At 46.2% G+C, this 215,222-nt stretch overlaps 18 protein-coding genes, 2 long non-coding RNA genes and 1 other non-coding gene across 43 annotated transcripts; 12 read left to right on the top strand and 9 right to left on the bottom strand.

The window, feature by feature from the left end:
* The first annotated feature begins 7,326 nt into the window (after positions 1-7,326).
* On the top strand, positions 7,327-10,484 carry Klhdc9 (kelch domain containing 9). Its single transcript, XM_075989107.1, has 4 exons — positions 7,327-8,032; positions 8,265-8,424; positions 8,507-8,705; positions 10,054-10,484. The coding sequence occupies exons 1-4, from the start codon at positions 7,506-7,508 to the stop codon at positions 10,218-10,220; spliced, it is 1,053 nt and encodes a 350-aa protein (XP_075845222.1). The 5' UTR covers positions 7,327-7,505; the 3' UTR covers positions 10,221-10,484.
* Positions 10,485-10,623: 139 nt separating this feature from the next.
* Pfdn2 (prefoldin subunit 2) lies at positions 10,624-19,546 on the bottom strand. Its single transcript, XM_075989130.1, has 4 exons — positions 19,400-19,546; positions 13,147-13,235; positions 12,935-13,058; positions 10,624-10,944 (listed from the first exon to the last, which is right to left on the bottom strand). Exons 1-4 carry the CDS (start codon positions 19,472-19,474, stop codon positions 10,768-10,770), a joined length of 465 nt encoding a protein of 154 aa, XP_075845245.1. The 5' UTR covers positions 19,475-19,546; the 3' UTR covers positions 10,624-10,767.
* Positions 19,526-23,136, top strand: Nit1 (nitrilase 1). Of its 4 annotated transcripts, none has more exons than XM_075989108.1 (7): positions 19,526-19,617; positions 20,193-20,288; positions 20,657-20,914; positions 21,022-21,125; positions 21,318-21,451; positions 21,583-21,708; positions 22,583-23,136. In XM_075989108.1, coding segments are annotated over exons 1-7 (987 nt in total). In that variant the 5' UTR covers positions 19,526-19,615; the 3' UTR covers positions 22,850-23,136. The 4 variants fall into 4 exon arrangements, with proteins under 4 accessions (XP_075845223.1, XP_075845224.1, XP_075845226.1 ...); XM_075989109.1 differs by having other exon boundaries at positions 19,545-19,972; XM_075989111.1 differs by having other exon boundaries at positions 19,550-19,649.
* Dedd (death effector domain containing) lies at positions 22,013-35,967 on the bottom strand. Of its 6 annotated transcripts, XM_075989116.1 has the most exons (7): positions 35,827-35,939; positions 34,759-34,859; positions 34,083-34,115; positions 26,829-27,217; positions 26,543-26,650; positions 24,982-25,128; positions 22,013-24,529 (listed from the first exon to the last, which is right to left on the bottom strand). In XM_075989116.1, the coding sequence occupies exons 4-7, from the start codon at positions 27,151-27,153 to the stop codon at positions 24,153-24,155; spliced, it is 957 nt and encodes a 318-aa protein (XP_075845231.1). In that variant the 5' UTR covers positions 27,154-27,217; positions 34,083-34,115; positions 34,759-34,859; positions 35,827-35,939; the 3' UTR covers positions 22,013-24,152. The 6 variants fall into 6 exon arrangements, with proteins under 6 accessions (XP_075845231.1, XP_075845227.1, XP_075845229.1 ...); XM_075989112.1 differs by lacking the exon at positions 34,759-34,859 and having other exon boundaries at positions 35,827-35,962; XM_075989114.1 differs by lacking the exons at positions 34,759-34,859; positions 35,827-35,939 and adding an exon at positions 35,666-35,772.
* A 281-nt stretch (positions 35,968-36,248) lies between these two features.
* On the top strand, positions 36,249-42,956 carry LOC142858991 (uncharacterized). The gene is made up of 2 exons (XR_012912106.1): positions 36,249-38,127; positions 38,167-42,956. It is a non-coding gene; the product is annotated as an uncharacterized LOC142858991 (long non-coding RNA).
* LOC142859239 (small nucleolar RNA SNORA40) lies at positions 42,010-42,133 on the bottom strand. The gene has a single exon (XR_012912154.1). It is a non-coding gene; the product is annotated as a small nucleolar RNA SNORA40 (small nucleolar RNA).
* An 11,292-nt stretch (positions 42,957-54,248) lies between the features above and the next one.
* Ufc1 (ubiquitin-fold modifier conjugating enzyme 1) lies at positions 54,249-59,347 on the top strand. Of its 2 annotated transcripts, none has more exons than XM_075989105.1 (6): positions 54,249-54,434; positions 57,688-57,755; positions 57,968-58,060; positions 58,328-58,404; positions 58,656-58,746; positions 58,919-59,347. In XM_075989105.1, the coding sequence occupies exons 3-6, from the start codon at positions 58,046-58,048 to the stop codon at positions 58,997-58,999; spliced, it is 264 nt and encodes an 87-aa protein (XP_075845220.1). In that variant the 5' UTR covers positions 54,249-54,434; positions 57,688-57,755; positions 57,968-58,045; the 3' UTR covers positions 59,000-59,347. The 2 variants fall into 2 exon arrangements, with proteins under 2 accessions (XP_075845220.1, XP_075845219.1); XM_075989104.1 differs by having other exon boundaries at positions 54,251-54,608; positions 57,968-58,031.
* Positions 59,348-59,963: 616 nt separating this feature from the next.
* On the top strand, positions 59,964-65,882 carry Usp21 (ubiquitin specific peptidase 21). The gene is made up of 13 exons (XM_075989102.1): positions 59,964-60,169; positions 60,973-61,593; positions 62,358-62,417; positions 62,592-62,712; positions 62,918-63,029; positions 63,212-63,367; positions 63,839-63,903; positions 64,099-64,202; positions 64,386-64,472; positions 64,729-64,800; positions 65,012-65,126; positions 65,213-65,327; positions 65,534-65,882. Exons 2-13 carry the CDS (start codon positions 60,994-60,996, stop codon positions 65,622-65,624), a joined length of 1,698 nt encoding a protein of 565 aa, XP_075845217.1. The 5' UTR covers positions 59,964-60,169; positions 60,973-60,993; the 3' UTR covers positions 65,625-65,882.
* Positions 64,157-66,449, bottom strand: LOC142858982 (uncharacterized). Its single transcript, XR_012912105.1, has 3 exons — positions 66,340-66,449; positions 65,898-65,983; positions 64,157-64,304 (listed from the first exon to the last, which is right to left on the bottom strand). It is a non-coding gene; the product is annotated as an uncharacterized LOC142858982 (long non-coding RNA).
* A 146-nt stretch (positions 66,450-66,595) lies between these two features.
* Positions 66,596-71,103, top strand: Ppox (protoporphyrinogen oxidase). 4 transcript variants are annotated; one of them, XM_075989101.1, is made up of 13 exons: positions 66,596-66,937; positions 67,035-67,129; positions 67,280-67,414; positions 67,546-67,677; positions 67,829-67,961; positions 68,213-68,357; positions 68,464-68,654; positions 69,899-69,959; positions 70,115-70,233; positions 70,315-70,425; positions 70,525-70,674; positions 70,798-70,840; positions 70,918-71,103. In XM_075989101.1, the coding sequence occupies exons 3-13, from the start codon at positions 67,341-67,343 to the stop codon at positions 71,058-71,060; spliced, it is 1,302 nt and encodes a 433-aa protein (XP_075845216.1). In that variant the 5' UTR covers positions 66,596-66,937; positions 67,035-67,129; positions 67,280-67,340; the 3' UTR covers positions 71,061-71,103. The 4 variants fall into 4 exon arrangements, with proteins under 4 accessions (XP_075845216.1, XP_075845213.1, XP_075845215.1 ...); XM_075989098.1 differs by having other exon boundaries at positions 66,599-66,937; positions 67,562-67,677; XM_075989100.1 differs by lacking the exon at positions 70,315-70,425 and having other exon boundaries at positions 66,599-66,937; positions 67,562-67,677.
* Positions 71,104-71,195: 92 nt separating this feature from the next.
* B4galt3 (beta-1,4-galactosyltransferase 3) lies at positions 71,196-77,621 on the bottom strand. 5 transcript variants are annotated; one of them, XM_075989095.1, is made up of 8 exons: positions 77,253-77,621; positions 76,300-76,478; positions 75,686-75,968; positions 74,915-75,150; positions 73,667-73,857; positions 73,428-73,550; positions 72,091-72,195; positions 71,196-72,010 (listed from the first exon to the last, which is right to left on the bottom strand). In XM_075989095.1, exons 3-8 carry the CDS (start codon positions 75,942-75,944, stop codon positions 71,740-71,742), a joined length of 1,185 nt encoding a protein of 394 aa, XP_075845210.1. In that variant the 5' UTR covers positions 75,945-75,968; positions 76,300-76,478; positions 77,253-77,621; the 3' UTR covers positions 71,196-71,739. The 5 variants fall into 5 exon arrangements, with proteins under 5 accessions (XP_075845210.1, XP_075845207.1, XP_075845211.1 ...); XM_075989092.1 differs by having other exon boundaries at positions 75,686-75,980; positions 76,310-76,478; XM_075989096.1 differs by having other exon boundaries at positions 75,686-75,957; positions 76,310-76,478.
* A 13,202-nt stretch (positions 77,622-90,823) lies between these two features.
* On the top strand, positions 90,824-91,248 carry LOC142858977 (large ribosomal subunit protein eL33-like). The gene has a single exon (XM_075989091.1). The coding sequence runs from the start codon at positions 90,893-90,895 to the stop codon at positions 91,223-91,225; it is 333 nt and encodes a 110-aa protein (XP_075845206.1). The 5' UTR covers positions 90,824-90,892; the 3' UTR covers positions 91,226-91,248.
* A 342-nt stretch (positions 91,249-91,590) lies between these two features.
* On the bottom strand, positions 91,591-101,261 carry Adamts4 (ADAM metallopeptidase with thrombospondin type 1 motif 4). The gene is made up of 9 exons (XM_075989090.1): positions 100,192-101,261; positions 98,775-99,098; positions 98,428-98,560; positions 97,706-97,876; positions 95,905-96,191; positions 95,615-95,801; positions 95,188-95,363; positions 93,988-94,163; positions 91,591-93,532 (listed from the first exon to the last, which is right to left on the bottom strand). Exons 1-9 carry the CDS (start codon positions 100,873-100,875, stop codon positions 93,106-93,108), a joined length of 2,565 nt encoding a protein of 854 aa, XP_075845205.1. The 5' UTR covers positions 100,876-101,261; the 3' UTR covers positions 91,591-93,105.
* A 2,901-nt stretch (positions 101,262-104,162) lies between these two features.
* Ndufs2 (NADH:ubiquinone oxidoreductase core subunit S2) lies at positions 104,163-123,168 on the top strand. The gene is made up of 14 exons (XM_075989088.1): positions 104,163-104,590; positions 105,387-105,493; positions 116,432-116,622; positions 118,627-118,747; positions 119,120-119,232; positions 119,463-119,537; positions 119,668-119,745; positions 119,888-119,973; positions 120,075-120,194; positions 120,872-121,001; positions 121,435-121,530; positions 121,679-121,762; positions 122,699-122,756; positions 122,936-123,168. The coding sequence occupies exons 1-14, from the start codon at positions 104,496-104,498 to the stop codon at positions 122,971-122,973; spliced, it is 1,392 nt and encodes a 463-aa protein (XP_075845203.1). The 5' UTR covers positions 104,163-104,495; the 3' UTR covers positions 122,974-123,168.
* A 352-nt stretch (positions 123,169-123,520) lies between these two features.
* Fcer1g (Fc epsilon receptor Ig) lies at positions 123,521-127,344 on the top strand. Its single transcript, XM_075989089.1, has 5 exons — positions 123,521-123,679; positions 126,139-126,230; positions 126,374-126,409; positions 126,825-126,842; positions 126,984-127,344. The coding sequence occupies exons 1-5, from the start codon at positions 123,631-123,633 to the stop codon at positions 127,044-127,046; spliced, it is 258 nt and encodes an 85-aa protein (XP_075845204.1). The 5' UTR covers positions 123,521-123,630; the 3' UTR covers positions 127,047-127,344.
* Positions 127,345-129,454: 2,110 nt separating this feature from the next.
* On the bottom strand, positions 129,455-131,403 carry Apoa2 (apolipoprotein A2). Of its 2 annotated transcripts, none has more exons than XM_075987540.1 (4): positions 131,338-131,403; positions 131,098-131,187; positions 130,660-130,792; positions 129,455-129,709 (listed from the first exon to the last, which is right to left on the bottom strand). In XM_075987540.1, exons 2-4 carry the CDS (start codon positions 131,147-131,149, stop codon positions 129,589-129,591), a joined length of 306 nt encoding a protein of 101 aa, XP_075843655.1. In that variant the 5' UTR covers positions 131,150-131,187; positions 131,338-131,403; the 3' UTR covers positions 129,455-129,588. The 2 variants fall into 2 exon arrangements, with proteins under 2 accessions (XP_075843655.1, XP_075843656.1); XM_075987541.1 differs by having other exon boundaries at positions 131,098-131,184; positions 131,338-131,400.
* Positions 131,404-133,201: 1,798 nt separating this feature from the next.
* On the top strand, positions 133,202-137,803 carry Tomm40l (translocase of outer mitochondrial membrane 40 like). The gene is made up of 10 exons (XM_075989087.1): positions 133,202-133,343; positions 133,565-133,814; positions 134,087-134,154; positions 134,449-134,541; positions 134,828-134,929; positions 135,077-135,182; positions 135,360-135,482; positions 135,595-135,671; positions 135,879-135,981; positions 136,119-137,803. Exons 2-10 carry the CDS (start codon positions 133,700-133,702, stop codon positions 136,256-136,258), a joined length of 927 nt encoding a protein of 308 aa, XP_075845202.1. The 5' UTR covers positions 133,202-133,343; positions 133,565-133,699; the 3' UTR covers positions 136,259-137,803.
* On the bottom strand, positions 136,895-155,147 carry Nr1i3 (nuclear receptor subfamily 1 group I member 3). 6 transcript variants are annotated; one of them, XM_075989082.1, is made up of 9 exons: positions 155,103-155,147; positions 141,183-141,325; positions 140,597-140,727; positions 139,113-139,282; positions 138,789-138,928; positions 138,458-138,603; positions 138,249-138,365; positions 137,977-138,079; positions 136,895-137,150 (listed from the first exon to the last, which is right to left on the bottom strand). In XM_075989082.1, the coding sequence occupies exons 2-9, from the start codon at positions 141,317-141,319 to the stop codon at positions 137,021-137,023; spliced, it is 1,074 nt and encodes a 357-aa protein (XP_075845197.1). In that variant the 5' UTR covers positions 141,320-141,325; positions 155,103-155,147; the 3' UTR covers positions 136,895-137,020. The 6 variants fall into 6 exon arrangements, with proteins under 6 accessions (XP_075845197.1, XP_075845196.1, XP_075845198.1 ...); XM_075989081.1 differs by lacking the exon at positions 155,103-155,147 and adding an exon at positions 141,495-141,673; XM_075989083.1 differs by lacking the exon at positions 155,103-155,147 and adding an exon at positions 141,495-141,673 and having other exon boundaries at positions 138,249-138,362.
* Positions 155,148-155,338: 191 nt separating this feature from the next.
* Positions 155,339-178,045, top strand: Pcp4l1 (Purkinje cell protein 4 like 1). Its single transcript, XM_075989079.1, has 3 exons — positions 155,339-155,565; positions 176,045-176,099; positions 177,307-178,045. Exons 1-3 carry the CDS (start codon positions 155,557-155,559, stop codon positions 177,447-177,449), a joined length of 207 nt encoding a protein of 68 aa, XP_075845194.1. The 5' UTR covers positions 155,339-155,556; the 3' UTR covers positions 177,450-178,045.
* Positions 178,046-186,160: 8,115 nt separating this feature from the next.
* Positions 186,161-192,330, bottom strand: Mpz (myelin protein zero). The gene is given in 6 exon segments (XM_075987539.1): positions 186,161-187,593; positions 187,696-187,756; positions 187,903-188,038; positions 188,582-188,795; positions 189,072-189,238; positions 192,211-192,330. Coding segments are annotated over 6 exon segments (939 nt in total). The 5' UTR covers positions 192,278-192,330; the 3' UTR covers positions 186,161-187,299.
* Positions 192,331-195,900: 3,570 nt separating this feature from the next.
* Positions 195,901-215,015, top strand: Sdhc (succinate dehydrogenase complex subunit C). Its single transcript, XM_075989078.1, has 6 exons — positions 195,901-195,955; positions 200,501-200,557; positions 202,631-202,732; positions 206,381-206,442; positions 209,725-209,888; positions 214,274-215,015. The coding sequence occupies exons 1-6, from the start codon at positions 195,936-195,938 to the stop codon at positions 214,376-214,378; spliced, it is 510 nt and encodes a 169-aa protein (XP_075845193.1). The 5' UTR covers positions 195,901-195,935; the 3' UTR covers positions 214,379-215,015.
* Positions 215,016-215,222: the final 207 nt, after the last annotated feature.

Here is a 215,222-nt window from a genome sequence, read left to right as displayed (position 1 = left end):
CTTCAAATCCTCTCTCCCTTAGTCCTATAATGTTTCACGTGGACCACACTCCTGAGAAATATGCTTTATATTCAGGCCTTTTCTATCCTCTTCTGAGATAAGTCCTAGGGAAGCCATATTACAGGTCAGGGACTATATACTAAAATAATGGTTATGAAAACGTTTCAGGACCAGTGCCTACATTCAGAGCCCAATTCTTTCAACACTGACTCCCCATTCCCCTCATGCCTCACTACCTACCCTCCTCCCACCTGCATTCTGAGCTCGAAGAATGGGGACAATTCAAGCCATGATAGATGGCATCCTTAGCACACACATTCGTCTGAGCAGCATCACAGGGCATGACTGCAAGTGCACATTCAATCAACAGACGCGTAAGTGTCAGGCTCAAGGGAGGTGACAAAGACATAGGACATATGATCCCTGCCCTCAAGGGCCCCTTGGTCAGGAGAGGACAGACACATATATCTCCAACACATGACACCTTACCATCACGTTTCCTTTGCGTGTCTCTGTGTGTTGCTAATATACACGGGCCTGCCTCTGTCCATATCCATGTGGATATTACCTGCGTGTGTCCAAGCAGCTACTTCAACTGGTCTCAGTCCCCATGGAAGGCTGCACACCTAAGCCAAACCGGTTGGAGAGGCTTATGCTGAAATTTTTGTTTGTGACAATGGGACCTGAGGTGAGTCAGGGAGGGACAAGGCTGGGTGGAGTGGTGTGGGGGAAGAACAGTGAGAGTGAGGGTCAGATTGAGTGATCAAGGGAGGGCGGGAGTGGGCCAGAGTGGGAAGGGATGGGGTGGGGTGGGGTGTCAGGAGACTGGGCCTGGGGTAGGAGGAAGTAAGAGGCCTCCTCAGTGAGTGATGTCCCGTTTGTTTGCAGTGAGATTCCCGGTCAGAGAGCAGACATGAGCTTGAAGAAGAACTCTGGCTCTGGGAGAGAGGAGGCTGAATAATAAATCAGAAGGCAAGTAGGTAGGAGCATGGGTGTGGACGAAATGTTGGTGCTCCATTTCTGCACAGCCTTGCTAAGCTGCCCCCCACTGCCTCAGCCTCCGGCTTCCTGCACACTTTGCACGGAAAGCTGTGGCTGCTGACTGACATAGTGGAAGAACACTGATAATTGGGACTTGATTCCATCCCCAGGACTGAGGCTGCAGCGCGTCACCTCTACTGTTCCTCCATAGGATGCCTCTCCGCTTACGGCGGTGAGGAGAGACTACCCACACACACAACACAGGGGGCTACAGAAGCCCTTCCTACACCGGAAAAGGACTCAAAACCCCCATCTTAAAACCTCACCACACCCAACATTGGGATGGTGGCATCTTGTTTTCCAAGCTATTCCATCTAAATGTTGATGTGTGCCCTCTGCTCTTATCTGCCAATCACGCAGTCTCGATACCCAGCCCATCTCTTAATGACAACCACATTTCCTGGTTGCCTAACAACATCCCTTCAAGCTCAGGGGGCTGGGCGTGCTTGTTCCTCAAGGGTTCTAAAGCCACCCAGGAACAGAGAGGGCAGAACACAGGCATAGCTGGGTCCCTGTTCTCGGCAGAGGCGGCTGAAGGCAGAGCCCCTCCTCTTCGCTCTCACACAGCCTCCGTAAACACACTTCCACAACACCAGTGACGAGAACATGGGTGAAGAGACAAAGCCTTTATTATTTTACCCAGTGTTTATGGATGGGCTGGCACTTTTAGAAGGCTGTCGGAATAGGCCCCGGCTGGCACAGGATGAGGATAGGGACTCTCAGGGAAGTCAGTATTCTGAGAGGTGACAGTAGCAACAGAAGATGTAGCGGGGGGTTAAAGAAGTAGGAGGGAAGATAAGGGGGAAGCCTGAGAATTTGGTGAGAAAATGGATTCTAGAGTGAGGACCCTGGCTGTGTTCTCCCTGTCCCCACTATCAGTCATAGAAAGAGCTAGTTTCCTCCTGGGGGAGCCCACTGTATTTGGAGGCAGCTCCCAGAGCCGCCCTGCCTTCCAGCTTCACTTTGAAGTCTTCCTGATTGGTTTCTCCTTCAGTTCCAGAAGCAGCATTAAAGGCAAAAGGATTAGGTGTCAAGAATATCCACTGCCACTGATAACCAGCAAGGTCAGGAGCCTAGTCCAAGAGCTGTAAGGAAAGGGTGAAGGAATAAGGACGGTAACTAACCAATCAGCATCTAGGCTTCCACTCACTGCGGTCTTCTGGGGGACGAGGGGTGGGGATCACATGCCTGGAAAAGTCCTATAGGGTGCTCACTTAGGTCCTTATCATGAAGGTCTTACGGACTGTGCCAAGGGGTTCCACTTAGAACCACCGTGTGTGGTTCTAAGATGAAGCTGTAGGGAAGATGTCCAGCCATTTCTGGGCAAGTCAGGTGGCGGCTCCATTCGGCAGAGAGGAAAAGGCAGAATCCTAAAAGGAAAGCAAGGGAAAACAGAGACAGATCCAAACTAGCAGAAAGTTACACTGGGAAGAAAAAGGAAGGAAGCCGGTGCTGTGATCTAGCAGACCTAGGAGGCTGAAGCATTTTTTTCTGGTGGAGGGAAGAAGCCTCCTGGAGTGCCTGTATTCTATACGGGAGTCCCAAACTCAAGGCTGTCCCAAAACATTTTTTGGGGGGGGCTGACACAGTCTAGGAATGGTGGCATATGCCTGTAATCATAGCAAAGGTATAGGGAATGTCAAAAGTTCAAGGCCACCCTGATCTACACAATGAGTTTCCAGCCAGCCAGAATCTCTCAAGTGTGTGTGTGTGTGTGTGTGGAGTGCGGGGTGGGGGCAGCTCCTGGCAATGGAGCTCACGAGTTAGAGCGCTTGCCTAGGAACTAGAGGCCATTCCTAGGATTGGGTTTGGTTTTTTCGAGACAGAGTTTCTTTGGATAGCCTTGGGTGTCCTAGGCTTAGTGACAGATCTCTTTATTTGATGAGCCAACTTGCCAGCTTCCCAAAAAAGAGTTTTAAAAGCAAAAGATAGCAGGGTGTGCTGGCCACACCTTTAATCCCAACACCCCAGAGGAAGATGCCCCGGGATCTCTGACTCTGAGGCCAGCCTAGTCTATAAACCAAGTTCTAGGTCAGCTAGGGCCACACAGAGAAACCCTGTCTCAAAAAAAAAAAAAAAAAAAAAAAGCAAAAGATAGAACCATCTCTAAAGAATGGAAATTACATTTATGCATTGTGAGGATGGTGGAGGTGGGATGGGGGTGCATACAATGGCCCTCATGTGGAGGTCAGAGGACAACTTGCACAAGTCACGTGGGGCTGGGGTATTGAACTCAGGTCATCAGACTTAGCTGCAAGAACCTTTCCCTACTGAGTTATCTTAGAGAGGAAATTCGGAGACAAAATCTGAACAAGAGAAATCCTTTAAGAGAAATTTCTGGATGCCTACTGCTGGGAGGATTTCTTTCTCTCAGATACTTTCCTTAAAATCAATCTATCTATCTATCTATCTATCTATCTATCTATCTATCTATCTATCTATCTATTTTGGTTTTTCGAGACAGGGTTTCTCTGTGTAGTCCTGACTGTCCTGGAACTAACTTTGTAGACCAGGCTGACCTCAGACTCAGAGACCCACCTGCCTCTGCCTCCAGAGCACTGGGATTAAAGGCGTGCGCCACCACTGACTGGCTTCTCTCAGATACTTTCTAGCTCACGTCCAGTGAAAGGCACTCTCAAGCCCCTGGCCTCATGCGATTTAGTCTCCTGGCCACTCCTCTGATCTCGTTTGTCCATGTCCCCTTCGAGCTAAGAACATGGTCAGAATTTGCGTCAGGCTAGCATAAGGTCATGGAAGTCAAGTGACCAGAATGGGCTGTAGGGAAAATGTAGACAGGTCAGGGACACTAGAGGAAGAGTCCGAGAGAAGGCCTGGCAGCTGCGGCAGCTGCAGGAGACAGGAGGGCACTGTGGAAGTCCTGGGAGTGTGACAGAGACTCGCTGGCAGAAGCGTTGGCTTTTGTGTGCTCTGAACAATTCTGAGACCCAGAGATGATGCCAGGGTCAGAAAATGAGTCAGGGGCAGACATGGTGGTACATGCCTGTAACCCTAGCAGTCAGTAGGCTAAGGCAAAATTGTTTAAGGTCTGCCTGGGGTACTTAGCAAGGCCTGTCTCAAAAAAGAAAAGAACATGGAGGTAATGCAGGGAGAAGATAAAGAACGCTGTGAAGACTGAAGTCAAGGCTTAGGTTCGGGGCTGGGAGGGACATCTCAGCCTGGACAGCATAGACCACCTCAGGTGCCATTCTCAGGAACATGTCATGCAAATGCAGACTGGCGGTGGTGGCGCACGCCGTTAATCCCAGCACTCAGGAGGCAGAGGCAGGCGGATCTCTGTGAGTTCGAGGCCAGCCTGATCTACAGAGCAAGTTCCAGGACAGTCAAGACTGTTTCACAGAGAAACCCTGCCTCGACAAAACTAAAACCAAAACAAAATGCAGATTGGCTTGGGTCCACTTCCTCCTGCCAGCTCTCCCTTTTCCTGTCTGCTTCCTCCAAGATATGGACTTGGTTTAGAACAATCAGAAGAGGGAATCCTAGGCAATCCCTCTCTCGGGAATTTCTCTCTATGGTTATTGCTAGGTAGAACGGAAGGAAATACAGAACTAGAGTGTGCACTGCAAGAGTGTGTGAGACTCAGGCTGCATGTCCAGGTACGGTGCAGGAGTCCAGTGCCTGGCGTTGGAGTCAAAGCTAGAAGGAAGAGAAAGCATGAAGGCCCCTGGGATGGGGAGTTTCTATTTCTCACGAGGAGAGGGAGAAAATAAGACTGGCCACTCAGTCAAAGGCAGGCAAGAGCAAGAGCCGAAAATGTGTAGCAGACTAGTGAGGTTCAAGTAAAATGATCCCACCCCGTCTAGCCAGCACCATGTTGGCTCCACGGAGTGAGTGTGTCAGAATCGTGTCCAGTTGCTGGAAAGGGAATCAGTGAGAGGCCTTAAGGAGATTAGCTTTTAGCTACAGATACAAAAAGTTGGGGCAGGCGGGGGTCTTTGTTTTGGGGATATTATTATTTAACTTTTTTTTAAAAAAAATTAGGACCTTTGCATGTAGTCTCAGTTAGCTTAGTCCTGTGTAGCCTAGACCATCCATCCTCCTGCATCAGCTTCCCAACTGCTGAAATCAAAGGCCCTGGTTACTCATATTCGTGTGTGTGTGTGTGGAAGGACACACAGGTGTGTACATGTGGAAGCCAGAGGGCAATCTCAGGTGTTGTATCTTGGATGCTGTCCACTAGTATTTTGAGCCAGATCTCTCATTGGCCTGGAACTCACCTAATATACTAGGGCTGCCCACCAAGCCCAGGGATCCGCCCACTCTGCCTTGCCAGCACTGGGATGCCATGCCCATCTATTTTATGTGGATTCTGGGGATGGAACTCAGGTCCTGGGACTTGCATAATTGAGCTACCTCCCCGGCCTTAGATGTTTCTTTTAGAAGAGAATTTTACCATAACTTAGAAAACTGAGTATCTGACTTGTCAAAGGCAGGAAAAGATAACTGGATGGGCAAAGACACAAAGCTATTGTTGAAGCCGGAGGGTGGTGGCGCACGCCTTTAATCCCAGCACTTGGGAGGCAGAGGCAGGCGGATCTCTGTGAGTTCGAGACCAGCCTGGTCTACAAGAGTTAGTTCCAGGACAGGCTCCAAAACCACAGAGAAACCCTGTCTCAAAAAACAAAAAACAACAACAACAACAACAAAAAATAAAAGTTATTGTTGAATCTCAGCTTAACATACAGGTGGGGGACAGGCCTGGTGGGCAGGCCTGCAATCTTAGCTAGTCAGGAGACTGAGGCAAAGACTGCCCGAGCTACAAAATGATTGAAGGCCATCCTGGGAAACTTATCAAGACCCTAACTCAAAGTTTAAAACAACAACAACAACAACAACACAAAAAAAAAAAACAAAAAAACCAACCAAACAAACAAAAAAACACGGGTTGGAGATACAGCAAAGTAGAGTGTTGCCTAGCAACACCCTAGGTTCAGTCCTCAGTAATACACATTTTTAAAAAAGGAAGGGAGGAATGGAGAAAATGGCAATGGGTCCTGGTAATCACATAGTCTACAACTGTGCCTTCCCCTGCATGCCCTCCCCATGTAGCTTCCTCTCAAGATCTAGTTGGGATCAGGAGGGGAAAGGCCCAGTGCACATGATCCCAGTCCGTTGAATAACATGGCCGTTCCCACTGAAATCTTGGACACTTTCCGTGGGCTGGATTTCTCAAGCTAATGGGGAGCAAGTTCATGTTTAGAAACCAAAGGCCAAAGTCACAGCCACCCTTCCCAGTTAAAGCCCAGCTTGGGGGACACAGATCCAATTCTGCCCCTCCCCAGCTGGGCTAGGAGGAGAAATCTGTCTCATTTCCTCCTACAGCCGAAACCAGTCAGCCTTGATCTGGGCCTCTCTATTCTGCACTGGGTCCTGTGGGGACAGCATTAAGGCCTTCAGTAACCCGGCTTGAATCAAAGGAAGAGAGCAGGGAGGGGCAGGGGTGTTTTTCTCTCCTCCCCGTCTCACCCCCACCCACCTTCTAAGGCTGGGCACCTCTGCCCAGGATCCTATCGGAGAAAGTCCCCACCCTTCCTTAATCCTGACTTCCACAGTGCCATGTATTACATGATTCTGAAGAGGCAAGATGAAATAATTTTTCTTCCCAGGACTCAGTAGTGAAAAATTGTCCGAGGTATGCCTAAGCTAATTTTCCTCACACACTTTGCCCACTGTAACTCATCTCCTCCTCCCCAAGTTGTCTCTTTTCTTTTCCTATCTCTCGCCACCATCAACCACCTTTCACTCCTGTCTCTTCCCTTGGAGGCTGGACTCTACTGCCCTCTGGTGGCCAGAGGTGAAAAGACTTTCCACCCAATCAGTACTTTGAAGCACTTTACCACTAACGGTTACATAAATGGGAACGCTGGGGGAGGAGGGGGGGAGTCTACCCAAATCTCTGACTCCCAAGTCACTTAGTCTGCGTTCATTCCCTCAACCTCTGACCTGTGACTTGTTTCTTTCCTACCTCATCCCTAGAGAAAATTCCAAGTTTGAAACCCTGCAGCCGGGGGGTGGGAGGGAGACACGGTCCGTTCCCCCAAACCCCAACACCTGCGTCCCGAATGTCATAATCAAGCTAACTCGCCAGTATTGGGTTCTTCTAAGGACCTGTCAGCGCCCACCCTTTTTTGAGCCCAAGTCTTTTAGGATATTTACTGACTTCCCCCACATCTCGTTGGCGACATCACTGTACGATCGCGGTAGCTAACCAGGTCTCCTGTCTCCAAGGTAACAGGCTCTTTGCGACCTTCGGTTTGCAGCGGTCGCACTGCAGTCCCTGCGGTGGTTGCTGGGCGACAGCAGTGGAGAGAAGGGGTGTCTTGAGTACGGAAGGACCTGGGTTGGTCTTGGAGGGGGAAGCTAGCCCATGCCTGAAGGAAGTGCTGGGCCCCGCAAGAAGGGGTGTGATCTGAAGCGATCCTACGGCTCTTCCTTCTGCTGGGCCCATGGCTGGGGCGGAATCCCCCGGTCGAGCAAGGGGCTCAGCCTGGACCTGGAGGCCAGTGGCGCGGGATGCGCTTCTGGCTCGTGCCTTTCATTCATGCACCGAACTGCGGGGACGGTTCTATCTGGTAGGGGGTCTCTTAGAAGGTGGTGCAAGAGTGCCCAGCAGTGATACTGTGATCTTTGACCCAGCTGGGGGCCAAGCTGTACAACTGCCAGCCCGGGGCAGTCCCCTTCGCAGTCACCACGATGCGGCACTGGTGGGAGGACGTTGGCTCTGTGTGGTGGGAGGCTGGGACGGGTCACGTCGCCTAGCCACGGTGGCGGCTCTGGACACGGAAAGTGGAGTGTGGGAGGTATGGACTGCGAAGCCTGGCAACAGCCCTCCTGCTGGCCTCAGCAGTCACACCTGCACCCGTCTATCAGACCGAGAGCTGCGAGTGTCCGGCAGAGAGGGTGGTACCCGCACTCAGCGACGCTATGGAAGCATCTACACGTTAAAGTTGGACCACAGCACCCGCACTTATTGGTACAACCTTTGCACCAAACACCTATTCATTTTCTATCTAGGAAAACAAAACTTAACAAACTTATTGGTAATTGATTCCTGTCCTTACCCTAGCACCCCTCCTTCTTGGATCTACAGTTTCCAAGATGGCTTAACCATCTGCTCCAAGCCTGATTTTCTTTCACAAGGGCACTCTGGCTAAGCGGTACAACATCCGAATCTTTTTAGAAAACCCTAATTTGTGTACCAACAGCTACAAAGAAGAAGGCTGCCACACGGTCTCACGGTCTGGCCACTGCGCTGCTCTGCTGCCAACTGCTGGACCCCACCCGGGTCATCAGCTATTGCTCTTTGGGGGCTGCAACTCCGTCGAACCAGAAGTAGCAGGGCAATGGAGCCACGGGAAAATTAAGGTATTAGCTCCTCTCACATTTTAGAGTAGAAATGAGTAGAGATGAGCAAACCCTTCAGACAGTCCCTTTTTTCTCTCCAAAGGAGGAACCACCTGTTGCCCCTCGTTTGATGGAACAGCTTGCCAGGCTTGTGAGCAGTGGGCAGGGGTTGCAGCAGGGACCCCAGGGCCTGCGGCACCATTCCTGTTCAGTGGTGGGACCTTTCGCTGTACTCTTTGGTGGGGAAACTCTGACCAGAGCTAGGGACACGATCTGCAACGACCTCTACATCTATGATACCCGTGAGAGCCAAACTAATGTTCGGAGGAAGGGAGGAGGGAAAGACTCGTGAACCAGAAAACTACAAAAAGATGGAGTGGTGGGACAGAACGGAAGACAAATTAGTTGACAAGTTAAAGGTGGGCTGGGTGCGGTGGTGCATGGATTTCTGAGTTCAAGGCCAGCCTGGTCTACACAGTAATTTCCAGGACAGTCAGAGCTGCATAGAGACCCTGTCTTAAAAAAAAAAAAGGAAAATGCAATAGAGGATCAGAAAGCTAGCTCAACCTTTAAAGGCTAAGGCTTACAACCAAGCCATCAATTGAAATATACTGAACCAGATATGGAGGCCCTCACCTTTCAACTCAGATGGAAGGTAGAAGGCAAGTAAATGCCTTCTATGTGAGTTCAAAACCAGCCTGGTCTATATAGTGTTGTGGAATATTTCTTTAACTAGGCAAAAAATGTGTTACTCTTGTCTATGCTACATTTGTTAAATTATGTAAAGATGTGTGGCTTTGCCTAAGGCACCTGATTGGTCTAATAAAAAGCTGAACGGCCAATACATAGGCAGAGGAGGGATAGGTGGGGCTGGCAGGCAAAGAGAATAAGTAGGAGTCTAAAGCCAGAGGAGAGAGTGAGGGACAAAGAGAGCGAGACACTCAGGGCCAGGCAGACACGGAGTAGGACATACAGAATTAAAGAAAGGTAAAAAGCCCCGAGGCAAATGCAGGTAAAGAGAGGTTAATAAGAGCTAGTGGGACAAGCATAAAATAAGACTGAGCATTCATAACTAATAAGATGTCTCTATGCCTTTACTTGGGAGCTGGTTGTGGCCCAAAAAAAAGCCTGTTACGAGTTCCAGGTCAGTCAGCGCTACACATAAGATCCTATCTAATATATACACACATATACACTTCTTAAATAGAGGCCATAGCCAGGCTGTAATGGCACATGCCTTTAGTGCCAGCACTCACGAGACAGAGGCGGAAGAATCTCTGTGAGTTCAAGGCCAGCCTGGTCTACAGAGCAAGTTCGTGTCAACCAGGGCTACACAGAGAAACCTCGTCTCAAAAAAACAAAACAAAACAAAAAAAGAGCCAGGTATGGTGATTCACACCTTTAATCCCAGCCCCTGGAGGCAGACAGATGTCTGGAAGTTTGAGGTCAGCCAGCCTGGTCTACATACAATTTGAGACCAACCAGGATAGTGAGATCCTGCTTCAAGAAACAAAACAAAATAGACAAGATACATAGAATATTTGAAAAGGTCAACAAATTAAATGGGGAAAAAAATAATAGGCAAGCATTGTTGAAGCGAAGACTGCAGTATCCCTCCTCAGTAACCACCCTCTGCTCTCCACCCTACAGGCAAGTCTCCACCTCTGTGGTTCCACTTCCCCTGCGCAGACCGTGGACTGAAGCGCGTGGGCCATCGCACTTGCCTTTGGAATGACCAGCTTTATTTGGTTGGGGGTTTTGGTGAGGACGGCAGGACAGCCAGCCCACAGGTTTGCATCCTGGAACTCTTTGTCTAAAGAGCAGCCGAAAGGCACACGGCCAGAGCCTCTGTCATGACAGACACACAGCACTTTCATCAGAGCTATCGCCCCACTTCAAAAACTTATTAAACTTCAATCCGAGAATCAACGTTTTGTCTCTGAGTCCGTTTTAGAAGGGCACTAAATAAGCAGACACCTTTATCTGCAAGGGAAAGCCCAAAGCCTTTCTGATACTGGGAGCCGCTAACCTGGCAGAGACAAAAACTGCAAATCAGATACTATTTTTTTTTGTTTGCATGTTTGAAACAGAGTCTCACTATATATAGCCCTGGATAGCCTTAGCCTCCTGTTCTATTCCACGCACTAAAAGCACATGTGCCAACATGTCCAGCTGTATGCTGTCTTTTGCCCTTAATGAGAGAAAGTTTCGGGCTACAGCTAAGCATTCTGACCAAAACATTTAATTAACAAAAAATATTACAATAGCAGAGAAAATAATAATAATAATAATAACAACAACAACAATAAAAAGAAATTAGCAGTGGGTATCAGGATGAAAAAAAAAATGTAGAGGCCTTAGTTCCTAAGAGACCAGCACTCCTGCTGAGCTGGACTTCGCCCCAGCCCCTTCTGAGTTCTCCTTGGCTGCTGGCTTCTCGTCTTCCCCCATAAGACGAATGTTGTGCTTTTCCCGAAATTCATTGAGTTCTTTCCCCTTTGCCTGAAGCTGCTGTGACAGTGTCTCGATGACCTTCTGAATCTAGAAGTAAAGAAAAGAGGCTATAAAAAGGCTGCACATCTCCCTTCCCCACCTGGAGCGGACAGTGATTGGAGGAAGCGAAACAAGATCATACTCAACTTCACCTTTAGCCCAGAATTAACCAAGCCCAGGCTCTCAAGTGATTTCTTTCTCACACACAGTGTCTTATACAAGGGAATCATCTGACCTTCTTACTTTTATTAGTCTTTGACAACTTCGTAAATGTGCAATGGTGTAGGAGGTCCTTCTGTCTATGTGTTGCTTTTATTGGTTAATGAATAAAGAACTGCTTTGGACCTATAGTAGGGCAGAACTTAGCTAGGCAGGGAAGGGCAGAGTCAGAGGGAAGCCACAGATCCTCATCTGAGACAGACGCTGGGAACAGTAAGCCACTGCCACGTGGCAATACACCGATTAATAGAAATGGGTTAAATTAATATGAGTTAGCCAATAAAAAGCTAGAGCTAGGGGCTGGAGAGATGGCTCAGTGATTAAGAGCATTGCCTGCTCTTCCAAAGGTCCTGAGTTCAATTCCCGGCAACCACATGGTGGCTCACAACCATCTGTAATGAGGTCTGGTGCCCTCTTCTGGCCTGCAGACATACACACAGACAGAATATTGTATACATAAAAAAAAAAAAAAGCTAGAGCTAATGGGCCAAGCAGTGATTTAATTAATACAGTTTCTGTGTGATTATTTCGGGTCTAAGCTAGCACCAGGAACCAATAAGCGTCTTCCTCCAATAGTACAATGTACATAATATATTCTGATCATACTTAGATACTTAGCCCCAGTTTTTTTGTTTTTATTTTTTATTTTTTGTTTTTTTGAAACAGAGTTTCTCTGTGTTGCCCTGGCTGTCCAGGAACTCACTTTGTATATCAGGCTAGCCTCAAACTCACAGGGATCCACCTGCCTCTGCCTCCCAACTGCTGGGATTAAAGGTGTGCACCACCACCACCTGGCCAGCCCCACTCCTTCATCTACCTCCCTGACAAATCCCCCATCTCATAATCATATATCTTGGATTTGTTTTGTGACCCACTGAGTCTTACCAGGACCATCCTTGTGGTCACAAGTCTGGAGCTATTCACTGGAGGATGAGCAACTCACCAGGGGCCACATTACTGAAGACAACGGCCCACCCTCTCCTAGCAACCTTTAATTGCCAACAGCTTCCCAGGGAGGGTGGAGGGTGGGTTGCTTGTTTTTAAAACAGCGTTTATCAGGCTGGAGAGATGGCTCAGTGGTTAAAAGCACTGACTTCTCTTCCAGAGGTCCTGAGTTCAATTCCCAGCAACCACAGGGTGGCTCACAATCATCTGTAATGAGATCTGGTGTCCCCTTCTGGCCTGCAGGCATACATGCAGACAGAACACAGTATATATAATAAACAAAACAAAAAAACAGCATTTATCACTATCATTTCTTCTCTTTGGTCACATTCATTTTTTTTTTTAACTTATTGACTTATAGGTTCCCAGGATGGTTTCAAACCCAAGATTCCCCTGCCTCATCATAGCAAGTTAATCACCAATATGTAGCACTCCAGTCAGTACTCTTTCTCCTTTTAAAATGTCACTTATGGTATCTTTGAGGGTCTGGTTCAGTGGATCCAGAGAAAGCGTAAAAAGTTGCATTTTCAACGGATTCTTGGCTAGAGGTGTAGCAGTGGCAAGTTCTTAGCCTGGAATGCATAAGGCCTGGATTTGATCCAGCGCTGTTAAACTAGTTCTTCAGGTGATTTTGATTCAGGTATCCACTGTGAGAAACACTGCTCTACCCATCCTCTTTCCAAAGCAACCACATCAAAGAGCCTATGGAAAGGGCACACAGCCAGCAACTCCCCACGTAAGGAATTGGACTTCGCAATCGTATAAAGGGCACAGACTAACAAGCTACAAGCTATCTTCAACATGAATTTCTGCTTGGACTTTCTTCCTTCACATTCCCTCTATTCCTGGTCTCCCTATTTAACCCCTGGCTCACCTGCTCTTTGTTACCCTCCAAGGCAGGCAGCACTTCTTTGACAGTCCGCTCCACCAGCACGCCTCCAACCATTCGGTAGCACTTGCGGGTTTCGTCCACTTCCTTCAGGGTATCAATCACTAGGCTAGGGTAGAGAACAAGACCTCAAAATTCAGTCCCACTCTACTGCACCCCTCCTCAACTGTGCTATTGTTTCTCTGTGACTTTCTTACCTGTGCTCATTCAGTTCCATCTCCAGCTCAGCTGCTTTGGATGCCAAGCCTCTCTGCTCCTGCCGAAGGCGATTAAAGCCAGCAATTACCTAAGACATGAGAAAAGATGAGAGATGAGACAGTGAAAATGCCAGAAAGTGAAGGCAGCCCACAGGACGGCAAGTTTCACAAAGATGGAGGAGTGGATACCCGTCTTGGGAAAGGAATAGAATACAAATCTGCAATTTCTTAGTCTGTGTAATTCCTTCCCAGAAGGCACTTGGTGCCTACATGTGTGAGGTATTTGCTAGGCACAAGGAAATTTAATAACAGATCTAAATGGGGGGGGTGTGTGCTGGAAAACCTACAGGAGACTTGCAGGTAAGGAAGGCTGTTAGCAGCTAAGTGGTGGAGATACATGCCTTTAATCCCAGCACTAACCCTAGACGTTAGTACCTACGCCAGTCCTTTTTCAGATATTGAGTTGTGGGTAGAAACGAAGGTCTAATAAAAGCAGCTGAAGCTACAGAACCTGTGGTTACAAAGAGGTGACCTTCCTGGATTCCTTAAAGCAGCCCCAGTTCTTGAACTTTAGTCTAATTAGCCCTTTTCAGCTCAATTTTGCAAATTGCCTGCTATTCTTCAATAACACTCATTAAAACAGGTACGGTCGTGGTAAGTTCCAGGCTAGTCAGGCTACAGTGATAAACTGTCCTGAAAACTAATGAGAAAAAGACAAACGAGTTGTTTTGTTTAGTTTAAAAAGGAGCTTGGCCTAGTACCGCAAGTCCATAATTTCAGTACTGAGGAGACTGAGGCAGGAGGATCACGAGTTCAAAGCCACCTGAGACAGAGGCCCTGTCTTTTAAAAGGAGGAGGAGAGGAGGTGAGAGGAAGAGAGGGCAAGAGGGGAGGGAAGATAAGGAAAGAAAGAAATGGAAGAGAGAGGGAAGTGAAGTAAAAGGAAATCCTCTGACTAAAGCAGACTCTAAATGTCGTCCCAGCACTATGGCGCGCTCTTCTGGACATATGCGGTATCACACTCCTGGCCAATATCTTACCAACAGCCACCTCTCCACCCCTTTCACTGTAGTGTTAGATCAGACCTAGGGCTGGGGGGTGGGGATGTGATGATGCTAAGAAGGCATCTACCAGGGAGCTATCCCAGCCACCTACCCTATTTCTTTATGCTAGTGTAATATGAACTATCTGTTGTTGTCTTTCAGGATAGGAACTAAATCTACTGAAATGAGTGAATTACCCCCAGTTGTGGAACAATTCGGCCGTAAGTGCAGTAAAAGTAAACGCACTGTCAGCAGCAAACTGCAACATAACTCTGAGTGGGATGACACTCAGCCATTGCTGGGGTCTCAAAACTATCTAGCTCCATTCCCACTCCTTGAATTCCCACCGTTCGTGTGTGTGTGTGTGTGTGTGTGTGTGTGTGTGTGTGTGTGTGTGTGTGTTTAAAGACAGGGTTTCTCTGTAGCTTTGCAGCCTGTCCTGGAACTTGCTCTGTAGACCAGGTTGGCCTTGAACTCACAGAGATCCGCCTGCTGCCTCTGCCTCCTGAGGGCACCACCACTGCCACCACCTGGCTCCATTGTTCCTTTTAAAATACAAATTTTCTCATGGTCTTCTCCGCTATGGCTATATCTAATTCTTCCCTTTTCCTTATTCCCTATTGTTCTTTTTAGGTCAGAAGAGGGCATCAGATCCCATTATACACAGCTGTGAGCTACCATGTGGAAGAGTAGCCAGTACTCTCAACCTCTGCAGACCAAGCTCGTCTTGAACTCAGATCCGCCTGCCTGTGCCTCCTGAGTGCTGGAATTAAAGGCATGAGGCACCACCAACCCAGTATTTTTCCCCTTTTTAAACACAAAATCTTTTTTTTTTAAAGATTTATTTATTATGGGGCTAGAGAGAGAGCTCAGAGGTTAAGAGCATTGCTTGCTCTTCCAAAGGTCCTGAGTTCAATTCCCGGCAACCACATGGTGGCTCACAACCATCTGTAATAGGGTCTGGTGCCCTCTTCTGGCCTGCAGGCCTACACACAGACAGAACATTGTATAATAAATAAATAAATAAATAAATCTATTTATTATATATACAGTGTTCTGCCTGCATGCCAGAAGAGGGCGCCAAATCTCATTACAGATGGTTGTGAGCCACATAGTTGCTGGGAACTGAACTCAGGACCTCTGAAAGAACAGCCAGTGCTCTTTAACCTGAGTCATCTCTCCAGCCCCCAGAAAATCTTTTCTACTTTTTCTTTTATTTTTTATCCCATATAGCCCAAGATGACCTCAAATTTGCCATGTAGCCAACATGACTTGAACTTCTGATCCTCTTGCCCCCACCTCCCAAGTCCTGCTAGGAATACAGGAGTGCTCTTCACACCCAGTACATTCAATGCTAAGCATCCAACCCAAGGCCTCAGGCATAGAAGACAAGCACATGACCCAACTGAGCTATACCCCAACCCCAAATCTTTTTTATTTATATTTGTCTTGCCACTATACACTGTGCCTTCTTTTCTATTATCTCTCGGAAAAATTAACATGCAAATATAGTCCATTTTTAAACACTTAACTCTTTCATGACCCTACAACTGCTTTCCCCAAAATGGAAAGTAAAGAAAATCTACTGTGTGCCAAGCACTATGATAGCTTAGATGCTGTGTATTGTTTACTTCTAAAACATGAAAACAAATTAAGGTCTGGCTCCGTGGTAGGGCACTTGTCCTTTGTGTATCAGGGTTCAATTAAAAGGCGGGAGGGGGGTTACATGGATCCTGGGAATGAAGCAAAGCATCATCCTATGCCCCTGTACCATCCTGCTGACCTTGTGGAAAGAACTCTTTATTTTTCCATTTTGTGTGTGTACATGTGTGCAGGTGCACCTGTGTGTGGGCGCCCCATGTGTGTGCGGGCATGTGGGAGTCTGATGTGGAGCAATCCTACTGTAGACCGTGAAAATGCGTTGCTTTCATTGCTAATAAAAACCTTATTGGCCGATAGCTAGGCGGGATTTTCAGGGCAGAGAGAATGCTGGGAAGGAAAAAGGCAGAGTCTGTGAGGTCAAGATGAGACAAAGAGGAGCAGGTTGAGGCACCGGTTCACGTGGTAGAAACAGATAGAAGTATGGGTTAATTAAAATTGTAAGAGCTAGTAACAAACCTAAGCTATTGGCTAATCATTTATAATTAATATTAAGTCTCTGCATGGTTAGTTGATGTCCCGATGAAAACCTCCATCTACAGGAGGCTGGTTCCAGGAAAGCAGCTTTTTGTAGAGTTAGACTGCTTCTCGAGTTTTTCCCTTTCTGAAAGCATGCACTTGCCCTTTCCCTGTCTACCTCTTGCCAATACTGCTGCTATAGCCATGAAATAAATTGTCAGCTTCCAGAACCCTGAGGCAAAATAAATGTTTCATTTGTAAATTTCCCAAGCTTCCCTAGGCTGCAGTAGCATGGACTAGGGCATGTTTCTTCCATCCATAAACACACACAAAAGAAGAGAAAGAGAGAGAGACAGAAAGACAGGAAGAAAGACAGACAGGAAGGAAGAAAAAAGGAAGGAAGGAAGGAAGGGAGGGAGGGAGGGAGGGAGGGAGGGAGGGGAAAGGAAAGAAGGAAGGAAGGAAGGAAGGAAGGAAGGAAGGAAGAAAGAAAGAAAGAAAGAAAGAAAGAAAGAAAGAAAGAAAGAAAGAAAAAAGGCCTGTAGGCACAAACTGCCTACAATGGAATGTTAGACTGTTGGCGAACTTAAACCCCAGGCACATTTGCTATCCCAGTGCTGGGGCAAAGAGAGGACCTAGGGCTTTCTGGCTAGCCACTCCAGCTAGTTTGGTGAGTTCTAGGCTAAACAAAAGAAGCTGTCTCCAACAACAAAGTAAATGACACCTATGACAGCTGATGTCTTCTGGCCTGCAACCTGCAGACAAGAATACATGCACACTTAAGTCTCCTCTGGAGACTTTTCCCTATCACCCCTCGAAAAACAGTTGAACCATTTCCTTTCCACTTTTTTCCCCCCTCATCTAAAGTGCCATTGTCCATCAGACACAGAAACCCTGTAGCCCCCTTTAAACTTTCCACTACATAGCTTTCAAGTCCACTAGAATTTCCAATGCCAGGCAGTTCATGTCTCAACACTTTCGAACTATTACTTCTAACTAAAACTCTTGACCAACTTTTCTCATCCTTTATAATTAAGCGACAGAATTTTACCCTCCAGAAAATAAAAGCAAATTACCATTTATAGAAATTGTTCAGGCTAGGTAGTGGTGGTGCATGCCTTTAATCCCAGACCTCAATAGGCAGAGGCAGGCAGATGTGAGTTCAAGGCCAACCTGGTCTATGGAGCTAGTTCCAGGACACCCAAGGCTGCACAAAGAAACCCTGTCTTGAACAAAACAACAAAAACAAGTGAAAAATTGTTCAGATTATGTGCATGTCTGCGTGAGAGCATGTACACTTGAGTGCAGTCGCCTTGGAGGGCAGAACAGGGCATTGGATTCCCTTGAGCTGAAGTGACAGGGAATTGTGAGCCAACCAACACGAGTGCTGGGAACCAAGCTTGGGGCCCTGCAAAAGCCATCTCTCGAGCCCCTTATGAACATTTCTTTATTTGTTTATTCTTCAAGACAGTCTTTCTCTGGGTAGCCTTGGCTCTCCTGAAACTAAACTAGCTCCGTAGAGCAGTGGCCTCGAACTCACAGAGATCCTCCTGCCTCTACCTCTCAAGTGCTGGGATCAGGTGTGCACCACCACCGCCAGGCCCATAAAATAATTTTTTAAAGCCTCATTGTTTTATTTGTTTTTCTGTCTGTCTTGTTTGTTTTTTGAGACTGTGTTTCACTCTGTAGCCCAGGCCAGCCTGGAAATGGACGTGGTAATCCAGCGAGATGACAGGTTTGAGTGACCACACTTGGCCATCTTGTTTTTCTAACTAGTCTTTGATCAAGTTGAAGACAAGGTCTGTCTCATTTACCTATTTCTCTGTGTTCATTGAAGCCTAACACAGGACAGACCCTCAAAGAGCATTATTTTTTGTTGTTTTTTTTCTACTGTGTCAAATGCTACCTCTTCCATCCTCAAAATTTCACTGCAGTTTACTTCTCTTCGAACACTTACTTTCTGTCTCACAATAGAATTATGAAAATCCTCCCCCCCCCCCTTTTGTGGCTCCAATAGATTGTGCTCGTCGATAGGATCAGTTTTAAACTCTTTATGCTGATACCCTTTACCTGCTTGTACTGATTTTTCAACAATTAACTAACAAATGCACCTATGATTAAAACAACTATTACACACACACACACCAACCTGAACACCCTGCCATATCCTACACTTCAGGGCTTTCCCACTTGACCCACTTAGCTACACCGCTAGCCACAATTCAATTGTGTGATTTTTTTCTTCTAATATGAATTAATCACTTAACAAGGCACAGTTCCCATACCACAAAGGGCTTTCTGATCAATCAGACGTATCCCAATGTTATATAGGAGAAGCAAACTTGGATCAGAAAAGGGTTTCTGGTCCCTTCTGAAAAGTAAGTCTACATTCCGAGAACACAGTCAGCGACTTCGAGGCCAGGCTGGGCTACTTGGTGAGACCATGTCTCAAAAGACTAAACCACCCTGGCCCAACATAGTGGAGCACGCTTTTTAATCCCAGAATTTGAGAGGCAGGGGCAGGGCCAAGCAGATCTCTGCGTTTCAGGCCAGCTTGATCTACACAGTGAATTTCAGAGAAGCCAAAGCTACATAGAGCGACCCTGTCGCAACCTCCACCCCACTTCAAGACCAAACCACAAAGCCTATCTACTAACTTACTCCTCGGTTAAAATAGTTACAGAAGACTAAACTGGTCGAGTCCGAAGCACGTGGTTCTGCAGAGTGTCGGCGACAGTGAACGCGGGGTTTGGAGTAACAGACTAAACAACTCATTGACTAATAGCCCTCTGGGATTCGTTACTAGATGCCATGCCAAACCATACCCTCTTTATGGTACCTCGGAGACGGGGCAAAGGACGACCCACACCCTAGGGATCTGGACCTCCCACCCCGCGGCGTGGCTCTCAGCTACAAACCCACCTACCCATGCCCTAGGAGGGCTCGTGACCACCTCCAAAGACACCCTTCCCCTGTGTGCGACCACGGCGAGCGTGGAGGGGGCTAAAGGCCCGTCCAAGCGACAGACCCCATTTCTTGCACGAACTCGACAGCGACCCAGTAACCCTCAGCGCTCGAGATCCGATCCTCACCTGTTCCGCCGACACTGCTCCCTTCCCGGTGCTGTTCCCGCTGCTCTTGCTCACACGGCCGCCGCTGTCCGCCATCTTCGCCACCTGCAAGCTTTCCGGCCTGCGCACTCCCAGTGCGTCACATCCGGTCTGGTAGTTGCCACCCACTTGCCCCTGCGCTTCTGGTTCCAGGAAGCTCCTCAGATCGACCCTGCGAATGGTTTTGGCGGTGTCTTCATGTAGGACCTACTCCCCAACCCTGCCCGCTGCGGTGAATTCCACCTGCGATGCTTTAACTTGTGCAACAGAGATTCTTGTCCCAGGGAGAGGCGGGAAGGACGCGCTAATCACAGGGCGGGGTCTAGGGTTGGGATCTGGTCCTGTGCCCCCTACCCACCACGAGATGGTGGGGGATCTAGGGAGAGTGAACGTTCCTCCCGAGATACTAGTGTAAGGGGAAAGATATGCGTTGAGTCTATACAGCTGTGCAAGTGGCACAGCCGAGAAGAGAGAACTGGGGAAACGAGGAAGGTTCCATGAGATGACTTGAGCTGCGGAAACCTTTGGCAGAGGAAAAGGGCTTCAGTTTTAAATGTGAGATCACTGGAAGTTGAGGTATTAAGGCACGGATTATAGTCTCCTCTCTCATTTTCCCATTTTATCATCTCCTTCCATGGCTACTAATAGTTTTTAAAGAAAGTGTTTTTGAAGCCTTGGGGGAGGGGAGTACTGACCAGGCCTGAAAATGGCAGAGAATTGTAGAAACTTACTGCTTGAAGGAGGGTTAGGTGTCCTGATTTCTCACCTTCTTCAGGCTGGGCTTCATCACCAGGCCTCCTCACCAACTCCTGTCCCTTCTGTGTATCGGATACCGATTACCCCGAAGCTCAGTACTTTGTACTCAGCACAGGTAACATGTTTTTTTTTATGTTCTCTGCCTGGCATGTTGCTGCTCAATCCATGTTAATAACTGCATAGTGGGAGACAAAAGCGTCTGCCACCCACCAAGCATTTAATGTGAACTCCAGTAGCTCTGGGTTTCTGCTTCGTAAGAATGGTGGGACACACCACCATGTAATCTCAGCATTTGGGAAACAGGCAGGAGGAGGATCAATCAGGAGTTTAAGGTCATCCACAGCTACATAACAAGGCCTGCTTGGGCTACAAAACACCCTGTCTCAAAAGAGAAAAACATTTATGTCTCTGGCCCAGTCCCACTGGAGCCTCTGGGATTCTCCATGCTAGCCAATCTGAGAACACTGCCTGTGCCCTTCACAGGCCCAGAGCCATGGCGGTGTCCTCATCAACTTCCTGGGAGCTGCCCCTGGTGGCTGTGTGCCAGGTAACATCAACCCCAAACAAGAAAGAGAACTTTAAAACATGTGCTGAGCTGGTTCTCGAGGCGGCCAGACTGGGTGCTTGCCTGGCTTTTCTGCCTGAGGCATTTGACTTCATTGCACGAAATCCTGCCGAGACATTACAACTGTCTGAGCCACTGGATGGGGACCTTATGGAACGATATAGCCAGCTTGCCAGGTACAAGGGTGGGAGGGAAATAGAATCATTACTGGGCTGTGTTCCTGGATTGCCACATAGAGGGGGGTAGAGCCTTGAGTAGAGTTGTCAGTGTCCCCTCCCCCCAGGGAATGTGGAATCTGGCTGTCCTTGGGTGGATTCCACGAGCGTGGCCAAGACTGGGAGCAGACTCAGAAAATCTACAATTGTCATGTGCTTCTGAACAACAAGGGTGAGACTCAACATTTTAGCTTGCCTCTTTCCAGGCTTTTCTACCACCAGCCCAGATCCTTCAGCATTATTTTCTCAACTATTTGGCTTTAGTACGCTTTGTACTTCTGTTCTTAGCTTTATTACTCTTTGGGAGAAGAGCGTAGCTGGGCTTCTCGCTTGCCTGTACTATTTTCTTTATCTCTTCCTCTAGGGCTAGTAGTGGCCCAGTACAGGAAGACACATCTTTGCGATGTGGAGATCCCAGGTCAGGGGCCTATGCGGGAAAGTAACTCTACCATGCCTGGACGCACTCTCGAGCCACCCATCAGCACACCAGCAGGCAAGGTGGGAGTTTGAAAAGGAAACAGGAGTAGATTGAAAAAGTGCTAACATTCCCCTTTGGAGTACGATAATGAAGGTACTGGATGTTATGATGAACGGGACAGGGAAGTTGAGTGGGTTGTTTTTAATTTCAGGTGGGTTTAGCAATCTGTTATGACATGCGGTTCCCTGAACTTTCTCTGAAATTGGCTCAAGCTGGGGCAGAAATACTTACTTATCCTTCAGCCTTTGGATCGGTTACTGGACCTGCCCACTGGGAGGTAAGAGAATGCCTATTCAAACCATAAGGACTCCTTTTAATCTTATTCTTAGTAGCGTGGTACAGAGCTAAACTCCAGGCACTCTAAGGATTTGCCACAGGTTCAAGGCCAATAGGTTCTACATAGAGATACCTTGACTCAATAAAACAAAATAGAAACCAGGTAGTGATGGCACACATCTAGAGGCAGAGGCAGGTGGATCTCTGAGTTCGAGACCAGTATGGTTTGCAGAGCAAGTTCCAGGACAGCTAAGGTTACACAGAGATGCCCTGTCTTGAAAAACAAAACAGAAAACAGTGGGGCATGTGGTGCCCGCCTTTTATTCCAATACTTGCGAGGCAGAGGCAGGCAGATATCTGTGGCTTCCAGGCCAGCCAGGTTTACACAGTGAGACCTTACCTCAAAAAATAGAAAATACATAGTATATGCCAGGCGGTGGTAGCACAAACCTTTAAACCCAGTACTCTGGAGACAGAAGCAGGCGGATTTCTGAGTTCAAGGCTAGCCTGGTCTATAAGAGCTAGTTTCCAGGACAGCCAGTGCTGGACAGAGAAACCCTGCCCTGAAAACAAACCAAAATAAATAAGTAAAAAAAAAAAAAAAAAAAAAAAGAAAATACAAAAGAGCCAAAACAAAACAAAAAAAAGCAGCCAAATCTTACTCTCCTTCTCTTTCTACTTTAAAGGATTATCTTCCTTCCCTATCTAGGGGGAAATTCATTTCTTAGCTGTTGAGTCGTATTAGAGAGTTAATACAGTCACTAATTCTGGTTGATTAGCAGAATGGTCAATGAGTAGTTTGGCCTGGAGTATCCACTTCTTGTCACTTGCCTATTAATCACTGTATGTGCTTGAGTGAACACACTTCTTCTCAGGTGTTGCTGCGGGCCCGAGCCATTGAATCTCAGTGCTATGTAATAGCGGCAGCACAGTGTGGACGCCACCATGAGACAAGAGCAAGTTATGGCCACAGCATGGTGGTGGACCCCTGGGGTACGGTGGTGGCCCGCTGCTCTGAGGGACCAGGCCTCTGCCTTGCCCGAATTGATCTCAACTTTCTGCGACAGATGCGCCAACACCTGCCTGTGTTCCAGCATCGCAGACCGGACCTGTATGGCAGTCTGGGTCAACCGCTGTCTTAAGCCTGTGACTTCTGGGGTTGAGACACACAGAGACATACTCAGCTGTGAAGTGAGGCCACTGTGACTTGCAGGCAGGACCCAAGCACAGTTCTCTCACTTGCAGAACCTTAAACTCTTAATGGAACACAGGTTCAGGTTCATGGGAAAGAAAAAACTGTGACCTGATCTCAGATTTCAGTTTCAGAAAAGTAAAATTTTATATAGTCAGTGTTTATTTCATGAAAACTGAAGTTACGCTGAAGGCTGAGCAGCACTGGCATTGAAAAAAATAAAATAATCATAATGTCTGTCTGGGCTTCTCCTTTGGGGGCTGGAAGGGGAATTGGTGTGGTACCTGCTCGAATACGCTCCACTTGTAGGCCTCCTGGCTCAAACATGCCTCCCTACCTAAGAAAGTGCAACAAGGCTCAGTGCATGTCCTAGCCCCATTCTCCAGGAGGAAAGGTAGAGGGCAGGAGCAGAAGTTGATACTGAATACTCACTTTCTCTCAAGCCAGAAGGAAGGGCAAAGGGGCTCAGGATGAGGGAAGAGTTCATTTGTTATTTTCACTAGAAATGGAAGGGACATGCCACACACCCCTTCCTTTTCAGAGAAACTTTAACCAGCACCCTGTCCTCCGTCCATCCTGTGTATTGGTGTCACACATACATCACAGCTGGGAGGGGTTATGAGGCTGCCCCAGTCATCTAACTGTTGGAGAGGATCTGACAAAGGGGAAAGGGAGGGAGCCACACGAGGCAGCAGTTTCAAGCCATGGAATGAAGGAAAGGCAGAGAGGAGCAGCACCAGAGGCCAGGAGAGAGTGGAAAGGGCCACAGCTTCTTTGTTTTTAAAAAATTCTATAATTTGGAAGAAGGTGGTAATTAATTTCCAAAATACACTTCCGAGTCCCACCTTCCACAGCTCCTTTACTCACAGCCCTTTGGTTTTCAGACAAATCTAAGAGCCCTCATAAAGCCATAAGTATCGATTACCCCTCAATGCACCTGAAAGCAACGTTCAGTCCCTTACACAGGCTATGTTCCATAGACTCCATCCCTATACACTTGTCTTACGGCTCAGTGGTAAGGTGGCTGTAGACACACATTACGGGGTAAGTGGCAACAGGAAACAGAGGGGAAGCCCAGGCACATGGGTGCAGGGAGGGGTAGGGAACACCACTTCCACTTTCCTTTGTCTTTTCCTTTAAAAAAAAAAAAAGGCGGTGTGATTGGCTGAAGGGCAGAGAACAAACCCCAGAATAGTATGTAAGCTCCAGACGTGATGGAGCAAACAATCCCCAGAGGTGAGAAGGGGGAAAGGTCAGGGCAATGCTTGCAGCATCAAGTTCCTCAGGAGTTTCTGTCGGCCAAGCTCATAGTCCTCCTCATCCACGTTCACCAGCAGCTTGATGGCTTCGTGGCCCACAGCTTGCTTGAGAGAGTCTGTGATGAAGACACCTTTCAGTGCTTCTAATAACGAGCCATTGATGTAGTCGCGCCAGAATGCGTCGAGGTAGGTGAGCTCAGAGAACTTGATGTCACAGATGATGGAGCCCAGGTCCCGGGACTTGAGGATAGTGTTGGCCTGGTTAAAGCGCTCAAACTGGCGCTCAAGTGGGTCCTGCTTATTGGAGAAGACGTTGCCTTGCAGAGCAGTCTCATGCTGGCAGTATTCCGCCCGGACTCGAAGCCTGATGTCTGGGAGAATTTAAGGAGAATGGTTTATAGGAAGGACTGGGTTGACATCCAAAGCTAGAAAAGCAAGCAAGACCAGCAGAGCAGAAACCCTCCCCAAAGCCAGTTCTCTGAAGTGTCTCTGAAGTCCTGCCTCAGTGCTGGAGCTTCCCTACAGTGAATATGCTCGGGTCACTCACAAACAGCACCTTGTTTGTAACAGCTGTTTTCTTAAAAAGGTGCAGAAATGTATTTTAATTGTCTTGACTTGGTTCATCCTGTAATAAAGAAGTCATATTGGCATTCCTTTGACTTAACTAAAAAGAATTGTAATGTAACACTGCCAAAGGATAATCTCATAAAAACCACACCCGACCTGACAAAAGCAACCAAAGCCGCCTTGCACTGAACAACACACTGCCCATTATCCCAGGAGTTCTTTGTATTTTTCCTCTAGAATCCTTGAATTTCCTTACCACATGTCTGCTTTTCCTTGGGATCTGGTGTCACCGACTTCCGGCGTTTTCGCTGGTTCCCAAGTGTGGCTCTCCCTCGGGCTGGTCGCTTACTACACATCTGAGAACCTGAAGTGGGGCAGCACACCACAGGATAGTGGGGAGGCACTGGCCAGAAAGGAAACGGAAAACACACGTTTTAAAAGCAGAACTTCAAATACTTCACTTGGAATAATGCAAAGGAATCATTTATACTTAATAATAAAAGCAGTATTGATGAATCTGATGGCTGAGGTGATCAAATGTCTGTCTAGTATAATGAAGATCTGGGCGTAACCCCAGCATGGGGGTGGGTACTAAGTGTGGTGGAAATTTGTTATCCCAGCACTCAAGAGTGAAAGAAGGAAGCTGGGCAGCAATGCACACCTTTGATCACAGCGTTTGGGAGGCAGAGGCAGGCAGATCTCCGAGTTTGAGACCAGTCTGGTCTATACAGTGAGTTTCAGAACTCTGTCTCAAAACAGCAACAAGAAAAAAAGTGAAGGAAGATGAAGTCAAAGGCCAGCCTGGATTACACAGAGTTCTACATTACCTGGGCTAAATAGAAATCTCAAAAAAAAAAAAAAAAAAAAAAAAGTTGGGAGAAGGTCAGATAGTGGTGGCGCACCCTTTAATCCCAGCACTTGGAAGGCAGAGGCACGTGGACCTCTGTTGAGTTCTAGGCCAGCCTGGTCTACAGAGTGAGTTCCCCAGGACTGTTACACAGAGAAACCCTGCCTCCCATAAATAAATAAATAAACAAACAAACAAACAGTTGGGAGAGGTGGCTCAGTGGTTAAGAGCACTTGTAGCTTTTGGAGAGGACCCAGGCTCAGTTTCCAACACCTACAGTGGCTTATAATTATCTGTAACTCCAGTTTGAAGGGATCTGACACCCTTCTTCAGCTCCACAGGATCCAGGCAGATGCTCATATACATAAAAATAAATTTAAAAAACACAAAACTGCCCTAGAGGCTGGAGAGAAGGCTAACAGGCATGCAGACAAAATAGTCATATGCATAAAATTGATTTTCTTTTTCAAAAAATGACTTAAAGGAAAATCTTAGTGAGAGCAAACATTAGACCTAGACAAAGCGTATCTCATCTGATTTGTGTGTGTACATGTTCATAGGATGTAGTCACATGGGCATGCCTGATTCGAAGGCCAAAGGTCAACAGCGGACATCTTCCTCAATTCTCTGCCTACTACTTTCTAGACAGGGCCTTTCACTGAGCCTCAAGTTCACGAATGTGCTAAGGCTGGTTGACGGGGAGCTCCAGAGATTTGCCTCTCTCTGCCTCTACAATAACTGAGGTTACAGCCACTCTTTTTGATTGCCCAGCTTTTCTATGTAGGTTCTGGGATGCTCAACTTGAGTCTTCATGCTTAGGCAACAAGCATGTTACAGACTGAGCATCACCCAGTCTCTGACTTTTTTAATGGGTAGATGAAGAGGACAATATCCTTTCATTATGTTGGCCCAGCCAGGCATGTGATGGGGTCAATATTCTTGCTTATGAAAATTACAAGTAAAAACTCACCTGTTTTAGAGGGCTGGGGAGGCCTCGGTTCTGGATCACTGAGGGCTCTGGGGGTCACATAGCGAATTGATGTTTCCTCCAGATACTTGTCTACAAGGTCAGGGCACACTGTAGGAGGAGAAAGAGGCACTCAGAAAAAAATACACATCTACCTCCTCCCAAGGGTCTCACAGTTTATTCTCTGGGTGCTCCCTCGGTCAAGACCACCTCCCTTTTAGACTCCTATGCTACTAACTCCCACGAGCCCTCTCGTACTCAAGTGCTCCCAGACCCCGTAAGCCCTCACCAGCCCGTCTCTTCTTGAGAGTAACGTAGGGCAGCAAGTCATGGCGAGTGATGATGCGCAGCAGCTGCAGCACCTGGCGAAAGTTACTCTCATCACAGCGGCCCTGGCGCTCCAGTGCCAGTAAGAAGTCACGGCCATTTCGAATGAGTCCACGCTCATGGTCGTCAATAACATCAACGAAGAGAAAAGAAAGCACACGAACATCTCTGTGCGTTAGGTGGGTGCCCACGATGTCAAACATACGGTGGAGGCTGTAGAGCCCATGTTCCTGCTCACCATGCTCTTCAGGCCACACCTGGCTTGCCCGCCGCTTCAGGCCCGCCATGCTAGAGGCTCAGGGACAGAGTGCCTTCCAGAACCCCTGCTCAGCAGCTGCAATCTCCAGTGTCCTGTAAGACAGGCCAAGAACCCATGAGCCACACACTGGTAACAACTAATTTTATTTATCTGCATTGTCTCAGCATGCTACTAACAGTATACTGCTTAGTACATTTATTAAATATCACAAAGTGTTTACTAAAAATAAGTAAATAAACAAATAAACCCATCCTGGGTGTGGTGGTTCATGCCTTTCATCTCAGCATCCAGGAGGCAGACACAAGTAGACCACAGAATTCTTGGACAGTCAAAGCTACATGGAGACCCAGTCTCAAAAAACAAACAAACAAATAAAAGCCATCCTAAGGCTCTTCATACTGAACAGATGACACCCTAAGTCCAGATCCTACGGAGGGATACAGTCACTTCCTTGAGAATTTTTGTGTGATTTTAGTATGGCATAGTTCAGAAGTTTCTACTGCAGCTAAGCATGAGAGTACACATCTGTACTTACAACACTCAGGAGCCAAAGGCAGGAGGACTGTCCTAAGTTTGAAGCCATTCTGGTCTGCACAGCAAGTTGCAATCCAGTCAGAGATACACAGGTAGACCACTTCTCAAACAAAACAAGCCAGTGTGATAAAGCATGCCTGTAATCCTAGCACTCAAACCAGAAGTTCAAAGCCATCCTCAACTATAGAGCAAGATCTAGGCCAGTATGGACTACAAGAAACTATCTCAAATTTTGTTTTTTTATTTCATGCTATCCAGATTGTTCAACTCTACAACACCTCTTGCATTCAAAACACTGCTTTTGGTCCCTTGAAAACAATGATCATGGAGCCACACGCCTATAACCAGCAGTGATGAGGGAGAGACACTAGGCTCTGATTCTACACTAACCTGGTCTAGTTATTGAAACCCCATCTTATAAAAACAACAACAACAACAAAAATACAGTAAGAGTAACATCTAGACAGTGTACCCCTTTGATCCTAGAATTCACAAGGATCTCTGGGAGTTTGAGACCAAACTAATGGTCTACAGAGAGAGCCCCAGGCCACTATGTAAACCTGGCTGTCCTAAAACCATTGTAGACTAGGCTGGCCTCAAACTCAGAGATCTGTCTGCTTCTGTCTCCTGAGTGCTGGGATTAAAGGCACGCAATACCACACTTGGCCTCATTCATTCATTCATTCATTTAATCTATTTTTCTCTTTCAAGATTGAATTTCTCTGTGTAGTCCTGGCTGTCCTGAAACGCACTCTGTAGACCAGGCCAGCCTTGAACTCACAGAGATCCACCTGTGTGCACCACCACCATCTGCCCCATTTCTTAAATATAGGCAAAACCGAAAAGTAGAGAATACAGTCTTTGATATAGACACTGAATCAGACACTAGCTAGAGCTAGTTTAAATTCTGACTGTGTCGTTACAAACTCTAGTTGTGTGACTTTGAGCATGTCCCTTAACCTCAAAGTCTCAGTGGCCAAAGTGAGTATAGTGGCACACGCCATAATCCCAGCACACAGAGCCTCACGCAACAGGAGGATGAATCCATTCTGGGCCACTGGTTTCAAAAACAGAATACAAGAACAAACAAAAAACTAACCCTTCCTCACAGATGGCATGTAACAAACCCCTGCGAAGGACCAATCACAGTCCTGTATTTCATTCACAAACTCACCCTGGGTAATATCATCAACCAATCATCTAGTTTTAACAGTTTTCACCTCCACTTTATAGTTACTCATACTTACTGTCTTGAGAGAGCGTTCTACTAAGTATTGTTCTACCCTGACCAAGACCACCAACCACAGCCAGTTCTTAATTCCTACTACACAATGCAAAATATTTCTGTTTTTGTCTCTGCCTCCCCAGTGCTAGGATTAGAGGCATATGTTACCACCGACCGGCGGCAAAATATTTCTTAAGTGTGCTCTCCCTTTCATTGCTACTGCCATTGCCATGGTTCAGATTCCGATCATCGTGTGAACTATACTACTACAGCTGGCTCTATTTTAATTTGTATTCCACTTATTTATTTATTTTGTGAGTGTGTGTGTGTGTGGGCATACGGCCACAGTGCACATGTGGAGGTCAGAGGACAACGTTCAGGGGCCAGTTAGTTCTCTCTTTCTACCAAGTGAGTCCCAGAGATGGAAGACAGATTGTCAGACTTGGTAGCACATGCCTTAACCTGCTGAGCCATCTCACCAGCTTCTGCAACTGACTCTTTCAAGGAGTCTCTGTTCTCTAAACCTTTTTTTTTTTTTTTGACACAAAGTCTCAAAGTCTCAACATGTAGCCCAGACTAGCCTTGAACTTGCTAAGTAACCTAGGTAGGCAATGGACTTTCTTTTTTGCCAGCCTCTGCCCCCCAAGTGCTGGGATTAAAGGTGTGCGCCACCATCGCCCAGCTGGCAATGGACTTTTATTCGTCCTACCTGAGCCTTCTCAATGCTAAGATTACAGGCAGATTCTAACACCATCAATATTTGTGGGGGAAGTGCTGGTTTTTTGAGACAAGGTCTCTTTTTGTATCCCTGGCTGTCCTGGAACTCTATGTAGACCAGACTGACCTCCAACTTGAAGATCTACCTGCCTCTACCTTCTGAGTACTAGGATTAAAGAAAGGTATTTGCCACCACATCTAACCCACCACCATTAATCTTTCTTGGTGGGGGTGGGGAGGGGGTTCAAGACAGGGTTTCTCTGTGCAACAACCCTAACTGTTCTGGAACTTGATTTGTAAACCAGGTTGTCCTCAAACTCACAGAGATCCTCCAGCCTCTGCCTCCTGAGTGCTGAGGTTAAAGGTGTGCGCCACCACTGCCAGGCTCATCTCTATAATCCTAACCCTAATAGCAGACATCTGTCGGAGCAGCCTGTTGTTGGGAACTGAACTGAATTTCTAAGAGGTCACAACACGAGCAACACCAACTGAACAACCAAACTCAAACTTATCAAAGTCCAAGACGGAGAGAGGACTCCACCAAAAAGACGTGGAAACCAGGCATGGCTGTACGTGTGCACGCCTATAATCCCAGAATCAGGGGGGCTGAGGTGGATAACAAATTCAAGGCCAGGTTGAGTTATACAGTGGGACCTGACTCGGAATGGGGCGGGTGGCGGTGTGCACGAGTACATTCCACATTTCAGTAACCAAGAACATAAATCCAGCTAGAGTTGTCTCCATACCATAAAAAACTACCCACAGCAAACCACCCTATTCAACAAGATGATGTTCCGACCATTTTATACACAAGGATACTGGCTACGCTACAAGACAGAAACCGAGAAGCTTCGGCTATCACTCAGTGGTAGAGTGATGCTCAGCCCTCATGAGGCCTTGGAGTCTATTCCTAGCACCAAAGAGAAAAGAAGAACAGAGTGCTAAGCTACTTCAGAAGGACCATCATGATAGCTGACAGAACCTTTCTCCCTCAGTGACCCAACAAGGAAAGTGCAGAGAGACTCCTTCCCTTTAAAAGAAAAAATAATAAAAAAAAAAAGAAAAGAAAAAATAAGCCAGTTGATAATATGCCTTTCATCCCAGCACTCCAGAGGGGCAGGCAGGCCAGCCTGGTCTACAAGGCAAGTTCCAGGACAGTCAGGCTACAAACAGAAACCCCATCTCAAAAAAGAAAACAAAACAAAACAAAGAAAAAACAATAAATAAATTTTAAAAAGAAAAAGGAGAAATCCAAGAAAAAAAAAAAGAAAATATAAGCCACATGTAGTTTTGATAGCCCAGGTATCCCACCCACAGTATGGGAAACAGCTGAGGAAACCGTTATTCAACTACACACTGGCTTTCCCCATCTCTTCCTCTCCTGTTTCACCTGTTGTCACCGAGTACAAATGGGGCTGCTGAGGAAAAATAGCTTCTTACTCAAGTAGGCAGTAGGAGAAAACTGAGCTTCCTTAGAGTCCCTGCAACTTTTTCATGGTCCCTATCCCACCTGTTCCCTTGGCCAGCTGCTGATTATAAGCATCCCAAAGAAAACAGATGGGCAGGCTTCACGTCCAACCAATCAGAAGACCAGGTTGTTCCTTGGTTCTCTAATTCAAAGTGTCCTGAAACCCTAAGCAATTAAGAAAAACCACCCCCACATACTCTGTCCCTGGAAAATGAGGCAAAATAAAGGAAAACACTGTAGTCTTAATTCCACAATCAATGTAATTCTACAATAGGTCTCGATCCTCTGGGATCAACACCCTTCTCTTGGGAGGGAGGGAGAGAGGGAGGAAGAGAGGGAGGGAGAGAGGGAGGGAGGGGGACAGAATCGCTATTAAGTCCTAGATCATCTAAGGTACTAGGATTCATCAGAGCAATTTGTCCAACCAGGGGACATCTGGCAATGAGACGAAACTGGAGCCGGTTTTGATTGTCAAGCTTTGTGATGAGTCTACTACCAGCATCCAATAATGCTAGGGCACCGCTACACATCCTACAGCGCAGGAGACAAGCACTATCAACAAAAGTTTATCTGGACGACATCAGGCGGCGGTGGTGCACGCCTTTAATCCCAGCACTCAGGAGGCAGAGGCAGGTGGATCTGTGAGTTCGAGGCCAGCCTGGTCTACAGAGTGAGTTCCAGGACAGGCTCCAAAACTATACAGAGAAACCTTGTCTTGAAAAACCAAAATAATAATAATCTGGATAAAAATGTCTATAGTACTAAGTTTGAGAAATTCTATTTTACATGAAAGAGTTAAAAAAGGATGCATGTCACTTTCCTTATTAGATCCAGAGACGCTATTAGGTCTCTTCAACCCAAAACAATTCTATCATATTCTACAGGAAAAGGAAGGCCAGTCAGACACAGCTCATTTAACTACTAAATCCAACTATCACAAACGCGTTTCATTTCACCCCAGCAATGCCTCCTCTGTCGCCTGCTGTTGCCATTCAGGTGAACAGCAGGTGGTAGAGACATACTCCCTTCTGGTCCATCCTAGGAGGTCTACTTTGACCTAGTTATATCTGAAATTGTGTGAGACTAAGAAAATGCCATCTTCTTCAAGACCAACACAAATGATCCAGACTCTTCCTTGTTGGGCCACTGATCAGACTAACACTATGCAAGGAAGCAAAACACAGAAATAAGCATTTCCCACGGCATGTCTTCCAGCATAATATCAAGACGCTGGCGTGCAGGCTGGTGGGCAGCTCTCCCCACTTAATTATCATCTAGGATTGTGAGTTAACTCAGCAACCCAGCCAAGGTGTCTAAGAATCTCACTTCAGGATGAAAAGAATGTTACCAACTTCCTCTTAATCCAAATTATATTCAGCTTTCAGTGGCAAGAGAACTCAGCTTAGACACAGAGCCCCTAGATGGAAGATAGCACCGTGGTCAGAACACACTCCTCCAAACAGATTTCTTAGAAAGAACGTTTGTGTTGGTTTCTAAGATACGGTAACTACCGAGACAGAAAGCAGCAGGCAGCCAAGCGCGGTGGCACACCTTTAATCCCAGCACCTGGGAGGCAGAGGCAGGTGGATCTCCGAGTTCAAAGCCGCCTGATCTACAATAGTGAGACTCTATAAAAACAAACAGATACACAACCATAAACAAGTATACTTATCCACTGAATGATCTTGCTTTAGTTCAGATATTAACATGCAAAATTTTTTGGACTAGAGATAAAACCTAGGGGCCTTGGGCATGAGTAGGTAAGCGCTCTCCCACTGAGCTACATACATCCTAGCACAGAATAATTCTAGATTCTGATGAACTGCTGAATTTCCGGAAGTCCCAGTTTGTCTTCCTTTAGGGAGGACTGAAATACCAAGAGCCTCTAAGAGGCTATGTGTACCTAGACAGTCTCTTCCTGACAGATTATTCTCTATTGGGTTTCCATGCCCAAGCAGTCTAGACTCTCCCATCCAGAAATGACAACTCTAACTTTTTAAAGTGCTTTGATTATCAGAAACAATATGTGAAGAATATCTTAGGATGAAAATGTAGCTTCTTTCTAACAGGAATAACAGCTATATTTTCACAAGAGAAAAAAAATATTTGACTCTTTTGGAAGCCCTTACAAGACTAAGTCATGTGGAAGAACTTTAAAAAAAAAAAGTGACAATAGCCAGGTGTTGTGGCACACCCTTTGATCCCCACACTTGGGAGGCAGAGGCAGATGGGTCTCTGTGAGATTGAGGCCAGCCTAGTCTACATAGCAAATTATGGGCCAGCCAGAACTACATAGTGAGACCCTGTCTAAAAAAAAAAAGAATAGCTTGCCAGGCGGTGGTGGCGCATGCCTTTAATCCCAGCACTTGGGAGACGGAGGCAGAGGCAGGTGGATCTCTGAGTTCGAGACCAGCCTGGTCTACCATGAGTTGTTACACAAAGAAACCCTGTCTTGGAGGGGGTGGGGTGAGGACAGTGGCTTGAACCTTGAAGCAACTACTACATGAAAAAATCTTCAAGGCGGTTAGAGTACATAAAGCGCTTTCCTGCTGGTGGGACTAGGAAAACATAACCAGATATATCTGGAAGGCAGAATTACACAGTATGTTTTCAAAAAAAAATCCCAAGAACTCTGAACAGCTGGGAGAGACAGTAAACTAGAAGAAAAGCCTTCCTGCTGAAGTGCCTCAGTCACCCTCCAAGAGAAATATTTCACAGCTAATGTACAAGAGCACAGCTTTCCATATGCTAAACACGTTTCACTCAGAGCTGACCAGAAAGCTAGACAATAGCAAACCAAAGCTAGGACCTTGTCCCAAGACACCTAAGATCCATTTTTCTCTCCTCCTGTCTAACTTCAGTTACCTGAGGAGTAACTGTGAGAAACCTTAATGATCTCAGAAGAGTGAGTGAACCTCAGTTTCCTTAGCATCTATCTACCTCACCCCAACGCTTGCCATACCCTTCCCAGTCCCTTCCACTGTTGGAAAACAACAAAAAGTTCCAGACTTACCTTTGCAAGGAATTTAATTTCCCAGGTCTCTTCCTAGCACAAGTTTCAAAGCCAGCAGAAAAACAAAAACAAAAACAAGTAAGGAGGGAAAGAGCAAAATTTCAAGCTTTATTTTGAAACTTCAAAGGTCCACAGTTAGCCAAAAAAGTCATCGGAGCCTAAAGTCACCTCACTGAACAAACTACTCCAAGCTAAAGAAGAGAACTCAAACATAACAAAGTCCCCAAAGTCCCCTCTCTGATTGTCAATTCACAATGTAGTATCAACCCCAAGAATTTCCAGGCTCAATGGCTCATAGCAAGAAGAGCCCCAACTCAACCATCTCTGGGAAAAAAACCATTCCACTGACACCGTCTCCCTTTTCTCCTCAGATCCTTAGTCCATCTATTTTCTTACAACATGGGCGCTTAGGGGGAACTGGAAGGGGAAAAGTTGCAGCCCAAGAAAGCACTTCCTTCGCTAGACTTCACTCAGCAGGCCAGAATCAATTTCGAACTTCACCTTTTCCTTTAGCACACAACAAGAACAAATAGCCACTAAAGCAGCATCCAGTCACGCCTACGCTTCAGTAAGAACCAGGCCTCGAAATATGCATATGGACCCCCCCTTCCCTCCCAGCACCCGAAGAGCCAAAGGAGGGTCTGCAAAGGAAGGCATATTTAATTAGCCTGATTACCTAAATGCCAGGCTGCCTCTTCCATAGCCTCCTCAGGCTCCCAGCGCCTCCACCTTGATATATAAGGTTCCAATCACGATTCCCTCCCCATTCTTGTACGGCTAATTGCAAAAACAAAAACAAAACAAAAAAAAACTAGAAGAGCGCTTTACTCATCTCCCTATTTGTAACCAGGAAAAACAAGGAAGCAGTAAGCAAGAGTCTGTTTTGGAAAGCAAATCCGGTTGAACCCTCATTCAACCCCAATTCTCCAAACCCACATGACCATTCCTTTCTGCCCTTCCCACCCTATTAAAAGCTAAGCGCCTGGCAATTAAAATTGGCTGCAACTGATACTGCCTAACTCTGCTGTCTTTCCACAGGGGAGAGGGAAACCCCCAAACCTCTCTCATCCGTGCAGCTCCACTGCCCTATCTCCCCTTCCTTCCAAACTTTCCTCCGGGTCTCTCACTTTCTACACCGCCTCGGCACATCTCCACTCTCCCCATTCCCCAAACCCTCCTTCTCTCCTTTTCCACCCGAATTCTCCCCAAGGCCCTTCCGCTTCCACTTCCAATTTTAACACTTTGAAAGCCTCCCTTCACGAAACGTCTCAAGTCAAATTCTTCCCCCCTTCTCCCACGTCCTCACAACAGCGCTCCCGGGAGTCCGGTCCCTCCTGCCACCGCATGCCACAAGCCCCCTGCCCCTTCGCACCCTCAGCCTCTCCCTCCTGCTCCTACCCCTCTCGAGGCGCTGGATCCCAGCCCCGCTCCCCACCTCGGCCTCTTTAATACCCCTGGCCTGGCCGGGCCTGGGCCCTTGTTTACGCCCCTCCCCATGCTCGCACTCGTGCGCCCCGACCCCTGCCCTCTCCCACAGTTGCCACCTCCCCTGCACGCCCCCCTCGGCCGCTCCCCTCCCCCACCTGGCAGTGTCCCGTCACCTCCCTCCCCGGAGGTTCTCCGGCTGGACGTCGCCACCGCCTCCCCCTTCACTTTCCTTCCCCCAAGCCCTCGGCGGCCCCGCCCGGCCCCGCCCCGTCCCACTCGACTCCCCCTCCCCACTCCGGCCGCCCCGCCGCCTCACTCTCGGCTCAGGTTCGGCGCCGCCATGTTGGATCCATCCGCGCGGCTCTCCCGGGCCTGTCTCCCGGCGCCGCATCCGGGCTCCAGCCGCTGCCGCCTCCGCCTCCGCCGCCGCCGCCGCCGCGGGCGTGGGGGAGGGGAGGGACGGGCGGGGGTGGCTGCATCCTGCACAGCGCCTCCCGGAACCTGGCCGGTTAGTGTCGGCTTCGAGACCATAACGAGGCATGAGCGGAGGAGCCATACTAGGTGAGGGCAGCCTGGCAGCGGCATTAAGCAGGGAATGGCTAGCTTCACGTAGGGAAGAGAGAATGGAGACGGGCAGCCATCTTGCTTTGGGGCAAGCTGGCAACGCAGGGTTTTCTTAGTGGCGGTTTCGGGGCGGTTCTAAGAAGCGGAGAGAGTAACGCGCTTGGCTGTGGACGACTTGGTGGCGCCAGAGCTGGCTGGTATCGGACTCCGAAGCCCATTGGGAGAGTTGGGCTGGCAGCCATGACACGTAAGGGCGGAATAGTACGGGAGCACTGCCTGGTGAACTTGGGTGAAAGTTCAAGATCTGGCTTTAACCTTTGCTTTGAACTTCCTGTCACCCGGACGTTCTGAAACCCGGACCTTGCAGTGCTTCTCAGAGTTGCTCTCGGAATTCATCCCTTCGGTGTTTTCCTTTTGCGCTTTCACTTCCTGTCGAACGTCTCTCCTGAGCTGACTCGAGTAGGACTGTGGGGAATTGAATAGGGGGGCGCGGTGGGGTGGGGCTCACGTTTGTTCTGGAGCTGCCAACAGCCTAACGTGGCTAAAGGAAAAGGTAATGCATAAGGTCTATGAGATAGGGAGGGATCTGGTTTCGCGGCCTTGTAGATTTACTTTATCCTAAGGGCAATGAAAAGGCTTTGAAGGGTCGAAACAGAGGTGTGAGCAATTATGTTTGTATTGTAGAAAGATCACTACTTGCCAACCTGGGCATGTTAGTGCTGGTCTGGAAGCCTGAGGTAGGAGGATTGTTTGAGCTCTGAAGGTGGAGACCAGTTTGGGCTTCATCTAAGCGAGGAAGACCACTATAACGGTAGCTCAGTGAGAGAATGTGTTCTTAGCACAGTTAAGCCTGGTGTTCAGTCCCCAGGGAGCGGGGCTGCGTAGAGAGAGATCACCGGTTGCCTTGTAAAGAATGTTCGGAAAAGTAGAGGAGAGAACAATTAGGAAGATAAGGAAGAGTTGGTGGTGGTGTGTAGGTAGGAAGGCATGCGTTGGATAAGGTGGTATGAATGCTCTGACTTGAAGAACTGGGTTATATTATTTTAACTCTAAGGGAGACCGTGTGGTTTGGAAACCAAGAAACTTTAAAGTGCGCTTCTGTGCATATGAATAGTTATTGGCGCTGTAAAAGAGGATAATGGCCTAGAGAGGAAGAAATATGTATTTGAGGGATTAGACGAGGGGAGGAAGCTGAGAAGAGGACAGTAAGAAGGAGCAAACAGGAAGAAAGAAAGGGTTAAAGTGTTACATGTAACAGGTCAGGTAAGATGTGGATTAAAATGTGTCCTATGGATTGTGGAAGAAGAAAGGACACTAGGTACATTTGAAAAAAGCTGTTGTTAAGAACCGGACTGAAATGGAAAGATACTATGTACAAAACATTTTTGTGGCCAGGCATGGCAACTCAGACTTGTGATCCCAGTACTCAAAAAGCTGAAGGATATGATTTGAGCCAAAGCTGGACCTATGTAACAGACCAGCCATATGTTGCAAGATACTGGATCACACTGTGAACCCTAAGATTGAATTATGTTGCTTTTCCATATCACATTGTATTATATTTCCGATATTGCATTACATTGTTTCTCTCATTACTTCAAACATTTTTTCAAAGGTATCTACATCTGAATCAGCCAGTAAGATATCCATAGATTTTAGACTGAGGAAACTGTCTACGAATCCTTCCTTCCTGCCTGCCTGCTTTCCTTCTTTCTTTTCAAGATTTATTTGTTTTATACAGTGTTCTGCCGGAATGTATGCTCACACACCTGAAGAGGTCACCAGATCTCATTCTAGGTGGTTGTGAGTCACCATGTGCCTGCTGGGAATTGAACTCAAGACCTGGAAGAACAGCCAGTACTCTTAACCTCTAAGCCATTGCTCCAGCTCCTATGAATTATTTCTAATAGCTATTGTACAAAATATTTACATAAGATGGAGCTGTTTAACATTCCTTGTGGAAGAATTTTCTAGTGGTACCTTTTAACAGGCTGGGAATTATTAAAAGTAGGCATTGTGAAGAGAAGTTTTTCTCTGTCCAGTTCTTGTAAAGGTATAGTTAAAAAGCAGTCTATAACTATACCTTGTAAAGGTATAGTTAAAAAGTAGCAAGTTTTCTTGTCAAACTATCTTTGGTCCTCCAGCCTGCAAATAATTACCCGGAGACTTATTACTAATTCCTAGCCTTAGCTTAGGTTTTTATCCAACTAACTCTTATAACTTAGCCCATAATTTTTAATCTGCCTTCTACCACATGGCTCAGTTACCTCTTTTTTATATGGCACATCCAACTTGCTCTGAGTCTGGTGGTGAAATTGCTCACCTAGATTCCTCCTCCCAGTTTCTCTCTCTCTCTGCCTGGAAATCATACCTATTCTCTCCTGCCTAGCTATTGGCCATTTAGCTTTTTCTTAAACCAATCAGAAGGTGCCTTAGACAGAGACACAATACACTTCAGCACACTATAATAGACCATCCCTTAGGTAATAAAGAAGGCAAGGAAATTCCAGGCTGCAGAGACCTCATTGGCTGAATTGCCTTATTTATAGCTCTCAGATCTGTTACCATTCTCCATTTTCCAGGTTTCTTTTTAATAACAAATACAGGAGAATTCCAAGAACTGATCAATTCTTCAATATGTTGAGCATTTAACTGCGGTTCTACCACCTGTTCTAGTGCTATAACCAACACATTCATTGCTATGTTAGCTGTCAGTAGACTTTTCTTTCTGCCTGCCAGTTCCCAACTAACCAATTCAGAGACTCAATAAATATTTATAAATGCTTGACTGATAGCTCAGGCTTATTATTAACTAGCTCTTACAACTTAATCCAGCTTTTTTATTTATATTTATTTATTATATTCTTTCTGTGTGTATGTCTGAAGGCCAGAAGAGGGCACCAGACCTCATTATAAATGGCTGTGAGTCACCATGTGGTTGCTGGGAATTGAACTCAGGACCTTTGGAAGAGCAGGCAATGCTCTTAACTGCTGAGCCATCTCTCCAGCCCTAATCCAGTTTTTTTAAATCTTAGTTTTACTACTTGACTCATGGCCTGTTACCTCATTTTGTACACGTCCTGCTTCCTCTATGTCTGGCTGGTGACTCGAAATTCCACCCTTCTTCCTTACTTCCTTCTAGTCTGGCTTTCCCACCCAGTCTCTTCCTGCCCTGCAATAGGCCAGTGAGATCTTTATTAACCTATGAGAGTAATACATATTTACAGTGTACAAAGATTGTTCCACAGCAGTTAGCCACATACGGTTTTAATTTCCCTACCTATCCTTCTGGCCCTGTACAGTCAGTCCACCTTGTACTTTGTTTTACCTAAGAAAAATTTCATTCCCTATAAGCTGAATATTTAGCTCCTAAAGAGACCAATCTGGGTGCCAAGATTTGGGTGAAATGTTGTGGAATATTTTTTTACACTATGTGAGGATATGTCACTGTGGTTGGTTTAATAAATAGCTGAATGTCCAATAGCTAGACAGGAGAGTTAAGCATGGTTGGGGGGGGTGAGGAGAGAAAAACTAGGTGCAGAAATTATGCTGAGGAGATATCAGGAGACACAGAGAGGAAACAGAAAGTGCAAGAAGAGAGGTAATGCCATATGATATAATGGGTTAATTTTCTTAAAAGAGCTAGTTGAGACAAACCTAACCTAAAAACCAAGATTTCATAATTAATAAGTGTCTGGGTACTGCAATGAGATTACTGTTATTTCTGCTCCTGTATCTACAAAACTTTCAATTTCAATGCCATTTATCTGTATTTTTAGCTTTGGTCTCTGACCATTTGTACCAGTTTGCCAAAATACTTGTTTGATCTCTTCTGACCCTTTATCTACTGATACTGTTCTATCCTTCATCACATTCAGAGCTGTGTTGTTTTTAATAACAGGTATTAAGTCTTTTAATCGTTCTGTGGATGAGTTTCTCCAATGCTGACAGGGAATGATTGAACCAAATTTGGTTTTGTTTTTTTTTTAAAGATTTATTTATTATGCATACAATGTTCTGTTAACATATATACACCAGAAGAGGCACCAGATCTCATTATAGATGGTTGTGAGACACCATGTGGTTGCTGGGAATTGAACTCAGGACCTCTGGAAGAGCAGCTAGTGCTCTTAACCTCTGAGCCATCTCTCCAGCCCCCAAATTTGGTTTTGAAACCTGCAGTAGGTCCCCTGAGGCATTTGCTGAAGGCATAGGGTTACTTTGCTTGTCCCTCATTGATCTGCATTCATTAGTCCAATGCTGGCTTTTGCCACATCTTCTGCATATTCCAGGAGGCTAGAATGTGTGGGTATACCATGTAGTCATGTCACATGTTGGAGAGCCAATGTTGTTTTTAACAAAATCTCAATTGTTTGATTTTTACCAATAAAGACTCAGGTGCCAGATGCTGGGGTGAAAGCCTACTATCCCAGGAGAAGCAGAGAAAGCACCAGCTGACCTTCCTCCACAGCCGATGTCCCAGAAGCCTCACTTTGTCCATCTCAAACATGAGTCCCCCAACTCCTTGTCCCTCTCTTCTGCTTCCTGTGCATCTCTCTACTCATCCTTCCGATTCCCTCTTACTCCCTATGGTTTTTCTTAATAATCTTATGTTCTGGGGGCTGGAGAGATGGCTCAGTGGTTAAGAGCATTGCCTGCTCTTCCAAAGGTCCTGAGTTCAATTCCCAGCAACCACATGGTGGCTCACGGCCATCTGTAATGAGATCTGGTGCCCTCTTCTGGCCTGCAGATGTACACACAGACAGAATATTGTATACATAATAAATAAATAAATATTTAAAAAAAAATAATCTTATGTTCTCTTCCTGCCACCTAGTTGTTTGCTCCCCCTTTTGGTTGACTTTTCTTTTTAGTCCTGTTTACAAAATGCAAGCAGAAAGATCTTGAATTAAATGTGTGTGCTAGGGCTGAGCCACCACAACTAGAAACAGGTTTTTCTAGTAAATAATGCAGTCTCAGGTTCATGTTGTGACCAAATATCCCACAACAATATATAGCCCTGGCTGACCTTGAATTCACTGTTTGGACCAGGCTGGCCTTTAGCTGAGTGCTAGAAATAAAGGTCTATGATAGGCATGCCCAACTTAAAAGTATTTTTTAAGTTAATAATTTTTTATTTAAGGAATTTTACATGTGATTCCTTTGCTTTCCATCAGGATCACTCAAGTTTAGGATTCCTAGAAATAAACTAGGTGGTGGTGGCACACACCTTTAATCCCAGCACTCAGGAGGCAGAGGCAGGCAGATCTCTGTGAACTCCAACCATACTGATCTACATAGTGAGCCAGAGTTGTTACACAGAGAAATACTGTCTGCAGGGGTGGAGGATGTTGGAATCTGAAAATAGCCCTTTCTCAAAGAAACGTGCTTAATCCAGTTGTCCTGTCCTATCATTTTATCTCTCCTCAAATTAAAGACATACTCATGACAATTTCAAAGTTCTGCACTGGAGAATCTCTAGCATTATGATTTACTTTAGAAAGCATTTTAAGGTAGGCCTGCCTTTCAGTTGCTGACAACCCACATCTCTTAAGAGTTAGGTCCTAGCTGGGTGGTGGTGATACATGCCTTTAAAGAGTTCCGTTCATGACAGGTGGTGGTGGCCTACACCTTTAATCCCAGGCGGAGGCAGAGGCAGGCGGATGGATCTCTGTGAGTTTGAGCCCAGCCTGGTTTACAGAGTAAGTTCAAGGACAGGCTCCACAGCTAGACAGAAAAACCCTGTCTCAACCCCCTGCCCCCGAAAGAAAAGTTCAGTTCGTATTCTTTCCTAATTTACTCAGAATACCAATCTGTAGGTAGGAAATGGCAGTCCTACACTGAAACAGAATTCCATTTACAGACATTTTCAGCTGCGACCTCATGTTCAAGACAAGAGTCATCAGCACTGTCAACCCTTTAGGCTATCTTGTATCGTTTTCCTTTTTGTATGTATCAAAATTTATACCGAATAATGAGTATTGAGTTACAAAAGAGGTGCTATTTTTGCATCTGTCTTCCCTGCCTTTGTCCACCAGTGGAACAAAAGCACAAGTGCTCTAACAGGATTTGTTTCTAAACCAGATATATGTTCAAGTTTGTGTTCTAGCTTCATCACATTTATCTTAGAAATATTTCTCTTTCTTTTATAAGTCATATTCCATAAAATTAGCTGGATGTGGTGGCAAACACCTTTATTCCCAGCCCTTGAGAGGCAGAGGCAGTCATTGAAGTCAGCCAACCTGGTCTAAAGTGTAACATCAAGGATAGCCAGGGCTACATAATGGAGAGACCCTGTCTGAAACAAACAAAAACATAATATGCTGTTGGGTATCTCAAAATAGTCCCTCAGTGGTGGTTGATGCTTTGTCATTCTGAGAGGTTTTTTGATCTTCCACAGAGTTAAAGTCCCTTTGACCTCTTGTTTCTTCGTGTTTTTTGAATACAAAGAGGCTTTCTACACAATTCCTTATCTACCTAACAATCCAGGGATGGGGAAGACAGCCGCCTTCCATCTTACTGAGACTTCACCATGAACTACATGGAAGGAACATTGATATCTGTCTGCACACACAGCTTCTGACATGCATCATTGTCCTTTGTTTTGGCCCCATGGAGAATCACTTACAAATCCATTTTCTGTTGTGCCTCGGACACATTTTGTCCTAGAGTAGTATATGTTTAAGGAGGCTAAGTTTCCCCAATAATATTTCACTATCTGACATTTCTTATTAGCTCTCTTCCCTATTTAAAAAAAAAAGACAAAAACATATGTAAGTTCCTCACTAATGTTGGACCATCACTACTGTGGTAACCACTCCCCACCCCCGCAAGTTGTGACTTTTTCTTCTTTGGAACATTAATAAAAATATATGTCTTTTTTTCCTGCCTAGTCTGTTTATTGTTAGGTAATTCCCTCAAACCTTCAGAGGATGGAAGGAAAATTTTTTGTGTTCTTAAAATGAAGATTTATTTGTAACAAGTCTTTCTCTGTTCCTCCAGCATCCCTATGACATGGGAAGCTCAGCTTAGATCTTAGACTTGTAACTTGCTCACTCTTATAAACTAAATTAACCCATTTATATTAATTTACATTCTGCAACAGGTTGTTATGGCTGTTAGCTCACTTTCTGCACATCTTGTTTGCTCTGCATCTCCTGGTGACTCTGCCTTTCTTCTTCTCAGAGTCCTCTCTATCTCCCGAGGGTCTGCCTAACCTCTTCCTGTCTAGCTATTGACCATTCAGCTCTTTATTAAATCAATCAGAAGGTGCTTTGACAAAGACACATCTTTACAAATAATCCACAACACTTTTCCATTTTTTTTGTCTAAATAAAAAGGAAAGTTTTTAATGTTTTGAAATGATCTTTTTGTACACTGTGAATATGTGTCACTCTGACTGGTTTAATAAAAAGCTGAATGGCCAACATCTAGGCAGGACTTTTGGGGCAGAGAGGATGCTGGGAAGGAAAAGGCAGAGATGTTAGGAGTACGCAGGATGGGCAACATAGAGAAGATAAAAGTCATGAGTCACATGGCAACATGTAGATGAATAGAAGTGGGTTAATTTTGGTTATAAGAGTTAGTGGAGCCAGGCGGTGGTGGCGCACGCCTTTAATCCCAGCACTTGGGAGGCAGAGGCAGGTGGATCTCCAGGAGTTCAAGGCCAGCCTGGTCTACAAGAGCTAGTTCCAGGACAACTAGGACTGTTACACAGAGAAACCCTGTCTCTAAAAACAAAACAAACAAAAAAAAAGCACTAGTGGGACAAACCTAAGCTATAGGCTGAGCATTCATAATTAATAATAAGTCTCCATGTCATTTTTTTGTGAGCTAGTGCCCCAAAGGAAATTCCATTTACACTCTAACACAGTAAAACTGTATACAACAAGAATAATTACCAAGTAAGAATTACGTTTACAATATCCAATTCATTGTATTTGGCAATTTCGGAGAATATTCTATTGTCTTATCTATGTTAATGCCAGATGTGGAGGAAGCAATATAGGCGATGGGTGGTATGGAGAGATGAAGTAAGGATTTATGCAACAGAATGTAGGTTAAAATAAATGGGTTAATTTATAAGAGCTAGTGGGACAAGCCTAAGCTACGGCCAAGCTTTTATAATGTCTCCATGTTGATGGAGGAGGGTCATCTGTCTATGTGTTACTTTCATTGGTTAATAAAGAAACTGCCTTGGCTTTTTGATAGGGCAGGATTTAGATAAGTAGAATAGACAGAACAGAATGCTGGGAGGAAGAAGGCAGTGAGGCAGACACCATAGCTCTCCTCTCTGAGATGGATGCAGGTTAAGATCTTTCACGGTAAGCCACCACCTCGTGGTGCTACACAGATTACGAAATATGGGTTAAAGCAAGATGTGAGAATTGGCCAATAAGAGGATGAAACTAATGGGCCAGGCAGTGTTTAAATGAATATAATTTGTGTGTTGTTATTTCGGGGCATAAGCTAGCCAGGCGGCAGGAACACAGCCTGTCGCTCCTATTTCTACACCATGTCATTATTTGTAAGCTGGTGGCCCAAAGAAAAATCCAGCTATATATGTGTGTGTGATATTTATATCTGTGTGCACGGTCTATATGTATATATTCTTTAATATATATGTGTGTATGTGATGTGTGCCTATATGTAATATGTGTATGTATGTGTGATGTTATATATATGTGTGTGTGTGTGTGATATGTATAGCTGTGTACATAATGTGATATGTGTGTTGTATGTGATGTGAATGCAGCCATGCAGATACCAGGACGAATGTACGGAGGTCTGCAGTCCTTGTCTTATACCTCATTTGAGACAAGATTTCTTTTTGTCATTCACCACTGCAGTCAGGATAGCTGACCTATGAGCGTCTGAGGATTCTCCTGTCTGTACCTCCCATCTCCCCTTAGCAACACTAAGATTAGGATTCAGTCTTCTACATCTGGCTTTGGTGGGTTCTGAAGATTCAAATCCAGGGCTTTGTACTTGTGCAGTAACCTTTTTATCCTCTGATCCATGTCCCTAGCCTTGGTCATTTTTTTGATACAGAATATTGTTACGTAATGTAGGCTGATCTGGTATTCACTGTATAACCCAGAGTGGCCTCAAACTCATGATGCTCCTACTTCAGCCTATGAGTTCTGGGTTTATACATGTGTACCACCATGCACAGAGCTCTTGAATTTCTTTTCTTTTTCTTTTCTTTGTTTTTTGTTTGTTACTCAAGAAAGGATTTCTCTGTGTAGTCCTGGCTGGCCTGGAACTTAATCTGTAGACCAGGCTGGCTTCGAACTCACAGATATCCACCTGCCACAGCCTCCTGAGTGCTGGAATCAAAGGTTTGCATCACCACTGACCAGCTGAATTTCTTTTTTTATGATAATTACTTTCATATCAGCTCTTTCCTCCCCAAAGAATGTCTGCGCCTTTGTAAACCAAACGCTCTGACACACTAAACTCTATCAGGCTTTCTTTTGGGCTACCACTAGCTCCCAAATAAGACATGGAAACTTATTATCAGTTATGAATGCTTGGCTATATTTTGTGCATGTCCTACTAGCTCTTACTACTTAATTTAATCTGTTTCTCTTCATCTGTGTTTTGCCAAGGGCTTTTTACCTTTCTTTCATTCTGTATGTCCTATTTTTCCTGCTTCCTCTATGTCTGGCTGGCTTGCCCTGGGCATCTCCCACTCTTTCTCCCTTGTCTCTCTTCTCTCAAGCTTAGAGTCATCCTCCTGTTTATTCTGTCTGCCCACCAGCCCTGCCTATCAAGCATAAACTAACGTAACACGTCTTTACATAGTTAAAGCAATATAGTACAACACCAGGTGTCACTAGCTGCTGGGTAAAGGTGAAGTCACAGTGAAGGTTAAATTCTTCCAGGTTTGCAGCATGTTAATGAATGGATACAATTCCTCACTCTAGAGGCTGAGGCCAAAAAATCAAAAGTTTCTGGTTAGCCTAAGCTACCTAGACTGCCACCATTCCCAATCCCTTTGGTCCTTGCTGCTAATTGGGTCTGGAGGTGGTAGAAAAGCTCATGAATTGATTAAGGATATGAATTCTGGAGGCAGGCTGTTGTGGAATATTATTTTAACTTAGAAGAGATGTCTTATATTTGTTTATGCTGTGGGATATTACTTTTAACTGTGTAAAGCTGTTATGTTTGTTTATGCTACACTTGTTTATTATGTAAAGATGTGTTGCATTTGTTTCATTTTGCCTGCCTAAAGTACCTGATTGGCCTTATAAAAAGCTGAATGGGGCGGTGGTGGCGCACGCCTTTAATCCCAGCACTCGGGAGGCAGAGGTAGGCGAATCTCTGTGAGTTCGAGACCAGCTTGGTCTACAAGAGCTAGTTCCAGGACAGGCTCCAAAACCACAGAGAAACCCTGTCTCGAAAAAAAGCCCAAAAAAAAAAAAGCTGAATGGCAGGAGGATAGGCGGGGCTGCCCGACATAAAGAATAAATAGGAGGAAGAATCTAGACTGGAGAGGAGGAGGAGAAAATGAGGGCCAAAAAGAGGGAGATGCCCAGGGCCAGGCATCAGCGGCCAGCCAGCAGATACAGAGTGGGACAAAGAAAGGTCAAAAGCCCAAGGCAAAACATAAATGAAAAGAAACAGATTAAAATAAGAGCTAAGCTAAGGCCTGGCATTGAAAACTAGTAATAAGTGTATGTATCATGATTTGGGAACTGATTGATAGCACCAAAGAAAAAGCCTGGTACACCAGGCTATGCTTGGGACTGAAGAGCAGATCTGTCATTATATGTGAGGTTCATTGAATCTACTGTGCTTCTGTTTCTTTTCTGTTTTTCGTTTTGTTGTTAGTTGGTTGGTTAGTTTTGTTTTTCCCAGACAGGGTTTCTCGTGTAGCCCTGGCTGTCTCTGAGCCTAGCTCTGTAGACCAGGCTGAATTCAAACTCACAGAGATCCTCCTGCCTCTGCCTCTTGAGTAATGAGATGCCCAGCCTCTTTATATGTAATTGAAAATTATGAAAGTACCTAAGAAGAGCTGTTGTTAGTATTCAAGGAGTTAACATACATAAAATATTTAGGACCATACCTAGCACACAATAAACATCCTGTGAATTTAACTGTTTTCTTATCAAGTGATTATATGCATGAATCTAATAGTTTATAGCAATAATAAAGATCAAACTTTAATTTACAATACTTCATATTGATGTCCCCAGGATAATTAAAAGAAATTAACAGCCGGGCGGTGGTGGCGCACGCCTTTAATCCCAGCACTCGGGAGGCAGAGGCAGGCGGACCTCTGTGAGTTCGAGACCAACCTGGTCTACAAGAGCTAGTTCCAGGACAGGCTCCAAAACCACAGAGAAACCCTGTCTCGAAAAACCAAAAAAAAAAAAAGAAAAAAAAAGAAATTAACACTGGGCGGTGGTGGTGCACGCCTTTAATCCCAGCACTCGGGAAGGCAGAGGCAGGCCGATCTTTGTGAGTTTGAGGCCAGCCTGGTCTACAAGAGCTAGTTCCAGGACAGACTCCAAAGCTACAGAGAAACCCTGTCTCAAAAAAAAAAAAAAAAGAAAGAAAGAAAGAAAAAAGAAATAAATTACAAACTAAAGAAAACCAGCCTACAAATCACAATCCCAGAGAACCTAGACAACAATGAGGACCCTAAGAGAGACTTACATAGATCTAATCTACATGGGAAGTAGAAAAAGACAAGATCTACTGAGTAAGTTGGGAGCATGGGAACTTTGGGAGAGGGTTGAAGGGAAGGGGAGAGGCAGGGAGGGGAGCAGAGAAAAATGTAGAGCTCAATAAAAAAAAATCAATAAAATTAAAAAAAAAGAAATTACAAACTGGCTCCTTGTGTATACTGATATTCTACATCCCTACAATATAAGGAGCATTTCTCTATCCATCTTAAAGGATCTTCCAGAGCAGGGGCTGGAGAGATGGCTCAACAGCACCCACATGGCAGCTCACAACTGTCTGTAACTCTAAAAGGGTCCAGACCAATGCCTTAAGTTCACAAAGAACTCTCTTTGTCTCTGTTTTAATTTTGTTTTCCCCAATCCAATGTTTTTTTTCCTGATAAAACAGTCATTTCTCCTGTCCCACAAACTTGCTTGCCCTGTGATGACTGATAATGGCCCTACCAGAAACTCCGGAGCTTCCCCATTCACCAGCTGCACTCTTCAGCCAAACATCAGTCTTCCATCAGTGTGGTTTTAAGACTGAGTTAGTTATTCAACCAGACCTGCTCTTTGCTTAGATGTGTTACAATCATTTCCATTTCCATAAGGACAGGGACAGGGACTCTGAGTCCCTTGTGCACTACCTTATCTCCAACACCTAGAGTAGAGTAAGCTTTGGTTGTGGTTTTTTTTTTGTTGTTGTTGTTGTTTTGTTTTGTTTTCTTTTTTAAGGCACCTTTCTTGGAACTTGCTCTGTAGATGAGATTGGCCTCAAACAGAGATCCACCTATCTATGCCTCCCAAGTGCTGGGATTAAAGGTGTGCACCACCAGCTCCCTGCTAAGTAGGAATTCTTTAAACACATACTTATAGATGAGTTCCTCCTCTAAAAACAGGTGAACTTGAGGCCCTCCTTTAATCTTTTAGAATTTAGTTTCTAATAAATATTCTATAAGAATTTCTTAAAAACAAGTATAAACTAGCCGGGTGGTGGTAGTTTACGCCTTTAATCCCATCACTTGGGAGGCAGAGGCAGCTATAGATCTCTGAGTTTGTGGCCAGCCTGATCTACAGAGTGAGTTCCAGGATAGTCAGAGTTTCAGAGCAAAACTACCTCAAATAAAAATAAAACAAAAACCCAAAAAGAATAAATTCATAAGATATCATTTGAAGCTGGGCAGTGGTGGTGCACACGTTTAATTCCAGCACTTGGGAGGAGAGGCAGGTGGATCTTTCCTAGGTTCTAAGCCAGCCTGGTCTACAAGAACTCATTCAAGGACAGCTAGGACTGTTACACAGAGAAACCCTGTCTCGAAAAACCAGAGAGGGGGTGGGGAGAGAAAGAAACCACTTGAAAAGACTAAATTTGATAGTCCCCCTCCTGTTTTACCCTGGTTTGCACTCTGAAGCAATGAAGATCTTTGTCCTGCTAAGAGGGCTCTTTGTACCATATGTACTGATTAATGGTCTTGATTATTCGTCTACAAACTGATCTGAATTCTGGCTCCAGGTCAGAACATCTTACCTGGATGAGCCACTACCCCAGGTTTATTAGTTGTATTCAGGGACAGGCTTTTGCTGTAAACAGAATGCTGCCTGAATTCTCTGAGTGTGGCTTTCGGAAATATTTCTTCAAACTTGGACATGTTCATTGAAAGTTTAATCTCACATGGATCAGTGATTTTTTTTATCATTTTTGTGTGATGCATGTGCATAACACAACATCATATGTGAAACTTTGTGGAGTCGGTCCTTCTGTACACTGTGAAAATGTGTTGCTCTGATTGTTAATAAAAAGCTGATTGACCGATTGCTAGGCAAGGTTTTCGGGGCAGAGAGGATCCTGGGAAAAAGTTGGAGGAATCAGGAGGGATGCAGAGAGAAGCAAGAGAGATGAATGTGCTGTGTTGGAAGGAGGTGCTAACATTGGCAGAGGGTAAATAAGAAATACTGGTTAATTTAAATTTTTAAGAGTTAGCTAGTAACAGGCCTGAGCTCTTGGCTAAGCATTTATAATTAGTGTTAGACTCCATGTTGGTTATTGGGGAACTAGTAGGTTGGAAAGAAAAGTCTGCCTACACAGTCCCTCACTTTGATGTGGGTTCTTAGGGTCAAACTCAGGCTTGTGCTCTTGCCCTCTGAACCATCTCAGCAGCCCTGAACCAGTGATTTTTAAATATCAGTGGGTATGTCCCAATATCATAGTATGTTCAAAGAAAGTATTAAGTTTTTAAGTTAATTTTTTTTCTGTGTGAGTGTTTTGACTGCATGGTATATATGTGCATCCACATGCATGCCTCGTGTTCTGTGGGGGCCGGATTATACAGACCCATATTCCTACACTGTATGGCAGTCGGATTTCTGAGCAACCTGGCAAGGCACAATTTGAACCTACCACACAGAAGGTGGTCGCCTGGCCTTTTGATACTGAGACAGCCTGACACCATCCTAAGCAAGTGGTCAGGATCTGCTGATGTCGCTCTGCTCCTCCTGTTGTGATTTTGGAGGTCGCCTGGGAAAGAGGTGTTTCTCAGTCTACATGACAGAATAGGCATAGGTGTGGACATGACCACAGTCATTCTCCCCACTACCTGGAAAACACAATGCTAATGAACTTCCCCCTCAGTTTACGTTTTGATTTAAAAGCTGTTTGGATAGTAAATGCGGGTGATCTTCAGGATTTGAATGAACACTGAGACTCCTTCCCGATACGGTCGTGTAAACTGTGCTTCAATTATTCCCACACCTCCACGCTGGTATGAGAAATAGTTATGTCTAGGCTGGTCCTCAGGAGTGTTCATGAAGCCCCTCTGGAATTGAAATTATAGAAGGTGGAAGATGGTGAGCCACTGGATGCTGGGAATATACTATGTTCAAAAAGTTTAGATTCTCTCTCAGAATCAAAACCAGAGGTAGAAGGTCTGAAGAGAGGGCTTGTAGCAAGTCTTTCTCTGTATTGCCAACTCCCAAATAATGATACAAAGACTTATTAATTATGAAAGCTCAGCATATAGCTTAAGATTGTCCCACTAGCTCTTATAACTTAAATGAACCATTTATATTAATCTACATTTTGTCTTGTGGCTTTTTACCTCTCTTCCATCTTGCACTTCCTGTTTTCTCTCCATGTCCTCTGGTGTCTTTCCCAGAAATACTGCCTAACCTCTTCCTGCCTGGCAATTGGCCATTTAGCTCTGTATTAAACCAATCAGAAGGTGCCTTGACAAAGACACATCTTCACAGTGTACAAAAAAGATTATTCCAGGGACTGGAGGGAAGGCTCACCAGTTAAGAGTACTGGCTGCTCTTGCAGAGGACTTAGGTTCAATTCCCAGCACCCACATGGCAGCTAACAACTGTCTATAACTCCCAAGATATGACACCTTCACATAGAGATATATGCAGGCAAAACACCAATGCAAATAAAGTAAGATTAATTAAAAAAAAAATAACAGCCAGACGGTAGTGCTTTTAATCCCAGCACTTGGGAGGCAGAGGCAGGCAGATCTCTGAGAGTTCGAGGCCAGCCTGGGTACAGAGCGAGTTCCAGGACAGGCTCCAAAGCCACAGAGAAACCCTGTCTTGGCAAAAACATTATTCCACAGCAGTGGGTCAGTAGTTGCTGCTCTTGTAGAGGATGGGAGTTTGGTCCCAGCAGCCACGTGAGAATTCACAATTATAACTCGAGTTCCAGAGAACCTGATGTCATTTTTTTGGCCTCCGTGGGCATCAGGATGCATGTGGTATACATATATACAGGTAAAATACTCATACACATAAAAAATACTTAAATATATTTTCTAAAAGTGTTTTTTTAAAAAAAAGGTAGTACATGTAGAGATCCAACCAGGAATGTTGGGAAATGTTAGTATTTCTTTAGAGATGCATGTCACAGAATTAGAATAACCAAGGATAATTGTAAAACCTCATTTTTCATCTCTGTTCTCTGACCACATCACTGTGCCTACACCAAAAGTGAAATAAACCTTTATTTACCTTAGGAGATCTCTAGTAAATCATTACAAAGTTGTGTCTTAGCTGTATCTAATATCTTTACAAAGAAATTTATAGTGCGCTAGTAAGATAAAAACCCTCAGGCGGGTGGGTGGTAATAGCACACACCTTTAATCCCAGCACTCGGGAGACAGAGGCAGGTGGGGCTCCGTAAGTTTGAGGCCAGCCTGGTCTACATGAGCTGCTTCCAAGACAGCTAGGACTGTTAGAGAAACTCTGTCTCAAAAAAAACCAAAAAAACAAAAACAAAAAAAAAAACTAAACAAATAAATCAATAATTAAAAATGCACCTGTGGCCGGGCGTTGGTGGTGCACGCCTTTAATCCCAGCACTCGGGAGGCAGAGGCAGGTGGATCTCTGTGAGTTCGAGGCCAGCCTGGTCTACAAGAGCTAGTTCCAGGACAGGAACCAAAAGCTACAGAGAAATCCTGTCTCGAAAAATCAAAAAAAAAAAAATGCACCTGTGTGGTTTTTATTTCTTCTCGTTTTGTTTTGTTTTGTGGACTGAAGAAATGGCTCAGCAGTTAAAAATACTTGCTACTCTCACAGAAGACAGGTTTACTTCTTAGCACCCACATGGAAGTAATGTCTGTTACTGTAATGTCATTTTCAGGGGCGTTGCATGTACATGGTATCTTACATGCATTCAAGCAAAACACATAAAATACAAACAAATAGGCCAGGTGTAATGGTACATGCCTTTAATCCTACCACTTCGTATCTCTGTGAGTTCAAGGCCAGCCTGGTGTACAGAATGAACTCCGGGGTGACCGGGTCTGTTACACAGAAAAACCCTGTCTTGAGGGGAAAAAAAACAAACCACAAACAAAAATTTAAATTTTAGTTGAAGGGGCACACACGCCACAACACATGTACATAGGCCAGAGGACAACTTGTGGAGTTGGTTTTCTCCTTCCTTCCATATGTGGGTTCCAGGGATGGCTCAGGTGCCAGGCTTGGGCTACAAGCACCTATACCCACTTGAGCCATTTCCACATTTGTTCTTGTTTTCTTTGAGACGGGATCTGCTGCCTGTGTAGACTCAAACTCAGAAGTGTGCACCGCCACAGCTGCCACATAGGGGCGTTTGCTTGTTTTAGATTGAGTTGCAGCAATCTTCCTGTCTTGCCCCACCCCACCGCAGCCCATGCTAGGATAACCAGTGCGGGCCACTGTGTCCCAGTGAGATTTCTTAGCATCAAATGAGTTTGGAAATTACCCGACGGCACTTGGGGGACAGGCAGGCTGCTCTCTGCGTCGGAGGCCGGCCTGGTCTACATAGTGAGAACCTGTCTCAAAATCAACAAAACGTTACCAGAAGACTTGTCTTAAGCGAAGAATCGGCACTCAGTGTCTGTCCTCTAACCATTCGGGAGAATTCATCCTGGACCAAATATGTCTATATACTTAGTGCATAGCACACAAAAGATATTCAGTAACTCTTTTCAAAATGTTTTATCTTGGGCTGGAGAGATGGCTCAGTGGTTAAGAGCATTGCCTGCTCTTCCAAAGGTCTTGAGTTCAATTCCCAGCAACCACATTGTGGCTCACAACCATCTGTAATGAGGTCTGGCGCCCTCTTCTGGCCTGTAGGCATACAGACAGAACATTGTATACTAAATAAATAAATAAATATTAAAAAAATGTTTTATCTTTCAGTTGGTTTTAAAACATAGACACATTCATTATTTTACATAAGCAAGAAGAGTTCCAGGCCATCCTATGTGAGACTCTGTCCCCTTTAAAAACAAACAAGCAAGGACATATGCTCATTTTTGTTCATAGCAGCTGTTTGTCATAGCCAGAACCTGGAAACAACCTAAATGTCCCTCGACCGAAGAATGGATAAGGAAAAATGTGGTACATTTACACAATGGAGTACTACACACAGCAGAAAAATTAATGACATCTTGAATTTTGCAGGCAAATGAATGGAGCTAGAAAACATTATTTTGAGTGAGGTAACCCAGACACAGAAAGACAATGATCACATGTACTCACTCATAGGTAGTTTTTAAACATAAAGCAAAGAAAGCCAGCCTACAAACCACAATCCCAGAGACCTTAGACCACAATGAGGACACTAAGAGAGACTTACATAGATCTAATCTACATGGGAAGTAGAAAGTAGAAAAAGACAAGATCTCCTGGGTAAATTGGGAGCATGGGGATCCTGGGGGAGGGTTGAAGGGGAGGGGAGCAGAGAAAAATGTAAGCTCAATAAAAAATCAATTAAAAAAATACAAAAAAAAACACACCCAAACAAGCACGTGTACTTCCTGATTAGGTGCTGTTCGTTTTTCAGGGCAGGTATTGTATAAACTAAGGAAGTAACTCTGAGCACAAACACGTAAATTGTACATTCTAAGAGACAATACTTTGAAAAGTGTCTCGAAAAACATGAAATTCTAACTACTTTCCTGGTTTGGGAAGGTCGTGGGCTTTTCCAAGATTGCTTCTGAGCATGAGCGGAAGTCACTCTTTGAGCTGTCTCCGGTGTGGTTTAATGATAGGTGCCATATTCTGGACGGAGTAACCCGTCTTCATTCTGTTCTTCCGGAGGCTCACACCAGAGGGTCTATTTTCTTACAAGAAAATAGAGTGCATTCAGAGACGGCTTTAAGGCAACACAACGTCTCATCTTCCCATAGTAAAGATGGCGAAGCACTGAGTAAGTAACAAGCAACTCCACTTCCGCATTTTTCTTGTGCCCTGATCCAAGATGGCGGATGAGGCTACCCGGCGGGTCGTGTCCGAGATCCCGGTGCTGAAGACTAACGCCGGACCCCGAGATCGGGAATTGTGGGTGCAGCGACTAAAGGAGGAATATCAGTCCCTTATCCGGGTCAGTTTTACTGCTGCGGTTGACCGCGTAGCAAAGGGGTGGCGGGGAATCAGGTGTTCTCAGAAATTGGCTCCGTGTGGAAGCCGCTTCCGGTTTTTAAGTTATAAATTCATAGAAATGCAACTATTTGGGAGTCTGGGGGGGTTACGGGTGGACGGAGGGTTGGATAAAGAAGAGACTCTGGTTAGGTGTACAGTAGGACTAGACCTTGAAGGAAAAAACAGCAGTGTTCCTGGAAGGTGACGTGTCGCTCCCGCTCCAGGTGTTTGCTCTACTGAATGTAGAAATGGGGGTCAAAAGCGCTTCTTAGAGCCCGAGGTCTCAGCCCATCACTGCTCCTCTTTCATTCTTCGTGATGAAATTAATGGAATGAATGAAAGGAATGAATGTCAGAACTGAAAGCGTAAGGCGTTAGATTGGTGCCTCTACGTATAAAATAGCCATCTTTTCAGCTAATCTGTTGTGTCAAGAGAAAGATTACACCCCTTATGGTGGTTTCTGTCAGCTCTTCTTTCTTATATATTGCTTCACTGAGAAACTGGCTGAGTGCTTGCGTAGCAGGGTTCCACTACCCCTAGCACCTCATAGACTGGAGTGACTCGTGCATTCTCAGCACCCAGGATGTGGAGGCAAGAGGATTGGAAGTACAGGTCATTCTGGACTATACGAGACCCTGCCTCAAACACAACAATAAAACATTTATTGTGTTCCTAGTACCCTGGAAGGTATACAAAGCCACTAAGAAGGGTCCTACTAAGGTCGACAGAAATAGTATTTAAGTGGAAAGACAGACATAACTAGTATATTTTGAGAGTATGGGGAGGGATGTGTAATTCAACTTTAGTTTGCTAAGGTAAGGATACTCAGAAGTGATAAAACTTGGGGGCTGGAGAGACGGCTCAGAGGTTCAGAGCACTGGCCCCTCTTCCAGAGGTCATGAGTTCAATGGTAACCACATGGTGGCTCACAACCATGTATAATGAGATCTGATGCCTTCTTCTGGTGTGCAGGCATGCATGCAGATAGAACACTGTGTACATAATAAATAAATCTTTTTTAAAAAGTGGTAAAGCTTGAATTGAAACTTAAGCTATAAACACAGGGGCGAGAGAGAGATGGCTCAGTTTGTAGAGATGGGCTACTCAACCTGACAACCTGAGTTTGGCCCCTGGAACCCACATGAAGAGAACAGGATCCTTTGAGTGTCCTCTGGCTACCACATGCACAGTCTTGACATGGATACACACAGACACGCAGCTAAAACATAAAGATAGGAAAAAGAAGGACAGAGGCTAGAGAGGTAGCTCACTTACTGCCCTTGCAGAGGACCTGGTTTGGTTCCCTGCACTTAAGTGGTGGCTCACAGTTATCCAGTTTTAGGGGTTCTGATGCCCTCTTCGAGTCTCCTCCTCAGGTACCATGTGCACGTGTGGTATATACAGGCAGAAAAAAAGATCACTCACACACATAGATATTTTTAAGAGTTTTGTTTTTATTTTTTGTTTTGCAAAGAAAAAAAGAACAATATAAGGACAGCGTGGGCAAAGGAATGCAAGCTAGCAACAGCATGCTATAAGCTGGGATCCTATAATTGCAGCAGTTGTGATGCTGAGGCAGAAAAATTTCAGGTCTGAGGCCAGCCTGGACAGTTTCAAAGCCTTCCTGGGTTACAGAATGAGTTCAAGGCCAGCCTGAGGAATTTAGTGAGGTCCTATCAAGAAAAGAAAAAGTAAAAATTGGGCTAAGGCTGGATGTCGTTGTACATACCTATAAACCCAGTATGGGGGAAGCAGAGGCAGAAGGATTTCACTGACTTTATTGCCAGCCCTGGCTACAGAGAGACCTTGTAACAGGCAAATAGCAGAAACTAAAGTCAGCAGGACATCATGAAATATTAGTGGGGAAAGGAAAAGGAAGGTCAAGGATGAAGGCTGGTCTTTTGGTTTAGTGACTGAATGAGACTGCCTCCTGAAATTGAGAACTTGCATGGTGGTTCACACCTGTTATTCCAGCACTCAGGAGGGGCAGGAGGATCAAAATGTCAAGGTCATTCTTAATTATAAAATGTTGGTTGGGCAGGAGTCCCTGAAGTGGAAGAGGTGAGGGATACAATATAAAATCCAGATGGGAGTGCTGAGTTTCTGTTTTCTGTTAGATAAAGGTATAAATTGAAGCCAGACAGTGGTTGTAAATACCTTTAAAACCAGCACTGGGGAGGCAGAGGTGGGTAGGTGAGTGGATCTCTGTGAGTTCAAGGCCAGCCTGGGCTACAAAACAATTCCAGGACAGCCAGGGCAACACAGAGAAACCCTGTCTTAAAAAATTAAATAAATAAATAAATAAATAAATGGAATAAACTGAAACACGGAGTTGAATACTAGAACCTGAAGTTCTGGTTTGAGTCACTAACTTGTGGCTGCTAATGAAAGCTAGCACAGGGCCCTCCAGGAACAACGTAGATGGTAAAGTGAGTTTGGGGCTGAGGACAGGTATATCAGAAGTGAGAAAATAACCCGATGAGTCTCCAAACATTTTGTGCTTGCTATACTGTGGGAAACCTGGACATTCTGTTCTCTATGCTGGGAAAGCACCCAGCTTACATGTGTATCCTTTTCTTTCATTTTGTTTATGTCTGAAAAGTTGTGAAAAATGTACTAAAACAGAAAATAGTCATACTTTTGAAGAGGGGCAACCCTTGACTCTAGCTCCCCCCTACACTTTTTTTTTTAAGGTTTATTTATTGTATTATATATACTGTGTTCTGCCTGCATGCCAGAAGAGGGCATCAGATCCCATTATAGATGATTGTGAGTCACCATGTTACTGGGAATCGAACTCAGGACCTCTAGAAAAGCAGCCAGTTCCCTTAACCTCTGAGCCATCTCTCCAGAAACCCCCCCCCCGTTTTTTTTTGTACAGATTTTCTCTGAATAGTTCTTTGGACAGGAACTTACTTTGTAGACCAGGCTGGCCTTAAACTCAGAGATCCCCCTGCCTCTGCCTCCTATGCTAGCATCAAAGGTGTGTGCTATCACTTCCTGGCTCCAGCTCCTTCTAACATTTCATTTTCTGCTTTCAGTATGTGGAGAACAACAAGAATTCAGACAATGATTGGTTCCGACTGGAGTCCAACAAGGAAGGGACCCGGTAAGCAGACCCTCTTGGGAGGTATGAGTGGGATCCTTACCTGGCTTAAGCAATTTGTTATCCAATAACCAACCCAAAGCTGCCATGCCATGCATCAGTTTAGAGTTCCCTAATTCCTGACCTCTGAGTCTTCCTGCTTGGTGGCCTAAACAGATGTCATTTGAGTATGATCGGAATGGGCTGACTAGACTGAGGTTTGGTCTTTGTTCCAGGTGGTTTGGAAAATGCTGGTACATCCATGACCTCCTCAAATATGAGTTTGACATCGAGTTTGACGTGAGTGTGATAGAATGGGAAGTATGAAGGTTAGTAGAAAGGGATTGATCAGATGATTGTTAGCAAGCTAAACTTTTTTGAAGGGACTAAATAAAACTTTTTAAACGGGAGGGGAAAGCTGAGGTTTGAAGCAGATAAGTAACAGTTGCTAATCTCTATGTCTCGAATCCTTAGCCTGTACATGTCGCTTGGGGGATCTGCTGAATAAGCAGTCCAAACAAGGAATGTGTATGTTTAATTAGACTAGTTCATTTCTCTCTTGATTCTGTTTTATTAAGGCTTTGTAATTTCTCCAGATTCCTATCACATATCCCACTACTGCTCCAGAAATTGCAGTCCCTGAGCTGGATGGAAAGACAGCAAAGATGTACAGGTAGGCCTTGGCTAGGAGGTGAGAAAGAGCAAGGAAAGCCTTAGGGAGGAGCTCAAGAGACAGAGGGTTTCCCCAGAGGGTACTACTCCAGAGTCTGGAGGGAGTCTAGATTTTCCTGTGCCACGCCTATGCAAAGTGCTTAGCTGACCCTGTTCACAGTTCTGAGCGCTAATCTTCCTGTGTTCCCAAGAGGCTGCTACACATTATGGCTAGTTTTTTATGTCAACACCTTCTTTTCGTCCTCCTCATAGGGGTGGCAAAATATGTCTGACTGATCATTTCAAACCTTTGTGGGCCAGGAATGTGCCCAAGTTTGGACTAGCTCATCTCATGGCCCTAGGGGTAAGTTTTTTTTCTTGGATTATGAGAGGAAGAGGGAGGGTTCGTAGCTGAGACAAAGGGAGTAACGGTGCTGCCACTTGGGCATGCTCTAGAGTCTCTGGGAAGGAGGGCCAGGTGCAACAAGGGGCATTGACTATGATAGTAACCTCACAGGGTCTCCCTTGTATTGCAGCTGGGTCCTTGGCTGGCCGTGGAAGTCCCTGATCTGATTCAGAAGGGTGTAATCCAGCACAAAGAAAAATGCAATCAATGAAGGAGCAAGCCACCGAGGCAGGACAGTGGAACTTGATGGGCTATATTCCTGTTTTCTTGTGAATTTTTCTCCTAACTCATGATTCTTTCACGGGTCACCTCTGGCTGTTACAAAGTAGCTATAGGTGGAGGGGGGAGGGGAACAAAAGCCAACAATAGGGTGAGGTCACAAAGTTTCTAAGATAAGCTGTACAGGAAGGTAAAAGACTTGGACCTTGAAAGAGACAGTTTGCACCCCTTCTGCAAGTGGAACCCTGGAGGCATCTTGGAGGCACAGGGCGTTAACTGACAGCTCATGGCTTTTTTGGTTTCTGGAAACAACCTGTCAATAAAAGCTGCTTCCGATGTATGTAGCCTGTGGTTCTCACTGATGACTATTACAAGATGAACAAGCAAAACACGGAGGGACATGAACACCTACACTAGGTTGGGAGGGGGAAATGAATGTCCTTTCAAGGGATAACAAATGGAAGAGAAAATCCGTTTCTTTTCACTGTCGTTGAGATTTGCGTTTACCCTTTAGCGATGAGCCATGTTTTCCTTACTGCCTGAGCCTGCAAAGCGGCTTGAAGAATGGGTTTTACAGGTTTGACATTCTATGCCCACTAGGGATCTCTCATGCCTAGGTGGAGTGCTAAATGCTTCACTATTGGTTTTCTGGCTGGAGCTGGACCTGGCATGCAGCTTTCCATGCTGCATCCCTTTTGTTTGGAAAGAAGCCCTTGCAAGTCCTTCCGTTATTCGATGTTTCGGCTCTTCATCCCTTTGGACCACATGAAGGGATGGGGGCCCCTGCCCTCTAGGACTTGCAGCAATGGTTTAAAGACCACCAACCAGCAGGGCCGGGAACTAATGGTTCTAAAGTTGGCTGCGTTTCCATGGTGTCGGTCGGGGAGCCGTGGGGGCGGGCTCACGCAAGCGCCGAGGAGGTGGGTGGGAGGATTCCGAGAGTGGGCGCGCAGGCGCCTTAAGAGATTGTGAAGCCGGTGGCCGGTGGCCGGGCGGCACCAACAAAGATGGCGGTGGCCCTTGCGGCGGGAGCAAGCTGGGCAACAGCTGCGGCTAAAGCTGCAGCCCGGCCCGCGGGGAGGCTGTTCGGGGTTCGGAGGGGGTGGCCCTGAGCTGGAGCTGGACCCCGGCTGGCCTCCCCCGCCGCCTCACCGGGGGACAGGTATTGGCCGGGACCTTATGGCGGGGTGGGGTGGGGTGGAGTGGGGGAGCTGAGGGAGGACGGATCCAGACCCCAGAGGACGTTCATCACAAAGGGAGAGGCTCGCGGTGCCCAGCGAGGCCTGGGAAAACCGAGCTGGAGGAACAGCATTCTCGGACCGCGGGGAATATGCCGCCGGACCCCGTAGCCAATCAGCGGCCTCGGCCTTTCTGCCCTCGAGGGGGGCGGACCCGGGTAAAACCCCCCGCTGTGATGGGAGAGGTTCAGAAATTAGGGGTCAAGTAGTTCGTCCTCCATCTCAAACCATTGCCCCCTGGGCTCAGCTATCTAGTGGGGGCCCAGAACTGGAGAGGGAATGGATTGCAAATCACCCATTTAATCGGCTTCATTTGCAACCCAGAGGGGCAAGGGTTGAGGTTGGAGTGCTGTCTTTTGGACTGATTCCTGCATCCAGGGTCCCAGGTCTGGGGTATATCTCACTTGACTACCAGATATGAGGGTTTTTAGGAGTTTGTAGATTATAAAAACAGCTGAAATTGGGACTACCACTGGCTTTTCAATAAATCTGTATTCTATAGAGGGGGTGGGGCGTGAAAGGTCAAAATGATGGGCTACTATTCAGTCATTAGTTTATTCAAGGGATACTAAGGATTTCCTTTATGTCAAACATTGCTAAGTTCTGGGGATGCAAGAATTGATTTTATAGACGTGATTCATGCCTTCGGTACATGTAGAGGCCAGCTTGCATAGTAGCCTGTATCTTATCTCCCTTACTAATTCAAATGCTGATCCTCTGTTCTCAGGTCCAGCCTGTGGTGTCCACAATGCCCCAGGCTTCTGAGCACCGCCTGGGCAGGACTCGAGAGCCACCTGTCAATGTACAGCCCCGAGTGGGAGCCAAGATACCATTTCCTCCCCGGGCCCGCAGCAAGGAGCGCCGAAACCCAGTTCCTGGGCCAAACCCCATGTTACGACCTTTGCCACCCAGACCATGTCCCCCAGATGAAAGGCTCAAGAAACTGGAACTGGGTCGGGGTCGGACCTCAGGCTCTCGTCCTAGAGGCCCCCTTCGAGCAGATCATGGGGTTCCCTTGCCTGGCTCACCGCCCCCAACTGTGGCTCTGCCTCTCCCATCCCGGACCAATTTAGCCCGTTCCAAGTCTGTGAGCAGTGGGGACTTGCGTCCAATGGGGATTGCCTCGGGAGGGCACCGTGGCACCGGCGAGCTAGGGGCTGCACTGAGCCGCTTGGCACTCCGGCCTGAGCCGCCCACTTTGAGACGTAGCACTTCTCTCCGGCGTCTTGGGGGCTTCCCTGGCCCCCCTACCCTGCTCAGCATACGGACAGAGCCCCCTACTTCCCATGGCTCCTTCCACATGATATCTGCCCGACCCTCTGAGCCTTTCTACTCTGATGACAAGATGGTGAGGACTTGCCAGCACACGTGGGCTCCCATGACCATGTTCCTCTTGCCTTCAACTCTCTTGTCTTGATATGGCTTTCTTGTTCCCTTCTCCAAGTTCCCTTGTCAACCCCTTATTACACCAGTGGACTCTTCTCCTTTCTGAGGCCTTCTAGATATTATTTTGGGTTGTATGTGATTCTTCAACTCCATGTGCCATTCTGGTCCGTAGGGAATTAACTATTTAGAATTCTTCTTTAGGTCCTTAGGCCTGCCCGTTTAAGGCAATTTCTCTCCTAGGACTGGGCCTAGACCTAATTAATCCCTGGGTTGAAGAGGGGCGGAGTTAGAGCACCTGGGCTGAGAAGGGGCGGGGTTAGAGCATCTATTGCTACCGTTGCCCATTTCCTGAGCTAAGTGAGCTAAGCTGCTTGCAGTTGGAGCCAGCGGGACAGGGTGCAAGAAGGGGCCACGGGGGCAGGAGGGGGATTTGGGGGCAGTAAAGTGGGGGTGGGGAGCAGCTGGGCAACCATGCCAGTGCTTGGGGAATTGCCTCAGGAGCTGCAGCGCCGGCTAGCTGGGCAGCGGAGTAAATGGGGAATAGGTGTGACAGCCATGGCTGAGTCTGTGGTACACTCAGCTGTGATGGGTTTACTACTCATGACCAATGAGGTAGGAGGACCAGGGAGGGCAAAAGGGTCTCCCGAATAGGGTGGGGGAGACAGACATTCAGCAACATGCTGTTGAAAGTGCCGTCTAGAAAATGACTGTACTCTGACCTTCTAGGCTCATCACACCCTGCTTCTGGGCTCTGGTCATGTTGGCCTCCGAAATCTGGGAAATACAGTAAGAGCCATTTTCCTGTTCTTTCCTCTGTAAAGGGAGTGTGAAATGGTGTTGGGGGTGGAGCCAGCCTGCGAGTTTGGGGAAGGCACACAGGAGAGCACTGACCTCTCCTGAAGGCTGGTTGGACCCCAGACTGGAAAGGTAATGGCGGTGTCCCCGCTGCTGCTTCCCCAGTGTTTCCTGAACGCCGTGCTACAGTGTTTGAGTAGCACAAGGCCTCTTCGAGACTTTTGTCTTCGGAGGGACTTCCGACAAGAGGTCCCTGGAGGAGGCCGAGCCCAGGAGCTCACGGAAGGTGGGCAACGTCCTTCTGATTCTTCTGTATACTTCCCCCTATCCTTTCAATTCTATACCCCAGGACCTATGGTTCCCAGCCCTTCAATCTGACACATCCATTTTCTGGGTTCCTCCTTTCTAGAGGTTTTCTCTCCACGGACTCTCCTCTTGCCTGCTCTTCTAGACACTAACCTTTGTAACCTTCCCCACTGTCACACCAACAGCCTTTGCAGATGTGATTGGTGCCCTCTGGCACCCTGACTCCTGTGAAGCTGTGAATCCTACTCGATTCCGGGCTGTCTTCCAGAAATACGTTCCCTCCTTCTCTGGATACAGGTGGGGAAACTGAGAAGATGGAAGTTCTCTCTGACTGGGGCTGGGGCCAAGCAGGGGCTACAGCTCCATCGTTCGGAGCCTTGAGAATTTCTGCACTGAGGATATAGGGACCCATATTTGGGCAGGGAATACTGTCTGTGGACTAAGAGGGAATCATTTGCTCATATTCTGTCTGGCTGTAGCCAGCAGGATGCCCAAGAGTTTCTGAAGCTCCTCATGGAGCGGTTGCATCTTGAAATCAACCGACGAGGCCGCCGGGCACCACCAATCCTGGCCAGTGGTCCAGTTCCCTCTCCACCTCGCCGAGGAGGGGCTCTGCATGAAGAACCAGAATTAAGGTAAAGGTTGCTCCCCCTTGCTCCTCTCCCCAGTAGCAATCAGTCGTCACAGAACTGAGCTAACTGAAACTGGAAATGTGGGGCCTTGGGGAGACCCTTTAGCATAGAAACATAAATGGTTTGTCAGTACAGGAAAGGACAGAAGGGAGGAGGAGGGGGGAAACTGAAGGATGCAGATAGAGGCATAAAATAGAGTTGGAGGTGTCACTAAATTGGGAAAGGAGGGATCTTTTACAATAAAATATACCAATGGGCTTGCAGAGGTGGGACGGCACTTTTCCTTTATAGACTTTTCCTCATCCTAGACTTCCCCAGAAAGTTCTTGAAAGAATTACTCCTTTGACTAGAAATTTAGGGAAGGAGCTGGAATGCGAATAGGGAACAGGGCTCTGGATAATTTCAATGGGTTGGGGGTACCCAATATTATAACTCTCTCATGGGTGCTCCCTCCCTTCCCTTGATCTGTGGTAGTGACGATGATCGAGCCAACTTAATGTGGAAGCGGTACCTGGAGCGAGAAGACAGCAAGATCGTGGGTATGGAATGGGCAAAACTGGGGGTTTGGGCTTGGGAGAGGAATGAGAGCGAGGCTGGGTGATGATGGGAAGTGGTTGTAGAGCCGGGTGGTGGCAGTGTTGAAGTCAGAAAGGCAGGTCCAGCAAGGGCAGGATTCCGAGAGAGCACCTTTGACGTCCAATAGTGACTTTCTCCTGCTTTTTGCTTCTATCCAGACCTATTTGTAGGCCAGCTGAAAAGTTGCCTCAAGTGCCAGGCCTGTGGGTATCGCTCCACGACCTTCGAGGTTTTTTGTGATCTGTCGCTGCCCATCCCCAAGGTGGGATTCCGGAGGGTTCCAGGAGTGGATGAAACATGGGTTCTGTGACCCAGCCCTACGTGTGGGTGGGAACCATGTGGGCCTCTAAAGCAGAATTGAAGCCTGGATTATGAAAAGATAAAAAAGATTTAAAAAGAAAGAAAGAAATTCAGAACATGCTGACCCTTCCTTCCTTCCCCCCAGAAAGGATTTGCTGGGGGCAAAGTGTCTCTGCGGGACTGTTTCAGCCTTTTCACCAAGGAAGAAGAGCTGGAGTCGGAAAATGCCCCAGTATGTGGGGGGTTTACAATGGTGGGAGACACGTGGGAGTCTGTCTGGATAAAAGGAGATGCCTACTTCCTTAGTTGGGAGTAACAGTTACATGTCTGGGTGTGTTAAAGTTAGGGCCTCAGATATGCTGTAATATGCCTAAGTGGGGGGAGGGGCAAAGCAATGAGAAACGTACTAAATTTATATGTGAAGTGGGGTGTCAAAAACGAGCTGAGGTGAGAACACATCGACCTAACACTATTTGCTGTTTACTTAGGTGTGTGACCGATGCCGGCAGAAAACACGAAGTACCAAAAAGTTGACAGTACAAAGATTCCCCCGCATCCTCGTGCTCCATATCCTAATCCTGGCGTTCTTATTCCTCTAGGGCATCTCCCATACATTCTGTTTCCTCACCTTCATTGAGTTTTTCTTGAGAAAAACCTGCCACCCCAACTCTCTTTGCCATCTTTCAGGACATGTTGGGGGAATAGAGGGTACTGAATTTCTTACTGCAGCTCCCTTAGAGACCCTCAGCCTCCCAAATGCTCCTTAACCAGGGCTTAGATCTGAATCGATTTTCCACCTCCCGAGGCTCCATCAAGAAAAGTTCAGTAGGTGTAGACTTCCCGTTGCAGCGACTGAGCCTAGGGGACTTTGCCAGTGACAAAGTGGGTGAGTCTGGTGGGGAATGCCCTGCGGCACCTTCAGGGGCGGGGCACAACTCTTGATTGTAGAAACTGACCTTGTCTAACCCGCAGGAAGCCCTATCTACCAGCTGTACGCTCTTTGCAACCACTCGGGTAGTGTCCACTACGGACACTACACAGCCCTGTGCCGGTGCCAGACTGGTTGGCATGTCTACAATGACTCCCGGTGAGCACAGCCTCTTATTAAACTGCCCCATCGCACTGCAGCCCTGGCACCCTCCCCTCCTCTGAGACCCCAAAAGATGAGCTCCTGACAAAGGCTGGGTGGAGTCTCTCCTGAGCGCCACATGGGTACTCTGAGTTGAGGCCTGTAGGGAGGAGGGGGAACACACAGGAATAACTACAACTACTCCCTATTTCCCTTCTTCGTAGTGTCTCCCCTGTCAGTGAAAATCAGGTGGCGTCCAGTGAGGGCTACGTGCTGTTCTACCAACTGATGCAGGAGCCGCCGCGGTGCCTGTGACACCATCTTGAAGCCCTGGCACCTGTGAAAACCTTTTCAACACCCTTAAGCCCCCAGGCTCCCCATTTACCTCAGAGACGTCTATTTTTGTGTCTTTTTAATCGGGGAGGGGGGTGGTTGTAGCTCCCATTATTTTTTTTATTAAGAAGCACCCTTTCACCTTGTTTCCTGTCCCATGTACAGAGCTCACCAGGCCCTTGACCATGTACAGCCCCCAGACCTCTGCAATCTCACTTTTTGTGAATAAATTTAATAAGAAAAAGTGATGTTCACCTTTATATTTGCGGATAAGAGGGAATGGATATCCAGCATTTGGTTCAACTGGAGCCCAATTCCGTCTCTGAACAGGAGGGGGCGCTCTCAGAGCAGAAGGAAAAGAACAGGGATTGAGTAGGCCAACACTCGTGCCCTAACGGAGTTTTAGTATTACTCGGAAGAAAAACCTTGAGACTTGAAGCGGCGGAGAGGCCTAAAACTAGAGCGCAGGCATTGGCATGCCGGGTTTTGCCGGCGAGGGGAACTGCCCCTCGAGAGCAAAGCACCCAAGAACCCCTGTTGACAAACACTGGTTTCGTTGCCGGGTGGCCTTTGCTCCCGTAGGCCCTGACTGTTGCTAACATCAAAGAGCTGTTTATGGAACCACCTCCCCACGGACAGGCCTCCAAGTGTCTCTCTCCAACCAGGGCTCATGGGGCCCTCCCTCCAGGGTTCTCACCACAAGCCTAGGAAGCTTGAGCTGGGGAATGCTAACTCCCGGATTCAGCTTTTCACTGCCTTGGCCCTGGGGAAGGCGGTGCCGGCTACTGCAACTAACTTCGAGTAGGCAAAGAACCGGTTAACCGGGTAGCGGACTCTGGACGTAACTGCAGCTCCGTTGGCAACGTCACTGCCAATCCGGTGTTTTCATTGGTGGATGTATCCAGCGCTCACCAATCCAGAGCCTACTTTCCAGGACCCACCAATCCCGAAGCAGTAAAGCGAAGCGCAGCTGCGGGCGGACTGAATGGAGTAGACGGAGAGTCGGAAGGACCCTAAAAGTTAGGGGCGGGGATCCTAGACTTGAACCTGCTTACCCGCTGAGGCTGGGGAAACCGCGTACTGCAGAATTCTGGCCCCCGGAGGGTTTGAGCTGGGAAGATAGCGCGGGCGTGGGCCTTATCTGCACACCCACAGGAGACACTGGTCCTAGGGCCTCTATATCACTCATTTTCCCTAGTTCCCCTATCTTGTGGGTAAGTTCTGGCCTCTGAACGAAGACCTCACTCTTCTACCAGCAAGTACACGCGTGCCCTGCCTTAGATGCTCACAAATCAGTAAGTGCCCAGAAATGGGGTACGGGGCCAGTGGGGGTTTCTGCAGTTGTAAAACAGGGTGCCTCCGGTTCTGCCTGGTATCTTGACCTTTCCCTAGGCCTTACAATGGGCCGGACTGTGATCGTGCTTGGCGGGGGTATCAGTGGATTGGTCGCAAGTTATCATCTGATTCGAGGCCCCTGTCCCCCTAAGGTGAGTTCCCACTAGAACCAAAGAAAGACTAATTTAAAACTCTTAACATTTCCCATAAAAACTGAATAGATTCTGTTCCATGGAATGTGAAGTTTCCCCTATCCCTAGTCCCTTTCCCCTGAACCCACAGTGTCTCACTTTTGGCACCAGGTGATCTTAGTGGAGGGCAGCAAGCGTTTGGGAGGTTGGATCCGCTCAGTCCGAGGATCAGATGGTGCTATCTTTGAACTTGGACCTCGAGGAATTAGGCCAGCTGGAGTGCTGGGAGCCCGGACCCTGCTCCTGGTGAGCGTCTTGTGGAATGTGTAGGACAGACAGGTGATTGGGGGAGGGGAAGAGCTTTCCAAAGGGAGAGAGTGGCAGAGGGGAAAGACATTTGTTGGGTCAGTTTTTCCTTAGTGTCTCCTCTTCCTGAGGGCTTGTGGAGAACAGGTTTCTGAGCTTGGCTTGGAGTCAGAAGTCTTGCCTGTCCCGGGGAATCACCCAGCTGCCCAGAACAGGTTCCTGTATGTAGGGGGTGCCTTGCACCCCCTGCCCTCTGGTCTCAGGTAATGCTCACCTCCTAACTGTACACTTACCTCTTCCCTCCGCTCCCTGTCAGCCCTTCCAGCCACAGGGGTTACATGAATGAAAATAATACCCAGGAGCTGGGAAGGTGACTCAGGGAGCTTTCTTTTCACCATGCCTTCTTCCATGCAGGGGGCTACTCCGCCCTTCACCCCCCTTCTCCAAACCTCTGTTTTGGGCTGGGCTGAGGGATTTGATGAAGCCCAGGGGCAAAGAGCCTGATGAGACTGTGCACAGTTTTGCCCAGCGCCGCCTTGGACCTGAGGTGACACTGCTCAGACAGAGGTGGTCTCAACCCTCTCCCCTCCTAAACCAGCTGCTGTATCTAGGGATGTCCTCTTCCCATTACTCGGTGTTGGGAATAAACGCTTTCCTTTCCTTCCCACCCTTTGGTTATAGTGGGAACACCCCCCAACACAAACTCTCTCCCTTCCTCATTCCCTCCCAAGCAGGGGCAATGGAAATCAGTCAGGGTGGCTTATTCCTTGACCCCTCAGACCCAGTCTTACCCTTAAGGTGGCATCTTTAGCCATCGACAGTCTTTGCCGAGGAGTGTTTGCAGGCAACAGCCGTGAGCTCAGTGTCCGGTCCTGCTTTCCCAGTCTCTTCCAAGCTGAGCAAACCCATCGGTCCATATTACTGGGGCTGCTGCTGGGGGCAGGTGAGGGGAGGGGCATTGGCTCAAAGGGTGAATTATAAAGCCTGAAAACGTGAGGTGCTTTGTACACGGGGTACTATTTTGATTATACATATTTGTCTCCTTTTAGGACGGAGTGTACAGCCAGACTCCTCATTAATTCGTCAGGCCCGGGCTGAGCGGTGGAGCCAGTGGTCACTCCGTGGAGGGCTGGAGATGTTGCCCCAGGCCCTTCACGACCACCTAACCAGTAAAGGAGTCACCATCTTCAGAGGCCAGCCAGTCTGTGGGCTCAGCCTCCAGCCAGAAGGGCGCTGGAAGGTAGAAGAACCCTCTGGAGTATATAGTCAACCTGTATCAGTGTTATTAGATTTGTTGTTGCTGGTGTTGTTATATTTAATATTGCAAAAATACATTTAGCAAAAAAGTATCATATGAAAATGTGCATGACCCGATTTTATACCATAGTCAAATAGGACCTCTAGGGAGGGATGTGGGCATCTCTGCTGAATATCCATCTCTTTAAACTTGGTCCAAGACTTAAAAACACGTTTGCTCATGTGACTTCCATCCTAATATTCTGTGGCCCACTAGTTATCAGCTCTACACACCTCCCAGTCACAAGATTCATAAAGGCGTCAAAACCCTGCCACCTTTTAATGTCAGTGATAACTTCTTGTCCACAAATTTCTTCTGCTATGGAGCAAGGGGGTGGGGGATGAAGAAATAACTTAGCAATTAAGAGTACATACTGCCTTTGCAGAAGACCTGGGCTCCGGTCCCAGAACCCACATCAGGTGGCTCACCACTGCCTGGAATTCATGCTCAGGGGCTCAGACGTCCTCTGCTGGACTCCACAGACTCCTGCACTCGTGCGCGCGCGCACACACACACACACACACACACACACACACACACACACACCCTGTGTCACTATCTTTGAGTGATTTAACCGGGTCAGGGCTGACAGCATTGGACTTACTGTTTTCTTGCCTCAGAGAAGCTCTTTGGATATTGGCTACCTCAGGTTCCTAAGCTTTATGTGTGAACCTTCCTCAAACAGCCCTTATAGATGTGAATAGAAGTAATTCTTTGGGGGGGCTGGAGAGATGGCTCAGTGGTTAAGAGCATTGCCTGCTCTTCCAAAGGTCCTGAGCTCAATTCCCAGCAACCACATGGTGGCTCACAACCATCTGTATTGAGGTCTGGTGCCCTCCTCTGGCCTGCGGACATACACACAGACAGAATATTGTATACATAAATAAATAAATAAATAAATATTAAAAAAAAAGTAATTCTTTGGAGTGTCTGGGACAGGGAGAAAGGACAGCCCGCCTTCATTGACCATTTCAGAGCAGCCACACTGACCTCTTTCTGGTCCACCTTCTGGATTATGCAGAGGATTTTTGTTGTTCAGATGATATTGTCATTCCCAGTCTTCATCCTGGGTCAACACCCAGACTTTCTTGTCTCTTGGGTACCTGGGAAACTAAAAGTGAGGCAGCAAATCTCCCTTACCTCTAAAGTCCTCCTAACACCGTTCTCTCTCAAATGTTATCACTCAGGTGTCTCTAGGGGACAGCAGTCTGCAGGCTGACCACATTATCAGTGCTATTCCAGCTGCAGGTAATGGGACAGTCCCTCCCTTCCCTAACCACCAGGAGGCGATAGTGTGCCTTCCTATGCCAGCAGGGCCACACTGGGTTCCTGAGTGGGTCATCCATGAGGGATTCCTATAAGACAAAGCTAGCCTACTATGAATGCCTCTGCCTGATCCCCAGAGCTCAGCAAGCTGCTCCCTGCCGAGGCTGCGCCTCTAGCTCATGTCCTGAGTACCATCACTGCTGTATCTGTCGCTGTGGTGAATCTGCAGTACCAAGGAGCTCATCTGCCTGTTCAGGTATGAGGAGGAGGAGGAGGGAGGGAGGACACAGGCTCAGCGAGAGCCCTTCCCTCCTGATCTACAGACATTTTTCCCCAGGGATTTGGACATTTGGTGCCATCATCAGAAGACCCAACTGTCCTGGGAGTCGTATATGACTCAGTTGCTTTTCCTGAGCAGGATGGGAACCCCCCAGGCCTCAGAGTAACCGTGAGAGAAGGAAACTTTGCTTATAGTGGGGTTTCCAAGGACTCTTCTGTGCCTTAGTGAAGGCCAGGGCAGGATGGCCGATGCTGTGTTTCCTCACAGGTGATGCTGGGAGGCTACTGGTTACAGAAGCTGGAAGCTAATGGTAATGAATTGTCTCCAGAGCTGCTCCAACAGCAAGCACAGGAAGCAGTTGCTACACAATTAGGACTGAAGGAGCCACCAAGTCACTGCTTGGTCCATCTACACAAGGTGAGTTGAGATTCTTATTAGTTCCCCATTGAAAATAAGGACTAACATGTTTATCAGTATGTCAGCCAAACGAGGCCTTGGGAATCAGTAATAAACTTGCCCTTACATCTTGTCTCTCCTTAGAACTGTATCCCTCAGTACACACTAGGACACTGGCAAAAACTAGGTAAGCTGGGAAAGCAGCTGGGCTGAGGACGTCAGAGCCCAGCTGTAACGTTCCTCTCATCCTTCCTTTCCTTTCAGAGTCGGCTAAGCGCTTCCTGACTGCTCAAAGGTTGCCCCTGACTTTGGCTGGAGCTTCCTATGAGGGGGTCGCAGTCAATGACTGTATAGAGAGTGGACGTCAGGCAGCAGTTGCTGTCCTGGGCACAGAATCTAACAGCTGATTCCCCTTCTCCCACTCACGAAAATAAAAGTTGCTGGAACTTGGTTTGGTCTTGCTATTCTGTCAACCTACAGGCTTGTTGGGATTAGGGGTGGTGGGAGAGGATAAAATGTCCTGGAATGCAAAACGCACCAGCAACGATGAGACAAAGTCCTTTATTAGAAAAGATATCAAAATCCTAGCCCCCTGGGCCAAGACCAGAGGAGCTACTCCAGCACAGGCAGGAAATGCCCTGGAAGGGGCTTCCTCCACCAGACAGCTTCTTGGGAACCATAAATAGAATAAATATTCACAGAGGTCCCAGGAGAAGCCAGGTCACTCTTGGAAAAGAGTGACGTCCATGGACGAGGAAGGGGCTTGGGGTCCAGCCCTGCTCCTACCCCGGGGGCAGGGGACTCCCAGGATTCGTCACATAAAATGACAAGGATTCACAGTCATAAGCCCTGATAGGTGGCCCCTAGAAAGAGGAACCTCCAGGTCTAGAGGAGCCCAGCTCCAGTCTAGCAGTGAGGAGAGGTCCCTGCCCCCAGCTCCAGTCTAGCAGTGAGGAGAGGTCCCTGCCCCCAGCCCAGCACTAGAGTTTAGTCCCCTCACATCCCTCCGAAAGCAGTGTGGAGCAGAGGGTGTGGGGAGCACAATCCCTCCGTTTCAGTTTCATGATTAAAGTGGGCAAAGAAGAGTCAGTGTGAACCGTGGGGAGCTGTGTGGTTGGCAGTAGGCAGAGGGCCAGGCCTAACTGGGGGCCGGCGTTGCAGCATCTCTTGTCGGAAGGCCTGGGAGGAGCCCGGTGGGTATCGGGGACCAGAGGACCGAGGACCCCGAGGGTCAGTCCCAATGTCTGCAGTGATGTTGGTATAGAGAGGACCCAGCTCTCTAGCCAGCAACTGGTATGTCAGTGAGTTCATTCCATCTTGTGTCCAAGAATTCTGGGTGCGGACCAGGAGGTCAAATCTGAAGGTTAAAGGTTTAAGACTAAGATCTAAAAGGAATAGCCTGGAGTTTGGGGACCCCAATAACAACCCCCTTCCTACCTGTGGGGATTTTCCTCGTTGCCTTTGTCCCCTCTGTGCTTCACCATCTTATAGTGTCCCACAGAGGTGGGTGGTCGAGAGATCTTCATCCCAGCCAGACGTACCCTATGAGAAAAGGGAGGGAGCCTTGGAGGAGCCAGAGTGGGAAAAAAAAACGCTGGCAGGTGAATGAGGAAAGTAAAGACAATCAAGGAAGTGATGACATAGGCCTGCACACAAAGAATAATTACTATCTGTCTGGCAAGAAAAATAAATAAATAAAAACTGCCAGATACAAGAAGGCAGGAGAAAATCAAATAGAAAGAAGGTAAAGTTGGCTGTACCCAAGTTAGCAGGGCCTAATGCCAGATGCCCGGGGGCCTAAAAGAACTGGCGGAGAGAGATAGGTAACTCTTAGACTTCCTTTCTAAACGGCTCCTGGGAATTGCCCTTGGAGTCTTGGGAGGACAGAGAAAAGGAGCCATTTTGTCTAAAGCATAGAAATGGCAGACCCTGAGTCATTCACCTCTGCCTTTGGGCTTTAAAGTGAGGCTTACGTATGCTAGACACACGTGACCACCGAACTGCACCCCTAACCCAGCAAGTCTTATTTAGAAGTAGTGTCTCAACTACCCAGCTCCTTTCCAGCTGCTGCCTTGTGTGAAAGAGAAGCGCAGAAGCAGGCAGATGCTCAGGACCTTAAACAAGCCCAAATTCTGAAACATAAAAGCAAGGGGTGGAGAGAGTTTGAAAAAGAACTGAAAAAAAAAATACATCTAGAATTTTCAGGGTAAGATTTACACATACAGATGAGAATTCCCATAAAGATGTTGTTACAGGGGACAAAAGAGGAAGGGAAGCAATGAACCTGGCATACCAAGCTCAAATACACTGCTCACGAAACTGGCTCCGGGGAGGCTAAAGGTAAGAATGTTTCACAGGCTAGGACATGAGTGGGCATTATGCCAGGTAGGAGCCCCTCCCCCTTTTTCCAAAAAAAAAAAGAAAAGATAAAAGTGATTCTGGGCTATATGGAGCAGAATCTCTCTTCTCCGTTCTCACGGAAGCAGTCTCTACATAAGCCTATCAAAATGAAGAGCTAACCTGTCTTTAGGCCCCTTCTTGAGAGCTAGAATTCCATGTTTCCAGTTGATCTTACCCCTTTTCCAAAGAATATAACCAACCAGATCTATCTAGAAAAGTGAAATTTGACGGGACAGACAGCAGTGAGCAAAGCCTGACCTGAGTAGACGAAGGTCAAAGGAAAGAATTGGCTCAGTGCAGAACCAGGAAGCTAAAGATCTGTGTTGAAAGACTGTGGCCAGGGTTTGGGAAAGAGGTGTCGTCACAAGTCTGACCTGGTAGCAATGTCATCATCCTCACCACCCCAGCCCCAATATTCATTGGGGAAGCCGTTCATCTTCAGGTACTGGTCAGGAGTGAGCGCCGAAACCCCACCAAAGTACTGGGGGTACGGGAGGCTAAGGAGAAAAAGATCCTTGTATTTCACAAATTTGGAGCATCAACCCTACCCACAATCCCCTGAGCTCTCCACCTGCTACAAGGTTGCTTTCTAGTGCTCTTCCATGCCCTCTACCTGTATCCAAACTTGTTCATGGCAACAGCAACGTGGCGGGGTCCCCGGGGGTCGCACACATACAGGTTATGATCATTTTCTGGAAGGAGGTCCACGTCATGTAAGAACAAGCAGTCCCATTCTTCATCGCGCAGGGCTTCCCGCACCCCAACATTCAGTAGCTTTGCCCTGTTAAACGTTCCATTACCAGCCTAGAAGATAACGAAGGGGACCGGGTTCAGCATGGAGAAAGCACTCTGTGCACGAGTGCTGAAGTGGAAAGAGGAAGGATCTAAGCGGAATATGGGGCCAAGAGAAGGAAGAACAAAACAGACAGCTGAGCGTGGCGGTACCTGAGTGTAATCCCAGCACTCAGAAGACAGACAGGAAGATCTTAGGTAGACTATAAGCAAAACAAGGGCTGGAGATGTGGCTCAGTTGGTAGAGTGTTACCTAGCATTCATTACGCTCTGGGTACCATTCTCAGCACCATATAAAACCAAGCATGGCATCGTGTGCCTGTAACCCCAGTGTGGGAAGGTAGATGTAGGAGGATCAGAAAAGGTCATCCTGAGCTACATAATAAATTTTTAGGCCAGCCTTGGCTACATGAGACCCTATCTTAAAAAACAAAACAAAGAGGGGCTGGAGAGGTTTAGAGGTTAAGAGCACTTGGCTGTTCTTCCAAAGGTCCTGAGTTCAATTCCCAGCAACCATACGGGGGCTTATAACCATCTATAATGAGATATGATGCCCTCTTCTAGCCTGTAGGGATATATGCAGGCAGAATGCTGTATACATAATAAACAAATCTTTACAAAACAAAACAAAGGAAAAATCATAGAAAAAATATAGGAGAGTAAGAATACCCTAACATAACAGGGAGACAGACCTGACAGAAAAAGAATGGGACTAACAAAGTTGAAAGAGGAAGGCTCCAATTATCTATTGTCTAATCCTTTTACAGTTATCCCACAGAACCATTAGATGAGAGAAGAGGCATTTATTTGAGCTTCCTTAACATCAAAGAAAGAGGAAGAAGCCAGGTGTTGGTGGCGCATGTCTTTAACCCCAACACCTGGGAGGCAGAAGCAGGTGGATTTCTGTGAGTTCAAGGCCAGCCTGGTCTACAGAGTGAGTTCCAGGACAGCCAAAACTACAACACAGAGAAACCCTGTCTCAAAAAACAAAACAAACAAAAACTAAATGAAAAAAACAAATAACAAGAGTAAGGTGGAAAGTGGGGACACGTGGTGGATGTGGGGATACCTGGTGGATGACATAGATGCCATAGGCAAGCTGTTGGCGCTGTAGGAAGGGGTGCAGGTGGTAGAGCAGCAGACGCAGATGGTGCTCCCTGGCACGATGAGGCACAATTATGGCCGTTCGCGAGCGCGGCTCACATTCTGCAGGACGGTACCGGCCCCCTGGTTCCACCCGGGGGTTCCGCTCCACAATCTCTGCTAGGGATGGCACCGGGCTGAAGGATACTGACACAGGACCCACTGTTGGTAGGAAAGGCAAGTTCAGAAATTGGAGACACGAGGAGAAAACGGGCATCAGAATCTGAGAATACCTCTGGCCAAATAGCCTGATTCAGGGCTCACTTCCCCCAAGGACTCACTCAAAAATCTAACACACCTTGGATTTCCCTTCATTAAGACAGCTCCGCAAAGCCTAAAGCTGCAGGCAGGCTCCTTACCTTGGACTACTTACTTTCTTATTTTAGGGTTTATATAACTTTCTCTTGTCCCACACTGAAGCTACAGGAGAAGAGCAAAAGGACTTCTACCTAATAAAGCCAAGACTCATCTACAAGAGAAGTAATTTCCACCCTGGGGCATAAAGAGCCCATAAAATGGGCAGACAGTGGAAAGCTTGGGACCCAAGAGCTTAATCTAACCTCTGAATTCACAGGCTACTCCATCTCAACATGAGCCCAGTTTAGAATACATTAACCTAAGTCTCTATACATGCCTGTCCAAGGCTCCCTGCCCCCTCACCTTGTTCTCTTCTTCACCTTCTTCCCTTGGTACTCACCTAAGAAAGGAGATCTTTCTGGACAGTAAGGCAGAGCTTGAGCTGGAGGAGCCCCTGCCGCGACAGGGGCTCCAGGCAGGTGACTGAGGTTACTATAGACATCGCGGGGATGAGAATAATCAAACGTTGGGCCCTGATCTCGACCAAATAGGGCACTAAGGCTTCGGAAGCCCCCAAGTGACAGATACATCATAACCGCCAGCTGGGAGCCCACAAGCAGGGCCAGTGTGCATGGCCTCTCCAGTAGCCTCCGCAACATCCTGACTTGAGGGCTAGGGAAAGAGTCAAGAGATTTCTGGAAGCAAGCAGGAAGGCAGAGAGCAAGGCAGCGGAGACATCAGCGGGTAGAGATGAAAGCGGTGCCGGGAGGAGGAAGAAAAAATGGGCAGAGAACAAAGTCACAAAAAGAACACTGCTGTAATCAAACAAGGAAGAAAAAAAAAAACAGCCCAGAATGTAGCCAGTCATTACCAGTCCTTAATACAAGTCACTAAAACTCGTTTCATTTTCATCCACGGCACCCACTTTCGGTCTCCACCCTCAAGAAAGCTTACATCATTCAAATCCCAAGTTCACTTCAGAAGTCTTTAAAACCCAATCTTAGAAAAGAAGAGAGAGACGCACCTGTGTTCAAGCTGTCTTCTTCCGGATCATGGGGGCTCCAGGAGGTCCCCGGGGAGCAGAGAGGAGAGGCATTATCTAAAATTGGAACTGCCACAGAAGACAGAAAAGGGCATTCCAACAGCCAGCGTGGGACCAGCGGGGACAGACGTGATCAAGGAGAACCAGTGACCTGTACAGCAAAGTTCACAATCAGGAAGAAACAACTTTCCCATCCTGGGGAGTGCGGGAAAGTCATTGGAAAAAGAAAAGACGCCAGGTCAAGTCTCAGGCTCCCTGCGGCAGAGGGGCAAGTGTCAGATCTGTACCTAACTCTGTATTCCAACAAATTTGTTTGGGGGGTGGGGGACAGGAAAATGAATAGAGGTACAAAAAAAAAAAAACTATTCAAGAGGCAAGAGAGTCGTGACAGGACCTTGGCGTGGCCTAGAAAACATTGGAAACAGGTTCTTTCAGTTCTTCACGTACTAGGGAGCGCCTCCGCAGGTGCAGGGTGCTTGACCACCTGGGAGCTACAAGCAAGCAACCCCGGAGCGAAGCCCAGAGAAGGGTGGGGGTGGTGTCCTTGTCCACCTCGCTCCAACCCTAGTGGGGGTGGGGAGGCGAGCTCTAGGTGAAGTGAGAAGTAGGGAGCGAGGGCCAGGGCAGACTCGGCCCAGGACACCTGGGCCGGCTCACCTGGAAGGGCGTGGTCAGCGCTTTGCGCGCGCGGGGGATGGGGCTTGGAACCCCATTCTTTTCGGGCACGCCCATCCCATCTCAGTCTCTTGTGTCTCTCCCTACCGTGCAACGTGAAGGCACCGGCCCGCGTCCACATTTCCACCCGAGACCCTGTCTGTGCTCAATCTGGTTTTGCAGCCTTTACTCAGAACTTCTCCTCCCCGCCCCCCGACCTCCCGATCCTTTCTCCGAGGACTCTGTCTCCGAGGTTCCAAGCCCACCATACCTGGTCTGCTCCCCGTCGTCACCGTCGCTCGGACAGCCGGGCAGATATTGCCGCCGCCATCTTGGAAGCGGGCGCAGGGGGCGGGGCCCGCGTCACGGGGCGGAGCCTCTAGCGGGCAGGCGCAGGGGCCCAGCAGCGCCCGGCCTGTTAGCCCGGGAGCTGGTGACCTGCACCGCTGAGAAGCTCGCTGTTGTCTTGGAGGAGTCCCAGAACCCCGATCTTCCTCTCCACCTCACAGTCTCCTTGCGGGGCTCCACTGCTCACATCGGAGCACAGCAGCTCAAAGCCCTTGTTTCTCAGTAAGGCTGAGAACCAGTTTCTGGTGCATCGGACGTTCTCATCCCCAGGGCGCGCTGAGCCCTTTCCCAAGTGTGTCAATGGCGCCCCCTGTAGCCTAGTGCTACTTAGTATCGAAGCTGTTACTCTGTGACAGGCGTTTGTATCCCCGTAGTTAACAGGGAAGGAGAGCACGTGGACGGAAAAGCAGCGTCGGCTCTGATGTAAATACGCTTTCCTAAGTATTAGACTAAAATGAACGCTACGACGATGTGCAAGATATTTAATCCAGTGGCGTCTACCAGACCATAGTTTATTATTTCTTAAAAGCAAATGTTCATAAAAGGAAACAATAAAAAGCCAATTACCTACGGCGTTTGCCCTAAAAAGTGCACTGTCTCCTCTGTGTGTGTGCGTGCGTGTGCGTGCGTGTGTGTGTGTGTGTGTGTGTGTGTGTGTGTGTGTGGTGGGGAGCTACAAACAAAATAGTGCAATGATCACGATGACTCAAAAGGACACCTCAGCCGCCGGTGGTGTTGCACGCCTTTAATCTTAGCACTCGGGAGGCAGAGACAGGCCGATCTCTGTAGTTTGAGGCCAGCCTGGTCTCCAGAGTGAGTTCCTGGATAGGCTCCATAGCTACAGAGAATCCCTGTCTCGAAAAACCAAAAGAGAAAAGAAAAAGAAAGTACACCTCGTTATTCACATGCGGCAATGCTGGCAAGCTTCTCAAAGGTAGTCAGTCATGTCTAGTGGGAAGCCTGAAGGACTTGTCTGTAGCATATCTTGCTTTAAACATTGTTTTCACGAAAGTTACCTTACAACTCAGTATAGGTGAGTGACCTGCGCGCAAACTCTGTCTTGTCTAGTAAACACCTCTTGGAGAAAAACAAAGCCAAGTATTTGTCTCCATTTTCTCATTCAGTTTTATAGTCATCTGTAAACATGAGCTCTGTAAAGTCAATTCCTTCATCATTTAAGCACTATAAACAAATGTTCCCTTTGTATATGACTATTAAAAAAGACTTTGGGGGCGGGAGGTTTCAAGACTGGGTTTCTTTGTGTTACCCTGGCCGTCCTAGAACTCGATCTGGTCTCCAACTCAGACCCACTTGCCTCTGCCTCCCGGGATTAAAGGTTGTGCAACCACCACCTGGCTAGGCTCTCTTTTTAACTAGATCTTATCTTTGGTGGCCCTATCTTGGTACTGCCTAAATAGTTTTAACCAGAAAGAATCCTGTCAAGCCAGATAAGCAAGAATTGTACCACCCACCATCCCCACGCTTTCTGATCGCCCCCATCTGCCTTCAGCAAGAATCCTGTCAAGGCAGTTCACCAAGTACCCCTCTGTTCTTCATGACATTTTGAGGCTGAATAAAGACTAATTTGACACATTGTCAGATTTCCTAACCCTGTTCTTCCTGCTTCCCTCATCTTTTTTCCTTTTACGATCATTGTGAAGAAAGTCTCTCCAACCAGCTGGACTATGATGATGCACACCTTTAGTTAGTCCCAGCACTTGGGAGGCAGAGGCAGGCAGATCTCTGTGAGTTCAAGGACAGGCACCAAAAGCTACAGAGAAACCCTGTCCCCCCCCAAAAAAAAAAAAGAAAAGAAAAGAAAAGAAAAAAGAAAGAAAGTATCTCTAACCATTTTAAGTGTCAAAATATAACAAATCTGAATGCTGGGATTTGTGACTGGAGCTCAAGCAGGTTGTAAAATATTCTAAGCGTGGAAAAGTCAGATGACAGTGACAGGACAGGGAAAAGCACTTGCTGCCAACCCCGAAGACCTGAATTTGATGCTTGAAAAGCACTGGTAGGGGAGCCCTGACTCCCACAGGATATCCTGACTTCCACACATTTATACTATGACATATGTGCCCACACACATATACACACACAGTCAATCAATAAATGAGGAAAAAAAAAACAAAATCAAAAGACTGTAAACCCCCTTTAAAAAGTATGGAGCTGAGCCGGACGGTGGTGGCGCGCGCCTTTAATCCCAGAACTCGGGAGGCAGAGGCAGGCGGATCTCTGTGAGTTCGAGATCAGCCTGGTCTACAAGAGCTAGTTCCAGGACAGGCTCCAAAATGACAGAGAAACCCTGTCTCGAAAAACCAAAAAAAAAAAAAAAAAAAAAAAAAGAAAGAAAAAGAAAAAGTATGGAGCTGAGTCTGTATGTTGGGAAATATTATTTTAAGGTGTGTTGCTTTTGTTTATGCTGCATTTGTTTAACTCTGAAGCTGTGACTCTTTGCCTGTCTAAAAACAACTCATGTTCCTAATAAAGGGCTGACCGACCAATAGCAAGGTAGTAACAAGGATAGGCAGGGTTAGCAGGCAGAGAGCATAAACAGAAGGAGAAATTTGGGAGCAAGAGAATAAGGAGCAATGAGGAAATGAGAAGAGGCTGTCAGGCTGGCCCCTCAGCTACACAGCAAACCACTGAAAGGTATACAGAAATAGAGAAAGATCAAAGCCCAGAGGCAAAAGGTAGATGGGATAATTTAAGTTAAGAAAAGCTGGAAAGAAACAAACTTAACTAAGGCCGGGCATTCATAAGTAGGAATAAGCCCCCAGGTTATTTGGGAGCTGGGTGGCGCCCCCCCCCCAAAAAAGTCAAAAGAGTAAAAAAATCACACAACAGATGTAGGTTCACCACAATTTTTAATGCCCTGGTTTTATCTCAAGAGCAAGAAGAAGGCATGAAACTGCTCTGACCAGAATGCTCCACTCAGAATGTTTCTCTGGTGGAGATGTGGAGCATCAATAAAGTGGTCAAGACTGAAGCTGGATCTCTAGCTCTGTGGTTGTTTACTTAGCCTTGGCAACAAGTAAAAAGACAGGCGCAAGAAGGCAGTTACTATAGAAATCAGCAGTGAGATAAAGCTTATGCAAATAACGTATTGTTGGAGCTAGAGAGACGGTTTGGTGGCTAAGAGCACACATTGCTCTTGTAGAGGACCTGGGTTTGATGATCAGTAGCTTTACACAGCAGCTCACAGTCATCTGTAATTCTAGTACCAGGGTTCCTGTGCCATTGTCTGGCTTCCAAGGACACCAGAAATACATGTGGTATGTGGTACCCATATATACATGCAAGGAAAACACTCATATACATGACTAAATCTTTTTGTTAAAAATAATGTAAGTAACTGGGTGTTGTGGCTCATGTCTTTTATCCCAGGCAGAGGCAGGTGAGGTCAACCTGGTCTACATTAAGTAGACTCCAGCCTAGCCAAGGCTATGTAGTATGAAGTGGTGGTCCAATGTGGGGCCCGGATTTCCACATAGGGCCTGAAAAAGCTGAAAAAAGAAAAAACTTCCCTCCCCCAATGGATACAGCCCCTTTAAGAGGCTGTGCCATACAGCAAACACTTGAGTAGCTCTCACATTAAGTAGAAACAAAAAGCTAAGTAAAAACACCTGCCACAGTGCAGGCACCAGCTTCCTAGAGCTGGGGTAGTTGAATTCAATTCTTGCTTAAATTCTTTTTTTTTTTTTTTAAATATTTATTTATTATGTATACAGTATTGTATCTGTGTGTATGCCTGCAGACCAGAAGAGGGCACCAGACCTCATTACAGATGGTTGTGAGCCACCATGTGGTTGCTGGGAATTGAACTCAGGACCTTTGGAAGAGCAGGCAATGCTCTTAACCACTGAGCCATCTCTCCAGCTCCCTCTTGCTTAAATTCTTAAACAGGTTTAAGGCTCACAGACCGAGAAGGGGATGGAGCCAGCCGCCAGAGCCACAGCAGAGGGCCTAGCTACCACTTAGCAATTTAAGGTTTGGCTCATATGGTCATAAAAGGCTAGAGACACACAGTAAAGATGAGCCCTGGTGGTCCAGAGGTCCTGAGTTCAATTCCCAGCAACCACATAGTGGCTCACAACCATCTGTAATGAGGTCTGGTGCCTTCTTCTGGCCTACAGGTCGTACATTGTATATATAATAAATAATTTAAAAAAAAGATGGGAACTACACAGGGAGTCTGGATTTGTATGGTGTTACTGATTTCTTTTGCTTATTTATCATAAAACTAAAGAACAAAATGTAAGATAAAAACCTGAGGTGGGTTGCAAGCTACCAATGAAAAGCCCTGCCCGCGCGGCTTTCTGCTTCAAAAAGACTGTACTCCGCCACTCCGCCTCTTGCCATGTCCATCCTCAAAATGTTCCTCTCAGTTGCTAGTGGACCAATGACATAATTCCCGAAATATTCCCCCCCCCTTTTTTTTTGTTTTTTTGTTTTTCGAGACAGGGTTTCTCTGTGGCTTTGGAGCCTGTCCCGGAACTAGCTCTGTAGACCAGGCTGGTCTCGCACTCACAGAGATCCGCCTGCCTCTGCCTCCCGAGTGCTGGGATTAAAGGCCACTGCCCGGCTGCATTTTCCCCTTTTTGTGCAATTAAGAAGGAAAGGCTTGGTGCAAGAGAGATGGCTCAGCAGTTAAGAGCTCTGGCTGCTCACCCAGAGGACCAGGGTTCAATTCCTATCACCCGACGGCAGCTCACAGCTGTCTGTAATTCCAGTTCCAGGGAATCTGATGTAGGGCCATATTATACAGGCTCATATTACATACAATGTATGGCGACCAGAATTTCAGGCCAGTTTGCCCCTGCCCCACAGGTTCGAGACAAACTGACGCCATCCTAGACAAAGGGTCAGGGTCTGCTAATGTTGTTCTGCTCCTTCTTTGTAATTTGGGAGGACACCTGGGAAAGAGGTGCTAATTCAGTCTATGTTTGACAAGAGCAGCCATAGATAGGAAGACGTGACAAAGGGGGCATAGATAAGTGAGGACATGACCGCAGTCATTTTCCCGGCTACCTAGGAAACAGAATGCTAATGAACTTCCCCTCAGTTTACATATAAAAACTGTATGGAGAATAAGCGCAGGAGATTTTCAGGATGTGATCTCAGAAAGATCCCTGAAAACTCCCTCCCAATAAAGTCACGTGAGTTATGCCTTTATTCCCACACTGTAGGGCCCTGGTCTCCCTTATTCCTGGGGTGCATTCGCGGGGACAGTTTATGATCAGCTACCTAAGCTTCCTGTGTGTTTCTGTGCTCTCCCTGCCCCGCCTGGTGGTTAGCTGCAGGGCATTTACTCCATTGTTAATATGGTAATTTCCCACCTGCCTGGGCGGAGATCCTTGTGCTGCAGTCAGGTAGATAAGGACTCCCCCAGTGCTGAATAAACTGGCAGTCGGCTGATCTCCGTTCGAATGACCCTGGTCTCTCTCTGTGTTCTTTTCAATCTCCAGGCCCTCGCTGGACTCGCGTTCGTTCGGTACAGGGGCGCGCGAACTGTACCGAGGGTGTAACACAAAATCGGGTGTTACACCACACCTCCCCGCTGACCTGAGAAAAAAATTGTGGTCCGGGCTGGTCCCAGACCACAACGATCTGACCACCTTCATACCAAATACACATAAAATAAAGTTAAATAAATATTTAAAAGAAGAAAAGACTCTAATTTTAACATAGTAAAACTATATACAATAAGAATTATTATTGTCCAAATAGAAAGGAACCAAAATGGAACTACATACAACAAGAACAATTATCAAGTAAGAAATACATTCTCAATGTCCAGTTCATAAATAATTGGCAAATTTATTTATTTATTGCACAATTAAACAAGCTGTATAGGTAATACCTTAAGCAAAAATGAAAACAGATGCACAGTATAAGGGCAATAACATCAAATTTGTAACAATATACAAAATATCTCTTTTTTTTACAAACTACAACCATTATTTTTATTTATTTATTTATTTATTATATACACAGTGTTCAGCCTCCATGTATGCCTGCAGGCCAGAAGAGGGTACCAGATTTCATTACAGATGGTTGTGAGCCACCATTTGGTTGCTGGGATTTGAACTCAGGACCTCTGAAAGAGCATTCAGTGCTCTTAACCTCTGAGCCATCTCTCCAGCCCCTACAAAAATATCTTTTTTTAAAATATTTTTTTAAAAATATTTATTTATTATGCATACAAAATTCTGTCTGTGTGTATGCCTGCAGGCCAGAAGAGGGCACAAGACCTCATTACAGATGGTTGTGAGCCACCATATGGTTGCTGGGAATTGAACTCAGGACCTTTGGAAGAGCAGGCAATGCTCTTAACCACTGAGCCATCTCTCCAGCCCTACAAAAATATCTTTTTTTTTTTTTTGGTTTTTTTCGAGACAGGGTTTCTCTGTAGTTTTGGTGCTTGTCCCGGAACTAGCTCTTGTAGACCAGGCTGGCCTCGAACTCACAGAGATCCGCCTGCCTCTGCCTCCCGAGTGCTGGGATTAAAGGCGTGCGCCACCACCGCCCGGCCCTACAAAAATATCTTAAACAGGAGTAGAAACATACATACAGTGTAACAAAAATAACCTTAAATTTGTATCAATATACAAAAATCTATACCAATGTAAATTATTTAAGTCTACTTATTGCTTTTAGTTTGAAATTAGATCCAATAATCTACCATTTTATCTTATATCTATACCCCCCTTTTTTTTTACTGTACCCAATAATAACTTGTAAACAACTCCCCTACATGATGACAAATATCCATAACCAAGTAAAAGACCATAAACCATCCATACCCACCTCTTGGGAATGTGGCCATTGTGTTCTTAAAATTACTTCCTGTTGTCTGGGGGGGGGGGGTGATGCTTCTCGAAGGGACCCTGAAAAAAAAATAAAGCAACAGTCAAATCCTGGGAGAGTTAGCTGTGTCATGTGTTGCCAGCTTCTGAGTAACGGGAAAGTGTAGGATTTATCTGAAGTACTGGCTGGAGTAGTGCCTGAAGGTGGGTCATCTCAACTAGCCACCTTGGAATTATCCCGAGCAGTTTGCAGCCCAAAGCCAATCTTTAGGTGGTTTTTATCAGCTTAATGGCATTATCACAATCCAGGTAGAATCGTCGTTGTGGGGCCCCCTCATCTTTTTTGGAGACTTCAGAGATTGTTGTTAGAAATGTTTATCGTTAACTGTAGAAAACTGAAAAATATTTAATGTCTTATGCTGTATATTAAAGGACCATGATCTACTAAATACGCCTGGGATATCCAGACTTAATTCCTAAATAGCTCTTTAAACTCAGGCCTGAAATCACATACAGGAAGTTACATGAAGCCCAAGGTTAGAATTAGTTAGTACTTTATAATAACATTAATATCAAAGCAAAGTTTATATTTTGAGATAATACTTATACCTTAAAAAAAGCTTTAAAGAGTCAAAATAAATTTGAGGGGTATGAGATTAGTAACAATACAATAGTCTCTAGATTTTAGTTTTCTTCTGTCCCATATCAAGTGGCTCTTCAGATATGAGATAGAGACTTTGAATTTTCATTTAACAGACATGCTTGGGTTTAGAGAAGGAGAAAGCCACACTCCAACTCCAAAGCCAGCCTTAGTTTTGAATTAAGTTGGATTACATAAAGACTACATGTTTAACGTGTCTGTAGAAACCAGCAAAAGCAGACATTTTGAAAGGTTTATGAAATTCTATTCTATAGGAAGTATTCTATACCAAAGGGCTATATTACTCCTTTTCCTGCTACTTTTCTCAGATGGTTCTCCCTTCTTTTTTCAATGATTCATTTGTCCAAAGCTCTACACATTCTTCAGTTGGATGTTTTTATTTTCTTGGACAGACAAAACCAAATCCCTGTCCCTGCCTTAATTTGGTGAGTTTTCCCTCTTGTCAGGGTGAATCGCCACATTGGTTGATGAACGACCAATCAACGATCCAATCAAAAGGTCTCTCCTGTTTCAAATGGAATCCTTGTCAATTTGACAGTATCCATACTTTTCTTTTCCTGAAAAAATAAAAGTAAAACCTCTTCCCCAACATAACATTTTCCACATCTTTAAAGTATACTGGCTGGTTCAGTTCAGCGGTCTTTTCTGTTATCTAAAGTCTCTCTGCAGATGTTGTTCCCTTTTTCTTAGCATTTAAAAAGTTTAAAATCAATTAAGTATTGTGCAGCTGGGCAGTGGTGGCGCACGCCTTTAGTCCCAGCACTTATGAGGCAGAGGCAGGCGGATCTCTGTGAGTTCGAGACCAGCCTGGTCTAGTTCCAGGACAGGCTCCAAAACCACAGAGAAACCCTGTCTCGAAAAAAAAAAGTTTTGTGCAATCTGACTCTAGGGGTCATTATTACCCCTTTTGCTTATTAAGAATTTCTTTTTTAAAAAGGATTTATTATGTATACAGTGTTCTGCCTGTATTTATGCCTACATGCCAGAAGAGGGCACCAGATCTCATTCTAGGTCATTGTGAGCCACTGTATAGTTCTAGAAATAGAACTCAGGAATTCTGAGCCATCTCTCCAGCACTTAAGCATTTATTTTAAAGTGCAATTACAACTTTCTATAACTGCTTGTCCTGTAGGATTGTATGCTATACCTATAATATGTTTTATGTTGTAATATGCAAAAAAGTTTCATTTTACTAGAAGCATATGCTGGAACATTATCAGTCTTTTTCTTTTTCTTTTTTTTTTTTTGGTTTTTTCGAGACAGGGTTTCTTTGTGGTTTTGGAGCCTGTCCTGGAACTAGCTCTTGTAGACCAGGCTAATAAAGGAACTGCCTTGGCCCATTTTATTGGTTAGAGCATAGGTAGGTGGAGTAAACAGAACAGAACGCTGGGAGGAAGAGGAAGTGAGGTCAGACTCCACAGCTCTCCTCTCGGGAGCAGACGCCTCAGAGAGATGCCATGCTCCCCGCTCCAGGGAAGATGCACGCTATGAAGCTCCGACCCAGGATGGACTTAGGCTAGAATCTTCCCGGTAAGACCGGTGCTATACAGATGATAAGAAATGGGCTAGTCCAGGTGCGAGAGTTAGCCTAGAAGAGGCTAGGTAGAAATGAGCCAAGGCAGGTCCTTTATTAGCCAATGACCTTCCTCCATCACAAACTCACAGAGATCCGCCTGCCTCTGCCTCCCGAGTGCTGGGATTAAAGGCGTGCGCCACCATCGCCTGGCTCCCAGCAGGATTTTTTAAAGATTTCATATTATTTATTTTATGTATATGAGTGCTCTATCTGCATTATGCCTTTATGCCAGAAGAGGGCATCAGATTCCACTAGAGATAGTTGTGAAGATACCCTGTGATTGCTGGGAATTAAACTCAGGACCTCTGGAAGAGCAACCACTGCTCTTTAAACTGTTAAGCCATCCCTCCAGCCCACCCACCCCTCACCCCCAAGCAGGATTTTTAACTTATTCTTGAGACTCATTTTCTTGATCTCTCTCCTCTCTCCTCTTTCTCCTCTTTCGCTTTATTTTTTTTTTTTTATATTTATTTATTTATTATGTATACAATATTCTGTGTGTATGCCTGAAGGCCAGAAGAGGGTGCCAGACCTCTTTACAGGTGGTTGTGAGCCACCATGTGGTTGCTGGGAATTGAACTCAGGACCTTTGGAAGAGCAGGCAATGCTCTTAACCACTGAGCCATCTCTCCAGCCCCCTCCTCTTTCGCTTTATACTTCTCCACCTCTTCTGTCTCTCTTGTCTCTTTCTCTCATGGACATTTGCATATACATTATCAAGAGAATGTGCCTAACATGTCTCTATCAGGGGGTGTGTAAAATGTGTGTCACTGTTTGCGAGAGCTCATGGGACTTTTGTTAGTTGAAGACTATAGTGAGTGCTTAAATATACTTCCGCCCTTCCTCTCCTTCCCGAGGCTAATGAAGTACTCTGAGCCTGCCCCCATATAAGGTCCTGTCTGGGGATGTTGTTGAGTATATTGCTCCCCCACCTTCTCCGACTCCCCTTTTTCCAAGCATATTTAGAGCTCGTGGTTTCCTCCAGCTGTCAGCTGGTGACTCTTGCTGCCAAAGATCTTGGCTCCCCGCCCCCCCAGCAACAGTCAATGGGGAAGGTATTCAACTGGCTCAGAAGCATCTTTCTCTTACCCAATAAAATGTTAATCCTTTGAACCCGGTCCCTTGGCCCCTCCTCCCTGGCAAGCTCTGACCAATGAGATACTGCTTTACCACTGTCAATCTAGTATTTTAGAGACAGAGAAAAAAAATACTGTGTGGAGAGGAAAGAGGGGGAGCTAGAGTTCGTGTAGAAAAACAAATACCCATCCCACAGCACTCTCCAGAAACCCTGGCTCTCCCACCACTACCACAAAAATAGTGATTGGACAAAAGCCCAGATTTCCTCTGCTCTCACCGCAGAAGTGAGAATATCATGGCCAGGCGGGAGGGGTTTGAAGAAACTGGTCCAACCCATGTTTTGCCTCAATCTCCTTCCCTGTTCAGATGAGTCCGTATCATGAAATGCGCTAGTCCGAACTCCTCTTGAACCTTAAGAAGTACGTCCCTTGTCAATCACTGCCACCTTTTTCAAGTCACTGCTCCCTCTTTTCACCCTTACAAATAGATACATGAGAAATTTCGGTGCCTCCTTTTTTTCTCTTTTCCCTCTTTCTACTCAGGACCTCTGGAAGCGTACTCCGTGGTTTTAACCACTGAACCATCTCTCCAGCCCCTCAACTACTTCTACACCACATTGTAGTTCAAACCTACGGAGGCAATACTTAGACTGGTATTGACCAAGGTCATCTTGGCCCATATATGAAGAGGTATATTCCCTCATCTCCATTCCTAGCAAGAGCTTGTTGTGCTCAACTTCAGGGTGGGTGTTATGTGAAGCTTATATTCTGGCTGTGGGGCAGGGAGGAATACGGAAAACATTCCTGAAAGGGGTCAGGGACTGACTGCCATTGAGGACTGGATTACTCATCTTTTTGAAGGGCTAGCTCTTTCTGGTCCCCTTTCACCATATAAATCTACCTACTCTCTCAATCACAGAAGTAGTCTTTAAACTCAATCCTCTCTAAATTTATTCGTTTTTATTTCGTGGCTATCCGTGATTTGTCTGCACACATGCCTGTGCACCACACGCATGCCTAGTACCCACAGAGATCTTGTTGCGGGATATTTCGATCGCACTCTGACACTCCCAAGACTGCCCAATAAAGTTTAACTTGACTCAGGGGGTGGAGCCAGTGACCAGCTCACCAGAATTGACCACGGAGAAGCAAACAATTTGGATAGAGAAGATGCACAGAAAGGAAAAGGGCAGGGACTGGAGTTTGAGCTTCCTCTTGGTTGTGGGATGAGGGAAGAGATGCATCTCTTGCGGTGTCTCCCGCTAAAAAACAAGATCAGCTAGCTGCTATTCAGCCTCTCTGAGCTAGCAGGTTGTACCCCAGCCTTTGACTCCTGAGTCTTATTGATAAATATAATGATAAAGATTTAATTTAAACCTACATATCACAGCTGCAGCATAACCGGGGCCTAGGGACTGGAAGCCTCACCAATCTGCCCCTGAGTGGCCAGCCGGTGGCTGACTGAGGGGCCGTGGGGCTGTAGGTGATCATTAGAATACAGTAGATTCGTGTGCAGTCACTGAGCTGGCAGAGAAACATCAATACCCGAAGAAAGTATTGGATTCCATAAAACTGGAGTTGTAGATTGTTGTGAGCTGCCATGTGGGTGCTGGGACTCAAACCCGGTTCCTCTGGAAGACCAGCTAGTGGTCTTAAATGCTGAACCATCTCTCTAGCCTTCAATACATCTTTGGGAAAAAAATAAATTTCTCTTCCTCTTCCTGCCGCCCCCCTCCCTCGTGACAGGGTTTCTCTGTGTTGTCCTGAAACACTCTCTGTAGACCAGGCTGGTCACTAACTCATCAATCCTCCTGCCTCTGCCTCCTGTGTGCTGTGATTAAAGGCGTGTACCACCACCACCCAATGCTCCTCCTCCTCTTTTGAGACAAGGTTTTGTGTAGCCAGGCTGGCCTTAAATTTACTGTGATGTAGCAGCAGAGGCTGGCCTTGAAGTCCCGATCCTCACGTTTCCACCTTCCAAGGAGAAAAGTTCTTTGTGTCAGCCTAGTGAGCAAAGTAGTTTCTTAAAAATAACTTTTGTGAAAGTGATTTACAAAGTAAATTGCCAAGTGCCCTAAGGAAATATGAGAAGGGCTATCATAGTGATCTACCTTCAAAAACCCAACCAGGGCTCCTCCTTCCTGAGCCCTGAGGGTGCTCAGGTTCCAGGCTCAACCTCTGCAAAGTCCATTTGGCCCTTATCTTATAGTTCCTTGTACTATCCCTTTGTTTCTGTTTGTGCATAGGCAATGCACAACCTCCTCCCAGGAGGCAACGTGAGCTCTTTAAGGACACGGTCATATATCATTTGTGTTTTTATTTTACCTTCGCTTGAACAGAGCTCGGCTTGTACCAGGAGTGCATAGTATTAAGGTCCATAAGCATATGGTCCAATTTTACCGGATAGACAAAGCAACTGCAGATCACCTTAGTTTTATCCCACTCTCCTGTCTCTGCCTTTTCCTGCCTGGTTGGTAGCAGGACCCTAAGACACACCAGAGAACAAGAACAGCAGGGGGAGCCATGCTTGCTAGAGAGAGGAGTGAGGCCATCCCTTCCTGGCCTGCAGCAGAGTGAGCAGGCAGGCACTGTGCTGGGTGGTATAAAGAACAGGGCACCGCGTGAAGCTGTCTCATACAGAACCTGATCAGCAAAGCCTCGCTCTGTAGCTGGCTTTTTTGGACAACCAGCCCCCAAATCATGACATGGAGACTTACTATTAATTATGAATGCTCGGCCTTAGCTTAGGCTTGATTTTAGCTAGTTTTTTTTTTAAACTTAAATTAACCCACTTCTATTAATCTACGTGGTTCCCTGAGGCTCGTTTCCTCATCTACATACTGTCCTTTTTGCTTTCCTGTTTCTTCCATGTCTGGCTGGCTGGGCACCCAGCTGGCTGGTCCCTTTTCTATCTGCCCGCCAGCCTTGCCTATCCCTTCTCTGCCTCGCTATTAACCACTCAGTTTTTTATTAGTTCAATCAGGTGCTTTAGGCAGACAAGGTAAAACAGAACACACCTTTTCATAGTTAAACAAACGCAGCATAAACCAAAGCAACACATCTTTACATAGTTAAGCTAATACTCCACAGCATAGCTCCACTGAAGAGAGCGCACGCACAAACACCGGCAACCTCTGGGCCTGCCTCTCAACCTCAGAGGCCCTGCCTTGCACCTCAAAGTCCTGTCTGGCAGTTCCCACTGAAGGTGGTATGGCAGAGCAAGATGCCTTTGGTTTCTCCGTGGTCCAACCTCACCTCGGGGTCTTCTCTTCCTACAGCTCCTTCCCACCTCAACATCCAGTCCCTTTCCCAATCCCTAGCAGGTCTGCATTTGCCACTTAACATTCAAAACTCTCCACCACGGAGGGCCGTTCGTGCTGCTGGACTTTGGGGACCAGTTTCTGGGGCCTGCTGGGAACAGGACTTCTAAAGGACAGTATGTCTGGAAGGCTGTGGTGCAAGGCCACTTTTGCTGGCTATAAGCGAGGTCTCCGGAACCAGAGAGAGCACACAGCTCTCCTTAAAATTGAAGGCGTTTATGCCCGAGATGAAACGGAATTCTACTTGGGCAAGAGATGCGCTTATGTGTATGAAGCAAAGAACAACACAGTGACACCTGGAGGCAAACCAAACAAAACCAGAGTGATCTGGGGGAAAGTAACTCGGGGCCGTGGAAACAGTGGCATGGTCCGTGCCAAATTCCAAAGCAACCTTCCTGCAAAAGCCATTGGACACAGAATCCGTGTGATGCTGTACCCATCCCGGATTTAAACCAATGAAAAGTAAATAAATAAAAGTGAAAAAAAAAACCTCTCCCCTACGCCTTTGCCCACCTGTCCCATCTATAACACACCCAAGACTGACTAGGTTATTCCTCTTGTTCCTCAAGGGAAGGAGATCCATTTCCGCTTAGTGCTGCTCCTCACATTCTGCACCACTGAACAGATGGCTCCTCTCTCATTAGATCCATCTACATTTTTTTTCTTTTGCTTTGCTGTTTATTTCTTACCAGACCACATCCTGTTCCTCTCATTGAATTCCATTCTAACCTCACATCTTCCAAGAAGTCTATTGGGCTTACGTTGATTGATGGTGGAGTCACTGTCCGAGTCAGTCATCACAAAGGTCACTTCTCATGTTACAACACCCTTTACTGCTCGAAAATCCTTGAGCACAGAGCTATGGGAGCAGTTACCATGGGCCCCATTCCGTATGCTTGTAATCCAAAGTTGTGTATCAGTGACTTGCCCAACGTCACCCAGGTAATAAGGTGCTGAACCCTAGCTCAAGCTCAGATCCGTCAGCTCTGGAGTGCCAGGATGCTACTGCAACATCCTTCTCCATCCCTTGACACCATCACTCTTACAACTACACTCTTTTTCTTTCTTTCTATTTATTTATTTATTTTTGGGTTTTTCGATACAGGGTTTCTCTGTGGTTTTGGAGCCTGCCCTGGAACTAGCTCTTGTAGACCAGGCTGGTCTCGAACTCACAGAGATCCACCTGCCTCTGCCTCCCAAGTGCTGGGATTAAAGGCGTGCGCCACCACCACCTGGCTACAACTATACTCTTGTTTGTGTTGAGGGAGTTGGGTTTTTGGTTTCTGTATCTTCATGTCCTTGTTGGCTATATTGCCAAGTGTTCATTACATCTGCTTCAGGTGATTATGTGCCCACGGAAGTGATGGACAGAACAGCCTTTTCTGACAATGTCTCCCAATCTTAGAGTACGGACAGCTACGGGATCTGAGCCTGGGGATAAAGAATGGCATAAGTGACATGGACGCTTGTCGGCTTTAAGTGCAGGGCAGACCCTCCATGGAGGAGTGTGGACAGATGAGAATAAGAGCAGTCGCCACTTGCTGAGTATCCGTGGAGGGTGAGGCATTATGCTAGTTCTTTATTTACATTATTTAACCCTTACAACAAGTTTCTAAGGGAGGTATTATTGTTATTGGCAAACAAGAAAACAAATGCTCAAAGATGTGGGGCCAAGGTGCAACCCACATTTGTCTGACCCCCAAAGGGGCATATAAATAGGAGACTTCAATCTGTACATTTAAAAATATGATAATCCCTCACTCCCTGAAGACCAATCCTACCTTTGGCTCTCCCTTTCCCAGCCAAAAAAAGCCAGGGAGAGGAAAGCAGGACAGGTTGTACCTCATACAAAAACACACGCGTGCACGCGCACACACACACACACACACACAGACACACATACACCACTTATATTTGTTACCACCACCCTGATTTCATAGCTAGGGTGGGGGCTGTAAGGGGTGAGTTTCTCCAAGACCCTAGTCCCCTTCCCTGGTGCTAAATAAAAGCGAATAAATACTAAATAAATACAACTGGAATCCAGGACCCATCCTGCCTTCCCCTCTCCCTCCTGTGACCTGCAGGGCAGAGGGGGCAGTTTAGATAGGGGGCGTCTCCTAGCCCCTTTCCATTCACCTACACATCGCTGCCTCCCAGGGCAGGAAGCTAGGGCAGGGCCAGCCTGCAGTTTAGGGCAGAGAGGCAGGGCAGGTTTCGCCCTCTACAGCACTTCCCTGCTGTGTTTTAGCATGAGGCAGCTGCAGAACCCCCTCATTCTCCCAGATGAGTCCGAGGCCCCGGCACCCCAAAAGGGCAGCCGGGAGAGTGAGGTTATTTCCTGCCGGCCCAGGGACGCTTCCGAATGATCTCCAGAATCTGTGCCCGGCGATGCAGCCAGTCTTGGGGAGGAGGGCGTGGTGTTGAAGGAACTGGTCGCGGAACGAAGAAGCTGTACCGCAGACGTGCGTTCTGTGGGTTGCCGGCCACCAGGACTTGCAGCGTCAAGGGTTGGGCCAGAGGCCCATGTCCAGACAGTGTCTCTGAGGCTGCCGTGGCTCCGCTATAGCGCAGACTGACTGCCCCAGGAAGTGTCACATCCGTGGGGGAGGGCATCAGCGTGTATTCACCATTGAGGGCGTAGGAACCATCTGGAAGCTTCAGGGCCAGGTAGATGCTCCTGGGGCCAGAACCCCCTTGCTGCCGTACAAGAATATGGGTGGCCCCGGCGGGGATAGTGACCACATCACTGTATCCGTACCTGTGAGGAAAAAGTACGTGAAGAACTCCGCATCTCTCGAATCCCTTCAGCTTGCCCTGTGTTTGCCTGAGTGTGTGTGTGTGTGTGTGTGTGTGTGTGTGTGTGTGTGTGTGTGTTTGCCTCTTCAGGCTTACACGAGACACGTATCCGCCTGAGAACAGAACTACCAGCAAGTGTGTCTTCTTCACTGGACACTTCCTATTGCTGCTTTTTATTCCAGTGTCTTTCCAGTCCCGGCCTCCTTGGGGCCCGTCCAGTTCCTACTCTTAGCTCTGAGGTCACCACCCCAGGCCTTCCCTGGTGCCCTCAAAGGCTCTTACGGCATCCTGTGTCCCCTCTGTCCACCGTGTGGAACCCTGCATTGTAATGTCTGCTCGTCTCCCGCTTTAGCATTTAGTCCCAAGCCCATCACAGCAACCAGGAAAATAGAGGGGAAACAGAAATGGTGAAAAGACCTGAATTTTCTGAAGGAGCCCGACTGCTTGCTGCAGCTAGAACCATTCCCGCCGCAGACCATGCACTTGTCAAACTTCTTTTTGGAGCCAATAATCCGGTCACAGCCAGCATGGATACAGCGCCCCTGGACACAGACTGAGGAGCTGTCTGGGGAACACGGAGTTCCGTCTGCCACCTGAGGAGTAGAGGAGGGACATGGCTAAGGGTTCTTGCTAAGTCGGCAGGGGTTTGTAAGCTAAACATCTGGGAAGTGGTATCAGAAAAAAAAATGGGTAAGGAATGGGGTGTAGTGGGGCTTTACCTATATGGAATTTTTTTTTTCTTTCTTTCTTTTTTGAGACAGGATTTCTCTGTAGCTTTGGAGCCTGTCCTGGAACTAACTCTTGTAGACCAGGCTGGCCTTGAACTCACAGAGATCCGCCCGCCTCTGCCTCCCCAGTGCTGGGATTAAAGGTGTGTGCCATCACCACCCAGCCTCTACAGGATTATAATGATAATAGTGATATGATCATTTTCCCAGCATTGCCTATGAAACAGGTGATGTGCAAAATGCTTTGTAAACAAAATCTAGGTCCCACAATTACTACATGAGATTTCTAAGGGTGAAATTATGAGGTTTAGAAAGATCACAAACCGAGAAGGCAAGGGTTTTTAGTCCCAGCAACAAAAACTTAATGGAATGGCCTCCAGATGGACACTAGAGGGCAGCAAACCTGTAGGAATTTTCTATAGACTACTGGGGAAGGGAGGGGTCCAAAGCTGGTAAGCAGGGCACGCTTTGCCTTGAACCAGCCACTCTGTATTACAGAGGGAGTGTCCAGATGTCAGTGATTTCTGGGAGGTCTGTCCATTGAGGACTGGCTGTCCAAGAGTCAATTCTTTGAGAGAGGACACCATGGGCAGGAGAGTTGAGGACCTCCCCAAAAGGCCACAGGCTTCCCTTCTCACCAAATGGGGCACAAAAGGATGGACAAAGAGGGAAGAAACAGATACAAGTTAGAGCAGCTTTCCCGGCCACATATCCAGAGTTAGGCATTTGTTTCCCTAATACTGGGCGTGGACAGACAAGACAGTGAATCTGTAGGCAGACTGACGTGGTGTGATGCACTCCAGCAATGGTCTGGAGGGGACCCCCCGCCCAGAGATACCACTGGGATGCGTGTAAGCCCTGTCTGGGCCTAAGGGTTTCTGGTCCTCACCCGTGGCTCCAGTACATAGTAGTAACCCAGTGCCCGGGCCTGACAGGTGAGTTTGCACTGGTCTCGTGGGGCTACACCTGTGTAGCGTGGGACCCAGTCCATGGGCCCTGGGAAGCTCTTGAAGAGGTCCGTCCTGTGGTTGTAGGCAGCACACTGCTCCTCACGGAAGGTCAATGCTATAGGGATAAAATGGGCAGACTGAGCCTCTCTCTCCTCCCACTAGCCCACACAGCCTTCCACCTAGCCTCTCAGAACTTTAGCTGGCATGACATCTCTCTCCCTCACAGACTGCCAGGGTCAGTTCTCGAAAGATAAAGAAACTCCCCGGCCCCAGGCAGCAGAGTCAATCAGCTTAGTTCAGCACTCTAGGGACAGCACCTTTTCTCTAGCATCCCCTCCCAGGGCTCGCAGCCTTCCCAGCTCTCACCTGAGCCGCTTGGGCAGTTCTCAGTGTTGCAGGAGCGGAAGCGGGTACGGCGACCCTCGCAGTACTTGCCACCATTCCGGGGGACGGGCCTTGTGCAGTCCCGGGAGGAGAACTGGACACCACCCCCACAGCTCCTAGAGCAGTCACCCCATGGTCCCCAGGGACCCCAGCCCCCAGCCTGTGGAATCTGCAGAGGCACAGAACGGAAGTGGGATAAGTACACTCTCCTAGGTTTAGAACCAGTCTCCTCCCTGAAGGCCTTTCACCCAAGCCATGCCCTAAGCTCTCACATCGAAGTCCTTGAGCTGGTCCACGTGAAGACAGCGGCCGCCCATGCAGGCCTGTGCGGATCCGCAGGGAGTACCGTCAGCCCAGGGTGAATGCTTAGTCTGGCACATAGCATGGCCGTTGAGGTGGCCCGAGCACCAGAGGGCAGCACAGGGTGGGGGCAGCTGTGGACAATGGCGTGAGTCAGGCCCAAAGGTCAGTTGGCACTGGCGGTCGGCATCGTAGTCCTTGCCAGGAAAAGTCACTGGCAGATGCAGGGGAGCCTCTGGCTTGTCTAAGAGACAGTGTCCTGGAAGGGGGTTAAGGTAAAAGTTAGCAAGAGACTGAGGTGGGCACTAAGGATTGCCAACTGAAAGCCTGGGCTCCCTGGTGGCTAAGGTACCCTCAGCTACACCATATTGGATACTTATTATGTGATCAGTACTGGTAAAGCCTTGAATCCACATGACCTCATTTACTAACCACACCACTGTGAGATACTGGCTGTTAGTATAACTAACTGCAAACCCAGAGAAGCCAAGTAACTTAACCCACATGTCTGCTGTAACAAAGAGCTCGGTCAGCACAGGAGCCAAAGCGCTTCCGCCTGATCTTACTCACCATAGAATTTATTATTGTTTTTAGTATTTGGGCTTTGAAAACTTTTTTTCTTATCATATTCACTTATTCGTCTGCACAAGCCACAGCACATGTATGGAGGTCAGAGGACAACTTGCAGAGGTCGTCAGGTCATTGGGCTTGGCAGCAATCACCTCAACCTGCTGAGCCATCTTGCTGACCCCATTTGGAGTCTTGGGGGCAGAGATTCATTCACTCCACAGCATCACATAGCTTGGAACTCACTATTACATAACCGAAGCTTGCCTGGAAGTTATGTGGCAATTTTTCTGCCTTAGTTTCCCCAATACTAAGTTTATAGGCATATGTTACGTTGCTTAGTTCTGCTATACATTTTTTTTTATAGATATGGTCTCTATACAGTCCTGGCTGTCCTGAAATTCACTACATAGACCAGGTTGGTCTCAAACTCACAGAGATCCATCTGCCTCTCAGTGCTGGGATTAATGGTATGTGCCACCATGCCCATCTACAGAATTTTTGAGAATGCCTCTAGTCAGTAACTTTGGGGAGCTGGAGAGCTGGCTCCACAGTTAAGAGCACTTGGAGAGGTCTGGAGTTCGGTTCCCAGCACCTGCATCAAGTAACTCACAAACTGCCTCCAGTTCCAGGGGGTCCAACACCCTTTTTCTGGCCTCCATGGGCACCTTCAAGCATGTATGCATACACATATGAGCACATAAATAAAAAATAAAATAAATTTTGGAGAAAGTCATTCTGCTGTCTCGTACACTTTATCGAATGATTTATAGCCAATCCATTTCAACACTGGACAGTGCTAGTCCTTAAAAGGTCAATTCTTCTCCTTTTTTTTTTTGGATAGGGTTATTTTGTATAGCTCTGGCATTCCTGGAACTTGCTCTGTAGACCGGGCTGGCCTCCTACTCAGAGACCCTCCTGCCTCTGCCTCCCAAGTGCTAGGATTAAAGGTGTGCCACCACTTCCCAGCCTAAAGGTCAATTCTAATTGTATGGAGCCAGTATTTGCCTCCCTTACCTGTGCTATTTGTTTTCATAGGGAGTGGGAACCATACAAAGATAGCAGCATTTCTGACCCCATCACGTACAGCAGAGGCAGCACACACAGAGGAGTCAACAGGGCTCACAGAGAATGTTCCAGAAAGTAGAGCCCAGTGGGAGAGGGCAGGAATCGAGTCTTATTCTGAGAAAGATGCCGCCTGCTTACCATAGCCATTGTCCAGGAAGTCAGTGATGAAGCGGGCACTGCATGGGGACCAAGGCTCTTCAGGATCCACGTGAGCCATAACTGGAGCCATGACGTGGCGAGTGGAGCCCCCCTGCCCGTTCAGATTAACACATGGCTTGGAGTTATCATGGAGCATGTTGAAGACATGGCCTGTAAGAGAAGAGATCCTGTTAGCGTCCAAGGGTTCCATCCTGTGTCCTCGGGGGGTGGGGGTGGGGGTGGGGGTGGTCCATCATAAGCTTGGTTGCAGCTGCTGCTGATCAGATCCACCTCCCCTCCCCCATCTCAAATCTCCTTATAGTTCTCTGAAGGTTCCATGTGTAGCCCCTATTGCTCTGTCTTCTCTCCCCAGAGGAAAGGCCTCTTCTGCTTGTTGTCCACTGTAGCTAACACTCCCAATCCTCAGTCCCCATTCCCTTACTCTCTCTCCTTCTGAACATGTAATTCATGTACATATATACAGTTCAAAGTCGTTCCTACCTGCTACTTTTTTTTAATAGAAAAAAAAAATCTATGTTTGTCTGTACCCAGAACAGAGAAGGAGATTGAACTTGGACCTAGGCCTGGGGAGGAAGAGGAGGAGGAGGAGGAGAATACCTTGGTACCCCCATTTTTACTCTAGTGAGCACCTTAGCTCCTTTAGCATCCCTAGTACCCTTCAGTTCCACTTCAGGGGCCACACTGTCCCAGTGCTCCCTTACCCAGTTCGTGAGCAGCAGTGAAGGCCGACTGGAGTCCGTCGTCCTCCACAATAGCACAGCTCCGAGCCGGATCACACACTGTGCCCACATCAGCCATACCCAGAGTGTCACAAGTAGAGACGCCACACAGGTCCTGTGGAGGAGGAGCACAGAAGACGCTTGGGGCTGATACCCAGATTAGTGAGGACCCAGCATGGTCAGGGCCCGGATGGTCCCCCCACGGCAGGATGACTGGGGTCAGGTACATGTTGTACGACTTTAGGGACGCCCTTTCCATCAGGTTTGTGTATGGGCAGTGTCTCTTCGTGTTGTGGTTCTTTGGGTATGGTGCTGCCTGGGAGCCTTACCTGACGGGTGAACAGAATGGCTGTGTCAAAGTGGTCAGGATCTGAGTCGTCAGGGGTGTTGAGGCCCCGCTGCCAGGTGCAGAAGCTGCGTAGGGTCTGGGCTGCACTCGGCCCCACTTGGGGCCCTTCCTGGCCTGACCCCAGGATCACTAGCCGAGTCACCACCAAGCTGACAGGGTTTCGGATGCTTGGGTGCTTAAAGGCCTTGGCTGCTGCAGCCATAACTGTTAGCAGGTAGCGCTTTAACCCTGTACCATGGAATGCTGCCATCTTGTCATCGGCCACCACCAGTGTCTCCACGAATCTACTCAGAGAAGCAAAGCGCTGAAGAGAGGGGAAAAAAAGAAAAAAGAAAAAAAATGAGAGGAGGGTCCTGAAACAGCCGCCCAGGCCCATGGATCCCTTCTCCTCTCCCTCTCTTCCTGGGTCTAGAACTCAGCAGAGTCAGCTGGCCCTCACACGCCTCACAGGATTCCTGAAGTGACTGGTTTGGACCCTCCCCCTAACCCCAAAGCGCAGGGCTTTTGTGGTAATGTTGAAGAATCAGCTGTTGTTCTGAAAGAGGAGAAGGCTTTGCCACGTTTCAGGGCTGAGTGGGCCCCAGAGGTGAAAAGCAGCTGGGACTGCTTTGGGGAGGGGCACTGGGGTCCCTGAGTGTGGCAGGGGTTGTCGGAGCAGAGCTAGAGAGAGGGCTGGGCTGTGACAACGACCGACGTGTCTGCCCTATGTAGTTGGAGGAACAATTCAGTCAGCAGCTAGGGCCACGGCCAGATCTCAGCGTGGCGGGTGTGGAAGGAGCGTCTGGTCTGGATTAAAGCTAGAGAAGGGGTGGGAGAGAAAAAAAGGGGGAGACCCAGGAGTGGGAGGGAGGAAAGGATGGCGCCTCCCGCAGCCTAGCAGCCAGCCCACAGTGTGGGAAGAGGATTGACCCAGAGGTATGGATGCTTCCCCTCGCCTGGCCTATTTCGCCATTTGCCAGAACAATTTTAAAGGCAACGTCAGAAGCCAAAAAAACCCAACCCCATCAGGCCTCAAACTTCACTTCTCTAGCTGGGGGTGGGGGTAAAAATCACTGGGGCAGAGAAAAGAGCCTAGGCCAACAGGCTGTTAGGAGAGCTTTACTGCTGGGAACTGTGTCAGCAGGAGACTCCACGGCCAGGAAGGGGCGGGGTGTGGTGGGGAGGTCATTACAGCCCAGAGAATCTGTGTTACCTCGGGGAATCCTCAGAGCAAAGCAAATGGCTAAGGCAGGGAGAAGCCAACACTTTTCAAAGTAAGGGTAGTGGAGATAGGAAAGGCAGAGAGGAGAAAGGCTGAAAAGCCAGAAGTGGAAGTGGGAGGAGAGAGGGTGAATAGGGGTCAGTAGGACAGGCTTGGCGGGAGGATAATACAGGACAAAAACTCCACGGTTGCCTACCTTGGTTCTTCGGGGAGTGGGATTGGGGCTCCCAGAAGGAGCCTTGACGTTGCACATGGGACCTTGGCTGCTGTCAGGACTCTTCCGGCGTAGGATGTGGGCCCCTGGTCCCCCAGCAGAGTTAAGGGAGCCTCCCTCCAGAGGCTGGAGGTGGAGTTCAGCCCCTCGGTACTGCAACACCCCTAGTAGGGCTCCCCCATCCCAGTGCAGAGATGCCACCGACTCCGGATCTCCATTGATGGTACCAGTCAGGTAGGTACCTGGCTCTGCCCCACCCAGCATCTCAGGTGCCTGGCCCAGGTACTGCACTGTCAGCCCCTCTACCTGGACCCCAGGGTCCTGCTCTAATTCTAGTAGTAGCACCTCCCCAAAGGCTGGCAAGCGGTACAGCAGCCTGGCAGGGGTACCTGAGCCAGGCAAGATGCTGCCATTGAGCTTCTCTGGAAACACGATTTCCTCCTCCCGAGGGAGGGGGCTGGCTGCCCAGGCTAAGGGCAAGAGGGAGGCCAGCAGCAGCACCAGCGACCGCCTCCACTCCAGACCAGAGAAAGGCACTGTGTGAAGCTGCAAGCGGAGTTGGGTTCTTCGCAGCCAGTGCCCAGTCAAGCCCCTCCCGGGATGCAAGCCCATCTGGGACATGGTACCCGTGCTGCAGCTGGGATGGATTGAGGCCATTGGAGGCATCAAATCCTCCCCACCCTAACTATGGAAAACTCCTCTTTAAAGCCGGAGGGGCTCGGATTTGTGCCAAAATCTGAGGCGAAGTTTTTAGAGGGGCTAGGGACGTTCAGAGAAGATGAAGAAAACAGTCCCTGGGCTCAAGAAATGCGCCTAAGGACCTCTCTCCTCCAAAACTTCCTCCTGTGCCCTTCTCTCCTGGGTCTTTGTCTCTCCCTGTCTGTGTCTTCTTCAGCTTCTCTGGCTTCTCCCTCTGCCCAGTCGTGGCTTTCCCTCAGTGCCTGCTCTGTCTCTGCCTCCCTTTGCTGTCTCTTTGTCTCTGTCTCTCTTCTCATCAGTCTCTTTCCTTTCTGTGTATCAGTGGGTCTCCCCCCGGGTTCTCCCCAGTCTCTCTCCCCGCCAGCTCTTTTAAGCATCCCGAGCCTCCCTCTGTGTGTGATTGGCTGATCTGTAAGCCACTCAGCCAGAAGCTCAGTCAGTGGGACTCGGACGCATGTATCATCACTTCCCAAAGACCTTAGTTGTTTCTTTTCTTTTCCTTTTTTTTCTTTCCCTTAAAAAGAAAGGAAAAAAAAAAAGAGGGACTTGCCCAGGGGAAGGGAATCTCTAGCAACCAGATGCATTATGGGCACGGAGCCAGCTGATGACACATCCTTTTCCCAAATCCCACCAGCAGCCCTCAGCTGTCTCTTTCCCTTTTTGGTGGGACAGAGCCCCAAGGGAAGCAGGGACTCGGGGAAAGGGCCTGGCGAACACACACAGATGAGATTCTGTCCTGGGAGAATTCATGTCCCTATTGTCCAGCCTGGAATAGCCTAGACGCCCTCACATGTCATTTTTGCTGCCCTCTACCCCAGAGGTTGATTTCAAGCTGTTTGGGTTTAAATGAAAGTGGCAAACAGGTAAAGAAGTATTAAGAGAGAAGAGAAGATGGGACCAAATGGAAGAGGCAGTAGAGACAGGAAAGCAGGAGACAGCAGTCAGGACCTTTCTGTTGGGATGAAAATAAACAGATGGCAAAGGAGGAGTCATGTCAACTACTTTTCTTTTTAGAGGAGGAAGATCCAGAGTCTATCTTTTCTGCTCGCTCTCTTTCTCTCCCCCCCTCTCCTATGCCTTCCTGAGTTACCCCTACCCTATCCAAAGCATGGAACAGTCATTCCACCCTAGGCCTCCTCCTCCCCGACTTCCTGACTGCCCATTCCCCTGGCTCAGCTCCCAGTAGCTTCCCCCAGGCTCTTGGCTCTGTTCCTACCTACTCCCAACTACCCCAAACCCTCCCCCTTCCTCAAGTCAGCCAGCCTCTCACCTAGACAAGACCTGCTCTCTTGGGAATCCAGATTACTCAAAGTCAATCCCTGCTCCCCCCACCCCCACATTTCAAATCCAATGGTTCCTGGAATATCTAGTAATCTTTGACTCCTCATTCTCCATGGGACAGAATGAGAGACTGCAGACAGCATTTGAGGGTACTAAGAGAAACAGGAGCCTAGAACCCTGGATGGGGCTAGTGATTGGTGGGTACATGTGTGAGGTGTTAGAGAAGGGAGCTAATGACTTCTCTGCTTCAGAACTGGAGGGGACTAAGGAAATTAATGGCTGACTCTGAAGGCAAGGAAGCAAAGAGTTCAGCAGTGGGGCAATTTCTGTCCACTCCACCCTGTGTCCACTTGTTTCCCCAGGAAATCCCCAGGAAGGAGAGTACACTCAGCAGTCCCTTCCCTTTCCCAGAGAAGCACCACCTCTCCTACCCCATCCCCTTTATTCATTCTCTGCCTTGTCACCTCCTGTCCCCGATGGACATCCATCGTATTCATCAGAAGGCTTCCTCTCCCCCTCCCTTCCTGCTCCAGTCACTAATACCTGCCCTGGTGCCTATCACTTCCTGAATTACCCGCCCTGTGGTGACTTCTAGTCTCTCCTCTTGACCTCATCACATGCCCTGGCCCTCCCTGGTCCTGAGCAGAGGGGTTGAGGCTGGAGGAGTCACACAAGGGATGAGGGACCAGAAGGGACAGGGGCAAGAGGAGCTGTCACCAGGGTGCTCTTATTGCTTCTTTCCATCCCCCCATCGGGAGATGAGAACAAAGAGGGTGAGTGAGCAGGGCAAGACAAAAGGCCATAGAGTGGCAGCCACAGCATGTGGGGGGTGTCGGCAGAAGGGAGAAGGCACAAAAGATGCAGTGTCCTAGGCAGCCCCCCCAAGAGTCCTCATCCCAGTTTCAGCTTAGACTACCCCCAGGGCTAAGCAAACTAGAGTCTGTCTTCTCATAGGCTGCATTAACACAAAAATGAGTAACCCCTCCTCTCATCATTATTGCATTTAGTGTTTAAATTATATTGCAGGGAAGAAGGCCTAGAAAAGGGAGGGGCATGTAGAGGGTAGGGGGACCAAGCTTCTGCCCTGGCTTTCTGGGGGGTTGCCTTGTCTACATCAAGTCTTGGTCAGTTCCCACAGCCCAGGGATCTCTAGCCCCACCCTTTGGTATGGTTCCCATTAGGTCAATTTTCAGCCTAGAAATCTGGCTTTCTCCTCTTCCTCTACAGCTAAGAATTCTCAGTGCCACTCCCCTGGTCGGTCTGCTCCACCCAGCTGCACTGCTGGTGGGCTATATCCCAGAGACCCTGTCTGGGGGAGGTGTGGGGGAGGCCTCTTTCCAATGAGAAAACTGTAGAACCTCAAAGAGTGGGTGGCCCAGCTGGAGCTGGGCTTGGAGACAAAAAAGAAAAAAAAAAAAGAAGAAAAAAGAAAGAAAGAAAAAAAGAGAGACAAAAATTAGCCTCCAGGGCAGGAAAACTCTTTGTCCATACAGAATTAGGCCCAGAGTCCTGTTACTATTACATTTCTATGTTATTAGATCCTTCTGAGAAGGACTGTGACAGGGTGCGACTGTCCTGAATGGAAGTAGGGTACCAGCTATCACTAAGAACGCTTTCTGAATCTGTGATTCCGTAGGGATATAAGGGTCACTGACAGAGGATCTCCATTTGTAAAAAGGTGGCTCCACACCCTTGCACGACACTACCAATGCTGGTGGTCTTGGCCTTCGATTCCTTTTTGTTTTGGTTAGCTCTCAGACCCAACTGAACTTTTCCACAATCCCTTTCCATAATTCTGATTTCGGACATCTGGGAATTAACTCTTGGATTCCGTAAAGAAAGGACCGTTCTCAAAACCTGAGCCTTCAGAAAAATCGGAAAGCCGTGAGGACTACCGCAGGAGGATGACGAAGATGGAAAGGAATAGTGAAGGAACACCTATGCAGAGTGTGCGGCGGAGTCCTAGAGGGAGCGCAGTTTGTAAAGTAAATTCGAGTGCAGGGAGTGGACTCAGCGCGAAGTGTGGGATTCACCGCGGAGTTGCCTCAGGAGAGAGCAGTTAATTTCTCTTACGCCTAGAAAAGCCGCAGGAGGGACGCCCTTACTAAAGATGACTGCAGTCGTAGTTATTTAAGAGCAAATGAACCGGAGAAGCGAAATCCGGATGTTGTCGCGTTCGCAAGTGACCGCCCTGCCAGCTTCCAAGATGGTGGCCCCATTGTGCCAATAGAAGAGAAGCCCACAAGGAGGCGCACGGGATTCACTTCCGCCCGGTTCTCCTTCTTACGATCTGCAGCCCGGGAAAGATGGCGGCACTGAGGGCTGTGTGCTGCCTCCGCGGTGTCGGGGCTCAGGTGCTGCGGCCCGGGTCTGGGGTCCGACTGCCGAGTCAGCCCAGCAGGTGAGGAGAAGGCCGTTCCTGCCTGCGTTCTCTTCAAAACTAGGATTTCTCGAGTCTGAGGACATCAAGGGCCCTGTGACCCCTGAGGAAAGAATGACCCAGGCCTCTGACCCTCCTTGAGCAGGCCAGGTTTCTCAAGTCCCTAGATATAGTGTCCCTCCTGTAACGGAGGATGGGGCAAGGGGGGAGGGGTGAGTTTGTTTTACCAGAGGCGAAATAGGTAAGGCGGAAGACCTTGCCTTACAAATTAATGATTTGAGCGTACCTCCTTTCGTATCAGAAGGGAGACCCCTCCTCGCCGAGCCCTCTTTCCCTAGTTCCTTTCTTTCTCTCGCATATGCCAGTTTGCATTTTCTTTCTCTCCGTCCTCCTTCCCTCCCTCCTCTCTCTTAGTAATCTTAGATTTACCATGACCAAATGCTGTCCTCAACATTCGTATTCATGCTTGGACCCCAGCTTTGTGTGTCCAAAACTGCACTATGACATTGAAGAGTTCAGCCCTGCAATACAGGCCTTCCTTCTTTGGACCCATCTGCATAAGAGTGAAGAGGATAGATAGGAACATATATGCATATACGAATATATGAACGCATGCAATAGCAATTAGTGAAAAAAAGGCCATGGATTTGAAGGAGTTTGGGGAGGGGCATATGGGAGAGTTTGGAGCGGGGGAAAAGGGAGAAATGTGGTAATTAAATTAAAATTTAAAAACATTTTTGAAAAACAGTGAATGGGGACAGAGGAACCAAGCACACGGTTCATGCTGTTTGCATAGGATCTATCTTTAATTCCTCAGAGGCGCTCGGCAATGGCAGCCAGATATAGAATGGGCACAGCAGTTTGCGGGAGCTGTCATGTACCCCTCCAAGGAAACAGCCCACTGGAAGCCTCCTCCTTGGAATGGTGAGTGCTCAGAGCTGCTGTCTCGAGTCATCAAAATCTTGGCTGATTTTTTAAAGTGCTGCTGGGTTCCTTCTGGTTCAGGCAAAAAGTGATAATAGCAGGGGTTTATTAGTTTGAGATAGAAAGGAATGACAGTCGTCCTCAATTAACACTGAGAGGTCCATGCCATTATTTAATTAATGTCAGCTTTTTCCAGATTCAATACACTTCTATCTCTTTGTGGACAACATGGGTTTCCTAAAAGCATTTGAATGAAACCTATTTAAGTAGAATCATCTTTTCCCCCCATCAAAACTGGTGTTTTGGGACTAGAGAGTTGGCTGAGTTAAGAGCACTTAATGCTCTTGCGGAGGACCCAGGTTCAGTTCCCCGCATCCGTATCAGGTGCCTTATAACCACCTATGACTCCAGTTGCACAGGATCCACTGGCCTCTTCAGGCAACTGCATGTAGGAGGTGAACATTCATACATATAGGCAAACCACCCATACACATACAATTAAAAAAAAATAGCCAGGCAATGGTGACAAACGCCTTTAATCCCAGCACTCAGGGGACAGAAGCAAGCAGATCTCTGTGAGTTTGAGGCCAGCCTGGTCTACAAGAGCGAGTTCTAGGACAGACTGCAAAGCCCCAGAGAAACTCTGGCTTGAAAAACAAAACAAAAGTCTTTAAAATAGGAAAAGATCCAGAGAGCTGCCAATAAAACAATAATGAAACAAAACCCAACCAATTAAGCTCTTTTGGATTTTGTATTTTGAAAATATACAGGGTCTTGTGCTGGACATATGGCTCAGTGGTTAAGGGTACTAGCCGATCTTTGAGAGGATCTGAGTTCAGTTTCCAACACCTACATGGCAGCTCATAACCATCTGTAACTCCACTTTCAGGGAATCTGATGCTCTCTTTTGCCCTCCAACTGCACCAGGCATGCATGCGTTTTACACACGCACACACGTACACACACACACCACTCATACACATAAAATTTTAAAAAGAAACAGGGTTTTGCTGTCCAGATTGGCCTTAAAATCAAGATCTTCCTCCCTGAGCCTCTTAAGTGCTAGAACTGCTCTTCCTCTTGATTTTTCATTTTGATCAGTGGTACCATGATTGTCATTTTTTGTTTGTTTTTTGAGACAAGGTTTCTCTGTGTACCTATCCTGGCTGTCCTAGAACTCTGAAGACCAGGGTGGCCTTGAACTCTCAAAGATCCGCCTGCCTTTGCTTTCCAAGTGCTGGGATTAAAGGCATGCACCACTGCTACCTGGCATCCTTTGTTGTTTTTAACAAAATCTCAGTTGTTCAGTTTTTTTAATGAAGATTCAGGATCAGTAAAGACTAAGGCGCCAGATGCTAGGGTGAAAGTCTGCCGGGTCAGAGAAGCAGAGAAAGCACCCAGTTTACTGTCTTTCTCTACCAACTTCTCAGAAGTCTCCTTCCTTTTCCTCCACCATCTCTAACCAAACTCCTTTAAACTGAATGTCTCTCCCTTCTACCTTTCTGTGTATCTCTCTGTCCTGACCAACTCTAAATTTTTAAGGTACATATGTTTTCATCAATAGTTTCTTTTTTTTTTTCTTATGGATGCTTGGCCTTAGCTTGGCTTATTTCTAGTCAGTTTCTCTTTTAATTTTCTTTTTTTTATTGTTTTTATTGAACTGTATTTCTCTGCTCCCCTCCTTTCCTCTTCTCTCCCCTTCTACCCTCTCCCATTGTTGTAGGAGCTGCGGGCTGCGTATGTGCCCAGCTCCGCACGGCTAGCTTTACCCAAAATAACTACACGGAAATTGTATTCTTTTAAACACTGCTTGGCCCATTAGTTTTAACCTCTTATTGGCTAGCTCTTATATATTGATCTAACCCATTTCTAATATTGTGTGTAGCACCACGAGGTGGCTTACCAGGGAGGATCTTAACCTGCGTATGTGTCAGGTGGGAGAATCATGGCGACTGGCTGACTCGGCTTTCTTTCTCCCAGAATTCAGTCTGCCTACTCTACCTACCTAATTTTCTGTCCTATTAAAGGGCCAAGGCAGTTTCTTTATTTAACCAATGAAATCAACACAAAACAGATGACTCTCCTCCATCATCCCATGATCCTCATGCTCCCACTTTACTCATGAGATCTTGTCTTTTTCTACATCCTATGTAGTTTAGATCCATGTATGTCTCTCTTAGGGTCCCTGTTGTTGTCTAGCTCATATAGTCACTTTTTTTGCTTGTTTTTTTTATTTGTTTCCTTGTTTTTCGTTGCCCCCTTGCAATATTTCACTAGTAGACCCCCAAAAGAAACAGAACCCCTGTAAAATACAGAAAGGGTTTACTGAATTTAACTACATTTAAAATGTCCAGTTAATTCGTATTTGGTAAATTTAAGGAAAATATTCCATTATCTATCCTTTTTGGTGAGTCTAAAGTTTTATATCTAAACCATTTTTTGATATTTACTTATTATGTATACAACATTCTGCCTCTATGTATGCCTGCATGCCAGAAGAGGGCACCAGATTTCATGTGGTGTACCGGCACAAAATAAAGGCAATGCTATTTTGTGCCGGTACAATGTGGTTGCTGGGAATTGAACTCAGGGCTTCTGGAAGAACAGCCACTGCTCTTAACCTCTGAGCCATCTCTTCAGCCCCCAAACCATTTTCTATCATAATTTATATTATCATCTTAAAGCTGTCTTTTTAGACCTCAAAACATTTTCTTCGATAAACAATGTAAACTTTTATGTCTTTCAACCTTATAAACTTTGCATCTCTTATGTAGGTTTTCTTTTTCTGAATTTGGTAACAAGAAAAACTATAAAACTATAATTAGCTAATTTTCAGTCTCCATCAGAGACCTAAGAAGGGTAAAATATTACTTGAGTGGATAGGAATTGCAGAACAAACAACTTCCAAAACTATAGAAACAGTAGAAACAGTTGGCTGCCTGGAGAGTCACCCAAGATTCCTCTGTAATGTTGGAGCATCCATTTTTGGCTTGTAGTCCTATAATACCTGACAGACCTTTCTGTGAAGCAGGAATTTTGAAGGACTGTCCTACCTTATCTTGGCAAAGTTTGGCAGTCGCCTTTCTGTCCTGCTTTATTTTGGACAACATACTATTAGCAGTCAAAGCAAGGGCCATTTTTTTTTGCCCAGTGACTAAGATAGCAAACGCCAGAGCTGGTCGGTGGTGGCACACAACCTTTAATCCCAGCACTTGGGAGGCAGAGGCAGGTAGATCTCTGTGAGTTTGAGGCCAGCCTGGTCTACAGAGCAAGTTCCAGGATAGGCACCAAAAGCTATAGAGAAACCCTGTCCCCAAAAAAACAACAAAAAAAAAAAAAGAAAAGAAAAAAAGAAAGTAAGAAAGCAAAGCAAATTCCACGTGGAGGTTCTTCAATGCTCATCATTGATGGAGGAAGGCCATTGGTTAAATAAACTGCCTTGGCCCTGATAGGTAAGAACATAGGTGGGTGGAGTAAACAGAACAAAATACTGGGAGGAAGAGGAAGTGAGGTTAGAAATCATGCAGCTCCTCTCAGAGCGAGACGCCATGAAGCAAGCTGCCAGGTCAGACATGCTGAATCTTTTCCGGTAAGACTGATGATACACAGATTATTAGAGATGGGTTGATCGGGATATGAGAATTAGCCTGTAAGGGCTAGAGTTAATGGGCCAAGCAGTGTTTAAAAGAATACAGTTTGTGTGTTGTTATTTCGGGTAAAGCTAGCAGGTGGTCAGGAGCCAGGCTGTGGGAAGAGGCCCGCAGCTCATACAACAGAATGGTGCCCAACGTGGGGCTCGAACCCACGACCCTGGGATTAAGAGTCCCATGCTCTACCGACTGCCTCCCAAATGTTGGGATTAAAGGTGTGTACTACCACACCCAACTACTCTCTTTCTTCCATTTTTTACTTTTAAGAACTTTAACTTTTAGCTTGCATATATTTTTAACACACTGTAAATCATTTAAAAGTTTTCTTTGTTTTTGAATCTCTCTTTACTGTATATCTCTCTTTCTTTTTCTGAACACATGAGCCTTTAAATTACTGAGCAATATGGGTAGGATTAAAGCCGTGGCTGGATCCAGCCCATTCCTTAGCTTTCTGCCTTCCAACCTTGTGGCTGAGGTACCGGTCAGAGCCACGTTCAGTGCCACAAGTCTACAGTGTTTCAAGGTCCTTGCCAGCAAACAAGCTACAACACTCAAATGCTCTCTCTGTAGCTGACCTCCTGCCTCAAGGAGTCAGAGTTTGCCCTGGCAGGATGGCCCGCAAAGCTGGCATTTTAAAACGGCTCAGCTTTTTTCCTGCTACAGCTGAAAACCAAAAAGCATGCGTTCAGCTTTTCATCAACACCGTTTAAGTGTTTCGTAGCAGGACCTCTTAAGAGCTGCAGGGTTTTGCAGCTAAAGCTGAGTCAGGAAGCCTCTCTTAGATGAGAGCGCTTGCTTGCCTCTGGCAAGCAGAGCAGACCCGAGAAATTGTTGCTACCAAGAAAACATGCTTTACTCTTTCCCAAGCTTTCTCAGGCTTTCAGTGGATTCAGTTGTCCACACGTCTGGGCACCATTCTGTAGTAGTAGGAGCAGCGGGGCTGCATCCCCAGCACCCCGGCCGCCTGCTAGCTTATGCCCCAAAATAATTACACAAACACTATTCTTTTAAATACTGCTTGGCCCATTATATCTAGCCTCTTCTTGGCTAACTCTTGCACCTGGACTAGCCCATTTCTAATAATGTGTGTAGCACCCCAAGGTGCGCTTACCGGGAAGATTCTAGCCTACGTCCATCCTGGGTCGGAGTTCATTGCATCGTGTCTGCCCGGGAGAGAGGAGCATGGCCTCTGAGCTCACTTCCTCTTCCTCCCAGCATTCTGTTCTGTTTACTCCACCCACCTATGTTTTAACCTATCAGGGCCAAGCAGTTTCTTTATTATAATTAACCAATGACCTTCCTCCATCATTTCCCCTTTTTCTGTTTAAACAAAAAGGAAAGGCTTTCACTTTAACATAGCAAAATTACATATAACAAAACAGTTATCAAGTAAATTGGTTTTGCTGGGTACAGATACGTGTCTCACTCTCACTGTCATGAAAAGTTTTATGTTATTAAAACATCTTAAATGCCATATTGAAGGTCTTTGAAGTGTTTGAAAATCACCTATCTAAAATATATCTTTGTATGACCTTGAAAACATCCCTAACATGACTATAAAATTGATTGTTATAGATGATTTAGCTATTAATCTTTTTTTTTATTATCCTAAATAGTTTTCAAGTACTAAAAATACGTTTTTAAATGAGCTGCCTAGGTACAATACCTAAAACAAGAAATAGACATATATACCATATAACAAAAATAACCTTAAATTTGTATTAATTGTAGGCAGACTTTTCTGTCCCACTAGGTGGCTCCCCAAATAACCACACAGAGACTTATAAATGCTCGGCTGATAGCTTAGGCTTGTTTCTAACCAACTCTTACAACTTAAATTAACCCTTATTTCTTATCTGCCCTCTGCCATGTGGTGGTACCTTCTTTCAGCACAGCTTGTTTATCTTGCTTCTCTTTGCATCTTCTCACTGCACCTCAGACTCCACCTTTCTTCTTCCCAGCATCCTCTCCACCCTAAAAATTCTGCCTAACTATAAGCCAATAAACTTTATTAATGAGGGGCTGGAGAGATGGCTCAGAGGTTAAGAGCATTGCCTGCTCTTCCAAAGGTCCTGAGTTCAATTCCCAGCAACCACATGGTGGCTCACAACCATTTGTAATGGGGTCTGGTGCCCTCTTCTGGCCTTCGAGCATACACACAGACAGAATATTGTATGCATAATAAATAAATAAATATTAAAAAAACTTTATTAATGATGAGAGTAACACATCTTCACAGTGTACAGAGCATTCCACAGCATTCAATATACAAAAATCCATACCAATGTAAATATTTGACACTGTGGTTTTTCAAAAGTAGACTCAGCAATCTACCCTGTTACCCCATCATTTCTATACTATAGCCCCCCTTTTCCTTCAGAAAGAGATCCCTAAATCTAATCTCCTGTTTTTTTGTTTGTTTTATTTGTTTTTTGGATTTTTGAGACAGGGTTTTTTTTTGTGTAGCTTTGGAGCCTATCCTGGCACTAGCTCTTGTAGACCAGGCTAGCCTGAACTCACGGAGATCCTCCTGCCTCTGCCTCCCAATTGCTGAAATTAAAGGTGTGTGCCACCACAGCCCAGCGAATCTTCTTTGTTTGGCGTAGCTTTCTCCCTGACCATGACCAGTAACAATTTGTAATCAATCCCCGTAAATGATGACAAGCATCCATAACCCACCCAGTGACCAAAAACCACCATCCCACCTCTTGGGAATGTGGGCGTTGTGTTCTCTAGACTGCTTCTTGTTGTCTGTGGGGGATGGCATCTTTATGAAACCTGAGAAAATTGAAATACTGGTCAAGTCCTGGGAAAACTAGCCATAACATTTGTTGTTCAGTCTCTGCAATGGGAAAACTTGAGGCTCTTTTTCGAGACAGGGTTTCTCTGTGGCTTTGGAGCCTGTCCTGGAACTAGCTCTTGTAGACCAGGCTGGCCTCAAACTCACAGAGATCCTCCTGCCTCTGCCTCCCGAGAAACTTGAGGCTTATTTGTAGTCCTGGCTGGAATAGTCTGTAAGACTGGACCTTCTCAACCAGTAACCTTGAAGCTGCTCTAGATGTAGAACTCCAAGGAAACTGCAACAGAGGCATCCTGAGAGGCTGGATCACCTGGGCCACCAATTTTTATTGATTTCTGGTTCCCTTGTTGTGATACACAAGCTTTCAAAGGTAACATACATATATACATTAACACAAGTATGTACACAACGTAATTGTTGTTTTTTTACTCTTTGGGGGCCCACCATCCAACTCTCAAGTAAATACTTGGAGACTTATTCTTATGAATGCTTAGCCTTAAACTTAAATTATCCTATCTACCTTTTGCCTTTGGGCTTTTACCTTTCTTCTATATTTCTTTCTTTCCTTCTTACTCTGTATCTGCCTATGTTGCTGGGTGACTGGCCCCTGGTATCCTCCCCTTTTCTCAAGCCTAGATTTCTCCTCCTATTTATTATCTCTGCCTGGCAACTCCACCTATCTTCTTTCCTGCCTGGCTATTGGCCATCCAGTCCTTTATTAGACCAATCAGGTGTTTTAGACAGACAAAGTAACACAGCTTCACAGAGTTAAGCATATGCAACATAAAAGAAAACAATACATCTCTGCATCATTAAACAAATATTCCAAAGCATAAACAAATGTAACATATCTCCAACTAATATTCTACAACACAAGCCAGCCAAAGATGATTTCTTGTTTTATGTTTGAACAGGTAAAATATATGTCACCTGTCTTGTATTTTTTTCTAGGTTTATTTCTTTATATCTGCAGCCAGGCTTTTCAGGGGGCCTTCCCCAATCAAACCGGAACCTCTTCCCTAAAGCAATATATTTCTGACTTCCATTTTAACGTTAAGGCATTCCTAAAGTATCTAGGCTGGTTTGATTCAACAGTTCCTTCCACAATCCAATGTCTTAGCAGCTGTTGTTCTTTGTTCATTAGCAATCAAAAAGTTGAAAATCAACAAGACACCACATAGGTTCCAGGCTCTCTGTGTATTTTCTGTCTTTATGTGGCTTAATTTTTTTCACATTATTTTTCTTTCTTTAAAGACTTTATCTTATTATTTATAAATTATTTTTTTCCATGAGTGTCTATATCCATTTTTTTTTCTTTTTAAGCCTATGCACGTTTTTTAAACACACTGTAACCTACTTAGAAGTTTTTTTCCATCTGAGTTTATCTTGACTAAGCACCTGCCACGTTTTTTGACCACATGAGACAAATCTTAAACTGCTGTGTCAGCTGCTGCGAAACTCAGCTGAGTGCATGGGGCTGGTGGCTGGTGGCTGGTTCCAGCCCACAGACAGTCTCTGCTCACTGTCAAGCCTATCCAGGAGACCAGAGACACTGGGAAGTCACTTTTTTTTCCAGCTTTATCAGGCCTTATGTGGATATATGTAGCTGGACATTGGGTGTCATATATAAGTGATTTTTCTCGTCGGGACTGCAGCTCACAAATGCTAACATGGAGACTTATTATGAAAGCTCAGCCTTTGCTATAGCCTTGTCCCCTTAGGCTCCTCCACCACCACCACTTTTTTATAGGTTTTTTGAGACAGGGTTTCTTTGTGTGGTCTTGGCTGTACTAGAATTTACTCTGTAGGTCAGGCTGACCACAAACTCATAAAGTTCTGCCTGCCTCTGCCTCCCAACTGCTGGAGTTAAAGGCATACGTCACCACTGCTAGCCTCTAGCTATTATAATTTAAATTAATCCATTTCTATTTATCAACATGTTACCACATGACTCGTGGCTTTTACCTCTCCTTCTACATATCTTGCTTTCTCTCTACATCTAGTGACAATGCCCTTTTTTCCCCCAGAGCCCTCTCTGTCTAGAAGTCTAGGCTATACCTCCTGCCTAGCTATTGGCTATTTAGCTTTTTATTAAACCAATCACAATAACACATTGTCACACTTTGTAAAGGAGTATTTCACAACAGCTACCATTATGAATCATTGTAGTAGTAGTAGTAACTTACTTAACTTACATTACCCCTCTCTGCCTTTTCCCATTCTCTTACTTCTGTAAGTCCCTTACTTGGAGACTTATTCTTATGAATGCTTAGCCTTAAACTTAAATTATCCTACTCTTACTCTGGATTGCTGTGTAGCTGAATGCCTGGCCCTCCTCCTTCTCTCCACCTAGATTTCTCCTTCTATATATGCTCTCTGTCTACCAGCCCCGCCTATCCTTTTTCCTGCCTCATTATTGACTGTTCATATCTTTATTAGATAGATCAGGTGTTCTAGACAAGCAAAATATCACAGCTTTACAGAGTTAAACAAATGCAGCATAAACAAAAGTAACACACTTTAACATAATATTCCCAGCATAGCTCACTTTTTTCTAAACAAAAATACAAAACTTTAACTTGAGCATAGTAAGGTGTTTACAAAAAGAACAGTTATCAAGTAAAGATTACATTCATAATGTACTGAATTCCAATTCACTTATGTCTTTCAATTTAAAGAAAGTACTTTATAATCTATCCTGGCTTAGTAAATCCAAACTTTTATACCTAACTTATTTTCTGTAATATCTAAGAAAATCTGCAACTGTAACTATCTAGTCTTCAACCTCATCAGAGGCACCAGAAGGATATAATATTATTTAAATAAACAAAAAGTGCATTGAGCATGACTTCCAAAAACTCTAGAAATGACAGAGGCATCTGATTGCCTAGACAGCCACCCAAAGTTCCTTTGCATTTTTGGGGCATCCATACAATAACAAGGTCCTAGGTTCAATACCCAGCATAGCATAAACCATAAGTGATTGTAGACTCCTATAATCTCAACACTCAGGAAGTAGGGACAGGATGATCAGGTTTTTTGTTTTTTGTTTTTCAGACAAGGGTTTCTTTGTAGCCTTAGAGCCTGTCCGGGAACTAGCTCTTGTAGACCAGGCTGGTCTTGAACTCACAGAGACCCACCTGCCTCTGCCTCCCAAGTGCTGGGATTAAAGGTGTGCACCACCACCGCCTGGCAGGATCAGAATTTTAAGGTTACCACCTTCAACTACATAGTGGTAGTGAGGTTGAGGCCAGCCTGAGCTGAGACCCAGTCTCAAAAACAATGAACAATCCTGTAATTTAATATTAAATATTGAATATATTCCCCCCCCCTTGAGGATAGGTCTCACTATGTAGTCCTGGTTGGTTTTGAACTCACAGAAATACCTACCTCTGCCTTCTTTGTGCTGTGTTAAAGGCATGTACCCCCTCGCTGAGCTGAAGTGTATATTTCTCACTGGTTGTCCATTCATCATATACTTTTAGACATGAGTTACTATAAGAAGCCAAAGCTCAGTAGTTAAAGGCTCCAAAGACTTAGGTTCAATTCCCAGCACCCATACTGATTGGTTCACAAGCATCTATAACTCCAGTTCCAGGGATCTGGTGCCTTCTGACCTCTGTGGGCTCCTGCACACATGTGCCACATATATATACACTCAGGCACACACATACTCATAGAAAAATAAAATAGATAATAAATATTTGTCAGCTGTATTAGCACATCTTTTTAATTCCAGCACCTGGTGCATGTAGTGGTTTCCAGGCCAGTTGGGGCTACAATAGTGAAACCCTGCCTAAAAAGGCGGGGGGGGGGGGGTGTTATAGTAGCCAAGCCTCATGACACAGGCCTGTAAGCCCAACTCTTCAGGAAGATCATTAAGGGTTCAGTACTAGTCTTGTCTACAAGGCCATCCTGGGTAACCTAGTGAGATCCTGTCTGAAAGTTAAAAGGAGGAAGGGTATAGCTCACTGGTAGAGCACTTGCCTGGGACAAGTAGTGCCCTAAGTTTAACCTTCAGCACAACAGCAAAATAAAAGGTGTTCTAGGGCAGGGTTCTCAACCTTCCTAACGCTGTGACCCTTTAATGCAGTTCCTCTTGTGGTGACCCCAACCATAACATTATTTTCGTTACTACTTCGTAACTGTAATTTTGCTACTGTTGTGAATGATATGATAATGAAAACATCTGTGTTTTCCTGTGGTCTTAGGTGACCTCTGTGAACGAGTCTTTTAGCTCCTAACGTGGTTGTGACCCACGTGTTGAGAGCTACTATTCCAGGGGCTGTAATATGGACTTCATGATCCCTCTCACTGGATAGTTTAGAGCTTCTTCCCTTTTCCCCACCTCTTGCCATCTTCCTAGTTAATTGGAAGGAGGGTGCTAACAAGGTGTGGAGTGGAGAGGCAGAAGATATGTAGAAAGAACTAATTTTTTTGCTGTCTTTGGGATTACCATTTGGCTCTGAACTATTTCCCACTTCTCAGATGTGGACATTTTGAAGGACAAAATAGTCTCCAATGTGACCCTGAACTTTGGGCCCCAGCACCCAGCAGCCCATGGAGTCCTGAGACTGGTGATGGAATTGAGTGGAGAGATGGTGCGGAAGTGCGACCCTCACATCGGACTCCTGCACCGGGGCACTGAAAAGCTCATTGAGTACAAGACCTATCTGCAGGTGTGGAGGTGAACAGGGCTCTCTCTGTGGATGGGGTCTGAGCTGTAGCTTGAGACCTGATGGTTTTGCTGCCCCCAAGCTTCAGGGCAGGAGGGTGGCAGGGGTTAGTGTGTTGTGAAATATTATTTTAAGAGGTGTTACGTTCCTTTATGATGTGGAATATTTGTTTAGTGATGTTGTTATTTAAGGTACTGTATTCTTTTATGTTGCATTTGTTTAGCTCTGTGAAGCTGTGTTACTTTGTCTAAAACACCTAATTGGGCTAATGAACAGCCAATAGCTAGGCAGGAGAGGGGTATGCAGGGCTGCCAGGCAGAGAGAATGAAAGGAGGAGAGGAGGATGCCAGGGGCTAGACAGACAGCCACTCAAGAAAAGGACAGAAAGGTATATAGAATGGAGAAAGGAAAAAACCCAGAGGCAAAGGTAGACGGTTGAATTTAAGAAAAGCTGGCTAGAAACAAGCCAAGCTAAGGCAAGGCATTCATAAGTAAGAGTAAGTCTCCGTGTATTTATTTGGGAGCTGTGTGGCGGGTCCCCCAAAGAGTAAAGAGTAAATTAACAACATTGGTCCTTTGAGGTCGTTGTTGGCTGGGAGCGTGGAGCAGGTGTTAAAGGATGCAGGAATCTTGTTCTTCCAGCATCAGTACTTTACAGCTGGAGCCACACTCCAGCTTTTCTCTGTCTGATTTTTGGCTGGCCCTTTTGTCATTACTTTAGTGCCTCAGTTTCCCTCCTCTTAAATGAGTGCGTCAAAGCCAGTGTCCCTCAAGGCAGAGACAGAGGAATGAGACGTCAGCTCTTCAGGATTAACAGCTGACTCTTGTGTCTTCCCACACTCTTAAATTTGTTTTCGAAACACTCAATGAGTCAGAGTGACCAGAGGTTTGTGACAGAATTTGCCGCGTTTGGAAGAACTTTGTGACCTAAATCGTTGAAGGTCAGATTTGAAGGAGTTGGATCTGGAATTCAATTCCAAATGTTGTTTTTCTGTCTGTCTGTTCATTGGTTGGTTGTTTTTCTGTCTGTTTGGCTGTTTGTTTGTTTGTTTGGTTGGTTGGTTGGTTTGTTGTTTTTCTGTCTGGTTGGTTGGGTTTTGTTTGCTCTTTTTGCTGTTATAGAGAAAGGCCCTGAGAACAGCAGACTGGAATCAGGGCCTAGACTGTGACTGTATATAATATGCTTCCTCCAGGGAGCCTAAGCAGTGGTGGCTTCTGTTCAAACTTTCGTGGGTTAACCCCTGTAGCATCATCCTGCGTCACAAATGACATCAGGACCAGAACAGGCTGTCCTAGTGAGAAGCGTTTTAACTCCGCCTTCTTCCTGGAAGCTGGAACTGGCGTGGTAGGCAGCTGGAACTTAGTTTTCTTGACATTCTTGGGGAAAGCTCTGTAACACTGATTACTTTCTCCTTCAGAATCTCAGTTTCAAGGGATTAAGAAGAGAAAGACGTAGAAGTTCAGGTCACTTTTTGAGAGAGGTCACAGTGCTAAAGTCAACTTGTACTGGCTTGTAAGAGCCTGAGTACTAAGTTTTAGGAATTTTATGACTTGGTTGCTGAAGTTATTACAAATTAGATTATATATAGTGTCTGTGTGTATCTATGTTTAGTTTGTTTTGGTTTATTTTTTTGAGACAGGGTCTCCCTATGTAGCTCTGACTACCCTAGAACTCACTATGTAGAGTTCTAAAAATACTATATAATGTTGTGTCACGTGTCTCGGGGGTACATTCAGTTACATTTTGATAGCTTAAAATTGACCATAGTGGGATTATTTTCACCATGGAAATTATCAAATATGGCAAATCAAGGTCTTTTCATCATTTAGAGAGCCAGTTTTTAAACATTTAGTGCTAGTTTTAGATAAGCTATTATGGGAGCTGGGACTCCTGAGACTCTACAGGTAAGCATTGACTTCTGATGCCGGACAAGAGGAAGATTTCCAGCTGCAGACAGTGCAGTTCTGGGTCTGTTAGATGTGATCTTCATTCCTCCCTTTCGACAGGCCCTTCCATACTTTGACCGGTTGGACTATGTGTCTATGATGTGTAACGAACAGGCCTATTCTTTAGCTGTGGAGAAGCTCCTAAATATCCAGCCTCCTCCTCGGGCACAGTGGATCCGAGGTATGTTCTGCTCCTTATTTCTGCTGGAAGCCCACAGGACGTCAGTGCATTGAACGCAACTTTGATATTTAGACTCCAGATTCCACCCACACTGATTTGCAGGATGAGTCCTTGGCTCCTCTGTCCTTCTTTCTTAAACAAACAAACAAACAAACCCACAACACACACAATATAAATATTTGATTTGTATGTTTATTGTGTATATAGATGCATCTGAAGTAGCATGTGTCAAGGCATGGGGAGGTCAGAGGACAACTTTTGGGAGTCAGTTCCCTGCTTCTACCATGTGGCCTCCAGACTGGTTAGCAAGTCTTTACCTGCTGAGCCATCCTTCCAGCCCTGTCCATCACTTGTTGTCTTTCTGTCTCACAGTGCTGTTTGGAGAGATCACACGGATTTTGAACCATATCATGGCTGTGACCACACATGCCCTGGACATTGGTGCCATGACTCCTTTCTTCTGGATGTTTGAAGAAAGAGAGAAGGTATAAGATAGAGGCGTGGATAGGAATAGGGAAAGAAGTTTAAGAGGGCAGGAAGGAGAAGATGGAAGGAGGAGACAGATGAAAACAGGGGAGAAGCATATTTTGTTGGATTGTATTTGTAGGAAGTGTTTGGTTAGAACAAGAAGTCAGAGGTAGGGCAGTGGGCTACTGTGTTGCTGAACTCGGGGGTTGCTGGACTTTGTTTCTAATTCCCAGTGCGTTCTGTCTAGATGTTTGAGTTCTATGAGCGGGTGTCTGGAGCCCGAATGCATGCTGCTTATATCCGACCAGGAGGAGTGCACCAGGTGAGTGGTTCAGCCTCCACATGCCTCTTCCCTCTTTGTCCACTGGATGGCAGTGTGGGTTTATGGAACGGAACTAACTCTGTCTCCTTGGGAAAGGGTACTGTAACAAGAATCGCTACCTGGTTTTTAGGACCTACCTCTTGGGCTTATGGATGACATTTACGAGTTTTCTAAGAACTTCTCTCTTCGGATTGATGAGGTGGAGGAGGTAAGATATAAATCAACGGGAAAAAATTATCTTGGTCCCCTAAAAGGGCTTGTGGAGTTTTAGTACCCAGTGTTATGTAAGTACAGAGACTTTTGAAGATTGTCATGTAGAATATTAGCACACTGGATCTCTCCAACCATAGATGCTGACCAACAATAGGATCTGGCGAAACAGGACGATCGATATTGGGGTTGTATCAGCAGAAGATGCACTTAACTATGGATTCAGGTAGGAGAATACAGCTTCTTTCCTTAGGGGTGGGAAAGTGTATAGAGGGTTACAGCCCAGTTTTTGTGGAGGGTGATCCTTATGCTCGTTACACCCTACAGTGGAGTGATGCTCCGAGGCTCAGGCATCCAGTGGGACTTGCGGAAGACCCAACCCTATGATGTTTATGACCAGGTCGAGTTTGATGTTCCTATTGGTTCTCGAGGGGACTGCTATGACAGGTAAGACCCAAATCCTTACTCAGCTCTTTGTCCTTGCTGGTTTCTTTGCTCCATTTCCTAGTATCTGTAGGAGCCTGTGTAATGTGTAAACTTGGTAGAGTTGTGCTTAGCATTCATAGCCCCTAGTATTCTCCCCCAATACAAATGCCAAATAATAGCGCTATTTATTTTTTACCCTTATCCCACCATCCTGCCTTAGAGAGAACTAGCTAGCCTGGATGCTTTTGTAGCTGAGAAAGCTGAAGCATGAGTTAGGGATTAGCCTGCTAGTGATTAGGATTGGAATCTTCCTGACCCAGCGATCTTCCTGCTTGATTCTAAGCTTCAAAATCCAGTCCTGTTTACTGACCCTGAATAAGATTTGCTTCTGTTGTTCTCTGTTTATCTTTCCATTTGACTCCTTTACTCTGTAGTCAAAACTGTGTTTAAGAGGGTAAGAGGTAAGGAGGGAAAAACTACAGGCCACATTCTTGTGGGGAGGGATTGGAGAAGGACTCAGTGGTAGAATCAAAATACTGCAGGGTTTATATGGGCAGCCAAGGCGAGCAGAGACACTGTTCCTGCAGAAGCAGGAACGCTTACCCAACATTTCAGATCTCCCAAAGGGCATCCGTCCAGACTCCTGCTTACTCCTCTGCCTACTTTCTCTTGTTCTGAGTCTGTCTCATCCATGTCAGGTACCTGTGTCGTGTGGAGGAGATGCGCCAGTCCCTGCGCATCATCGTACAGTGTCTGAACAAGATGCCTCCGGGAGAGATCAAGGTTGATGACGCCAAAGTGTCTCCACCTAAGCGAGCAGAGATGAAGGTGGGCTGCAGGGACAGGGACGAGAGGTCAGGCATGGGAAAGAGAAAAGTCCTTGGATTAAATTCTGCCTTTCAGTTTAACCACACTCAAGTTTTATTCTGTCTTCACTGCTGCCTGATTTACATGTAGGTTGTTAGTTTCCCAAAGGGCAGAGAGTGCTTTCTCTGCTGGGGGAAAGCCCAAGGGAAGAGCTTAGATAGGACTTCTTCCTTTTTCTTTTATAGTTTTTTTTCAAGGCAGATTTCTCTGTGTAACAGCCCTGGCTGTCCTAGAACTCACTCTGTAGACCAGGCTGTCCTTGAACTCACAGAGATCTGCCTGCCTCTGTCTCCTGAGTGCTGGGACTAAAGGCGTGTGCCACCACCTGGCTGGATCTGTTTTTTTTTAATTTTTATTTATTTATTTTTTTTATGTTTCCTTTTTCTTCCCTCAGACTTCCATGGAGTCACTAATTCATCACTTTAAGCTGTATACTGAGGGCTACCAAGTTCCTCCTGGAGCCACATATACGGCCATTGAAGCACCCAAGGTGAGGAGAGAAGGGGAAAGAAAAGTTGGTGGCTGGAGGTTGACAGTGACAGAGAAGGTTCAAAGTTCAAAGATGAACCAGAGAGGCTTTGGTAGAAAAGAGAACACTCTTCCTACTCATAGGATGTCCAACTTTCTTCCTTGAACAGGGAGAGTTTGGGGTATACCTGGTATCTGATGGCAGCAGCCGACCTTATCGGTGCAAGATCAAGGCCCCTGGTTTTGCCCACCTGGTAAGACAATCTCAATGGTTCTAACTGTAATACATCAATAATTATTTTTGTTTATTTTCAGCTGCTTAAAAAATTTTATTTAGCTAGGCGGTAGTGGCGCATACTTTTAATCCCATCACTTGGGAGGCAGACAGGCAGATCTTAGTGACTTTGGTGCCAGCTTGGTCTACAAAGCAAGTTCCAGGACAGCCAGGACTGTACACAGAGAAACCCTGTCTAGAAAAACAAACAAAAAAACTTCTTTTTAGTTTATTTGTATGTGTATGTGTGTAGGTGCCTTCAGAGGCCAAAAGAGAGACTCAGATCCCTACAAGCAGTTGTGAACTACCTGTTAATTGGTTTCGGGAACCAGTCTTGGGTCCTCCGCAAAAGCAGTACATGCTCTTAGCAGCTGAGCCATGTCTCCAGCACCTTGTTTTCTGAGATAGGACTTTGCTATGGTTTGTCTAGAACTCCCTATGTCTCCTGCTTTAGCCTCCCAGGTACGAGTATTACAGTACACACCTCCACATCCAACTCTCGGATGAGAATTTGTTTTTTCCATTTGTTTGTTTAAGACAGAAGTTTGCTTAATAACCCAGATAAGCTTGGAGCTCACTATGTGTGTGGGCTATCATTGGATTCACAGTGACCCTTCTGCCTTAAAGCTTTCAAGTGCTAGAATTACAGACAAGAGCTCCTGTGCCTGACTTAGATGAGGATTTTGGCTTGGGGTTTTTGTCGTGGTTTGTTTTGTTTTGTTTTTGAGGCGAGATCTCAGTATGTAGCTCTGACTGGCCTAGAATTCTCTACGTAGACTAGACTGGCTTCAGACTATAAACATCTTCCCATGTGCTGAGATTAACTTTATGTACTGTCAACCCTGCCTTGGATGAAGTTTTAAAGAGCTCTTCTCTGCAAACTTACATTAACATGTTGTTATCCTCATCTCCACAGGCTGGTTTGGACAAGATGTCTAAGGGACACATGTTGGCAGATGTCGTAGCCATCATAGGTATGAGACCTGTTATGGGGTAAGGCTGTCTAAGGCATGGGGTTTGGGATTCTGTTTGGGAACAAAACCAAATGCTCCCTGTTCACTGTAGACTGTCCTAGACTCTAGGCCAGAGTGTGTTGTACACAGTCCTGTGCTCTGGATCTCTGGCAATAACACTTTATCCTCTCACCTTCTAGGTACCCAGGATATTGTGTTTGGAGAAATAGACCGATGAGCAGAGATACAGCCTTTGTGTTCCCACGCCTGGCAGCTTCCCCTGCAAGGCCTGTCCCTCATAGGAAACAAAACTGTGTGTCTCCGTGTGTATAAACAAACATACATGTACATGCTGACTTAGCTGTACAGGCTTTCTGTGCATGTACTAGAAAAAGAGAAATTATATTAAATTAGCCGCCTTGCGGTCCCTATGCCAAGCTTCTAGTGAGTCTTTCTTGGTGTCTTACTGTCTTTCACTTTGTATTTCTGTTTGATTTTCCCAGCTGAATCTCCACCCCCTCGCTGACTCTTGCTCGCCCTTTCCACTTCTCCATTCCCCATTTCCCCTTTCCCCTCAGTTCCTCCTGATGAGGGGGCTGTTAAACACGGCGAATATAGACAGCCTTTCCCAAACATGAAAGTCTGCTCATTCTGTGGGTTAGGAGGTTGGTCCCTGAAAGGGTTGAGGCGTAGAGGCCAGATCTTCCAGCTCCCCTAGTTGGCCCTTCCGGGAGCCGCCTGGTCTCTAGTGCAGGAAGGGGAAGGGGCCAAAGTGTGGGGGGAAGGCGTGGCAGGAAGGGGGGAACTGTGGTCAGGGAGCTGTTCGTGGGCACAGCTGCGCAGTTCTGTCAGAGTGTCTGATCGCCAGTTCCCAGCCCCAAAGCCCCTGCCCAAGATGATTCCAGCCGTGGTCTTGCTCTTGCTCCTTTTGGTCGAACAAGCAGGTAGGTGAAAGGGTTTGGCGTGTTCTAGCTGTGCTTGAGTGGGAAGCCAGGGCGTGAGTTATGGATGGCAGGGAGAAGGCTGGTGTCGGGCGGGTGGGCACAGGGCTGTGGCCGATTCTGAAGTTAGCCCTGTTGGGTCCCCACCTGGACAGTACTCATCAATTCCATCTTTATTGTTCCTTTCTTACCTCCCGTACTGGGTTAGTCTGCCGGGGTGGGCTGTGCAGTATGGAGAGCTTCTGTAGGAAAGTTCCGGCTCTTGATCAGCAGGACCACGGACACTCTCGGTCTCTGTTGGGAGCCAATCTCTATATACAACGCTCTCTAGATAGTTTAGGGCCTGTCTGTGAGTTGGGAGTAAGGCATGGGGACTCTAAATAGACATAAGTTCCATTTCTGGGGATGGCGTGGGCCATACCATTCTGTCAGCTGACACCAGTAGGCAGCAGAGGGTTGAGTCCCGTGTTCTCAATCATCAGTTGAGAAGTAAAAGCAAAAGCCCAAGATCCAGTGACTCTGAGCTTCTAGGCTGCCAAAGAACTTCCCTCAGCTTTGGCTTATTTTGCATTCTATCAGTGTGAGGTGTTTGTCTTGGTGTGGTGGGGACAGGGTATTATGTAGCCCAGACAAACCTGAAAACTCCCTATTTAGCTAAGGCTAACCCTGATTTCTTAGTCCTGCCCCACCAGAAGTGCTGGGTTTCTAGGCCTGTACTACCATGGCCAGCAAGGAGTTTGAGAATCTGGTTGAGGGCTGGCTTTTACAGAGGTAGGGCTTAAACTGTAGGCAAACAAGAATGAACTTTGGAAGCAGAAAAAAAAAATGGATTTGAGTTCCAATTCTGTTGCCTGACGCTGGCCCTGGGTGTTTCTAAGCTTTTCTGAGTACCTGCATTTTATCCTCCGCGAAAGGGCGATGCTGATGTTTGTTTCACAATGTAGTTGTGAGATTTCTGTAATACCGTGTAGGAGTGTTGGAGAATCAAAAGTAGAAGTGACTTGTGTGGACTGGACAGGGGTCACACTGTTTTATCAGCTGGTGAGGGGGTGGGCGGTATAAGGTCCCAGTCCTAGGGACTCCTGAATCAGATGAGAAAGGCAAACCTCAGGGGTCCAGTAGCTCACATTCACCCCCGTGGTCCTGAAAAGGCTGGGAGCAATCTCAGCTCAGATCCTGTGCTGTCATTTGAGGCGGGATCTCGTGTAGCCCCGGGATCTCATTCACACTCTTTCTGCCTCAGCCTCCTGATATTGTGGGGCTACCGTGTTCAGTTCCTGTACACTTTATTGTTTGGGAAGTTTTGTTTCTTAGATTTTTGGTTTTTCTGTTTTTTTTTGGGGGGGGGGCTGTTGTTTGTTGCTTGTTGTGAGTTCCTGTTTTGTTTGTTCATGTTTCAAGGCAGGGTTTCACTGTGTAGCCCTGGCTGTTCTGGAACTCACTGTGTAGACCAAGCTGGCCTCGAACTCAGAGTGCCACCTGTCTCTGCCTCCCAGGCATCATGTGCCACCACCACCCGGCTTTTTTTTTTTTCCCCTTCAGGCTCTCACTGTATATCTTAGGCTGGTCTGGAACTCATTAATTATATAGCTCAGGCTGGTCTCAAACTCACCCAATGCTTTTAGCTTCAGCCTCCCAAATGCTGGGATTATAGGCATGGCCCGCCACTCTCAGCTCCTGTGTGATTTTTTTTTCAGTTGCACAAACTTCCCCTCTTAGAGGCCTACCATGATTAACAGGGCAGAGTAGCAAGAGGAAGAATCTATATTTTAGATTTAGTTTGTGGTCATTTCTTTGAGCTGTGGTCACCACCCAACGTTACGTGGACAGTCAATGGTGTCTATCGGGCCTCAAACAGCAGTCACTTTGTTTTTGTTTGTTTGTTGGCTTGTTTTGGTATAGTTAGTGCCTTGGGTGGCAAATGGCAGAGAGGCCGAGATGACCAATAATAGAGTAATTGCCTTCCCTCCCTTCCCCAGCTCACATCCTTCCTGTCCAGCCCTCAGCCACAGGTCACAGGACTTAGCAGAGACACACTCTTGTGGTTTCTTTGTTGAAATTTTGCCACTATTTCTCTCTCCCTCCCCCACTGGGCTGAGGTTTTCGTCTCAGCCCAGTAAACTCTGATGGGTCCTTGAGGTAGAAGAAGTGCTCAATGATGCCTGAGGAACCACAGTACTGAAAAGAGAGGTCGGGGCTGAGAGGGAAGTCTGTAACCCTCAGTAAACCCAAGTCCTACCACAACCGAACCCTTTATGCATCCTATCCGACTCCAGCCATAGTGTGAGGGGGAAGAGGGGCACGTAAGAGGAACAACAGTCTAAAGATGAGGTTAGTTTCTTCCCTTAGAAGGGCCCCCCACAAGACCCTGTCCCACCTCTCTGACCCCTTCCCCTTCCTCTGAGAGACAACTCTCCCTTTCCCTGTGCACCGGGTCCCATGGGCATCCTGTATCCCCTCAGCTGCCCTGGGAGAGCCCCAGCTCTGCTATATCCTGGACGCCATCCTGTTTCTGTATGGTATTGTCCTTACCCTACTCTACTGTCGACTCAAGGTAAGGCGGGGAGGGACGGTTGAAGAACCGGACCCAGGAGTGGGAGGTCTCAGGAAGGGAAACCGAAGGGGTTCTCCATGGTTTGGAAGGGAAGGAGATGGGCCTCCAGCTTCTCCCTTACTGATTGCCTTTCCCCCCTCCAGATCCAGGTCAGAAAGGCAGCGATAGCCAGCTGTGAGGTACGGAGTCCCCCACCTGTGCGTCAATGTTTTTGTTTTCAGGCTTTCAGTTTTCCTGGGTTATTAGCCTTAGCGCCGAGACCTCTGGGAAGGCGTGTGTTTTGGAGACTGATCTGTACCCTGCCCCTCACCTCAGCATGAGTAGCATGCTGCCATCTAGTTGAGCTGCAGATAAAATATCTGGACAGGAAAGAATGAAGCAGAGGTGGTAACAACGCCCGAGAGTTATGTGTTGCACTTGAAGGGTGTTTGTAGCCATACGGGTAAGGGATCAAGTATGTGAGTGCTCCCAGCTTAAGGCAGCAGCTAATGCTAACCTTGACCCAGATAGTCCCTGGGTGGGAAAGAAGATGATGGGGAACAGGGCCCGAAGAAGGTATAGGTCTTTAATGCCTTGCTCCTTTCATCTCTACAGAAAGATGCTGTTTACACGGTGAGTGAATCTCTTTTCCCTGCCTTGGGGGTCAAAAAAAGAGGCTTGGGTTTAGAGTGACTTTGATAGGAATGGGGTCTGAGGTGAATGGGGGCCCTGTGATGAGCTCAAACTCCTGATCAGCCTTTGACTCTCCTGCAGGGCCTGAGTACCCGGAACCAAGAGACATACGAGACTCTGAAGCATGAGAAACCACCCCAGTAGCTTTAGAGCATATGTCCTTGGCTGCATTCTCTTTCTGCTTCTGGTTCTCTCTTAGCCCTCACAGCTGACATCACGATGCTACCTCTGTGCTTTTGATGCTAGCTGACCTTACTCCCATGATGCCAGGCTCTAAGTTAATGTCCACCAGCAGTCGCTCATTTCCGTTAAAAACTTACTCACAGATGGTTGTTCCCTTACATATTCCATTACTTCCTTTCTTTCCTCCCCTGATCCCCAGCTCTTGCTAAACAATGGAAAGGGATTACCTTCCAATAAAGCCGGTACAGATGTGACTCTACTCATTTTGTCATTTGTCATATAACAGTTCAACTTGTACTAAGCATTAGACTGGATACAGTTTAGAGTGAGGCAAACTCAGCTCCTGAGAACACAGGACTCCAGGGCTACTTTGCTCTTTTGTTTGCTTGTCTGTTTTCCAAACAGGGTTTCTCTGTAGTCCTGGAACTCATACTGCAGGCCAGGCTAGCCTCGAACTCTGCCTCCCAAGTGCTGGGATTAAAGGCGTGCCCTACCACTGCCTTGCTACATTGCTCTTTTGAGGTATGAGTGCTGACTGTAGACAAGTGATAAGACCCTTGTGCTCTTGGTGCTCTGGAATGGAACCTAGTGCAGGGAGCCTTCTCACACTCCCACCCTGTGTTGGGAGTATACATGTACTCAGAGACCCTGGAACCTAAGAAATTACTTCTGTACTCAGTGTAGTTTTTTGTGTCTGAAAATGAATCCTGATTGGTTTGTAGAGAAGCCTGTATGTCTAACCTAAAAGAGTCACCAATCTAGATAATATCAATTCAGCTCGTGCACGTTTGAGTTAGCATCGCTGAAGGGCTAAGCATGCGGAAGGAATGTGATGGCAAAGATCATGTGACCCTCCTAGTGGAAGATTTTATAAGGACAATGGATTTTCAGGGGATTTGGGAGCAAGAAGGATCTTAGAACCTGATAGGTTGGAGGTAGGAAAGGTCAAGGGGAACAAGTTGGGTCCAAATGGGAGGTCATTTCCCACAAGGTGGGTAGTCAGGGAATCCCTGCCAGTGCCTGTCCTCTTCCCGGTCACCAGGAAGCTCTTCATGGAGATATTTAAGCCTTGGAGGGTGCAGTGAGCTCTGTCTCTGACCTGCCCGCCTTCTTCCAGAAAGGCTAGAGTGTCCAATCTAGCAGTCCCCTATGCTGGACAGCACAGCATTGCATAGTGATTTATATTTTCAAAGTATTTTCCCATTGTATCATTTTATCTGCTCACTAACCTGTATAAGAAATTCAGGTTCTTGCCGGGCGGCGGTGGCGCACGCCTTTAATCCCAGCACTTGGGAGGCAGAGGCAGGTGGATCTCTGTGAGTTCGAGGCCAGCCTGGTCTACAAGAGCTAGTTCCAGGACAGGAACCAAAAAGCTACGGAGAAACCCTGTCTCGAAAAAGAAAAAAAGAAAAAAAAATTCAGGTTCTTTAAAATATTAACTCGTCTAAGGTCATTTTGAAGGTAGGGACTGACTTTCTTGTATATATACACTGTTCTACATAAAACAAAAAGGTTTTATTTGTTTTTGCTTTTTTTGTTGTTGTTGTTTTACATTGATTCAAATGCTAGGGATTGAACCTAGGGCTTCACACATGCTAGGTAAGGACTCTACCATTAAACTATATCCTTACTGGTCTACAAGAGCTAGTTCCAGGACAGGCTCCAAAACCACAGAGAAACCCTGTCTCGAAAAACAAAAAAAAATAAAATAAATAAAATAAACTATATCCTTAGCCTTTTTGCTTTGTTTTCTTTTTTCTTTTGCAGTTTGTTTACTGGCTTGCTTTGTCTTGAGGCAGGGCCTCTTTATTTCGTAGCTCTGGCTGTCCGAGTGCCAGGATTAAAGGCAGCTGTGTGCTACCATACCTGGCTAAATGAGTGGTTTTGAGGGAAGAAACTAGAGTGCTTTGGGAGAAAAGGGTTAGCTTAATCTTTTACTGTGGGATGGCAGAAACAGTGTTCTCCAGGTTCAAAGGGAAAGATGGAGTCTTGGGTCACACCACTGGGCTTTTTTTTAGAAAACAAAGCAACAACCACCTCACGATCTATTCATAGAAAGTTAAGAAGAAATTCTGAGGGTTGCCCTTGTTTTCTGTGATCCCAAGCTGTGAGTCCTTCATTCCTTGTTTAGGTCCATGTCCTTCAGTGATGCTACTGAGCCACTCACGGGGGAGACTCCTTTGTGTGGAGACAAATCACACGCATCTACTCTGTCGTGTCCACCCCTTATTTCTTCAGCCCTTTCTTCACAGCTCACACCAAAACTCTCGTCCCTTTCCCCTTTTAGAAACAGATTAATCTCTTTCCTTCCTCCTACTCCTCCCCCACTCTGCTACGTCTTCCCAGTCACCCAAAGACATGAGGCACAGTTTGATTCCTTCCGCATTTATTGTACAACACGGAGAGAAGGTAGAGTGGGGGCTTTAGGGTAGGCCAGTGGGCAGGAGGGGGCTCTAGGGCAGGCCAGTGGGGAGCTGGGGTAGGAAGACGGGTGCCCCACACCTCACTTAGCAGCAGGAGCTGGTTTCTCAAAGTTCATAAAGTTGCTGAGGAAGCTCATCAGATCTGCTCCGGCTTTCTTGACCAGGGGTGTCAGCTGCTCATGTGTCTTTTCAAAGTAAGCCCTGGGGAGGGGAAGGACCAGATGCTGATGTGAAGGGCCCCAGTCGCTGACCAGGTCTGTGTTGGTGGTGAAGGTCAGAGCAGACTGACCCAACCCAGGTTTCTTTTTTTTTAAACTTTTATTTATTAAAGATTTCTGTCTCTTCCCCGCCACCGCCTCCACTTTCCCTCCCTCTCCCCCAATCAAGTCCCCCTCCTTCAGCCCAAAGAGCAATCAGGGTTCCCTGCCCTGTGGGAAGTCCAAGGACCACCCACCTCCATCCAGGTCTAGTAAGGTGAGCATCCAAACTGCATAGGCTCCCACAAAGCCAGTACGTGCAGTAGGATCAAAAACCCATTGCCATTGTTCTTGAGTTCTCAGTAGTCTTCATTGTCCGCTATGTTCAGCGAGTCTGGTTTTATCCCAGGCTTTTTCAGACCCAGGCCAGCTGGCCTTGGTGAGTTCCCAATAGAACATCCCCATTGTCTCAGTGTGTGCCAACCCAGGTTTCTAAATGGGGCACCCTGAAGTACCCTGGAAAGTCTGGAAGAGGAGGAGTAGACCTTCCATGCAGCAAGCAGGGCATCAGACACTAGCGACTAGACTCCAAGGTCCACTTCCTGCTGCCCCCACCTGAGGAATACACTGGATGGATCTACTGGGGTGAGGGAGGAATTTTTCTTCTCAATTTTTTTTTTTTGGTTTTTCAAGACAGGGTTTCTCTGTGGTTTTGGAGCCTGTCCTGGAACTAGCTCTTGTAGACCAGGCTGGTCTCGAACTCACAGAGATCCGCCTGCCTCTGCCTCCCAAGTGCTGGATTAAAGGCGTGCGCCACCACCACCCGGCTTTCTTCTCGATTTTTAAGCCTAATCTCCAGGAACCCCAGCCGCTGAGTTAAGATTCCCACGAGAAGGCCTGTCTTCCTATTCTCTGCAGCCCTGGAGTCCCTTGAGTCCTCTCCTAGAGACTTACTTGGCTTGGGTCTGGATCTCCGTGCTCTTGGCCTTCTCCATCAAGTCCTTGCCATAGTCAGTCATGGTCTGAAAATACTGACTGAACAGGCTCTGCAGACCCGGCTCCTCTGCCTGTCTCCGAACCAAAGCCCCTACACAAACAAATATGCACCATCTTTTCATTTGGATTCCCGGCAGTGAATCCCAGTCTCCCCTCACACCCCACAAGATCCATCCCAGCTTTCAGCCGCTTCCCTGAACTGGTGTCCTGCTAGGTATTTGAGGTTTTGTTTTTTGTTTTCTGGGTTTTTGTTTTGTTTTTTAGACTTTCGAAAGGGAATGATTTTCCTCTTGGGTTCTGCTGGCACACTCATCTGTAGAAGCACAGAGAGTTGGGTAACCATGAGCCCCAGCACCTTCTTTCCTTTGGTTTCCTTTCTCCGTGTTACAAACTCACCTTCCAGGCTACAGACAGTGACGAGCAGAACAACCATCGCAAGCAGCTTCATGATGGCGGCAGTGGGAACGTAGCCTTGGAACAGTGCTGCTGGTGGGAAGGACACTGAAGTCAAATGGGCTGTAGCCCCTTCCGGAGATCCCCCACCTGAATGCCTGCACTAACTTAATTCCCATTCCTTCCACAATCAAAGCCCCATCCTCTCTGCATGTTGCCCACATCCTTGCTCCCTCGTCATACCTGTAGTGTCGCTGTCCTTGGCATCTACCCCAGCCTGGATGGAGACAGGGCTATATACGCTTCTCCTTCCCCACCCCTGTCAGGTGATGCCGAGCATGGCAAGTCCAGAGGGGCAGAGATCATGCTGGAGTAAACACGCTGCAGGGATGGACGGAATAACAAGCAAAAGGGACTCTTGGTGTTCAAATGAGAGGCGGGGGGGTATAAACTCAGGGGAAGACCAAGATCTATCTGCCTATGTTTTATTCTTTGGGGATAGAGGGCTGAAGTTAATGGGGGGTTGATACATAGCAGGGAATCAGGATTCTAAGCTATTTCTCTGGGAAGTTCTGACACAAAGCACATAGCCCTTGTTATCTTTACCTCACTGTGGATAGACTTCATTCCCCCAACCCTATACGTTTCATACTTTCATAGCAACCTGGCAAAGAGGTGTTTGGGAACAAAAGAAAGGAGAAAGAAGCTAGGCATGATAGCATGTGCCTTTCTTCCCAGCACTGGGGAGGCAGAGACAGACTGATCTCTGTGAATTTGAGGTCAGCCTGATCTATATAGTGAGTTTTAGGAGGTCAGCCTGATCTATATAGTGAGTTTCAGGGCTGCATAGAGAGAACCTGTCTTAAAAAAAGAAAGGAGAGAGAGAGAGAGAAGAACAGGAAAAAGGAATTGAAATCGGAAGTGGCAGGGAATGGGGCTTAGGGGAATACAAGAACAGATACCGCTGACTCTGTCCCTTTTTGAGTTAATGTGTAATGAGAATGTGGACTAACACTCCTGGGTTCCCATCCCTACCCCCAAAAAAACAAATTCAGAAAAATAGCCTCTGCCCTCCTTCCTGCTCCCAGCTGCAACAGTTAAGAGGTTTCAGTCCAGATAAAGGTTGAAGATGCCTGGTTATTTAATCACCTTATCAGTTAGGTCCTGGCCCTTTGACCGAGCTCTAATTAGTGTCGTGGGGGGACGACTATGAGGCGCATTCCCTAGGCCCAGAGCTCTCCAGTGGAAGCAGCTAAGTAGATATTGAAAACATTGCTATCTTTCACCCTTTGGCCCCCCAAATTTACCCTGTGTGCACTGAACACTACTGAGAGGCAGGGTGCGAACAATGACCAAGAAATCTTTCCCATTTCCAGCTGTCCTCTTGTGAAGTAGCTCTTTTGTCACAGTGCCGCTTGCCCCTGGCCCTGGGGGCAGAGTGTAAGGACAGGCAGAAGTCGGATTCCTGGATTGCATTAGTCCCGTCTGCAAAGAAGGAGTAACTGGAGAGGGCAGCTTCAGAAATTAGTTCTGCCCACAACCCGCTCCCCTCCCTCAAACTCACAGCCTTTCCTATTTCCTAACAAGAAGGCCTGGCTTGTAGAATTCCAGAGCAGGGGAGGTAGTGGTGATAGGGTTCTATTTTCTAAGGGAGAGCTGTGTTTGTGAGCAGCAGCCCTCTGGAGGTGTGGGAGGGCTGTGGGGATCCCCCAGAGGATTTTAGGTAGGTAGAGAGTAATGCGAACTGGAGTCTTCACAATCCCTCCCTGAGCGTCTCTTCATAAAACACGTCTCCAAACTCAAACTGTAGTTTCACTTTCCTCAGGTCTGGTTTAAGGAGCTCCAGCGATGCTGGACAAAATGCTCCCTCTGGCGTCTCAAACGCACACAAATTTTTCTCGACCTTGAAGAGGCTGGGCTGTCTTACGTCGCCTTCGACTCAAGTCTAAAGTACCACCCACAAACTCCCACTCGCCCCTGCAGCGGAGGACTGAAGCTCTGGGGCAGTCAGGGCTGCCACTCTTCTGCTTCCTCCTCTCCCATTGGTCACTGGAAATTTAAGCACCTTTTTTCATCATTGGTTGGGTTGGGTCTTTGAGCGCTTCCTTTGCCCATTTCCAAGATGGCGCTTATGGCCATGCCTAGAATGCAGATTGAAGCTATAGCTCTGCCATTACTTAAGATGGCTGCCCCCATCAAGATGACCGGGGTGTGCCTAGGGGAAAGAGGCAGCGGGAGGCTTTGAGATGGTAAGGGTTAGTGTTCCATTGCGGGCAGAGCCTTGGGACGTGGGAATGAAGAATAGAGAAACTAGGGAGCTAGCTGAAGCCTGTGGTGGTGGTTAAGAATAGATAATGGGAGAGCGGACAGGGGTGACAGGTGGGGGTGAAGGATCAACGATGGGGCGGGAGTGTGTCTGGGATTCAATTTTTCCATCGGTGCTCTCTTCCCCTACTGTTCCTTGTTGCAGGTCTAGCATTGAACCCTATGGAAGTTTCTGAAACTGGGGAGCCTGATGATGGGGGGTGGAGCCCGTGGGGGGTAGAGGGAGCAATAGACTGTTTCCCCAGGCTAACCCCGACCCCTCCCTGTCCTCTGGACTAAAATGGGTAACACCCTGGGCCTGGCACCGCTGGGGACTTTACCCCGCCGGACCCCCCGTCGAGAGGAACCACTGCCCAACCCCGGGAGCTTCGATGAGCTGCACCGGTTGTGCAAAGGTGAGGATGTGGGGTTTGGGTGTCTTAGGTGGAAGGGGTAGAGGAGGGGAGGCTCTTGAATGCTGATGCCCCGTGATGTGAACAGAGAGATCACAGCTGGAGCATCCAGCAGTCAAGAAGGGTCAGATGTCCAAAGCAGAGCATTTTTGTTGCAGGATTTGAAAGGAGGTCATTTCCTTCGGTGCTTCATGTGGGATTGAAAGGGAGGTCTACCTCCTTGGCTAGGGGTCCTCATCTGTACTTATTCCTTCCCTTCCCCTCACTCCTTTCAGATGTATTTCCAGCACAGATGGAGGGCGTGAAGCTGGTTGTCAACAAGGTTCTGAGCAGTCATTTCCAGGTGCTCCCACTTCTCCGGCCCCTCCTCACTTCACCTCCCTGCCCATCCCTGGATCCTCTTCTTCACACCTCTTACTCCAGTCTTAGCCAGGCTAGGTGTGACAAGTGAGGGACAATGTGGGGGTCCCTTTTCCTTTCTTTGTCTGTGGGACTTGTTGCTTAAAATCCAGTGACCCTCTTCATATGTCGGAACAGTTGAGGTTTTTAGAAACACCCGCTGAATGGGAAAAGATCAAGGGTGGGATAGGGAATTAAAGAAGAATGTCATGTTCTCCGTCGTCTCCTCTTTCCTCAGGTGGCTCATACTGTGCACATGAGTGCCCTGGGCTTGCCAGGGTATCATCTCCATGCCGCCTACGCAGGGGACTGGCAGCTTAGCCCCACTGAGGTGAGGGCTCCACCACATTTGCATCAACTCCCTAGACCCTCACGCGGACGTAGGTCTTGGGGAGGAAATGTATGTGCTGTCAGGAAAATCATCCAGCAACTTTGTTCTCTGCGGCTCTTCTGAATGGGACAGGGTAGAGAGATACGCCTGTGCCAAGATGCCCGCGTTTGTCTTTGACGCCCACCAGGGGGCACTGTGTGTCGTTACGGAAATCCCTTAGTGTTCCTGTTTAGGTCAATAAAAACTACCTACCCATCTCAGCCTTACTGTCTACACTCCTTAACAGGTGTTCCCCACCGTGGTGGGGGATATGGACAGCAGTGGCAGTCTCAACGCCCAGGTCTTGCTTCTGTTGGCAGAGCGGCTACGAGCTAAGGCTGTCTTCCAGGTGACCCACAGTTCCTGCCTCCATCCGCTGAGGCACCTCTCTCTCTCTTCCATGGGTATCCTGCCTCGGGGGTCTAGGGGGAGGAGCAGAGGCAATATTGAACATAAAAAGGGGGAAGGGTATTTTATTTCTTACTCTCCTCCCCAGACACAGCAGGCCAAGTTCCTGACGTGGCAGTTTGATGGCGAGTATCGGGGAGATGACTACACAGCCACTCTGACCCTGGGAAATCCTGACCTGATTGGGGAGTCAGGTGGGGAACTAGGACGGAGTTCTTTCTAGCTTGTCCATTTGCAAACAATGCCAGTCATGCCGTTTCATCTTCAATGTAGTTTGGCGATTAGAAAAGGAACTTTCTGGGCAGGCCAGAGTGGGGGTGACTGGATGGTAGGGGCACACACCTGACTCTTGTCTCCTTACTCGCCCACAGTGATCATGGTCGCTCACTTCCTGCAGAGCGTCACCCAACGGCTGGTGCTAGGAGGAGAGCTAGTTTATCACCGGCGACCAGGCGAAGAGGGGGCCATCTTGACTCTGGCTGGGAAGTACTCAGGTACGGAGCTAAGTGAGACAGTGGTGAGGGGGAGCGACTCTAGGCTTTTCTGGGGTTCCTTGCCCGTGTCTACTACAGTAACTGTCTTTTCCCTCTGTACTTTTCCCCCCAGCTCTACACTGGGTAGCTACGTTGAATGTTGGGTCAGGTGGGGCCCATGCAAGTTATTACCACAGGGCAAATGAACAGGTAAGATTATTGACCTGATCCGCTATCCTAGTTGGTCAGCGAGAAACTCTGCCCCTCAGGTCCCCCCAGGCTCCTGGCCTATTCTTCTTCCTACCCTCACTCTGGTATACATCTCCACACATGTGCCCAGCTTGCTACTACCCTGTTGGGACTCTTCTGGTATTCAAGGTGTCGGTTCCTCCTCTCATTTTTGTCCCTGTTTCTCAGGTTCAGGTTGGAGTGGAGTTTGAGGCAAATACAAGGCTACAAGATACAACCTTCTCCTTTGGTTACCACCTGACTCTGCCCCAGGCCAATATGGTGTTTAGAGGTGAGGGTTATTGTGATGTTTGGAACTGGTGAGGGATTTGGGGTTACACAGGAAGGGAGGAGGCTCTACCTTACTTCTGTTAACTCCTTATTCCAAGTCCTGCTATACAGCCTGACCAGTGTCCTCTTGCCTGGCAGGCCTGGTGGACAGTAACTGGTGTGTTGGTGCTGTGTTGGAGAAGAAGATGCCCCCCCTGCCCGTCACTCTCGCCCTCGGAGCCTTCCTCAATCACTGGCGCAACAGATTCCATTGTGGCTTCAGCATCACCGTGGGCTGAAGTGGTCCTGGAGGTGACCTCCACACAGCAGCTGGAACCTTTGAGTCAGATGCCCTAGGGCCAGAGACTAACTAGGTCCCTCTCCAGAGCCTACCTTGCTGATGACTTCTAGGGCAGAGTGGCGGGCAGGACCGTGTCCTCCTCGGAACTGAAGCTGCCACACGATCACTTCCCCATGAGGCAGTGGTTTGAGGTTCCCAATTCTGCCAGCAGCCCCACTATAATTTTCCGTATCTCTATGGCTCTGGACTGAAGGAGAAGGATTAAGGGATGTATCTGGCTTCCCTCACCCTACTTTCTTCTTTATTATTTTTATTTGATTAAGGTATTAGCTTCTTCTTCAGAGCAGAAAGATCTGCATGGGATTCACTTCCTATACCATTTCTCCCATTTTCCATCCCTCAGCCTCCCAAGGTTGGGAAAATAGGGTTAAAGAGCTAAATCTTTGGCCATAGAAAGACCAAAGAATGGGCCCACCCATTCCTTGAAGGACCGTCACCTCCTAGCCCTGAGACTTCCTCCTTTCCCATCTTCTGTGTTTCCAGAGAACTGCTTTGGTCCTGTGGTCACCCCAACTCCCCACTCTCTGCCCCCTGCCCTGTCCACGCCCCATGGATGACCGCACGGAGAGACAGATACTGTTCAGTGTTTCATTGCTGCCACTGAGCTCCTTTTAGCTGGTCCCCATCTTGGGCACCAGCAATTTCCCCTTGCCAGTCCAGTGTATCCCAGGGGGTCTGGGGAAGGAGGCCAGCCTGGGCCTCAGCTGAAGATTTCCCCAAGCAGCGGCATCATAGCAGACAGTCCCTGGATGCGCTGTATTTCATACGAGTATGCATTGTTTATGCTCCGGAGCTCAGTCAGCAGGCCCATCAGCTTTGCATACAGAAACCTTTAGAAGGAGTAGTAGGGTTACCAGGGAAAGAAGAGGGAAATAAGGCAGCTGGGAGTCTCGTCCTGAGGCCTCAGTCCCCCGAACTATCCCCTCCAGGAGGTTAAGTCTGAACATTAGAAAATCCTGCTGTGGATGGCACATACTACATTTTGAAAATGTTCAGAAGTCCCCAAGAGGGCCTCTGTCAGCACTGTCTTCCTTCTTTGTGCCTAGTTTTTCCTGAACCCAGGGCTTAGAGGTCAAATGTAAAGAACTAGACTTGGCCAAAACTTCAACTGTATAGAACCTGAAGGTGGAGCCTTCTAGATGGAGTTCTAGAAGGCGGTGTGTTGTTCTATGGTACAAAACATCCCCCTCTTAGCAAACTGATTTATCAAGGAATGAGCAGAACAAAAGTGGCATTAACTTCAGAGCCTGGACTACCGAGCCAGGGACAGGCTTTGCCCATGAAACTGTGAATGACCATGACTTCAAATGGAACTGAAAAATTCAAGGACTTGACCCAAGGGAAAGGAGAGGGCCAAAAAGAAGAATGAAGTTGGAGAGGAGGTGATGGCTATCACCAGTCTCAGGAATGCTATCACACACAGGCTATGAGCTACTACTTTGCATCTCTACTGAATAAAAAAAAAAACTTGGAAAAGTGAGAAGGAACAGCAGTGTGCACAGTTTGGGTACTGGAACTAGGTGTGATAGGGGTGACCCAAGGGAAGATCTAGGTTCCCGAAGGAAACAACGGTAAATGCATTCATTCTGATCCCAATGTTTCTCCAATCCCTTCCTTCCCCCAGTGCAGCCTGTGAGTCCCCAGCCTCCTACCTACCGACTTTGGGGCCTCTGCTGTTCCATGATGTAGTTGTTCAAAATCAGTGCCATCTCTTCTTGCAGCTGATCAATCTCTTCTCTCTGGGTGACTCCAGGCCTGTCTGAGAGAGGAGGTGGGAAGGTCAAGATGGCAGGGACCCAGGTGGGGAGCCTCACGTGGTACAGGGACTGAGAATGCTATAGATCCACACTGTGGGCTGGGAAGCAAGATGGTCAGGGATAGATTAAAGGGGCTGAGAGTTAGTTCCTTGGCTTTTGGATGATGCTCACCAGGAGAGAAGAGGGCCATGGCAGCCATGAGCACATACTCGGGCTCCTGGAGTTTTAGTCGTTTCAATGTCCCATGGAAGCGGATGATCAAATCCAAAAATTCCCACTGGAACCCTACTGTGAGAGGCGGTAGGCTTAGGAGCCTCCTGGTCACGCTTCATACTTTATACCCCACGGACACACAGCCTGTGCTGTTTCTACCATCTTACCATGGGCCGCATCTTCTATTCTGTAGCATAGAGGCCCACAGAGGAAATTCTGCGTTTGAAGACAGAAAGTAAGGTTGAGTGAGATGTGCAGTATTTCCACAGCCGCTCCCTTGAGCAAGGAGATCTGGTCCTCCATGGGTAGGGCCCTGTGTGGAGCAGAAAATAAGGGCACTTTAGACTTAGGCCTGCCCCATCAAAAGGCCCGACTGACGTACCTAGTGCTGAAAATTCAAGGCCTAGGGCTCAGAATAGCCAGCGGATATGTGACTTTTATCAGAGCCTGGTATGGTTTATGAAGCATTTACTTCCTGAAAGACCACATGGTACTCACCGAAAATGGGGCAGTTCCTTGGTAAATTTGATAATCTGCTGCACCATGAAAGTATTGCTATCTGCAAAGTGTGTGAGCAGTGGCATCACGGGGACCAGAGTGGGGAAGGGCCGGTGATGGACGAACAGGTGGGCTGGAGGCTAGAAGAGTTTAGAGCATGAGTGAGAAGCCTCGGCCTTGGCCATCCTTTGGGTCTCATCAGCCTTAGAAGGGTTTTTGGCTGAGGAACCTGCCCACTCTGGGGTTCTGGAGATCTGTCCTCTGTCAGGGCATGGTAATAGTGCTCTCCCTCAGGCACCCAGGACAAATCCTGTAAGTTCTCACCCTGAACTTCACTAACTGGCCAAACATGGGGACCACATGGCGAGTGTGGGCCCCCAGGAGGGTCTGGACCAGCTCTTTCTGCTCCAGACTCAGCTGCAGCGATGCTTTCTGTGCCCGCCGCTGTGCCTGCCTGGCTCGCCGCAATGCCAGGGCTTCTGCTGACAGTATCACTGTGGCAGGCAAGAAAGACGACATAAGTTGAGAGCAGCAGAGAGCACCTTTCTTCCGCCCCTTGAGGCGAGGCTACTCAGTCTCCCCGTGTAAGGACTGAGGAAGAAAGGAAGGTTTCTGAGGCTTCCGTGGACTTCACTGAACCAGTGTGTCTAGGCGGCAGAGGGTTCCTGCACACATCTACTGACCTCGTATTTACCGGTGACACACTGCAGCAGGAAACAGTGCACCATGGGAAAGAAGGGAGAGGTGGAGAGTAAAGTGGGAAGGGGAGATGTTTGGCTCCTTGGGAACGTTGAAGAAGGGTCTTCATTTTGAAAATGTCACTTTAGATTTGCATAGCTTTGTACTTTCAAAGGTTCTATGGCTAGATTTCACTGGCGGTAGCGACTCTAATTAGACAGGGCAGGCTTCGTATTTCTCAGAAGCGTAGACTCCAGCAACACTTCCATAGTCATAAAATAAGTGAGAACTCAAGGCAGTGCCATTTGGCTTCTACAGTGTCCTTTCCACCCGCTCCATGCTGAAAGGAGTGTGAGATGGAAGTGCTGGAGTTTGAGAGGCGGATGGGCTTGATGCCCAAGTGTGACTGTGCTGTTTAGCTGACAGGCTGAAGCTGTGGGAGGCCAGCTGCATTAATCTGTTGGGAGCACAGCACAGTTACCTGGCACAGGGAACGCAGCAATGAATAACTAAGAAGTTCCTACAAGAAGACGGGTACCATGTACTCCAGAGATAGAAGAGAAGAGGCAAGCCAGGTGACTTTGAAGGGGAAGGAATTTCGGGGAGAGGAAATGGGGAAGTCCTGGGGAAGAGTAAGCTTGCTGCGCTCGAGGACAGCACCGAGCCAGTATGTGTTGAAGGGCTTAAGAGACAAAGTCTGAAGTAGGATTTGTATGAAATCATGTACCTTAAAGGAGGTTGGAGCAGGGAGAGACTGGAGAAATGGCTCAGGGTTAAAAGCGCTGGCTGATCTTGCAGAGGACCTGGGTTCAATTCCCAGCACTCACATGGCAATTTATAGTCATCTTTAACTCCAGTTCCAGGGGATCCAACATGCTCTTCGAGCCTCTGTGAACACCAGGCATACACAAGGTGCACAGACATATATGCAGGTAAACACTTATACACATTAAAAATAAAAAAAAATTACTTTTAAAGAGAGAGACTGGAAGCTTTGGGAACTGTGGCATAATCTAATTAAGTTTCAAAAAGCTTACTCTGCCTGCTATGTGGAACACGAGCTAATAGGTATACCAGACAGCAGAGAAACACACTAAATGGCGTCCTGGGATGGTAGGGGGCCAACTCACTGTCTTTCCTCATGCCAGCGTTTAGACACTTCTGCAACCTGCAGGCTGGACAGTGGCGTCTCTGGGCTTTGCTGACCTCACAGCTTCCAGAAAATGGACAGATGGGACCAGTGTTTTTGCTGACTGTTCGTCTGCGAGACAGAGAAAGACACTGCAGGATCTGAGATGGCAGCGAAGCAGGCAGCTGAGCGTAAGAGGAGGCTGGAAGGGTATGGAAAAGCTAACTGGTTTAACAACAGGCTAATCTGAGTTGTGTCCAAAGGTCCTCAGAAGCTGCTGGAGCATTTTCACGGGGAAGCGAGGCCACTCAGGAACCCTCATTGTGTAGTACTTACTGGTCCTGGGCAGATCATGTGCACTACTCTTGACTAAGAGGCTGAGCCTCTAGGACAAATGGTTGGCCTGCTGTTCTATTGTCACCGGTTCCATACAGTGTTGGGGGCAGCAAGATTGAGGGTGCTAGACACAGGACAGTACAGCTTGGCTGTGAGAGTATGAAAGCCCCATAAGCTTGGAGATGGGCCAGCGTTTCAAGGCGGCCCCATAGGAGTGCGGGGGTTGTTTCTGATGGGGAGAAAGCATTCACCTGAAGAAGCCTTTGCAGCCCTCACAAGTCAGGGCATGGAAATGATAGCCCGTGGCTCGGTCTCCACACACCACACAGTTCCTCGGCTCATATTCCTCTCCACTGGCCATGGTTTCAAGTGTTAGCGTGGCTGTCATGGTCTCCTGGATGTGGGAGGAAGTTAACAGTCAGCTCGGAAACACACTAGATTCTCTTCCTCTTCTTCTGCAGGATCCCTTCCCAAGGCTACCTACCCTCCACCCAATACCAGCACTGTCTGTACTGAAAGCAGAAATGTTGTTTTTGGTCTCCGGCCTTCCACAGATTACCCACCTGTTTCTCTTAGGCAGCACGCCGCATACAGGCCACAGAATCTCTCCCCAAGCCTCCACGCTGACCCTACTCTCCTTGTGATCTCAGGAGCTGCAGGAATTTGGGGTTATCCTCGGTACCTTGTCTCTAGGTCTCATGCATGTGACCTCCGGGTACTCTCTGTGCCATATGTAGTAGGTAGGATGCAGACTCTGGACCCAGGGCAAAGACCTGAGGCGGGAGGTTTTCCTAAGCATGTTCCAGCTGTTGGTTGGTAACAGATGGGGAGGGGCTATGATAGGTGGGGCCCTCACAGATCATTGAAAACTGCTACTTGTTTTCCCTATTGGTGAGCTTTAGGCTAAATCTACAGTCCTCTCTTTATGTGGATCCTGCATAAAGTGAGGAGAGATGAAGAGGGAGAGAGGGCAAGGTTTTTCACATGCAGTATGCCAATAGTCAGAGGATAGCTATAACAATTATACCAGGCTCTCAAAGAAATTTATTTATTTATTTTATGTGCAAAGGTGTTTTGCCTACATGTATGTCTGTGTGAGGGGTGTGAGGATGTCGGGTCCTTTGGAACTGGAGTTACAGGACTGTTATAACCTGCCGTATGGTGCTGGGGATTGACCCAGGTCCCCTAGAAGACCAGCCCAGTGCTCTTAACCGCCCCCCACTTCCTTCCTTCCTTTTTTCTTCCCTCCTTCCTGTCTTCCTTCTTCTCCTCCTCCTTCTTCCTTTTGGCTTTTCAAGACAGGGTTTCTCTGTGTGTAGCCTTAGTTGTCCCGTTACTTACTCTGTAGACCAAGTTGGCCTTAAACTTAGAGATGAACCGGCCTCTGCCTCCCAAGTGCTTGGATTAAGGTGTGTGCCACCACCTCCCAGCTCTTTCTTTCTTTCTTTTTTTTTCTAAAAAAGATTTATTGATTTTTTTCTTTTAATGTGTACACCTAGTACACACAGAGACTGGAGAACATTGTCTGATCTTCTGAGACTGGAGTTATAGACGCTTGTGAGCTACAATGTTCTGTACTAGGATTGAACCTGAATCTTTTGCAGGAGCGTTAAGTGCTCTTACCCTCTGAGCCTTCTCTCTAGCCCCAGAAATTTGTTTTAAAAAGACTTCAGGAGATTAAGAATTTGGGCATAAAGTCAGAAGAGATACCTCTTCCCTGCTTGGGATGACTGAGATATGAATAAAAGTGAACCCTAGGTGGTAGAGCAATAGCTCAGCCATTGAAGTGCTTACTATGCAAGCAAGCAAGGGCCTGGGTTTAAATCCTAGAACCCACTTTTTTAAAAAAAGTTTTATTTATTTTTTTATTTTGTGTTCTTTGTTTTTTGTTGGACCACGACAGTTTTTTGCCTACATGCATGTCTATTTAAGGGTGCCAGATCCCTTGGATTGGAGTTACACACACAATATTGAGCTGCCATGTGTTTGCTGGGAATTGAACCCAGGTCCTCTGGAAGAGCAGCCAGTGTTCTTAACCCACGAGCCATCTTATCAGACCCAAACCCACATTGTTCTACAAGGCACAGTGGATGTTGTGGAATATTACTTTACACTGTGTGAAGATGTGTCAGTATGATTGGTTTAATAAAAAGCTAAATGACCAATTGCTAGGCAGGAGGTATAGGTGGGACTAATGGACAGAAAGAGAACTCTAGGGAGAAGAAAGGCAGAGATGCCAGGAGATCCAGAACAAGCAGGATGTGCAGGAGGAGAGATAACAGCCTTGAGTCATGTGGCAGAACACAGATTAATATAAATAGGTTAATTTTTTTATAAGAGTTAGTTAAGAATAAGTTTAAGCTAAAGGCTGATCTTTCATAATTAATGCTATGTCTTCGAGTCATTATTTGGGAGCTGGTGGAGCAGATAAAGACTCATTACAGGGGGACATACTTGTAATCCCAATGCCAAGAAGGCAGAGACAGGTGGATCTCTGGGGTAAGTCTAGCTTAGCTGGCAAATTCCAGACCAGTGAGAAACTGTCTCAAAAAACAGGGTGGGGCTGGCGTAATGACTCAGTGGGTAAAGGCACTTGCTGCCCGGCATGATGACCTCTTTGATACCAGAATCCACATGGTGGAAGGAGAGAATTGGCCCTCTGCAAGTTGTCCTATGACCTCTATCAATGCTCGGTGGCATATGTCCACCCCTTCCCAAATAAAGGAATGTAAAAACAACAGCAAAAAACCCTCACAAAAAAAGCGGATGGCACTTGAGAAGTGAATGATACCCAAGATTGTCCGCTGGTTTACACATGTGCCCCCCCCCACGTGACTCTAATAAGTTAGAAGTAGTTGAACTTGATTTGGGAATTCTTGTCCTAGAGCTGAGTTCATGGGTTGTGTAGGACCTGTGTGATTGATCACACAGACCTAGCAATCAGAAGATTCCCATACTTGGTTCAATTTTGTTATTGCCATGTTGATTTTATTTGTTTGTTTGGTTTGGTTTTTCAAGACACGGTTTCTCTATGTAGCCTTGGCTGTCTTTGTAGACCAGGCTGGCCTTTAACTTGGAGATTCACCTCCCTCTGCCTTCTAAGTTCTGGGGTTAAAGGCCTGAACCACCACCCACCTAGCTCAAGGAAACTATTATTAAAGAAAAAAAAAGCATTTAATTGGTGCTTGATTACAGTTCCAGGGGTTTAGTCCATTATTACCATGGCAGGAAGCATGGTGCTATGCAGGCACATTTGGTGCTTGAGAAGTAGCTAAGATTTCTACATCCAGATTTGCAGGCCGGGGGAAGAGGGAGAGCAACACTGGGACTGGCTCGGGTTTTTGAAACCCTAAAGCCCAGCCCCATTTGTAGCAGGCTTTCTTGGACCACCAGCCCCCAAATCATGACACAGAAACTTATTATTAATTATGAATGCTCAGCCTTAGCTTAAGCTTGTTTCTAGCTAGCTTAACTTAAATGAACTCATTTCTATTAATGTGTGTGCTGCCCCGAGGCTCATTTACCTCATCTATGCACTGTCCATCCGGCTTTCCTGCTTCCTCCTGTCTCCGCCCTTCTTTTTCCCAGCATCCTCTGTGCCTGGAAATCCTGCCTAGCTATTGGCTGCTCAGCTTTTAATTAAGCCAGTTAGAGTGACACATTGTTACAGTGTGCAAAAAGATTATTCCACAACAGTTAGCCTTAAAATTATTTATTTTATGTGTATGTGCATGCCAGAGTGTTTTTATGTGTACCACAAGAATACATTTATCCATGAACTTCAGAAGATGGTGTAGTAATTATTTCTAATTACTGGGCAGTGGTGGCGCACACCTTTAATACTAGAATTTGGGAGGCAGAGGTAGAAAGATCTCTCTGAGTTTGAGGTCAGTCTGGTCTACAGGGTGAGTTCCAGGACAGTTGGGGCTGTTACACAGAGAAACCCTGTCTCAAAAAACCAAAAATCAACCAACCAACCATCCAGCCAACCAAACAAACAAACAAAAACTTCAAAACTACAAATACCGATTGAGACCCTACCATAGGGTCTTATACCATAGATACAATGATAAAAAGATGAGTAAGACACTCTCTTGTATTCATGAGGGTTAAACCTATTAAGTAGACAGTCCTTATAACAGATATAAAGAAATATATTCAGACCCCTGATAGAGCTATGTTCAGAGGATTATGATCAAAAGAAGGGACCTTAATCCTGATTTGGCAGAGTGATACCATTTTCCATTTCCTTCTTGAAAGAGTGGCAACTGAGTTGATTTTTAAGAGACAATGAAGAATTAGCTAGGAGAAAACAAAGACAAACTCAATCTGAAAGCGCAACCCAGATAGTCAAGAAGCCAGAAACATGAAGGCAGATATGGTAGAGCCATGAGCAGGCTTCTTTTCTCCTCACTCTTGTTTAACTACAGCAATAAAGCCCTAAGAGCCTAGAATGCACCACCACTCAGGAGTCCCAGTGCTTGGTAGGCAGAGGCAGGGGGATCTCTGTGAGTTTGTGGACAGCCTGGTCTACAGAGTGAGCCCCAGGACAGCCAGGGCTACATAGTGAGACCCTGCTTCAGAGGGTGGGGGAAGAGAGAGGGAGAGTGAGAAACCTGTAGTTGGGATTTTCTTTGGGCCACCAACCAGCTCCTAAATAAAGATATGGAGACTTATTATTAATTATGGATGCTCAGCCTTAGCTTAGGCTTCTCCCACTAGCTCTTTTAACTTAGTTTAACCTGTTTCTGTTCAGCTATGTTTTGCTTTGGGGCTTTTTAGCCTTTTTTTCATTCATGTATGTCGTACTTTCCTGCTTCCTCCATGTCTGTCTGTCTGGCCTCTACATCTCCCTGTCATCTCCTTTTCTTTTTCCTTTGAGTCTAATTCCTCCTCCTATTTACTTTCCTTACCTCTAAGTCCCACCTCTACCTTTTCCCTTGCTATTGGCCATTCAGCTTTTTATTAGACCAATCGGGTACCTTAGGCAGGCAAGGTGAAACAACAACAACACATCTTTACATAGTTAGCCAAATATTTTGCAACAAGACCCTAAGAACTTAAGTTCAAGTTCTAACCTTAGCTCTTTAGCTCTTACCGCTGAGCAGCACTTTAATCCCAGCACTGGGGAGGCAGAGGCAGGCAGATCTCTGGGAGTTCGAGGCAAGTCTGGTCTACAAGAGCTAGTTCTGGGACAGGTACCAAAGCTACAGAGAAACCTTGTCTCAAAAAAGAAAAAGGAAAAGGAAACTTGGCTTTAGCTTAGGTTTTTTTGTTTTGTTTTGTTTTATCAAGACAGGGTTTTTCTATGTAATAGTCCTGGCCATGCTGGAACTTGCTTTGTAGATCAGGCTAGCCTCAAATTTATAGAGCTCCATCACCACCACCCAACACCAACTAGCTCTTAAAACTTAAATTAGCCTGTTTATATTAATCCATGTCTGCCCCATGGCTCATTACCTCTCCTCAGTACCATCAGTCCAACTTCCTCTGCATCTGGCTGGCAAATCATCTGCCTTAGATTCTTTTCCAGAGTTCCTCTCTCTGCCTGGAAGTCACACCTATTTTCTCCTGCCTAGCTATTGGTCCTTCAACTCTATTAAACCAATCAGAAGGTACCTTAGACAGGTGAGGAAGGACAGAGACACATCTTTACACAGTCTACAAAAAGATCCCAACACTAAACCTCTGAAACTGTAAGCCAACTCCAGTTAAATGCTTTCTTTTATGAGAGTTGCTGTGGCATGTTGTCTCTTCACAGCAATAGAACCTTGACTTAAACAGTACAGGATGCTTAGGGAGAGGTCAACTGGAGGAAACATTTGAGCCTGGGGCTGTTCATTCACTGGGGTCTAGAAATTATGCTGAGCCTTGGTTTTTTGTTTTTGTTGTTTGTTTTTGTTGTTTTTGTTTTTGTTTTGAGAAGTCTACCTTGTACTTCTGTTGTTGTTGTTGCTGCTGCTGCTGCTGCTGTTGTTCAAGACAGGGTCTCATGTAGCCTCAGCTTATCTGGAATTTGTTATGTAGCTGAGGCTGGTACTGAACTCCCTATCCTCCTGCCTCTGCTTCCTATGTACTGAGATTATAGACACAGAGCACCACGCGTAGGACATCCTATACTTTTTTGAGACAGGGTTTCTTGAAAGCAGACTTCTCTGAGCTAACTTTCCTATGTACAGCACAGCTTCTCCAGCCTTACGGCCTCTTCTGTGGACCAGACCAAGAGTGGAATCTTCTGCATGGGTCATGAGTATCCATGGAAAATAGGATTTCAGTTCATTGATGTGTTCACCCTCTCCCTACACACCTACCCCAGGCCAGGATCCGGAAAACTGCTGGCTGAGACCTGAGTGTTACACTTTCTAAATTCTTATTTCTTTCACCTAGGGTCAGGGAACTACCAGACAACTTTATTGTAAAGAATAAAGTAATATGTAAAATTCTTTGGACAGTGCTTAAAAGATGGGAGGGGTCTGTACGTGTTCATCCCCTTACTGTCTTCCTTCTTTGTTCTTCCATTCCCACCCTCTCCCAGATGTTAAGTGGGAAGATGGACAACCTGGCCTCTTGTCGCTGCCTAAAACTGACCAGAAGTCGTAATTTGTCATTGCTGTCCCCTGACCTCTAACCGCCCACCACCACCTCTCAGCCAAGTTCAGGCCCACACCGTTTCACTCTCTCTGCAGTAGCCTACTAAATTATTCTCTCTGCTTTCAGTCTCATCTCCTAACCCATCCTCCGTGGTTGCTATTTCAAAAATGCAAATTTGATCATGTCTCTCCCCTGCTTAAAATTCCTCATTTGATTTCCATCACCTTCAGGGGAAAAAAAAATCCAATCTCTTTAGCATGTAACACAAAGTCCTTTGTGATCTGACCCCTATTTATCACGCTGGCCTCTTCTATTCTGTCCTCACTTCCCTGCCCTGACCTAGTACATCGCACTTGGCGCTAGAAGTGCTTAAACATTTGGAGTGCCCTGAACAGGCTGTGCTCACTTACCTCGGACGTCCGCCCTTGTTGTTTCGTTCAGATGGAATCACCTCACATACCCGCCCTCCCCACCCATCTCCTGCCACCCTCAGTCCCTCCTGTCTTGGTCCTCCTGGACCTTCGGCCTCTAGGAGCCTTTAAGCTATATCTGCACTCAAATTTGTCACTGTACTATCTGAAGAACAATTGCGGGCTTCTGACTATCAATCAATTGTAAGCTGCTGTATTAAAGACATGACTTTTTTTTTCCTTTGAGACAGGGTTTCTCTGTGTAGCCCTGGTTGTCCCGGTCCTTGCTCTGTAGACCAGGCTGTTCTGGAACTCATAGGGATCCTGCCTGTCTCTGACTCTCTACTGCTGGGACTAAAGACCTGGGCCACTACTGCCCAGCAAGAACTGCTTTTTTAAAATGGAGCTTTAAAAAAAAATATTTTTTTAAAAATTTAATCCTTATTTATTGTATGTCTATGCAAGAGCATGTGTAGGAGACCAGAAAGGTATCAGATGCCCTGGAGCTGGAGTTCCAGGCAGTTGTGAGCAGCCTGTTGTGTGTCCTCTGCAAGAATAGTATAAGTTCCTAACCCCTGAGCTTCTCTCCAGTCCAAGGATTGCTCTTTTTGCTTCCTTCTTTCCTTCCTTTTTTCCTTTTCTTTTCCTTTCTTCCTTTTCTTCTTCTTTTTTTCTTTTTTTTCTTTTCTTTCTTTCTTTTTTTTTTTTTTGGTTTTTTGAGAAGGGTTCCCTTGCATAACAACTCTAGCTGTCCTGGAATTACTTTTGTGGAACTCACAGAGATCCACCCGTTTCTGCCTCCCAAATGCTGAGATTAAAAGGTGTCATCACTGCTTGGTTCCTCTTTTTCTTTTTTCTTTCCAAGTTTTGTTTTATATGTATGGGTATTTCGCCTACATATATGTCTGTGCACCACTTACAAGCCTGATGCCTATGGCGATCAGAAGCGGGCATTGTATAGACAACTGTGAACTGCCTTGTGGGTGCTGGGAATCAAACCCAGGTCTTTTGGAAGATCAGAAGTGCTCTCAACTACTGAGCCATCTCTCTAGCCCCCTTTTCTCTTTCTTTTGAGATTTATCATCGCCTCCTGATAACAAACCTTTATGAACCAGTGAGCCAGACTAAAGTCTGCATCTTTTACTTTTTGATTCACAGAGGCTTTGAGATGTGGCTTTTGGTTTTTTTGAGATAATGTCTTCCTTTGTAGCCCAGGCTGACCTCAAACTCATCGCAATCTTCTTGCCTCAGCCCCCTAAATGCTAGCACTTGGGAGGCAGAGGCAGGTGGATCTCTGTGAGTTTGAGGCTAGCCTGGTCTACAAAATGAGTTCCAGGACAGTCAGGACTGTTACACAGAGAAACCCTCTATAGAAAAATCAATCAATCAATCAATCAATCAATCAATCAATCAATCAAAGAAACAAACAAACAAAACCAAAAACAAGCATGAACCATGGTACCTGGGTGGGACATACACAGTCTTAAGTACTCCAGGCACATATAAATGTTTTCTGGCTAAAACAATTGAGTAAGATATGAATTAAAGTCTCATTCCAGTGGCTGAAGAGATGGCTCAGTGGTTAAGAGCACTTGTTACCTTTGTTACCCTTGGAAAGGACCTAGGTTCCATTCCCAGTCCCTCCTTGTTGGTTTACAGCCACCTGCAGCTCCAATTCCAGAGGATCCAATGCCCCCTTTCTGACATCAGAGTATACTAGGCAAGACCCATGGTACATATACACAGATAAAGGAAAAACCCTGATACACATAAAGTAATGTAAAATAAAATACCGTCTCATTCTAAACTTACACTCCATGCGATATTATTTGTGTGATTCACTCATTCAGTAAATATTGAGTGAATGTACTCATTCTTACAATAAACGTTTAATGGATGTCTTGTCTGTGTGGGGCACTTTGCTACACCGAAGTCCCAACGTGTCTTCTGGAAACATTCCTATTTTCCTTTTAGCTGCTGTCTGTTAGACCTGATTATCCTTTGTTGTTCCGACTCTCTGGCCAGATGCCTATTATTCTCTCATACTGATTCCAGACTCCTTTTTGACTTCTGAACTGTTGCTACATGCTGTTCCTATCTTCCGTGTGTTTGCATTTGATATTGGCTGACCTTCCCTCAGGTCCGTTGAGTCAACTTTCCAGTCTGGGCCTGCTCTCTTCTGTTTGACCTCCCAGGTACTGGCACAAACACTCTGAACGGGAAGAGATCCTTTCATTTGAGTCTCATAATCTGATTTTAATCTTTTTTTTTCCCTCCAATTCACCAGTGATCTCTAACAGTCTCTTGAATTCAGTGCGCTTTCTCTTATGTTTTTCCCCTGTCAATATCTCTACTATTTTTGAACCCTGATAGCTACATTGTCTTCTGTGACCCTTTTCTTCTCTAACCTCCATGCTACTGTTCTTTCTTCATTGTCCCCTAGTGCTGGGAATTAAACTACCAGAGAAGAACCCGGCTCCTGAGCCGGAGCCACGCCTCCAGCCCTGCCCCCAGGCCTCCAGCCCTGCCCCCAGGCCTCCAGCCCTGCCCCCTCTATTCCAACAGCTCTCTATTCTTCCAGCTTCACAGGTGCTTCTTCTCTCAAGACTCTGAGATCAACCATGTAGACTCTCTACTCAGGCTCAGTCTTGCTTCCTTCCATCTTCTATCTTCTTCCCTAAAGATCCATCTATTCCCAAGGCACCAGTAATAAGCGAAAATATCTAACAGCTTAAGATAAGATAACCGTTTACAAGGTGCCTTTATATGCTTTATTTATCCTCATCTTAGCGTGTGAAGATCTCTAATATCTATAACTAGTTCCACAGAATCATGTTATTTGTTTGTTTGCTTGTTTTTGAGATTGGGTCTCACTATGTGTCCTTGGTTGGTCTCGAACTTAAGATGTAGATCAGGTTGGCCTTGAACTCAAAGAGATCTGCTGCTTCATCTTCCGGAGATTGGGATTAAAGGTGTATGCCTTAACACTTGTAATTTTTTTTTAAGACTGCTATTCTTGAGTGAGGTAACCCAGACCCAGAAAGACAAATACCATATTGGCTCACTCATAAGTGGTTTTTAGACATAAAGCAACGAAAACCAGCCTACAATTCACAATCCCAGAGAACCTAGACAACAATGAGGACCCTAAGAGAGACATTCATGGATCTAATCTACATGGGAAGTAGAAAAAGACAAGATCTCCTGAGTAAATTGGGAGTGTGGGGAATCATAGGAGAGAAAGGGGAATGGGGAGGAAGGGAGGGGAGTGGGGAAAATATATAGCTCAATAAAAACAAACAAAAAGATTGCTATTCTTGACAGAACTCAGGAGGCAGAGGCAGGTGGATTTCTATGAATTCTAGGCCTGCCTGGTCTGAGTTCCCGAACAGCCACAGCAGGGCTAGACCCTACAAAACAAAAAAACAAATAAACAAACACCTAACAACTAAAATTGCTATTCTTTAAAAGTCGTCTCTGCTGTTTTTTCAAGTTAAGTCTCTCTCTCTCTCTCTCTCTCTCTCTCTCTCTCTCTCTCTCTCTCTCTCTCTCTCTCTTCCTCTTTCTCTCTCTCTCATTCTTTAGAGACAGGGTCTCACTATGTAGGTCTGTCTGGCCTCGAACTTTCAGAGATTTGTCTGCCTGTGCCTCCTAAACACTGGGGTCAAAGGCCTGTGCCTGAACCACCACACCCAGCAATTTCAATGACTTTTATTACTTTATGGGACTCCTCACTTCCCTAGACTTCCTTCCTAGCGCTTCCAACACCGCCTTTCTGTGGCATTAGACTATAAAGACCGCGCTGCACGAGGATTTCTGTTTTGTGAGAAAGGATGTCTAGCCCATATTGGCCTATAACTCACGTTACTTATGTCTACCTTCTCCTCTCTGGTGCGGGAGCTACAGGCACGCACCCATTCTTGACCTGCTGTGGGTTTCTAGACGCTGTCCCTTTTCTCCTGTAACTGTCACCCAGGCTCTTATTCTCTGCACAGCTGCAGTTTTCCTATCCGGGCCTTCTTACTGTTAGCGCTTTTCTTATGAAACCAATCTTGTTTCCTCTGTAAAAATAAAATAATCTAGAAACGTTGTCTATTGATTTATTTCTTATTGTGTGTATGATGGCAGGAACTCATGCCATGACACATGTATGGCGGTCAGAGGGCAGCGTTGTGGGGTCAGTTCTCCCCTTCTGCCTTTATATACGCTTCAGGGAGCAGACTGATGTCATCAGGCGTATGCAGCAAGCACTTTTAGCTGATGAGCCATTTTCTCAGCCATAGCAATGCTATTTGTATGGGAGCTAAGTTAAAAAATTCTTTTGATGGTCGAAAACCCTTCCATATAGCTTTATATATTTTTCCATATCTAGCTTAATTATATTTTTCTTGTTGTTACTCCGATTTCCTTCTTCTGTTTATCTATATTCTTTCCTTCCTGTAAGACCTAATTTCAATCTTATCTTCCCCAGGAATCTTTTGACTTTTTTGGTCCTAACTGATTTTTTTTTTTTAAAGACAGGGTTTCTCTGTGTAGCTTTGTGGCCTGTCCTGGAACTCACTCTGTAGACCAGGCTGGCCTCGAACTCATGGAGATCCGCCTGTCTCTGCCTCCCAAGTGCTGGGATTAAGGGCGTGTAACACCTAACTAATAACTAAGCCGGCTAGTCCTAACTAATGTATTTCTTCTTTGACATACTACTATTTATCATTATATGACCTACTATTATAGCACATTTAGACATATTGATATTGTCCTATGAATCATCTAAGTCAGGGATTGATTTATGAGCCAAATATAGGTTGCTATATAGGTACGAATGGTTTTACTGGGGCTGAGAGATAGCTCAGGAGTTAAGAGCACGGACGACACTTGCAGAGGACCAGAGTTTGGCTCCCAGAAGCCACATCAGGGTGGCTTACACCTACTTGTAAGTCCAGCTCCCGGCAAGTCAGTGCCCCCTCCTGGCCTCCATCAGCACCTGCACATACATGTATGGTGTCCCCTCCTCAGACACACACATACACACAATTAAAAGTAAAATAAATCAGAAGATGGAGAGATGGCTCAGCAATTAAGAGTATTGGAGATGCTGTTCCAGAGGACCCAGGTTCAATTCCCAGCACCCACATAGTGGCTCATAACTGTTTATAACTCCAGTCCCAGAGGATCCAATACTCTCTTCTGGCTTCAGTGGGCTCCAGGCACACTCATGGTGCACGGACAAACACACACATAAGCCAAAGTAAAAATAATTAAAAAAAAATTCCCAATAGGGTTGGGAAGGTGAAGCAGTGGTTAAAAGCCGTGACGACTGCCCTTCTAGAGGACCTGGGTTCAATTTCAAGCAATCATGTGGTGGCTTCCAACTACTGTAACTCCAGTTCTGTGTGACACCCTCCCAAAGGCATACATGCATGCAAAACACCAATGCAGGTAAAATAAAAATAAATACATTATTTAAAAAAAATTAGTGCTGCTGGAGAGTGGTGGCGCACACCTTTAATCCCAGCACTTGAGCAGAGGCAGGCGGATCTCTGTGAGTTCGAGGCCAGCCTGGTCTACAAGAGCTAGCTCCAGGACAGCCAAGGTGGTTATACAGAGAAACCTTGTCTTGAAAAACAAAATAAATAAATAGATAACAAAATAAAAACCAGTGCTAGAGGGTTGGCTAAGAGCACTTGCTATCTGGCAGAAGACCCAAGTTCAGTTCCCAGCACCCACATGGAGGTTCACAACCCCCTGTAGCTCCAGTTCTAATGCCCTCTTCTGGCCTCCTTGGGCACTCTATTGTGTAGCCATGGTTGTTCTAGAATTCACTATGTAGCCCAGGTCGGCCTCGCACTCACGGGAATCCACCTGCCTCTGCTTCCCAAGTGCTGGGATTAAAGGTGTGCGCATCATCACCATACCCAGCGAAATAAATCTTTAAAAAAGTTAAATAATTGGAAAAATTAAACCATACAATTAGATCATTTATTCCCATCGCGTGGTATTGTTAGCCTCTTTGGGAATTTACCTTAAAAAAAGAAAACTTTTCACTAAAATTTACTTAATGTATTTGTGAGTATCTGCCATGTTGTCACGTATGTGCAAGTGCTTGCGGAGGCCAGAAGAAGGTTCCAGATTCTCTGGAGCTGGAGTTACAGACACTTGTGGGCCACTGGATATGGTTCTAGGAACTGTACTTGGGTCCTCTGGAAGAGCAGCAGGCGCTCGTAACTGCTAAGCCATCTTTCCAGCTCTTCCACTAAAACTTAAAGAACTTTCTTAGCTCATGAAATTTATTTAAGATTCAAACTTCATTGATCACAAATACATTTATATCAGCCACAGTCAAACCTGTTTGTTGACATAATTGTTTGTGTCTATATTCACGCATAATAGGAGATGGCTCACCCGCAGTACATATGTCCGTCAAAGACAAAAGCATTTAACAATTTGATTGCTACCTGCAAAACTAGCTGATCCCTAACCTGGAGGCTGAATTCTCACTAGAATTTCTTCACAGCAGCTTAAGAATTGAGGTCTGTTTCACTGAAGACAACCCTTTCAAAGCTAATTAATTGTTCATTAGAAAGATTCCCGAGGTTGCATAAAGGGAGTAGGAGCTAGCCTAGTTAGAACTTTAGTAACCGAGGCAACCGGATTCCTAATAGAAACAGAACCAGAGGATCTCAGGTGGATCTTCTTTCCAGGGGAAATGTGTAACCGCAGAAGCAAGCTAGTAAAAAAAAAGACTATTTGAAGTCTTACTGGAATTCGGTTGTTGAGAAGAGGCCAAACCACTGGAATGGTTGAGACAAGCGCAGTTATGGTTTTAGCCAGCTGTGAAGGTATTATATTCTACCAAAGAATATATCTGTGAAAGTTAAAAGTGTCTGCGTTTGGCTGACTGAAGTTGTAAGAGATTGTACAATGCCAACAAGTAACACAGGCGTGAAAATGTAAAGAATTTCCTTAAGGGATGAAAACTATATAGATAAACAGAGCTACGTTAACTAAAGTTACCAGAAGGTTCGTGCATTTACCCGTGTTCTGTTTATTTTCTTCCTCCTTGTTTATTCCCCTAAAATATATAGACAACATATGGGATTAGAGAGATAGCTCAAGAGCCTTTGCTGTTCTTGCACAGAGGACCAGAGCTCAGTTCCTTCGGATACTACTTACTACTTTTCTCTCCTTCACCGCTTTCCTACTTCGTTTTCTGTCTTCTCATCCCCCGACGGTCTCCCCCTCCTTCCCGCTCTCTCAGTCTTACCCTAGTTTGGAAATGCAGCAGATTTCTGAGTCTGCCACCACTGGGTTCTAGGAGCTGTCAGTCTGCGGTAGGCAGAGTTTCTATTGGTTGGGCTGGAGGCGGGGACCGGAGCTCACTATAAAAGATGGGGCCGGTCAAGGCGCGCGGAGCTGCTGACAGGACCTGGTCAGAAGGGGTCCCTTTAGCAGAGCTTCAGCCAGAGCGCCCAGGGCAGCACGAAGCAGCCGCTCGAGGCGCGCACTTACTCCTTCAAGCCCGCTAGGGCGCCTGCCCCGGAGCCCGGCAACTCTCGGCCACGGTCCCCGCATCCCCCGAGGACCCTTCGCCTCACCTGCGCCTGCCACGCCCCGTCCGGCCGCCGGGATGAGCGAGGTGAGCCGTGCCGCACCGGATAGGAGGCTGCGGCTCCAGGTCCCCGGGAGGCGAGGGGTACTCTCTGGGTGGACGCCACTGCCCCTCTAGGACAGTTCCCAATCGCCCGTCTTCCTGAAGCTACTGGAAAGGGGATGCTTTTAGCCTACCAACTGTCGACAATGCTTTGGGGAGGGGGTGACTGGAGTCAGCTGTAGGCGGGAACTGAGCTCTCAGGGTGATAAGCTGTCTCTTGGGGTGCTAGTTCTCCGCATCTATCTTATTGCTCCGAGGTTACCATGGTTTTCCTTACTGTCCTCACTTCGGTTCTGTCCAGCCTACCCTAGCATTGTGTTGTTCTCCATAAGCAGCAGCCAAGAGCTCCATCCCTGGCCCTTTTCACTCATTCAGTGAGGAACATTGGGGTACCTGTCCTGCCTCCCATGAGCATTGGGGTAGAAGCAAGTCCAATCCCTGGGGAGATGATCCCTTACAGAGTAGACCTCCATCTTCAGCGCCTGCTACATCTCGAAGTCTTCGGACAGGTTCTCTGATGTTCAACCAGAGCCAACCCAGTCCTTTTAATTGGTTGACTCATTTCAAAGAACACTGTCCATGGTAAGACTTTGAGAAGACCTGTCCTATTGTCTGACGTGATTTGTGGCACCCCGGGCACATCCTCATATTACGACGAGGATTGTCGTCCCTGGGTGATGTTGGTTGGTATGAGCAGTAGCATCTCATGCTTTCATTCTGTGCCCTCTTTCCTAGTGAGCATGTCCTTGTGTTCAATCTGTTTCTCAGGAATCCACTAGTCCCTTGTTCTGCTACTTACTCAGTATGAAGCCTTAGGAGCATCACAGAATTTTTCTGGGCTTCTACTTTTTCTCTGTAAAACGAAGGTAATTCTGGTTGTTCTAAAAGATTAAATTATATGTGCAAAAAACTTTAAGTACTACCTGGCTCTGAATAGGCATTCAATCTAGAGTCTGGATTAGTGATTGTGGGGTGTGTGTGTGTGTGTGTGTCTGTGTGTCTGTGTGTCTGTGTGTGTGTTTCAAGTTAGCTGCAGAGACCAGCATAAGAATTCCTAAGATCGCTTGGTGATAGAGCACTGGCCTCTAGTATGAGTGAAGTTCTGGATTCAATCTCCAGCGAGAGGAGAGAGAAATGGGGGAGGGCAGAGAGAAAGAGAGAGAGAGATGCAGGAAGAGAGAGATATGGAGGGGAGAGCGAGAGAGGCAGAGAGAGAGAGAAACAGAGACACACACACACAGAGGCAGAGAGACAGAGAGAATTCCCTGCAGCCTGGGCCCCAGTTTAGATAGGAAAGAAGAATATTTTCAGTAGTTCTGCTGACTCCTACCAAAAGTTATCACCTAGGGTGTCAATTAGTGCCAGCTGCTATGTTGTCTTGGTTGCCATGTCCACGGAGTTTATCCTGGGAAATCCAGCGAGTCTGGTGGGCTGCAGAGGAAAGACAGTAGCTTCCACGTACCTCAGCTTGTTGTGACTGTGACTGTGGCAATCTTGCAGAAAGAAAATAATCATAAAAATAAAAGGAGTGACTTTCTCTGGCTTTTTAGCTCTCCCAAGAGAAGAAGGGCTTTTTTCTCCCCCCACCCCCTTGGAACCAAGGTCTAGGGCTCAAACCACTCCTCCCACCATCGTGCTTCTAAATCTGACCATTTGAATCCAAGCCATCCCCCTTGGGAGTTTATCTGAGGCTCTGCTGACATGGTCTGTGGTTAGTTTGTGCATATGAGGAGAGACACATGGCCCCTGGGTAGGACAGGCATTAGAGGGCTTTGAAAGGGATCTTTAGGGGTGCAACAGTGGTGTTGTACGGTAAGGAGAACAATCTGGGGTGTGCTCGGGGAAGTCATACCTTGGGGCCACTCTTAGACAGCAGCTGAATTTGGCTAGCCTTAATTAGGGACTCTGCAGGAAAAAAGTGGGATCCTTTGGTGGGGACTCTATATGTAAGACTGCCCAGCCTCCTAAGCTGTCAGAGAAAAACGGTTCCAGCTAGCAATTTAGCCATCCAAGTTGCCTCCTATTGCAGAGAGGAGCCTTGCTTCAGGGATGATTATTTATAATATCCAGAGGCAGCCACCTGGGTGTACACAGAGACCAGCTGTTTTGAAATCAGAGCCCCAAGGGGGGATCTCTGTTTCCCCACAGTCTAAGAACCAGTCTGTTTTCTTCCTCTTGTAAAAAAAAAAAAAAAAAAAAAAAAACTCTGATAAAAGCGGAAGTGTTGCCCAGAGCTCTGGAGCTCTGGGGAGACTCCAAAGGGCTTTACTTCTCCATCAAGTTGATGTGCCCAGGCCAGGAAAGCCGTGTACCCTGAATCTTATGTAAGTTTCACCTCCCCCACCTGCTTATTTCCTTGCTTCAGAGACACTGCACAAAATGGGATTGGGGATGTGTTTAAGAGATTCACATTTCAACTGAGGAACGACTAGAGGTGGTGGGGTGGGGACTCTTGACCAGGGCGACTGGAAGTGTGAGGGTCCCGGTAGAGCTGCTGAGCAGGACTGCTCGCTCTGTTTCCCCTTGGTGGCTCTCTGCTGTCACTCAGTACTGCAGCAGAGCGTTTCCCTGTGTCTCCACGCTCCTGTGCTGAGGAGCTGCGGGGACCATCGCCAGCTCATCTGTGTTCACAGCTGGAGGCAGGACTTGATTGCTGTGAATCATAGTCTGTCTCCTGTCGTTTAATAACTTTCCCCTGGTTCCTGTGAAGCTTGGCTATAGGAAATCCATCAGTCCCCTGGGGCTCTTTCCTCTAATCCCTTTTTATGCAGCATAACTGGCTGCACGGAACAGAACTGCAGGGTTTTGCATGTTGCATTTTCTCATCTGTGAGAAACTTAACTGGAAGAATCCTCTGGTCCAGCAGTCACTCTCCTGAAATGGGAGCCACGATGACAATCCCCCACAGTTCCTCACCTGAGTTTTAGCTGGCAGGGGTCAGAACAAGGGACAGATCCTCTAGATCATTAGGAGAGAACTTGTGTTCTTACCTAACGGAAACAGATATTGCTCTTTAGGGATTGCCTCGCGCTCATCCCACTCCCGGCCTTGCACATCTTCACCTGCAACCTTCCTCACAAAGGGCATCAATTAGAGCATCTTCTGTGAGCCAATTGTTAGGGAGCCTGTCATCCAAATTTATTTCTCTCTCTCTCTCTCTCTCTCTCTCTCCTCTCTCTCTCTCTCTCTCTCTCTCTCTCTCTCTCTCTCTCTCTCTCTCTCTCATTGATGGTTTATTATTAATATGGTTAAGTTGAACAAACAGCATAGGACCGGCTACTTACTATTAGAATTTTTTAAAATCTGTATTTCAAAACAGGGAAACCAGAATTTGGTTCACAACTTTGTTCGTCCTTTTTTTGCTCACCCATTTAGGTTGCCGGCTTTAGCGGCTTGAATAAGAATTTCTGGTGGTAAGGAGTTGATGGTTTTTCTCATCTTGTGATGGGGGGGGGGCAGGCGTCTAAAGATGACTCATTCTCCCAAATGGCAGCCACCATCTCACAGAATGTCGTTTCTGTGGGGCATGTGACCATGGGGGGTGTGGTGGGTGTGTCTGATGCGTCTCTCCTGCCCATCTGCCATAGGGGTGTGGTGGGTGTGTCTGATGCATCTCTCTTGCCCGTCTGTGGGGGGTCCTAACAATGGACGTATACAGACTGTAATCCTGGCTAAGGGGAAGAAAATAAACCAACAGCTCTCTTTTCAAACTGTTGATTCTGTGGATGCTTACTTTTTTTTTTATGTTCTACTTTTCTAAATTTCTAAATCGTTTTTTGTAAGTCTGGTTCATCATAGAAAAATGAAACTTTGTTTCGCAAAAATTCTTCAAAGTAGAAAGTTGGGTATATCTTCTACAGGATAACCCCAATATGAAATATCTAGACTGTATAGTGCCAGAGTTTTAGATTTGCTGAAGAGCTCTAAAGATCATCTGGCCCGATCTTATTTTACAGGTGAAGAACCTGAGCCAAAATCTCATTGAGTTTGTGCAGTACTAAAAGGCCAGGGCACATTACTGCTGCTGCCTCTTTCCAAATGAATTTTCTTCAGGACTCTTTTAACTGTTTACTCTGTTGAATCTGGAGGAATCTGATTCACATGCAGAGTTTTAAAAAGCACGGCACTGAGCCGGGCGGTGGTGGTGCACGCCTTTAATCCCAGCAGTCGGGAGGCAGAGGCAGGAGTATCTCTGTGAGTTCGAGGCCAGCTTGGTTTACAAGAGCAAGTTCTAGGATAGGCTCCAAAGCTACAGAGAAACCCTGTCTCGAAAAACCAAAAAAAAAAAAAAAAAGTATGGCACTGGAGATTGAGCTCAGAGCAAATACTTTATCACTAAGCTATCTTTTCCCTTTAAATTGTCATTTTTAATTAATTTATTTATGTAGACATATACTTCTACCATAACCTCCTCACATAATGGCCTCTACCTCCCAAATGGTGAGATTACAAGCATTCATCATCATACCCAGCTTTTTTTGTATGTTATTTTGAGACAGGCTCATATTAGGTTGCCCTTACTTGCCTTAATCTTACAATTTTACTTTTGCTCCCCCACTTCCCTTGGTGTCTGACACAGGATCCCACTATGTAGCTCAGGCTGGTCTGGAACTTTCTATCCTCTTTGACTCCCAAGTATTGAGACTGCAGGAATGTGTCACCCTGCCAACCTATAGTGTAGTGTTCTCTCTCTCTCTCTCTCTCTCTCTCTCTCTCTCTCTCTCTCCCTCTTTCCCTGAGACAAGGTCTATTATAGCCCAGGCTGGTCTCAAACTTCCTGTGTGATCAAAGATGACATTGAACTTCTGATCCTCCAGCTTCCACTTCCCTAGTACTGAGATTATGAGGATGCACCACTAAGTCAGATTTTATGCAGCCCTGGGAATAAAACCCAGGGCTTCTTGCATGCTAGGCAAGCCCTCTACCAACTGAACTACATTACCAGGACCTGTCTGTAACTTCTTCTTCTTCTGAGACAGGGTTTTTCCATGTAACAGCTCCAGCTGTCCTGGAACTTGATTTGTAGACCAGGCTAGCCTTGAACTCACAGAGATATTCCTGCTTCTGCCTCCCCAGTGCTGGGACCAGAGGTGTACATCACCACTACCGGGCTTAATTTTTAATTAATATATTATAGATATTTTATAAGCAACAGAAACAGTGTGATTTAATAAGGGCTGAGAAAGAAGATAGAAAGACGTTTTGGACCCATAACACCTCTGTATTTATCAATAGGGTATTTTGGTAGAACACTAAATGTCTTAGTCACTGTTGCTGTAATGATACTCTGGCCAAGGCAACTTTTCTAAGTGAAAACATTTAATTGGGGTCTGACTTACAGTTTCAGAAGTTTAGTTCATTATCATCACGGCAGAGAGCATGGTGACACACAGGTAGGTGATAGAGCAGTAACTGAGAGCTACATCCCGATCCATAAACACACACACACACACACACACACACACACACACACACACACACACACACGAGAGAGAGACAGAGACAGAGAGACAGAGACAGAGAGACAGAGACAGACACACACACACACACACACGAGGGGGGGAGAGAGAAAGGGAGAGTGCCATGCTGGGCCTAGTGTAAGCTTTTTGAAACCTCAAAGCCCACCCCCAGTGACACCCTTCCTCCAGCAAGGCCACACCTCCTGATCCCTCCCTGGCAGTGCCACACTGTGGTGAGGCTTTCTTTTCCTAGCAGGAGGATGGTTAGTTTGAGCCCCCTGGGCTATGTAGCCAGCTCAGTACTGGTCTCAGGTCTGAGGGGAGATCCTCCATCAGAACACATATGAATAAACCAACAAAGACTAAGGCTGTGGCTCGGGTGGTGGATTGCTTGCCTAACATGGACAAAACCCTCCGTTTTCTCTCCAGTACTGCATAAAATGGGATCCTGTAATCCTAGCACTCCCAAGTTAGAGGCAGGGCAATCCGAAGTTGGAAAAGATCCTCCCCAGGTAGTGAGTTTGAGTCCTGGCTGTGTTACATAAGAATTTATGGATACAGATAGGAAAGAATATGAAAATGAGGAAGAGTAAACAAAACATCAAATGCCCCCCCCTTTTTGCACAAAATCTTCATTCCTTCAAAGTTCCTTTAAATAAATGCATAAAAGCCTAGACTCTGCGGATAGGTATGGTGGTGTGTACCTGTAATCCTAGTACTTAGGAGGTGATAGTTAGCAAGATCAGCAGTTCAGTACATACAGAGTTCAAAATCAGCCTGAGCTACATGAGACCCTGGCTCAAGACACAGAAACAACACCAAAACCTAAAACAGCAACAAAAGCAAGACAATGGATTTAGACCTGTGATCTTCTCACTGATCAGGCTTGCCCAAGCCTCGTTCCCTCCCTCCTTCCCTTTATCCTCCCTGCCTTCTTCCCTTCCTTCCTGCATTGCTAGCCCAGGCTGGTCCAGGCTTATTGGCTCAGACTAGCCTCAAACTCAGAGATGCTCCTGGCTCAGCCTCCTGACTACTGAGCTTACAGGGGTGAGCAACCACAGGGATGAGCATCAACTCAGTGGCTGATTTCTGCTTCCCACTGGGTGAGCCCTGAAGGCTTTCTCACCTGGTCCCCAACCTCCTCCCAGGGGAAGCGGTGCCATTTACCCTTCTATTGTGCTCAGTGCTGCCTCCCTCCCACACAAAGCCCTCCAGCTGAGTGTTTGCTTTGTAGGCTGTGGGGGGGATTAATACGGTTATTTTAGAACTTCAACACCATGGGTGGGATGCACATTGAAGATTATAGTAATAAATGAAGCTTTGGCATTACTCCCTCTCTCTCTCCCCCATCCCCTAGTCCTCAGTATGGGGTAAAGGCACAACGCCAAGCTGTGTGCAGAGTGCCACAAATAACCACTTATTAAACCGTAGCAGCCCTGGCTGGGAGGAATGGGCAGGGGCTGTTGATTCACTGCATATCATGATTTGGCATGGGCAGGGAATTCTGCCCTTGACTCTAGTGGGGGGTACTGCTATTCCAGGAAACAGTGGGGTGGCTGAGGGGAGAGGTACAAACCAGGGGACTATTCCAGGAAACAGGGTGGGGTGGCTAAAGGGAGAGGGACAAACAAGGGGACTGGGGCTGTTTAGGGTAAAAGGCGTCTGAGATACCAGTCACGTGGCCTATATTTTCTGTATGAGGAGAGGAATGTGCATCTGTAGAACCTAGAGTACAGGTTCCCAGTTCTTTTTCTGTTATTATCTTGAGGGTGACCTTGAGCAAATCTTTCTAAAGCAGTCGGAGGACTGCAGCTGGTTGCTGCGCTGGAAGAGTTGAAACACTTCCAACAGTACTCCAAAAACAGCAGTCCGGGGTCGCGCCGGGGCACGGGATCCCGGCGGCTTCTGTCCGGGCCTGTAACCGTGACTTTCCTTTAACCCTGGTGGAGGACACTTTCAGCACTCACAGACACACCCCGGTGGGCGGGGAGGAACAAAGTCTCTTACCACCGCCTGGAAAAAGATCCACTAACTCGTGCCCCCTTTAAAACATCCACTGACTTCAGATCCCCTTTTCTTCCTGAAAATGGAGTTGGTGAAGTCTCAGATTCAGGACAATACAAAAACAAAAGGCGGGGCTCTTTTCAAGCTTATTATTTAGAATTTTTTTCCGGCTTTAAGTTCTTTTTGGGTTTCTCTGCCCTGGTCTACAGAGACAGAACTGTGGGTATCCGTGGCTGCTCGTCGAAGTTACGTGATTGTATTTCCATCTGCACAGCACCCAAGTCATGTCATGCAAATGCAGGGTGCAGTTGGCCCGGGTACAATGGACTGATGCTCGCTTCTGAGGATCGCTGCTTTTAAACCGGCCGCGTTCCCGCTTTAAAGAGCCTCGGAGTGTGAAGAGTACAGAGAAAGCTGAAGAGTTTACCCTTCCCCAAACCGGTTTAACATGCTGCTTGGAAAAGGGGTGTGTGTGGGGGGTGACCCTGTCTTCCCCTTCTGGTGATAATGGTTGCTGTGGTAACACCACTAAAAGGGAAAGCGACAAAGGAAGAAAAGATACAAGGGAAGGGGTCAGGGTGAGTTAGTTCTGTACAACACTGAGCTATGGGGTACCTACTCCTCAATAGTGGCAGCTGGGAAGGAGCAGCTAAGCAAGACAATGCTGGCTCATATAATTATTTTTGGATTTTGTTTTCTTTTTTTCTTTTTGTGTTTTATTTCTTTTTTTAAAGACACAGTTTCATTATATAGTTCATGTTGGCTTTGAACTCATGATCTTCTTGACTCAGCCTCCCCAGTGCTGAGATTACAGGCATGCTATACTATGCTTGAACACATTATCTTTTGGGTTTTTGTTTGTTTGTTTTTGTTCTTGGGTTTTAATTTTTTCCCTTGGGGTGGGGGTTGGGTGTCCCAGGAATTGGCAATCAGTGCCCTTTTTTTCTTCTTTTCTTTTTCTTTTCTCATTTTCTTTTTCTTAATCAAGGGTCTCTCTATTATGTAGCTTTGGCTGTCCTGGAACTTACTATGTAGACCAGGCTGGCCTTGAACTCTCAGAGATATGCCTAACTCTGATGTGGGAGGTGATGTATGCTGTGAATGTGTTTTATTGCCATTGGTTAATAAATAAGATGATTTATTTATTTATTTATTATGTATACAATATTCTGTCTGTGTGTATGCCTGCAGGCCAGAAGAGGGCACCAGACCCCATTACAGATGGTTGTGAGGCACCATGTGGTTGCTGGGAATTGAACTCAGGACCTTTGGAAGAGCAGGCAATGCTCTTAACCTCTGAGCCATCTCTCCAGCCCCAAATAAGATGATTTTGGCCAATGGCTTAACAGAGTAAAGCCAGACTGAAAGAGATATATAGAGAAAGTAGGTGGAGTCAGAGAGAAGCCATGTAGCCCCCACTAGAAGAAAGAGATGAGCCTCCAGCTGGGAACTTTGCTGGTAGGCCATGACCTCGTGGTGATGCACAGATTAATGGAGATGGGTTAGTTTAGGATATAAGAGCTAGCTAGAAATACGCTTAAGCTATTGGCTAAACGGTATTGCAAATAATATAGTTTCTGTGTGATTACTTTGGTTCTGGGCAGCCGGGAATGAACAAGCAGCCTCTGCGAACATAACTCTGCCTCCTGAATGCTGAGATTAAAAGCGTGCTCCGAGGCACCTGGCTGCAGCAAGACTCTTAACCACTGAGCAATCTCTCCAGCCTCCCCCACCTCCTTTAAGATTTATTTTTATGTGTATATAAGGGTTTTGCTTGTGCGTATGCAAGTGAACCATGAGCTTGAGTGGTGTCCAAGAAAGCCAAAAGAAGGCACTATACTCCCCAGAAATGGAGTTGCCGGTGGTTGTGAGCCAGGATGTGGGTTCTGGGAATCAAACTTGGTCCTCTGTTTTAGCAGCAAGTATTCCTAACTACTGAGTCATCTCTCTAGTTCTAATAAGAAATTCTTAAAAATTTGTTTTAAAGCCTACTCTATGGTGAATCATGCCTACAGACCCAGCACTTAAAAGGTTAAGGAGGATTGCTATGAGTTTGATATAAGCCAGGGCCACCTAGTGAATTCTAGGTCAGCTTCAGCTACACAGTGTAAGGCCATGTTTCAAAAAAAGCAACAAACCCCAAACCAAACAATGAAAAAAGTCTCTGAATACAAATTCTTTATCAGATATGGGATTTGTAAGTATTTTCTTTCTGCCTGTAGCTTGCCCCTTTCCTCTCTTAGGAAAAATTCAGTTTATAATGTTTTTCTATGCGTTTTGCTTTTGTTATATCTAAGAAATTATTTTTAACCTAAAGTTGCAAAAACTTTCTCCCTATGCTTTATTTTAAAAATTTACACTTACTTGTAGCTACTGCTGTCTTGTTGAGGCAGGATTTCTTTCTTTCTTTTCTTCCTGTTTGTTTTTCAAGACAGGGTTTCTCTATGGAACAGCCCTGGCTGTCCTGGAACTCACTCTGTAGACCAGGCTGGCCTCAAACTTGCAGAGATCCACCTGCCTCTGCCTCCTGAGTGCTGGGATTAAACGTGAGCGCCACCACGCTTAGCTTTGAGACAAGGATTTCTCTGTGCTGCTGGCAGCCCTGCAGTGCTGCGTAGACCGTGATCTTAAACTTGCGTCAGTCTTCCTGTCTCTGCTTCTTCAATGTTTAGGTCCCATGTCTGTTTGTAGGGCATTTCTGGAAGGTGCAAATATAGTTTGAGGTGGGCTTCTTTGGTTTTGCAAACGACTGTCCAGTTGTTCCCTTACTGTTTGTTGGAAAGAAGATCCCTCCTCCCCTTCCTGTCCCAGCGTCTCCCCTTCTGCTCCTGTCACTTGTATTCCATCATTTTCTACTCTCCCTTAAGATCGCTTCCTCCCCTTCACGGTCCCCTTTCTATTTTCATCTTGCTCATCGCCCAAGACATACACACTCCCTCCCGTCTAGAGTCTGCATGTGAAAGAAACCTGCTATTCATCTTTCTGAGTCTGGTTTATTTCTCTTACCATAATGATCTTCCCTATCCTTTTAATAGTATTGTTCCTCAGACCTTGATCCCAGGCCCACCCTGCTTCTTTTCATTCTAATGGTGCTCGGAAAAGGAATTCACATCAAAGCAGGGGAACAGGCAGGGGAGAAAGGGAGTGTTTATGTTTGAGAGTAAAAGGAACTGATTGTCCTGATTCCTAGAAGAGAAAGAGGGATGAGCTGGGAGCTCAGATGGGACCGGACATCATCTGGATGCTGACAAAAGTTCTGGGAAGGTAGAGATGGGCAAAGTATATGTTTTCCTCTACTGGAATTGGAAGAACTAAAAAGGGTAGAAAGCTTATAGGAGAGAAATACTAGAGAAAGAGAAGATTGGTCCTGATCTGCATCTTAAAGCCTAAAGAAAAAAGTTCCCTAACCCAGCAGGCCTTTCATCTTCTATGCCCCAGCCCACATGGGAGGGGAGAGTCCACAACTTGGAGCTGCAGAGAAAACAAAAGGATGCTCATGGGAATTGGCACCTACTGCCAAGATGATGGAATGGAACATTGCTGGAATACATCAGGCCCAAAGGAGAGAGTGGCGGAGAGGAATACAAGAAGGTAGGCAAGGAAAGGAACTAGGGCTCTCTAGGGAAGGCAGGAGTTGATGGGCTTCACAGTTGCTAATTAGTGTCTGGTACTGAGGAGTGCGAAACAATTGGTCCTGTGTGGGCAATGACACCGAACTGAACCAAGCTCCGGGCTTGCTAGAACTGGAATAACGGTTTTGAATGTAAGCAAGGGAGTCATTTGCTGTGGAAAAGAGTGGGGTGATCTTGCACATGTAAGTCTCAGACTCACTCGGAAGGGCCAGGACTAGTCCCTGGAGGTCAGTTTGATGTGTCAAGAGATCCACATAGCAAGCATGGCAGGGGGCAGGGGGAGGGGAGTAAGCTGGATGGTCAGGTCAGAGCAGGAACCTGAGTGGGTATGCATTGGACAGGGATGAAGTCCTCACAGGGCGTGGAAGATGGCACCGTAAGGAGGAGGCAGGTTGCAGCTCCCCAGCGTTCCCCGTGGAACAGATGTGAAAAAGGTGTTTTGGATGTGCAATTGAAAAGCTAGACTTTGGAGTCAGCTGCTTAACTGTGGGTATAGAATTAGGTCATGATTCCTGAGATCTTCCTTCCTGCCTGGGGATTGCTGTGCTGTATGGGATAATCTGAATGGTCAAGTTGTTCATGTTAAACTTCTTCCTCAAGTTCATGCGGGTGAAGGCATATGTGCGCACATATGCATACTTTAGTTGTCACATAACATAATGTTCAAGAGCCTGGACTCTAGTTGTATGGCGCACGCCTTTAATCCCAGCACTTGGGGAGGAAGAGACAGGTGGATCTCTGTGAGTTCAAGGCCAGCCTGGTCTGTAGAGTGAGTTCCAGGAGATCCACAGAGCAAGCCAGAACTGTTACACAGAGAAACCCTGTCTTGAAAAAAAAAAACTAACAAACAAAACCAACCAACAAACAAACAAAAAGGTTAGTAATATTATCTATGTGGTAATAATTAACAAGGTAAGGTAACATTCCCAAGTCCTTGATTTCTGCCAGCTCTCCCTGTTGGATCCTGTAAGAAGAATAAAGACGTTGCTAAACCATTTACCATTGCTATTTCTGACCAGAAAGCAGCAGAAGCTCAGAGGTTTATGATCCACACCTGCCAGGAAGGAGGGTCTAAGAAGAGGCTGAGATTCGCAGATCTGTTGCGGCCCTTGAGTTGACATTGCTCCTTTGGAGAGAGAGGTGTTTGTAAGGGGTTTTCTCCTAGAGCCCCGGATGAACTTGAAGTATGGAGTCTGATGTCTCCCATACATGTACCAGACCACCCTCATCCATCTAAAACCGATGACTTTCTAGAAAACAGCCCAGAACACTGACGTAGAGGACAGGGACCTGTGAGCAAGCCCAGTACCATATAGAGGCTAGTCCAACTGGCCCTACCCCCAACAAGTCACAAACAGCTAAATCTAGAAACACAGTGCCCACAAGCAGCTATTTTGAGAGCTGTCCAGAAAGAATGGAGAGAGGAGGGGCAGGAAGAAGAGCCTCTAGCACTTTTCAGCTGATGGTGTGAGGGAGATTTCACGGGGCGCTGGGAGCAGTGGGGACCTTACCGTACCCCTTTCTGGCCTCCTCAATGGAAACTCTTGATCTTACATTATGACCTTTCATAAATATAACCCAAATGGAGCTGGGAACCCCTAGGGAGCCAGATCACAGCCACCACTCTATTCCGAGGCCAGGCCAGGCTCAGGAAAGAGGAACGCTGGCATATGGACAAACATGGCAGCCTGTGTGGTTCAGCCCTGACACATTTCTTGCTTAGAGAATTTGGCTCAAGATCAACTGACACGAGAAGGAAACAGCTTGTGTTAGTTACTACCAAGACAACTTATAGAAGAGTTTATTTGGGCTTATGTTTCCAGAGGGCTGGAGTCCATGATAGTGAAGTGGAGGCCGTTTGTGTCAGGGATTGAATGCTGAGAGCAGAGGCTGAGGGCTCATGGTTTAAATCAGGAGCACAATGTAGGGACAACGATGGAGGAAGGTCATTGGCTAATAAAGGAACTGCCTTGGCCCATTTTATTGGTTAGGACATAGGTAGGTGGAGTAAACAGAACAGAATGCCGGGAGGAAGAGGAAGTGAGCTCAGACTCCACAGCTCTCCTCTCCGGAGCAGACGCCTCAGAGAGACACCATGCCCCGCTCCTGGGCAGACACACGCGATGAAGCTCTGACCTAGAATCTTCCCGGTAAGACCGGTGCTCACAGATTATTAGAGATGGGTTGATCGGTATATCAGAATTAGCCAGTAAGGGCCAGAGCTAAAGGGCCAAGCAGTGATTAAATGAATATAGTGTCTGTGTAATTATTTCGGGGCATAAGCTAGCCGAGCAGGCGGCTGGGGTGTTGGGGACGCAGCCCCGCCGCCCTTATTACTACAGAGAATAAACTAGAAAATGGTGTTAGGCCTTTAAACTCTCACAGTCAGCCTGCCTCCAAGTGACATGCTAACCTCCACAAGCCGGCACTTCTTGAGTCCCACCAGCGTCACCATCTGTAACTGTATGGCTTGAATGAGAATGGCTCCCAGAGGCTCTTAGGTTTGATACTTAGTTCTGAGTTGGTGGAACTGTTTGGGAAGGACTAGGAGGTGTGGCCTGGAGGAGGTGTGTCACTGGGGATGGCTAGTGTCTCTGCCTCCTGATTGTGATTTGGTTTGAGATGTGAGCCCTTAGCTGTTCCTGCTGCCATGGCTTCACCCTGCCATCATGGACTTCAACACTGGAACCGTAAGCCCTATTAAATGCTTTCTGTTATTACTCTTCTTAGTCACAATGTCTTATTGCAGCAATAAAAAAGTAACAAATACAGTGTCGTAGTTAGGGTTTCTACTGGTGTGTGATAAAGCACTGTCTTAGTTCCGGTTTCTATTGCTGTGAAGAGACACCATGACCATGGAAACTCTTATAAAGGAAAACATTTAATTGAGGTGGCACCTTACAGTTTCAGAGGTTTAGTCCATTATCATCATGGCAGGGAGCATGGCAGCTGGGAGTTCGGCGGCATGCAGGCAGACATGGTGCTGGAGAATTTTACATTTTGATTCAGAGGTAACAGGAAGTAAACTCTCTCTCTCTGTGTGGCTTGAGCAAATATGAGACCTCAAAGCCCATTTCCACAGTGACACGCTTCCTCCAACAAGGTTACACCCACTCCAACAATGTCACACCTCCTAATAGTGCTACTCCCTTTGGAGGCCATTTTCTTTCAAACTGCCTCAAGCAGCATGACCAAAAGTAACTTCTGGGGGTAAGGGTTTATTTCATGTGGCAGCTTGTAGTCCATCATCCAGAGAAGTCAATGCAGAAAACTGGAAGCAGGAGCTGATGCAGAGGCCATGGAGGAGTGCTGCTTACTGACTCGCTCCTCATGACTTGTCAGCTTGTGTTCTTACAGTTCACACAACTACCAGCCCAGGGATAGCACTGACCACAATGAGCTGGGTCCCCTCACATGAAGAAAATGTATCGTAGACTTGCCCAGATGATCTGGCGGGGGCATCTTCTCAATTGAGGTTCCCTCTTCTAAAAGAATTCTACCTTGCCGGAAGTTGGTGGCACGTGCCTTTGATCTCAGCACTCTAGGGCAGAGGCAGGCAGATCTCTGAGTTCAAGGCCAGCCTCCTCTGCAGAGTGAGTTCAAGAACAGCCAGGGCTACACAGGGAAGCCCTGTCTCAGAAAAAGAAAAAAAGGACTCTACCTTGTGTCAAGTTGACATAAAACTAGGCAACACGTGCAGGGACAATACATATAAAGTATTCAACACTTTAGGGAACATTTCTCATTAAAATCATCACAAAATCCCCGTAGGGGAGATATTTAGCATGGGGCTCCAATTTTTTATTTTTAAAAAGGAGAAGTTGGGAGGAAGGGGAAGTTTTGATGGGTTAAGGCTATAAGCTTGGAGTCAGACAGAGGGATAATGGTTAAAGCCAGGATAACAGAGATTTGCTGGCCAAGAGGAAAAGTAAGGTTTGAAGTTAGAGAACATGCAACTATAGAACTTGCCTCTTGCTCCATGACTCTCATGTCTTGACCATTGGCCAGCCAATCTCTCACTACCCATGGTCGATGCTGTACATTTACAGCGTGAGCAAAACCTCTTGTGACAGCAGTACGGCACAGTGTAAGGTATGACCGATGAGACATTGATCGTGTGCAAAAATAAAGTAAAAATTAATTAATCCAAAAAGAGAAAAAGAAGAATGACTGGATCAGTCATCCTAGAGTTTCAAAAAATAATCATTCCTCCCATGAAGCTCTTCTGGTCTTCCCTGGGGTTTCAGTATCTTGACTGGTGTCTTTTCTTCTTTTTTAAACTTTTATTTATGTGTGTATTTTTTATGCATGCTCTGGATGCCTTAGATGGCTGTGAGCCACCATGTGGTTGCTGGAAATTGAACTGAGGACATCTGGAAGAGCAGCCAGTGCTCTTAACCGCTGAGTTCTCTTTCTAGCCCCCCCCCCCTTTTTTTTGAGACAGGGTTGCTGTGTGTAACAGACCTGGCTATTTTGGAACTCATTTTGTAGACCAGACTGGTCTCAAACTCACAGAGATCTGCCTGCCTCTGCCTTCTAAGTACTGGTACTAAGTGTGTGTACCGCCATGCCTGGTTTGGTGTGTTTTTAAATACCCCCCCCACTACTGTAGCTCAGGTTGGCTTGGAATTTGTAATCCTTATTCATTGGCCTCCCAGATGTTGGTATTATACATTTGTGTCTGCATATGCAGCCTCAGATTTTAAATTCTTATTTTTTTAAATATTTATTTATTTATTTATTTATTTATTTATTTATTATGTATACAATATTCTGTCTGTATCCCTGCAGGCCAGAAGAGGGCACCAGACCCCATTACAGATGGTTGTGAGCCACCATGTGGTTGCTGGGAATCGAACTCAGGACCTTTGGAAGAGCAGACAATGCTCTTAACCACTGAGCCATCTCTCCAGCCCCTAAATTCTTATTCTTTTATACACTATGTGTATGTATGTGTGTTCTAAAGCATATAAGTATACCTATATATTGAAGCTCCAGGCTAACTTTGACTATTATTTCTTAGGCTCTGTCTACTTTGTTTTTTTGAGTCAGGGTCTCTCTGACTCACTGGTAGGTGAAAGCCCCAGAGATCCACCTGTTTCTGTCTCTCCTTATGCCTTTTGTTTTTTTTTTTTTATGTGGTTTCTCGGGATTGGACTCAAGTTCTCAAGCTCACACAGCGAGCACTTCCTGGGCTAAGCTATCTCTCCAAACCCATCCTCTGATTTTAAAAAAAAAGATATAAGAGGTAAACAAATACTATCTTTAAAAAATATTAGACTCTATCAGTGTCTTCGTTAGGGTTTCTATTGCTGTGAAGAGACATCATGACCACAGCAACTCTTGTAAAGGAAAGCATTTAGTTAGAGCTGGGTTACAGTCCAGAGGGTTAGTTAGTCCATTATTGTCATGGAGGGAAGCATGCCAGCACCCAGGCAGACATGGTGCTGGAGGAGCTGAGAGTTCTACATCCAGATCTGAAGGCAGGAGGAAGAGAGGGTGACACTGGACCTGGCTCCAGCATTTGAAACCCCAAACCTACCCCCAGTAACACACTTCCTCCAACTAGGCCACATCTCCTAATGCCACTCTCTAAGCATTCAAATATAAACGTGTATGGGGGCCATTCTTTGTCAAATCACCAATCAGTTTATTGTTGTTTATTTGGTTCTCAGAATAGAAACCAGGGCCTCTAACATGCTAAGTATATACTCTACTACTGAGATAAATCCTCGCCCAGTCAGTACTGGTTTATGACCTTTTTTTTTTTGACAGTGTTTCACTGGTTGGCTTGGAACTCATTTTGTAGACCAGAATGGCTTCAAATTCATAGAGACCTGCCTGCCTCTGCCTCCTGGGTGTTGGGATTAAAGGTGTGCATCTCCATACCTGGCTATGACCTACTTTTAAAGACACTTTCCTATGCTAAATACAGTGTATCATCATTTGTGTGAGCATGTGTGTGTTAGTTACATGGTGGGGTGTGCATGTGCACATGGCGTGTGTACATACAGAAGCCAGAGGGATCCCTCAGGAAGGGTGTCATTCTTTGAATACATCCACCTATTTTGGGATGGGTGGTGAGACAGGGTCTCTTGTTGACTTGACACTTGACACTTCTCAGCAAGCCCAGAGGTCCACCTGTCTCTGCCCCTTCAGTATTGGGATGGCAGATGTGTGCCACCATGCCTGGGTTTTTACACTGCTTCTTTGTATTGAACTCAAGTCTTCGTGCATACAAGCTAACACTTTAGTAACTGAGCTATCCTCCCACTCCATAACTCACTGTTTTGTTTTGGTTTGGGTTTTTTTGAGACAGAGTTTCCAAGACTAGACCTCGGGTTGTCAGGCAGGCTTGCTGGTCAAGTGCTTTTACCTCTTGAGCCATCTTACAACTGTTTAAATTAACTCCAACTCTGCTTCTAAATAAGTAAACAAAGATGAGAAAGTAATTTAAAGTTAAAAAAAATATTAACATAAAATTTCAGTGAGGTGCTGGGCAGTGGCGGCACATGCCTTTAATCCCAGATCTCTGTGAGTCTGAGGCCACCCTGGTCTACAGAGTGAGTTTCAGGACAGCCAGGGCTGATACATAGAGAAATCCTGTCTAGGTAGCTCCCTCTCTTTCTCCCTCCTTTTCTTTTCTCTGCCTCCTAGCCCCACCTATTCCTCTACTACCTAGCTATTGGCCATTCAGCTTTTTATTAGCCCAATCAGGTGCCTTAGTCCAGGGCAAGGCAAAACAAATGTAACACATCTTTACATAACTAAACAAATGCAGCCGAAACAAATGTTACACATATTTGCCTAGTTAAACAAATGCAACATAAACAAATGTATCACGTCTTTGCCTAGTTAAAATAATATTCCATATCTTACCCTTAACTCTCTGATGACAGCTGTCCTTGTTTCACTGAGAAAATGGGAACACTCGATAGAGATCATCTGTACATTCCCACCATATCTGCCACCAATTTGCATCCGTTGCATGCTTTCGTTCCTCTCTGTTAATGCTGTGTTAGGACCCTGTCTACAGCCAACCCTTCCACTTATGTGCTGAATATCCTTTTCTTTCTTGCTCATTTGAGATACCTCTCTGGTAATTATCCTTTCTGTCTTCCATCATCAATTTTTCCTTCTCCACTAAATTATTCCCATCAGCATTCAGATCTGCTACTGTAACAGGCTCCTTTCTACAACCTCATATCCAGCCCAAACTATTGCTCCATTCTGCTGTCTTTAAAGAGAAAGCTCTTTTACAGAGTTCTGTGTGCTCAGAATCACACCTGCCAATCTAACTTGTTACCACGAAACTTTTTTATTTTTTTTAAAATATTTATTTATTATGTATACAATAGTCTGTCTGTGTGTATGTCTGCCGGCCAGAAGAGGGCACCAGACCTCATTACAGATGGTTGTGAGCCACCATGTGGTTGCTGGGAATTGAACTCAGGACCTTTGGAAGAGCAGGCAATGCTCTTAACCTCTGAGCCATCTCTCCAGCCCCACGAAACTTTTTTAAAACAGCTGATACTCTCTCTCTTCATCACTGTGATCCTAGTCTAAATGCCCAATGTCCTGCTTACAATGATGCCAGACCCTCCCAATTTCCCCCACAGGGAGACTCATCCTTGAAACACCTGATAGAGAGGCTGCCACGTGATCAGCCTCCTCACACACCTTCTGCCAGGCCTCCTGAGCCACGACGGGCTATATCCTTCCTTAAACCATCACTATCAAAACAACAACAGAAACATGCCAGAGTCGGGCATTGCGGCGCACACTTGTCATCCCAGAATTTGGGAGGTGAAGGGCTAGAGGCAGGAGGATTACTTCAAGGCCTACCCTGTCTGCATAGTGACCCCATGTCAAACAAGCAAGCAAATGACAAGAAAAGTCTCCTCTTGGATAATTAAAAGATATCCCAAACTTGTTTTAAAAACAAAAACAAACGGAAAAAAAAAAACAAACCTCCTGATCCTGTCCCTAAAACCCACACTATTAGCTGTCGTCTCTGTAGCAAGAGATGAGAAATCCTTCTTTTCAATTTTCAGGCCAATTCTCCTTCTCAGGAGGAGAATCAATTCCTTCTTTCCCAATACCACATATACAACTAAAGTCACCTTGGTCGCAATTTGAACATAGTACTCAAAACCTCACCACTGCCACTGTTCTTGATTCAAGCTACCATCTATCTTCTCTTGCTTGGTTTACTGCAGGAGTCCTGTGCCCTCCCCGCAGGCTTTCTGCTTCCTCTTTCATTTGCCTTTTGTGCAAATCAGAGTTCTGCAAATGGCTTTTACTTCTAGTCCAAGAAATCCCTTACTAGGTCTCCCCCAAGGCCCTACATAATCTGCTCCCACCCGTAGCTAGGTCTCTATCCATCCATCTTTCTTTCCTTTCTCCACTTCAGCTGTGCCTGGATCCTGATGGTCTTCAAAGAGGCGAAGACCCCAGGGTCTTGCCACGGATCTCTGCAATCTTTACCAATTTATCTCCTATAGCTGCTTGCTCAAGTGCCACCTTTCAGAGAGACTTTTCCAGGGTTGGTGATATAGTTCAGTGTTAAAGCACTGGTGTAGCGTGCATGAGGCCCTGGATTCAATCCCCAGTACATCTATATCATCATCATCATCATCATCATCATCATCATCATCATATGATGATGACCCCATAGTTCACCAGATAGATTTATCTTGATGATTGTGTAAAGGCCTGTACCTCTGTCCTTAGCTAGCAGTCATCACTTCCCTACCTTGCCCTCTTCTCTGGTACTTTTTAACCATCTTTTTTTTTTTTTTTTCTGAGATAGGGTTTCTCTGTAGCTTTGGAGGCTGAACTGAAACTCACTTTGTAGACCAGGCTGGCTTCAAAATCAGAGATCTTCCCATCTCTGCCTCCCCAGTGCTGGGATTTAAGGCATGGGCCACCACCGCCTGGCTACTTTTTTACCATCTACACCACAGTTACCTTGTTTGTCTCAATATCCCTCGAATGAGCTCTGTGAAGGCAGGTTACTTTATCTGGTTTGTCCTCTACAATCTCTGACATCAATAAATATCCATTGATTTAATTCTTTTTGAAAAAAGTTTTTATTAAGTAGCTTGCTACGTGGCCCGAGTTGGTCTGGAATTCATGGTAGTCCTCCTGCCTCAGTCTTGTGAATGTTGGGATTACAAGCACTCTCTATCATGCTGGGCTTATTGAATGAATGCTGATGATTTTTTTCATCTGATCTCAAAACCTCCTTCTTTGAAAGATGTGGGAAATCTGCCGGGTCATGGAAAACTTGAATGCGCATAAGAGATCTGGGACAGTGGTGCCTTCATCCCTCCATGAATTTCTCACACTGTGATTCTTCTCTTCCAGCTGAACACAAAAACACCCCCAGCGACCAACCAGGCATCTGACCCTGAGGAAAAAGGTAAGTGAGGCTGGGCTAGGCCATTAGCAGAGCTAATGAAGGGAGAAACATGATACAAGAACTGTGAATGGTTAGTGTAACACCCGATTTTGTGTTACACCCTCGGTACAGTTCGTGCGCCACAGTACTGTACGTGAGTCGGGAAAGGGCCTGGAGATCGAAAGAACACACAAAGAGACCTGGGTCATTCGAAAGGAGATCAGCCGAATGCCATTTATTCAACCTTGGGGAAATCCTTATATACCTAGCTGCTGCACAAGGATTTCCGCCCAGGCAGGTGGGAAATTACCATACCAACGATGGAGTAAATGCCCTACAGCTAATCACCAGGTGGGGCAGGGGGAGCACAGGAACAAACAGAATGCTTTAGTTAGCTGACCAGAAAGTGTCCTCAAGATGCACCCCAGGAACAAGGGTAGACCGGGCCCTACAGGTTAGAAAAGGCATGTAAAGTGACAAAGGGCCAGCGAGGTGGCTCCGTGGGAAAAGGCGCTTATTTGCCAAGCCTGGTGACCTCCGTTCAATCTCTAGGACCCACACGATGGAAGACAAGAAGTGGCACTCACAAGTTGTCCTCTGACCTCCACACACGGGGCACGTACAGATTCTGAAAAAAAAAAGTGATATATTTTAAAAGATTTGTTTATTTAAAATGTTTTCTATGTATGTGTGTGTGCCTGTATGAGCTTATGTTCACCACACGCTTGAAGGTGCCCAAAGAGGCCACAAGGGCTTCAGAGCCCCTGGAACTGGCATTACAGGTGGTTGTGAGCCACCAGATGTGTGTGCTGGGACTGTAACCATGGTCTCCTGCAAGAGCATTAAAGACTCTTAGCCACTGAGCCATTTCTCCAGCCCCATAAAACATCGAGCGATAAAAAGAAACTTCTCAGATAATCCAAGCCACTGTTCTCCATCAGACACTGAAGGGTGTGTGCGTTGGGATTTAAACCATAGAATTTAGGAATAAGTAATGAGAGAAGACATTTGTCATTTGATTCAAGGATAGCAAAACTTCTGGTGGTAATTATGCTAATTCTAAGCCTAGCACCCTAACTTTTAGAATCATCAGTTGTCTGTAATCTCCAGACTGGGGGAACCTCAAAGACTCTAGTTCTAAGTGGACTCTAGGTGCTGGGTTTGAGGTTTGAGAAAAGACGTGGAATCGGTTGGGTTGACTCATCAATCTGTCTCCTTCTGTCTACAGGGAAGGCTGGCAGCATCAAGAAGGCTGAGGAGGAGGAGGAGATTGACATTGACCTGACGGCTCCAGAGACAGAGAAGGCTGCCCTTGCAATCCAGGGCAAGTTCAGGCAATTCCAGAAAAAGAAAAAGGATTCCAGTTCCTGAATGGCCAGCCTTCCCTTCACCCTTCTACTTCCTCTCTCCCCTCCACAGCTCTGGCTCTCACGTGTCTTGTCCCTTTATCCCTCTGGCCTCTCCTAGAGGAAAGCTGAACCTTTATAGATTCTTTTCTCAGGCTCTCTTAAGCCATCACAGTAGTAGAGACACAGGACTTGAGAAGATGCCAGTTGATTGTCACTAGGCTAAGGGTGGATCAGTGCGTTGCAGAGAACAAAAGGTTTTGAGGTTTGACCCTCCCCTGCCCCTAATGTCAAGGGCAGGATGGGAAAGCCTTCAGGGTGCAGTGCTGAGGGTGGGGAGGTGTACTCTGCCAGATGCAGCACTCACGCTTCAGGTAACACTTTCTGGTCCTTCTGCACCATCCCTCCCATCTCCTGTGTTTCAGCCACAATGCAGCTGTCCTTTCCCCTGGGCAGACATAAATCAAGGAGCTTACAGAATGTGATGGTGCATGCCTTTAGTCCCAGAACTTGGAAGGTAGAGGCAGGGGAATCTCTGTATGTTCAAGGCCAGCCAGGGCTACATAGAAAGAGACCCTGTCTCAAAAAAAAAAAAAAAACCAAACCAAAAAAACAAAACCCTGCACCCCCCCCCCAAAAAAAGCAGCTTAATAAATTAGTGCATGCTGAGTAGATTCCTTCCAAGGAAGGAAAGCAGGTAGAGACAGGAAAACCTTCCTTCATGGTCCAGTCTGAGATCAGAGGAGTCAAAGATGGCAGAAGGCCTAGAGGCCATAGGTCAGAAAACATTTAGGAAGGAAAGAAAAGTAGAGAAGGGAAAGATGTCTGAAGCTAGAAGTTAAATTTAATTGTTAAATAAATACTACATGAGGGGCTTTCTGGCCATTGCTAATCTGCCTACCTCTTAATCTTCCCCATCTCTAGTCATCCCCAGAGCCACATGAGCCAAGTGACACCCCTATAGTTCTCAGCCACCCCACTGTGGAGTCAGGGCCAAAATAGCCACTGTAATGTGATTTTAGCATGTTTAATAATCATAACAATAAAAAAGCCCTCAAATGGGGCCACTGAACCTCTGCTAGTGTTTTTTCTTGGGTTGAGCACGAATGTAAGCCTACACTGGCCCAGGGAGGGCAGTGGAGAAACTGTATGGGTTACAGGGTGGCACAGGAAATTAACACAGCCGAGAAAATTTCCGCTGATGCTTAATCCTGCCTTCCTGCTCCTGACCTTGGCCTCACCTTGATGCGGATGCCCACGCAGTCTTCGCTCTGCTGCTGTCACCGCCCCCAGGTGCACCTGCAAGGACAATGGCTTCCTGCTCTTCTGCCAGCTATAATCACCCTTGGTACACATCTCTGAAAACAAACCTTTTCTTCCCTGCTTCTTATCCCCAAATGACCTGTTCTAGATTTCCCTCCTGCTTGGTCTTCATCCCAGATCGTCCCCTCCCCTCCTAGCGTTTATAAAATTAAGAAGCGGAGACAATGGCTCTGGACACTAAAAGAGTATCACTCTTACACTGAGGGTTTTAACCAGAAATCAAGCAGAAATGATTTTGAACTGAGGTAGCATTGCTGAGCAATGGGCTCTACACGTTCACATGACTAAAGATTGTGCAAAAAATCATTTATACCTGTCATGCTTCTCTTTCCTTTTGTTGCGGGGAGTGGCGATTAAAACAGTGTCACTGCAATAACCAGGCGTGGTGGCACATGTTTTTTATCTCAGCACTCAGGTGGCAGAGGCACGATGACCTCTTGAGTCTGAGGCCGGCCTGGTCTACAGAACAAGTTCCAGGACAGCCAGGGCGACACAGAGAAACCCTGTCTCCAGAAAAACACGACAAAACAAAATGGTTTCTCTTTGTAGTCCTGGCTAACCTAGCACTTGTTATGTAGCCCGGGATGTCTTTGAACTCACAACCCTACTGCGTTAGCCTCCCAAGTGGCTTGGATTACAGCCTTTATGCCCAGCTAATGGTTTTTATTTTGGTAAACTTTGTAAAAAATAAATTTTACCATTTTTTTTATTTGTTTTTACTTTATACATACTATGAGTTGGGAGTTTTGAGTTAGTTGTTTTATGTATATCGGCGTTTTGCTTGCATATATGTCTGTGTACCTTCTGTGAGCCTGGTGTCCATGGAGGCCAGAGAACTGCATCAGATCCCCCTGGAATTGGGAAAATAGATAGATGATTGTCAGCCACCAAGTAGCTGCTGAAAACCAAACCGAGGTTCTCTGGAGGAACAGCCAGTGCTCTTACCGGCTAAACCATCACTCCACCTTGAGTTCATTTTTTTTTATGTATGTGAGCGTTTTCCTGCATGTATACATGAACACCATGTGCTTGCCTGGTGTCAACAGAGGCCAGAAGGCAGCCCCGGATTTCCTTGGAACTGGAGTTACAGGTGGTTATGAGCTGCCATGTGGGTGCTGGGAACTGAACTTGGGTTCTCTGCAAGAGCAGCGTCATCTCTCCAGTCCCCAAATTTTATCTTTTAAACAACTCCCACCCTCTATTCCTGGCCTCTGTGAATTTTATTGTTCTACTGCCCATCTCTCTGGCTTCCCTTTTTTTTTTTTTTTTTTTAAAGACAGGGTGTTACCACACAGCTGGAGCTATCCTAAAACTTAAGATCCTCTTTTGAGGGTTGAGATTATAGGAGTGTACAAAAACCACCATGTGTAACTCTGTAGCAGGCCTTCTTTTGGGCCACCCACTTGCTCCCAAATCATGACATGGAGACTTACTATCAATTATAAATTCTCAACCTTATCTTATGCCTGTCCCACTAGCTCTTATAACTTATTTTAAACTGTGTCTCTTAATCTAGTTTTGCCTCAGAGGTTTTTTTTTTTTTTTACCTTTCTTTCATTCTGTATCTCTTATTTTTCCTGCTTCTTCAGTGTCTGACTGGCCAGTGGTTGCTGGCTGGCTGGCCCTGGTCATCTCCATCTCTTTCTCTCTGTTCTCTTTTCTCTCAAGCCTAGATTCATCCTCCCACTTATTCTCTCTGCCTGCCAGCCCTGCCTGTCCCTCTACAGCCTAGCTATCAGCTGTTCAGCTTTTTATTGGACCAATCAGGTGCCTTAGGCAGGCAAGGTGAAACAAATGTAACACATCATTATGTAGCTAAACTAATGCAACAGAAACAAAGGTAACACACCTTTACACATTTAAAGTAATATTCTTCAACAGAAACAAATGTAACACATAGTTAAAGTAATGTTCCACAACATAATTTCCTTCTTTTTTGGTCCAGGAATGTAGGAATCAAAACCACACAGCAGCCAAGTGTAAGAAACAAGTGATGGTATCTCTGGAAGTCAGCCTGTATTCCAGAGTATTTTCACTCCTAGCGAGCCCATGGCTATGGAATATTAATAGAATTGAATACTAAGTCATCGGAAGGCCCTCTGCAAAAGGAAGTACTTCTTCCGGATGCCAGAGAAAAGAAGGAAGTTTCATTGTTATGTTTGGAATCTGATATGAGTGCCATAGAGTAATCACGGTAGTCTTTTTTTTTTAATTTCATTTTATTTTATTTTTTATTTTTGGTTTTTTAAGACAGGGTTTCTCTGTGATCACGGTAGTCTTAAATCTCAGCCTCGTAGGCAAATAAAAAAAGGACCCCATTGCTACAGCTGGGATGTAAAATAAGTACTCCCAGGGCTAGAGAAACGGCTCAGCTGTAAAAATGGTCTTCCAGAGGACCCAGGTCAGGTGTAACTCCAGCCCCAAGGGATTCAATGCTCTCTTCTAGTTTCTGTGACCACTCAAGTACACATGCACATACACATTCACACACAGATACATACATACACACTAAATAACAACAACAACAATAAACCTTTTAAAATACTCCCTGTCCTTTGGTCCATGGATGAGATGAGAACTGACTGTCTTCTACCTTGATCTGCCTTTATGACACTGAGGCCAGGCAGAAGTTCCTGGTCCTGCCTGTGTGGCTGGTGCTAGGCAATGGTGATTTCTCTATTGTCAGCCTGTCTCTGTAGACCTGCTGTTGGAGGGGATCTGCTGAATCATTTTGCCACACTAATGTGGAGCCTATTGACGCAGCCCCAACCCCTTTGATTTCAGAAAGATAATTCTGACCCAAAACAGAGACTTGGGCATCTTCAGTTAAATTAGCGGTGTTTCTCAATGAACACTCTAAGGGCTGCTTCTCTTCAACCTGCCGTTCCTCATGGCTTAATCTGAGTTGCTTCTCTCTGCCTGCCTGGAACACTCTCTTGAGGTCCAGGACTTTTGATGGGCTCTCCTTGGAGCCCTAAAACTCTGTCAAAGAAATGATCTTTGAATGCTAATCACAGAGAGACTTTTTTTTTCTCGCGTATTTTGTATTGTGGAACAAAAACTGGAGATCTTAACAGAAAAGATAAACAGAAGGGGAAAAAAGACACAGAGCACGGTTGGCTGTGCCTGTAATTTCAGCACTTGGGAGGTGGAAGCAGGAATATCAGGAGTTCAAGGTCATCCTTGGCAACATACTTAGTTCAATGCTATCCTGGGCTACATGAGACCTTGTCTCAATCTCCATGCCCCAAAAAAGTTAAAAAAAAAAAAGAAACGTATGCACATTACTTCTGACAACACATGTGTGACTTCCTCTCACATAAAGCCATTCTCCAGCTCCCGACATCTTACCCTGTAGTTGTGACACCAGGTATCCAGAATTAAGGCCACTTGTGGCTTGCACATCTAGCTAATCAGCTGCCAGTCAGAATACTTCCTCCTGCTCAGAAATTTGCTGGACTGGCTCAGGAAAGTTCCTTACTTATTACTGTCACTTTATCATAAAGGAGATAACTCAGAACCCACTATGGTGAGGGACACTTGCAATCCCAGCACTTGGAGTTCTGAGTCAAGAGAGGATGGGGAGTTCAGGGGTAGCCTGAGCTAAGTAGTGACTTAGTGAGAGGTGAGAAACACGGAAAAACTCCCCTACCTATCTCCTAGGGAACAGCTATGAACCTGGAAGAAATAAACAGAGCAAGGAATGAGGTGAACAGAATCTCACGTGCCACCTTTGGGCATGTTCCTGGCCACTGATATACCGATCTGAAAGCTCTCTGAACTTTGAACCCCAGTTTTAGAGTTTTTAATAGAATCATCATTACATAATCACGATTAAGTCACCTGATGTTGGTGGTTAAATCAATTTCCACTCCCTTTCCCCTTCCTAGAGATCAGGGTTGGGCTAAAAGCTCTCATCCTCACATCACAAAGTTGGCTTCTCAGGCAGTTGACCTTGCCAGCTTCCAGGAGTCATCTTGGAGTCATAACTAACATCAGCTCTGGTGTTGCTGAATTGTGCTTTTGAACTAGCTGAGGTGGTGCAGGCCTGTAATCCCAGCACTCAGGAGGCTGGATTGCTTTGATTTGGAGAATAACCTGGGAAATTTGAAGTCAGCCTGAGCAGGGGTTAAAGGGTTTAGGAATATTGAAAGCTGTTCCCCTCACCCTTAGCACACAGTAAATTCTGGGGGTTCTAGGATTCCTGTGCCAAGACCTAAGGGTGAAAACCATTTGTGTTTAGTAGGAACTAGTCCAAGGCTTGTGGGGGGAAGGAATTTACTAGACTAGAATTAATATAAAAATTTCATGAAGAATAGACACTTTGGGCAGAAGTACAGTAGGTGGAGCCGGAGAGATGGCTCTACAGTTAAGAGCACTTGCTGCTCTAGCAGAGGACCCAAGCTTGGTTCCTACCTTCTACATGAGGCAGCTCACAACTGCCTGTAACTTCCAGCTCCAGAGAATCTGACAAACTCTTATGGCCTCTGTTCTCTCTCTCTCTCTCTCTCTCTCTCTCTCTCTCTCTCTCTCTCTCACACACACACACACACACACACACACACACACTTTAAAAAAAAAACAGAGAGAGAGAGAGATCCAGGATGCAGCAGGATCCTTTAGCAGCAGTTTGAAGCCCCTCAGCTTTGCCTCCTGGGCCATTTGTGCAGGGTCATACTTGAATAAAATCCAGAGAGCAGCTCATAATCCCAGTCTTAGATCAACACTTGTCTTCTCTGACACACGCCACTCGGGGTGAGGCTCCAGAAGCCATTAGGAGCTGGTCTCTAATTGCCTAAAGAATTACAAGTCACTGGGTCAGACTCCAGAGAGTTAGGATCTGTCAGTTAGAAATGGATTTTTCTCTTTGGCCTGTTTGACCCTACATTTCTTACTGTATCACGTTCTCACATCTGTAACACTGACTTCTCTTCTGGAGCTTTCTTGGGCTGTGTGGGGATGACAGAGTTAAGGTTGCAGCCCTGACAAAAATGGAAGGAGCCTGGGGATCTTATAAGCTAGGGATATACTTTTAATTACATTCCCAAAGCCCAGACTTGGACAGATAAAGGTTTGGGTGAGGTCAGGAGTGGGAACAGGGAATAGGGTGTTAAAGAGACAAGAATTCTCTCTGGACAGTATTTCAAGCTGCATTCAGAGACTTGACAGTGTTGCAGGAAAGAGTTGTACTGATCTTGCCCAGTGTTGAGCTAATTTGTTTTCTTTTCTTTTCTTTTTTTTTTTTTGGTTTTTCCGCAACAGGGTTTCCCCTGTAGTTTTAGACCCTGTCCGGGAATCCCTGGCTGATATCATTCTAGGATCTGCCCTTCCTTCCCAGCTCTTAGCTTCTTGTTCCTGAGTGTTCCTGATTTCTGATCTTGTTAGCAGAGGTAGTGGTTCCTGGAAGCTTCCTTGTCCCTGCCATGTGTTTGGTGTTTGAGAATCAGGCCTCACCGGACTAACTTTAATTACCCGCTGTCATCCTGTTTGTCATAACCACTCTAAATATAGTCCCTGTTGTCTATGCTTCTGGAAATTGAGAATTTGAGGGTGGGGAGTTCTGCTTTTTATATTGTTAGGTATCACAGGTGCTCTTTCTTCTGGTTAAGTGACAGGTCAGACTCCAAATCTGGAAAAGCAAGAGAGTCACAGTCTCCAGAGAGGCAGAAAGTCAGCCTGATCACAAGACCGCAAGAAAAGCATCCTCATTCCCTCCTTAGATAGTTCCTTCTGGAAGTCATAGGAGAATGGGACATACTGCAGATAATATACCAGAATAGACATATTCAAATGGCTTCGTTACACAGGGAAGCACACTGTAGACAGAGTGGAAGTATGGACATTGTTAAAATGCCTCGTGTTTCCTCGGTCACTACCAATTCACTTTCGGATTTCGTTTATAATATTTATTACAGTATTTTCTGCCAATAAAGAGGTTAAAATTTTGAAGTGTTTCCTGTGTGATTTTTAGATTTCCTGTGTTGCTTAAAGGAGTTTAAGCAAATATCCTGTGCCTCCACCACCCCCTCTAACTCCCACACTGGCCTTGAATTCAAGGCCATCCTTCTGCCTCAAAATCCCAAAAGTGATGATTGCAGGCATCTGCCAACTTGTCAGACTTTAAACAAATGTTTCTTTTTAATAATTGTCTCCCCTACTCCTCAAATTCACGAACTCTTCTTTAATTAATGGTGTGTGTGTCTGTATGTGTTTGTATATGTGTGTGTGAGAGAGAGAGAGATGAAGAAACACACCCTGCTGAGTCCATTTAGTGCTACTCATATGTGTATTTGTTTAGTTTTTTTTTTTTTTAAATAAGGTCTTGTTGCACAGCTCTAGCTCGCCTTGAACTCCTCGCAATCCTTTCACCTCCCGGCCTTCTGAAGGTCACAGTAGTGGACCACCACACTTTCCTACTTCTATGTTTCATTTTCTTAATATAGCATGAAATAAAATCTCCGTTTTCCTTCAGACATTGTGCTAGTGTCTTTTACGAAGAACCCTTTTGAGCAGCTGGAGAGATGGCTCCACAGACAGGCTGTGCACTGCTCTTGCTGAGAAGTCCCAACACTCACATCAGGCAGCTCACAATGGCTTGTCATTCCAGCTCCAGGAAATCTAATACTCTCTTCCGGACTCCTCAAGCAGCAGAACTCGTATGTGTGTGAACACACACCCTCACTTTAAAAACTAATGAGAAATGAAAAATTTAAATATGTAAACCATATCCTCAAGTGAATAGACACACTCTTGGGTTTGGCAAAGCCAGTGTCAATTATGTCTTTGGCTTACAGGGGAAATGACATATAGTTGTTTTCTCTCTTTTGTAACCAGTGGATCCCCCTGACCCAGGGGAAGCTGTCACAAACATGTTTCCACAGTCAGCTAAGGATTCTAATATATTAGTGATATATATATATATAGATATATATGTGTGTATGTGTGTGTATTGATATATCAACAAACTGTCTAGTCAGTTATTAATAGCGTTTCTAGAATAGAGAACAAAGAAAATTAAGTTGCTGTTGTCGTTGTCTCTTGTAGCCCAGGCTAGCCTTGAACTTTAATTTGATATTTAGTCAGAACTGGTCTTGAACTTCTGATCCTCCTGACTGTACCTTCCAAGTGCTGAGGTTATAGGTATGTACTGTCATGCTTAGCCTAAAGTTCTATGTATATTTGTGAAGGTGAATGAAATTTCTGCTAGTTTATAAAGTACACTCGTTTATTTTTAATTTTATTTTATTATTTGTACATGTGTTTTGCCTGCATGTGCATCTATGTACCATGTGAGCACCCATTGCCCACAAAGGCCAGAATGTTATACTATGTACAACTAAGCTTATAGCTGTGGAGGGTTCCACCGTCTCTTACTTGATTCTTACAAAAGGTCTGGGAATCACACAGGGTGGATAAAATGGTCCTGTGTGTTTATGAAGAGCAAACCAAACTTACCAAAGGCAAGTAACCAGCCTGGGGAACACAACCAGTGAGCAGGTCTCGGGAAAGAAAGCTATTGCGTTTCCACCCATGTACAAGCAGAGCTGGACACAGAGAAATGTGGGTTGGGAATGAGAGAAGAAAGAGGTGGGGATTCTTATGAGGACCAGAAAATGCAAGATAGAGGCAGCGGTGTCTGGAAATGTCAGTGTTTATTAAACATTTAAGGACATTTGGAGGTGGTAGAAGAAATGTGCAGAACGTAGAAAAATCCTAACAATCCCCTGCGCCTGGGAGCGCAACCTCTTCCTTTCCCTCCTGTTCTCCTGTGGTTTTGCTGTTTGATGTCTCATTATTTCTTAAAGCCCCCTACACCACCCCTGACCCGTGAGGATCCATTTTTCTCTCTCTCCTTCCCCAAATCTTGAGTCCCAGAACTCTGCTCCAGTGTGGTCAGAGGGCATCAATCATGTAGCTGAGGTCTGAGGATCAGGGGCTCCACTGCCTGGGCTGGCTGGCTCTCCGGAAGAGATAAAGACTTAGCAGGGAGTGGGGAACTGCAAAAGCCACATGACGTCATTGGTCCTCAGTCATGGGGGCATGGGCTCAGATAAACAAACAGAAAAAAATATGGTGAACAAATAAAAAATGCTCGACAACCTAAATAAACCCCGATGGAGAGTCTGGTCTAGATGATACGGACTTGAGCCCAAAGACAAGAGTGTGGAGCTGGGCTTCTGAGGGAAGGAAAAGAGAGAGCAGGAAAGAGCCAGGGGGATCAGCTGGGGTGGAGTTGTGGGGGATGGGAGGCCAAGTGGCCTATGTTGGGCAGAGGCTATCAAGGTCCCTTTCTTCTCGGTGCCTGAGGGACAGGCACCAAACACGCAGCCCTTGGGGCAGGCGAGGAGTAGGGTTAGTCCCTAGGCTCCGAGAAAGCCTAGGGGTAAAGATGAGGGAGGAATACAAGAACTTGGAAAGGAAGGTTGAAATGAAACTTTACATCTCATTGGGAGGTAAGGGCAGGGCAGGGCTGAGGAGCAAGAGGAAAGTACCTAGACCTGGGAAAAGAGGAGCCTAGGTCCCCCTGCTCTGACAGGGCCTGGACGTGACCATCATTTGTCCGATTCCAGGCCCATCATGTTCTTGAGGGCGTTCTTGAGGCTGGTTCTACTGGGGGACTTGACTGCAGGCCGGAGCTCTGAGCTCTGTTCATCTTTACGAAGCTCCATCTCGATGACCACCACCTGAGAGCCTTTGGAGGACTCCGTCGCAGACCCCCGACCCCCCGCCCGGCCCGCTAACCGCTATTTCTTATCCTTGCGAGACTCCCCCAGCCCTTTAGACTTCTTCTCACTGGCAGCTTTGGTGCTTCTGCTGTGGTCCAGCATGGCATACAGCACTGGCGTCTGCGGGGAGGGTTGCACACATTCAGCTTAGGTCTTGACCTCCCCCACCCATCCCTAGCTGCTGTCCCGGGTTCCCATCGTTCTCCCCAGTTTCTCGCTAACCTGACGCCCGCGCTTCGAGGAGTCCTTAGAAGACTTGTGAAATTTCCCCTTCTCCATGGCACTGTGGAAAGAGGGGTTGCAGCAGGATTGGTCTCACTGGAACCTACTCCTAGCGAACGCATTTCCTCTTTTCTTTCGCCCTCCCACCTCTGAAGCAGTCTCGGGGGGATCCTGGATAGAAGGTGGGGGTCAGGCTCCGCCCCTTACCTGAGCCTCCTCTGCAGGGTCGCCTGCCGGCGCAGCCAGCAGTACCGAATCAGGTAGAAAAGCAGCAACAGCAACAGCACCACCCCGAGGATGCCCCCGATCACGGCTCCCAACACCACCCCATACCTAGTGGGCACTAGGAAGGGACAAAGAAATAACGTGGGTGGAGGGGTAGGTAACAGAAGCCTGTATCTATGTTGCTTCGCACTACACCCATTTTCAGTGATTGGAAATGTGAAAATTCTAGCCAAGACTGCCTTTTGCCTCCCTTCCCAGCGTTTTGTTTTTTACTATTATTTTATTATATTTTTTGGGCTGGGCAGGGTCCCACGTAGCCCAGATTGGCCTTTAACTAGTCTTTGGGTACTTGCTACGTAGCTGACAACGGCCTTGAATTTCTGATGGATCGGCCTCTGCCTCTGAAGTACTAGGATTCCAGTCAGAACCTCCATGCCTACCCCCACAGCTTTCCCCCCCCCTCGGTTTTACTATATATTTCAGTCTGGTCACTCTGCGACCCAGGCAATCACCTCGTCAGCCTCCCCAGAGCTGGGATTAAAGGCTTACACCACCACATCCAGATTAGTTAATCTGTTTGCCCTTCCCCCAGTCTATCAGCCCTCCCTGATACCTTCTTTGAACTGCTTCCCAGACCCCTGTCCCCTGTCCCTTCTCATACCTTTTTCAAAGACATAGAGCGTGACCTGAGAAGTCTTGCCCACTATGTCTGGTGGGTTTTTGACATCACAGGTGAAAGTGCCGTTGTCGCTGTAGTCAAGGTTGTGTATGACAATGGAGCCGTCCTTCCAGCGAGGGTCCCCTACCCACTGGATGCGCTCTTTGAAGGTCCCCACTTCGTCAATGTAAGGTTGTCCTTTGGCATAGTGGAAGATCTACGAGGAACGAGGAAAATAGTGTGAGGGAACCCTAGTGTGAAAACTGCTGAAACTTGGCTCCAGACTCAGGGTAACAGATCTTGTCCCAGGAGAGGAAGGACAGTGCACACAGGTCCTAGGCAAGGTGACAAAGACTGTTTACTTACTTTGCTACAGTTGAGTTTATGGCTCATAAAATAGCTTCCCTCTGTAGCCCAAGTTCACTTTTGTGTTGTTTGAAGCACCCTGTTATCTAACTCCAGGACACTCCCCTACCCTGCCCAGCATACTTACCGAAATGGCATCTCGGCCTCCTTCAGGCTGGTAGCGCCAGGTAAAAGAGATGTCATCTGAGACCCATTCACTGGACCAGAAGGAGCAGTGCAGGGTCACCTGGGAGCCCACAGCACCATAGACTTCCCTGTCTGTGTAAACCACAATGGCCAGGGCCGGGGACAGCACTGCAAACAGAAGAACACGAGAGGTACACACGGGCCCAGTCAGACATGGAGAGGATGTGAGACCAAGCAGCCATCAAGGGCTGGGACGCGGGTGAGGCCGTACCAAAGAAACACATCTGGACGAATTTGGTTGGTGAATGTAAACGCTTGCATCAGCCCCACGGTCTCAGCAGAAAGACTGCTCCTCGCGTCTATTGCCATACCACCCTGAATGTATCCCATCTCGTCTGATCTCAAAAGCTAAGCAGGCTCAGCGTGGAGGAGATAGATCAGTGCTTTTCTGCAGGGTTCTAGAAGGCGGGTGGTAGCCAATGCTCACTTTCCCTTTTAGTCTCTTTTTTCTCCTTCCTTCTTTTTTTTTCTTCCTTTCTTCTGAGGCAGCTTTACTATAGCCCATAGTTATTATCCTCCTGTCTCAGCCTTCTGAGTGTCGGAATGACCGTCATGTGCCAATGGTTGATAGCTAATGTTTTTGTTTTTTCCAAGATAGGATTTCTCTGTGTAGCTCTGGCTGTCCCGAAATTCACTCTGTAGACCAGGTTAGCTTCGAACTCAAAGAGATCAGCCTGCCTCTGCTTCTTGAATGCTAGGATTAAAGGTGTGCACCACCACCACTCAGCTTTTTTTTTTTTCTTCTTTTTTTTTTTTTTTTTTGTTTTTCCGAGACAGGGTTTCTCTGTGGTTTTGGAGCCTGTCCTGGAACTAGCTCTTGTAGACCAGGCTGGTCTCGAACTCACAGAGATCCTCCTGCCTCTGCCTCCCGAGTGCTGGGATTAAAGGCGTGCGCCACCACCGCCCGGCAGCTTTTTTTTTTTTTAAGACAAAGAGTCTTACTATGTAGCCCTGGCTGAGCAGGAACTCAATATGTAGACCAACGGGACGCACAGAGATACACCTGTTGCTGTCTCCTGAATGTTGGAATTAAAAACATGCACCACGGTGTCGTGCATGCATTCTTATAAGCTGTTAAAGCAATACAAATAAAGATAATGTCTCCTTTGACACTTACTCTAACAACCAATTTCTTTCCTGATATCTCCACCCACTTTGAACCACCATTACTAGTTAGTAAATATACTTTCTCTATGTATAAAACCCAATATAAATGCAATACACTCGAGATCTATCTGTACTTATAACAAATGGCTAAATTTGTTTTATGGAGCTTTTCAAAATATAGTGTATATACCATATATTGGATTATAATTTACTTTTTTGTTTTGAATTTATGTATCTGGGATGGCTTTCTGTGATGACTCATAGACATCATTCCATACAGAGCAGGGTTTTTTTTTTGTTTTTTGTTTTTTCGAGACAGGGTTTCTCTGTGGTTTTGGAGCCTGTCCTGGAACTAGCTCTTGTAGACCAGGCTGGTCTCGAACTCCCAGAGATCCGCCTGCCTCTGCCTCCCGAGTGCTGGGATTAAAGGCATGCGCCACCACCGCCCGGCCCATACTGAGCAGTTTTATAGCATTTCACAGTACAACAAATTCACATTCTTGCAAGAAGACAGAAGGAGGAGGAGGAGGAGGAAGAGGAGAAGGAGAAGGAGGAAGAAGAAGACAACTAGGAATGGGAGTCCTCTTGCTGGGCACAATTGTCCTGCTGCATCCCTGGTTGCCGTTTAGTTTGCTCTTTACTGGGGAGCCAGGGAAGAAAGGACTTCATATCACCGTTGGGAAAAACTAGGTATAGAGTAAGACCCAAAGTCCAGCACTCAGGGGACTCTGCATGTGGACCTCTGCGGTTCACGCATCTTCCCTCGTCTTGGTCACACTGGCCCGCTGCCACCCCTATAACACACCCACACAAGGAGGGTCATTCCAGGGAGACTATGTGTGGGCTGGCCCTGGGGACAACTGTAGACTTTTCTGTTCTTTAGGAGGGGGCAACCAAACAAAGTCTCATTGTCTAAACAGTGCTGGAGGCTCATGCCACACCCACTCTCACCCTCATGGTCCTGAATCCTCCACCTCAGCATGCAATATCTTTTCTTTGCCTCCTGGGAATTCTACCTTAGAGCCTCCTTGGGAATCCCCAATATAATAAAGAAGGTTATTCATTGGTTCTGACTCCTATTCCTCCTATTCCACCATCAATCTTTGCTCTTCTCAACTTGCTCAGTGGTTCTATGGGTGGGACAGAGCTTTCACCCCCTTAGCCTCCCTAGCTCCTCATTTCCTTTACCAAGGCTCCCCCCAACTTCCTATCTTCACCATAACCTTGGGGAACCACAGAAAGCCCAGTATGAACCAAAAAAGCCTAATTTTTGGATATACAACCCAAAGAGTTGAACTTGACCAAGGAAAGAACCTTGGATTTTCTAACCGTTCCCCTCCCCTGCTGCTCATCCCACCCTTACTCTGGCTTGCCTTTGGAAGGATCCACTTAGTTAACCTTGCTTTCTAATGTTCTCTTGCTCACTCAACATCTGTCAGAGGTAAAGGAAAAGGTTGCTCAGTTTAAAGAAGACGGCTTTAGTGGGACAAGATCTTAGGATTCACTCACATTATAGACGAGAGGCCACAGCCAGACACCCAATCTAAGAAGCTGAGACCCATGAGGGTGGGCTCACTCATTAGTTCATATTGCCTGGCTTTTCTTTGCTGGGAAATTAAGGTTGAATAGCTCTTGCACCACTTGGGAATGAATGGGGTTCAGAACCCAGCATCTGATCCTGTTCTTTGCTGTACCCCTCTTTGCTTCTTGGTGGGCTGTCAGCGTGGATCTGGGGACATCTGACTGGTTTCCAACCTGGATGCTCAGGGAAGCTCTCTGTGATCTCTTTTACTGTGTCTTTTCAAGAAATACCCTTTCTGCTTCCTTTAAATGATATATCCCTTCCCTCCCCACACCTAACATAGCACCCCCTTCCTGATCTCACTTGCTGTGAAGAGCACAGTGGGGACCTGGAGAAGTTGCTGAGAGAACACCTGAATCTCAGGGTTCCGGGACTTGGGGGCTTCACTTACCCAAAGAAGAGAAGAGCAGGGTAGCCAGGACAGGGCTGGGGCTGGATGAGGGAGCCCCAGGAGCCATAGCTGGGGTAGGAGCGTCTGTGGGGTGAAGAAAGTGGGGGGCAAGGAACTGAGCAGGGTTTTCTGGAACCTGCTTAAAATCCCCTGGATTCCCAGCATGAGGGGGCTGTCCTGAGCCAGTAACCAATGGCAGCCTGGCATGTGCGACTGAGAGGTGGTTGGGAGGGTGGCAGGGGGCATGGAGCAGAAGGGGCATTGTATACTCTGGGTGGAGGGGTGGGAGAACACATACCACCCCATACACAGAGAGCTTTGTATATTCTGACCTCCCCCTACCCTAGGCTGGAATGTTGGGGGGGGCGTGAGGGAGAGGGACAGAAAAAGGGACACAGACACCCTTCTCTGGGTAATAGATAAGCTGAGAAACCTAGATCCAAAAGGCCATGCAAAAGCTTCCTTCTTAGCCTCCTTGCCTGAGAGCCCCAGGACCTAGAGGGCAATTTCTTTCAGAGAACTCCCAAATTAGGATGTCCCATGTTGTTCTGATTGCTACGGCAACACTGTAGCCTCCTTGAGATGACAAAGCCCTTTGGGAACAACTTTTTCCATCTCCCTGAATCCTAGTAGATTCTACCTAGACAGAAGCTTTCTTTTCTTTTTTTTTTTTAATTTAGAAACTTCCAAGAAAAAGCCCAAATCTCCCCCTTTTGTTAAGAAACCCTTCAACACCTTACGCTGTACGGCAGTTTAAACAAGCAAAGGCACATATCGTCCTGTGTGCCGGCCATTTAGAAAGTATAAGAATGCTGGTATTCAAATGGTAAGTCGGTTCTGCCTGCAAGCTCAAAATCTAGTTTGAGGAGGCAGAGAGGAGAAACAGCCAACAAACTCATCAACAGCCAATGAACAGAACGCTGGGAATACCACACAATACCAACCACTCACTCCATCAGGAAGCTTAGGTTCTTCAAATAATCTTCACTTCATATATAAAGTTCAGAGGAAGGAGCAGCCAGGTCTAGGGGACAATGTTCTATAGGGACCTTGAAGGAGAAGTGCCATTTTGAAAAGGGGACCAGGAGGGACAGTGGCTAGATGGAACAGCGAAGAGCAGAAGCAAAAGTAAGTCGTCTTCCCTCATCCCGTGTGTGTGTGTGTGTGTGTGTGTGTGTGTGTGTGTGTGTGTGACATTTGTGAAGCTCTGGGCATATTTAGAGCAGATTATATACATCCATGTTTGATTTGATGTGGGGATCTTAGGGTACAGTAGGAAACAAGTCTGAACAGGAAGCTTGAAGGTCTCAAATGACAGTCTCAAGAGGGTAGACTTATTCTAGTGCACTGGAAGGATCTCCTCAAGAATTGAATTAGAGATGGGGAAATCAGCCTCAGTTTATGCCTGTCTTCCTAGCACTTAGGAAGTAGAAGCAGGAGGTTCAGGAGTTCAAGCCTAGCCTGGGCTATAAGAGATCATCTCATCAAGCAAGCAAACAAACAAGATGTTTGGAATGTCTACATGACCAGAGTCTGGGATTACAGGTGTGCACTGCTGTGTGGTTATCTGCAGTGCTGGCCTAAAAACTGGGGCATTGTGAATACTAGGCAGCCATTCTACTTGCTTGGCTACATGCCTAGCTTTACTATTTTCTATGTTTGTTTCTTTACTGACCTTGCTAAGGCTGTAAGTCTCTTCAGGTGGGCTGGTCAGCATATTCTTGTATCTTTGAGTCCCCTATAGCACTTTCACAGACTGGCAAAAAGTCAATTATACATATACGGTCAATAAAATTATAAAAGACAAGTGATGGGACCGGAGAAATGGCTCAGCAGTTAAGAAAACTGACTGCTGTCCCAGAGGGTGGGGACTGAGTCCCAGCACAGCACCCACATGGCAGCTCACAGGTTTGCAACTCCAGCTCCGGGGATCTGGCTCTCTCTTCTGGCCTCCTGGAGCCCCAAGCACACACGTGGTGCACATACAAAACAAGTAAAACACCTATATATACTAAAACAAAACAAAATGAAAAAAAAACCAGAGCTGAGTTAAACAGGCATTCATTACATTTTACTGTTTCTGTTTTTGAGATAATGGTTTATGTAGTCCAGACTACCTGGAACTCAACCTGTAGTTGAGGATGACCTTGAACTCCTGATCTTTCTGCTTCTACTTTCGAAGTACTAGGATTGCCGGTGTGCCACCAAGCCTGGGTTAGAGAGGGTTAGAGCTCAATATCAGAAGACTGTATTTACTGATTAACCTATTTACTTTTAAAAGCTGTTTTTTGTTGTTCTGTTTCTCCTGTTTACTAAATTTTTAAAAGCAGGGTTTTGTTTTTGTTGTTGTTGTTTTGTTTTTCCTATCTCTGGAGGATGTCCTCAAACTCACGATCTTCTTATTTTAGCCTTCTAAGTGCTGGGGCTGTAGGTAGCGCCACTATTCCCAGCATGAAACTTATTTTTTGATGTATCCAGCACTGAACTGTGCTGCAGCCGTCTTGAAGATCAAGAAACACTGCAAAATAGATTCTTGCACTGAATAGAAGACTGGACGAGAGAACCTCTAAGGTCCCTTCCAGTCCCTAAAATATGAAAGAGAGTTGTCAAACGTTACAGAAATAATATTATTCATTTGATGCAGGGGGAAACGCGAATTTGTGCTATTTAAATCCTGAAAGGAAAAAGGCAGGAGAGTGCTAGCGAGCTAAATATAAATGGGATCTGAATATTAACAAAACCGAAAGAGATTTACAATAGAATTAGGCTCCCTGCGCTCCCCCTATTCTTTCTCCCTTTGCCCCGCCACCACAGCTCCCAGGGTCAGGAACTTTGGCATTCTATTTCATTCCTTTCTCACTTGCTCACTCTCTTTTCTCAGTTGAGAGTGCTCTGCAACTGATTTCAGTACTTGGATTCCTCAAAACCATTTATATACAGCACATATAAATCAAAAACTGGGTTCTCCACGCCCCAGCTTCTTGTGGCTGTGGGTGTCACCCACAAAGCGCTGAAAAAGAAACAAGGGAGCGTTGTCTTTGGCCGGTGGGAGTTTGGTTCAGGCAGCAGCTCAAGCCCTGGAATTCTCAGGCCTAATGGAGGTGGTCAAAGAGGATCCCCGACCCTTGCAAATAATGGTGTAAGGCCCGCTGACAGCCCCTCCCCCATCCTGTACTGTCCAAATTGGGGTTCAGTGTGCTTATCTCGCTAGGGATACAGCTCGAAAGTATAGTGCTTGCCTAACATCTCTTTAGGGCTGAAGAACCGTGAGAAAGCACTAAGGAACCAAAGGAAGCCCAAAGTAGCTTTTTCCTTGAGTGTCTCAGTCAGTTAACTCGGAGATTTTAGGACAACTTGGAAAGGAGGGAGTTGAAGTGAGCTGCCGAAACCCTCAGTGAATAAATGGGGCGAAGTCGCTGTCTGGTAAAGCGAGCCGTACAAAATAAACACTTAGGTAGGTAAAGGCACTAAGTATAATCACGCGACGCTTTGGCCAAAGCTTTGACAAACGATGCTAGAAACTACGACGAGAGAGGAAAAGCAAAGACCCGGGGGCGGGGGTGGAGGATGGGGGATCACCATCCACAAAGAACCGAACCGCAAAACACAGCTTTAAAAAAAAAAAAAAACAACTAAGTCGTCACTTGACAGCCCCGCCCGCTCCTCCGCAAAGGGAGGGGCAGCATGGGAGCCGTGCGTCATTTCCGTCCAGACCGGAACTCAAGATGGCTGCGCTCTTGCTGAGGTGACTTTAGCCTGGGGCTGGGAATCCGTGCCCGTTATCCTTGGAGGGCCTGAATTGGGTCCTCAGGGTGTTGACAGCGGCGTAGGCGTACGGGGACAAGGAAAGGACCGTAGATGTGCAGGCCGCGCCCCAGGGATCCTAGCTTCCCCCCGTCCCGCGCGGGCTCGGAAGGGCTTAGAGGTCACTCTGTGTGGATGAGTGGCGCGGCAGTCCCTCTGCTCCACCCACGTCTAAAGCCCCTTCCCAAATTGCTCTTGTGAACCCACCCAGGTCCGAGGCTCCAAAAACCTCTAACTTCAAGATCAGTTGCCCCGTAGGCCTGCAGGGAGGGGGATTTAGGGACCATGGGGGAGGGGCTCCGTGGTGCACCTCCATGCTTCCTAATCCCTGGTAGTTCTGCTGCTGTAACGCGTGGGCACTATCTGGTTTCCAAATGTATCCCTCCCAGCCCAGGGTTAGCAGTAGCAGCCGGAGTGGGTCTCTGCTGCTGCCCAGAAAATTCGCTTTGTTTTCATTAGCGTTGTGTTATGGTGGATACCCCCGCCTTTCTCTGAAATCAATTTCCTGTCCAGAGATTTTCTTTTGTTCTGAATTCTTCACTCTTTTGGTATCATCCCCAGAGCCTCTATAGTTGTGAGGGCATAGACAGTTGTGGTACGAATCCCAACGCAGTTTTATGCCTGCCTATTTTTGGAAATTATTTGTTATGGAAAACTAACTTCAGTGCTGTTGAAATTCCAGTCCCTGATTCTCCCAAATGTGTTTTCATTTCTCTTTCCACTTCAGTCATGCAGTATAAAAATAGAGGGATTCTGTTTAGTTTTCTTTGTTACAAAGTGAGTCTTTGGAAGTTGGGATCAGTTATCTTTAGTCTTATTTTCATGGTGCTGTGCGTTTTCTTAGGCGTCTCTTCTCTGAGATACGACAGGACCAGTTTTCCAGAGCTGCGTCCTTCATTCTTAGTTATCTGACGCATAATTGAATGCCTTCAAATTCTTTGATGTAGCATATGTTGGTGACTGTTAGGGCTTGTTGGGTAAGTTAACATTTAGCTTGAAATGATCATATTGGTTTCAAACATTTCATTTTAGGAGTTTCAGGGTTAGTGTTTAGAGTCTTCATCTTTGGGTTCTTCCTGGAGTCAGCCAGTCTCAGGCTGAAAATATTTGAAGAACAAGTTACAAAAAGCAGTGTGAGTTTGTTCCCTGACAAGTGTTATGCTGAGTCCATGTGGATGAAACTGTAGGTATACCCTGCTGTAGCCTTCTGTCATTCAGATACTCATTCTCAGTCCAGCACTTATGGGTATTGTTTGCTTCAAAACCTTTGTTCTCGTGTAGGCATGGGATTGGTTTATCTGGACTGCCTGTTGGTGTGTGTATATATACATATATATCAACTTTCCCCCGTTGATTGTATTTGGACTGCATATAGGTAGCACCCCTCTTTCTTAAACCATATGGCATAACATTTATGGGACATTTAAATTATATTGGGCATAATAAGTAATACAGAAATTATTGGAAGTATTGGACAATGTGCTCAGGACATCCCGGGCCCTACAATAAGTGACTTAATCAGCTGCCTGAGGAGGCTCACACCCTCACACCAGTAGTCTCAGCACTTAGGAGACTGAGACAGGAAGGGTTGCTGTAATATTGAAGCCAGCCTGAGCTATAGCATGAGTTCCAGGTCAGCCTGGGCCACAGAGTAGAATCCTATCTCAAAACAAAGCACTTGCTTCTAGCCATAACCCTTTACAATTTTTTCACTTTCCTTTATTGTGGGTGTGGGTGGGCACACATGCGCCGTGGCTTGTGTGGGGAGGTTAGAGGACAATTGTGACTCCCAAGGGTCCAACTAAGGTTGGCTTGGTGGCAAGTGCCTTTGCTCTCTGAACCGTCTCGCTGGCTCCTTTCCAGCACAGAAAGTCTTTTCAGAGGTTCTGGTTTCACGTGGAACACAAGGATAGATATTTACTTTCATATTTCAAATAAGGCTATGGAGTTCATGCAGCTTGTTTCTGTAGGGCCTTGTGTCGAGCGTACATTGGTATTTGGGGAAACAATAGCACCAGACAGAAGAACATGCGGTAGATTCCAGCCCACATCTGCAAACTCTTGCTGGGTAGCTGAGTGACAGGGCCTAACTTGGTGTGAGGAATGTGTGCCCTGCAACTTCAGAGACAATTCAGTTGATTTAAAGAGATTTGTTCCCACTTCTTTCTAAGAGCCCTCAGTACACAATGTCTGCATTCACCTCTTGCCTCCAAAGGGAAGAGAGAGAACTGAAGAAGGGTTGGCTGGGTTTTTCTCTTCGAATAATGGTCCCTTCTGATGCTCTGTTGTAGAGCATAAGGCTCTTGAAATGATATGTGTCTAGTGTGGGTGATTGATGGACATCATAAACCTTTTAGAACACTATTGGGTTTAGATGATTGGAGCTTTTTGTTTGTTTTGTTTTATTTTTCCAGAGCGGGTTTTTCTGTGTAACAGCCCTGACTGTCCTGAAACTTGCTCTGTAGACTAGGCCGAACTCAAATTTAGACTCTGCCTGCCTCTGCCTCCCTAGTGCTGGGATCAAAGACATGTGCCACAACCTACTGGCTAGAAAGCTAATTCCTAAACTATTAGATGCAGGAGTTTAAATTTTTTAAAATAAATTATCCAGGTAAGATATACTATTTGTTCGTTTTTGGTTTTTTAGTTTGGTTTTTGAGACAGGGTTTCTCTGTAGCTTTGGCTGTCCTGGCACTCCTCACTCTGTAGAGTAGACCAACCTACCTCAAACTCAGAGATCCACCAGTGTCTGCCTCCTGAGTACTGGGATTGAAGGTGTGCATCACCACTATCTGGCTCAGGTTTGGGGTCTTAATAAGCTCTTCTATCTCCACATGCCTTGTACATAGTGAACAATTCTAATTACATAGAATTAACATAGTAAATGTTTTGGCTTCCAGAACTTCATTGTGGTCACCTTCTTCAATGCTTTGGAAGTGTTTGCTGGAATTAGGAGATTAAAGGATGTGTTGTTGAATGTTTTTCTTTTTCATTTTCCTTTTTGGCTTTTTGGACAAGGTCTTGATATAGCCCTGGCTGGCTGGAAATTGCTGTTTAAACCAGGGTGGCCTTGAATTTACAGCAGTCTTCCTGTGTCTTACCTCCAGAATGCCGGTATTACATGTTTACAAACCTGATTACCTGAGTTTGATCCCAGGATCCACATGTTGGAAGGAGAGAACCAGGTCCTTGCAAGTTGTCTGATTCCCACATGTGTGTTGTGGTGTACACCATCACACACGAAATAAATAAAATGTAATTTAAAAAAATTTAATTATTTTTTTTTATGTGTATGAGTGTTTTGCCTGGTCTATGTACCAGGTGTGTGCCTGGTGCCTTCAGAGTCCAGCAAAGGGCGTTGGGTTTCCTGGAATTGAAGTTACAGATGGTTGTGAATACCATGTGGGTGCTGGAAACTAAACCCTAGTCCACTAGGAGAGCAACATGTGCTCTTAACTGCTGAGCCATCTCTCCAGTCCATGTAATTTTTTTTTTTAAGTAGCAACTTTTAGGTAGAAAAAGTAATTATTTTTTGTAAATACTTTTTGTGGGAATGGAGAGAATTTTTGCTTTCTCATGTTTTTATACTACCATGTAGAAAGCTTTGGGACTTGAAGTTTGTCTCTGTTAGCTGGAAGTAGGTGGTAGGTTTTTAATTTTTAAAAATTAATTGTTTATTATTATTGCGTGTGTGTGTGTGTGGCTGTGTGCACATGTGACAGAGAGAACTTTGTACAGTTGATTCTCGTCTTTCGCCTTTAGGTGGGTTTTGTGGGACTGAACTCAGGTTGTCAGGGTTTTATAAAGTGCTTTTATCCACTGAGCCATCTCCCTGGCTCCAGATGGTAGTTTTTGAAATGACCTGGCTTAATATTAGGACTGCCCATCCTCAGATCCCTTGTTCTTCAAAATTTAATTCATTCATTTGGAGCAGGTCTCTGCCATACATAAACTATGTGCTTCCTAGTGTCAGTTTCTCATTTTGGCTTGTTTAGTTTTTGCAATGCTGGGGATTAAACCCAAAGCCTTATCCTTTGAATGTTAGGCAAGCATTGAACTATTAGAACCCCCTTGTTAAACTCTTGTGTTTTATTTAACCTATGTCGGAATCCTGGGACCAGCCTGCACCTAAATTATTTCTTGTGCCAAAGTTGAGGTGTGGTCAAACAACCTCCTGTAAGACCTAGCTTTAAAACAAACAAAACAACAACAAAAACATCCTGAAGACAAATGTGAACTCCTAGCACTTGGGAGGTGGGAAAGACTTTAGCTACATAGTGAGTCTGAGGCCAGCCTAGACTATATGAGACCCTGTCTCAAAAAACACACAACAAACTTGTTTCTTGTCTCACAAGATAAAAAAAATAAATAAATAAATATATATATATATATATATATATATATATATATATATAATATAGTACAAGGTGGGGAAGTTGATATGCTGGTGTTAGTGACTAAATTTGTCTTCTTGAATCTCTTGCAGACACGTTGGTCGTCACTGCCTCCGAGCCCACCTTAACTCTCAGCTTTGTCTCAGAAAGTAAGTTTTGAAGTCTGTTGTTATGGAACTCCTTTACACTGTGTGAAGGTGTGTCACTGTGATGGATTTAATAAAAAGCTAAACAGGGCTATTATTGGTTTAATAAATAGCTAGGTAGGAGGTATAGCAGGGACTTCTGGACAGAAAGAGCTCTGGAAAGAAAGGCGGAGTCTCCAGCCAGCCGTCGAGAACACAGGACGGGCAGTCCAGAGTAAAGGCAACTCAGCCACGTGAACAAATGCTGATTAAAAGATTAAAACGTAGGAAAAATTAGTCTACATTATGACTCTTTTATGTTATTAACTTTTTTCCTCATGAAAAGGCTGTAGAAAGCTGGGTGTGGTTCCTGCACTCCAGAGGCAGAGGAAGCTGAATCTCTGGGAGTTTTACTTTTTCCTGCTAAATATTTATTCCTAGTTGTTGACTTCAGCAGTTGCCTTCAACAATTTTTTTAAAGGTTTTTACCTTGGAAATATCAAAAACCTTATACTTTCAGAAAATAAGAATAGTACATTTTTGGTCCTTTGTGTTGGTCTCATTGCCTTGTTTCTTCGAGTAAGTCTTGCAGTGTGGCGCAGCATGGTGTTGAGCTTCGGTGACCCCAGCGTGAGCCTCTGTGTGCTGACGTTATAGACAGTCACTGTGTGTGTAGTCCTGTGGTCATTTCATCCAGGTTCATCAATTGCTAACATGTTTGTTTGCTTACATAACAGTATAATTGTACTAGCATAATCATTATCATTAAGAAATTAGCTGATTAATGCTTATCTGATACACAGCTGATTTTCGAATTTTCTGTTTATACCAAATAATGTACTTTATAGAACTACGCCCTTTTTATTCCTACAGCCAGAACCTAGTCAGACTCATAAATATACATAACTATTATGTTTTCTTTTTGGTTTTGTTTTTTTTTTTTTAGGCTTGGGTTTTGTTTTGTTTTGAGACAGGGCTTCGTGTAATCCAGGGTAATCATCAAGCTTGATATGTGGACAAAGATGATACAGAACTCGATCATCATGCTTCTACCTCCTATGTGCTAGGATTGTGAGCTCTTTTGCTTTTGCTGGCCTTACACTTACTATGTGGTCCAGGCTGGCCTTGGCCTCCCAGTCTTCTTGCCTCTGCTGGTGTGCTGCTGTGTGCCACTTTATCTTTTTATGGTCTTTACCTTTTCTTCTTTTTTTTAAATTTTTTTTTCTGAGACAAGGTTTCTCTGTGCGGCAGCCCTAACTGTCCTGGAACTTTCTCTGTAGACCAGGCTGGCTTTGAATTCACAGAGCTCTACCTGCCTCTGCCTCCCAAGAGCTGGGATTAAAGGAGTGTACCTCCACTGCCTGACGTTCTTTACTTTTTTCTATTTAATTTTATCTGTATGGGTGTTCTTGCATTTTTGTCTGTGTACTACATTTATTCAGTGTCTAGGAGGTCAGTTGGATTGCCTGGTACTGGAGTTACTGTTATGAGCCACCATGTGGGTGCTGAGAATCGAACTCGGGTCCTCTGGAAGAGAAAGCAGCCTCTGCCTTTAACTTTTGAGCCTTATCTTTTTTTTTAAATGTATTTTTCACCCTTATCCTTTATATATATTTTTTACTTATTGATGTGTGTGTGGTGGGGCTCAGGGATGGTCAGGTGATGGTCAGAAGACATCTTGTAGGAGTGGTTTTTCTCCTACCATGTGCATCCAGGGAGATCAACTTTGTCATCAAGGGTCCTCAAATTTGTCAACAAGCACCTCCTCACTGAGCCGTCCTCCTGATCCAACCATTCCTTTCTTAAATAAGACATCTAAGGGCTAGAGGGGTAGCACAGTATAAGAGCATATTCTGTTCTTGCAGAAGACCCAGATCAGTTCCTGACACCCATGATGTATAGCTAACCCTTGCCTGTAACTCCAGCCTTCTGGGATCCAACACCCTCTTCAGGCCTCCTCAGGCTTCTGCACTAACATACGCACACCCACACACAGATACACACACATAATTAAAATAAGACAAAACTTTAAAAATACACTTTTTACTATGTAAAATACAAACCTTAGTCCTTTTTGAACCTCTTGTTTTATTTTAGTGCTGTTCCGTTGGGAACCACAGCCAAGGAAGAGATGGAGCGGTTCTGGAACAAGAACACGAGTTCAAACCGTCCTGTTTCTCCCCATATCAGTATCTACAGGTAAGGACACTGGAGCCGGATGGTCTAGAGTTAGCCCTTTTTTAAGTATCTTATTGAATGCAGCACATGGGAGCACGTGGGAGCAGTGGGCTGGGCAGTAATGACGGTACTGTCCACGCCAGCGTGCAGCTTCTTCATCTGTCGGTGGGAGTGTCTTGAGAAAGTTCACCACAAGTGAAAGATTTCTGAATGCACAGCTGCCAAAAAGAAAGTTCAGACGCAAAGAGCTCATGAGTCAGAGGTGTTTCTTGAGTTGCTTGCTGTTACATTGAAGACTTCACACACACTTTGTCCTGTACGTTGCCGTCACACCACACAACACTGAATTTGAGACTGTGGAATGTTTTGTTTTGAATTGTAGCGTTTTTATTACACATACAGAGTGTTCTGCTCTTATGGTTTAATTATGGAGAACAATGACTTTTAGTACTTTCCTGCTATGAGTCCTTAGCATATAAACAGCAGAATCTTATAGCATTGGAATGTGTTATGCTAGGTTGTTTGATCTTAAAATTGCTGTTTAAAGACCAGCCATGGTGGCACAGGCCTTTGGTCCCAGGCCTTGGGAGGAGGAGGCAGGTGGATCTCTGTGAGTTTGAGACCAGCCCGGTCTGCAAAACAACAGCCAGGGCTGTTTCACAGAGAAAAAAAAAAAATTGCCGTTTGAGGCTGATCCAGGTGGTGCACTTGGGTGCTGAGGAAGGAGGATCAGGAGTTTAACCTGTCCTCGGTTGCATAGCAAATTTAAGGCCAGCCTGAGCTATGAAAGAACACACAAGTTCATACGTTTGCACTTGTGTTAGAAATGTGACTCGCTCCATTGAGCTAAAGTTATCAGGCTGAGAAGAGGGTTCAGTAGGTTGAGGTTCTTCCTGCTAAGCCTGACGACCGAGTTTGATCTTCTGGTCCCGCATGGTGGAAGGAGAGAACTGACTCCCCAAAGTTTGCATTTTGTGTACCATGGTACACTAAATTATACATGAAATATTTTAAAATAAATAAGCGATCTAACAGGGGCTATCTTTTCCTTGGGCTCTAGGGGAATCCATTTGTTTTTGCAGTTTCTAGCTTCTGGAGGTCTTGCTCATTTCTCGACTTCATGATTTACTAATTTTTTTATTTATTGGTGCTTTAGACAGGGTCTTACGTAGCTCAGGCTGGCTTCAGTCTCAGTGTGTAACTAAGGCTGACCTTGAATTTCTTACCCTCCTGCTTCCACCTCAGTAGAGATTGAGATTATAGGTTGAGTCCACCATGCTTGCCTTATTGCATATACTCTTTAGATTTCTTTCTTTCTGTAGGGCAAACCCTGCTTTCTTTTAAGGATTCCTGTTTTGCACAGAAGTTACACTCTTTTACAGTCATTGTTTATTTTGATGCTCAAGTTGTTCTAGCCATGGCTACTAGGAGTTCTTCAATATGGCATCAGTACTGGAGTGTTAGATGTGCTCGCTGCTACCAGCACGTCATTGACTTTAGGTCCTCTTGTCGGATAGAGCTAAGATATATACTGTGCTTGCAATTGTGTGTGTGTGTGTGTATACATACATGTTTGTTCATCTCTTGTTTTCAGAAGTAGAAGTGCTAGCTGATTTTGTTTATGTCTTCTTAAAGAATCCCTATAGAGCTTTTAAAAATTAAAAATAAATAAACACTAACTCAGCAAAGCGTCTTGAGCTTGCTGCCCTCTTTACTTGGGTCCCTGCCAGGGGATACTGGTCATTTTTTTTTTAACCACCTCCACAAATACCACAACCCTTCAGGATTTTTTTTTCAGCTCAGATTCCAGAAATAATTTTTATTGTAGAAATTGGACATTGTACCCTAACAGAAGGTTAATAAAGGATCTTAGTATATAAGGTAAATGGTGAGAGCCTGTCTCAAAATGAGGGGAGGGGTCTGGGGAGGGGTAGGTTTATGAGGATGGAGATAATTCCAGATAAGCCTGGCCTTTCTTCACAAGTCGATTGAAAAAATTGACATTAGGTCCAATTATGGAACTTTGCATGAAAAAAGAAACAGTAGGAAACATGGGGCTATTTCCTAAACAATATGCCAAGGAAAGGTGTCGGAAGTAGTTAGCACAGTGCTTCTGTTTCTTTGTTTTCTGAAACAGAGTCCTGTATAGTCCAGACTGGCCTGGAATGATTTAAGTTTGTTTTTTTGTTTTTTGAGACAGGGTCTCGCTATGTAACCTGAGGTTACAGGCATGAGTCACCACAACCAGCATGATTACTCTCTAGCTGAATGAGCTGTGATTGGCACCAATGTGGGGCCCTGGGTGAAAAGAGTTAGAGTTGTATTTATTTCTTCTTCTCAATGGTAGCAGTGCTTTAGTTTTGTAAAATCAAGGAATAACTTTTTAAAAAGATTTAGTTTTATTAGATATGTATGAGTGTTTTGTTGTTGTTTGTTTGTTTTTGGCATGTACACCACTTACATACATGTCCTGTACCCTCAGAGGCCAGAAGAGGGTGCCAGATACCCTGGAGCTGGGTTACAGGTCATGGGTGCTGGGAACTGAACCTCTGGCCTTTGCAAAAGGAGCAAGTGTTTTAACTGCTGAGCCATTTCTGCAGCCCCAAGAGATACTTGTTATTTTTACTTATTTACTTTTGTTTTTCAAATGGTTTCTCTGTGTAGTCATAGCTGTCGTGGAACTCACTCTCTAGACCAGGCTGGCCTCAAACATAGAGATCCACTTGCTTGTGCCTCAGAACTGCTGGGATTAAAGACATGCACCACCACATCTGGCTTTTTTTTTTTTAAGATTTTTTTTGTTTTGTTTTGTTTTCTTGTTTTTGAGATAGGGTTTCTCTGTGTCACTTTGTTGCCTATCCTGGAACTAGCTATTGTAGACCAGGCTGGCCTCAAACTTACAGAGATCCTCCTGCCTCTGCCTCCTGAGTGCTGGATTAAAGGTGCCACCACCGCCCAGTTTAAGATGTTTTTTTAAATGAATCTTTTTTTTAAATATTTTATTTATTTATTATGCATACGATATTCTGTCTGTGTGTATATCTGTAGGCCAGAAGAGGGCACCAGACCTCATTACAGATGGTTGTGAGCCACCATGTGGTTGACCGGGAATTGAACTCAGGACCTTTGGAAGAGCAGGCAATGCTCTTAACCACTGAGCCATTTCTCCAGTCCAAAATGAATCTTTTTTTGTTGTTGTTCTTTTTTGCAGTGTATTGAACTCAGGGCCTCGTGCATGATACATAAGCATTCTACCTCTGAGCTGTGTACTCAGTCAAAGTTCTTATTTTCAAAATTAGAAAGTGGAAATAGGAATGTGAAAGCTGGGTGGGGTTTTCTTGCTTTTTGTTTTTAAGAATTTCTTTTATGTCTGTGAATGTTTTGCCTGCATGTATTTGTATATACCAAATGTATGCTTGGTCCCTTAGAGGTTAGAATGCTTGATAGGACCCCAGAACTGAGTGTGAACCACCATTCAGGTAATGGAAACCAAATTTAGGCCTTCTGCAGGAGTAACAAGTACTCTTATCCATTAAGCCATGTCTCTAGCCCCAGATGGCTTTTATTTTTTTGTTTTAAAATTATGTATCCTAAAATAAAAAAAAAGCAAAAAACAAAAACAAATCCTGGCATCCTTTTTTAAAATTGTCTTTGTATGTTTCTTTGTAGATGGTCTCTTCCCATGGCAATGTCCATTTGCCACCGTGGCACTGGTATGGCCTTAAGTGGAGGTATGTATTTATATTTACATACACACGTACACACACACAGATCTTTGTGTGCACAAAGGGATCTTTGAAACTGTGTTTCTATGACTCTTATCCCTGCCCCTTTCGTACCTCAGTAACTTGACTTAGAGTGAATGTAATCCCTTTAAGCTTGACTTTTTTAGGGGGAGGGTTTCAAGACAGGGTTTCTCTGTGTAGCCTTGGCTGTCCTGGAACTCACTATGTAGATCAGCCTGGCCTCAAATTCACAGAGATCTGCCTACCTCTGCCTCCTGAGTGCTGGGGCTAAAGGTAGCATTACAACACCCCCCAACTCTTTTTACCCTTTTTATTAATTCATTTTTTTAAAAATTAATTATGAGTTCCCACATTCCCACTATAACTCATTAGCATTTCCTATGCTTGTAGGACTGACGTTGGGTTTGGTTCCCAGAACCAACATGGTGTCTCACAACCATCTGTAATTCTAGTTCCAGGGGATCCAGCACCTCTTCTGGCTTCTCTGGACACCAGACACACAACTGGTACATATACATATTTGCAATCAAAACCCCATACACATAAAAATAAAATAAAAATCTTTTAAAAGTAATAAAAAAAGGAAAAAAAAAACGCCAGGCAGTGGTGACCCACACTTTTAATCCCAGCACTTGGGAGGCAGAGGCAGGCAAATCTCAGTGAGTTCGAGGCCAGCCTGGTCTACAAGAGCTACTTCCAGGACAGGCTCCAAAGCTACGGAGAAACCCTGTCTCAGAAAACAAAACAAACAAACAAACAAAAACCAAGACATAGTAGGCTTTATTCCTGTAGAATATGTTCCAAGAATTCCCAGCTGGTCATGGTGGTCCATGCTTTTCACCACAACACTCAGGAGGCAGAGACAGACCACTCTCCTTGAGTTTGAGGCCAGTCCGTTCTACTTAGTGAGATCCTATCTCAAGCAACAACAACAACAACAACAAAAAAAAAGAGCTCCTGTTTCTTTTGAGATTCCCTGGATCGTTCTTTTTATTTGTAATGCCTACTAATGACTGTAAATTTAATTAGCTACATATAATTCTGAATATAGGCTGTTATGATTATTGTTTGTATTAATAATCGGCATAGTAATCTTGGGCATTGGACATGCACAAGGACTGTCACCAGCAGAGGACGTGCTGAATAGAGCTTCACTCTAAGTTAGCATTTGCATACTCCTAAGTCCGAGAGATTCTGGGGAAGCAGATGGCCAGAACATATTTTATTAGTGTAACAGCGTTGTAGATAAAGATAACAAGGTTCTACCAATCTAAGTTTTCATGGTCACTTGGAGAGCTTTCCTGGGATTCTTTAGGTGTTTTCATTTTTATTGCAGGGCTTTCAAAGAAGTGTCTGAAAGAGTTTTTGGCAGCTTCTAGAAGGGGCAGAGCACTTAGTGCCAATCACATAGCCCCACATAGCACTTTACAGACAGTAGAGCCTGCAGGGCTGGCATTTCCTGTGATGCATTGGGCAACTTTAGCTGCTCTGGACTGTGTGCTCTTTGAAGAGTCTCTATTCTGGCACCCAGGTTCTAGGAGGGGTCTAGAGGGGCTGTTCCCTTACCTGATATATTGGACACCAGAGGAAGATACAGGAAACCTCAGACTTAATGTCTTCGGGAATTTTCACATGGGACTGACTACCCTGGGACTCAGGTAGGCCGGGCTGACTGCAGACTGTGTAGTCATCCTGACTGATCCAGCAGTAAGGTGACTTCTCAGCTGTCAGTGAGGTTTGGTTTTTTTAGTTGTGAGGGATGTTAAAAGGGGGAGTAACTCGTCATACTGCAATTTCATTTTACCTTGAGAATCCCTGTAGCCTGCCCTCCACCACAAACCTCCCTCCTGTTCTGGAGGTTGAGCCCCAAACCACATCCATGGTAGGCTAACACTTCACTCCTGAGCCAAATTGGACCCTCTCACTATAACATGAGATACAATCTGAACATGGGTTTAAATTTTTCTGTTTCTTTTTAAGATTTATTTGTGTGTGTGTGTGTGTGTGTGCCGCATATATGTGGAAGCCGGATCCCTTGAAACCAGGATTTAGGCAGTTATGAGCCACCCACTGTAAGTGCTGGGAATTTATCTTGGGTCTCCTGGAAGAGCAGTATACTCTTAACCACTGAACCATCTCTCCAGCCCTGTCCTACCACTATTGTTTTTTAAGGTTTTTTGTTTTTGTTTTTTACAGGTTTCTTGTAACCTAGACTAACCTCAAACTTTATATGTAGCCCAGGATAAACCTGAATTTTTTTTAATTTTTATTTATTTACTTATTTTTTAATGATAGGGTCTGGCTGTCCTGGAATGCACTGTGTAGACCAGATTGGTCTTGAACTCACAGAAATTCTGGCCCTGCTTCCTGAGTGCTGGGATCCAAGGCCGGCACCACTACTCCCAACAATCCTGAACTTCTGATCCTCCTCTATCTCCCAAATCCTGGGATTATAGGCATGTTTTACCATATATGTTTTGTTTGGTTAAGCTTTTTGTTTCCTTTTGTTTTTGTTTTTTGAGACAGGGTTTCTCTGTGTAACAGCCCTAGCTGTCTGTAAACCAGTATGATCTTGAACTCACAGAGATCTGCCTGGCCTCTTGCTTCTCAAGTGAAGGCATGCACTACCACCGCCCAGCTTTGTTTGGTTAATTTTTTTCATTTTTGTTTCTAAGTGTTTTTCCTGTATGCATGTCTGTATGCATGTCTGTGCACTGTGTGCACACCTGCTGCCTCAATTGTCCAGAAGGCGTTGGCTCCCCTGGAACTGGAGTTAGAGGTGGTGTTAACAACCATGCGGGTGCTGGAAAATGAACCCAGCCAGGTCCTCTGGAGGTGGAGCCATCTCTCCAGCCTACATGTCTTATAAAATACAGTTTTATTGTTTTTTTTAATTATGTGTGTGTGTGTATTTATTTGTAGGGGAATATGTACACGTGAGTACAGGCGCCCTTGAAGGCTGGAGGTGTTTAATCCCCCTGGAGCTAGAGTTTGAGGTGGTGTAAGCTACTCATTGTGGTTTTGGGGAACCAAACTCGGGTTCTCTGCAAGATCAGGATTCACTTGTAACTGCTGAGCCATGTCTCCAGTCCCCCATACATGGATTTTATTAGTGCTAGTTTCAAATCCAGGGCTTGTATATGTTAGTCAAACATTTTAGCAACTAAAATACATCCCTGACCTAACTTTTCTCTGTATCAGGTGTCAAGAAGTGTCATAGAACCCAGCTTAATCCATTACACTACCTGAAGGCTTTCTTTTCTCTAGGGGTTTCTCTTTTTGGCCTGTCGGCGCTGCTGCTTCCTGGGAGCTTTGAGTCTTATTTGATGTTTGTGAAGTCCCTGTCTTTGGGTCCAGCACTCATCCACACAGCCAAGTTTGTGCTTGTCTTCCCTCTCATGTACCACTTGTGGAATGGGATCCGACACTTGGTAAGTTAGTTGTGGATTTGTATGTTTCCTCGGCAAAGGGAGTGGGAGTGTTTTCCCTTCTTGCTACCACTTTTCTGATGCTGGGTCATCGAACCCAGGGCCCTGCACATGCCGCACCTTTACCCTGAGAGCTATCCTTCATTTGCTTGTTGAGACAGGCGCTCTCACCGTGTAACTCTGGCTGGCCTGGAATATGCTGTCTAGACCAGAATAGCCTTCAATTTTGTGATTATCCTCCTGACTCTGCATCCAAGTGCTGGGATTATAAGCATGAGCACCACACATGGCCCAACCTTGTCTGTCTGTCTGCTTTCATTTTATTATTTATTTACTATTCATACAGTGATCTAGGGGCTTGAACTCAGGTTGTCAGGCTCGACAGCAAGTGCCTTTTCCTGAGCTGTCTTGCCAGGCCTCTAGTACCATTCTTGAGGCTAGTTGTACTGGGTCTTTACTCAAGGTCGTGTCCCCCCACCCCACGCATTCCTGTTTAAGTGTGGGTTAGGCCAGTACTGAAAGGAATCATTGTGAAGTTTTAAGAGGCATATAATTATTAAAAGACCCCTGAAAGCAGATCTGACAAAGAAGACCTGACTATTAGATAAATATGAACTGGTCCCTGTTAATTGTCAGCACTGTTCTTTTTTTTTTTTTTTTTTTTTTTTCCGAGACAGGGTTTCTCTGTGGTTTTGGAGCCTGTCCTGGAAACTAGCTCTTGTAGACCAGGCTGGTCTCGAACTCACAGAGATCCGCCTGCCCCTGCCTCCCAAGTGCTGGGATTAAAGGCGTGCGCCACCACCGCCCGGCTTCAGCACTGTTCTTGACACTGGGAATTTAATTGAGAGCTAGATATAAGCAGTTACTGCTTTCAGTGTATCATTCCTTTTCACCCAGAGTGACAAGTCTGGGCAGACTCAGGTATATTCTCTTTAGATCGTATTGAATAGCTGGAAGGAATGAGAGCAAACACAAATCAGGTGTCAAGAATTCTAGGGTGGTTTTTGTGCTTCTTGTTGTCATGGTTTCTGCTGGGAATTAAACCCAGGATCTTGTGCATGCTAGACTCTACCACATAGCTACATCTTCCATCCTTTTAATAAACTTTTTACTAGTTTAAATTTTATTTTTACTTCATTTGCTGTGTTGCCTGCATGTATGTCTGTGCACCAACCATGTGCATGCTTGGTGCTCATGGAAACCAGAGATGGTATGGCTTTGAGTCACCTTGTGGGTGCTGGGAACCAACCCTGGTTTCTTTGGAGGAGCAGGCAGTGCTCATAACACTGAACTGTCTCCGCAGACACTCAATTTTTTTAAAAAGGTCTCATGTAGTTAAAATTGACCTCAAACTTACTTAGCCAAGAATGGCCTTGAAATTCTTATTTGCCCAGCTCTGGCTCCAGATTGCCAACTGCGGGCATGATGAGTGAGTGCCATCACGTCTGCTTTATTCATCTTTGGCTTTTTGAGACAGGGTCTCATAAACCTAGGTTAGCTGCAAATTTGCTGTGTACCAGGCTGGCTTTGAACATACCCAAATTCCTGATCTATTTTTAGACAGAACTTTACTGAATTGCCCAGGCTGCCCTGGTCCTCACCCTGTAACCAGGTGGACCTTGAATTCATTATCTTCCTGCCTGGCAAGTTTGAGCATTTTAAGAGTTTGTATTTTGTGATCCTTACTCTTGTATTCTTCTCCAAGAAGAGTTAAAGTGTATTTTTCCAATCTTCCATTATTTTTGAACCCAAACAAAATATCAGTTGGATGCTTTTGCCTTAGTTTGACCTTTTATAACCTCCACATCAGAGCAACCTCAGAGACAAACATTTTCTGGATTTCAGTCTGGTCCATAGACAGTTGAATGAAAAAAAAAGTGTGAGACTAAATGATCTATTAAATTAAGCATATTTATCAAGTACTCCCTGGAGCGGTGTTCAGTTTGATTTGAAGTGACTTCTAGTCCTGAGAGAGACAGTGGAGATAAAGGCAGTTTCACTAATGGCTTTCGACTCCCCAGAACAAAGCTCCATAAAGAAAATCAGCTGAAGGCTTCACATCTTGGCCCAGATGGGGGCTTATTTCTGTCTGTTTTTGTCTTAATGTGGAGCTGGACTTAGGGGTCACCTGGCAATCCCAGAACTCAGGCTTTTTGCCTTGGTTCCTACCCATTATGGTAATCTCTTTGTTGAGATAAGTGAGGCACCTAAAGGCTTTAAGCCCTAAATCTGCTTTTATGTTTTTCTTCTAACAAGCACTAGCTCCGGGTACAGGTCAGGTTTTAACTGCTTGCCATGAAATTGTGTCTGACTGGAAGGTCTTCCAGGACGGGGAAATGGTGTGGTTATAAAGGAGGAGCTGAGGGCCTTTGACCTTCTGGAGGCTTCTCCTACCACCACTACCCAGGACTCGGTGTCTTGTGAAGCACTGAACTCCATGAGCAAAGCGGCTCCTTGTGGAGCCTGCTCAACGCTTCATGTCATCTACCTAGAAGCTGGCCAGGCATTGAGATGAGGGTATCCTCTCCGCAGTGACTCCTGAGTCAGTCAGTTTTATGGTCAGCCCGTAGAGGTTCATGTGTTAGCATGTGGTGAGGCTGCTTCGTGTGCTCAAAGTGAAACCTAAACACTACTTTTTGCCCTAGAGCAGTGGTTCCCAACCTTCCTAATGCTGTGACTCCTTAATACAGTTCCTCATGCTGTGACCCCAACCATACAATTATCTTGTTGCTACTTCAGAACTGTGATTTTGCTACTGTTATGAGTTATAATGTTATATAATATATATGTAATTATAATTATATCTGATAAGCAGGATACTTGATATTCGGCCCCTGTGAAAAGGTTATTTGACCCCCAGAAGGGTCTCTACCACAGGTTCCAAACCACTGCCCTAGAGTGTTCATACCCTAGAGAGTGAGAGAGTTGAGAGTCTGGTTTCATTTGTTTTGGTTTTGGTGCTGGAAACTGGTAACTGGTAACTCAAGCTAGTGCATAAAAGGCAAGTGCCTTACCACGAAGCTACAGCCCCTCCATTCTTAGGTTTACATAAAAGGCAAGTGCCTTACCACTAAGCTACAGCCCCTCCATTCTTAGGTTTATAAAATGTGACCTTTGACCCAGTGGGAGACAACCACTTAGTGGATTGATACCAACAAAAAAAGATGAAGACTGAAAAGAAGAAGGAATTTAAATGTTCATATTATATATACATTTCTACTATGGCCCCACTTAAGTTTGAGAGCCAGGTGTTGCTGTAAGTGCCTGTGGTCCCAGCTCTTTAGGAGCCTGAGGTTGGAGGATCTCTTGAGCCTAGGAATTTGAGTGTATCTTAGGTCAATAGAGAAGACCTGGATGGGAGAGCATGGACGAAAAAAAAAGAAATTGATTAAGAATTTAGATTCTCCTGAGGGGTGTGGCACATGCCTTTAATCCCATACCCAGACAGGCAGATTCCTATAAGCTTGAAGCCAGTTGGTTTATGTAGAGAGTTCCAAGTCAACCAGGAATCTATAGGAGATCATGTCCAAATATATATATATATATATATATATATATATATATATATATATATATATATAGAGAGAGAGAGAGAGAGAGAGAGAGAGATACAGACAGACAGACAGACAGACAGACAGGGCAATGGTGTCACGTGCCTTTAATCCTAGCAGGTACAGGCAGCCAGATCTCTGTGAGTTCAAAGCCAGCCTGGTATACAGAGTGAATTCCACATAATGCCCTACACTGTACAGAAATATGTTTGGGCCAGACATGGTGAATACCTATAATTCTAGCACTTAGGAAATTTAAGCAGAAGGATCTTGAATTTTTTTTGATTTTATTGAGCTCTACATTGACTTGCCTCCCTGCCTCTCCCCCCTTCAGCCCTCTCCCAAGGTCCCATGCTCCCAATGTACTCAGGAGATCTTGTTGGATCTTGAGTTTTACGCACGCTGAGCTACAGGACTTCTAGGCTAGTCTGGATTATACAAGATTTTTATCTCAGAAAACAAAGCTGTGTTTTGAAGGACTCTTGTTCAGGAAACATGAATCTAGATGTGTTGTCACGCTGGGTGGGTTTGTATCTGCACAGTCTGGAATCTTTTGTTTACAGGGCCTCTGGCCTTCTGGAGAACACTTGCCTTAGCAGCCCCACATGAGAGGTTTATTTCAGTCATGGCGAGGTAGGGGTAGGTACTGTGTTGTGACTTTGCAGAGAGTGAAGCTGGGGCACAGGATGTAGTACTCTGTAGTACTCTTCTCTGGAGTCCCTCAGAAGGGAGCTGTCCACTCAGCAGGTAGAAAATTTCTGAGGAAGGAATTGTAAGAGTGACTGGAGTTCTAATTACTAAAAATAAAACTTTCCTCTCTTTCTTTTTTTTCTGCAGATGTGGGACTTAGGAAAAGGCCTGGCGATCCCCCAGGTCCAGCAGTCTGGAGTGGCTGTCTTGGTTCTTAGTACGCTGTCCTCTATAGGACTGGCAGCCATGTGAAGAGCTGAAATTCCCAGCATTGTCCTAATCATTATTACACCGATTTATATTCCTGTTTATTATCATTCTTATCGCCAGCCACCAAAGTTCCCCTGATTTGTTAGATGCCACGTGCTTAAGATCCCATGGAGCTCAGCAGATGCTTGAAGAACTGTAGTAGTAGGAAAGGCCGTCTTCCCTGGGCCAGGAGCCCTTCCTCCCTCTCCACATTTGACTCTGATTTGTGCTGAGGGTCTGCTTTCAGCTCCTTCTTGCTGAGACAGTAGAAACAATTGCCAGTTCTGTGGCTGCCCTGGGTGCCACTGTCTGTAGGCTGCTGGCTTAAAGGACAATTCTGTTCATTGGTCAGCTTGGGGCCTTTAGCACCCACACAGCGGGACTGAGAAGGGAGGTGGAGGTGGAGGGGATTGCTCTGCCCAGCTAGAAGGAGGTACAGAGTGAGCTGGATCTTGGACGCTCGTGCTTGAAGAAAAGATGCACAGCTTTTGATGGATGAGGACGATCCAAAAATTGTATTTTCTATTCTTTCTGTTTTTCACTTCTAGTGAAACATACCTTTAATGTCATGTTTTCTGATCTAAATTCTTGTCCCATCTTCTTTGGAAACGATTAAAGTACTACTCATTTCTCATGTTGACTCTTTGAAATCTAGTGAGGGTCGGTAGAAAGGATCTGTCTCATTTCTGCCCCTTCCTTTGGGTCTTGGACATTTACACCCTCCAGCCTGACCTTTCCCAGGGGGAAATAATTATCCTACAACTGACCACTGGGAAAAATATGACATCATCACATACAAGTAGTGAAGAGACTTGGGTACTACAGGTAAGTCTTAGGAAAGAGCAAA

This window comes from Microtus pennsylvanicus, chromosome 10, assembly GCF_037038515.1.
Source record: "Microtus pennsylvanicus isolate mMicPen1 chromosome 10, mMicPen1.hap1, whole genome shotgun sequence".
Taxonomy (NCBI): domain Eukaryota; kingdom Metazoa; phylum Chordata; class Mammalia; order Rodentia; family Cricetidae; genus Microtus; species Microtus pennsylvanicus.
This window is presented reverse-complemented; position numbering and strand designations above follow the sequence as displayed.

What these genes read in the sequence shown, in the direction of transcription:
- Klhdc9 (XM_075989107.1), top strand. Translation starts at nt 7,506, where the DNA reads ATGGCTGGGGCGGAATCCCCCGGTCGAGCAAGGGGCTCAGCCTGGACC. An exon ending in CACAGCACCCGCACTTATTG is followed by an intron (nt 8,033 to 8,264) that starts GTACAACCTTTG and finishes GTGTACCAACAG; the next exon opens with CTACAAAGAAGAAGGCTGCC. An exon ending in GGAGCCACGGGAAAATTAAG is followed by an intron (nt 8,425 to 8,506) that starts GTATTAGCTCCT and finishes TTCTCTCCAAAG; the next exon opens with GAGGAACCACCTGTTGCCCC.
- Pfdn2 (XM_075989130.1), bottom strand. Translation starts at nt 19,474, where the DNA reads ATGGCGGACAGCGGCGGCCGTGTGAGCAAGAGCAGCGGGAACAGCACC. An exon ending in GAGCAGTGTCGGCGGAACAG is followed by an intron (nt 13,236 to 19,399) that starts GTGAGGATCGGA and finishes CTCATGTCTTAG; the next exon opens with GTAATTGCTGGCTTTAATCG. An exon ending in ATGGAACTGAATGAGCACAG is followed by an intron (nt 13,059 to 13,146) that starts GTAAGAAAGTCA and finishes TCTCTACCCTAG; the next exon opens with CCTAGTGATTGATACCCTGA.
- Nit1 (XM_075989108.1), top strand. An exon ending in GTACTTTGTACTCAGCACAG is followed by an intron (nt 20,289 to 20,656) that starts GTAACATGTTTT and finishes TGCCCTTCACAG; the next exon opens with GCCCAGAGCCATGGCGGTGT. An exon ending in CGATATAGCCAGCTTGCCAG is followed by an intron (nt 20,915 to 21,021) that starts GTACAAGGGTGG and finishes CCCTCCCCCCAG; the next exon opens with GGAATGTGGAATCTGGCTGT.
- Dedd (XM_075989113.1), bottom strand. Translation starts at nt 27,153, where the DNA reads ATGGCGGGCCTGAAGCGGCGGGCAAGCCAGGTGTGGCCTGAAGAGCAT. An exon ending in TCTCAAGAAGAGACGGGCTG is followed by an intron (nt 26,651 to 26,828) that starts GTGAGGGCTTAC and finishes CTCCTCCTACAG; the next exon opens with TGTGCCCTGACCTTGTAGAC. An exon ending in CAAGGAAAAGCAGACATGTG is followed by an intron (nt 24,530 to 24,981) that starts GTAAGGAAATTC and finishes AAATTCTCCCAG; the next exon opens with ACATCAGGCTTCGAGTCCGG.
- Ufc1 (XM_075989104.1), top strand. Translation starts at nt 54,486, where the DNA reads ATGGCGGATGAGGCTACCCGGCGGGTCGTGTCCGAGATCCCGGTGCTG. An exon ending in AATATCAGTCCCTTATCCGG is followed by an intron (nt 54,609 to 57,687) that starts GTCAGTTTTACT and finishes TTCTGCTTTCAG; the next exon opens with TATGTGGAGAACAACAAGAA. An exon ending in CTCATCTCATGGCCCTAGGG is followed by an intron (nt 58,747 to 58,918) that starts GTAAGTTTTTTT and finishes CTTGTATTGCAG; the next exon opens with CTGGGTCCTTGGCTGGCCGT.
- Usp21 (XM_075989102.1), top strand. Translation starts at nt 60,994, where the DNA reads ATGCCCCAGGCTTCTGAGCACCGCCTGGGCAGGACTCGAGAGCCACCT. An exon ending in TCTACTCTGATGACAAGATG is followed by an intron (nt 61,594 to 62,357) that starts GTGAGGACTTGC and finishes CTGACCTTCTAG; the next exon opens with GCTCATCACACCCTGCTTCT. An exon ending in CCCTCCTTCTCTGGATACAG is followed by an intron (nt 63,030 to 63,211) that starts GTGGGGAAACTG and finishes GTCTGGCTGTAG; the next exon opens with CCAGCAGGATGCCCAAGAGT.
- Ppox (XM_075989098.1), top strand. Translation starts at nt 67,043, where the DNA reads ATGGGCCGGACTGTGATCGTGCTTGGCGGGGGTATCAGTGGATTGGTC. An exon ending in GGGGCTGCTGCTGGGGGCAG is followed by an intron (nt 68,358 to 68,463) that starts GTGAGGGGAGGG and finishes GTCTCCTTTTAG; the next exon opens with GACGGAGTGTACAGCCAGAC. An exon ending in AGGACACTGGCAAAAACTAG is followed by an intron (nt 70,841 to 70,917) that starts GTAAGCTGGGAA and finishes CTTTCCTTTCAG; the next exon opens with AGTCGGCTAAGCGCTTCCTG.
- B4galt3 (XM_075989095.1), bottom strand. Translation starts at nt 75,944, where the DNA reads ATGTTGCGGAGGCTACTGGAGAGGCCATGCACACTGGCCCTGCTTGTG. An exon ending in GCATCTATGTCATCCACCAG is followed by an intron (nt 73,858 to 74,914) that starts GTATCCCCACAT and finishes GTTATCTTCTAG; the next exon opens with GCTGGTAATGGAACGTTTAA. An exon ending in GATGATGACATTGCTACCAG is followed by an intron (nt 72,196 to 73,427) that starts GTCAGACTTGTG and finishes CTTTTCTCATAG; the next exon opens with GGTACGTCTGGCTGGGATGA.
- LOC142858977 (XM_075989091.1), top strand. Translation starts at nt 90,893, where the DNA reads ATGTCTGGAAGGCTGTGGTGCAAGGCCACTTTTGCTGGCTATAAGCGA.
- Adamts4 (XM_075989090.1), bottom strand. Translation starts at nt 100,875, where the DNA reads ATGCCTCCAATGGCCTCAATCCATCCCAGCTGCAGCACGGGTACCATG. An exon ending in CACTGCTGCTCACGAACTGG is followed by an intron (nt 97,877 to 98,427) that starts GTAAGGGAGCAC and finishes CTTCTCTTACAG; the next exon opens with GCCATGTCTTCAACATGCTC. An exon ending in ACTATGTACTGGAGCCACGG is followed by an intron (nt 94,164 to 95,187) that starts GTGAGGACCAGA and finishes TCTACTCCTCAG; the next exon opens with GTGGCAGACGGAACTCCGTG.
- Ndufs2 (XM_075989088.1), top strand. Translation starts at nt 104,496, where the DNA reads ATGGCGGCACTGAGGGCTGTGTGCTGCCTCCGCGGTGTCGGGGCTCAG. An exon ending in TGTTTGAAGAAAGAGAGAAG is followed by an intron (nt 119,233 to 119,462) that starts GTATAAGATAGA and finishes CGTTCTGTCTAG; the next exon opens with ATGTTTGAGTTCTATGAGCG. An exon ending in GGATTGATGAGGTGGAGGAG is followed by an intron (nt 119,746 to 119,887) that starts GTAAGATATAAA and finishes CTCCAACCATAG; the next exon opens with ATGCTGACCAACAATAGGAT.
- Fcer1g (XM_075989089.1), top strand. Translation starts at nt 123,631, where the DNA reads ATGATTCCAGCCGTGGTCTTGCTCTTGCTCCTTTTGGTCGAACAAGCA. An exon ending in CCTTTTGGTCGAACAAGCAG is followed by an intron (nt 123,680 to 126,138) that starts GTAGGTGAAAGG and finishes GTATCCCCTCAG; the next exon opens with CTGCCCTGGGAGAGCCCCAG. An exon ending in TACTCTACTGTCGACTCAAG is followed by an intron (nt 126,231 to 126,373) that starts GTAAGGCGGGGA and finishes TCCCCCCTCCAG; the next exon opens with ATCCAGGTCAGAAAGGCAGC.
- Apoa2 (XM_075987540.1), bottom strand. Translation starts at nt 131,149, where the DNA reads ATGAAGCTGCTTGCGATGGTTGTTCTGCTCGTCACTGTCTGTAGCCTG. An exon ending in CACTGTCTGTAGCCTGGAAG is followed by an intron (nt 130,793 to 131,097) that starts GTGAGTTTGTAA and finishes TTGTTTGTGTAG; the next exon opens with GGGCTTTGGTTCGGAGACAG. An exon ending in GAGATCCAGACCCAAGCCAA is followed by an intron (nt 129,710 to 130,659) that starts GTAAGTCTCTAG and finishes TCCCCTCCCCAG; the next exon opens with GGCTTACTTTGAAAAGACAC.
- Tomm40l (XM_075989087.1), top strand. Translation starts at nt 133,700, where the DNA reads ATGGGTAACACCCTGGGCCTGGCACCGCTGGGGACTTTACCCCGCCGG. An exon ending in TGACCTGATTGGGGAGTCAG is followed by an intron (nt 135,183 to 135,359) that starts GTGGGGAACTAG and finishes ACTCGCCCACAG; the next exon opens with TGATCATGGTCGCTCACTTC. An exon ending in TCTGGCTGGGAAGTACTCAG is followed by an intron (nt 135,483 to 135,594) that starts GTACGGAGCTAA and finishes TTTTCCCCCCAG; the next exon opens with CTCTACACTGGGTAGCTACG.
- Nr1i3 (XM_075989082.1), bottom strand. Translation starts at nt 141,319, where the DNA reads ATGACAGCCACGCTAACACTTGAAACCATGGCCAGTGGAGAGGAATAT. An exon ending in GGCTGCAAAGGCTTCTTCAG is followed by an intron (nt 140,728 to 141,182) that starts GTGAATGCTTTC and finishes TCTGTCTCGCAG; the next exon opens with ACGAACAGTCAGCAAAAACA. An exon ending in CGCTGGCATGAGGAAAGACA is followed by an intron (nt 139,283 to 140,596) that starts GTGAGTTGGCCC and finishes TGCCTGCCACAG; the next exon opens with TGATACTGTCAGCAGAAGCC.
- Pcp4l1 (XM_075989079.1), top strand. An exon ending in ATCTGACCCTGAGGAAAAAG is followed by an intron (nt 176,100 to 177,306) that starts GTAAGTGAGGCT and finishes TTCTGTCTACAG; the next exon opens with GGAAGGCTGGCAGCATCAAG.
- Sdhc (XM_075989078.1), top strand. Translation starts at nt 195,936, where the DNA reads ATGGCTGCGCTCTTGCTGAG. An exon ending in CCCCATATCAGTATCTACAG is followed by an intron (nt 202,733 to 206,380) that starts GTAAGGACACTG and finishes GTTTCTTTGTAG; the next exon opens with ATGGTCTCTTCCCATGGCAA. An exon ending in TGGTATGGCCTTAAGTGGAG is followed by an intron (nt 206,443 to 209,724) that starts GTATGTATTTAT and finishes TCTTTTCTCTAG; the next exon opens with GGGTTTCTCTTTTTGGCCTG.